Raw genomic sequence first — 288,358 nt, forward strand, 5'->3', positions numbered from 1 at the left:
AACTCGATAAAATGAAAAGTCTGCCTCAAATTAAAAAGAAATAAAAACACTAAAAAGGCTGCCTCAAACCCAATATTCGACTCAGAGAATCTGCGGGTGAGAGTCGGAGATGCAAAATGGACTTTAAGCCCAGTCTTTTCAGATGATGCCGACAGCGAACAAACCTAGGAAAGCATAAGGCTCTGCTCTCACAATGCCGCGAAAGCCACCATTGGGTACTGCAAGAGTCCAAGGAACCAATGGTTGTCTGACCAAACAGGACTACACAGAGAGAAGGAAAAAAGTAAAAGCATCGCTTATCCAAAGACAAGTTCCTGACCACCAGATCTGAAGAATCGAAGAAAACAGAGCCGCAAATAAAGAAGTGAAAAAGAGTGCCAGAAATGAACAGAAAAATTTGATTGGGTGGGAAGCAGTGCAGGCAGAAGAAGCAGCGAAGAGAATTGACTCAAGGACTGCTATAAAATCACCTATTAGATTATTGGCGACAATTTATCTATTCAGCCTTGACCAGTAAAAGACCCCTCCGGTATCCTGATAACCGAGCCATTTGCGGTGAACCATGTCTGGGCTAGCCACTTTGAAAAGCTGTTGAACAGACTTCCACCAGAAAGCCCCCCAGAGATTCTAGCAACAACTTTGTTCTCCTTAAAAGATTTCATGGATCTGAAGTCATCCACCGGAGTTGCCGCAGCAACAGCAGCAGCAGCAGCAAAAAGGCTGACAAACAGGAAGTCACCTGGTGAAGGCTAAATTTCCACGGAAATGATGAAAACAACCATTCTCACATGCCTATCTTTCTTGACCACCTTGTTTGAAGGAATCTGAGTCACAGCCAAAGTACCATTTCATTGGAAGCACAGTACCCTTGTGAGGATCTTCAAGAAAGAGGACCAAACCATTCCAAGCAACTGGCCTGGAATCTGCATGGTTTCTTTACCCAGCAAATTGTTTTCCCGCATTATACTGCAGAGAATTAGCTCACAGCTCGACAGACACCTCCATGACGAAAAACATAGATTCAGACGGATCCGTTCTTGTACGAACGTATTATTTACTTTATGGCTTCTGACAGAAGATTGCAGAGAGTGGCCATCAAAGGTCTGTATGACATTCATCAGTTTTGAGAAGGCATTTGACTCAGTAGACCACCAGAATCCATGGAAGATCTTACTGCACTTTTGAATCCCCGAAAGTTTAGCTTTGCTAATCACTACTCTCTGTGAAGACAATGAGTGCTGTGTATATATGCCAAGTGGCCAAACCCGTTTCTTTCGCATCCTGTCAGGACTTAAACAAAGCTGCATTTTGTTGACACTACTCTTCGCAATTTTAATTGACTATATATTGCGAAGCGCCAGCACACATGGCATCGAGCTGAACCCTTAAGTACGCCTGAGCAATATAAACTTTGCCAATGACATCGCCATACTAGACTTGTGCAAGCAGTGACTTCAAGAACTCTTAAGCCAAGCTAAGGAGAGAGGCTACCCGATTGGCCCAAAAATCAATATTGAAAAAACAAAAACCATGGTCACAACAGACTCACCGCTGAGAATCTCAGGCGGAGACCAAGAGCTATAACAAGTGGTCCATTTGAAACACCTAGGAAGCACAATTGAATATACATAATCTACCATAAGCCCAATTACCTTCAAAATTTCATGGATTTTTTACTGGGCCAAAGTGACTGTATATTCTTGTTGGGAATAGGGGGACGTGAGGGGGCTAAAAATCAATCACAGTTTTGCCGATGATCAGTTCAAAATTTGAAGTCCTAAGTCCCTGGGACAGCAAGAACATTGACAAAATGGGACGAAAAATGTTTTTGTTTCCTTTTCGGAACAAAATCTGTATCCTTAAGTTTTTGGTCTAAGAAGACTGCTTTCCACAGGAAAATATAGACAAATAAGTTTTGGCTCTGCCAAAAATTGGGCCAAAAAAGGTACAAATTTGTGTTTCCAGGCGAATTGAAACTTAACACTGGAAGTCTCGAGCTGTGGAGATATAAAGTACAAAACGAATTTTGAATTGGGGCATAGGCTCCTCAAAATGGATTAAGAGATTTTATTTGATTGGCTTGAAACATAAAACCGTGAATTTTAGATCAAGGTGAGCCTAATGTGCAAATAGGAAGTCAGTTTGTGAGCCCCACCCCCCCCCCCCAAACAGGGCCCAAAAAAAGCAGAAAATTTTTATCCACCCGGTTTGAAACTTATGTCTCGAAGTTTTTGTGGCAAGGCCATTAGAAACAATTAAAAGAAATTGAGTTTTCCTTGAAAACTGGGTCCAAAAAGGGGCCAAAAACTGGTTTGCCTATAACGTACATCCGTAAGTTTTTGGACCAAGGGACCCTAATAAATAAAAAACAGGCTGGGGAGTGGGCCTCCAAAAGTGGGTCGAAACAGCATTTGGCAGCTTAAAACTTATATTTTTGTGTGTCTTTGGGACCCTAATGCAAGAAATTAAAACAGAAAAAATCCAGTACTTCACCCCGATAAAATTTTGACTGCTAGATCCCCTAAAATTGGACCGAAAAAAGGGTCAACAATTCTATTTTCTACAAAGAACTCAGAATTTATATTCTTAGGTTCTTGGGTTAGGGGGGCCCAAGTGCATAAAAATAGAAAATTTTGCTTCTCTCAAAATGACACCACCCAAAAATAGACAAAGATTTGTTATTCAAATGACATGAAACTTACATCTTTAAGCTCTTGGTTCAAGAGAACCTTAGGGTGAATAATGAAAGTTTAGGTTAAAAGTACGGGACTCTCAAAACTGGGAGCCTGACGGGGTTTTCAGACCAGCTTCAAACTTTCAGAGATGGTTCCTTGAACGAAGAAGATTTCAAATTTCGGAGGGAAGGGGTGTTACTCAGCGGAGGTCAATAGCGGGCCAAATAATATCTGATGGGTTTGAAATCTACAACTGCAATTCCCTTTGACATGGACATTCTAGTGTTCAAAAAAATTATTAGGATGGAACGAGGGCCACAAAAATACAAACAAAGGGCAATGTCGTAGAGCCGTTTCTAGGGGGTATCTGGGGCAGTTTCCTGGGCCCCGTGGAATGGGGGGCACCACAGCTAGAGAATTGCCCACTTTGATTCGTTTTTTCGCTAATATTCGAGTCGGAAGGAGGGCAATTTTTTACTACTGGGAACCACCAAACCTAAGAACGGCTTTGGGTTTTTGTACTGTTTACTAATTATTCGGTTTCTCACCCAAAGAGGCACACATAGGAGAAATTTCAAAACAGTTAAGATCAAGAACACACTCTACTTTCATTTTACCGGATCAAAAGATCCAAAATAGAGAGAGCATTAGCATATGTGATGTAACCATCGCCAAAAACAGCTGGGTTTGAATTTGTCTTCTCTACAAAACTAGTGAAGATACAAGCACAGAAAGCACTTGTCGATTTATATTACTGCATTAAGTAGCTTATATTACTAAATAACCATGTGGTACCACCATAATTCATCTATAACATCTTGTTCTGGTGTCTTATGAACAATCTTCTAAAAGAAAACACGGCATTTGCCTTTAAAACAAACGGTTTCTATGTAGCTGAATTTCGAAGCCGTCTGAGTAGTTTTCGGAGTTTTTGGCTAATAATCGGCAACTACATTCACTTTCAAGATATTTAGCGTATATTTTTGACTTTTCTAGAAGTGCAAATAGGCTAGACAAAGTTTTCATGCTATAATTTGGGTAATTATCAGACACAAAACTCTATCAAGTCCTTTAAATTTAGGCTTGCGAATACATTTCATCTTGTTTTATCATTCCTCGAATGAGAAAAGTGCTAACTTCAATTTCTTAGACTAGGCCTAGCCTACTGAAAAGTTGACATTAGGCTGAACTGTGTTATAAATAAAAGCTCACATTGGCTTTGTCAGCCAACTGTTGATGAGAAATAAGGCTTAATTTGGTCAATATCTACCAAATCATATTATTGAGTTAGGAATAAAGTGAATACACCATTCAATGCCTTTTTTTATGCTGATTACTAACAAAATAAGCATTTCTCTTGGAACTTAATATCAGCCCCCCCCCCCCTATATAGGCTATACCTACCCCAACCTAACCCTGAATTGGTGTGTAGAGGGGGGGGGGCTGACATTCATTTACGATTGAAATTCGTATTATATTCGTTATCAGCATTAAAAAAGGCATCTAATGGTGTATTCACTTTAGTCCTAACTCAATAATATGATTTGGTAGATATTGACCGTTAATTTTTGGTCAATATCTACCAAATCATATTATTGAGTTAGGAATAAAGTGAATACACCATTTGATGCCTTTTTTATGCTTATTACGAATATAATAAGCATTTCTATCGGAAATGAATTTCAGCCCCCCCCCCCTTATATAGGCTACCTCTAACCAACCCAGTTCGGGAACTTGATGGGGGGGGGGGCTGAGAATAAATACTGAAACTAATTCTTATTATATTCGTAATAGGCATAAAAAAGGCATGGTATGGTTTATTCACTTTAGTTCTAAATCAATAATATGATTTGGTAGATATTTATCTAATTTTTAGCTGACAGTAGAATTTAACTAGGATACTCTTTGATAATACTATAAATGCTTCTGGGGGAAATTACACTTTGAGCCCTCAGAGGGCTCAAAACATCCCACAGTAACCAAAAGTTTAAAATGTATTTCTAAAAAAAAGAAATGGCCATTATTGTTTTTCTTAGCATAGTCTCAATAGTAAAATGTTATGCTAGCCTAGGCTATTATGAAATCAATTTGCAGAAATTCTTAAAAAAGAGCAAAAACACCCTCAAAAATGACATCAGTTGATAAAAATTGTGATTGATTAACATAGAATTCAGATAGATAAGAAGCAAACTTGTGTCTACAATCAAAGTCTTCATCCTGAATTTCTAACCTTACCCAAATATATAGCCCATATTATATATTTCCCATGCACTTAGATTCTTGATTTTTTCACTCAATTCAAGTAATAGGTAAACCTGTTTTAACAAGATTGACACTAACCAAGGCTGTACCTGGAGGAGGGTTAAGGGGGTTTGAACCCCCCCCCCCACAAAATGTTTGTCTGACTCATAAAAACATAACAAAAATAGATATAAACAAATTTTGTTTGCATTTTTTAGTTGTTTTGTGTGTGAACCCCCCCCCCCCAAAAAAAAAAAAAAATTGAGTAAAACCCCCTCTGAAAAAAAATCCTGGGTATGGCCTTGATACTAACCCAAGTATATAAGCTGTATCTAAAATAAGCAAAAAAGAAATCATTTTTGAGGGTCTGTAAAGGGCTTAAAATTGAATTTGCATAAGAAACAAATGTCATATTTGGATTCAGGATGAAATTCTGATTGTACAGGTTAGTTTGTTTATTATCTGTCTGAATAGGCCTACTCTGTTGATCAAGATATTTTCCCATCAGTTTTGCTGTGAGCTGTTTGTTTGCTGAAGTCAATTTTGTGACATAGAATGACAGAAAAGGATGATTTTCTATAGCCTATAGCAAGTTACAAACTTTTTCAAAAATATACTTGAATATCTCTTGACTGTGACAGATAGACCCCACAAGGTGCTTTAGGTGCCAAAGCTGTAACCACCTTATTGAAAGCTATAGAAGTGATCCCAGATATGTGATATGCTCCAGATCTCAAACCAGTAGCAAGGACCTGTCATGTAATTCAGAACCCAAATGTATTTCTTCCAATGAACCACATGTCTGTTTTAGCCTAAATTTTCAGAAACTAATCAAAATTTTGAGAAATGAGAGTTACTCATGACTAGTTTATAAAAGCTCTAAGCCTGAATAAGGTATGGCTGCTTGGTTGCCAGCAGAGGTTGGTACAGGCTCCAAAATAATGAAAATTAGACAGTTTTATTTGCTGTTATTTTAAAATACCATTTTACAACTAAGACTAATTGTGATAATAATTCCCATTCCAGAATAGGCTACACATTACAATTATTTCTTGCTAGCCTTTATTTCTTTATTAGAATAAACTTCTAATTTTTGGGAACTATGAGCTGTGGTTTTTATTTACTAGATTGCAGCTACTGCTGCCACCATGATAAAAAAATTGAAAATTGGTGGGATTTTTTGCTTGCAACTATTTGAATAACAATGTGAATTAAATGAAAATAATTTGTGAATTACTATAGACAAGTGTAATTAAGCATGTTACTAGTTTCAAAATGAACAAGACACTTCTTCATTGTCTGTGAAATCTGTTTGCTTTCTCAGCATTATGCACAATGGTTCAGAGAGACAGCAAAGAAAAAGTTACATACCATTTTTTCAGTTATGTGAAGTATTTGCCTTGGCTACCACTATAGTCTGGAAACTTTTATCTGGTCTTCTATAGTCTTCTATAGTCTTGGTCTAAACTTTTACTATAATCTAGAAATGTTTAGCCCATTTTGTTGTATATTTTTGTGTTAAATCATGCCTTGTTGCTTACATCTTTTTCATGCTCTACTGCCCATTGTTATTTAGATTTTTTTGCAAGTTATAAATCTGTATCATGTCACATCATCATGGGCAGCATGGTAGCACTGCCCAAGTAAAGATTGATTATGGCTTCAATGTGTAGTTTTTTGTTTTGTTTTTTCATTTTTTTCACTAGATCACTTTATATAGAAGGAGTAGTCATAGGCACTTTGGAGAGGGCTCATTTGATTAGAAATTTAAAATCCTAGTGCCCTTTTTTTGAGTCAAAAGTAATCAGAGGGCAACTAGACCTGCTCATACTTTTTAGCTATGCTCCCGCAAAGACATCAGATGAAAATTTTGAGATAGCCATTTTGTTTTCAAAATAGTCAAAATGTTCTATAACTATGCCTTTGGGAATGACAGGACCACCACAGCCCCTGGGGCAAGGGCTGTAAGTTATGCAAGTTGCCCATTGTGTACATACAGAAATTGGGAATTGGGCTTGTTATTGGGAAGGGATTATGTTTGATCCTGGGCCTCTAAGAAAGCTATTGGTATTAAAGGTGAGACTTTCAGGGAATGTTGAGGGGGATTTATAACTAAATCAAAACACACTATGGGCATTCCGGTTCTCAAAAGTATGGGTCAGCAATATCCTGGGAACAGCTAAGGGTATAAAGTTGAAACTTTCAGGTCTACTACTGCTGCAACTACTTATGACTGACTATTTGCAATTGTGTCTACAACTGCTTGCAACTGTGACTACTGGTGGCTGCAACTTTGGCAACTAGTGACTGCTACTATTGAACTAAATCACAAAATTTTAAATGCATCTTGGTTGTCAGAAAAAGACAAGGATAGTAAGCTAAAACTTTCAGGGCTTCTACTGCTAATGGTACTCCTACTACTACTACTACTATGTGCACATTTACGACTGTGTGCACAACTGCTACAATGACTGCTTGTGACTGTTACTACTTGTGCTTGCAACTGCTTGTGACTGTGACTGGAATTACTTGCAACTGCCACTACTACTACTGCTGTGATTGCAGCTGCTACTTCCACTCCTACTGATGCTTCTACTTCTGCTAATGCTACTACTATCAGATCAAAATAGTTTAAGTGCATCCAGGTTGTCAAAATGGCATAGATGCAATATCCCAGGAAGAGAATAGGGTATTAAGTTGAAATGTGCAGAGAAAGCTGAGGGGGATGTAAAACTAAATCAAATTACACTGTATGTATCCAGATTGTCAAAAGGTCATCTGTACAATATCCAAGGAACAGCTTAGGGTACTATCAACCACAGTTGATTGGATTGAACAGTTTCTTATTGGAAGGTCTCAAACAGTATCAGTAGACAGAGTTTTGAGGACACTTGAAGTATTGGTAATCAGTGGTGTTCCCCAGGGCTCAGTCCTTGGCCCTTTTTTATTTAATATGTATGTCAATAATCTAGGCCCAGCTGGAGGTATCAGCTCAAAGATTACACTGTACGTTTACACCAACATCCTGTAAAAAGTTTAACCTAGACTGTTGTAAATGCACAGCCTCCGCAAGAAGGCCTCAACCAATTTAAAAGTATAGTTTCCAACCTGCTGGTAGAAATCAATACTAACAAAAGCCATAAGCTAATAATAGAGAAACCTACTATCCACTATGAGTATAGATTAGTAGACTTACCAATCACATCATGCCAGGAGGAGCGCAACTTAGGAGTAGTCATTGACAGCAACCTCGACTTCCAGGCCCACTACAACAGCATTATTTGGAAAGCAATTCGTGTTGCAGGAGTTTTAAGGCACAACTTCACTTTTGGAAATGATAAGACCCTTTGCCTTCTCTACAAAGCTTTAGTATGGTCATTGCACTACACATCCCTTATACAACAAAGACAATGAAGCTCTCAAAAAAGTTCAAAGACAAATAACAAAGTTCTGTTTGACTTCAAACAGAAAATGTAGGCTGTATTATTGGGAATTTTTCATTAGGATAATTTTGTTATTTTTATTCATTTTATTAGGATAACTCCTAGCTCAAAGCATTAATAATATTCCAGGCTACCAATGTTCTCAGCTTCAGCCATATGAACCTTTGTGGTCACAACCTCAAGCTTCAAGAGGAGAGGTTCCAAAAGGACATTGGCCATTGGGCATTCAAGAACCAAGTAACACAACACTGGAACCCTTTGAAGTCATCAATGCCAACTCATTAAACTTGTACAAGTAGGAACTGGACAAACACTATGGTGAAAGTGCCTATAATTTTTGTCAATTTAAAAGATTTTTTTAGAGGTCCTGTGGCCTATTTGTTTTGCATTATATTATTATTATTATTATAATGAAAATTTCAAGGTAGGCTATATTATTGGGAATTTTTCATTAGGATAATTTTGTTATTTTTATTCATTTTATTAGGATAACTCCTAGCTCAAAGCATTAATAATATTTTTAATGAAGTAGATCAACAGCCAGAAGACGCCTTGCTCACTGCACCCATAACCATCTTATTTGACATTGGTCTGGAGTCATTCAAAAACCATGACCAGATTTCTGATGCTACAAAGTTGGACTTAATATGAGGGCACTGGAAATAGGCAGGAACGCACTGGCAGGCACCCGCCTACTGTGAAATAGAAAAAGAAGAACAATTCGAAGATTGGGATATATTGTCAACCCAACCCAGAAAGAAGAGGGGCAAATGATCTGATTTTCAGGACACACGCCTTGATTGATTTGATGACTATATCCTTGGCATTTTGCTGAACTACTTCAGGGAACTCATAGTCATTTCCTGGTTTCCAGTGCCTACACATTAAGTCCAACTTTCGAGCATCAGAAATCTGGTCATGGTTTTTGAATGACTCCAGACCAATGTCAAGTAAGATGGTTATGGGTGCAGTGAGCAAGGCGTCTTCTGGCTGTTGATCTATTTCATTAAAAAGATTATTAATACTTTGAGCTAGGAGTTATCCTAATATCTTACAGAAGTTAACTTAAAAAGTTAGTTTAATTCACAAATTTGTGAACTAAAGCATTTAAACCTTTGTCAGAAATGAAAATACAAAATAGAAGAACTTTCAATCAATAGCCAATAGATGTTTTGTGTAGCTCCCCTTTCTGCTAATTTGACTGTTACTTAAAACAAGCATTTGGACACCCTTTTCCTGAGGCCAAAAAACAACAACCTAATTCATATTCTTGCATTTTAATAAAATTTAAATGTATTTCATATCCTTCATCCTTAATGTCCCAATGGGTTTTCAGTTCTTGTAGCCCTCACAACTGCATAATTGTAAGCCATGTTTCATATTTTATTTGATTCTTATGCTAATTCCAAGAAGAGATAGGAAAACCGGCCTCAGAGTCCCTGTTCTCCTTTCTTTGTAAGTCTTAGGAGAAAGGCTTGGTTCAAAACGGGAAAATGAACTAAGACCTTAGAAGATAGGGGACAAAACATGCAAATATTGTCCAACAATCCATTCTTGGGTGACTTGAATCAACTGCAATCGTCCTCTCTTATCCAACAAGGATTTTATGGCACATGTTGTGTCTAAAATTGAGCAACAATCATGGAAACTGTATTTTGTATCCAGTTTGAGTTATGATATTAGAAAGATGGTAGTTATAAAGCACCCCTGCTAACTCTATTTCTTTTATCTGTCTTCATATTATCCTGTCTTTCCCTAAATTTCTTCTAAAAAATCTTTCCTGTCTTTCTTCTAAAAAATTAAACAACCCTCCCATTTCTAAGTTTCTCGAATTTGTGGAAAAAATAAGCCAATTAGGCAATCAATAAGCTCATTTTCTAAAACTACAATTTTAATCAACACTCTTTGTCAAAGAGACTACTCTGATGTGCAACATGGCTTCTCTGATAGAGTTATGGACTTACAGCAGCTGCTTTATGCCTACAAATTTTTTTAAGAATTTTGAAACTTCTCTAAGGTATTAAAGAAAGTCATTGTTTCAGTAAGGATAGGATTCACAAGTATACTATTCAATTAGGATTTGAAATGAAATAAAGAATTTAAACCTTGTTGAAAACTGATCTAAGCAAATAGTTAAAATGCAATGCTTTTACAGGGCTAATATGTTTCCTTCTTCATATTCAAACTTTCTCGAGCATTTAAAACATGAAAAAATGAAAATGGTATATAAAGCTACAACAAAAAAGATCATTTGTTAAAAAATCCCTTTGAGTGAAATGGTTTTGCAAGGAATAAAATTAGACAAGTAGCTTCTATCCCTGCTTCAACCACTGAAACAGTAGGAGTCAAAGAATCATCTTCATGAACTATACATACTCTTTTTGAAAAAAAAAGAAAGAAAAAATTGTTGACAGTTTTATTTTGCCAATATATTTGTCAATATATTTTCTTTTTTTAGATATCACTGAGTCAACCTTTCTTTCACTTTCTTTTTAAATATCACAGGACAAGAACTTAATTGAGCCAAAGCAAGAGAAAAACAGACTAAAGTACATTCTAAAATTCACTTAGTGCAACAGATCATGCTCCACTTAGTAGAACAGAACATGCCCACTTTTATAACAAATAACATACACTAGAATTTTCCATGTTCCACTTACAAGACAAAGTATCATAGACTCATAAATTGCAATGAGATGCAACCTGATACAAATTAGATGATAAATCTCTATTTCCAGAATTGAGAATTTAAAGTTTACAAAACTTTATCACAATAAGTATGAAATAAGTTTCCAAAGACTCAAGCAAAATGATGGGATGACTGAGGAGGTGATAATAAAGCCAAGAGGTTTTTATTGCTGTGTTGGGCTTCTAATATATCACCAAAGTATATGACAAAAATAAAGGGGACTGCTGAGAGCAAGAAATTGAACTCACAAAATAATTCTTTCTCTTTTTTTTTTTTGGGGGGGGGGGGTGAGGGGTTTAGCCCCTCCCCCCTAAATACACCCCTGGGGGTATGATTCAAATGTGGTAGAGAGGATATTTGGCTTATTCCAGCCCTCATATCACACAGATTATAAAGTCCTCCATGATTCAGGTTCAAACAAGAGGCTCCTAAAAATGTTGGCAGTGAAGGGGGGCCACCAACTCACTTAGTGTTTTCTAAGAACATCGTGTAAATGAAATTCTGGTCTTTAGAAGGTATAGGTGGCATTACCCCTACTCCTGTTTGCGGTAATTAATTTTCATTATAACAAGTGTGACTAGGTTATTTATTGTAGTTTCTGTTGGTTTTCATCTGTTTATTGACAGTGATTTATGCTCGTTTTGGCTAGGATTTTTATTCAGTTTTATTTCTGTTTGTCTTCGGTTTTATGTACTCTAGCTATTTGCTCTTCTTTGAAAAACTTTCCTTTGTGGAAAGTTTTTATTTTAAATTAATTTCAATTTGTATTGAATTGAAATAGTTTTTAAATTGGGGAATAAGAGCTTTTTATAGTCTTTTGCTGATTTTTTTCCTTAAAATCAAGATATTTGCTTGCTATTTATGTATTAGAAAAAAAAACTTGCAATAGATTTCAATAATAGTTATACTACAGAACTTTAGATGAAGATATTTGTAATATTATCCAAAGAAATGGACTTAAAATCAGCATAATTTTTGGCTTCTATAGAACCCAAAGAATTCTGATACCCATCATGTTTCTACCTTGATTACACTCAAATACTAATCAACCATCCCCCCCCCACCCACGACATGCCTAAGAAGTTCCAGCTCAATTCCCTTTGCTGTTCTTGAAACATAAGAGTTACACACTTTTATAATCTTGGATGCATATAGTGTCTTTTGATTTAGTTCAAAATTCCCAATAATATAGCCTACCTTGAAATTTTCATTATAATAATAATAATAATATAATGCAAAACAAATAGGCCACAGGACCTCTAAAAAAATCTTTTAAATTGACAACAATTATAGGCACTTTCACTATAGTGTTTGTCCAGTTCCTGCTTGTACAAATTTAATGAGTTGGCATTGATGACTTCAAAGTGGAGCTTGTTCTAGTATTGTTTTACTTGGGTCTTGAATGCCCAACGACCAGTCCTTTTGGAACCTTTCCTCTTGAAGCTTGAGGTTGTGACCACAAAGATTTGTGTGGCTGAAGCTGAGAAAATTGTTAACCTGGATGTTTTTGTAGGTGTTGTAGCAAAGCTTGTATACCTCAATGAGGTCTCCTTGGTGCATTCAATAAGCTAGTGAAGTAAGTTTGAGCTTGCAGAGCCTATCTTTGTAAGATAAGTTTCTCAGTCAAACAGAACTTTGTTATTTGTCTTTGAACTTTTTTGAGAGCTTCAATGTCTTTGTTGTATAAGGGATGTGTAGTGCAATGACCATACTAAAGCTTTGTAGAGAAGGCAAATGGTCTTATCATTTCCAAAAGTGAAATTGCGCCTTAAAACTCCTGCAACATGATTTGCTTTCCCAATAATGCTGTTATAGTGGGCCTGGAAGTCAATGTTGCTGTCAATGACAACTCCAAGTCGCGCTCCTCCTGGCATGATGTGATTGGTAAGTCTCCTAGTCTATATTCATAGTGGATAGTAGGTTTCCCTATCGTTAGCTTGTGGTTTTGTTGATATTGATTTCCATCAGCCAGTTGGACATCCAACTATTGAGCTTGTCAAGGTCCTCTTGCAGAGATTGTGTATCGGCAGCTGTTTTGATTACTTTATGCAGCTTGGTGTTGTCTGCATACAGTAGAATCTCTGAGTTGATGCCTTCTACTAGATCACTGAGATACAGGTTAAATAAGAGAGGGCCAAGGACTGAGCCCTGGGGAACACCACTGATTACCTCTACTTCAAGTGTGCTCAAAACTCCGTCTACTGATACTGTTTGAGACCTTCCAATAAGAAACTGTTCAATTCAATCAACTGTGGTTGATAGTACCCTAAGCTGTTCCTTGGATATTGTACAGATGACCTTTTGACAATCTGGATACATACAGTGTAATTTGATTTAGTTTTACATCCCCCTCAGCTTTCTCTGCACATTTCAACTTAATACCCTATTCTCTTCCTGGGATATTGCATCTATGCCATTTTGACAACCTGGATGCACTTAAACTATTTTGATCTGATAGTAGTAGCATTAGCAGAAGTAGAAGCATCAGTAGGAGTGGAAGTAGCAGCTGCAATCACAGCAGTAGTAGTAGTGGCAGTTGCAAGTAATTCCAGTAGCAGTAGCAGTAGCAGTAGAAGCCCTGAAAGTTTTAGCTTACTATCCTTGTCTGTTTCTGACAACCAAGATGCATTTAAAATTTTGTGATTTAGTTCAATAGTAGCAGTCACTAGTTGCCAAAGTTGCAGCCACCAGTAGTCACAGTTGCAAGCAGTTGCAGACACAATTGCAAACAGTCAGTCATAAGTAGTTGCAGCAGTAGTAGACCTGGAAGTTTCAACTTTATACCCTTAGCTGTTCCCAGGATATTGCTGACCCACACTTTTGAGAACCTGAATGCCCATAGTGTGTTTCGATTTAGTTATAAATCCCCCTCAACATTCCCTGAAAGTTTCACCTTTAATACCAATAGCTTTCTTAGAGACCCAGGATCAAACATAATCCCTTCCCGATAACAAGCCTTTATGTACACAATGGGCCAACTTGCATAACTTACAGCCCTTGCCCCAAGGGCTGTGGTGGTCCTGTCATTCCCAAAGGTATAGTTATAGAACATTCTGACTATTTTGAAAACAAAATGGCTATCTCAAAATTTTCATCTGATGTCTTTGCGGGAGCATAGCTAAAAAGTATGAGCAGGCCTAGTTGCCCTCTGATTACTTTTGACTCAAAAAAAGGGCACTAGGATTTTAAATTTCTAATCAAATGAGCCCTCTCCAAAGTGCCTATGACTACTCCTTCTATATAAAGTGATCTAGTGAAAAAAAAATAAAAAAACAAAACAAAAAACTACACATTGAAGCCATAATCAATCTTTACTTGGGCAGTGCTACCATGCTGCCCATGATGATGTGACATGATACAGATTTATAACTTGCAAAAAAATCTAAATAACAATGGGCAGTAGAGCATGAAAAAGATGTAAGCAACAAGGCATGATTTAACACAAAAATATACAACAAAATGGGCTAAACATTTCTAGATTATAGTAAAAGTTTAGACCAAGACTATAGAAGACTATAGAAGACCAGATAAAAGTTTCCAGACTATAGTGGTAGCCAAGGCAAATACTTCACATAACTGAAAAAATGGTATGTAACTTTTTCTAAAACTTTTTCTAAAGCTCATTTTCTAAAACTACAATTTTAATCAACACTCTGTCGAAGAGACTACTCTGATGTGCAACATAGCTTCTCTGATAGAGTTATGGACTTACAGCAGCTGCTTTATGCCTACAAATTTTTTTAAGAATTTTGAAACTTCTCTAAGGTATTAAAGAAAGTCATTGTTTCAGTAAGGATAGGATTCACAAGTATACTATTCAATTAGGATTTGAAATGAAATAAAGAATTTAAACCTTGTTGAAAACTGATCTAAGCAAATAGTTAAAATGCAATGCTTTTACAGGGCTAATATGTTTCCTTCTTCATATTCAAACTTTCTCGAGCATTTAAAACATGAAAAAATGAAAATGGTATATAAAGCTACAACAAAAAAGATCATTTGTTAAAAAATCCCTTTGAGTGGAATGGTTTTGCAAGGAATAAAATTAGACAAGTAGCTTATATCCCTGCTTCAACCACTGAAACAGTAGGATTCAAATAATCATCTTCATGAACTATACATACTCTTTTTGAAAAAAAAAAAAAAAATGAAAATTTTATTCAAAATATTTAAAGACACAATTTGTAGGTAAATTGTGGAGAAACTGCCACTTTTGGGGTTGAAATATGTATTCAGGTTTTGAGGGGTAGCAACAGCTACTTCAGTATTATTTGAAGTCATGCGCTCAATCAACTTACCAGCTTTGTTTGCTGGTTTATCCCCCCACAAAAGGCTGTGGGCATTAAAGTCTCCACAAATAATGATATTTTTCAACATATTAGAGATATTTATATAGCTGAAGAAATCCATGGCATCTGTAGTTTTGCCATTAGGGTTATAAAAGCTTCTTATTTAAGTTTTTGTATTATTCAGCCAAACACTGATACCAATTGCATCAACATAATTTACAAAATCTGGAAAGTTAATGCCACAAAATTTTACATTATTTTTAACTATTAAAGCTACTCCACCTCCTTTTCTCTCTGATGATCTATCCTTTCTCAGGATAGTATATCCCAGAGCCTTAATTTGTTGATTTTGGGTTAAATGAGTTACCTGGAGGCAAGCAATATTGATGGAATTATTATTCATAAAAGATATTAGTTCATTTAACTTATTTTCTGTGAGTGATCTTACGTTCCACTGGAGTATTGATATGTGTTGTGTTGTTGATTTATTTTTCATATGACTGTGTATCAATGTTCAGCTTTGTTAATAGTAAAGCAAGATCTTTTTTTGCTTGAATGAGCATATGATTAGGGATGTAGATTTTTGCCAATTCTGCAATGATTTTTGTTTTCTGTAGTTGATATATATTCAAGGCCTGAACTGCATTACAGTTTAGAATGAATAATCATATATTTGGGGATTGCATGTTTAGTTGTGCATCCTGTTTATCAGTTAAGGGATTAATTCCTGGTAGTGTTTCTGGTTTGTTTCTTCTTCAGAGAGGGTGCCAGGCCAACCTCATCTCACTAGACAAGGAGGCTTGTTGGCTTGGTGATTCATTCTGATAGAGATGTGAGCTAGGGGGCTTAAGGGATGGTGTTTTGTAAGGGGTACTTGCTGCATTGGGAGTGTTTGACTTGGGAGTTTTATTTGATTTCATTATAGGCTTTATTTGGTGTGGTTGGACAGCATTTGCTTCCATAGCTACAAAAAGGTATGGAATAGCTTTGTCTGTTTCTATTTGGAGTGTTAGTGCTCTTGTCTTATATGCAGGGGATTGTGACTTATTGTTGGATTCGTATGGGCCTTTACGATTAATACATGTAAACTGATTGTTGCTGTAAGTTTTCAACTTTTGAGAATGGAAGCCTTTACAATTACTACAAGCTTAGAGAGTTTCATTGCATTTATTTGCTGTGTGTCCAGTTTCAGACACTTCTGACACAGTATAGGTTGTGGCTTGGAGTCCTTGTATAGTTCGATTTGCACAAATAGGATTAAGGTTTCTGGGATATTAAATTTTTCCTTCATTGTAAATAAGAAAGAAAATAAGAAAGATCTAATTTTTTTAATCCATTTGAGTTGGGTTTACCCAGTTGAGTGACATCTTCTACAGGGATTGTGTTACCAGCCCTATCTGAGAGCCCTTCTTTTAATTCCTGAATTGGTATTTCTAGGGGAACATTATATACCACTATTTTTGTAGGGGATTGTTTTGGGTTCCATTTAGATGAATTAATTGGGGTGTTTTAGATTTAATATTATATCCGCTGATTTCTGATCTTGGACAGGTATTAGCAAGGATCCATCACGGTGAATGTTAAGAGAAAACATTGATTTTAACATTTTGAAAATTGCAACCCTTATTGTAGTAATTTTTGTTATTTCAAAGGGGGTATTAGGAGAAATTTTGAGGTAAATTTTTAAGTTTTGGGAAGGAGAATCTTGGACTGGGGGGGGGGAATACTTTCGATTGGGGACGTTTTTTCCTTTTTTGGAGGTCCTATAAAGGACCCCTTGAAAACCAATATAATATATGTGACATTAGCCCCAACATTGATCATTGTCCTTTTCTCAAAACTTGAGCTTTCGTGTGAGCTTTGTGATAGAGAACTTGACCCGCCAAGATGGGGCAGAAATGGATCAATTTCATTAGTATTTGGGGTGTTTTTTAGGGGGAGTTCTTTGCATTGCCTATTGGAATAAGCTTTAAGCTAAACAGGAAAGGACAATACTATGATACCAGACAGTCTCCACTCTACTGTGGGGAAAACTTCACCATCCACAAAAGAAACACCACAGTATGGCCCTGAGGAGGATTTTGAGCACGATTGGTTCAGTACAACTACTGATAAATCGAGACAATAATTCACAAGAAATTTATTTGTAAATTTCTTAAAGTGGCAGCAGCAAAGATGGCAGCAGCAGCAGCAACCTTTTAAGAAAATCGAAATATATTTTCTTGTGATTATTATCTATTCTAATCAGCAGTTGTACCAAACCAATTCTGCTCAAGACATCCTCAGGGCTATACTGTGGTGTTTATCCTCCCCCAAAGTACAGTGCAGACTGTTTGATATCATCTATTTTCCCTTTTTGTTTAGTTTTATTTCTGTGTTTAAAGCTTTTTCCAATAGGCAATGATTAGAAGTCCTCCAAAAAAAAGCCCCCCCAGATCCCAAATCAAATTCCAGTGAAAGTGTCATAGTGAAAGATACCCAACCAGGCTGGTCAAGCACCCTATCTCAAAGTTTTAATGATAGCTCCAATTCGGAGAATAGGACAATGATAAGTGTAGGGGCTAATGTAACCATAGATGATAATGGGTTTCAAGAGGTCCTCTCTAGAAGTTCTAAAAAAATGAAAAAAATCTCCCCAATTAAAAGCATTTCCCCTCTCCCTGCCCAAGATCCTCCCTCCAAAACTTAGGAATTTACCTTAAAATTACTCCCACTACCCCCTTTGAAATAAAAATGATCTCTGCAATAAGAGTTGCAATTTTTAAATTGCTAAAATCAATGTTCTCTCTTAACATTAACCGTGATGGATCTCTGCTAATAGCTGTAGAAGATCAGAAATCAGCAGATACAATAATTAACCTTAAATCCCTTCTGAATAACCCAATTATTGCATCTAATTGGAACCCAAAACAATCACCAACAAAAATAGTAGTCTATAATGTTCCCCCAGAGATATCTACTCAGGAGTTAAAAGAAGGCCTTTCAGATAGGGCTGGAAACACAATCCCAGTTGAGGATGTTACCCAACTTGGAAAACCTAACTCTAATGGCCTAAAAACTAGTAGATCCTTCTTATACACACTGAAGGATAAAATTGATATCCCAGAAAAATTATTCCTATTTGGGCAAATCAAACCACACAAGGAATACAAACCTAAGCCTATTCAGTGTCAGAAGTGTTTCAAACTGGGACACACAACAAACAAATGCAATGAAATTCTCCAAGAGTGTAGTAATTGTAAATCTTTCCATCCTAAAGAGCTGACAACTTGCAACAACACCCAGCCTACATGCATCAATTGCAAAGGCCCACATGAATCTACAAATAAATCATTATGCCCTGCATACAAGAAAAGAGCTCTAACACTCCAAATATCAACAGAGAAGGCCATCCCATACCCCTTTGCAGCAATAGAAGCAAATGCTGCCCAACAATACCAAATAAAGCCTGTAATGAAACCAACCAAAACCCCCAAGTCAAATGCCCCCAATGCATCACGCCCCCCATATAACACACCATCTTCTAAGCCCCCTCGCGCAAATCCCTATAAGAAGGAATCTACAAGACATCAATCCTCCTTGTCTGGTGAGATGAGGCCAGCCTGGCCCTCACTCCCAAGAAGAAACAAACAAGAAACACTACCAGGAATCAATCCCTTAACCAACAAACAGGATGCACTACCAAAAATGCAATCTTCAAATATATGCTTATTCATTCTAAACTGTAATGCAGTTCAGGCCATGAACATACATCCACTACAGAAAACAAAAATTATTGCAGAATTGGCAAAAATCTACATCCCAGATGATATGCTCATTCAAGCAAAAAAGATCTTGCTTTACTGTTAACAAAGCTGAACATTGATACACAGTCATATGAAGAATAAATCAACAACATAACATTTATCAATACTCCAATGGAATGTAAGATCACTCACAGAAAATAAGCTAAATGAACTAATATTATTTATGAATAATACTTCAATTAATATTGCTTGCCTCCAGGAAACTCATTTAACCCAAAATCAACAAATTAAGTCTCTGGGATATACTATCCTGAGAAAGGATAGATCTTCAGAGAGACAAGGAGGAGGGGTAGCTTTATTAGTCAATAATAATATAAAATTTTGTGGCATCAATTTTCCAGATTTTGAAAATGATGTTGATGTAATTGGTATAAGTGTTTGGCTGAATAATTTAAAAACCTACATAATAAGTTTTTTAACCCTAATGGCCAAACTACAGATGCCAAGGATTTCTTTAATTATATAAATAATTCTAATATATTAAAAAATATCATTATTTGTGGTGATTTCAATGCCCACAGCCTTTTGTGGGGGAATAAACCAGCAAATAAAGCTGGTAAATTTATTGAGCATATGACTTCAAATAATAATGAATTAGTTGTTGCTACCCCTCCAAACCTGAATACTTATTTCAACCCCAAAAGTGGCAATTTCTCCACAATTGACCTACAAATTGTGTGTTTAAATTTGTTGAACAAAATTTACATAAATAAAATTGATAGTCTATGTACAGACCACTTTGCTATAGTTTGCTCCCTAAATGAACCTGCTGAAACTTTATCTCATACATCCAAATGTATCAACACTAAAGCAAATTGGTCTATTTTCCAAAATAAGCTAAATGATGAAATTACAAGTTTCACCCAAAGTTCATGCATTTCTAACACAACAGTTGACACACATGCTGAAGCGTTGACATCTTTACTAATAAATACAGCTAATCATGCTATCCCCAGGACAACACCTAAGAAAACAGTCCCTAAACAAATTCCTAAAGCATGGTGGACAAATGAGTGCCTAAATAAATGGAGGATAAAAAAGGCAGCTAGGACAGAATTCATAAAAAAACCAACACCTACAACATATTTAAAACAATTACAAGCAGAATCTAATCTAAAAAGGACTATAATAGATGCTAAATATAAATACTGGAATAATATTGCAAATAATCTCTCCAGAGAAACAAATGAGCCAATTATACATAAAGTCATAAGCAACATATGTGGAAAAAAGACTTCTCCCAACCCACTCCTGTATGAGCTTATACATAATAATACCCAATATGACAATTATAATGAAAAGGCTAACCTATTTGCAACTCTTTTTGTTAATAAGCTAACATCAAATAATCAAAGAAAACTGTCCACAATTCCTATGAACCCTTGTTACCAACCACGCCCAGGATCCGAGTACATAACTAATCCATTTTCAATCCAGGAATTGAATAATGCAATACATCATATTAGGTCCAAAACTAGCAGTAGCTATGACAATATACACCCTACATGGATAAAGAATCTCACACCTTCATACAAACAAGAACTGCTAAATTGTTATAATCACGCGTGGGCATCTTCTAGGTTCCCCAATATATGGAAATGTTCGTCCCTCCTACCAATCTTAAAGAAAAATAAACCAAAAGATAACCCTGAGTCTTATAGGCCCATAATGATTACACCTGTGATGGGGAAAATAATGGAGAAAATGATTTATCACAGACTCCTCTGGTTTGTTGAGAAAAATAACATGATCCCACACACTCAAACTGGATTCAGGAAATACCACTCCTCAACAGATGCTTTCATTTTGCTAACAAATGCAATAAATGAATCTTTCTCAAAAAATAATATCCTAGTGGCAGCTTTCCTAGATTTTGAAGGAGATTATGACAATGTGAACCACCAAATCCTTTTAAATAAAATTGCAAACCTTTGAGTACCTCCTAAGATAGTATCCTTTATTAAATCCTTCATAGAAGTGCGAAGTTTCATTGTTTGTGTTGGTTCAGCCTCTTCACCCCAAAAGACAATTTCCAAAGGCCTACCTCAGGGAGCAGTCCTCAGTTGCCTCCTTTTTGCCCTATATCTCTGGGACATGAACCTACCCCACACGAATCTACAATATGCTGATGATCTGGTGCTATGGTCATCTGGCAACACCTTTCAGATAGCACAGTCAAATCTGCAAAAGTCACTTTTCCAGTTTGAAAAATTCTCTCAACATTCAGATTTACCCATTGCACCCACCAAGTCAAAAATAATTCAATTTCACCGGAAGCGAAACCATGTTAATGCAAAACTAACTCTAAATAAAACAACTATTCCAGAAGATAATAATATTAATTACCTAGGTCTCATGCTTGACCAAAAACTTAATTTCCACCTCCACATTTCAAACACAATAAAAAAATGTTATAGAAAAGCAAATATGCTAAAAAGACTTCTTTCAACACCCTGGGGTTGTAAGGAAAAAAAATTACTCCAGTTTTATAAATCACATGTAAGACCCCATATTGACTATGGGCTAATTGTCTATGGTGCATGTGCAAAGACCCAGATGCGAAAAATTGAAACAACACAAAATGATATAATACGTCTCATATTTGGTCTTAGAAAACCCACAAGCACCAGGTTTCTGCTTATGGAGAGTGGATTAACAACAATAAGGGAGAGACGTAGCTTTCTCTTGATAAAACATCTTACAAAAATTGAATCAAATAGCTCGCACACATTACATAATTGGTTAAGAAATCCAGCCATGTATAGAGGTATTGCAGATGAGTATGCCAATATTCAAAAGAAGTTCCCTGTACCAGCAAAGTCTATTGCACCTACCTTCCCCCAATCCCCTCCATGGAATTGGTCATTTCCCATAATAAATACTGAATTTTCAAAATGGAATAAAGATTAAACCCCCATTGCTTTTGTCCAGAAAAAATTTGCAGAACTTAATACAATTACCTATAAAAATCACTTCCAAATATTTGTTGATGGGTCAAAAATGGATGAGAAAGTTGCAAGTGGTGTTTTCCTTCCTCACCTGAAAATTGCAATGGGAGAGAGATTATTTAATTATTTATCTATAATGTCTGCTGAGTTAAATGCCATAATCATGGCATTAGAACACCTTAAGCAAAACCACCCTTTGATTGAAAATTCGAATAATATTATCATCTATTCCGACTCTTTATCAAGCCTTGAGTTGCTGGCCTCAGCTCCTCAATATAAGTTGGACATTGACACTTATCATTGTCTCAGTATTATTGATAATCTTGCTTCAAATGGCATAAAGACTTACTTTCAGTACATTCCTAGCCACTCTGGCATAAGTGGTAATCATCAGGTTGATGAAATAGCAAAAAATGCTATAAATATTGACCAGCCAAGTGGGAGACCAATCCCAATTAGAGATATTTACCGATGGAGGCTATCAGATATTAATTTTAATAAGATTAATCCTATCCTTTCCCCCTTTCCCAATAAGTATCTTTCTAAAATTTATCATAGAATTCGTTCTGGAACAAATGGACTAAATTTCCTTGCATTCTCATAGAAGCTTTCTAATTCAAGTGGTTCAATTCCCCTGTCCCCTCTTTGCAGGCATTGTAATATGAATAATGAAACAATTGACCATTGCCTATTTGAATGTAATATGCTGACGTCTGCACAACATACCTTGCTTTGTAAACTGTTAAAATGCTTCAAACACCACAAAATCCCACTATCAGCCAAGAGCCTAGCCAACTGTACCTGCACACAGAGCATAGAAATCGACATCTATCATCTTATATTTGAACTCCTAGAGTCGAAAGATCTGCTGAAAGATATCTGAATATATCTAATAAATATGAGGCAATCAAGCCAGTAGCTCTGTAGCCCACAGAGTGAAGCAAAAGGAAAAGGGCTAAATAGTTATACTGAAAAGCCCGCCTGCTGTTAAATAGAAGAAGAAGAACAATAGGGAACTGACAGCAACAGCAACACTTTAAGAAATTTACAAATAAATTTCTTGTGAATTATTGTCTCGATTTATCAGTAGTTGTACTGAACCAATCGTGCTCAAAATCCTCCTCAGGGCCATACTGTGGTGTTTCTTTTGTGGATGGTGAAGTTTTCCCCACAGACGAGTGCATACTGTCTGGTATCATAGTATTATCCTTTCCTGTTTAGCTTAAAGCTTATTCCAATAGGCAATGCAAAGAACTCCCCCTAAAAAACACCCCAAATACTAATGAAATTGATCCATTTTTGCCCTATCTTGGCGGGTCAAGCTCTCTATCACAAAGCTCAAATGAAAGCTCAAATTCTGAGAATAGGACAATGATCTGTGTTGGAGCTAATGTCGAAATATATTATATTGGTTTTAAAGAGGTCCTTTCTCGTAGCTCCAAAAAAAGGAAAAAAACGTCCCCAATCAAAAGTATTCCCCTCCCCCAGTCCAAGATTCTCCTTCCCAAAACTTAAAAATTTACCTCAAAATTTCTCCTAATACCCCCTTTGAAATAACAAAAATTACTACAATAAGGGTTGCAATTTTCAAAATGTTAAAATCAATGTTTTCTCTTAACATTCACCGTGATGGATCCTTGCTAATACCTGTCCAAGATCAGAAATCAGCGGATATAATATTAAATCTAAAATCTCTTCTGAACACCCCAATTAATTCATCTAAATGGAACCCAAAACAATCCCCTACAAAAATAGTGGTATATAATGTTCCCCTAGAAATACCAATTCAGGAATTAAAAGAAGGGCTCTCAGATAGGGCTGGTAACACAATCCCTGTAGAAGATGTCACTCAACTGGGTAAACCCAACTCAAATGGATTAAAAACAAGTAGATCTTTCTTATTTACACTGAAGGAAAAAATTAATATCCCAGAAAAGTTATTCCTATTTGGGCAAATGAAACCGCACAAGGAATACAAGCCAAAGTCTATCCAGTGTCAGAAGTGTCTGAAACTGGACACACAGCAAATAAATGCAATGAAATTCTCTAAGCTTGTAGTAATTGTAAAGGCTTCCATCCTCAAAAGTTGAAAACTTGCAACGACAATTAGTTTCCATGCATTAATCGTAAAGTCCCATACGAATCCAACAATAAGTCACAATCCCCTGCATATAAGACAAGAGCACTAACACTCCAAATAGCAACAGACAAAGCCATTCCATACCCTTTTGTAGCTATGGAAGCAAATGCTGTCCAACCACACCAAATAAAGCCTATAATGAAATCAAATAAAACTCCCAAGTCAAACACTCCCAATGCAGCAAGTACCCCTTACAAAACCCCATCCCTTAAGCCCCCTAGCTCACATCTCTATCAGAATGAATCACCAAGCCAACAAGCCTCCTTGTCTAGTGAGATGAGGTTGGCCTGGCACCCTCTCTCAAGAAGCAACAAACCAGAAACACTACCAGGAATTAATCCCTTAACTGACAAACAGGATGTACAACTAAACATGCAATCCCCAAATATATGATTATTCATTCTAAACTGTAATGCAGTTCAGGCCTTGAATATATATCAACTACAGAAAACAAAAATCATAGCATAATTGGCAAATATCTACATCACTGATCCTTTGATCATTCAAGCAAAAAAAGATCTAACTTTACTATTACCAAAGATAATTCTTGATACCCAGACATACGAAAAATAACTAAAAAAAACAACATATATCAATGCTCCAGTGGAATATAAAATCATTTACTGAAAATAAGCTAAATAAACTAATATATTTTATGAATAATAATTCCATTAATATTGCTTGCCTCCAGGTAACTCATTTAACCCAAAATCAACAAATTAAGGCTCTGGGATATACTATCCTGAGAAAGGATAGATCATCAGAGAGAAAAGGAGGTGGAGTAGCTTTAATAGTTAAAAATAATATAAATTTTGTGGCATTAACTTTCCAGATTTTGTAAATTATGTTGATGCAATTGGTATCAGTGTTTGGCTGAATAATACAAAAACTTAAATAAGAAGCTTTTATAACCCTAATGGCAAAACTACAGATGCCATGGATTTCTTCAGCTATATAAATATCTCTAATATGTTGAAAAATATCATTATTTGTGGAGACTTTAATGCCCACAGCCTTTTGTGGGGGGATAAACCAGCAAACAAAGCTGGTAAGTTGATTGAGCGCATGACTTCAAATAATACTGAAGTAGCTGTTGCTACCCCTCAAAACCTGAATACATATTTCAACCCCAAAAGTGGCAGTTTCTCCACAATTGACCTACAAATTGTGTCTTTAAATATTTTGAATAAAATTTTCATTTTTTTTTTTTCAAAAAGAGTATGTATAGTTCATGAAGATGATTCTTTGACTCCTACTGTTTCAGTGGTTGAAGCAGGGATATAAGCTACTTGTCTAATTTTATTCCTTGCAAAACCATTCCACTCAAAGGGATTTTTTAACAAATGATCTTTTTTGTTGTAGCTTTATATACCATTTTCATTTTTTCATGTTTTAAATGCTCGAGAAAGTTTGAATATGAAGAAGGAAACATATTAGCCCTTTAAAAGCATTGCATTTTAACTATTTGCTTAGATCAGTTTTCAACAAGGTTTAAATTCTTTATTTCATTTCAAATCCTAATTGAATAGTATACTTGTGAATCCTATCCTTACTGAAACAATGACTTTCTTTAATACCTTAGAGAAGTTTCAAAATTCTTAAAAAAATTTGTAGGCATAAAGCAGCTGCTGTAAGTCCATAACTCTATCAGAGAAGCTATGTTGCACATCAGAGTAGTCTCTTCGACAGAGAGTGTTGATTAAAATTGTAGTTTTAGAAAATGAGCTTTAGAAAAAGTTTTAGAAAAAGTTACATACCATTTTTTCAGTTATGTGAAGTATTTGCCTTGGCTACCACTATAGTCTGGAAACTTTTATCTGGTCTTCTATAGTCTTCTATAGTCTTGGTCTAAACTTTTACTATAATCTAGAAATGTTTAGCCCATTTTGTTGTATATTTTTGTGTTAAATCATGCCTTGTTGCTTACATCTTTTTCATGCTCTACTGCCCATTGTTATTTAGATTTTTTTGCAAGTTATAAATCTGTATCATGTCACATCATCATGGGCAGCATGGTAGCACTGCCCAAGTAAAGATTGATTATGGCTTCAATGTGTAGTTTTTTGTTTTGTTTTTTATTTTTTTTTCACTAGATCACTTTATATAGAAGGAGTAGTCATAGGCACTTTGGAGAGGGCTCATTTGATTAGAAATTTAAAATCCTAGTGCCCTTTTTTTGAGTCAAAAGTAATCAGAGGGCAACTAGGCCTGCTCATACTTTTTAGCTATGCTCCCGCAAAGACATCAGATGAAAATTTTGAGATAGCCATTTTGTTTTCAAAATAGTCAGAATGTTCTATAACTATACCTTTGGGAATGACAGGACCACCACAGCCCTTGGGGCAAGGGCTGTAAGTTATGCAAGTTGGCCCATTGTGTACATAAAGGCTTGTTATCGGGAAGGGATTATGTTTGATCCTGGGTCTCTAAGAAAGCTATTGGTATTAAAGGTGAAACTTTCAGGGAATGTTGAGGGGGATTTATAACTAAATCGAAACACACTATGGGCATTCAGGTTCTCAAAAGTGTGGGTCAGCAATATCCTGGGAACAGCTAAGGGTATAAAGTTGAAACTTCCAGGTCTACTACTGCTGCAACTACTTATGACTGACTGTTTGCAATTGTGTCTGCAACTGCTTGCAACTGTGACTACTGGTGGCTGCAACTTTGGCAACTAGTGACTGCTACTATTGAACTAAATCACAAAATTTTAAATGCATCTTGGTTGTCAGAAACAGACAAGGATAGTAAGCTAAAACTTTCAGGGCTTCTACTGCTAATGGTACTCCTACTACTACTACTACTATGTGCACATTTACGACTGTGTGCACAACTGCTACAATGACTGCTTGTGACTGTTACTACTTGTGCTTGCAACTGCTTGTGACTGTGACTGGAATTACTTGCAACTGCCACTACTACTACTGCTGTGATTGCAGCTGCTACTTCCACTCCTACTGATGCTTCTACTTCTGCTAATGCTACTACTATCAGATCAAAATAGTTTAAGTGCATCCAGGTTGTCAAAATGGCATAGATGCAATATCCCAGGAAGAGAATAGGGTATTAAGTTGAAATGTGCAGAGAAAGCTGAGGGGGATGTAAAACTAAATCAAATTACACTGTATGTATCCAGATTGTCAAAAGGTCATCTGTACAATATCCAAGGAACAGCTTAGGGTACTATCAACCACAGTTGATTGAATTGAACAGTTTCTTATTGGAAGGTCTCAAACAGTATCAGTAGACGGAGTTTTGAGCACACTTGAAGTAGAGGTAATCAGTGGTGTTCCCCAGGGCTCAGTCCTTGGCCCTCTCTTATTTAACCTGTATCTCAATGATCTAGTAGGAGGTATCAGCTCTGAGATTCTACTGTACACAGACAACATCAAGCTGTATAAAGTAACCAAAACTGTTGTCAATGCACAGTCTCTGCAAGAAGACCTTTACAAACTCAATAGTATGATGTACAACTTGCTGGTAGAAATCAATATCGACAAAAACCACAAACTAATGATAGGGAAACTCACTATCCACTATGAGTATAGACTAGGAGACTTACCAATCACATCATGCTAGGAGGAACACGACTTGGGAGTAGTCATTGACAACAACATGGACTTCCAGGCCCACTATAACAGCATTATTGGGAAAGCAAATCATGTTGCAGGAGTTTTAAGGCGCAATTTCACTTTTGGAAATGATAAGACCATTTGCCTTCTCTACAAAGCTTTAGTATGGTCATTGCACTACACATCCCTTATACAACAAAGACATTGAAGCTCTCAAAAAAGTTCAAAGACAAATAACAAAGTTCTGTTTGACTTTGAGAAACTTACCTTACAAAGATAGGCTCTACAAGCTCAAACTTCCTTCACTAGCTTATGAACTGCACCAAGGAGACCTCATTGAGTTATTCTAGTTTTGCTATAACGCCTACAAAAACATCCAGGCTAGCAATGTTCTCAGCTTCAGCCACATAAATCTTTGTTGTCACAACCTCAAGCTTCAAGAGGAAAGGTCCCAAAAGGACTGACCGTTGGGCATTCAAGAACCAAGTAACAAAATACTAGAACAAACTCCACTTTGAAGTCATTAATGCCAACTCGTTAAAAAGGTTCGGATTCATAAGTAAACTATTCAATTAGGATTTGAAATTAAATAAAGAATTTAAACCTTGTTGAAAACTGATCTAAGCAAATAGTTAAAATGCAATGCTTTTACAGGGCTAATATGTTTCCTTCTTCATATTCAAACTTTCTCAAGCATTTAAAACATGAAAAAACAAAAATGGTATATGAAGCTACAACAAAATAGATCATTTGTTAAAAAATCCCTTGGAGTGGAATGGTTTTGTAAGGAATAAAATTAGACAAGTAGCTTCTATCCCTGCTTCAACCACTGAAACAGTAGGAGTCAAAGAACCATCTTCATGAACTACACATACTCTTTTTAAAAAAAAAAGAAAAAAAATGAAAAAATTGTTGACAGTTCTGTTTTGCCATTATATTTGTCAATATATTTTCTTTTTTTAGATATCACTGAGTCAACCTTTCTTTCACTTTCTTTTTAAATATCACAGGACAAGAACTTAATTGAGCCAAAGCAAGAGAAAAACAGACTAAAGTACATTCTAAAACACACTTAGTGCAACAGATCATGCTCCACTTAGTAGAACAGAACATGCCCACTTTTATAACAAATAACATACACTAGAATTTTCCATGTTCCACTTACAAGACAAAATATCATAAACTCATAAATTGCAATGAGATGCAACCTGATACAAATTAGATGATAAATCTCTATTTCCAGAATTGAGAATTTAAAGTTTACAAAACTTTATCACAATAAGTATGAAATAAGTTTCCAAAGACTCAAGCAAAATGATGGGATGACTGAGGGGTGATAATAAAGCCAAGAGGTTTTTATTGCTGTGTGGGGCTTCCAATATATCACCAAAGTATATGACAAAAATAAAGGGGACTGCTGAGAGCAAGAAATTGAACTAACAAAATAATTCTTTCTCTTTTTTTTGGGGGGGGGGGGGCGGCGTTAGCCCTTACCCCCCCCCCCCCATAGATACACCACTGGGGGTATGATTCAAATGTGGCAGAGAGGATATTGGCTCATTTCAGCCCTCATATCACATAGATTATAAAGTCCTCCATGATTCAGGTTCAAACAAGAGGCTCCTAAAAAGGTTGGCAGTGAAGGGGGGCCACCAACTCACTTAGTGTTTTCTAAGAACATCATGTAAATGAAATTCTGGTCTTTAGAAGGTATAGGTGGCATTAGCCCTACTCCTGTTTGCGGTAATTAATTTTCATTATAACAAGTGTGACTAGGTTATTTATTGTAGTTGCTGTTGGTTTTCATTTGTTTATTGACAGTGATTTATGCTTGTTTTGGCTAGGATTTTTATTCAATTTTATTTCTGTTTGTCTTTGGTTTTATGTACTCTAGCTATTTGTTCTTCTTTGAAAAACTTTCCTTTGTGGAAAGTTTTTATTTTAAATTAATTTCAATTTGTATTGAATTGAAATAGTTTTTAAATTGGGGAATAAAAGAGCTTTTTTAGTCTTTTGTTGATTCTTTCCATAAATCAAGATATTTGCTTGCTATTCATATTTTGGAAAAAAATAGCAATAGATTGCAATAATAGTTATACTACAGAACTTAGATGGAGATATGTGTAACATTATCCAAAGAAATAGATTTAAAATCAGCATAATTTTTGGCTTCTATAGAACCCAAGGAATTGTGACACCCATCATGTTTCTACCTTGATTCCACTCAAATACTAATCAACCATCCCCTCCCCCCCCCAACATGCCTAAGAAGTTCCACCTTAATTCCCTTTGCTGTTCTTGAAACATAAGAGATACACACTTTTATAATTTTGGATGCATATAGTGTCTTTTGATTTAGTTCAACATTCCCAATAATATGCCCTGGGATATTGCATCTATGCCATTTTGACAACCTGGATGCACTTATTTTGATAGTGGTAGCATTAGAAGAAGTAGAAGCATCAGATTGCTCCTAGCAGCAATTTAAGGTAATCAGCAGCAGTGGAAGTTGCAGCTGCAATCACAGCAGTAGTAGTAGTGGCACTTGTAAGTAATTCCACCCTTTTGAGAACCTGTATGCCCATAGTGTGTTTTGATTTAGTTATACAGCCCCCTCAACATTTCCTTAAAAATTCACCCTTAATACCCACTATTACCCACAGCTTTCTTAGAGACCCAGGATCAAACATGCCCCCTTCCCAATAACAAGCCTGTATGTATACAATAGGCAACTTGCACAACTTACAGCCCTTGCCCCAGGGGCTGTGGTGGTCCTTTCATTCCCAGAGGCATAGTTATGGGACATTTTGACTATTCTGAACAAAATGGCTATCTCAAAATTTGCATCTGATATCTTTTGGGGAGTGTAGCTAAGAGTGTGAGGGGTCCTAGTTTCCCTCTGATCAGATTGCTGAGCAGAGTTGCTCTCTGATCATTTTTTTTTTTTTTTACTAAAAAAAGGGCACTAGAATTTTAAATTTCCAATGAAAAAAGAGCCCTCTCCAAAGTACTTATGACTACTCCTTTTATATAAAGTGATCTAGTGAAAAAAAAACTACATATAGAAGCCATAATTGATCTTTACTTGGGCAGTGCTACCATGCTGCCCATGATGATGTGACATGATACAGATTTATAACTTGCAAAAAATCTAAATAACAATGGGCAGTAGAGCATGAAAAAGATATAAACAACAACAAAAAATCAAACAACAACGCATGATTTAACACAAAAATATACAACAAAATGGGCTAAACATCAATGTTCAAATGACCATTTCAATTCAAATCTGCCCCTTGAGAGCTACCCTAGGATAACCTAGAATTTCTGGAAATTTGCTACTCAGGTAGAAACTACCAAAGAAGGGTCTATCCATCCAAACTTGAATACCAAGTAAAAGTTTCCAGACCACAGTGGTAGCCAAAGCAAATACTTCACATACCTGAAAAAATGGTATGTAACTTTTTCTTTGCTGCCTCTGTGAACTATTGTGCATAATGCTGAGAAAGTGAAACAGATTTCACAGACAATGAATTAGAATCTATTTCACAGACAATGAACTAGTAACTTGCCTAATTACACTGGTCTACAGTGATTCCCAAATTATTTCTTAATATTTAATTGACATTGTTATTCAAGTAACAGCAAGCAAAAAATCCCACCACATTTCAATTTTTTATCATGATGGCAGCAGTAGCTGCAATCTAGTATATAAAAACCATAGCTCCTAGTACCCAAAAATTAAAAGTTTATTAAAAAAAAAAGGGGGCCAGCAAGAAATAATTGTAATTTGTAGTCTATTCTGGAATGGCAATTATTATCACAATTAGTCTTAGTTTTAAAATGTTATTTTAAAATAACAACAAATAAAATTGTCTAATTTTCATTATTTTGGAGTCTACACCAACCTCTGCTGGCAACCCAACCTTATCTAGCTATCTGCCACAGTCAAGAGATATTCAACTATATTTTGGAAAAATTTTGTAACTCGATATATAGAAAATCATTCTTTTCTGTCATTCTATGCCACAAAAATTGACTTTAGCAAACAAACAGCTCACAGCAAAACTGATGGGTAAATGTCTTGATCAACAGAGTAGGCCTATTCAGACAGATAATAAACAAACTTACCTGTACAATCAGGATTTCATCCTGAATCCAAATATGACATTTGTTTCTGTTGCAAATTCAGATTTAAGCCCTTTACAGGTAATTTTAAGCCCTTTACAGGTAAAAAATTTAAGCATCTTTAGGGTAAGTATACGGATTCAAAACTAAGCAACCAAGTGTCTGATGTGGTACTGGTCTCTGATTTGGCAAAAAAAGGAAAGAACACGGCTAGAAAATAAATAATAAAATAATTATCCTTTTTACTACCATTTTGAGGAAGATTACATCTATTATCCTTTTTTTGGTCAAGTATCTAAGTTGATTTACCCATTGTATTAATTTGCCTGTTGTCAATATTTTTGCCAATTTCCTTGACTGAATGTCAAAACCAGATTCACCTGGAGAGGGCCAGTCTGGCGGAGATGCAATAGTCTCCCCACACCAAGTCCCCAATCCTACATTTAAATCGAAACTGAAACATCTGACAAAAGCCAAAACAACAACACCATGATGACAGTTCAGGAAAGACAAGAGACCAACACAGTAGAAACTGAATTCATCACTGTAAAAAGAAATTTTCTTTTTACTTCCTTTTTTTGATTCTTCAAAAAGGAAGAATCCTTCTAATAGTCCTCTATAGGCTACAAACCATAGAGGTTAATACCAAACTACCCAACAATTTCTAATTCTTAGCCCAACACAATAAACTACAGAGAAACACATCCATGATAAAACAGTTAAAAAACTGATTCCAAAATCCCAGGAGACACTATTCTTACCTAAGAACGTACAGCAGATAAGATTAGTGCTCTTCAAGTCCCTAACATGTCCCTAAGATCAAGTCCCTAACATTAGCTTCACTAGCATCAGCCACAAACCAGGCTACAGAATCAATGCCCATCAACACAGCCAAGGCAATCACCAACCTCATAGCCTACACCATGTCAATTACCTTTCTCTCCCAAGCTAAAATTCTCCAATGACTCAAAGCAGTCACCATAAGACAACTAGCAACAAAATACTTCTCTAAAAGTCAAGAAGAGACTGGAGAGCTAGATCTAATCACCATCCTAAATAGCCATCAAGCTTACCACTATATGGCCAATGCATAAAGACCAAATCCACAACCATCATAGGCAGCGCAATCGCGCTGCCTAAGTAAAGAACAATGTTGGCACAATGTATTATTATTTTCTTTTTCTTCTTCTTCCATACCAGGGCACTTTGTATCGAAGGAGTTGTCTTACCAAAATATTCTAGCCTTGGGAAGGCACAGGGGTTTTGAGCCTTGCTCATGTTAATTTCTGCTCGTTTCGAGTTTGACGGGGTTATTTATTGTAATTTCTGTTCGTTTTGAGTTGCATTTATTTATCGATGCTGATTTGTGGTAGTTTCATGCTTGGTAGATTATTTGATTTTATTTTTTGCTCATTTTTGGTTTAGGAGTTCTTTACTTTTCTTTGAAAAACTTATTTTGTGGAAAAAGTTTTTTTTTAATTAATACCATACAAAACCAGAGCAAAACAACACTAAAATCCTCCAATGGAATACATACTCACTATCAAAAGAGAAGCTCAGCCAGTTGCTTGTGTACACTAAAGGAAAAGATGCACATGTTATATGTCTCCAAGAAACCCACCTTGACCAAGAAGGTACACTATGGGTAGAAGGATATTATCTTTACAGGAAAGAAAGATCATCAGACAGGAAAGGAGGGGATGTGGCTATCCATGTAAGGAAAAATGTTAGGCACAAATTCATAATACCAAAGGATTAATCTAATGAGGTTTTGGGGAGGAAATAAAACCTACAAGGCAGATCAATTTTAGAAAACCTATTAAATGAATTCCCAGAAATGTCAATAGCTACACCACATTAAAAATCAACTCACTACATGGATTTTTGCAGATGACATTAGAGCATGAGCAACAGGAAAAACATTTGCTGAAGTTGCAAATAAACCCAAAATTATTGCAAACAACTGCCGAATTTGTTCTACCAGTATGAAACTACCCATATCAGTCCCCAAATCAGTGATCATTTATATCCATCATAGACAAAACGCAGAATTACAACCAGTTACCCTAGCAAATTCTACAATCCCAACTACCAATGCAACTAAATACCTTGGAATAATCCTGCACAACAGGCTTACCTTCAAACCTCACATTGACCAGATCATGCAATCATGCATGAAAAAAAAATGAGAATTATGCAGACTATGTGGTACAACCTGGGGCAGTATGGATAGAGAGCCCTTCTTAGACTCTACACACAGTACATCAGACCAGTAATTGAATATGGCCTGATTGTCTATGGAACTTACTCAAAACAGCTCTTCAACAAACTAGAATGTGTACAAAATACAGCAATCTGCCTTGCTTCAGGATATAGAAAAACAACAAAGATTAAAAATCTCCTACAAGAAGGAGGGCTCCCACCAATTGAAAAAAGATACAAACTCTTAACTAAAAATACTTGACAAAATTAGAAACAATCCCTTATCATTTCTTATTTCCAGAAGCCAGAGCTACCTGGCTATAGCCTAAAAACCCCCCACTGATGTCAGCAATTACAGCCAGGGCACAATGCACCATCAAACTAGAACATGTTAAAACTAAAATAGCAAAAGAACCACTATGAACATCAATCACCCCAGAGGTTAACCTAGAATTCCTCCCTCCCTCCATCCAAAAAAAGGAAGAATTGAACCCCGAATTACAATCCAACATTTCAAACAGCTTATAAAAAAGCAATATAATGGATGTGCCCAACTATTTGTTGATGGGTCTTTAAGTTAAGAGGAATGTGGAGGTGGATGCTTTTTAAAATAGCAGAACCTATGCATTATGGAAAAACACAAGGCAGGACCAGTATCCTAACAGTTGAAGTAGGTGCAATCAATTTGGGCTTAGAGACCCTAATTAAACTTAAACCCAGCAGTAAACATAAATCAAAAACTCTAAATCTAAAAAACACAAAAAAAATCTAAATCTGCTCTCAATATCCTAAGAAACCCTGACTTTGAAATACAGGATATTGACCTACATCAAACCAAAGAAAACCTAAACGATCTTGGAAGATTAGGCTGTGCTATTAAATTCAAATATATCCCTAGTCATCTAGGTGTAGAAGGAAATTAAAAAGCAGACAACATAGCAAAGCAAAAAGCTGAATGGACCCAGTGAAACCTCTAACTCTAAGGGATATAACTAGATTATGACTGAAACATTACCAAGCACAAAATTTATCCTTCTTTCCAGCCACGATAGAATCAGTTTGGTTTCATCGCCTTTTTTCAAGTACAGCTAAACTCAACCACAATTCTTTCACAAATAAAAAAAGCAGCCAAATGGAGAAGTTGCCAATAGCCGATTTTGCAGGTACTGCAAGAACACAGAAGAAACCCCCCGAGCATATATTATTGAATTGTAAAATAATGGAAAAAAACAATTGAATCTCTACAATTTGAAAATTAAACTAGGACTGAATTCAAACCCACAGACTGATATAAAAACTTTAACCCAATCTTCAAAAAGAGATTTTTTCATACATACTTTTAAACTATTAATGGATCTAAACCTACAACACTATGTATAGTAGTGTGGTAAAGCTTTCTAATTTAGTTAATTATTAATCGAGTAAAAATATATTAGGACGCAAAAATAAAGTTTCAAAATACCACTTTTTAAGATAAAGATACAAATCGTGGAATGTGTGGGCGTGGAGGTAACTTCTTCAATAATCAATTTCCTGGCTAAATGCGTCAATGTATCGGAAGGAGGTGGTAAGTTTTTTCAAACATATACCCCGATTTTTTAGACTGAAGTCAGACCTTTTGACTTGCAGGGCGAACCTCTGCCCGTTTATTTTCTCATTAGAAATACCTTGGGATCTTGTCGGATCATTGTAAGTGTCTGTATCTTATTATATATTATTGTAGTTTCTGAGACTTGTGGTCTACTTGGGACAGCCAGTCCCATTAGAATATCTATATCTGTAATTATTATATGTTAATTAAATAAAAGTATTGTATTTTAGACAACCTCTCTACAATCTACCTTTAGCCCCTCGAACATACCCAGTCGGTACGCCTCATTAGTTTGGTCATAGCCTAAGGCACGCTACCAAAGTTTAATTACCTTAGGGCCAGAGTTAATCTCCCCTATAAAGGGAGAATAAAGGCATCTACAACTAAAACACCCAAATTACCATAAATAATCACTTCACAACAGTAGGTCAAATTATGTTGACTTTATTGAATTGGATAGATACTACAATGATGTTACCACATATTTTAACCTAATTAAATGATCTATATGTTGACATATTCATCCATATTTTGAATATTTAGAACAGCGCTGTTTACTATAATAGTAACATAATTTTTGTGACTGGAGAAACTACATAGTAAGGCAACATCTCATGAATTGTTCTTTGAATTGTTCTTCTTCTTCTTCTATTTAACAGCAGGCGGGCTTTTCAGTAACACTATTTAGCCCTTTTCCTTCACTCTGTGGGCTACAGAGCTACTGGCTTGATTGCCTCATATTTATTAGATATATTCAGATATCTTTCAGCAGATCTTTCGACTCTAGGAGTTCAAATATAAGATGATAGATGTCGATTTCTATACTCTGTGTGCAGGTCTAGTTGGCTAGGCTCTTGGCTGATCGTGGGATTTTGTGGTGTTTGAAGTATTTTAACAGTTTAGAAAGCAAGGTATGTTGTGCAGACGTCAGCATATTACATTCAAATAGGCAATGGTCAATTGTTTCATTATTCATATTACAATGCCTGCAAAGAGGGGACAGGGGAATTGAACCACTTGAATTAGAAAGCTTATATGAGAATGCAAGGAAATTTAGTCCATTTGTTCCAGAACGAATTCTATGATAAATTTTAGAAAGATACTTATTGGGAAAGGGGGAAAGGATAGGATTAATCTTATTAAAATTAATATCTGATAGCCTCTATCGGTAAATATCTCTAATTGGGATTGGTCTCCCACTTGGCTGGTCAATATTTATAGCATTTTTTGCTATTCCATCAACCTGATGATTACCACTTATGCCAGAGTGGCTAGGAATGTACTGAAAGTAAGTTTTTATGCCACTTGAAGCAAGATTATCAATAATACTGAGACAATGATAAGTGTCAATGTCCAACTTATATTGAGGAGCTGAGGCCAGCAACTCAAGGCTTGATAAAGAGTCAGAATAGATGATAATATTATTCTAATTTTCAATCAAAGGTTGGTTTTGCTCAAGTTGTTCTAATGCCATGATTATGGCATTTAACTCATCAGACATTATAGATAAATTATTAAATAATCTCTCTCCCATTGCAATTTTCAGGTGAGGAAGGAAAACACCACTTGCAACCTTTTCATTCATTTTTGACCCATCAACAAATATTTGGAAATGATTTTTATAGGGAATTGTATTAAGTTCTGCAAATTTTTTCTGGACAAAAGCAATGGGGGTTAAATCTTTATTCCATTTTGAAAATTCAGTATTTATTATGGGAAATGACCAATTCCATGGAGGGGATTGGGGGAAAGTAGGTGCAATAGACTTTGCTGGTACAGGGAACTTTTTTGAATATTGGCATACTCATCTGCAATACCTCTATACATGGCTGGATTTCTTAACCAATTATGTAATGTGTGTGAGCTATTTGATTCAATTTTTGTAAGATGTTTTATCAAGAGAAAGCTACGTCTCTCCCTTATTGTTGTTAATCCACTCTCCATAAGCAGAAACTTGGTGCTTGTGGGTTTCCTAAGACCAAATATGAGACGTATTATATCATTTTGTGTTGTTTCAATTTTTTGCATCTGGGTCTTTGCACATGCACCATAGACAATGAGCCCATAGTCAATATGGGGTCTTATATGTGATTTATAAAACTGGAGTAAGGTTTTCTCCTTACAACCCCAGGGTGTGGAAAGAAGTCTTTTTAGTATATTTGCTTTTCTATAACATTTTTTTATTGTGTTTGAAATGTGGAGGTGGAAATTAAGTTTTTGGTCAAGCATGAGACCTAGGTAATTAATATTATTATCTTCTGGAATAGTTGTTTTATTTAGAGTTAGTTTTGCATTAACATGGTTTCGCTTCCTGTGAAATTGGATTATTTTTGCCTTGGTGGGTACAATGGGTAAATCTGAATGTTGAGAGAATTTTTCAAACTGGAAAAGTGACTTTTGCAGATTTGACTGTGCTATCTGAAAGGTGCTGCCAGATGACCATAGCACCAGATCATCAGCATATTGTAGATTCGTGTGGAGTAGGTTCATGTCCCAGAGATATAGGGCAAATAGGAGGCAACTGAGGACTGCTCCCTGAGGTAGGCCTTTGGATATTGTCTTTTGGGGTGAAGAGGCTGAACCAACACAAACAATGAAACTTCGCACTTTCGCACTTTTCTCACAATGCATTCCTGGGCTTCTTCTTGGGAGAACTCACTTGCGGCTGAATGAGATGTTGCCTTACTATGTAGTTTCTCCAGTCACAAAAATTATGTTACTATTATAGTAAACAGCGCTGTTCTAAATATTCAAAATATGGATGAATATGTCAACATATAGATCATTTAATTAGGTTAAAATATGTGGTAACATCATTGTAGTATCTATCCAATTCAATAAAGTCAACATAATTTGACCTACTGTTGTGAAGTGTATTTTATGGTATTTGGATGTTTTAGTCGGAGATGCCTTTATTCTCCCTTTATAGGGGAGATAAACTATGGCCCTAAGGTAATTAAACTTCGGTAGCGTGCCTTAGGCTATGACCGAACTAATGAGACGTACCAGCTGGGTATGTTCGATGGACTAAAAGTAGATCGTAGAGGGGTTGCCTATAATGCAATACTTTTGTTCAATTAACATATAATAATTACAGATATAGATATTCTACTGTGACTGGCTGTCCCAAGTAGACCACAAGTCTCAGAAACTACAATAATATATAATAAGATACAGACACTTACAATGATCCGAAAGATCCCAAGGTATTTCTAATGAGAAAATAAAGGGGCAGAGGTTCACCCTGCAAGTCAAAAAGTCTGCCTCCAGTCTCAAAAATCGGGGTATATATATGAAAAACTAACCACGTCCTTCCGGTACATTGGCGCATTTAGCCAGGAAATTGATTATTGAGCAAGTTCCCTCCAAGCCCACACATTCCAAGATTTGTATCTTTATCTTAAAAAGTGGTATTTTGAAACTTTGTTTTTGCGTCTTAATTTATTTTTACTCGATTAATAATTAACTAAATTAGAAAGCTTTACCACACTACTATACATAGTGTTGTAGGTTTAGATCCATTAATAGTTTAAAAGTATGTATGAAAAAATCTCTTTTTGAAGATTGGGTTAAAGTTTTTACATCAGTCTGTGGGTTTGAATTCAGTCCTAGTTTAATTTTCAAATTGTAGAGATTCAATTGTTTTTTTTCATTATTTTACAATTCAATAATATTTGCTCGGGGGGTTTATTCTGTGTTCTTGCAGTACCTGCAAAATCGGCTATTGGCAACTTCTCCATTTGGCTGCTTTTTTTTATTTGGGAAAGAATTGTGGTTGAGTTTAGCTGTACTTGAAAAAAGGCGATGAAACCAAACCGATTCTATCGTGGCTGGAAAGAAGGATAAATTTTGTGCTTGGTAATGTTTCAGTCATAATCTAGTTATATCCCTTAGAGTTAGAGGTTTCACTGGGTCCATTCAGCTTTTTGCTCTTTGCTTTGCTATGTTGTCTGCTTTTTAATTTCCTTCTACACCTAGATGACTAGGGATATATTTGAATTTAATAGCACAGCCTAATCTTCCAAGATCGTTTAGGTTTTCTTTGGTTTGATGTAGGTCAATATCCTGTATTTCAAAGTCAGGGTTTCTTAGGATATTGAGAGCAGATTTAGATTTTTTTTGTGTTTTTTAGATTTAGAGTTTTTGATTTATGTTTACTGCTGGGTTTAAGTTTAATTAGGGTCTCTAAGCCCAAATTGATTGCACCTACTTCAACTGTTAGGATACTGGTCCTGCCTTGTGTTTTTCCATAATGCATAGGTTCTGCTATTTTAAAAAGCATCCACCTCCACATTCCTCTTAACTTAAAGACCCATCAACAAATAGTTGGGCACATCCATTATATTGCTTTTTTATAAGCTGTTTGAAATGTTGGATTGTAATTCGGGGTTCAATTCTTCCTTTTTTTGGATGGAGGGAGGGAGGAATTCTAGGTTAACCTCTGGGGTGATTGATGTTCATAGTGGTTCTTTTGCTATTTTAGTTTTAACATGTTCTAGTTTGATGGTGCATTGTGCCCTGGCTGTAATTGCTGACATCAGTGGGGGTTTTTAGGCTATAGCCAGGTAGCTCTGGCTTCTGGAAATAAGAAATGATAAGGGATTGTTTCTAATTTTGTCAAGTATTTTTAGTTAAGAGTTTGTATCTTTTTTCAATTGGTGGGAGCCCTCCTTCTTGTAGGAGATTTTTAATCTTTGTTGTTTTTCTATATCCTGAAGCAAGGCAGATTGCTGTATTTTGTACACATTCTAGTTTGTTGAAGAGCTGTTTTTAGTAAGTTCCATAGACAATCAGGCCATATTCAATTACTGGTCTGATGTACTGTGTGTAGAGTCTAAGAAGGGCTCTCTATCCATACTGCCCCAGGTTGTACCACATAGTCTGCATAATTCTCATTTTTTTTTCATGCATGATTGCATGATCTGGTCAATGTGAGGTTTGAAGGTAAGCCTGTTGTGCAGGATTATTCCAAGGTATTTAGTTGCATTGGTAGTTGGGATTGTAGAATTTGCTAGGGTAACTGGTTGTAATTCTGCGTTTTGTCTATGATGGATATAAATGATCTCTGATTTGGGGACTGATATGGGTAGTTTCATACTGGTAGAACAAATTCGGCAGTTGTTTGCAATAATTTTGGGTTTATTTGCAACTTCAGCAAATGTTTTTCCTGTTGCTCATGCTCTAATGTCATCTGCAAAAATCCATGTAGTGAGTTGATTTTTAATGTGGTGTAGCTATTGACATTTCTGGGAATTCATTTAATAGGTTTTCTAAAATTGATCTGCCTTGTAGGTTTTATTTCCTCCCCAAAACCTCATTAGATTAATCCTTTGGTATTATGAATTTGTGCCTAACATTTTTCCTTACATGGATAGCCACATCCCCTCCTTTCCTGTCTGATGATCTTTCTTTCCTGTAAAGATAATATCCTTCTACCCATAGTGTACCTTCTTGGTCAAGGTGGGTTTCTTGGAGACATATAACATGTGCATCTTTTCCTTTAGTGTACACAAGCAACTGGCTGAGCTTCTCTTTTGATAGTGAGTATGTATTCCATTGGAGGATTTTAGTGTTGTTTTGCTCTGGTTTTGTATGGTATTAATTTAAAAAAAACTTTTTCCACAAAATAAGTTTTTCAAAGAAAAGTAAAGAACTCCTAAACCAAAACTGAGCAAAAAATAAAATCAAATAATCTACCAAGCATGAAACTACCACAAATCAGCATCGATAAATAAATGAAACCCAAAACAAACAGAAATTACAATAAATAACCAAGTCAAATTCAAAACGAGCAGAAATTAACATGAGTAGGGCTCAAAACCCCTGTGCCTTCCCAAGGCTAGAATATTTTGGTAAGACAACTCCTTCGATACAAAGTGCCCTGGTATGGAAGAAGAAGAAAAAGAAAATAATAATACATTGTGCCAACATCGTTCTTTACTTAGGCAGCGCGATTGCGCTGCCTATGATGGTTGTGGATTTGGTCTTTATGCATTGGCCATATAGTGGTAAGCTTGATGGTTATTTAGGATGGTGATTAGATGTAGCTCTCCAGTCTCTTCTTGACTTTTAGAGAAGTATTTTGTTGCTAGTTGTCTTATGGTGACTGCTTTGAGTCATTGGAGAATTTTAGCTTGGGAGAGAAAGGTAATTGACATGGTGTAGGCTATGAGGTTGGTGATTGCCTTGGCTGTGTTGATGGGCATTGATTCTGTAGCCTGGTTTGTGGCTGATGCTAGTGAAGCTAATGTTAGGGACTTGATCTTAGGGACATGTTAGGGACTTGAAGAGCACTAATCTTATCTGCTGTACGTTCTTAGGTAAGAATAGTGTCTCCTGGGATTTTGGAATCAGTTTTTTAACTGTTTTATCATGGATGTGTTTCTCTGTAGTTTATTGTGTTGGGCTAAGAATTAGAAATTGTTGGGTAGTTTGGTATTAACCTCTATGGTTTGTAGCCTATAGAGGACTATTAGAAGGATTCTTCCTTTTTGAATTTCTTTTTACAGTGATGAATTCAGTTTCTACTGTGTTGGTCTCTTGTCTTTCCTGAACTGTCATCATGGTGTTGTTGTTTTGGCTTTTGTCAGATGTTTCAGTTTCGATTTAAATGTAGGATTGGGGACTTGGTGTGGGGAGACTATTGCATCTCCGCCAGACTGGCCCTCTCCAGGTGAATCTGGTTTTGACATTCAGTCAAGGAAATTGGCAAAAATATTGACAACAGGCAAATTAATACAATGGGTAAATCAACTTAGATACTTGACCAAAAAAAGGATAATAGATGTAATCTTCCTCAAAATGGTAGTAAAAAGGATAATTATTTTATTATTTATTTTCTAGCCGTTTTCTTTCCTTTTTTTGCCAAATCAGAGACCAGTACCACATCAGACACTTGGTTGCTTAGTTTTGAATCCGTATACTTACCCTAAAGATGCTTAAATTTTTTACATGTAAAGGGCTTAAAATTACCTGTAAAGGGCTTAAATCTGAATTTGCAACAGAAACAAATGTCATATTTGGATTCAGGATGAAATCCTGATTGTACAGGTAAGTTTGTTTATTATCTGTCTGAATAGGCCTACTCTGTTGATCAAGAAATTTACCCATCAGTTTTGCTGTGAGCTGTTTGTTTGCTAAAGTCAATTTTTGTGGCATAGAATGACAGAAAAGAATGATTTTCTATATATCGAGTTACAAAATTTTTCCAAAATATAGTTGAATATCTCTTGACTGTGGCAGATAGCTAGATAAGGTTGGGTTGCCAGCAGAGGTTGGTGTAGACTCCAAAATAATGAAAATTAGACAATTTTATTTGTTGTTATTTTAAAATAACATTTTAAAACTAAGACTAATTGTGATAATAATTGCCATTCCAGAATAGACTACAAATTACAATTATTTCTTGCTGGCCCCCTTTTTTTTTAATAAACTTTTAATTTTTGGGTACTAGGAGCTATGGTTTTTATATACTAGATTGCAGCTACTGCTGCCATCATGATAAAAAATTGAAATGTGGTGGGATTTTTTGCTTGCTGTTACTTGAATAACAATGTCAATTAAATATTAAGAAATAATTTGGGAATCACTGTAGACCAGTGTAATTAGGCAAGTTACTAGTTCATTGTCTGTGAAATCTGTTTCACTTTCTCAGCATTATGCACAATAGTTCACAGAGGCAGCAAAGAAAAAGTTACATACCATTTTTTCAGGTATGTGAAGTATTTGCTTTGGCTACCACTGTGGTCTGGAAACTTTTACTTGGTATTCAAGTTTGGATGGATAGACCCTTCTTTGGTAGTTTCTACCTGAGTAGCAAATTTCCAGAAATTCTAGGTTATCCTAGGGTAGCTCTCAAGGGGCAGATTTGAATTGAAATGGTCATTTGAACATTGATGTTTAGCCCATTTTGTTGTATATTTTTGTGTTAAATCATGCGTTGTTGTTTGATTTTTTGTTGTTGTTTATATCTTTTTCATGCTCTACTGCCCATTGTTATTTAGATTTTTTGCAAGTTATAAATCTGTATCATGTCACATCATCATGGGCAGCATGGTAGCACTGCCCAAGTAAAGATCAATTATGGCTTCTATATGTAGTTTTTTTTTTTCACTAGATCACTTTATATAAAAGGAGTAGTCATAAGTACTTTGGAGAGGGCTCTTTTTTCATTGGAAATTGAAAATTCTAGTGCCCTTTTTTTAGTAAAAAAAAAAAAAATGATCAGAGAGCAACTCTGCTCAGCAATCTGATCAGAGGGAAACTAGGACCCCTCACACTCTTAGCTACACTCCCCAAAAGATATCAGATGCAAATTTTGAGATAGCCATTTTGTTCAGAATAGTCAAAATGTCCCATAACTATGCCTCTGGGAATGAAAGGACCACCACAGCCCCTGGGGCAAGGGCTGTAAGTTGTGCAAGTTGCCTATTGTATACATACAGGCTTGTTATTGGGAAGGGGGCATGTTTGATACTGGGTCTCTAAGAAAGCTGTGGGTAATAGTGGGTATTAAGGGTGAATTTTTAAGGAAATGTTGAGGGGGCTGTATAACTAAATCAAAACACACTATGGGCATACAGGTTCTCAAAAGGGTGGAATTACTTACAAGTGCCACTACTACTACTGCTATGATTGCAGCTGCAACTTCCACTGCTGCTGATTACCTTAAATTGCTGCTAGGAGCAATCTGATGCTTCTACTTCTTCTAATGCTACCACTATCAAAATAAGTGCATCCAGGTTGTCAAAATGGCATAGATGCAATATCCCAGGGCATATTATTGGGAATGTTGAACTAAATAAAAAGACACTATATGCATCCAAAATTATAAAAGTGTGTATCTCTTATGTTTCAAGAACAGCAAAGGGAATTAAGGTGGAACTTCTTAGGCATGTTGGGGGGGAGGGGATGGTTGATTAGTATTTGAGTGTAATCAAGGTAGAAACATGATGGGTGTCACAAGTCCTTGGGTTCTATAGAAGCCAAAAATTATGCTGATTTTAAATCTATTTCTTTGGATAATGTTACACATATCTCCATCTAAGTTCTGTAGTATAACTATTATTGCAATCTATTGCAAGTTTTTTTTCTAAAATATGAATAGCAAGCAAATATCTTGATTTATGGAAAGAATCAACAAAAGACTAAAAAAGCTCTTTTATTCCCCAATTTAAAAACTATTTCAATTCAATACAAATTGAAATTAATTTAAAATAAAAACTTTCCACAAAGGAAAGTTTTTCAAAGAAGAGCAAATAGCTAGAGTACATAAAACCAAAGACAAACAGAAATAAAATTGAATAAAAATCCTAGCCAAAACAAGCATAAATCACTGTCAATAAACAAATGAAAACCAACAGCAACTACAATAAATAACCTAGTCACACTTGTTATAATGAAAATTAATTACCGCAAACAGGAGTAGGGCTAATGCCACCTATACCTTCTAAAGACCAGAATTTCATTTACATGATGTTCTTAGAAAACACTAAGTGAGTTGGTGGCCCCCCTTCACTGCCAACCTTTTTAGGAGCCTCTTGTTTGAACCTGAATCATGGAGGACTTTATAATCTATGTGATATGAGGGCTGAAATGAGCCAATATCCTCTCTGCCACATTTGAATCATCCCCCCAGTGGTTTATCTATGGGGGGGGGGGTAAGGGCTAACTCCTCCCCCCTCCCCCCCCTAAAAAAAGAGAAAGAATTATTTTGTGAGTTCAATTTCTTGCTCTCAGCAGTCCCCTTTATTTTTGTCATATACTTTGGTGATATATTGGAAGCCCCACACAGCAATAAAAACCTCTTGGCTTTATTATCACCCCCTCAGTCATCCCATCATTTTGCTTGAGTCTTTGGAAACTTATTTCATACTTATTGTGATAAAGTTTTGTAAACTTTAAATTCTCAATTCTGGAAATAGAGATTTATCATCTAATTTGTATCAGGTTGCATCTCATTGCAATTTATGAGTTTATGATATTTTGTCTTGTAAGTGGAACATGGAAAATTCTAGTGTATGTTATTTGTTATAAAAGTGGGCATGTTCTGTTCTACTAAGTGGAGCATGATCTGTTGCACTAAGTGTGTTTTAGAATGTACTTTAGTCTGTTTTTCTCTTGCTTTGGCTCAATTAAGTTCTTGTCCTGTGATATTTAAAAAGAAAGTGAAAGAAAGGTTGACTCAGTGATATCTAAAAAAAGAAAATATATTGACAAATATAATGGCAAAACAGAACTGTCAACAATTTTTTAATTTTTTTCTTTTTTTTTCAAAAAGAGTATGTGTAGTTCATGAAGATGGTTCTTTGACTCCTACTGTTTCAGTGGTTGAAGCAGGGATAGAAGCTACTTGTCTAATTTTATTCCTTACAAAACCATTCCACTCCAAGGGATTTTTTAACAAATGATCTATTTTGTTGTAGCTTCATATACCATTTTTGTTTTTTCATGTTTTAAATGCTTGAGAAAGTTTGAATATGAAGAAGGAAACATATTAGCCCTGTAAAAGCATTGCATTTTAACTATTTGCTTAGATCAGTTTTCAACAAGGTTTAAATTCTTTATTTAATTTCAAATCCTAATTGAATAGTTTACTTATGAATCCGAACCTTACTAAAACCATGACTTTCTTTAATACCTTAGAGAAGTTTCAAAATTCTTAAAAAATTTTGTAGTTATAAAGCAGCTGCTGTAAGTCCATAACTCTATCAGAGAAGCTATGCTGCACGTCAGAGTAGTCTCTTTGACAGAGAGTGTTGATTAACATTGTAGTTCTAGAAAATGAGTTTATTGATTGCCTAATTGGCTTATTTTTTCTACAAATTCGAAAAACTTAGAAATGGGAGGTTGTTTAATTTTTTAGAAGAAAGACAGGAAAGATTTCTTAGAAGAAATTTAGGGAAAGATAGGATAATATGAAGACAGATACAAGAAATAGAGTTAGCACGGGTGCTTTATAACTACCAACTTTCTAATGTCATAACTCAAACTGGATACAAAAAACAGCTTCCATGATTGTTGCTCAATTTGAAACACAACATGTGCCATAAAATCCTTGTTGGATAAGAGAGGAGGATTGCAGTTGATCCAAGTCACTCAAGAATGGATTGTTGGACAATAGTTGCATGTTTTGTCCCCTATCTTCTAAGGTCTTAGTTTATTTTCCCGTTTTGAACCAAGCCTTTCTCCTGACTTGCAAAGAAAGGAGAACAGGGACTCTGAGGCCAGTTCTCCTATCTCTTCTTGGAATTAGCATAAGAATCAAATAAAATATGAAACATGACTAACAATTATGCAGTTGTGAGGGCTACAAGAACTGAAAACCCATTTGAACATTAAGGATGAAGGATATGAAATACATTTAAATTTTATTAAAACGCAAGAATATGAATTAGGTCGTTGTTTTTTGGCCTCAGGAAAAGGGTGTCCAAATGCTTGTTTTAAGAAACAGTCAAATTAGCAGAAAGGGGAGCTACACAAAACATCTATTGGCTATTGATTGAAAGTTCTTCTAAAAGTTTTAAATGCTTTAGTTCACAAATTTGTGAATTAAACTAACTTTTCAAGTTAACTTCTCTAAGATATTAGGATAAATTCTAGCTCAAAGCATTAATAATCTCTTTAATGCAATAGATCAACAGCCAGAAGACGCCAGGCTCACTGCACCCATAACCACATTACTTGACATAGGTCTGGAGTCATTCGAAAACCATGACCAGATTTCTGATGCTCGAAAGTTGGACTTAATGTGTAGGCACTGGAAACCAGGAAATGACTATGAGCTCCCTTAAGTAGTTCAGCAAAATGCCAAGGATAAAGTCATCAAATCAATTAACTGTAGACAATCGAGGCGTGTGTCCTGAAAATCAGATTATTTGCCCCTCTTCTTTCTGGGTTGGGTTGACAATATATCCCAATCTTTGAATTGTTCTTCTTTTGTCACAATGAATTCATGGGCTTCTTCTTGGGAGAACTCACTTGCGGCTGAATGAGATGTTGCCTTACCGTGTAGTTGCTCCAGTCACAAAAATTATGTTACTATTATAGTAAACAGCGCTGTTCTAAATATTCAAAATATGGATGAATATGTCAACATGTAGTTCAGTTAATTAGGTTAAAATATGTGGTAACATCATAGTAGGATTTATCCAATTCAATAAAGTCAACATAATTTGACCTACTATACATGGTGTTGTAGGTTTAGATCCATTAATAGTTTAAAAGTATATATGAAAAAATCTCTTTTTGAAGATTGGGTTAAAGTTTTTACATCAGTCTGTGGGTTTGAATTCAGTCCTAGTTTAATTTTCAAATTGTAGAGATTCGGTTGTTTTTTTTTCATTATTTTACAATTCAATAATATATGCTCAGGGGGTTTCTTCTGTGTTCTTGCAGTATCTGCAAAATCGGCTATTGGCAACTTCTCCATTTGGCTGCTTTATTTTATTTGTGAAAGAATGGTGGTTGAAGTTAGCTGTACTCAAAAGGGGGCTGTAACAGCAATATACCTATTTGCTGGTAAGTTTCTGGACTTCTGAGAATTTTTAGCTGGCGACCCCCTCCCCACCCCGAATTTAATATTTAAATACACCACTGTCTGCCCCCACCCTTCCGGGGGAGGTACTAGGAAAAGTATCATTTGCAGTAAATTTTTCGTAATTCATATTATTGACTTACGAATAAAGTAAACATTCCATTCGATGCCTTTTTATGCTCTTTCCAAATATAATAATCATTTTTGTCGGATATTGAATTTTAACCCCACCCCTATATATACCAATTCAGGGTATATATTTGCACATTAGGGGGGGTGGGGTAAATTTTATTTCTGATGTACATGAGAGGTGAGTTTAAACTGTTCCTCCACCCGCCTAATGTGCAAATATATACCATGAATTGGTATATATAGGGCTGGGGTGTAAAATTTAATTCCGAAAAAAATGATTATTATATTTGGAAAGAGCATAAAAAAGGCATCGAATGGTATGTTTACTTTATTCGTAAGTCAATAACATAAATAACGAAAAATTTACAGCATTTGCGTCTTTATCCTTAAGAACTGAGTTATTACAAGTTACATATTTTAAATAAACCATTTCATAAAAAGTTGAATTTTTTTAAACCCAAATTTTTCAGAACATAGTCATCAGTTCCTCAAACCACTATAGGCTAGATCTATTGTACCATAATCCATTATATACCTAATCAAACATTAAGGTAGGTAGCAGGATTTTGCACATTGTTTGAACTGGAATCATGCAAGGATTTCCAATTAGAACAATTAGAGAATAAAGTGGTTCTATGGCTCCTCCAACACTACTGCAGAAAGGTAGACATATAGTGTATTGTTTGTACCAGAAATATACAAGAATTCTCAGTTGGTATGATGTGATGCTTACAAAAGGGTCACCCCTAGCAACTGCAATTACAATCTGGTATTACAGTTCTTAAGCAAAAAAGTTAAGAGAAAAATCCAACATAATAAATGTGCTATGTTAAAAAAAAACCTATTCAAAAATAGTTTTCAAAAGAAAAGTAAAAACCAGTATCAAAATGATAAAAGGAATAGACATGAAGTCGCATAATCATTCAAACTTTAACCGAATGCAATTTATTGTCATGGAATAAATTAAACTTAAAACAACTATGAATCAAAGTGAATAATCAGGTCAAGCTGAAAGCAAGCACAATTATCACAAATAGGGGTCTGCCTGCCACCCTTAAATTATTGTTTTTTTCTTTCTTTTGTTTTTTTTTGGGGGGGGGAGGGTTTGAGGTGAGTAACAGCCCAATTTTTATCGTTGATACTTTTTGTTAATTTTAAATTGATATTTTGCTTTAATTTTTGTTCACTTTAGGTTTTACTTATTCATTCAGAGTAATTTCTTTTGGTTTAAGTTTCACATTTATTATATGACTTAAAGTTTTTTTAAACTAAGGCCTAAGCGATATATCGGTCAGCCGATGTGGGGTTCAGTGTCATTATCGGATATCGGAAAAAATATCGGGTAGCGGCCAATTTTTTTATGCACCACTTATCCAGAAGATGGCGCTAGATTTCCTTAGGTTTGTGTTGCTTGTCCAGTCTTTGGGAGCGGAGCCACCAGCTAAGTCATACCATGGTGGAGGGATCAACAGAGATGAGTCAAAGATATTTCAGTGGGAGGGGGAGGGATGTCACAGGGTTCAAACTGAATTCTTTGAACCTTTATGCTCCAAGGAATTTTTTAAGGTACATATTATTTCCAGGGACGATTGCCATTCTTAGAGTATCGTCATGTAAAAGTTAGTGGGGGATATGGGAGCAGGTACACAGTACCCTTCATATTAGCATAACCTTGAACATGATGAGACCTAAGACCTAATTTGATGGGAAGTAAAAACTTGGTTCTTCTGCTTTTTATATAATTCATCTAATTCAACCTCTGCAGGAAGGAAGAGGGTTAAAGTATAAAAATCTTGTATCAAACAGTTCATGGTAACGAACTGTAAGTAAGGAGCGACCTGGCTCAATAGTAACCGAAACTGTAAAAATCGGAATTTTGAAACCAATAGATGCATCAAAAGAATTAGATTTTTATGCTGATTTAAAATATATAAGTTTCGTCAAGTGTAGTCTTACCCATCAAAAGTTACACGCCTGAGAAAATGTGCCTTTTTTTCGAAAAAAAGAAAAAACACCCCCTAAAAGTTTCATAGAACTTTAATGAAAATCACACCACCAGACTCAGTGTATCAGAGAACCCTACTATAGTGGTTTCAAGCTCCTATCTGCAAAAATGTGGAATTTTGTATTTTTTGCCAGGAGAAAGATCACAGATGCGGGTCTATTTTTTTTTTTTTTTCAGGGGTGATCGTATCGACCCACTGCTCCTGGAAAAATGTGGGAGGGCTCATTCGAACGGAAATTAAAAGTTCTAGTGCCCTTTTTAAGAGACCAAAAATAGAGGGCAAGTAGGCCCCCTCTCACGCTCATTTTTTCCCAAAGTCACCCGATCATAATTTTGAAATAACCATTTTTTTCAGCATGGTCGAAAAATACAATAACTATGTCTTTGAGGATGACTTAATCCCCCACAGTTCCTGGGGGAAGGTCTGCAAGTTACGAACTTCACCTAATGTTTACATATAGCATTGTTTATTGGGAAGTATACAGAAGTTCTGTGGGGGATTTTTTCTGGTAGTTGGGGGGGGGGGGGGTTGGGAGTTACGTGGAAGGATCTTTCCATGGAGGCGGTGTTCATTGGGAAGGGACATTGCTATGAAATAAAAAACAACAATTTTTTCAACTGAAAATAAGGAGTAACATTAAAAATTAAAACCAACAGAAATTATTACGTATATGATTGAGTTCACCCCCTAGTCATTAACTTTACGCTAAAGTTTTTTTTTGTGCTTTCATCAGAGCCATTCATTCTAATTAGCGTCCTTTGCGATTAAGGGGTCATTCTTAAAGAACTGGAACAAAATTTTAACCTTAGCGTAGAGAGCGTGGTAATGAATTGGGGGCAAACCCCCCAACATACGTAATACAAATTTACGAATATAGAAGTCCGTTACGTAAGTTAATTCGTAAGTTACATCAGATCAAAATTTCGAGAAATCCATTTAGCCAAAAAAAAGGAAAATTATTATGCAGATTTCCTTTTAATTATTCATGTACGGTGAGCCCAAATCAAAGCTACACTAATTCAAAAACGTTCAGAAATTAAATAAAAAAAGCAAGGTTTTTTTTTAACTGAACGTAAGGAGCGACACTAAAACTTAAAACGAACAGAAATTATTCCGTATATGAAAGGGACTGTCCCCTCCTCAACGCCTCGCTCTTTACGCTAAAGTTTGACTCTGTCTCACAACTTTATTTTTAAAAACAATAAAAAACATTAGCGTAAGGAGCGAGGCGTTGAGGAGAGGACAGCCCCTTTCATATAAGGAATAATTTCTGTTCGTTTTATAATTTCTGTTCGTTTTAAGTTTTAATGTCGCTCCTTACTTGCAGTTAAAAAAACTTGTTCTTTTTTAAATTTAATTTTTAAATGAATGGTAATTGTGTGTGTATGTATGTATTTATTTTTTATCGAAAGCGGCTTGACAATTTTTTCTGAAGATTAGCACACTAGCATTTTCTGGCCTGAAAAAAAAACCGACCTAGATAGGTCAAAACTTCGGGAAAATTCGTTTTCCCCTCCCCAGTGCCCCTAATATCTTTTTCTTAAATTTTTGGAAGGATTTTAGCTTGACCGGAAAAACTGTCAAAATGAAGTTTGACATTGAGTGAATATTAATTTTGAATCTTTGTATCTTTGCTTAAAAAAAACAAAACAAAAAAAAACAACTAAATCTAGAAAAATTATGTAAAAAAGTTTTATCTTGTGTAAACTAGGGTATGGTGGCACGCATTTCTGTTGGGGAAGTCTCTGCAGGGGGGATATGCTGAACACCGTTTTGATGTCTATAATTTACTTTGCCGAGCGAAGCTCGGTCCTTCGGTACTCTACTTTGATCCACTGAATTAGTAGTCGGCCTAGTGGAATTCATTAAACAAAATCTGGTTAACAGCTCTAGTTTTGGTCTTGGGCATCCGTGCTTGATCCAACCTATATGAGGGATGGGCTGCATTCTTTCATCTGTATCCATAAGAAGAATCTCTGTAACATAAAATAGATTTGGTAGGTATCAGAAGTTAGGATTTTCGTTACACCATCACACGGTTCGAGTCTGGCCTCGCCTGTGTTGCTCCAGAACTGTGACCCGTGGATTTAGCTTTCTGCAAAACTTGCAGAGACAGAGAACGAGAGATCTATTTTTTTTTCTGCTTTCTACCTGACATGTTAAATCGACGTTCAAGGCAATTCTAAAATACGTAATGGGTATGATCCGAACGCTTTGGAGGGTCAGAGGATTTTTGCAGGGAGGGGGTTCTGTAAAATGAGCGAGGTCATTTCTCACATGACAGTAGTTTCTATTCTATATATTTGAACCGTACATTCAACCGTACATTCACGCCTACAAGAAAAGCATGTTATGAAACAATTGGGGTGATTACGTTCAAAGAGAATGAGTATCCTCTCACACCTATACTTCCTTGGCACCTTTTCAAAGCATGTACTTGTGGATACCTTTCCAAGCAACGTGATTAAACACGCTTTTACAATCGGAATTGTTTGATTGGCATTTGCAAAAAAGGGATAAGGAATTCACAAATTGGACTCTATGAACGATATTAATTAATGTTTGAATAATAGGAGTGTGATTGATTGTAATTAGTGATTGGATAGTTTTTTAACATGAAATCTCTGAATAAAATATTTTTGGAGGGATGGGATGATGGGAGCGAGGTGTCTTAGAGTACTTATAATGGTGTTATTTGGGGAGATTACGTTCCTTGGCCCCTTTTCAGAGCATGTACTGATGGATACCTTTCCAACCAACGTGATTAAACACGCTGTTACAATCGGAATTGTTTGATTGACATTTGCAAAAAGGGATAAGGAATTCGAAAATTGGACTCTATGAACGATATTAATTAATGTTTGAATAATAGGAGTGTGATTGATTCTAATTAGAGATTGGATAATTTTTTAACAAGAAATCTCTGAATAAAATATTTTTGGAGGGGTTGTCTTATTCTGTGTGTTTTTTTTTCTTTACTTGGTGGTCATTCAAAAAGCGAGGATTTCTGTTAATAAATAATTCTTGTACCTTTTAAAATAGCTTTACGGGGTTTGAGAGACTCTGTTGTCTTATTCCGTGTGTTTTTTTTTTATTTACTTGGTGGTCATTCAAAAAGCGAGGATTTCTGTTAAATAAATAATTCTTGTACCTTTTAAAATAGCTTTACGGGGTTTGAGAGACTCTTGTCTTATTCCGTGTGATTTTTTCTTTACTTGGTGGTCATTCAAAAAAGCGAGGATTTTTGTTAAATAAATAGTTCTTGTACCTTTTAAAATAGCTTTACGGGGTTTGAGAGACTCTGTTGTCTTATTCTTTGTGTTTTTTTCTTTACTTGGTGATCATTCAAAAAGCGAGGATTTCTCTTAAATAAATAATTCTTGTACCTTTTGAAATAGCTTTACGGGGTTTGAGAGACTCTGTTGTCTTATTCTGTGTGATTTTTTATTTACTTGGTGATCATTGAAAAAGAGAGGTTTTCTGTTAAATAAATAATTCTTGTACCTTTTAAAATAGATTTACGAGGTTTGATAGACTCTGTTGTATTATTCAGTGTGATATTTTCTTTACATGGTGATCTTTCAAAAAGCGAGGATTTATATTAAATAAATAATTGTTGTACCTTTTAAAATAGCTTTACGGGGTTCCAGAGACTCTGTTGTGTCATTATGTGAGTTTTTTTCTTTACTTGGTGGTCATTCAAAAAGCTATGATGTCTGTTAAATAAATAATTCTTGTATCTTTTAAAATAGCTTTACGGGGTTTGAGAGCCTCTATTATTTTTTTCTGTGTTTTTTTCTTTACTTGGTGGCCATTTAAAAAGCGAGGATTTCTGTTAAATAAATAATTCTTTTACCTTTTAAAATAGCTTTACGGGGTTTGAGAGACTCTGTTGTCTTATTCCGTGTGATTTTTTATTTTCTTGGTGGTCATTCAAAAAGCGAGGATTTATGTTAAATAAATAATTCTTGTACCTTTTAAAATAGCTTTACGGGGTTTGAGAGACTCTCAAACTTGGTGATCATTCAAAAAGTGAGGATTTCTGTTAAGTAAATAATTCTTGTACCTTTTAAAATAGCTTTACGGGGTTTAAGAGACTCTGTTGTTTTATTCTGTGGGTTTTTTTCTTTACTTGGTGATCATTCAAAAAGCGAGGATTTCTGTCAAATAAATAATTCTTGTACCTTTTAAAATAGCTTTACGGGGTTTGAGAGACTCTGTTGTCTTATTCCGTGTGATTTTTTCTTTACTTGGTGGTCATTCAAAAAGCGAGGATTTTTGTTAAATAAATAATTCTTGTACCTTTTAAAATAGCTTTACGGGGTTTGAGAGACTCTGTTGTTTTATTCTATGTGTTTTTTTCTTTACTTGATGGTCATTCAAAAAGCGAGGATTTCTGTTAAATAATTAATTCTTGTACCTTTTAAAATAGCTTTACGGGGCTTGAGAGACTGTAGTTTTATTCTGTGTGATTTTTTCTTTACTTGATGGTCATTCAAAAAGCGAGGATTTCTGTTAAATAAATAATTCTTGTACCTTTTAAAATAGCTTTACGGGCTTTGAGAGACTTTGTTGTCTTATTCAGTATGATTTTTCCTTTACTTGGTGGTCATTCAAAAAGCTAGGATTTCTAATAAATAAATAATTCTTGTAACTTTTAAAATAGCTTTACGGGGTTTGAGACACTCTGTTGTTTTATTCTCTTTGATGTTTTCGTTACTTGGTGGTCATTCAAAAAGCAAGGATTTCTGTTAAATAAATAATTCTTGTACCTTTTAAAATAGCTTTAAGGGGTTTGAGAGACTCTGTTGTATTATTCTGTGTGATTTTTTCTTAACTTGGTGGTCATTCAAAAAGCGAGGATTTCTGTTAAATAAATAATTCTTGTACCTTTTAAAATAGCTTTACGGGGTTTGAGAGACTCTGTTGTCTTATTCCGTGTGATTTTTTCTTTACTTGGTGGTCATTCAAAAAGCGAGGATTTCTGTTAAATAAATAATTCTTGTACCTTTTAAAATAGCTTTACGGGGTTTGAGAGACTCTGTTGTTTTATTCTGTGTGTTTTTTTTCTTTACTTGATGGTCATTCAAAAAGCGAGGATTTCTGTTAAATAAATAATTCTTGTACCTTTTAAAATAGCTTTACGGGGCTTGAGAGACTGTTGTTTTATTCTGTGTGATTTTTTCTCTACTTGGTGGTCATTCAAAAAGCGAGGATTTCTGTTAAATAAATAATTCTTGTACCTTTTAAAATAGCTTTAGGGGGTTTGAGAGACTCTGTTTTTTTATTCTGTTTTTTTTCTTTACTTGGTGATCATTCAAAAAGCGAGGATTTCTGTTAAATAAATAATTCTTGTACCTTTTAAAATAGCTTTACGGGGTTTGAGAGACTCTGTTGTCCCAAGCGATCAGAAATTAAATTATAAAAAAGTTTCTCCACCTCTTGAATACACAATACCGAAATTTTATTCAACTTTCATGTAAGAAAATTATGGAAAATACAATTCTCTAGTTCAAATGTGAAACTAAAGTCCAGTTTTGGATACTAATGATGATGAGGACTGATGATTACAATTCAATATTTTTTTTCATAAAAACATACTATTTTTTTTTTAAACTTCTAAATTATTAAACTTTATTTTTTTATTTTTTTTGTACGTATCTTAAAATGACCAAATACGCTTACGGCTCTAACAATTGTACTCTATGATTTCTTCAAGACATGATGCGGCTTTCCCACTGGTACTCTATAGCCGGTTATCGACACTACCTGGTTTATTGCATGTATTAAATCAGTATTTTTTACGCAGTGGAACGATAAACACATAAGTCGTATCTTTAAAAAAAAGTGAAGATGGAGCATTTTAAGATAGTGTTTTCACATGAAAATGTTATGGTAGCATTGAATTCCGACAAGGAGAAGTATCTAAACTATGAAACAAGTACAAGTGGTAGCACTATTGGAAATGTATGTATGCATTGTCATAACAGTAAGGAATTAAATTTATTGGCAATACCGAAAAGATTCCGTTGTACAAATGGTGGATATGTGAGATTGAGATCTCCGGAGATGATTGCACTCAAAGAGAATGCCAACATAAAGATAATCGTTGATGATAGAGGACAACTCCATGCTACTGTTGCAGGTAACACATTACCTACTGATACATCTAATTGTCATCTTTTAGGTATTAGCATTCAACGGAAGGTCAATAAAAGAAAGGCCTACTCTTCTACTAATATCGTAAACCATATCTTGGCTACGTGCCGAAACTGTTACCTGTGTAAAAATACTGTGATAATAGACAATGAAATTGCCAGAAAAATAAAAAGGGCATTGTCAGAAAATATCACTATTGAATATCAAGATGAATTGATGAAAAAAAAGTGCCAGCAAAGAAAAAAACACACAGAATAAGACAACAGAGTCTCTCAAACCTCGTAAAGCTATTTTAAAAGGTACAAGAATTATTTATTTAACAAAAATCCTCGCTTTTTTGAATGACCACCAAGTAAAGAAAAAATCACACGGAATAAGACAACAGAGTCTCTCAAACCCCTTAAAGCTATTTTAAAAGGTACAAGAATTATTTATTTAACAGAAATCCTCGCTTTTTGAATGACCACCAAGTAAAGAAAAAAAAACACACGGAATAAGACAACAGAGTCTCTCAAACCCCGTAAAGCTATTTTAAAAGGTACAAGAATTATTTATTTCACTGAAATTCTCGCTTTTTGAATGACCACCAAGTAAAGAAAAAAAAACACAGAATAAGACAACCCCTCCAAAAATATTTTATTCAGAGATTTCTTGTTAAAAAATTATCCAAACACTAATTAGAATCAATCACACTCCTATTATTCAAACATTAATTAATATCGTTCATAGAGTCCAATTTGCGAATTCCTTATCCCTTTTTGCAAATGTCAATCAAACAATTCCGATTGTAAAAGCGTCTTTAATCACGTTGCTTGGAAAGGTATCCATAAGTACATGCTCTGAAAAGGTGCCAAGGAACGTAATCTCCCCAAATAACACCATTATAAGTACTCTAAGACACATCGCTCCCATCATCCCATCCCTCCAAAAATATTTTATTCAGAGATTTCTTTTTAAAAAATTATCCAATCACTAATTAGAATCAATCACACTCCTATTATTCAAACATTAATTAATATCGTTCATAGAGTCCAATTTGCGAATTCCTTATCCCTTTTTTGCAAATGTCAATCAAACAATTCCGATTGTAAAAGCGTGTTTAATCTCGTTGTTTGGAAAGGTATCCACGAGTACATGCTCTGAAAAGGTGCCAAGGAATTATAGGTGTTAGAGGATACTCATTCTCTTTGAACGTAATCACCCCAATTGTTTCATAACATGCTTTTCTTGTAGGCGTGAATGTACGGTTCAAATATATAGAATAGATACTACTCATGACGCCCCCCAGAGAGGTGGTGTGGCCACCAAAATCATCTTTATTTTTTTTCCGGGCTTAGACAGAAATTCAGTATGGGGGCAGGGGTCAAACGTATTATAAAGGGGTCGAGACGTTTACCCTCCGCGAAAAATTTCCCCTGGATAATTTTGGATGTTCACTAGAAGAGAAATTGAAAGTTCTATTCATATGTTTAAGTCAGAGGTAATGCTGTAGCGTTGCTTATAATAAAGAGCCATACGGGTTCAATGTGTTAATAATTATTTATTTATTTTTTAAGCTGCTACACGAAGTTTAGATTCAAAAGTTTAAAGAACATGTAGTTTAACTAAAAAAATATATGGTATTAATGAAAGAAATATGCAAAGCCGAAATAAATAGCCGAAATAAAAGAAATATCCACTTTAAGGGGTTGTTTTTTTGTGTTTTTTTTTTTAATATAAGCTAAAGAACATTGAGTCTAACAAAAAAATATTGGGTATTATGCCGAAAAAAAAAGAACTACATATATTTTTTTAAATATAATTTTAAGAACATGTAGTGTAACTAAAAAAGTATTGGGCATTATACCGAAATAAAAGAGGTACTTATGTTGTACTTTCTCTTTGGCTGCTCAATTTTGCGTGTGGGGGAATTATAGAGGGTAAATAATTTCTGAGACATCATTCGCTCATCATGATAAAATAAAATCACGACGAAAGGGAGTAACCGAGAACAATTAACAGCCACTGAATAAACCGAAAAATTTGGCAAAAATTACGATCAAGACCTCCGCTTGACCGTCCTCAGTGCAGAATAAAACTGATAAAAATATAAAAACCAAACCTAAAAATAAAAACACCAAACTTAAAATTGGACGACCCTTTCCTAGTAACGGTGAAAGGGTAACGGTGAAACGGTGAGTTACCCTTTCACCGTTACTAGGAAAGGGTCGTCCAATTTTAAGTTTGGTGTTTTTATTTTAAGGTTTGGTTTTTATATTTTTATAAGTTTTATTCTGCACTGAGGACGGTCAAGCGGAGGTCTTGACCGAAATATTTGCATTATTTTTAAGTTTTTTCACTGGCTGTTAATTGTCCTCGTTTCTTTCCTTTCTTCGTGATTTTTTGTTTTATTATAGAGGGGTTTTTTCCGCGGGGGGGGGGGTAGTAAACGCCAGCTCCCATTTTAAAGTAACGTATTTACTGTTTTTCAACAGAGTTACTGCCAAAAAAATTATCAATTAAAATGACGAAATATAATTTTCCGTATGACTCCGGACACAGTTTTGGAAACGAGATATCATCGCGTGTGGGCGGGGGGGATGGGGGTTCTAAGCCAGCCATCTCTTACCCTTCCAGAATCGCGGTTGTGTATTGTATGGCAGTTTATGTGTCACATTCTTAGTGCAAACCATTAATGTGATCTCCACTATGTATTTGGAAGATATATGTATTTAAAGATGCAAATGAACTGCAAATCTCATATTTTGACTATTAACTCCTCTATTTGAGATGATATAAATCTTATCTGATTTTGTGGACATTGATTATCCTGTGTCAAGATAAAGCTTGTAGTCAATCCAAAATAATCAAGGAAATCTTTTACTTTCTCAGGAAGCAGGATTCTTGGGCTTAGTGAAGAGCTGCTTTGATCTCACTTACCTAATATTAGTATCGGATATATGAACTCTGGTAGGCAATGAGCAGCATAGTAAGACTTAGAAAAGTAAGTTTCGTTAATGCATGTCTATTTGTCAGTCCACTTTTTGTTACTTTTTTTGTTACTTTTTATTTTTTTTGTTTTATGCATATTTCAGTATTTAAATTTTTAGAATCGTTAAAAAACAGTATATGCACATATCCCCCTTTCTTTAAACTAAGATATGATTTATGTTTTTTTTTTAGTTATATGGGGTGGGCTAAACCCTCTCAATGCTAGAGCTCTTGATTACTTAATGTCTCAATTGGCAGCAAATGTATTTAATCTTTCTCTTAATGTATATTTCACAGTTTTACAATATAAAAAATGATTCGATCAAATTCCTAAAGCATTGTTTGGGTTGTGACCAATTCACATCAGATGAATTCTAAGTATTTGATCAAATCTCTAGGTCTCCATTTACAGGATGTAAATATTTACCTTTTATTTTGCATTATCCCCTGTTCTATTATCCCTTGCTATTTTACTATTTTCATTGTTTTTTCCTTCCCTAAAATAGTGATGTATGCTGTTTTGAACTTCAAATCGTTGCACTTTAAGAGTCTGGCTGAAATTCGTATGATTGTGTGCACGCTTTAGCCCCAGTTTCTAACTTCCATGAAGTATTTGCTGTAAGTAGGAATAATTCGTGTAAATTTCCTTGCCCTTGAATTTAAATGGCTAATAAAATTTCTTGGCTTCAATCAGCAAAATCTTTTCAATAAAATTTGTTACACCTTTGGTTCTTGTATGTTTATAATAAGAAAGCTGGTGGTTTTTTAACTGGTGGCTTCATAACATTCTGGGTCATCTGAAGGTTGATAAGCTATTATTTTTATGGCTTTAGGGTGAATATTCCAAGAGTCAGTAGTTAGTGCGATACTTCTAGAAGTTGGTTTTCACGAGATTCTCGGAAACACTTTCCTACTCGGTTGCACGTTTTGAAAACAGCTGGAAAGCAAAAACGAGAAAGTGGAAGGCAAAGACAGCTCTTGGACGACGGAAACTAGTGGAATACGTCTGTTATAGCGTAAGATTTTAATCTATTTAACATGGATGTAAGCAATTCAAGTAATAAGTGACATTGGCGACACAGAAGCCAACTTACCTAAGCAGTAAGGCTGGCGTTTCATATCCTGGATTTTCTTGAATCCCAGATTCCAGATTTTTAATTCAGAACCACTGATTTTCTTACCTGCACTTAGGAATATGAACTGGCCGTCTTCATTCGCGTCACAATAATCTTCTTTCCTAAATATAGCCATTTTGTCCAATTTTAACGTACCCATATGCTTCCATGTTCTTCGGTCTGTTTGAAAATTACGCCAGAAATGTGGTCTCCAGCTTCACTTTCCACTTTCGGTCTGGATTCACTTTCCGAAGAAGCGGGAAGCGTTTCCAGTCGTAAAAAATCTGAATGGAAAGTTATACCTTTCAGTCTTTATCTGCGAAAACACATGGAAGGTGATTCCAGTTCGGATTTCAAAGTCACGAAAATCGCCCTTAGGTTAACATTAGGAGATGAGGAGAGATTGCTCCTTTCGTATGGTAAAGTTTGGAACCCCCACCCTGGATTCCCATCCTAGGTGATATATCATTGAATGAGGTTCTTCTGTAGGAGATTTTGTCGATTGGGTGACTTTTTGTGTCTTTTTTTTTTCAAAATATTTCTTAATTTGTTATTTTCAAATGGGGTTAAGATTCAAATAGGGGGGGGGGGGGTCAATTAGCTGACGTCATTATTATTATTGTTGTTAGTATTTTTACTATTATTATTATTATTTTTGCAAAGCTTCTTTGTTAATTAGAAACTTTAAATAGTAAACCCTACATGAAGGTACATTGTACCTACCGCTGGCAATATTTTTCTAAAAAGAGCCCCCCCCCCCCAAGGGTTTATCCTGTATTTTTATTCTGGGAGGAAGGGTATTTATTTGGGGGGGGGGGGGCTGTTACAAAAAAAACTTTTATGCCTTTTTGTTACATTTTTACAAGTCGAACTAAAATTTCAGGGGAGGGGGGGGGTAACTCTCCTTCATAGATATGTTCTTGCTAGGGGCGTATTTAGGATTTTCGTTCTGGGGGGGCACCAGCTAAAAGCTACCAGTAGTCCAGACACTTACCACTAACTAAGTATATTACTGTCAAAATTCCCTTTTTGGGCTTATGTATTACCATGCTACTAAGCAAAAAGATAAAATAATGAGTTCAATTAACCAAATTAAAGAGCTCTAATCTTGCTAATCCTTGAATCAGATACAAAACAACACAAGCAATGTTAATACTAATTATATTTTAATCCGTCTTGATTTCCTCCCGAAGTCGCTCAAAACATTATCAATATCCACCTTAACATCGCAATTGATAGACTTGTGTCCAAGACCATTCAACCTGTTCTCTCCTGTCTGATTTCGGAGGTATGTTTTAAACTGCTTTAGTGAGCTTAATGAACGCTCTGTTGGTGTCCTGGTAACAGGGAGAATACAATCAAGACCAAGAGTGAACGTACAGTTCTAATGAAGTGGTTGTCGCACTCACCAAGAGTTTCAGAAACTATCTGGATAACTCGATTATAGACCTCCATTTGGCTTGTTAGACAGTTAACTCAGCAAGGAGGTTAGTCTCTGAACAGAACTGCTTATATTTTTGCCGCTTCGTCATAACCTTGGCTAATACAGCATCAACGATAAAACCAGGGAAGCGTCTCCGATAGAATTATGGACTTACGGTGGCTGCTTTGTTACTCCAAAAGGTTTTAAGAATTTCATAACTTCTCTGAGATATTAAAAAAAAGTAAATATATTAAGATATTTACTGATATTAAATATCAGTATTAAATGAGATATTAAAATATAAATAATATAATTCTTTCCTCAGAGGCTTCTATCTGTGTGTAGCTCTAAACACAATGTTTACATTGATCACTTGTAGATTTTTAATACAATTGAGAAACTAGGCAAAACATTATTTTTTTTTTGAACCTGCTGACGTATTTTGTAAAGACCTCTGACCCTTTGAAAAATTTGGTGTGACGCTTTATCTGTAAATTGAATAATATAGACAATGAACTTTTTTTGCTCAATCCTTTATTTTATCAGTTACCGGCCTATAAAAGTTGGTTTGAAATGAAGCGTTGCAAATTTTTCGTATCAACCAAAGAGCTTGTATTTTTTCATCGCCTTTGCGCTTTGTTGCTTGATGTACATCAGCACTGTGGTATGACAGATCGCATTAAACATTCAATTTTAATCAACTATAATGATTACTGTTATATGAATATTAAATCAGTGCAAATATATAACTGAGTTATTTAAACACTCAGTTATACTAACTAGTACAAATATTTCTGTCGATTTTCATTTTTAGCACGAGCATTTAGAACTTAAAATCTTTTCTTTATGTTAAACGTGAAATTAATTCTGTTGATTTTTGTTTGTAAATTCTAGGACAGGGATTTTTTGCTGCTTAAACTTCAATTCTACTCAATATTAAATATAAAAAACTAGTTTTTTCAACTGAAAGTAAGGAGCAACAGCAAAACCTAAACGGAACAGAAATTATTACCTATGAGGGGGTTGCCCCCTCCTCAATACCATGGGAAATTCTTTCCCTCCACGGAAAATCCCTCCTTGGAAAGTTGTTCCCACGTATAATCCCTGCCAGAAAAATTCCCCCTAGACCATTTCATTCTAGCTGAAAGTTCCCCATGATAATTTCTTGCGGACGATTCCGGGTGAAAGATTTTTCTTAGTGCACTTTCATTTGAAAAAGACTTCAATTTCAGATTGTTTTTAAAATCATACCGAAAGTTCTCTCTTCCGTGGAAAAGTTTTCCCGCAAATACCCCGTCTCCTAGTAGAAAGTTACTCCCGCAGAAAATTCCCTCTGGAAAATTTATCCCGTGATAAATCCCCCATGGAAAATTATCCCTTCGTAAATCCCCCCCCCCTCCCTGTGGAAAGATACTCTAGACAATTCCAACCAGGGAAAAATCCCCCCCCCCGGAAAATTTTCCTTAACCTCTCCACATGTAAAATTGAGTCGGCAAAGGGAAAGTAAGACTAATGAAAAGAATTTCGTATAGGAATTCTGGCAAATTTTCCCGGTGTAAAATTTCCCCTGGAAAGTTAACCCCCTGAAAACTTCCATCCCCATGGAATATTCTTTTCGTAGGAAATCCCCCCAGCAGAAAATTCATGACGTCAGAGATTAGTAGGATTACTACATGAAACGGTTTGGATTAGCTGTTGGATAAGTTACTCCTGCTAACCCTGGAAATTGAAGTATATCTGAGGATAAGTGACGTCACATATAAACAAAAAATCAATCTCGAAAATAAAAAAAATATGTGAAATTATAGTCAGAGAACACTAACAGACAGTAGTTGTGAAACATACCTTCAGGGGTTTGTAAATAAGCTATGTTTACGGCGGAGTGCAAGTGATTAATGTTATTGTTCGCCTGGTTGTCTATAGCATTTCAGTTGACAAGTTGCCTGATAAGTATGTTTTATGAATTACACGACAGTCCGCTTAATATTAAGCGGAAGAGTCGAATAAGGGCTCGAACGCTCTCGACAGTTTATAGTTTTTTTTTTTATCGAATTATTCATTTTCTTTTAGCGTACGTATGATGAGACACTGCCAGATATGAAGCTCAACTCTTCTCTGCCAAAGAATAACACGCCGCTGAAAGTTTATATATTGATAAAATGGATGTCCATATTGTTAGTTGGGTCTTTAAGTCTTTTTTCATTACTAGGTAATTTATTTTCAATTGGTAATTTTCTCAATTTGGTTAAGAAGCTTTATTTAAAAAAAAAGGAATATTTTCTGTACAGAAGAAAAAACCTTCTGCCTGTGACGTTAAAACTTATTGTTCTTTTCAGTGGCTCTAAATTTCAAACAGGAAAATCCATCAGGTGGAATTTAACATGGCATATGTTTAAAGAATAATATGGCTGTCTTATGAAAATACATCGTAGTTGTAGACCTATAAATTTAAAGCATATTTTTTTTTTTACTACGGAATTACAGGAAAGTAATTCCTCATTTCCTCTTTGAGTTAATTCTTTTAAACTGTGTACCTTTTCGTACATTTAATTCATATATTTTTGAAAAACTGATTTTTTTATTTTTATGTAACTTTCTCTTCATTTTCTGTTGTTAAGTATCATTCTTGTTTCTCTTTATGGTCAAGCACCATCTTTTTTTAAATGCAGATATAATTTATTCACAAAAAAATCAACAAAAAAGCATGAAGCCCAGTAACCTGGGTTTGTATTGCCACTCCAAAAAATTTTACATCCACTTACATCAGCGCATTTGGGTTCCCATTTCACAACAGAACAAAAATAAAATATATAAAGCATATTAAACATATAAAACTACTTGAGAAAAAAAAAGAATTCATAAACCTACAGACAATGGTGCCTCAACTGCTCACGGAAGCCAGACCTTTCAGCTATATCCCTAATAGAAGATGACGTCTGAGACCACAGCACAGGAAGAATATGACGAGCAGAGAAAGCAGACCTCACAAACATTCTAATTGGCCTTCTGTACTTACCAACCTGTCTCGTTGAATGCTCATGGAAATCAGTAGTTGTCTCAAACATATGACGAACACACATTGGAGCAATATTATTAATAATATCATACATTCGTTGAAGCTTATAAAATAAGCACAACCCTGAAAACGTTAAAATACAGATTCGCGGATTAATATTTCTAACTCAGGCAAGTCAATCGATTCCATAAATAGCACGCACAGCTGAATTCTGGAGAACACGCAAAGGTTTCAGGTGAACATAAAATATTCCAGACCAAACAGAACAACAGTATAGTGAATAAGGATGGACTAATGAAAAATATAAAAGACGCAAAACTTTCTCCGGAAACTGATGCTTTAGGTTCCTTATCATACCTAGATTCCTTGCTACTTTCGATGATATACACTGTAAATGCTCTGAAAAACTTAATGTTTCACCAATTATTACGCCTAGGTATTTCACTGGCTTTTGACGTCTTATTGTCGAGTCTCGTACTGTAAGCTCTTGCAACCAGGGGTAATATGAAGGTGATCTACCCCAGACAACGAAATCGATTTACCGGGATTTACTTTCAGCTTGTTTAGCCTTAGCCATTTCTCCACTTTTTCCATATCATTACTCAGTGTCCCTAAAAGCTGAGCTTCGGTGCGCTCCGTAGCTGAAAAATTCGTATCATCAGCAAACAGGACAAGAGATTTCCTAGGTTTAATCGTTTCGTCTCCATTTCCAATATTTGTTGTCAAATCACAGATTGCTTGATGAATGTCATTAATAATTTTTTGAGAAGAAAAGAGGGCCGAGAGGGGACCGCTGGAGAACACCGCAACGAACATGGTTATCACTTGATTCCACATCATTCAGTTGCACATACATAGATCGGTGACTCAAATACGATGAAATAATTTTAAGAGCATTTCCTCTAATACCTCAGTTGTCCAACTTTTTTAGAAGAATCACGGTTCACTGTGTCGAATGCCTTGAAAATGTAACTAAAAATTCTTTATTCTCGTTGTATATTTTTTTAAATTTTAAAGTAATGGTAGACATTGCTAAATTTAATATATTTCCTTGGACATTGACTGTAATTTTAATGGTTTCTTCTAATATTTACATTCCTTCGTAAACTGTATTTCTTTGCCTTTTTGTTTGTATTAACAGTTCATTCCAGTTTCAACTATAGTTTTCAACGACGAAATGGAAACATGAACTGGTTGAATTTCTCTGTCTTTACTCTCCCTTGTTCTCTGTTTCAAGACACCTGGCGAATTTCTATTTTTCTGTAATTAATGTAAAAGGAAAATGTTCAGTGGATTAAAAAAAAAAAAAAAAAAAAAAAAAAAAAAAAAAAAAAACAAACAAACAAACAACAAGAAGATGCTGTAACTATGTACAATGTTCTTTTTTTGGGGGAAAATTGAAGTGACTAATTTTACCGATTCAGCTCTTTTTGTCAATAATGATCTTTGTTTCCAATAAGAGAAACACTGACTTCTTTGCTCTAGGAACAAAGAATTATTTTTATTTATTTTCAGGGATCTCCACTTACATAAAAAGAGAAATTTGACAATCATAAATAGGACATATAAATCCTGGTCATTTTAAATTCATTATGTATTTTTTACTTCACTTGCCTTGAAAAAATATCAGCCGTCTTATTTCGTAATGTATCCTGTACAATGATGATACATTGCGAAAAATTAGTCGTGAAATAGTAGGATTGATATGCATTCACCAATACTGCTGTATCTAGAAACTTTTCTTAGTGTTAAGCCACTTGAGGTCAGGAGGATTGAGAATACTTCTGCGCCATCCCACCCTGTTTTGAGCTTCTTCTTAAGTTACCCCCGAAGTAAACCTATAACGTTTTAGGGCATTTTTATAAAATCATCCCAGTCAAATACATCCCATCTCTAGTCCCTATTCTGACGCGTAGTGAAACTATCCAAGAGTCAAAACATTGTGCATTTGGAGGATATATCCAAACCATCTTGGCTCCTCCTTTTTGATGCTTCTGCTGAGTGGGGTACTTAACTCCAAATAGTATATTTTTCTTTTGATATAATTTTTCATTATTAGTTTTTGGTGTTTCATGAGAAATTTAATTTTAAGAATAGCAATAGGTGATATGTAGCTTTATTACGACTAATTTCTTGCATCACGCGGACACCGGCCGCCCGTGCGAAGCATGCTTTTTGCTGCTATATGTCTAACATACCTAACATGCATAACATTTTTTTTGTCTGTCCTCACTATTTACTTTAATTTCACTTGCCAGGCTTTGTTTGTTCTACTTTGTGATTCTTGCTTGACATACGCACTCAGGAAATTTTGAAGAGGGGTATAAGTTAGAAATGCTAAAACAAGTGAATTATATGAAAAACAAAAAAATCTTGAGACTACAGAAGGAGAGAGAGAGAGAGAGAGAGAGAGAGAGAGAGAGAGAGAGAGAGAGAGAGAGAGAGAGAGAGAGAGAGAGAGAGAGAGAGAGAGAGAGAGAGACATATAGAGATATAGATAGATATAGAGAGAGAGATATAGAGAGAGAGAGAGAGAGAGAGAGAGAGAGAGAGAGAATTGATAATATATTCTAAGAGTACTAGAAGAAAGGACTAAATCAATGAAATGTATTGCTAAATGCTAAGCTTGAAACACAATTTGCCTTTAAAATGTTTTATAGTTAGTAATTATCGCTTTTTTTCCAGTCATTTACCATAATGTTTTTCCGTCAAGAAGTCATGGCACAAATTTCTTAGACGATATTAGCGCTAGACTTGGTTTTCAAGAGCACAAATATATAGTTGTTGTTGATGCAGGCAGTACGGGCTCCAGGTGTCTAGCATTCAAATTTCATAAATCTTTAACAAGTGGTAAGTCATATTCAATGTATTAACAGGCTGCTCAAATTTATGAGAAGTCGAGATTTTTCAGCTATCGTAATTTTAATTTAAAGTGTACAAATTCGTCTGAACTAGAATTTCAGAAGTCATTTGCCCTAGTGCTACTACAGCTACCGGCAACTCTTTTGTAGCACCAAGCTACCTGAGGTCAACACATCTGTATACGTTCCTCCTCCTCCTCCACCACAGTCTCTTCAAAGCTTCAGCCTTTACTCTCTCCTATGAACTTCTGATTTCTATTAAACCCTTTATTATAACCTTTTCTAACCACATTTTTAGATGATTTACTTTTCGTTTGGGCTCAGATGGATGGTTAAAAAGCCCAATTTTTGATAACCTAACATCCTTCATCCATAAAACATGACCAAGCCACCTTAACGTTTCTTCAGTTATAGCCCTATAAAGTATAATTAAAATATATTTTTCGTATAGCCTATTGTTTGATATACGGTCAGTCAAACGAGTGCCTAAAGCTATCCTTAGACACATGGTCTTATCCAGGATTTCTGTTCGGGGGAGGGAGGGGGGGTACAAAAAGAAATTAAAAATCGCATCAAACATTTGTTTATATGCATTTCTGTTACATTTTTGTGGATCAAACCTTCTTTTTTTATCAAACCCCCCTCCCCCTCTGGATACGGCCTTGCTTAGACAATCCCTCTGGGAAACATCTAATGTGTCTTCCTCAAGCTTTCAAAGTGCCTACGTCTCAGAGTCATACTTAATCAACATCATTGCCGTCGCCTCCGATATGCTGAAATGCTATAATCTATCCTGACACCCAATAGAATTTATGTCTAGCCTTTGAAACAGCCAGGTAGTATGAACTACCGGTAGATAAAAAATAGAAGAAGAGAGAGAAAAAGACCTTGCTGTATGACCTACTGGCTGCAAAAATGTCTGAAAAAAACTGCTAATGGCTTCAAAACAACCCTGAATATCAGTCTTCTCAATTTTAATTGCAAATACGGAAGTGATATAGTTATGATTATAGTGATGTAGTAAGTATAGCTGTAAATACGAGGAAGTGAAAGACTGCCTAAACTTAATAGGCTAAGAAGTGTTTTGTAGCTCTTATTGAAAGCCTATATTTGGTTGGCTCAAGATGAAACTGTTAAATTTTCAACACATTTGTAGCTGTACTCCTCAGTATTATGAATGGTATATATAATGAATCTATACGGATCCAAACCATAGAGAGGGAGTCAGGGGACTTTTTCTGTGCCGGAGGAGGGTTTAAAACATGAACAGCACGGCTCAAGACCTTTATTTGTTATTTTCTTAGAAGCGTACCCTTCGCATGAAGAGCTGGAGGGGGGAAATTCGCTGACTTTCCCTCCCACGTAAGCGTAGGTATGATCATGTTTATTGCATTAAAACCTTAATTCTCGAACTTAGAGTTAATATCACTTTTAAGTCTTTCCTTTCGCGAAATACCATATGCCCTGTTGTTTACCAGGCGTATGATGTTTGGAGATCCATTTACCTCATAGGGCTACAGCATGGTAGTTTTATTTTGAAACTAATATTTTTTCTAGAAAAAAAAAACTGAGCCAGGGCTATTGCTTTTGTATTGTTAGGAAGATCTAAAATATTATACAGTTGTTTTTTTCCCTTTTTTCTCAGATGGTACAATAAAGCTGGACGAGCAGTTTTTTGTTCAGACTAAGCCCGGTTTGTCTTCTTATGCTGATGATCCTGTTGCAGTGAGTAAATCTGATTATTTACAACTATTTTTTCATTATCTTTAATATTGCTTCTTTTTCTGCATTTTTTTTTTTTTATTCATTATTTTGCTTTTTTTTTTGGCGGAAAAAGTGATAGTTTGTTAATAATTTGTCCCAAAAGAGAGACAATTTCCTTGTATTTTTCGAAAGATCGATGCTGCTGATACTATTACTGCTATTGCTAATCATTCACGTCGTCGCTTTTCTTATTATCGCTACTAATATTGTCAAAATAAGTTTGCGGCATAGGCATGCTCAAGATTGTTGGCCAGTGCGCACAGGTGTTATGAAAATAAAAATTGACCTTTGACCCTAGAATGCGAAAGGGGGCTACCGAGGAACATTGCTACTAAGGTAGGTAAATTATACTCCTTCATCTTTGACATCCATGATCTCGACGAATGTCTATTTGAAATGATTGGGATGAAAATCAGACAAAAAAGCAGACAATTCATTTCTGAACAGTAATTTTCCTACATCTTTGGGCTATTCTGGTCCGCACTCTAGGCACAATAATGATCGATGTTTGTTATAAAATGGGTTTTGGCATGAGGTATGGTGGTGAGTGATTTTGCGGCGCTTACTGAGTGAACAGAACCAGCAGTTTGTCCACTTTTCCTCCCCGGAGGCTGTTGCTTGACGGACGGGACTCACCTTGGGGATGTCTCTGACAGTTTCTTGGAGTCTAAACGACAAACCTGGCGTTTCATAGCATTGTTGCATAGGTGGCTTTACGAGTGTCTCATACAAAGTCATCATAAACCTGCGTCGCTGACGAGGTTTTGTCCCAGGTGGTGTGCATTGTATGCGTAAACGATAAACGAGTTGATGCAAGCTGCTTTCATCGTGCCATACAGTACGAAGACCGGCCACCGTCTCGTCTTTTGACTTGCACTCATGCTCAAATACATTTGATCAAAGGAGTCTACTTTCCCTTAGTTCGATTATTAACTCAATTTAGGCGCTTTTTTGGAAGATTTTGATAGAGCATATCCTTCGTGATAAGTTGAAAGCAAAAGGACTACCTTGCCCTTCTCTGGGTAGTAGGATCTATCCTGTGGCATTACTTCTTCTGAGTCGTCACAAGAAACGCAGGTCGGATCTTCCTCGTCACTGTCAGACAGTTCTAAGTCCTCTGCTTTGACTGAATTGCCTTTGCCATCACTGTCGCTTGCTTGTGCATCTTCATTTCCTTCATCTTCTTTTAAAAGTTGGGTAATTTCTTTGTCGGAAAGCGGACGCCGGCTCATTACTGAAAAAATACCCTGAACAGACGACAGTCAAACAGTTCGTGGTAACGAACTGTAAGTAAGGAGCGATGCGGCTCAATAGTAGCCGAAACTGTAAGAAACATAATCTTGATAATAATAGATACATCAAAAGAATCTAATTTTGATGCTCATTCAAAACAAATAAAATTCATGAAGTTTAATGGTACCCATTAAAAGCTATGAGCCTGAGAAAATTTGCCTAATTTTTTTAAAATGGGGGAAACACCCCTAAGAAATCAAGTGATCGTAATGTAAATCACACCGTGAGATTCAGAATACTAGAGAACTCTATTGTCGAGGTTTCAAACTCCTATATACAAAAATGTGGAATTTAGAATTTTTTTGCCAGAAGCAAGATCACAGATGCGTGTTATTTTGTATTATATTTTTTTCCTGGGGTGATTATATCGAACCAGTGACCTTAAAAGATTGGGAGAGGGCTCATTTGATCGGAAACTCAAAATTTCTAGTGCCCTTTTTAAGTGACCAAAAATGTTGGAGGGCAGCTACCCCTCCCCCCCGCACCCCTTTTTACCCAAAATTGTATAGTCAAAATTTTGAGATGGCCATTTTCTTCAGCATGGTCGAGAGATCTAATAACTATGCCTTTAAGGATGAATGAACCCCCCCCCCAGTCTCCGGGGGAAGGGCTGTAAGCAAGGTATGAACTTTGCCCATTGCTTACATATAGTATTGGCTATTGGGAAGTATAAAGATATTTTCGAGGGGGGATTTTCTGGTCAGGGTGCTTACTTAGGAGGAGTTTTCGTGGGGGAAGGGAATTTTCCATGAGAAGGGGGGCTGGATTTCCCAGCATTAATTAAAAACTATCAGAAATTAAATAAGAAAACCAGTTTTTTTCAACTGAAAGTAAGGAGCAACAGTAAAAATCAAAACCAACAGAAATTCTTCCGTATATGAGGGGGTTGCCCCCTTCTCAGAGCCTCGCTCTTTACCCTAAAGTATTTTTTGAATTTCTTAAAAGCATGTAATTCTGTTTAAACGACCCTTGTGTATTAGGAGTAATTTTTAAATAATTGGAACAAAAAGTCAAAATTAGCGTAAAGAGAGAGGTACTGAGTAGGGGGCAACCCCCTCATAGACGTAATAATTTTTGTTCGTTTTAAGTTTTAATGTTGCTCCTTACTTTCAGTTGAAAAACTGTTTTTTTTTTAATTTAATAATAATGCCAAAACTGGGTGAAATATACGATGTAATGGCTAAAATATGACCTACCATCGGCAGAGCCATGTCAACTACATAAAACATCTAAAAGCAGAGCCATGTTCGCAATTAAGTTTCAAATATTAAGAAATCGAATTGCTGAGTGAAAGGAAAAAAAAAGTTGCACAAATACTAGAGATGGGTTCACTTCACCCACTAACCTCCTATATCTTTGTCTCCGTTGATATCTGATGCAAAAACAACTGACTGACTATCTCCCTTGTGGTCAAAGACAAAAAACAAGAAATCCTACTTCTTTTCTATAACCCTCAGGGTATAGATTCAATTTGGCAGGGGTAAATTTCACCCACCGTTAGTATTCTAGGGTTAAAGGAATTACCATAATATTCCTTAATTTCTAATAGAGGATAAACTGCGTTGCTGAGATAGTCAGGCAGTCTCTTTTGGACCAATGGAGAATGGGGGCTCAACCTCTCCGGGGAAATTGCATTGGTATTTTTACTTCTTATGTATTTTGCATAAAGGCAACATCAGTATTAGATTGTGTTAAAGGGTAGTGGGAAACAAGGCTCTCACACTAGGGACTAGGTGGCCAGCCCCTTCGGTGATTTTCAAAAATAAGCTTGCAAGCCTTTGAAAAGGCTTTGAACTGGAGTTTGCTTGTCCAGTGTGGCATTTTGGTCTTTCTTCAGAGCATATTTATAAGATGAAAATGTCCAAAAACGAGCACTTAGAATCATGAATAGCTAAGGGAAGGTTTCATATCATTATCTACTAGGTAAATTCAAGATCACCACGCCGGCAGAGAGAAGGAGTCTCCCATGTTTTCGTTTCGGTACCAAGACCATGGATATTTCCTGCTTACGCTCCATCATCCCCAAACCCTACCTTACCAGCCGCAAAAGACTATCCCCAAACTGACTCCCATCCCCGCTAAACATGAAAGATATCGGAAGAGTTTTGTTCCGAGTTTCGTTGATTTATATAATAGCCAGAAAAATTAGTCTTTGATTTTTTTGTTATCAATTTTTTTTTTGACTTTTTAACTCATCATATTTTTGTATGTATTTTCTTTAATTTTATTGTTTTCTATTTTGTTTTTAACTTTTTAATTAAGTGTTGACCTTTTTCATATATATATATTTTTTTTTAGTTATGTTTGCCGTGAACGTCACGTCCTTCTGATGATATATATATATATATATATATATATATATATATATATATATATATATATATATATATATATATATATATATATATATATATATATATATATATATATATATATATATATATATATATATATATGTATATATATATATATATATATATATATATATATATATATATATATATATATATATATATATATATATATATATATATATATATATATATATATATATATATATATATATATATATATATATATATATATATATATATATATATATATATATATATATATATATATATATATTGTGTTTTATTTTTGGACATAAAATTCAAATTGGGCGAGCATGCTGTGAAAGAAATTTTTATAATAAAATTCTATTCTATTCTAAAAGGGCTTCTTTAATAGAAATAAGACGATTTTGGGTCATAGCACACGCAAAACTACGCTAATATGAAATTGCGTCCATGGGGAATAGAGGCTTAAACCGATTGACAACCCAGTTGCAGCCTGACGTTCTCTGCTTTTTAGAAACCTGTGTCATAAAAAAGGGTTAATTCTCTCGAAAACAATTGATCAGGAATACAAACAGTATATATTTGAATGTATCTCCCATATTAGGGGAAATGATCTATGTTTCGCTAAAAATGTCATATTTTGGTTTAAAAATATCGACATTTTTATAACAGTATTTTATCTTTTCTCTTCTTATCCTTTTTTAATTGAAAAAATTTAACGAATAAACAAGGACAAGCTAAACCTATCGGCCCAAACTTCTCAGTTATCCAAATCCGCAGAACACTCGTATAAAACTTGCGCTAAAAAGCCTTTTCGACATCCAACTCTCACACTATGTATTAGTGTTAAGGCTGGAGTTTGACTATAATGCTGAATATTTTTTTTGTTAATATTATTTTATTTTGGCCTCTTCCTTGTTTTTAACCTGCTCTTAAATTGATGAAGAGTTTTTTTTTTGTCTAAAAATATTGTTCTGCAGGTTCAAGATACACATATACTTTATTAAAAAAAAAAATAATAAATTCGTAGAGTAGGCTGTATTTTAAAGTTTAAAATTAGAAAGCGTTTTTACAGCTGCCTCAATAGAACTTTTTTAAAGAAAAAAATAGTTCCAAAAGAAATGAGATGTTATGAAACGTTGCGCGTACTAAATCACTTTGAAACTGTTTGTGTCGTCGTAGGTGAACATGAATCTGACTTTTCAGGTGTTCAGAGGAATTACCTTTGGTGGTGGTGGGGGGGGGGGCAGATAACGGTTCATTTTCAATCCAGGATTTTTACATTATTCTAGAGCTCTTTGCAGGGCTGCTCCTAGATCTGACCACCCCACCTTTGAACGGCCCTGGTCCTTTGATACAATCTTCAGATAAGGCGGAGCACGGGGATAAACTGATATCCTCTCCTTGTGTGGGGGTTGTGTCGTAGAAAAAGGTAATCAACTGTAAAACAATAAATGATGATTTCGGCATAGATTCTTTGATGATTAGAGAATAAACCGTCATTCATCGATCTTGACTAGAAGAAATGATCTGACAAAAATTGGCCTGAAGATGCTTTTGAGGTAATTAAAATATAAATTCTTGTCATCAACAGTCCGAATGAAAAAAGATACCCTAGCAATTGAACGAATAAATGAACAAACCGTTTCATCCGCGATGCTTCACAAATTGAAGATCACAAATTGTTTCACAATTTGCGAACAAATTATTCACAAACCATTTGTTAACAGTTTGTTTTTATCATAGCATATACAAAGAATTATTTAATTTGTTTAATTTGTGCCCTAAACCAATCGGTGTGTTATGCACTTAAATATAATCCGATTGAAAGTGGCCATTGTGGAAAAATAAAATATTTCCGTGCCTCTAGATCTCCACGACTTAATAACATATGTGTGTATACTTTTCTGCCAGAACAAGATCGCAATCTTGAGTTCTACACAGGGACTCGGCTATTAACTACTGTCGTCAACTTCAAAACCATAGTTTTGCTACCTTTAGAAATTATGAAAATGTCAATTATACCAGAGTTGCCACTGACCAATTTAAAGTACAGGACAAGGAAAATGAAGTCCGATTATTTAAGTTGATTGCGTGAAGACTTTCACAACTATGTATGTCTTAAAACATACGGAAAAAATGGGCCGTCAATCTTTAACGTAAATGATCTCTAAGTTAAGCTTAGGTTTTGCTTCTAGCGGACCTCAAAATTATAGAGAAGGAAACATGGATGACAGCAAACCAAAATTAAGTAAAAAATAGATGGCATCAAACCGCTTAAGAAGCATTAACTGTCCTTTGAAGATTGGTAATGTTTGAATTTTAACGGACGAAATACGTCGTCGTATTTAGCAGATCATTTCTGCTTATTTATTCTCACGGTTAGGACGTGGCAATAATGACGAAAATATGTTGCTGCTCTAAAAACTTTATAATTACTAAAGAATAATCTTTGAAAATCGGGTTTTCAGGTATGGATAGAACAAAGGATTGATCCAGCAGGCCAACGTTATTTTGATGTTCTTGGTTTTTTACCAATATTTAAAGATTCATTTGCGTAAATTCCCAAGATAGCAATTGGTAATATGCACATATGCTTAATATACTTAACGAGGGTAATATTTAAATTATATTCTTTCCTCAAGATCCAAATCTCAGGACTGAAACTCCAAGATTTTGGGGAAAATTACAGAGGGATGGCAGCCGTGAGTTATACCAATAGCATGACTATATCCGCTGCCATTGGAGCTTTTAATTATTGCTTCAAAATTAAACGTAAGAGTTTTTCCCTTCTTAGGGCGCTGATTCTATTAAGAAACTAGTTGAGGAAGCAAAGGCAGTGATAGACGAGTCGAAATGGGGAGAGACACCGTTGGTACTCAAGGCAACAGCCGGGCTACGATTACTCCCTGAAGAGAAAGCCAATCTCATTTTAGAAGAAATTAAAAAATATTTTGCGGTCTCTGGGTTTGTTGTATCCGATGCATCTGTTTCTATTATGGATGGGCTTTCAGAAGGGCTTTTTTCGTGGTTTACTATCAACTTTTTACTAGGTAAGCTAGCATTTATATTATTAATTATTGTGCTAAAAGTATTTGTAGAAACCATTTTTTTGGTTACAAAAGAGTTTCTTTGGTGACGGTTCTCTTTTTGAGTAACTATCGGCTTTACCGTGTTTATTTATAAATCATTTCTGTTTGAAATGCATATATTGCAAAATTGCTCAAAAGTTTCACAGGAAGTAGGAACAAAGTTTGGTATTCCCAAGTTTTGATCCGAACCTACTGGAGGTCAACGGGGGGCTGGGTAGTAGAAAAGAGTATGGGAGTGTGGCTGGTTTCCATCAAACTACTTTTGTCCCTTACGAAGAGCACTGGATCATATAATTTATAATAGAAGGAGTCCCTCCCAAGTTTCTACAACCATCCCTTCCATAGAAAATGGCCAGGATAGATACCAATTATTTTTTTTCTTGTTCGTTGGGGCCCCCTTAGCCTAGAGACTTGAATATATAAGTTTCGAGTCGACGGGAAGCAAACTTTTGGCCCTTATATGGGGGTGGGAGGGGGGACACCCTGCCCTCAAACATTTTTTTTGTATATTAGGTTCCTCTTGTACTAACAAAAATGTTGGCTGTAATTTTTCAAACCGATCAGGAACAAAAAGTCTTGTGCTGTTTTCGGACCTTCTAATGCACCCCCACCGTAGCTAAACATTAAAATTTGTAATCTGTTTGACCCAGAGAAGAATCCCTGAAATTTTCTACCCAGTATTCACACATGATGGTATTTATAAAACCTGTATAACCTGTCGTTATTTATAATAATGTCGTTATGTAAAATTGGCAATTTTAGTTATTTATAATCGTTGCCCTTGCGACTGCAGGGGTATTGTCTTCCTCCGAGGTATATATACTGGACGCCTAGATTGTCCCGAACCAAACAGCTATCGCAAAATTTGATTAGATGTCTCGGGGTGTTACGGAAGCTGGATAGAAAAAAAGGGCAGTGGGGGTGGGGGATGGTTGCCCTCCAATAATTTCGAATCCTATAAAGGCACTAAAACATTCAGTTTTTAGTCGTATGAGCTCCCTCTTAAGTTTCCTCTTAAGCATAGGTTGGCTGGCCCCCAGCCCCCCATTGCATTTCCTGGCTGAAGGGCCACGAAACGGAGATCAGCACCGCCGGTTTGGACCTTAAGGGTCTAGTGCCGCATCCTTTACCTTTTATCTTTACCTCTTAAGTTTCAACGGTCACTTCCCTACAAATTGTTAGAAGAAGCAAATAATACCTGGAAGGCATACACCTCTTACATTGGTTGTGCTGTATTGTTACCTTTCATATACATCGTTTCAATAAATGCTTCAGTCCTAAAGTCTCCTGTGAATGAAAACAGTACAAGTGAGGCTGCGACTAGTTACTCTTTTTCTCTTATCTTGCTGGGATCATGCTGGAAATCTCCGAGAGAGGAGGGGTAAATCTTATTTTGTAAGTATAGACATCATGAAAATGGGACCGAAAACTGTTCTTCTGATCTGCTTGGAACTTATATTTGTAAGTCCTTTGATCACTGCATCTTACTGTAAAGTTCAGGAGATTGTTTATTCTGAGGCTATGTAAAACAGTATTAGTCCAAAAATGCTAGTAAATGATTTTGTTTTATGGTTGTATCAAAGGGATTTGCGTAAATACTAGTATTTGTCAGCGCACATTGGCAAAAATCCAAAATGAAAAATGGGTTTTCCTGTCTACCTGACTGCACCGCGTTTGAACTTGTTTATCGAAACTCTTTTTAACTTGGTAGGAATGAAAGCCGCTCTACTTTAAAAAATCGCCCAGAAGTTCATTGCTCGTTTGAAACTTTTACCCAAGATAGCTAGATAGCTAGTTAGATTCAGTATTTAATGAAATCATATGATAAACTCAATACGAAATCATACAACATCTTAAATTTTTTTTCAAGTTTAGTAATGAATCTAACTGTAAAACTATATCTGGCTGTGGCCTTTCAAAGCCCAGCTAATCATTTCGACGATCATTTCTACATTTTCAGTGTCGATCAGTTATATGTTATACGTCATATTTTGTTCTTGTATACCGTCGTATTTATCTTATTGTCACTTAATCACCGTCACAATTTTACTCTCATAACCTGCTCTTAGTTTACTTTTAAGACTTTAAGATCAGCAAGGGCAGAATAACAAGTACCTGATACCCAAGAGCAAATATTAATACCTAGCCGCCGCACCATAAGAACCAACACATATCTGTGTAGGAATCACAAGATAGCTAGTTCGGTAATTTGCATTAAACACTAAACAACCACATTTCTCAGTATTCAAATTACCTACAGCAAAATAGAAACAAGATAACACGATTTAGCTAAGCTAACTTTAAAACGGCTAATTCACAGCAAATCGTCAGCACATGCAATATGCGACAAATTAGATAAACCTTGAAAATACGATTGAGGAATCCCGATGGTGACACCGAATAAAGACGAGCACTAAATGATCTGGTGATGGATCCATCCCCCGCCCCCATTGCCGACCTCTGGACTCAATTGGGATATTCCCGAAAAAATTATCTCCTGACCATAGTCCAATATATGAATTAGCATACTACAAACGAAGGGGCAACTATTACAGTAGACTTTACTTCAAACTTGGTAAGAGACTACCATAGCTGGCTGCAGAGCCGTATCCATGTTTTGTGTTCGGTGGGGGGGGGGTACAAAAAGGAATGCATCAAAATTTGCTTATATGCATTTTCGTTACATTTTTACGTGTGGGACAAACGGTTTCGGGGGTTCAAACCCCTTAACCTCCCCCCTGGATACGGCCTGGGATGGCTGTGACAAACCGAATCGAACGCGTTGAAGCATTCAACGTCCATTATGCGGTTTAAATCTTAATCCAGAAGACACATAATTTACTTTAGGAAGAGTTTCCGGAAGCAGAAAATGTTGGAAAACTTCGGTGAAGAGGCCGGCAAATGTAATGGGTCTATATGATGCGCAATTAGTCAGGTCCTTACCACGCTCCAGACTAGAAGTGACGCCCCCCCTCCCCCCAAGAAAAGAAAAGAACTAGCGTTAAAGATATATACAAGCACATTTGAAATAGTAACTGCAAGTGACTAACCACCTCATTTGAATCAGGATTTAAGCACCAAGGACATCAAAATAAATTTTTTATTCCCTGGGCCATTTTACGTCTATTCATACCTGAAAACGGCTATTTTAGAGATTTTTCTTTTGTTTATTTAAGATTAGAAAGTTTTTACGGTAATACCACATTTTCGTCAGTGCTGCCACGTTGAGCCGTTAAAATAAATAAGCAAAATTAAACTTGACAACACCTTTCGTCCGTAAAAATTCAAACATTTATGATCTATTGATAACCAAAGACAACTACACCTTCTTAAGCACTTTGATGCCGCATGCTCGTAGCCAGTGTTGCCATCTCTAGGGATTTATCACTATTTCTAGTGATTTTTTATACTGCCTAAACAAAAAATCACTAAATCAGCACATTAATCACTAGATTACCAAAGAAAATAACTAAATCAACCTAAGAATCACTAAAATCTAGTGATTTTTTTCACCGTGTGGCAACCCTGCTCGTAGCTTTGTTTGCTGATTTTTGCACCTACTTTATTTTTTTTTTTATTTGGCACCTGCTTATGGTGAAAATGTATAACTGGATCTGTATATAATTTTTCACTTTTCATTAAAAAGGATGTTTTTATTTAATTTTAAAGGTATAGGCTATGTGGTTGTGTAAGTTTTCATTTAACCAGCTCAGCCATATCAATGACAGACAAGAAAGGACTAAAATTGGTACAGCGGTAATAATACTATATCATATGATTTTGGTTCAACACTTTTGACACTACGAAGGATTAATCAAAACATGTGAGTGACAAGTCGAGCTCTAAATCTGTCAGTATCTTGCTAATGTTTTGGCAAAACGCATTTAATCACTTCAATAAAGACCTCCACATGGTCAGGTTTAGTGAGTTGTATAAAGCCAAAGTACCATAGTCATAATTTATCCATAGTTACCAAAGGTGCCGCAAACATAACAACTGTTCTAGTTAAAAAAAAGGTTACGGCGTTAATATTTCATGCTAGTATAAGGTTTTTGGATTTGTTGACAAACATGCATTAATATACTCCTTTGTATTATAATTGGACAATATTAAAAGGCTAAAATATAGTATGCTAAAGGCACACCCTCATTCAAATACATTTACGTAGAATCAGTAAAAGAAGCAGTTCTCACCTTCGACTAATTTTCTTCTGTTATGAGAATTGTGCAAGTCTTTTTATGCTAATTTTTATTTTATTTTTCACTGTATCAATCCTTGCTTGAAATTTGTTTTTCTTTTGTTGGCTTTTGATCATCACCTTCTAAGAATTAGACCCTAGGAAATGTTACCAAAGAATGATACTTTGTTCTGCAAATCAATCTGATCAATTTCCTTAGAGCAGATTTAAGAAAGTTGCCGATTGCAGTTCCAAAACGCCTCTTTCTAGAACTGATTATCGTTGTGGCAAATTATTTTCTTCTTACATCTAGGAGCGTAGTAGGATTTTTTTGTTTTATTTCAATTCCTTTCTCTTTCGTATGGATTTATCTGAATAAAATAGTCAGTTTATCAGCTATAATAGTCATAAACAACCGTTTAGTTAGTCTTTCGAAAGTAACTTTGTATTTAGATAGACTTGACGGAACAGAAGCAGAGACAGTGGCAGCCCTGGACTTAGGTGGTGGCTCTACACAAATTACGTTTCTGCCAAGAAAACAACGTACATTGGAAAAAGCACCGAAGCATCATGTGCACGATGTCATCATGGGAGATGGAAAACTTGGTATTTATTCTCACAGGTAACTAGTTTTATTTTCAAATTAATAGTTTAAGATTTATTTGTAGCATGCCCTTCTTTTGAGGTTAAAGCCAGGTCTGACAATCATTGTGACAAGATATATTATATATAAATATTACATATATGTATAGGTTTACAGAAGGATTTTTTTTCGGGAGGTACAAATTTTTTATTTTAAAAAACATCAAAAATGGATTTATATTCATTTTTGTTACGTTTTTAAGAGTCAGACAAACATTTTTTTTTTTTTGGGGGGGGGGGGTCAAGCCCCCTAAGCCTCCCTCCTGGATACGACCTTATATATATATATATATATATATATATATATATATATATATATATATATATATATATATATATATATATATATATATATATATATATATATATATATATATATATATATATATATATATATATATATATATATACATATCGTTGATTCCTGTTATTAAGAGATACAAGTATATGCCACTACTTTAATTTTTGGGGATTCGACCCAGGCTTAATTACCCTTATGGGTGGCTTTTGCAACGTATTTGCGTTTTACTAGATTGCAGCTATTGCTTCAACCATGATAGTTTTCTGAAGTATATGTTGTCTTGTAGAATTCGGATTATGTGTAAAATTCGTAGCAGCTAAACGAAAGGTAGTGAATTAAAAACTACCTACTACAAATTTCGAATCAGAAAATGCAACTCGCATGAAAAATATAAAAGTATATCCATTATTTGCGATGGAATTTATCATAATATCAATGTTATCTATTTATATTGGGTAAGTTTCTTTCAAAAAACGAAAAAAATGACTTGATTATAGAATACCGAGAAGCACAGTAAAGAGCCTTGTTTGGTATACTTCAATCATAAATACACCCTTTTAAGTTATGTTGCATGTTATGGGAGGCGTGTGTTGCATTTAGGCCATTTTGCTTAGTTTTTCTGGAATCTTTTAACTATAAACATCGTTATCATCGGATTCAAGCTTGTGTGCGAAATTTAGAAGCGACTGAAAACTCAGCCAAAACCTTCTTAAAACGAGCCTAGAAGTGAAGGTAACGTAACGATGATAAGAAAAGAAAATAGAATATAAAAACGACTTACATAGAATGTAAAAATAATTTACATAAAATCATTTATATAAATACAATATTGAAGATAAAACACATAAACATAAAATTAAACCCATAAAATATGTGAAATGAAATATTAAACACATAAAAATATAATATATAAATATACATTATACAAATAGTTTACAGAAAAATGTAAGAATAACCAATAACCCTACGACCAGTGACGGCATATACAACAAATGTTCGTATTATAAGCCTATATAAACATTTGGGAACAAAAATTCCCTGTTGCATATCTCACATAATAGCATCTTGATTTTTGGGGCTTGCTAGGCCAGGGGGAGGGGTAAACGAGTCACTGTATTTTGGTTCGGGTTCTAAATTCTTTACTCGCAAGAATCATACACCTAGGGTTATTAGACTATACAGAAAAAATTTGTTTCAAGGGTCGGAAAAATGATTAAATCCTTTAGAATTCCACAAGAAATCTTTGTTTTTCATCAACCAATGCATATCTAAACCCAAACATAATTTATGATTCATTTTATTTACAACTCCTATTATTATGTTTTCATATTTGCTTTGTAATCGGCTGCTTCTCTAGAAATAAAACTATACTTCGGCTCAAGGCTGTACCCAGGATTTTTTTCCGGGGGGGTTTATTCAAAGATTTTTTCGGGGGAGGGAGGGGGATAATTTACACAAAATCACATAATTCCCCCCCCCCTGGGTGCGGCCTTGCAGTTCGGCTAGTATTGGTTAATGACTAGTGTTTAAGGCTCTACGAATCGGGCGGAATAACTCAAAGGAGCTCAAGACTTGTCTGTCTTTAACCTATCAATAAAACAGTAAATTTATGTGTAGCCTAAAGAAACTACACATCTGTTTTAATTTGTTGTAATGTAAGTGAAACCTTTTTCGTAAGTTATTTTTATAATTTTTTTTTTCCATCCAGTTACTTAGGCTTGGGACTTATGGCAGCTAGGAAGGATATTCTTGTCTCTTCGACCCAAAATGATACTGAAATTAGATCGCCATGCATCAATCCGACGGTGAAAACGATCTGGCAATATGGTGGAACTACCTACACTTTAAAGTATGTGTCTCAATCTTTTTCCCAATCTTGAAGTGTTGTTTGAACTTTGACCAGCACTAATTGATACTAAAAAATTACAGCAATAGTACTTACCTGTGTATATAAAATTGAATGTATTTTCTGTACCCGCACTGTTATTTGCATTTCCTTTAGGCCAACAAATAAAGTTTTGAAGTTAGAAGTTTGGTATATACTAATAGTTTTCAAAATTTTTAAGCTTGAGACCATTTTTGAAGTTAGATTCACGATATAGGCCATTGAAACTTGAGGAGTTAAGTAACTTTTTTCATTATTGAAAGTCCACCTATGAAAAAAATAATTTAGCTATAAAATAGAAGTAAATTTTTTTACGGTTTTAATCATTTTGTAATTTTTGAGATTTTACTTTCATAAGAATAAAGTATTTTTACTTTTAAAAATATTAATTTATTTTTATATATAATATAAAAATTTGACCACAGCTTGTAGAAGGATTAGAGGGTTTCCCCCCTCGTACACAGAATACTTAATGTTTATTTCCAGTTTCAATTTTGGTGTTTACTTTTATCTTGGGGAAAACAAAGTTTTCGTATTTAATTAAATGTAAGCTTATATAAGCCTTAGATTCACGATATAGGACACTGAAACTTGAGCAGTTTAGTAACTTTTTTCATTATTGAAAGTCCACCTATGAAAAAAATAATTTAGCTATAAAATAGAAGTAAATTTTTTTACGGTTTTAATCATTTTGTAATTTTTGAGATTTTACTTTCATAAGAATAAAGTATTTTTACTTTTAAAAATATTAATTTATTTTTATATATAATATAAAAATTTGACCACAGCTTGTAGAAGGATTAGAGGGTTTCCCCCCTCGTACACAGAATACTTAATGTTTATTTCCAGTTTCAATTTTGGTGTTTACTTTTATCTTGGGGAAAACAAAGTTTTCGTATTTAATTAAATGTAAGCTTATATAAGCCTTAGATTCACGATATAGGACACTGAAACTTGAGCAGTTTAGTAACTTTTTTCATTATTGAAAGTCCACCTATGAAAAAAATAATTTAGCTATAAAATAGAAGTAAATTTTTTTACGGTTTTAATCATTTTGTAATTTTTGAGATTTTACTTTCATAAGAATAAAGTATTTTTACTTTTAAAAATATTAATTTATTTTTATATATAATATAAAAATTTGACCACAGCTTGTAGAAGGATTAGAGGGTTTCCCCCCTCGTACACAGAATACTTAATGTTTATTTCCAGTTTCAATTTTGGTGTTTACTTTTATCTTGGGGAAAACAAAGTTTTCGTATTTAATTAAATGTAAGCTTATATAAGCCTTAGATTCACGATATAGGACACTGAAACTTGAGCAGTTTAGTAACTTTTTCTTTATTGAAAGTCCAACTATGAAAAAAATAAAAGTAAATGTAACTTCTAATAAATCAACTCAGTTAGCTGTTTAACTATTTGTATGCGTATCAACTGAAGAGGTATGACTGAAGAGGGAGGGGGCTCTGGGTTCTGATCTTCCATGAATCTACAAAATTCTGTGTTTTACAAAATTCAAGAAATTCGGCTGTTTCTTTTCTTTCTCATGAATCTACACGTCCAAGAAATACCACCAATTCCCCAAATAAGTTGCCTGCTTAAAGGCCTGAGTAAATAAATGTGTTAGTTTTATTATGTTTTTCAGTGGTGGCTAATTTTAAACTATCAAAAGACGTGTAGAGTTTTGTCTGACATGCAACACTAACAGTTTCAGGAAATAAAGAAAGAGAGAGAGGACTGGGTTCCAAATTTTGTTGAGAAACGCGTGAAGCCATTTGTTGTATATTCGAACCAGTTGGTCGGAAAATGTCAGTGACCTTGAATATAGATCTTAGAGTATATTCCAAATCATGACAAAAAACTTACATTTTCTTTGGCAATGAAAGCATGCAATCCATTTTTTCTTATGATCAGTGACCGTACTCGTCAACGCTGTGATTCCAAAAACACATCTTAAATATTTACAGAGATCGTGCCGAGTAGGATGTACACAGTGAGTAATATTTTAGGCCAGCCTGTCAATTTCAAAAGCCCTTTTTATTCTGTTTGCAGGGAATGGATAATGAGACATCATGAGGTTCGAGTTAAGACTCTAAAATAACACTTCTTCATTCTAGGATGAAACATCAGTAATTTCGGTTGAATTAAGTCATTCTGGCGTGAATTCCATTGCTCCGTCCTATTTATTCTTCATAGACTCACGCTCGCTAAACTAACACGTTCCTTCATTCCTTTATAATTTTGCCTCAGATTTCGTTGTGCAACATTTTTGTTTGCAATGCAATGTGATTCTTGTTGTTTCTTGTTCCATGCCTTTTTCTTTAGCTGTTAAGAGTAATTTGTCATCTTGTATAATTTTGTATGTGTCATCAATACTAAAAACGATGCAACCACTCCTTGTGGAAAAATTATGTAATTTTTGCTTTTGATATGTATATAAACTTGACGTCACTGTCACTGAATTTTTTTCTTCAAAAATTAAGACTCTAGTCGAGTTTTCTCAAACTCGTGACTTATCTTAATTGTTTTCTTCAGACCAGAAAATTCCAGAGGGCCCATTCTAAAAAAAAAAAATATATGGAGCCATTTTCAAGAAGAATTTATGTATATATATTATACATAAATACGCACTTGCTCCTTTAATGAGAGTAGATATTGTATTAAGTATTGTAGCTTATTTTAATTACTCCCGCAGCTTATATTAATTACTTTTATGTTTTTTTTTCTTGTAGGGGTCTCTACGATTTCAATTTCAATTCTGTAGAAGATGGTGAATGGCTGAAAAAGGATGCTAAACTGCCGAGTGCCAATTATGAAGAATGTATGCAACATGTTGCGAATGTTGTGCAAGAAATACATCTTCTTGATGAATTGGAATCCGTCGATATAACGGCGATTAGCTATTATTTTGACCGAGCTACTGAGCAAGGACTTATAGGTAAGACAAATCGGACACTGACGTTTAACTGACAAACGTTTAACGTGATATTTAACGTTTAACTGACAAAACGTTGTGCGAAATTACAAAACTTTTTACATAATGAGCATCCTTGATTTTCTTAAAAGGCCAATAGGTAAGATAAATAGGTAGAGTGATATTTACTTGAAAGTGTATTTAGGCAGTTTATCTCAAAACCATTTATTCTTCAATCTTTCTCTCATCGTCAAAATTGTCATTTCAAGACTAAACTGATTTTTCTGTTACTGGACAAATGACTTTTTCTCTCTGTAATTTACCGAAATCCCGTAAGTCGGTAAAATAGTTGGTATCTTCAAAATATGTCGGATCTTCAAAGGAAATCACGACTTTGTTTGGTAATTCGTAGGTTAATTCGTAGGTTGGAAGTCTTCCAAGACAAGCTATTCAGACCTCTTCCAAGTATCCTTTCATCTATTCAAGGTGTTCGCATGATTTAAATTCCTAAACAAATCCGAAAAATGGGAAAGAAGACTGGTTTAAATCGGTGTGTATACCATCAAAATTCAAATAACAAAATCTCCAAATCACCACTGCCCAACCCTGACAGACTCTACGCGAGTCAAAATTAGATTGTACATTACATGCTACTACAGCTATCGAGAACTAGACTTGAGTATTCGGAAATTAGAATAAAATCATATACTTTGCTTATAAATAATTCCTTCCGACCTTCAGCTTCGTTGTTTATAGACATTAATGAACCTAGCCTAGTCTAATTATGCCTGAACTCATTAAGGGTCACAGGAATATCCGTAGGAACGTTTTGTTGGCGCGATGTCGCATTTCGGAAGCATGAGAAACGGCTTAAGTATAATCCCTAGAGCAAGGCCGTATCCAGGGGGGGGGGTTGAACCTCCCCCCCCCGGAAATGCTTGTCTGACTCGTAAAAGTGTAACAAGAATGGACATAAACAAATTTTCTATGCGTTTTTTGAATTTTTTTTTCGTGTAAACCCCCCCCCCAAAAAAAAAATTTTTTTTTTAGTAAAACCCCCTCGGAAAAAAAAATCCTGGGTACGGCCTTGTCATAGAGAAGCATCGAATTCACTTGCCAAAACCGTAGTGGTTAAAAAAAATTTCATTGTTTCAAACAGTTTGTGGTAACGACCCAGGTCAATGGTAACCGAAACTCTAGAAAACGGGTTTTTGATACCAATAGATACATCAAAAGAATCAGATTTCAATGCTGATTTCAAATATATAACTTTCATCAAGTTTTGTGCTATCCATCAAAAGTTACGTGCCTGAGAAAATTTGGCTGATTTTCAAAAAAAAAGGGGGAAAGACCCCCTAAAAATTATAGAACCCTAATGAAAATCACACCATCATATTCAGCGTATCAGAGAACCCTAGTGTAGAGGTTTCAACCTCCTATCTATAAAAATGTGGAATTTTTCAGTTTTTGCCAGAAGAAAGATCACGGATGCGTGTTTATTTGTTTGTTTTTTGTTTTTTTCCCAGGGGTGGTTGTATCGACTGAGTGGTTCTAGAATATCGTGAGAGAGCTCATCGGAACGAAAATTAAAATTTCTATTGCCACTTTTAAGTGACCCAAAAATTGGAGGGCAACTAGGCCCCCTCCCACGCTTATTTTTTTTCCAAAATCACCCGATCAAAATTTTGAGATAGCCATTCTGTTCAGCATGGTCGAAAATATGATAAATATGTCTTTTAGGATGACTTAATCCCCCGAAGTCCCCAGGGGGACGGCTAAAAGTTATGAACTTTACCCAATGTTAACATATAGTATTGGTTATTGGGAAGTATACAGAAGTTTTCAGGAGGGTTTTTTATGGTAGTGGGGGGGGGGGTTGGAGGTTATGTTAGAGGATCTGTCCATGAAGGAAGTTTTCATGGGGGAAGGGAAATTGCCATGAAGGGGGCGCCGGACTTGCCAGCATTATTTATTGGTTATTGGGAAGTATACAGACATTTTCAGGAACGATTTTTTCTGGAGGGGGGGCTAGAGGAGGGGGTTACTCTGGAAAATATTTCCGTAGAGGATGTTTCTTTGGGGCAATGGACCTCTCTATGAAGGGGGCGCCGGATTTCCAAGTATTATTTAAAAAACGATCAGAAATTAAATAATAAAAAAAAACAAGTTTTTTCAACTGAAAGTAAGAAGGAATATTAGAACTTAAAACGAACAGAAATTATTACGTATTTGAGGGGGTTCTCCCCCAATTCAATACCTCGCTCTTTACACTGCAATTTTTTTTAGTGCTTTCAAAAGAGCTATCTATTCTAATTAAACGGCCTTTGTGATTCAGGAGTTTGTGAATAAATTTTTTTTTAAACTTTTAACGTAAAGAGCGTGGTATTGACTAAGGGGAGAACCCCTTCATATACGTCATAACATATACGTAATAAAAAAAAATAACAAAAAAAAAACAAGCGATACGGCTCAATAGTAATCGAAACTTTTAAAAACGGAATTTTGATGTCAATAAATGTATCAAAAGAATGTGTTTATAATGCTGATTTTAAATATATAAATTTTATTAAGTTTAGTATTACTCATCAAAGGCTATGAGCCTGAGAAAATTTACCCAATTTTTTAAAGAGGGGGGAAACATCCCCTACAAGTGAAAGAATTTTAATGAAAATCACACCGTCAGATTCAGCGTATCAGAAAACCCTATTACATAGGGTTCAAGCTCATATCTGCAAAAATCTGCAACTTTGTATTTTTTCCCAGAAGAAAAATATACGAATATAGAAGTTAGTTACGTAAGTTAATTGGTAAATTACGTCATAACCAAATTTAGAGACATCTACTTAGCAAAAGAAAAGTAAAATTTTTATGCAATTTTTTTTACTTATTCAATGACGCTGAGCCAAAATAAAAGCTGCATTATCTAAAAAACGATCAGAAATTAAATACAAAAAACACGTTTTTTAAACTGAAAGTAAGGAGCGACATTAAAAATTAAGAAGAACAGAAATTATTGCGTATATGAAAGGGACTGTCCCCTCCTCAATGCCTCGCTCTTTACGCTAAAGTTTGACTCTGTCTCACAACTTTTTTTTTTAAAACAATAAAAAACTGTAGCGTAAAGAGCCAAGCGTTGAGGAGGGGACAGCCCCTTTCATATACGGAATAATTTCTGTTCGTTTTAAGTTTTAATGTCGCTCCTTACTTTCAGTTTAAAAAACTTGTTTTTTTATTTAATTATACAAAAGAACCAATTGGGACTTCAATAGTATAAGTTCTCCATTCAAAACAAATCATTCGATGCAACTTCTCAACTTGATATAGTTTTAAATCTTCAGGCTTAAAGAATAATGTAATTTGCTTGCTAAAATACGTCACAAAAATCAAACAATGGGATTAAAGCTTTGCACATGCAAGTATACAACAGTAATCTTTCGCTTCTCTTAAAGAGATTTAGAAAGTAAACATCAATAAAACATCGAAAAAAAGCATTAATGAACCACATGAAATATGAGTTACCCTAGTTTTAGGTAAATTTAGAGAAACAGATTTGAAAGCGGGGAGGGGAATGGAAAAAATTGGAATTATGTTGAAGTATAAGAAATATTTACTAAAGACTTGAGAAGGAGCCGGAACCCCTTGGATATGGACTTGCTCATGTCTATGAGAAAGGAGTCACACATATTTCGAAAGTGTTTTACAATACTTGATTGTGTATAATTTCTTTGACGAAAAATGAGGAGGCAGCCCCTCTCATATACGGAATAAATCTGTTTGTTTTAAGTTTTAATGTTGTTCCTATCTTTTAGTTGAAAAAACTTCCCTTTTCTTTTGTTTTTTGCTTTATTTTTATTAACAATAAGTGACGATGCTGACGAAAATATTTGTAAAAATTTCATTTTAAATAATCACTCTTTTAAATCTATTGGCATTTCTTCTTCATAAGGTCAAGTGAGGTCAATGAAAATCAAAGGCAAGTTCTTTCATCCCCCTTTGTTGAACTGGTTATAGCACTGGGACATGAGTATGACGTATTAAGCAGGTCCCATACATTTGAAGCAGCATAGGGATCACTATTACATTTTTTTTTTCTTTAATCAAAGAGTTCGTGGTAAGGAACCGTAAGTAATGAGTGACTCGTACCAATAGTAACCGAAACTCTAAAAAAAAGCGAATTCAATATCAATTACTACATCAAAAGAATTGGCTCTTTGTGCTGATCTCAAATATATAGAATTCATGAAGTTCAATTTTGTCCATCAAAAGCTACGAGCCTGAGAACACTTGCCTGGTCTTTGGAAAATGGGGGAACCTACCCCAAAAAGTCAAGGGATCTGAATGAAAATTACATCATTAGAATCAGCATATTTGAGAACACTAACCTTGTGGTTTCAAGCTTCTACATGCAAATAGATTGAATTTTGCATTGTGTTTTTTTTTTTGTTTTTTTTTTTCAGAAGAAAGATAACGGATGCGTGTTTGTTTGTTTTTGTTGTGTATTTATTTTTTGTTTCTTTCCCTCAGGGGGTTACCGTATCGAACCAATGGTTATAGAAAATCGTGAGAGGACTCATTCTAACAGAAATTAAAAGTTCTACTACCCTTTTTATGTGACAAAAAAAAATTGTGCAATGGGGAAGTGGTGTTTTTTCTGAAATTTTGTGGCACCTAACTACAATGTTGCCCCAAATAGGACCAAATTGCCATCAATTAGGAATTCTGAGACAACTAATCGATGTAAATATATAAAAAAAACTATATATTGAGCTTTTCAGTTGCAGAGGAAGTAATGCCGCTCTGTGGCGCATTCATTCCCGAAAGGTCATGTAATCCATACAAGATAAATGGTTAATATGAACATTTGTCTAAACGCTTGGTTAAACTAAGTTGATTCACTTGGGTAGAAATTGATATCTAACCCCCTTCGATTTCCAGGAATCCTTGTCTAAGCCTTTATTATTGGTGCTAGGGGGGGGGGAGGGGTTATGCTAAAGCTTGATTCCCTGTCTCGAGGCTTTAAGAATGACTGCTAAGAACAGGGATATAGAATTACAATAAGAAGCTTTTTTAAAGCAATATAAAACTTTAGCGAACAAGCGAGGGGTTTAGGAGGGGGTACTTCTGTCTCCTCATATACGGAATAATTTCTGTTAGTTTTAAGTTTTGATGTTTCTCCTTACTTTCTGTTGAAACTTTCTTTTTAAATTTAATGTGTCATTGGGTGACTAAAACATCATTTTATCATGATGAGGACGGAGGTAAGTATTGAAAATTGTATCGAACGAATCAGATATTTTAGCCATGGATTACTGGTGCTTGAGAGCCATGGTCTCTCAACAATGTGTCAGGAATTCAAACAAGAGATGCTGGATTGTTTCATCAGCTGAGCAACTGTGGCATTATGCAGAATGATTTAACACCCATTTAAAAAGAACACAACCGTGGAATGGGGTAACTTTGAACTAAAAATCGTGAAAATTTGAGGTTATATTGTGATATTTTTCTTTAAACTAGTATTTACTCAAAACTATTTTTGGTGTTTGGGGAATACGTCATTCTGCGTTGAATGGCAACTGTCCCAAACTGCTGGTCTTCATGTTGTGAGAGCTACACCAATTCAAAAATGTCGTTCAAAGTTACCTTATGAACACTTTAACTTTGAACACTAAAAAATTTGACGGGTAACAGTGAACAAGAGTTCAAGGAGTTTGACTGATAGAAAAAAAAAACACATGAAAGTAAGGTTTGTTTGAATATTATGCTTCGGAGAAAATGGGATATTCAAATGATTGATTTGATATTATGTCACTCTGGCTGGAATGCTTTAGATGGTTTAGATTAACCCTAAAGCATTCCAGCCAAATCGTGGCAGAACAAGAACATGATATTCCTGTGAGAGTTGAAAAGAATTACGCGAGAGTTAAAAAGAGATGCAAGCTAAATTTCATGAAAGACAATGCTGTACATTTGAATACCCAAACAGTATTCAAAGATTATGTTTTTGTGTATGTTTTTTTTTTAATTTTTTGTCTGTTTCTTCTAAATAAATTGATTGATTAAAAAAAAATCAAACACCCACAAAGAATCCCATTAGCAGAAATCTTCTCTGGTTTTTATACGTTTCTAAATCAGTTTATTTTCAGACCCGTTCAAAGGTGGAAGCCTAACTGTGCAAAGCTTTTTTCAAGCTGCTAGAAAAGGTAAGCTCTCTCTTTCAAAGTAACAACATTGATTGGGTGTCAGGAAATAGAAAATACAGTTGATTGAAAGCAGAAACAGCTTATCTTGAGATAGTCTTCATCGAACCTGTTATCATGTTAAAGGAAGATGATATTCTAGGGACTTACCGTTTCAAAACTTTCGAGGGGTTGACAACAGCAAGGTCTAAATTGGTGACAGAGGAGCAAACTAAAGCATTGCTCCCTGCAATAATTTATCGGCAAAGCTGACCGGAAGTTGCCGCAATATTTCATGTTGCTCCTGCAACGTAAGCCGGGTTGATTTTATTTTCGCCAAAAGAGCGAAATACACACTCAACAAGGCTTAAATATCTTTAACTGGTACTCATTTGTTTGAGTGTGCTTTAGAAATCCTTGATAGATATATGCATATACCACGGAGAAAAAGAGAGATTACTTTCCTATAATTACGAAAAAAAATGTGTGCTTTTAATTCATTTATTTACGGTCAGAGGCGTATTTTTGTAATAGGTAACAGATGTAACATGAAAAGTGCCAGGAACTTGACTGTTTTTTATTGTCTGAAAATAAGAAGCAAAATAAATATGTGATTCCGTGACCCAGTTGTCGTGTCAACACAACGAACTGTCAGAACTAAGAATAATTAAGAACACATTTTTTAAACTAATTATAATTAATTATTATGGAGATTTCTTCATATGTGATATTTGTTTGAACTGATTTTGTAGAACAAAAAATTATCAGTTGGTATTTTTGTTTATAAGAGAATACAAAAATTTTGTTTATAAAGATAAAAACAAAATAAAATTTTTGTAAATATTCTTATAAAGAGAAAAATAAAATATTTCTGTTTTTCTGCATTCTATAGTTTCTCCTAATTTTTATAGGATAGTGTCTATTTTTTGCGATGGTTTCAGGATTTGTTTTCAAATTCTTTGAATAGTGTCAGAATTTTTCTTTAGTAAATGTTTCTCTCAAGACGATGTGCATACTTCGCTTCAATCGGTCTTTAATCTAAAACCTTTCTTTAAATCCTCTTTGCCAGCTTCTGCGATGTTATAAATCCTTATTTTCTTCGCTATCATTTCTTTCGCCTGACCCTTTGATTTTATATTGTCTGCATCAGATTGAGCTTGTCTTTAATCAATTACTACTAGTACTACTAACAACTCACCGCAAAACCAAGCCGCCTGAGGCCAACACAGTTACGCACGCTACTCCTCCATCCCAATCTATTCAAAGCGTCTGTATTTACACCCTCCCAGGAAGTTCCCATTTTCCTTAAATCTTTCTTTATGACATCCTTTCACCCCAACCACGGACGACCTGCTTCCGTTTAGCCCATGATGGTTGGCCAAAAAGGATAATCTTCGGCAATCTGTCATCATTCATTCGCAGGACGTGCCCAAACCAATCTCAACCTTTATCTCATTATAGCCCTAGAACGCAGGATAGAACGGCATTATTCGTACTGCCTACTGTTTGAAATGGTCAGTCAGTAGGGTACCAAAAACAATCCGTTGGCAATTTCCCTGGAAAATATCTAGCAAATCTTCATCCGCTTTTCGGAGTACCCATGCTTCAGAACCATATTTGACCACTGTCATCACTGTGGCTTCCAATATTCTAATCTTGGTTTGCAGACGCATCTTCCTATTCCTCCAAAACCTTTTCAACTGTGACAAAAAACACCCTGAGCCTTGGCTATTCTACTTTTAACATTTTCATTGCTCCCACCGTCTTTACTAATAATACTGCCAAGGCAAGTGAAGCTTCCCACCTGATCAATCTTTTCATTACCCAACGTAACCTTTTCATCTTCACTTATTCCTAGCATTTAATCCTTTACCCATGCTAAAATGTGTTTTTCCTCGGTTTTCGAGATGAGGAAATATGAAACTCCAGTTGAGGGTTTTAGACCATGAAAAATCGATTAGCCATCTAATGATTGACTTAAAAAACAGTAGATGTGTTCATTTCTGTTCAAATCAGCCCTCTCTAAATATTCTACATCCCCTGGTTGAATGCCATCACCCTTGGCCTTAAAAATATAGAAAAAAGAGGCACATTAGTGTAACTACTAGCAGCTTGCTGCAACCCCAATCCACCCGAGGACAATATACCTTTACATGCTCATATTCCGCCCCAATGCATTAAAACCTTCCCTATTTTCTCCTTGTCGTGTACTTCCAGTTTTATTCAAATCCTTTGTTGTGACCTATCACCGCTCCTTTTGTTTGACCCCAGATTATTGGCCAGAAAAGCGCAGTCTTATGCTTTTCTCTTACCAATCTGGATGAAAAGCTTATCATCTCTCATCGGGAAAACGTGGCCCAGCCATCCTAACCTTTTTTTATTATAGCCCTTGAAAGTGAGATCGAACTACATTGTGTGTACATTTCTATTGTTTGCCATGTGGTCAGTCGAACGGATGGTTAAAACTATCCTTAGATAGTTCCTTTGGTAAATATTCAGAAAATTTTAATCAGCCTTTTGAAGTGCCCACGTTTTGGAGCCATACTTGACCACTGCCACGACTGTGACTTCCAGTATTCCTTTCCTTCCAAAACTTTTTCAACTGCAAAAAAAACGCCCTCTACCTTAACTACTCTATTTCTTACATCTTCACTGCTTCCGCCATCTTTTCTACTAGCACTATCCAGGTAAGTGAAGCCATCCATTTGATCGATTTTCTCGATACCTAACATCGGCTCTTTAGCCCGTTTTATTTCTAGTCTAAATGACCTTCTTAACATTTATTTTTAACCTATTTTTGTATTATGAACTCTAAAAGCATCTCACTAACTATTTCACTAACGTTTATACAGGGCCGTATCCAGGATTCTTGTTCGGGGGGATTTTTGTTACAGTTTTTTTTTATTTTTCCTCAGTTACTCTGGTGTCATCACTGAAGTAACTCTATATTAGCATCTTTTCCCTACGTGGATCACTTTTCACCAACTTTACATTTTTTTTTTTTTTTTTTTTTGGTGGTGGTTTTTATTGGTTTTTAGTTTTATCTTTTTTTTTTTGTTTTTTTTTGTTATTCTTGTGTTTGTTTCGTGCTGAAGACGCTTTTTTTGTATACAGGTGAAATATCCGCGTTGTTTTTGTTGTTTTCTTTTCTCTCCACTGGCCACAGTCTCGTTTTTTTTTTTTTTTTTTGAGATTTTTCTCTTTGTTGGTTTTTCCCGTGGACTTTGTCTAACATCCTCGAGCAACATTACGTTAGCTCGAGACCGTTAGTCCGCCCCTTGCGAACGAGGACGCGTCCATTAGGCATACCTTCGTATCTTTAAAGTTTTTTTTTTTTTTTTTTAGTAACGCAAAAACAAGACAAGTATTTACATACAGTTAAATACTACAAGCTAATTTTTTTTGAGACAGCAAAAACAGTTAACGCAAAAAGAAGCCAAATAGTAGAAGTAGTCTATATATATATATATATATATATATATATTTTATTTATTTATTTTTTTTTAAGCGAAAAGTAAGGGAGAATATCTATGAAACGAAATCCAGGCGACGATTTTTCTTCCCTGCAAAAATGTCGATGACCTTGTCAGGGCAGATGTCAACGTCCCTATGGACTGCGAGGAGGGCTAAGCCACTCAATTGTTCTTCTCCTGTTGAATTTCTCAGCCAGGTTTTGAGCCTTCTAAGTTTTGAAGGCTCTTCATCTTCGGAATCTTCTTTCCGGAGTAGCAATGCTAACAGGTAACGTCGCAAGAACAGCCAGAAGAAGAAAAACATTTGGAAAAAAGGTGGCGTTGCATGCCTGAAGTGAAGACACAGCACAAGTAGGCCTCTCTGATACCGGAACATTCTCCCACTTGATGCGCCATAGCTCAATTTCTTTCTTCAGACAGTCTGGCTCGGGAAGAATATAGCCATACAATTCAACCAATGACTCCAGGTGTAATGCCTTCTGATCGAAAGAAACAATTTTGGCAGGAAAAAGGACACTGAGATTTGACAGCAGTTTCTGGTGAAGCACAAATCGTTGTTTCAGCTCGGAAGTGAAGTGGCCCATAAAAGGAATAAAGAGCGATGTTCTATAGTGGTTGAGAAGGTCTGGATCGTCTGCATGCATACTCCGGCCACCTCTCAACCTGGGACGAATCATTTCCAGTCCTAAATCGCTGGCAAAACACTGAACTTTGACGAAAATAGCCGTGAAAGCAGTAGCAGTATTTCCTCGCATTTCCTTTGTTTTTGAAAGGACAGTTTCCACGTGCCTGCATGGAGCTGCCAAACAACAGTCAACTGACTGAAGAGTCTTGCACAGTAGAAGCGTAATGCAGAAAATCTCTTTGACCACATGGAGACACGCACCAAATTGCGACTGGTTCATCATGTCCAGCGACTGCGCCGCTTTTGCAGAAATTTCTGCATTTCCTTTCTCTTCAAGAGCTTCCAGGGATCGCAAGATTGGTCGGTACAGCTCAAGAAAACGCACGACTGAATCGTGGCGCTCCACCCATCTTATTTCGCAGAGTCCGGTTAAAGTATGTTTCCTCGAATCCGGTAGTATTTCGTTAATCTTCTCTTTTAAATTCTGTGTCCTGAGTAGGGAAGTAGGGTAAAAACTGCAGACTTGTGACAAGACACCGAAGAAATGCTTAAACGCCAGAATAGAGCATACAGAAGAGATGACCAAGTTGAGACTGTGCGCACTACAATACATGTTAAGTGCCTTAGGATACATTTCAGGTGTAACAGTCTGGACACCCCTAAGCTACCCGGTCATCGCTGCCGCACCGTCAAATCCGTGACCAACCATCTTATTCAGACTAAGACCAAGGCTTTCGAGAAATCGCAGGATTGATGAAGCCAGACCTTGTTCAGTCAAATCAGAAACTGGGGTAAAACAAAGGAAGTCCTCATGCAGGTTCCCTTTGAAAGTGTAGCGGACGCAAACAGACCGCTGCTTGGTATTCGAAACGTCCGCCGTTTCATCGGCAAACACCGAAAAGCATGGACTTGCGTTCACTCTTTCTACAATAGACTGCTGAAGAAGCTCCCCAGATGTGGCGATAATACAATTCTGGGTTATAGAAGAAAGAAATATGGCGTTTCCAGCCGCAGAAAGAAGACGGTTCTGCATAAACTCATCACAGCGTCTCGCCATCAGCCGCAGTAGTTGTTGAAAGTTATCATAATTGAGGGAAGGTTCTAGATCCGAAACAGAAATGGGGCCGGACTCGTTGATACCACGAAAGGCAAGCTGTTGCCGCCTACAAAATATCACCGTCTCAACAATTGGTCGCAACTTCTGGCGATTTTCTTGAACCTGCGCTTTCCTCGCCGCTTCTAGTTAGTGCACGATATTGCCCTGCCTTTTCTCCGAGACAGAAATGAAGTTTTCAGCCGATACGATGCAGTTTCTATGAAACTCTGCTTGTTGGTGAGCTGTGAAGCACTCTATCGCATCCTTCCAGTTCCTGAATGGTTTGGTGACTAGATTCCCTAAGCGCTGGTGGCAGCCTCTGCCAGCTGTCTCTGACGAGAACAGAACGCAAAATCTGCAAAAAGCAGCGTCCTCAAACGGAGAGTAGGACAACCAACTGAAACGCGCCAGCCAAGTTAACTGAAACTTAAGCTTCCATTTTTCGGATACTGGAAAAATGTAGGAGATATCTGGAGTCCAAGGGCTCTTCAGCAAACGAAGTTTAGAATTTGCATCGAGACTGGATGATTTGTTGACAAAACGACCAATGTCATTTGCAAACAACGAAAGAGACTGGGTTGGTGCAGGTGCGTTTTGCGTCGTGGTTGGTTCCGTGTGTGATTCAGAAGCTTCAACGATGGCTCCAGTGCCCTTCAGATCCACAGGTATAGATGAATGCTCCGCAGACGTTCCGCTAACGCCACTGTCAGAAACATCCCTGGTCCGCTTGGGCGCGAAAAAACGACGTAATGTCACACTTCCTCTTCATGTTGAAAATCGCTCTTCTCTTATCCAAGTCTGAAATTGTGCTGAACTGACAATCTTGCACTCTCTTATAACATTTACCTCGAGCCCCCATTAATCCTAATTTACTATGCAAGGTCTGACCTTGCATGATAAGGCGAACATTGGGTTACCTAATTGCGTAAGCTGATCAGAACCGTTTACCCACAAAATTGCAATAGGATTTTTGTATGCCACAAAATGCAATAGGATAATTGCGCCTGTTAACCCTAATTTACTATGCAAGGTTAGGAGAACATGGGGTTACCTACGGTTACCTAATTGCGTAAGCTGATGAGAACCGTTTACCCACAAAATGCAATAGGATTTAGTGTGGGAGCATATTTTTTTTTCTGGTAAGGTTTTGTCTTTACAGGTATTTTTTAGACTAATTTTCGACTCGGTCAAAAATGTCGGGGGGGGGGGTAACCCCTCCCCTGGATATGGCCTTGCGTTTATATCTCGGATACCCAAATCGTCTGCATTATCTAATTCTAAGGTAATTTTACCTTCCCGTTTGATACCATGTTCTCCTATAGATTTTGTCGTGTTCCTTTAGCGAGTCCATTGAAATAATCCGTGTAAAAGGGAACTGAACAAAACCCTGCTTAACTCCAGATCGAACATCGAACCAACCAAGGCCGTATGCAGAAGTTTTTTTTTTTTGGGGGGGGGGGGGTACAGTTTTTTTTTAACGCATCAAAAATTTATTAATATGCATTGTTGTTACTTTTTTACGAGTCGGACAAAAGTTTCGAGGAGGGAGGGGGGAGGGGGAATTAAACCCCCATGCCCTGGATACGGCCTTGAAACCAACCGCTAAGACCTGACTTCCTTCCTGAACCGCAGCATTATTTTCGTACATAGCACTAATCACTTAGTTATCTGGTATAGCGTACAATGGTAGGACCTTTATTAAAGCTTTTGTTTCTGCTGAGCCACAAATGCCTTTTCATAATCTATAAAACAAAAGACTAAAAGGGTTTGATTATTCAGAGGGGATGATTCAAAGGGTTTGATTATTAATCTACGAGTGAAAGTTTGGTCGACACATCCTCTCTCCTTCCTAAAAAATCACCGTTTTTCTCTTAAAACTTTGTCCACAGCATCTTTTAGTCTAATAAGTGTCATCATGCTAATCAATTTCCTTTGTTTTCGATTTGAAATGATCTTTTAGGGATTGTTTGTTGTTATTGCTTGGGGTTTGACGCGTTCGACCAGTAGGTCACACGCGTTCATATCACTTGATCTTTGTGCTCCTTGTATAATCGCTAGCTTGCTTGCTTGCCTTTTCAGAGATTCAGACAGACATTATTTACTGGTTTTATGTCACGGCCTTTTCTGACATCTTTCACTTCGCCTTCTTATTGATTTTCCGCTTTATTGTCTTAACCAAGAATTATGCTTCTAAAGAAGAGAAAAATCATTGTTATATTTCTTCTATTCAAATTAGGATACTAAATTTTAAAATGAAGCGTTTTTAGATTTGTTTTTTATCTTTCAATTAAATTCGCATTTCTGTTTCAATATCCTAGTGATTAAGCCCGATAGCAAGCTTCTATTTAAGTTTCTATTTCTTGATATGTATTTTCCTAAAGGCCGTCCATTTTCACTAGATAAGTTGTTATTATCAGTTTAACCGTTTTACAGTTACTTTTCTTTTTCCTTTTGCAGCATGTGAGACCCCTAATGCGGACCAGCCTTTTGCCTGTGTGGATCTGCTTTTCATATCAATGTTACTGCGAAGTTTTGGCTTAAGTCCAGACAAAGTAATCAGTGTAAGTTTTCTTCTTAGTGCCAGTTTTTTCTTTTCCTTTGGTCTTTTTTACTACGCTGATTCCTTATAGGACACCCCAAAAATCTATGTTCATATTAGTACTAACAAAAAGCTATTTTTTTCACTTACTTCCAGGCGCTTAGATCTTCAGCCTTGGCTCACTACAGTTGGCTGGCCAGGCCTTCCTCCTTCGCATATCCCTTTTTTGTCTATAGTTTTGGATTTTTATAGTCTGTTCAAATCATTATGGATCCAAAATTATTCCGCAAAACTTTACATTAATTTCTCATCTTTTAATCAATGTTTCCTCTTCCGTGAATATTTTGATTATTTTACTTTATAAGAGTATTGTTTCATTTATGCTATATTGGGACTAAATAACACAAAAGGAACTATCCTAAACAGAAAGGGTGCTGTTTTGTCAAAATGTTGGTATTTTCTTAAATATGAGGAAAGCGGTCACCCCAGTCAAATCCTTGGTCTTTAGGCTTAGGTTAAACTTTCTATCCCAATGCTTCAAATTTTGAAAACTGTCTCTCAGCCTTGATCCATCCCACATTTTTCTCTAGTTGGGCCTTGAGATAGGGTTTAGAGCTCTTTTAAATCAATAAAATGCCGTATGGTTTGCAAGCAAGTAGTTGCTGTAGAAATATCTTAATCTAGGAATGAATCCTTCCTGGAGTAACTCAAGACTTTCCCCAGGGGCTGCCAAGCTTCAGAATAATAGGTCATCGTTTTTACCCTAGTTTATGTTGCAACTACTTACAAATTCAAATAAAAGCTTCTTGTCCGAAGGGAGTTTTCTAGTCCGCGTCGGATGGTACACGGCAAAGAATATAATTCGGTGGCATATTTCGAATTGTTCTTTAAGTTTGAAACATATTTATTCGTTTTAAGACCAACTTATTATCTATTGTATTAATTTCTTTAAAAACAAAGTTCTTCGTAGGATTTGCTACTCAAGAAGTTTTGTGGCGAGGCTCACGATGCCGCGTCTTGCCTTTACCATTTCTGTTCCGTTAGATATAGAAAACGATTGTCACAACAGGAGGAGCACTATGGTGATTTAGACGATTTGGACATTGGAATGCACCCTTTTAGGCATCTGCCCCCCCCCTCCACACACACTGCCTACACTTTGACCCACCTCCCTTCCTTCATAATAGCTGATGTACAATTACACTCCTATCTTCATTCTTTTGTTCGTCTTAATTTCCCTTAGGCTGCTCAATTTAGCATTTCCAATGAGGAATTGTCGGAGTGAATTTTCCAAAGGGGCGAGTACAACGAACACCCTCTGGTTGACAGTACATGGTCTGGCATTCAATCCCACCTCCCACAGGGCCTGGAATTCTATAGAGATTATTCATTAGAAAATTCTGTGGTGTAGCGGATTGTCTATAGCGAATAAAGGTAGTAAAGATTTTTTTCTTGGCAAAAACGTGAATAAGGCCAATATTCCTAGTGGCACTAAAGTAGTCCTAGTGACGTCTAGAATTTATCAAAGAACCCAGAAACGTAAAAAAAGGAAAAAAAAAATCGTTCGTATCCGTCATGTCTGGCAAGGAGACAGGAATGTTCATCGCGGTGTTATCTACGATTAAAAATAGTGAAGGGGATTTTATCAAATGCCACGAGAAGTACAGAAGAACAATTCATCAGGCAATTCTCTTAAATTTGTTAATTCTAGAAGGTCAGGTAAAATTTGTATCTAAACATCATATGCATTTCAACATTTTCCTGGGGAAAACGCCAATCAGGTGTTTATTGTTTCTCTTTTAAACGCTATGCTTCCCAATTTAAAATATAATTTTTCCTATCCGATCAAAATTTGTGATTTCTTCGATATTAAAAGGAGGTTTAAGCCCACGATCAGCCTTCACCTCACCCGTCTTTGCTGCAACTTTTTGTCCCATTACTGGGTTGTGATCTTAGTTGTACCTCTTGTTCCTTAATTTTTAGTTAATATCATATTTCTTAGTTATTGACAATTCTATGAATTTTATTAGCCCCTGTCTAGACAAACAAAGAACCGGTCTTTATAAATTATCATCAGGTCCGGTGCACTTACTTGTACTTGGATAAACTTTGTTTAATGCTTCCGTAAAAAGTTACCCTTTTCTTTCTTTTTTTTAGCTACACAAGCAGATTGATGGTTATGAAACAAGCTGGGCTCTTGGAGCTGCAGTGCATATTCTCAACAACGGGATTTAGCAACCCAATGCCAAGTGTTTAATCCTGCCTTACATTCATACTGCCCTCTTTATACATTACTGCCTTATCTACGCGTCTTCTGCCCAGTGCGTGTTTTGTTATTTTTGCGCTGCTAAAGTTTATGCAATCAGTTTAGAATGGCTATTGTAATCTAAATGTAAATTGAACCTTTAAAGTTACATCTTTTATTTTTGATCTGACGGTTGATGTCATAAAACACAGCTTTAAGTGATTACTTTGACGGGTTCTCATGAACTGATAGCCGAAACCAGTTTATTTACCATTTTCTTTCTTGATTTTCATTTTATCTTTGTTATTGTTCTAAACGTTTTTTCGTTTCGTTTTTAATGTATTACTTTTCCTAGGCTTTGCAGTGATAATGTTGCCAAAAGAAAGATAAGTATTCCTTGCACTGGACTTGTCTTTTTAAAAACATTTGAAAAATGCAGCTTCAATACTAGTTTTTCTCGATAATACTGAGAAACCGGTGAGGAGAGAGGATTTCGTAGATGGGATAATAAAAGGAATAAATAAGTAAATTTTTTACTGTTTGCAAAAAAATAGTTATTTCAGAAATTTAATTCGATCATTTTTTTTCATCTAAGCTATCTTTGGTTGTGACTTTTTTTTTAACTAGGTTAAAAAAACATTACTATTCGACTAGTGACAGCTATTTTGTATTTTTTTTTCCCAATCCACAAAGTGTACTTAAAAAATTTTGGATTGATTTTTCAAAATAAACGAATAAAGAGTTTCTATGTTTTCTCGGTTTGTACTTTGGATAATTCTACTTGGTTCAAATGGAGTGTAATTTTCGCTGCACTGGATATACACATAATGCTGGAATTTGATCAAATGGCTACCTTAAATTCTGAAGCGATGCCATGTTTCACCGTGATGATTTTAGGGGGTGAAATATCTCACCGGAGAGGGGGAGGTCTAGTGGCCTTCCGATCACTTGTAACTCTTATGATCACCCCTGGTGAAAAAAAAGACAACCAAAAACAAGCCAATAAACTCACATCAGTGACACGAAGAATAAGAGTTTCATAGTTAGTTGACTGAAATTTCTGTTAGGCAGTTCTTGGACATATTTTTTGGACCTGCAGACTATTCTTATTAAAATAGCAACGACGAAATCTTTATCTGCGTCATGTAGGGCTATCAGATCCCATCAAGCGTTGGGGGAAGGTGGTGGGGTGCTAGCTTGTAGGTTTCAGCCCTTAAGGGTAGAAACCTACAAACAGGGGGAGGGTTAAAGCTGAATTTAGTGAGATCTTTTGATCATAGCCAACAAAATAGCTATTCAATTTCAATATGTTTTTTGTCCTTTTAAATTCATTACAGGGTGATAAAAGGCGAAATTACATCTTTTAAGCTTTCAAGAATCTTTAAAAAGATCTTTAAAAGAGAGTAAAAGAATCTTTAGCATAACTTTGTTGGAAATTCTACCTCTCTTGGCACCAGAATCCTCCCTCGTGACGACTGTTACAACAGGCTAAAGCCCCTTCCTGGAAATTCCTCTTTATAGAGGTCTAATTTGTGTACCAGGGATTCCAATGGGGGGGGGGTAACCCATTAGACTTGAAAATACTTTTTTTGCATTTCATTAAAAAACGAAACCCCTCCCCTCTTAGGTTTGTCCACTGGTTTGTCCACAAGTCCCATGAGTTATAAACCTTCTCCCACTGATGGGTTAAATTGCATGGTGATGCAGAACACCATCGCGGGAGGATCCTCTATAGGAGGACAACTGCGGCAGGGCCTAAGATCCAGATCTATGGACAACGGCCTCTGCAAAGGGCTGCCTCGACCCTTTCGGGGTACCTGCAAGACTGGGGATCTTGCGGTCAACTCTAATCCCACTTGAGGAGTGGCGCCCCTCGAGGAAGTTATAGCCTAGTAAACGACACAGCATTCGCACGGGATTCTGAGTAATGGACAATTCATCTGGGCTTGGTATGTTTTGACGGGCGTCTTCAGACTGAAAAACCTCTTCCTAGCTAATTTATCTATTATGGGCTGCCTCCCCGTGTTAGCATAATATTTGTTGGCATGAATATATATAATGAGTCGGAGGTAATAGGCTTGAGATTGTCTGTGCAGGATTTCGACTCTTGTTGACAGAAGAGCATCGCCAAGTGCTGAAAACCATGTTGTGAACAAGATGGGCGCAGGATTGCACAAAGCCTCCATTCAAGGAGGTCCCAGGACTTCTTGCTGTCCGGTTCTAAGCCGGCTTAAGCACTTCGGTGTAGATTTGAGAAGATAATGTGATCCCCGTCCTGCACTGGTATCCGGGATCATTGCTCTTCCTGAGGCGAAAATAATTTCAATGATTTAAAGAACATGAAAATTGGAACTTGGAATGTTACGACGTTAAAAAATTACTATCGTATCGACATTTTGACTGACGAATCGAGACGATTCGAACTGGATTTATTAGGAGTTTCAGAAACTCGCATCCCAGGGTTAGGAAGCATGAAATTAGGTGATATAGAATTTGTTTACTCAGACAGGAAGGATGGGGTATATAGACAGGGAGTAGGGCTCATGATGAATAAGGAAGCTGCTAAGTCTTGTTTAGGCTGGGAAAGTATTAATAATAGAATACTATTATGTTGGGACAAATTTTTGGAGATGCCCACATCACTTGCCCAGAGTCTCAGGCAAGTGACCCTAAATTTGAAAAAGTGGAAATTGGCTCAGATTTTCTAAACTGAGCTGAGACAATGAATAGATACTATTGGGAAAGTGACTGGAGACGCTGGGCATCCATGAACAAGTGCTAAATTGAGAGAGGAATTTGGGACAATATTCGGGGGCGCCCACCCGCCCAGAGTCTCGGGCAAGTGACCCAAAAATTTAAAAAATGTGTGAAAAATTCTAATTTTTTTCAGAATGTCGGGCTAAGCTTAGGCAACAAATAGGTACTATTTGAAAGATAAAAATGGCTTTAAACAATTATTTTGCCTGTTATTTCAAGCAAATTTATGGTCCTATGTCAATTTTAAATTCTTGGTCAACCTTCTTAAGACCATATGTGGGTCTGCCTTGTTTGCCTCTTTTTTAAATTCTTGATCAGCCTGCCTAAGACTAAGCAGGCATGCCTTTCCAAAAACTAACCTGACAAGTATGTGTCCAAAAAGAGAGTCATTCATACTCCTGCCATTTACCCGTGCCCCAGCCATTTAAACATTTGCCTCTCAATTACTTGGACTATCTGTCTTGGCTTTTCTCTGTCTACAAATACCCAGCCCAGTCTTGATGCAACCTATTGCCCAAAATACTTGATAACTTCAATTCAATTCATGAGCAATACTAATTGCTCATTTTATGACTAAAAAGTTCAGAGTATCATTTATAGTAGTATACGCCCCCTGTAGAACAGACTGACAAAGGTATTAGTGACTTAGATGAGTTTTACATAAAGTAACAGAAGCAATAGACAGGGTCCTGGTTATAAATATGATGTTATTAATGGGGGATTTTGACGCACAGGCCAGTAGAAATAAGAATAGTTGGAACCCTAGTATTGGTAGATTTGGTTTTGAAAAAAAAAGCAAAAATGAATACAGATATTTGCAATGTTGTCGATATAAAAATCTAGTTATAGAAAACACGGTGTTCGACCATGCAGTGGCTCATAAATCAATATGGTATTCACGTGATGGTAAGACAGCAAACCTTATTGATTATGTTATAGTAAACCGAAGACTGGCTGGATAAATACAAGATACTAGGGTATATAGGAGTGCCGTTATTGATGTTAAAAGTAAAAATCACCATATAGTAGTGTAAAGGGTTAATTTAAAGCTAAAATATAGGAAGGGCAACTACCTTCCTGGAAGCTATGAGGTTTGTAGACTCCAGAATAATAATTTGAGAGAAACTTTCCAGGACCAGTTGGACACTAAATTGGAGAGTTTAAAATTTTACAATATGGAAGATGGTTGGAATAATTTTAGAAAAATAATTTGTGGAGTTGCTGAAGGTTTCTTAAGGAAGAAAGTTAGAACTGCAGCAAAGGATATTTGTGAAAATGCTTTATGTTTAATAGAAGGGGCTTGAACAAGAATTATCTGAGTTATAGATCATATGAAAACAAAAGGAATGTAAAGAAAATGCAGAAAGCATTAAAATATGAAATAAGGAGGTATGAAGTGGAGGCCATGGATAAAATTGCCGAGGATCTGGAAGATGCAGCTAAACGGCATAATAGTAAAATACTGTACTGGCATGTTAAAAAATTGAGAGGGAATAGTCAATCCGGACTGGGCCCAGTTAAAGATAGGAATGGGGCCGCAATTAGCGATAAGGAAAAAACTAAAGAGAGATGGGCCGAGCATTTGAGAATTTTCTTAACTGAGATATAGTGGCAGGAAAGTATATAGAGGAAAACGAAAAAGTTCGTGATACCTTGAATGTGAAGGAAGATTTGTTTTGTGAGGAGGAATTAGCGACAGTACTAAAAGGATTAAAAAATAATAAGGCTCCAGGTGCTGACAGGGTGGTAAATGAGTTTCTAAAATATGGTGGCTCCAAGGTTAGAAATAAGTTACTGAATATTATAAATATGATTTTTGAAAAAGGGGAAGTACCTAACGATTTTAAGAAATCCTTAATTCAGCCACTTTACAAGAAAGGTGATAAAAGTGAGTGTGGTAATTATAGAGGCATTAGTCAGGTCTCTGCAGGTAGTAAATTACTTAGTAATATGATACTTTTTAGACTTAGAAATGCCGTAGACAAAGTTATGAGAGAAGAACAGTGCGGTTTTAGGAAAGGTAGAGGATGTGTCGACGAAATTTTCACTCTTAGGCTAATAATTGAGAAGTACCTGAGTTATCGAACACCTTTGGTCCTCAGTTTTATAGATTATGAGCAAGCGTTTGATTCTTTTGATAGAAGAGCTTTAGTAAAGGTTTTGTCCTTGTATGGTATACCAGACAAATACATTAAAGTGATTAGTGCTATGTACGAGAATAACACTGCTGCGGTTAAGGTAGGAAATGAGGTTAGCAGCTGGTTTTGTATTAAATCAGGAGTAAAGCAGGGCTGTGTTCTATCCTCCTTTATATGTTTTATTTTGATGGACTTTGTCTTAAGGAGCACAGGAAAGGCAATGGGAGACCACGGAATCAAATGAGGAGGAAAAAGTCTCCTGAACTTGGATTATACTGATGATTTAAGCATCCTAGATGAAAGTGTGAGCAAAATGAATGAAGTTTCAGAGGTTTTGCGAGTTCAGGGTGCTAGAATAGGTTTATAATTAATGTTAAGAAGACTAAGTCACTAAGGCTAGGAATAAGTGAAGATGAAAAGGTGACGATGGATAATGAAAAGATTGATCAGGTGGGCAGCTTCACTTACGTTGGTAGTATCATTAATAAAGATGGGGGGAGCAGTGAAAATGTTATAAGTAGAATAACCAAGGCTCAGGGTGTTTTTTCATAGTTAAAGAAAGTTTGGGAGAATAGGAAGGTAAGTCTGCGAAGCTAAATTTTAACATTGTAAGGTACAATGATGCTAATGGTCAAATATGGTTCTGAAGCATGGATGCTCCGAAAAGCGGATGAAGATTTGCTAGATGTTTTCCAGAGAAATTGCTTTAGGATTGTTTTGGGTACCCGGCTGACTGACCGATAGATGGTATCCTAGCCTAGGTAAATTTGGTGTAGGAAAAGAAAACAGTAATGAATACAGACTTTTGCAACTTTGTAGATATAACCAATACGGTGTTTGGTCATAAAATGGCTCATAAGTTAACAGGGTATTCATATGATGGTAAGACAGCAAGCCTTATTGATTATGTTATAGTAAACCGAAGACTGGCAGGATAAATACAAGATACTAGGGTATATACGAGTTCCGTTATTGATGTTAAAAGTAAAAATCACCATATAGTAGTGTAAAGGGTTAATTTAAAGCTAAAATATAGGAAGGGCAACTACCTCCCGGGAAGTTATGATGTTGGTAGACTCCAAGATAAAAATTTGAGAGAAAATTTCCAGGACCAGTTGAATACTAATTTTGAGAGTTTAAAATTTGATAATATGGAAGATGGTTGGAATAATTTTAGAAAAATAATTTGTGAAGTTGCTGAAGGAGTCTTAGGGAAGAAAGCCAGGACTGCAGCTAAGAATATTAGTAAAAAAGCTTTATGCTTAATAGAAAGGACTTGAACAAGAATTATCTGAGTTATAGATCATATAAAACAAAAGGAATGTAAAGAAAGTGGAGAAAGCATTAAAATATGAACTAAGGAGGTGTGAACTGGAGGCCATGGGTAAAATTGCCGAGGATTTGGAAGATGCAGCTAGACGGCATAATAGTAAAATACTGTACTGGCATGTTAAAAAATTAAGAGGGAGGAGTCAATCCGGACTGGGCCCAGTTAAAGATAGGAATGGGGCCGCAATTAGCGATAAGGAAAAAACTAAAGAGAGATGGGCCGAGCATTTGAGAATTTTCTTAACTGAGATATAGTGGCAGGAAAGTATATAGAGGAAAACGAAAAAGTTCGTGATACCTTGAATGTGAAGGAAGATTTGTTTTGTGAGGAGGAATTAGCGACAGTACTAAATCGCTATACTCAATATACTATAATCAATCGCTATACTCAATATACTAATCGACAGTGCTAATTAGCGACAGTACCAAATGTATAATCGCTAGCTTGCTTGCTTGCCTTTTCAGAGATTCAGACAGACATTATTTACTGGTTTTATGTCACGGCCTTTTCTGACATCTTTCACTTCGCCTTCTTATTGATTTTCCGCTTTATTGTCTTAACCAAGAATTGTGCTTCTAAAGAAGAGAAAAATCATTGTTATATTTCTTTTATTCAAATTAGGATACTAAATTTTAACATGAAGTGTTTTTAGATTTGTTTTTTATCTTTCAATTAATTTCGCATTTCTGTTTCAATATCCTAGTGATTAAGCCCGATAGCAAGCTTCTATTTAAGTTTCTATTTCTTGATATGTATTTTCCTAAAGGCCGTCCATTTTCACTAGGTAAGTTGTTATTATCAGTTTAACCGTTTTATAGTTACTTTTCTGTTTCCTTTTGCAGCATGTGAGACCCCTAATGCGGACCAGCCTTTTGCCTGTGTGGATCTGCTTTCCATATCAATGTTACTGCGAAGTCTTGGCTAAAGTCCAGACAAAGTAATCAGTGTAAGTTTTCTTCTTAGCGCCAGTTTTTTTCTTTTCCTTTGGTCTTTTTTACTACGCTGATTCCTTATAGGACACCCCAAAAATCTATGTTCATATTAGTACTAACAAAAAGCTTTTTTTTTCACTTACTTCCAGGCGCTTAGATCTTCAGCCTTGGCTCACTACAGTTGGCTGGCCAGGCCTTCCTCCTTCGCATATCCCTTTTTCGTCTATAGTTTTGGATGTTTATAGTCTGTTCAAATCATTATGGATCCAAAATTATTCCGCAAAACTTTACATTAATTTCTCATCTTTTAATCAATGTTTCCTCTTCCGTGAATATTTAGATTATTTTTACTTTATAAGAGTATTGTTTCATTTATGCTATATTGGGAGTAAATAACACAAAAGGAACTATCCTAAACAGAAAGGGTGCTGTTCTGTCAAAATGTTGGTATTTTCTTAAATATGAGGAAAGCGGTCACCCCAGTCAAATCCTTGGTCTTTAGGCTTAGGTTCAACTTTCCATCCCAATGCTTCAAATTTTGAAAACTGTCTCTCAGCCCTGATCCATCCCACATTTTTCTCTAGTTGGGCCTTGAGATAGGGTTTAGAGCTCTTTTAAATCTAGAAAATGCCGTATGGTTTGTAAGCAAGTATTTGCTGTAGAAATATCTTACTCTTGGAATGAATCCTTCCTGGAGTAACTCAAGACTTTCCCCAGGGGCTGCCAAGCTTCAGAATAATAGGTCATCGTTTGTACCCTAGTGTATGTTGCAACTACTTACAAATTCAAATAAAAGCTTCTTGTCCGAAGGGAGTTTTCTAGTCCGCGTCGGATGGTACACGGCAAAGAATATAATTCGGTGGCATATTTCGAATTGTTCTTTAAGTTTGAAACATATTTATTCGTTTTAAGACCAACTTATTATCTATTGTATTAATTTCTTTAAAAACAAAGTTCTTTGCAGGATCAAGAAGTTTTGTGGCGAGGCTCACGATGCCCCGTCTTGCCTTTACCATTTCTGTTCCGTTAGATATAGAAAAAGATTGTCACAACAGAAGGAGCACTATGGTGATTTAGACGATTTGGACATTGGAATGCACCCTTTTAGGCATCTGCCCCCCCCCCCCCTCCACACACACTGCCTAAACTTTGACCCACCTCCCTTCCTTCATAATAGCTGATGTACAATTACACTCCTATCTTCGTTCTTTTGTTCGTCTTAATTTCCCTTAGGCTGCTCAATTTAGCATTTCCAATGAGGAATTGTCGGGGTGAATTTTCCAAAGGGGTGAGTACAACGAACACCCTCTGCTTGATAGTACATGGTCTGGCATTCAATCCCACCTCCCACAGAACCTGGAATTCTATAGAGATTATTCATTAGAAAAATTCTGTGGTGTTGCGGATTGTCTATAGAGAATAAAGGTAGTAAAGATTTTTTTTCTTGGCAAAAACGTGAATAAGGCGACGAAATCAATAAGAATTCCAAATAGGGATAGGTCCTTTTATTAGACAGTGAAACGAAAATATAAAACAAAGACTCTAAATATTTCGATGACACAGTCGGTCATCATCCTCAGTAGAGATACTAACTTATCAAAATTAAAACAAACTGCTATTATACTAAACAAAATAATCACTTCCGGGTCAAAGCAAGTTACCGGTCCATTGACTTAAAAAGTTCACTAACTGTTCTTGAATTTTTTAATACTGCTTTAAGTAAAGGTGGTACAAGTTTCTTCGAAATTGCAGGTCAAAGCAGGTTACCGGTCCATTGACTTAGAAAGTTCACTAACTGTTCTTGAATCTTGTAATACTGCTAATTAAAAATGAAATAATGCTGAATTTACAGGTGCTAAATTTATCATTTTATTCTTCTAATAGCAAAACAAATGTTGCTGATTCTGAAGTTGGTCTGTCATCCCCATATATACGACGTTACTATTATTCTCCATGACCACACTGCCTTTTCTACGACGAAATCAATAAGAATTCCAAATAGGGATAGGTCCTTTTATTAGACAGTGAAACGAAAATATAAAACAAAGACTCTAAATATTTCGATGACACAGTCGGTCATCATCATCAGTAGAGATACTAAATTATCAAAATTAAAACAAACTGCTTTTATACTAAACAAAATAATCACTTCCGGGTCAAAGCAAGTTACCGGTCCATTGACTTAAAAAGTTCACTAACTGTTCTTGAATTTTTTAATACTGCTTTAAGTAAAGGTGGTACAAGTTTCTTCGAAATTGCAGGTCAAAGCAGGTTACCGGTCCATTGACTTAGAAAGTTCACGAACTGTTCTTGAATCTTGTAATACTGCGTTGAATATTCTTCCAATTAAAAATGAAATAATGCTGAATTTACAGGTGCTAAATTTATCATTTTATTCTTCTAATAGCAAAACAAATGTTGCTGATTCTGAAGTTGGTCTGTCATCCCCATATATACGACGTTACTATTATTCTCCATGACCACACTGCCTTTTCTACGACGAAATCAATAAGAATTCCAAATAGGGATAGGTCCTTTTATTAGACAGTGAAACGAAAATATAAAACAAAGACTCTAAATATTTCGATGACACAGTCGGTCATCATCATCAGTAGAGTTACTAACTTATCAAAATTAAAACAAACTGCTTTTATACTAAAAAAAATAATCACTTCCGGGTCAAAGCAAGTTACCGGTCCATTGACTTAAAAAGTTCACTAACTGTTCTTGAATTTTTTAATACTGCTTTAAGTAAAGGTGGTACAAGTTTCTTCGAAATTGCAGGTCAAAGCAGGTTACCGGTCAATTGACTTAGAAAGTTCACTAACTGTTCTTGAATCTTGTAATACTGCGTTGAATATTCTTCCAATTAAAAATGAAATAATGCTGAATTTACAGGTGCTAAATTTATCATTTTATTCTTCTAATAGCAAAACAAATGTTGCTGATTCTGAAGTTGGTCTGTCATCCCCATATATACGACGTTACTATTATTCTCCATGACCACACTGCCTTTTCTACGACGAAATCAATAAGAATTCCAAATAGGGATAGGTCCTTTTATTAGACAGTGAAACGAAAATATAAAACAAAGACTCTTTTTTGCTATTAGAAAAAAGACAAAGACTTTTTTGCTATTAGAAGAATAAAATGATAAATTTAGCACCTGTAAATTCAGCATTATTTCATTTTTAATTGGAAGAATATTCAACGCAGTATTACAAAATTCAAGAACAGTTAGTGAACTTTCTAAGTCAATGGACCGGTAACCTGCTTTGACCTGCAGTTTCGAAGAAACTTGTACCACCTTTACTTAAAGCAGTATTAAAAAATTCAAGAACAGTTAGTGAACTTTTTAAGTCAATGGACCGGTAACTTGCTTTGACCCGGAAGTGATTATTTTGTTTAGTATAAAAGCAGTTTGTTTTAATTTTGATAATTTAGTATCTCTACTGATGATGATGACCGACTGTGTCATCGAAATATTTAGAGTCTTTGTTTTATATTTTCGTTTCACTGTCTAATAAAAGGACCTATCCCTATTTGGAATTCTTATTGATTTCATCGTAGAAAAGGCAGTGTGGTCATGGAGAATAATAGTAACGTCGTATATATGGGGATGACAGACCAACTTCAGAATCAACAACATTTCTTTTACTATTAGAAGAATAAAATGATAAATTTAGCACCTTTAAATTCAGCATTATTTCATTTTTAATTAGAAGAATATTGAACGCAGCATTACAAGATTCAAGAACAGTTAGTGAACTTTCTAAGTCAATGAACCGGTAACCTGCTTTGACCTGCAATATCGAAGAAACTTGTACCACCTTTACTCAACGCAGTATTAAAAAATTCAAGAACAGTTAGTGAACTTTTTAAGTCAATGGACCGGTAACTTGCTTTGACCCGGAAGTGATTATTTTGTTTAGTATAAAAGCAGTTTGTTTTAATTTTGATATGTTAATAACTCTACTGATGATGATGACCGACTGTGTCATCGAAATATTTAGAGTCTTTGTTTTATATTTTCGTTTCACTGTCTAATAAAAGGACCTATCCCTATTTGGAATTCTTATTGATTTCGTCGTAGAAAAGGCAGTGTGGTCATGGAGAATAATAGTAACGTCGTATATATGGGGATGACAGACCAACTTCAGAATCAGCAACATTTGTTTTGCTATTAGAAGAATAAAATGATAAATTTAGCACCTGTAAATTCAGCATTATTTCATTTTTAATTGGAAGAATATTCAACGCAGTATTACAAGATTCAAGAACAGTTCGTGAACTTTCTAAGTCAATGGACCGGTAACCTGCTTTGACCTGCAATTTCGAAGAAACTTGTACCACCTTTACTTAAAGCAGTATTAAAAAATTCAAGAACAGTTAGTGAACTTTTTAAGTCAATGGACCGGTAACTTGCTTTGACCCGGAAGTGATTATTTTTTTTAGTATAAAAGCAGTTTGTTTTAATTTTGATAAGTTAGTAACTCTACTGATGATGATGACCGACTGTGTCATCGAAATATTTAGAGTCTTTGTTTTATATTTTCGTTTCACTGTCTAATAAAAGGACCTATCCCTATTTGGAATTCTTATTGATTTCGTCGTAGAAAAGGCAGTGTGGTCATGGAGAATAATAGTAACGTCGTATATATGGGGATGACAGACCAACTTCAGAATCAGCAACATTTGTTTTGCTATTAGAAGAATAAAATGATAAATTTAGCACCTGTAAATTCAGCATTATTTCATTTTTAATTAGTAGAATATTCAACGCAGCATTACAGATTCAGGAACAGTTAGTGAACTTTCTAAGTCAATGAACCGGTAACCTGATTTGACCGGCAATTTCGAAGAAACTTGTACCACCTTTACTTACAGCAGTATTAAAAAATTCAATAACAGTTAGTGAACTTTTTAAGTCAATGGACCGGTAACTTGCTTTGACCCGGAAGTGATTATTTTGTTTAGTATAAAAGCAGTTTGTTTTAATTTTGATAAGTTAGTAACTCTACTGATGATGATGACCGACTGTGTCATCGAAATATTTAGAGTCTTTGCTTTATATTTTCGTTTCACTGTCTAATAAAAGGACCTATCCCTATTTGGAATTCTTATTGATTTCGTCGTAGAAAAGGCAGTGTGGTCATGGAGAATAATAGTAACGTCGTATATATGGGGATGACAGACCAACTTCAGAATCAGCAACATTTGTTTTGCTATTAGAAGAATAAAATGATAAATTTAGCACCTGTAAATTCAGCATTATTTCATTTTTAATTAGAAGAATATTCAACGCAGTATTACAAAATTCAAGAACAGTTAGTGAACTTTCTAAGTTAATGGACCGGTAACCTGCTTTGACCTGCAATTTCGAAGAAACTTGTACCACCTTTACTTAAAGCAGTATTAAAAAATTCAAGAACAGATAGTGAACTTTTTAAGTCAATGGACCGGTAACTTGCTTTGACCCGGAAGTGATTATTTTGTTTAGTATAAAAGCAGTTTGTTTTAATTTTGATAATTTAGTATCTCTACTGATGATGATGACCGACTGTGTCATCGAAATATTTAGAGTCTTTGTTTTATATTTTCGTTTCACTGTCTAATAAAAGGACCTATCCCTATTTGGAATTCTTATTGATTTCGTCGTAGAAAAGGCAGTGTGGTCATGGAGAATAATAGTAACGTCGTATATATGGGGATGACAGACCAACTTCAGAATCAGCAACATTTGTTTTGCTATTAGAAGAATAAAATGATAAATTTAGCACCTGTAAATTCAGCATTATTTCATTTTTAATTGGAAGAATATTCAACGCAGTATTACAAGATTCAAGAACAGTTAGTGAACTTTCTAAGTCAATGGACCGGTAACCTGCTTTGACCTGCAATTTCGAAAAAACTTGTACCACCTTTACTTAAAGCAGTATTAAAAAATTCAAGAACAGTTAGTGAACTTTTTAAGTCAATGGACCGGTAACTTGCTTTGACCCGGAAGTGATTATTTTGTTTAGTATAAAAGCAGTTTGTTTTAATTTTGATAAGTTAATAACTCTACTGATGATGATGACCGACTGTGTCATCGAAATATTTATAGTCTTTGTTTTATATTTTCGTTTCACTGTCTAATAAAAGGACCTATCCCTATTTGGAATTCTTATTGATTTCGTCGTAGAAAAGGCAGTGTGGTCATGGAGAATAATAGTGAATAAGGCGAATATTCCTAGTGACACTAAAGTAGTCCTAGTGACGTCTAGAATTTATCAAAGAACCCAGAAACATAAAAAAAGGAAAAGAAAAAAAAATCGTTCGTATCCGTCATGTCTGGCAAGGAGACAGGAATGTTCATCGCGGTGTTATCCACGATTAAAAATAGTGAAGGGGATTTTATCAAATGCCACGAGAAGTACAGAAGAACAATTCATCAGGCAATTCTCTTAAATTTGTTAATTCTAGAAGGTCGGGTAAAATTTGTATCTAAACATCATATGCATTTCAACATTTTCCTGGGGAAAACGCCAATCAGGTGTTTATTGTTTCTCTTTTAAACGCTATGCTTCCCAATTTAAAATATAATTTTTCCTATCCGATCAAAATTTGTGATTTCTTCGATATTAAAAGGAGGTTTAAGCCCACGATCAGCCTTCACCTCACCCGTCTTTGCTGCAACTTTTTGTCCCATTACTGGGTTGTGATCTTAGTTGTACCTCTTGTTCCTTAATTTTTAGTTAATATCATATTTCTTAGTTATTGACAATTCTATGAATTTTATTAGCCCCTTTCTAGACAAACAAAGAACCGGTCTTTATAAATTATCATCAGGTCCGGTGCACTTGCTTGTACTTGGATAAACTTTGTTTAATGCTGATCTCTTCCGTAAAAAGTTATCCTTTTCTTTCTTTTTTTTAGCTACACAAGCAGATTGATGGTTATGAAACAAGCTGGGCTCTTGGAGCTGCAGTGCATATTCTCAACAACGGGATTTAGCAACCCAATGCCAAGTGTTTAATCCTGCCTTACATTCATACTGCCCTCTTTATACATTACTGCCTTGTCTATGCGTCTTCTGCCCAGTGCGTAGTTTTGTTATTTTTGCGCTGCTAAAGTTTATGCAATCAGTTTAGAATGGCTATTGTAATCTAAATGTAAATTGAACCTTTAAAGTTACATCTTTTATTTTTGATCTGACGGTTGATGTCATAAAACACAGCTTTAAGTGATTACTTTGACGGGTTCTCATGAACTGATAGCCGAAACCAGTTTATTTACCATTTTCTTTGTTGATTTTCTTTTTATCTTTGTTATTGTTCTAAACATTTTTTCGTTTCGTTTTTAATGCATTACTTTTCCTAGGCTTTGCAGTGATAATGTTGCCAAAAGAAAGATAAGTATTCCTTGCACTGGACTTGTCTTTTTAAAAACATTTGAAAAATGCAGCTTCAATACTAGTTTTTCTCGATAATACTGAGAATCCGGTGAGGAGAGAGGATTTCGTAGATGGGATAATAAAAGGAATAAATAAGTAAATTTTTTACTGTTTGCAAAAAAATAGTTATTTCAGAAATTTAATTCGATCATTTTTTTTCATCTCGGCTATCTTTGGTTGTGACTTTTTTTTTAACTAGGTTAAAAAAAAACATTACTATTCGACTAGTGATAGCTATTTTGTATTTTTTTCCCCAATCCACAAAGTGTACTTAAAAAATTTTGGATTGATTTTTCAAAATAAAAGAATGAAGAGTTTCTATGTGTTTTCTCGGTTTGTACTTCGGATAATTCTACTTGGTTCAAATGGAGTGTAATTTTCGCTGCACTGGATATACACATAATGCTGGAATTTGATCAAATGGCTACCTTAAATTTTGAAGCGATGCCATGTTTCACCGTGATGATTTTAGGGGGTGAAGTATCTCACCGGAGAGGGGGAGGTCTAGTGGCCTTCCGATCACTTGTAACTCTTATGATCACCCCTGGTGAAAAAACAACAACCAAAAACAAGCCAATAAACTCACATCAGTGACACGAAGAATAAGAGTTTCATAGTTAGTTGACTGAAATTTCTGTTAGGCAGTTCTTGGACATATTTTTTGGACCTGCAGACTATTCTTATTAAAATAGCAACGACGAAATCTTTATCTGCGTCATGTAGGGCTATCAGATCCCATCAAGCGTTGGGCGAAGGTGGTGGGGTGCTAGCTGGTAGGTTTCAGCCCTTAAGGGCAGAAACCTACAAACAGGGGGAGGGTTAAAGCTGAATTTAGTGAGATCTTTTGATCATAGCCAACAAAATAGCTATTCAATGTCAATATGTTTTTTGTCCTTTTAAATTCATTACAGGGTGATAAAAGGCGAAATTACATCTTTTAAGCTTTCAAGAATCTTTAAAAAGATCTTTAAAAGAGAGTAAAAGAATCTTTAGCATAACTTTGTTGGAAATTCTACCTCTCTTGGCACCAGAATCCTCCCTCGTGACGACTGTTACAACAGGCTAAAGCCCCTTCCTGGAAATTCCTCTTTATAGAGGTTTGGTTTGTGTACCAGGGATTCCAATGGGGGGGGGGGGGATAACCCTTTAGACTTGAAAATACTTTTTTTGCATTTCATTAAAAAACGAAACCCCTCCCCTCTTAGGTTATCAAAAATATCTCTTTTTGCATCTTTATAAATACAGGCGGAAGAGGAAGAAGGCCCCTCAAATGTACACTCAAAAGGGCCCACTGGTTTGTCCACAAGTCCCATGAGTTATAAGCCTTCTCCCAGTAATGGGTTAAATTGCATGGTGATGCAGAACACCACCGCGGGAGGATCCTCTATAGGAGGACAACTGCGGCAGGGCGTCAGATCCAGATCTATGGACAACGGCCTCTGCAAAGGGCTGCATCGACCCTTTCGGGGTGCCTGCAAGACTGGGGATCTTGCGATCAGCTCTAATCCTTCTTGAGGAGTGGCGTCCTTTAAGGAAATTGTAACCTAGTTAACGACACAGCATTCGCACGGGATTCTGACTAATGGACAATTCATCTGGGCTTGGTATGTTTTGACGGGCGTCTTCAGGCTGAAAAACCTCTTCCTAGCTAATTTATCTATTATGGGCTGCGTCCCCGTGGTAGCATAATATTTGTAGGCATGAATATATATAATGAGTCGGAGGTAATAGGCTTGAGATTGTCTGTGCAGGATTTCGACTTTTGTTGACAGAAGAGCATCGCCAAGTGCTGAAAACCATGTTGTGAACAAGATGGGCGCAGGATTGCACAAAGCCTCCATTCAAGGAGGTCCCAGGACTTCTTGCTGTCCGGTTCTAAGCCGGCTTAAGCACTTCGGTGTAGATTTGAGAAGATAATGTGATCCCCGTCCTGCACTGGTATCCGGGATCATTGCTCTTCCTGAGGCGAAAATAATTTCAATGATTTAAAGAACATGAAAATTGGAACTTGGAATGTTACGACGTTCAAAAATAACTATCGTATCGACATTTTGACTGACGAATCGAGACGATTCGAACTGGATTTATTAGGAGTTTCAGAAACTCGCATCCCAGGGTTAGGAAGCATGAAATTAGGTGATATAGAATTTGTTTACTCAGACAGGAAGGATGGGGTATATAAACAGGGAGTAAGGCTCATGATGAATAAGGAAGCTGCTAAGTCTTATTTAGGCTGGGAAAGTATTAATAATAGAATACTAATTGCTCATTTTATGACTAAAAAGTTCAGAGTATTAGTTATAGTAGTATAAGCCCCTGTACAACCGACTGACGGAGATACTAGTGACTCAGATGAATTTTACTTACAGTTACAGGAGCAAATAGACAGGGTCCCAGGTAGAAATGATGTTATTACTGGGAGGTTTTAACGCCCAGGTCGGTAGAAATAGGGATAGATGGTATCCTAGTCTTGGTATATTTGGTGTAGAAATAGAAAGCAGTAATGAATACAGACTTTTGCAACGTTGTAGGTATAACAATCTAGATATAGCAAACACGGTGTTCGACCCTGAAGTGGCGCATAAATTAATAGGGCATTTATGTGATGGTAGGACAGAAAGCCTTATTGATTATGTTATAGTAAACCGAAGACTGGCAGGATAAATACAAGATACTAGGGTATATACGAGTTCCGTTATTGATGTTAAAAGTAAAAATCACCATATAGTAGTGTAAAGGGTTAATTTAAAGCTAAAATATAGGAAGGGCAACTACCTCCCGGGAAGTTATGATGTTGGTAGACTCCAGGATAAAAATTTGAGAGAAACTTTCCAGGAACAGTTGAATACTAATTTTGAGAGTTTAAAATTTGATAATATGGAAGATGGTTCGAATAATTTTAGAAAAATAATTTGTGAAGTTGCTGAAGGTGTCTTAGGGAAGAAAGCTAGAACTGCAGCTAAGAATATTAGTGAAAAAGCTTTATGTTTAATAGAAAGGACTTGAACAAGAATTATCTGAGTTATAGATCATATGAAAACAAAAGGAATGTAAAGAAAATGGAGAAAGCATTAAAATATGAAATAAGGAGGTGTGAACTGGAGGCCATGGGTAAAATTGCCGAGGATTTGGAAGATGCAGCTAGACGGCATAATAGTAAAATACTGTACTGGCATGTTAACAAATTAAGAGGGAGTAGTCAATCCGGACTGGGCCCAGTTAAAGAGAGGGATGAGGCCGCAATTAACGATAAGGAAAAAACTAAAGAGAGATGGGCCGAACATTTGAGAATCTTCTTAACCGAGATATAGTGGCAGGAAAATATATAGAGGAAAAAGAAAAAGTTCGTGATACCTTGAATGTGAAGGAAGATTTGTTTTGTGAGGAAGAATTAGCGACAGTACTAAAAGGATTAAAAAATAATAAGGCTCCAGGTGCTGATAGGGTGGTAAATGAGTTTCTTAAATATGGTGGCTCCAAGGTTAGAAATAAGTTACTGAATATTAGAAATATGATTTTTGAAGAAGGGGAAGTACCTAACGATTTTAAGAAATCCTTAATTCAGCCACTTTACAAGAAAGGTGATAAAAGTGAGTGTGGTAATTATAGAGGCATTAGTCAGGTCTCTGTAGGTAGTAAATTACTTAGTAATATGATACTTTTTAGACTGAGAGATGCCGTAGACAAAGTTTTGAGAGAAGAGCAGTGCAGTTTTAGAAAAGTTAGATGACGTGACGACGAAATTTTCACTTTTAGGTTAATAATTGAAAAGTTCATGAGTTTTCAAATATTTTTGTTCCTCAGTTTTACAGACTATGAGCAAGCGTTTGATTCTTTTGATAGAAGAGCTTTAGTAAAGGTATGGTATACCAGACAAATACATTAAAGTGATTAGTGCTATGTACGAGAATAACACTGCTGCGGTTAAGGTAGGAAATGAGGTTAGCAGCTGGTTTTGTATTAAATCAGGAGTAAAGCAGGTCTGTGTTCTATCCTCCTTTATATGTTTTATTTTAATGGACTGTGTCTTAAGGAGCACAGGAAAAGCAATGGGAGAATATGGAATCAAATGGGGAAGAAAAAATTTCCTCGACTTAGATTATGCTCATGATATAAGCATCCTAGATGAAAGTGTTAGCAAAATGAATGAAGTTTTAGAGGTTTTGCGAGTTCAGGGTGCTAGAATAGGTTTATAATTAATGTTAAGAAGACTAAGTCACTAAGGCTAGGAATAAGTGAAGATGAAAAGGTGACGATGGATAATGAAAAGATTGATCAGGTGGGCAGCTTCACTTACGTTGGTAGTATCATTAATAAAGATGGGTGGAGCAGTGAAGATTTTAAAAGTAGAATAGCCAAGGCTCAGGGTGTTTTTTCATAGTTAAAAAAAGTTTGGAAGAATAGGAAGATAAGTCTGCAAATCAAGATTAGAATATTAGAAGCTACAGTGATGACAGTGGTCAAATATGGTTCTGAAGCATGGACGCTCCGAAAAGCGGATGAAGATTTGCTAGATGTTTTCCAGAGAAATTGCTTAAAGATTGTTTGGGTACCCGGTTGACAGACCGTATTTCAAACAATAGGCTATACTAAAAATATGGTACAATGCCGATATCTATGGGTATAATGAAAGAAAGGTTGAGGTGGCTACGGCTCGTTATGCGGATGACAGATTGCCGAAGATTGTTCTTTTCGGCAAACCTTCTAGGGCTAAACGGAAAGCAGGTCGTCATCGTCTGGGGGGGACGTCATAAAGAAAGATTTAAAGGAAATGGGAACTCCGTGGGCGGTTGTAAAAAGGGAGGCTTTGGATAGATTGGGGTGGAGGAGCGTGCGTAGCTGTGTTGGCTTCAGCTACGCAGGTGGCTTGGCGCTGCGGTGAGTTGTTAGTAGTAGTAGTAGTATTCTCGCTATTTATTCCATTCTTTCCTTTTACAAATTAGTGTGATTCTGAGTTAACAGCGAAACTTGACCCCAAAATGCTGGAGAATCTGGCCCCTATTGTCTTTTCTATCTCTATAAATAAAACTTGGAATTTGCGATCGAATCTATTCTAGATGACTACCTTCTCTATTATAGGCCAATTCACAATAATATTTAACTAGCGTCAAGATTTAGCTCACGCCGGACATATAATAATATTTGGCTCAATTCTGGAGCTAATGTCTTGGCGTTAGCCTAATCTCCTTGTGAATGTACCCTTGGATGACCCGAAGCGAATGATATTGCGTTGAAATTTATTGGAATTCATACAATTCTTGCCCAGTCTTTTTAAAATTACTAAAGTATTTTAAGTTGCAGCACTGATCCGAAGATATACACATGGAAAGACTTGCGAGGACTTTACGATCATCTTGAGAATGCAACAGACATTTTACTTATTTTCAAAAGGACAAGAGAAGAAACGAATTTTCTACAAGGATTACTGATCTCATTTATATCCAATAAAGGGGACTGTGTATGAGTGTGTGTGGGGGGGGGGGCGGGGGGGTAAAATCCTTGATTGGTTAAAAAAATGTATTTGTTAACAATAATTGTACTATGTGGCAAGATAAGCTGGACAATGAGCAATGAGTTAGCAGCTGACAATAATTCTTCTAGTGGGTCAGTCGAATTTTTCTACCTGTGTGAGAACCAAGCATTGGACGTTGAACATAGAGTTCCCTAATTAAAACACCCACTAAGTACAAAATCTTCTTGTAGTTTTAAATAGTCTTTTTTTTAAGTTTAAGCTAATCCACACATAAATATCCGACGTGGTATATTCTTTATATTTTACTGCATGGGAGGGAGGGGGTGGTACCCTCCAGGAGGAAAGTCCGCGATTCCTGACTATCGTTAATGATCTATCCAGCCGTAAACATCTAAGTTGGCAGCTTACAAAGGAATGTAACATATGTCCCTCTTTGCCAGTAACTGAATCTATGAAGATCCCTGACAACCAAGACCATGGTCTTTGATACTAATCTTTATTAATTAAAAAAAAATCCAAGCCATACATCCTTACAAAAACAAGGTAAAAATATTCTTCGATACGACAAAGTAGGTACATCTCAAAACAAATGTGCAGGCTTCAACTTCCAACACGGCAAAAACGACCATAAAATTGTTTATATTTGCAGTCTGCCTTGAAATGGATAAAGTGTTTTTCATTGGTCACAATAAATATCATTTTAAAAAAAAACACTATAAAATAACTTTAATCGATGAAAATAAGTTATTATTTGAAAACAAAATGAGGAAGTGAACGGATTACATAGCTAAGTATAATATAAGCTAATAATTGAAATTAAATTCAGCACTCACATAAAATAACAAGTGAATATAGAAATTATCAACGATTCTTTTAATAATTACCAATTGATTCTGCTTTAAAAGGAATATTACAGTGTGATTCAACTTCACAAGGCTACTTGTCCAGCTAACCTTAATTTCCCGGGTAAAACAAGTCAAAAATAACGAAAAATTTACTAACCATCCATGTCCTATACTTGAGGCGTAGGTAATGATTACCAAATAATGCTGCTTCAAAAGAAATATTAGTGTGATTCAACTTTACAAGGTTACTTGTCCAGCTAACCTTAATTTCCCGGGTGTAGCCTGTTAAAAATAAAAACAAATGCCTATCCAGTCATGTCCTATGCTTGAGCCGTGCTAGTCGTGCCCATATTTAAAGAAACAAAGATTCATGAATGGTTTGTATTTCTCGATAATTGTATCGTCACACTTGTACAGCAAAACTGGAACTGTGAAATGACTAAACATTGATTTGGAAAACCTACACCAACACTAGTTTGTTCCAAAGTATAGTTAACTACTACTGTATCTTTGTATCTTTTTCATATTCATGACACAGATAGGAACGCTGCTGTTCCATGTTTCTGTTTCTCTAATTGAAAAATAGACTCCTCAAATTTTAACTCTGGACAATTGGTCAATGATGGAAACTACGCCTATAACTCGAACATAGCCAATTCGGCAATTTACGCATGGATATATGATTAGTGCTGTAGTGTGTAATTTTGTTTTAATCCATAACTGTAATAATAATGTGGCTCGGATATTAGTTGAAGCGATTTGGTTATCGAAATTAACATAATTCTTGATATTCAATTCTATATAAACGGTTGGGTAGAAAAACAGCCAATCAGTAATAAAATAACATAACTCATCTCCTATTATCTTAAACCTCACAGGGTTACCGAGTGCGAGTAGTCCTGGCACTTCCCCATGGTGTTTCGATACTAACCTTTGTTATCTGCGACTATATTCTTGTGTCTGAATTGCATAAAACTAATTACGGCTAGCATAGGCTATGAGTAACCATAGCACCCTAAACAAAAATAGGAAATCAGACCTGACGTAGAGGGGATGATGGTTGACAATATTTTGTCCCTTGGGCCTCAGGGTACGCCATATTCATAAGCACTAGTTTTCAGGTGATATAAACAAAACAGCTAGAAAAAAAATTCGATTCTGTCTTGACATGATTTTTTTTTTCAATCCAATCAAGTCAATAATGGTTAAATAAATACATTTGAATACACATTCTTCTTTTTTCCCTTTTATAGTCTATAGATATCTCAATCAACAGCTTATGTATAGGTTTTTTGTACCTGCATAATTTTCTTCTTTTTCTTGAACATATCTATTGTGTAGAAGCATGATTCACTGCTATTCTAAGTAGAAGTAAAAAATGTCGCCTCTTTTCAACATAAAATACACGGAATATTGCAATCTGATTTTTTTTTTCTTTTAATACAGATTTCCCTCCCTTACATATTTCTTGGTAAGTTCTTGATTATATAATAATTTCAAGGGAACAAAAATAATTTCACAGGCACATGTTCTATTTTTGCTTAATAATCTGTCTCTACTCTAAGATATTAAAGCAGGAAGTTCCAATCCCTTTAACCTAACTAGCTCAAAAAGCTACCATCGTGGTCTATCAGTATGTCTTCCAGAGCCTGCGAATTGCTCAGGCCTTCTCATCTCGTGATTAAAATTTCTAGCACGCTCTTCAGGTTGATTGTAACGACCACGATCACGCCACTCAGTTTCATAACGGCTTTCTCCATTTCTATGGTTCTGGTCAGGGTGTCTATTATCACTGAGTTGGTGGCGCATATCCCGTTCATAATATTTTTTGTCATTATGTATCTGGTCTCTTCCATTTTCTTCGTATCGATGTCCATGTTCGGAATAGCCATGGTTACTATGCCCATACCCTCTGTTTTTCTCTTCGTGTCTATATCTGTCATGATACCTATCACGATACCTATCATCCTTATAGGTGGACCCCCTATTACTTTCTTCATGCCTATGAAACATGCCCCCATTTTGATGATCGTCATGCAAATTTTGTTCATAGAAGTCGTCTCTACCAAAAGGAATGCGAGCACCCAATTCATTTCGAAATCTAGGAATAAATGACGGGGAAGAGTGACTTCCTGTCAATGTTGTTTGTACATTCATTACCCCTCTTATAGGACTTGGAAAAAAGCCACCTTGCAAATAGTTCACGTGGTGACCTAGGTAGGAATATCCTGCATGCAGTCGTTTATCCTCGGTCTGATTTAGATACTGATTCCTTGTATCTTGTGTAAAACTTTTGTTCGGTGTAGATAAGCTATTCTGACCTTTTGATTCTCTAGGTTTCATGATAATTTTTTTCCCAAATAGAGTAGTAGTGAGGAAAAGTTCGACCGAGTAGAGGACACTTTGTTCATGCTTGAATTGAACAAATGCAAAATTTTTCTGCTTGCCATCTTTGTCCTTAGGTATAGTCACTTTTTCCACTGGACCAGCCTAGAAGAAAAGTCATGTCTAAAATAGATAACCTGTCACTTCAACATTAAGTGTTACTTATAGAATTCAAAGATGGGGTGGACAAAAAAAAACAAATTCTTTAGAGATTGTGTTTGCTCTCTACTTTTCCTATTTTTATTTCAACAATATAGAGTGGAGAAGTTACGAAAACTAGTCGAAATATAACTCTTCTGGACGAAATTTAAAGCCAAAAATTAAATAAAAATTGTCGGTAAATTATATCAAGTTGAACCTGTAATTACAAGAGAGATAACGGCACACAGGGAGAAAAGATAATGGGGAACTTCCTCTCAATTTTGGTCTATTCAACTCCTCCCCTAGAAAACATCTGATCCCCCCCTAAAGACTGCCATCTGTAAGCCCATATTCATGGAGAGATCTCCCATGGCTACCACTCCTACACGATTGAAGTCACTACTTTCTTAGCAAAAGTACTACCGAACGAGAAAAGTACTATTTAAAAAAAAAAAAAACATCATGCGTGCTATGCCCTGTGCATTGGCCACCACTATAGCAACCTATTCATTACAAATTGTCCGACAATAACTTGCGATTTTTCAGAAAACTTTGTTACTTTCCTTTTTGAAGAACACAAGAATTATAGATAGCGAGGACGAGATTGAATCTTTAAAGTTTAAATCGCGAAACTGCTAAGAATTCATCGTATCAGCAGACGTTCAAGCCACTAAGTGTTCCCTCCATCTCCTACTTCAGGACTACTGAAAGTTGTGCCGATACATGAACAATAAATATTTAAAATTCAAAAACAATTTATGACACTAGATTGAAAAAAAAACATCTTTTTCTTGTGGCATAATTTTACTGAAATAGAATCTTAAGCTAAGTTTCATAGAGAATTTTTTTTGGTAAATTTAAAATTTTCTAGCACGAAACATAAAAAGTGTGATCCCCATCTCCCTTCTGACGAGAAAGTTTTTTTGCTCGGCACAGCGGGATGTTTAAGCATGTTTTACAATGCGGTAAGCCTGAATAGGTTAAAACTAAATACAGTCTTGCTAAGAGCAAACAGCCCCCCAAACCTTTTTAAATGCCCCCACACTCCTAAAGACCGATCGAAATTTTGAAAAACCAATTTCATTCAAAATAGTCAAAAAGTCTAATAACTATACTACAACTAACAACTCAATAAAGCACCAAGCCGCCTTAGGTAAATACAGCTATGTACGCTCAACCTCCATCCCAATGTATTTAAACCCTCCTTCTTTACACCCTCTCAAGAAGTTCCAATTTCCCTTAAATCCTCCATTACGACCTCTTCGTACCGAAGCCATGGACAACCTGCTTTTCGTTTTGCCCTACACGGTTGGCCGATTTCTAAAAAATCATAATCTCCAAAAAATCATTCATTTTGCTAACATTTTTATCTAGGACACTAAAATCACCAGCATAATCTGAGTCTAGGAGAAATTTACTTTCTCATTTGATTCCATCCTCTCCCATTACCTTTGCCATGTTCCTTGGGGCAAGACCATCAAAATGATCCATTTTAATAGGGACAGAACCCAACCCTGCTTAAGTCTTGATTCAATATGAAACCCGCTACTAGCCTCATTTCTTACCTTAGCTGCAGCAATGTCATTGTAATACGTAGCACTAATCACTTTTATGTATTTATCAGGTATACCATACAAGGATAGGATCTTCGCTAAAGCATTTCTATCGGCTGAATCAAACGCTTTATCCTAATCTACAATACTGGGAACTAAAGGGGTCTGATGACTCACACTAATAAGAGTGAAAACTTGGTCGACGACACATCCTCTCCCCTTCATAAAACCACACTCTTCTTCTCTTAAAACTTTATCTATAGCGCCTCTAAGCCTAAAATGTATCCTCACTCTAAGTAATTTGCTTTCTAAAAAAACCAAGTTAATGCCTCTATAATTCACTCTTATCAACTTTGTTATGGAGGGGTTTAATTTAAGTTTTCCTAAAGTCGCTGTGTACTTTCCCTTTTTCAAAAGTTAGATTTCTAATCCTCAGTAATTTATCTCTTACTTCACAATCACCATATTTCAACTCATTTGCCACGCTATCAACAGCTTGGGACTTATTATTTTTTAATGCTCTTAGTACTTTCTCTAATTCTTATTCATAAAATAAATCTTCCTTCACTTTCCAAAGGGTGACGAACTTTTGCCATTATTTTCTATGTCATTTCCAATAACTTTATCACGGTCCAGCAGATTCTCAAAATGTTCTGCCCATCTCGCTTCAACCTTTTCCTATCACTAATTGTGGTCTTGTTCCCATCTTTATCTGGGAGAAGTCCAGATTGAGCATTCCATTTCAATTTTTTAACATGCCAATACAATATTTTACTTTGCCACCTCGCTGCATTTTTCATATCTTAATCAATTTTATACATGGCCTCTAGTTAGTACTTCCTTAATTCATATTTTAATACTTTCTCTACTTTCCTTACATTGCTCTTATATTCACATGATCTATCACTCAACTTTTTGTACAAGCCTCTCCTCTTCTCTACTAAACAAAGCGTTTTCGCTAATATTCTTAGCTGTGTTTCTAACTTTCCCCCCTAAGACACCATCTGCTACTCTAAATTATTTTTCTAAAATTATTCTATCCATCTTCTACATTGTACCATTTTAGATTCTCTAGTTTAATATTCATTTGTTTCTTGAATGCTCAAATCCTCATCCTGGGGTCTACCACCGTCATAACTTCCTGGAAGGTAGTTACCCTTCCTAAATTTTAGCTTCAAATTAACCCTAGACAATACTAGATGGTGATCATTACTTTAAACATTAATAACAGCACTCCTATATACCCGGGTATCTTGTATCGATCCTGTCTGTTTACAATAACATAACGAATAAGGCTGGCCGTCTTACCATCATGTGAGTACCGTGTTAACTTATGAGCCATTTTTTTTTTTTATCAAATACTGTGTTGGTTATAACTGGACTGTCATACCTACAAAATTGCAGAAGTTTATAACTGTCACTACTTTCGTTTCCAACACTAAATTTACCTTGGCTAAGATGTCAAGTTATAGTTGGTATTTCTACCAACTTGGGCATCATAATCCCTAATAAAAATATCACAGTTCTACATGGGATCCTGTATATTCGGTCCAGTAGCTGTACGTAAAATTCATCCGAGTCACTACTATCTAAAACCAGTCGGGTTTTACTATGACTGGTACTTTACATTTTTAGTCATAAATTAGCAACTAATACTCCATTAGTAATACCTAACCAAACCAAAGCAAAACTTAGCATCTTCCTTATTTATCATGAGCCCTTCTCCCTGTCTATTGACCCCATCCCTCCAGCCTATGTAAATAAATTCTATATCACCTAATATCATGTTTCTTACCCCTGGAATATGAGTTTCTAAAACTCCTTAAGTGGTCATAACATGGTTTTCCAAACTTAATGACGCTCTTCTATCAACAATCCTGCACAAGCAATCTCAAACCTATTACCTTTGATTCATAATATATTCATGCCTACAAACATTATACTATTATGGGAAGGCAGCCCATATCAGATAACTTGGCTGGGAAGTTTTTCATCCAAAACAGTCCACCAAAACAAATAGAACCCAGAAGAATTATCTATCAACCAGCATCCAGTGCAAATGCTGTGTCGTTTACTGGGCGATAATTGCATCGAGGGCACCAATCCTCAAGTTCAACCTGCAGCGCCGTTTGCAGTTACGGCAAACTCATGGAAGATCCACCCTTGCGCTATTATGAGACGACGCAAGCAGGAATTCTCTTTCAAGGACGGGGACAGAGGAAGGAGCTTATGACGGAAAAGAAAGCCCAAACCATCTGACAACACCGAAACAGCCTTAACCTTTTATACCCAGTCTATCCTCGTCAGGGCATTCGTCATGCCCCCTACTAACCGCCCTCTGGGCAAGGGATGTAAATTTTGCAATTTGCCCAGTTTGATCAATAACACAAACTAAATAAGAGAAACTATATGCATCCAGGTTATCAAAAGGGCGTATCAACACTATCTTAGGAACCACTAAGGGTGTTAACTTGAAACTTCCAGGGTCACTACTACTACTGCCACTACTTGCAATAGCGACTACGATTACTTGCAGCTGTGACTACTTGCAACGATTACTACTTGTAACTATGACTGTTACTACTTACATCTGTGACTACAATTACTTGCGACTACGACTACTCCCAACCACGACTACGTACAACTAGTGACTACGAATGCGAGAACTTGCGATTGCGATGGCTACTACTTGCGACTGCGTGTATTACTCCTACTACTGCCACAATTGCGACTACGACTCTAAATATTATTGCTATTTCTACTACTACAACTAGAACTATTGAACTAAATCAACAGTTTTAGTTAATCCTGCTTGTCGAAATGGCATAGTGCATCGAGGTCGTCAAAGGGGCTAATCTGCACTATCTCAGGAATGGCTAAGTTGAAAATTTCAGAGAATGTTGAACTAAATCTAAAGACTCCTTGTGCATGCTAGAGCTCAAAAGGGCGTATCTGCGATATCTCAGAAACTATTAAGGGTTTCAATTGTAATTTTTCAGATAATTCTGAAGGAGGATGTTGCACTAAATCAAATGAGACTGGGCACATCCAGGTGGTCAGAATGGCGTTTCTGGGTGTATCAATATTGACCTCAAGAATAGTTACAGGTATTTATGTTGAAAGTTTCACGCAATGCTACGGGGATGTTGGACTAAATCAAAAGCTTCTATGTGCATCAATGTTGTCAAAAGGGTATGTGCAATTTTTCAGGAGCAGCTAAGGGTATTAAGTTGAAGCTTTTAGTGAATGTTGAATGGGATGTTAAACCTATTCAAAAGATACTATGTGGATCCTGGTTGTCAAAAGACCCTATCTACAATATCTCAGGAACGGCCCATGATATTAGTTGGAACTTTCGAGGAAAGTTGAGGGGAATGTTGAACTAAGTCAGTAGATACTATGTGTATCCAAGTTGTTAAAATGGTGTGTGCAATATCTCAGGAACAGTAAGGTTATTAAGTCAAAACTTTCAGGGACTTTTGAGGTGAACAAATAAATACACTACTTGCATCAAAGTTATCAAAAATACGTATGTGAAATTTATAAAAAACGGCCATGATATTAAGTACAACCTTCAAGGGAATGTTGAGAGGGATGTCAAACTCAATCAAAAAACATTATGTGCATCCAGAATGTCAGAATGATATTCATTCCACGCCATTCCTAGTAAACACTCACATGAAAGTCACAAATAAAAGAACTGAAAGATTCAGAAATAAAGAGAACTCAGACATGCCTCTAATATCATATATATATTCATACTCTTATTCTATTTTCATTCATATATAGGCTAGTATTTTGAACATTTTAGCAGGAGGATTCTTTGAAGTATATTATCTACAAAGTACTGTTGAATAGAAAAACTTAGTTCAAGAACCATTCAAAAATTGGTTTTAAATCTAACAAAATTTACACAATAATGCTAATTATTACAATCAAAGCCAAAGCTCAGATCACCTAATGCAACTTAAAAATTTTGTTTAGATTCTGAAATTTTTATTCTTAAGCCGAAAACCAGAAAAACTCAAGAAATCATTGTTATATTAAAGAGCACTAAAACTTTGGCAATCAAAAGTTAAAAAACCTCTCCAAAAAAGAAGTTTCCCAAAGAAAAGTAAAGAGCCATATTAAACTTATGACGAGCAGAAATAAACAATATTATTTCAAACATAAACAACCAGAAATTACTACGAAAGACTAAATGAAACCAAAAACAAACATAAATTAAAATAAATAGCCACGTCAAACATCGGCAACAGATGCTGATGCAGATGAATAAATAAATCCTAAAACGAGTAAAAATTATATTGAATACTCAAGTCGAACTTAAGACGAACAAAAATTATTTCAAACAGGAGTTTGGCTACCCCCCTCCCTAACCGTAAAAGCTGTAAAACCTATTGCATCATTTTGAGCTATACTGAAAACAAAATGTACTACAACTTTTTTTTTTTAGAGCTGAATAATATTTTGAATTGCTGAGATTTCCAGGAATTAATATCATTGTACATCAAAAATTCAGTTTATTTTCAATAATTCTTTCCAGTCATGTTAATTATAAGTGACTAGTGATTATACTAGTAATAGGGCATTTTTTTTCTTTTTATGCTGAATAATATTTTGAATTACCAAGATTTCCAGGAATTAATATCATTATATAGAATAGAATAAGGCTTTATTCTTAAAACTTTTCACAAGCGATAAATCGCCGAATAGAACTCCGTGTCATGAACAAAAAAAAAAAAAAAAATGAAGTAAACAACAACAATAAAAAAACATTATTAACATTCAATTGAATATTAATATATTAAACATTCAATTTATTTTCATTAGTTTTTTTCCAGTCATCTTAATTATTATAGTAATTAGTAATTACTATAGTAATAGGGCAGTAGTCAAACCCCTGTTTGTAGTAATTTTTGTTCGTATTAAGTTGAACTTCAGTATTCTATGTAATTTTTATTAATTTGATTTATTTATTCATCTAGATCAGTATCTGTTACTTGTGTTTTGTGTAATTATTTATCTTAATTTCTGTTAATTTTACGTTTCATGTATTCTTTGATAATAATTTCTGGTCGTTTCAAATTTGAATTATTATAGCACTTAGATCATTCCCCACTTCAACATCAAAATGAAGTTTCCTTTTCAACATTAAAGTTCTCAAGTTCAGCATTCCCTGAAAGTAGATTTTTTTTAAATCAATTTGCACAATATTAATGTGACTCTAATATCAAGAAAATACAAACCTGAAGCAACAGCTCATAGAGTAAATCTTCTGTCACTTGTTCCGGGAGACTGGCAACAAACAGTGTTCTTGAGTCTTCATCCATCTTACAAACTTGAGCCAAACAACCTGAACAAAAATTAAAATAGAATGTTTTCTCTGCTGTGCCTTCAAGCAAGTTCATACATATTGGTAAGTGGTCCCTCAGCCTATAAGAACTGTCATTAAAAGTAACTGTGCAGTCTCCACCCTGAAACAATGCAATATTTGAAATCATAATCGTCTACTCTGAATATCAGCAGAAACTTCTGTGAAAATCACACTGAGTTTCAACCCTTCAGCCTACAGAGGAAAGCAGCCACAAAGGAATTCTTGGGATGGGTGATGGGACAATCTCAGCCATTTTCTGATCCTGGAAATTGTCCTTCAAGGAGACGCCCTTGTTGACTTAAGACAGTCAAACCTGGAGGCAGCGACTGTGTTTCCTCTCCATGCTGGTCAGTGGGCAGGAGACTTTAGTGAAATCATGGCAGCTCATGATCAACCCACCGCTCCACCTTTTGTGCCATTAAGAACATAAACGTGATCTTTTGTTGCAGTTTATTTATGCAGTAAGAGGCAAGCTATCACTCTGCAGCACCTTTGTAAGAGGCTTAGTTCCAAAACATTTACAGTAATGAAGAAAGATTAATTTCTGCCCCTCCCCCAAACCTCATTCTATACTTATCTGAAGCATCAGAATGTTAGCATAAAAATGCACTTTAGTACACTCCTCCCGCCCAACTACACAAAAATTCACCAGTCTCCCTCCATAATAGCTGATGTGCAACTATACATGCTGTAAATAATCTTATTCAGCCATAAGTTAATCACTTAGTCAAGTGAAGCTTTAAAATTAATATACAGGCTATATTAACAGTTTACTTTTTATGGACTAAGTACATCTTGAGTAATCAATGTGGTAACCTTTGAGACAAAATTGTTGTTTTTCAGCACAAAAGACCACTTTCCTCTTGCAAAACCTTTTATCACTATAAAAACGGCACTAAAACTTTCAATTTTCATTTACTATAAAATCTATAAAATTACTATAAAAATTACTATAAAAATCCAATTCTCTTAATGTACGTGTTGTTCTCTTATTTCTATTATTTAGAGTTTTGGTTATTATTAGCACAAGGTACTCCTTATTTACAGTTTGTCACCATGAATGTATGATTTTGTCAATGACCTCTATTGGGTTTTTAAAGGCGAGAGCATAGATCCTTATTGTCTGTTGTGTCAGTCAAGTTAATCATTTTTATTCTTCCAATAAACTTGGAATATTTTGGACCATCTAACACTGAGCCCCCCCCCCCCTCTTCTTAGATGATCGAAATTGTGTAATATTTGGGAAGCAGAAGAATTTCAAAACAAAATATAAACCTCTACCCTTCTTTGGAGGCATTTTTCACCCCCCCCCCTCCCATAACATATAGACAGGCAAACTTGCTGGTAGCATACTTGCGCATATGGGGATGAATGAGGGTTTTATCTTAAACTGATATGGACAGCCCATTTCCAAGTAAAAAAAACTAGAAAATCCACCTTTAGTATTTTAAAATCATATCTTTTGTAAAGAAAGATATAAACAAAGATACAAATGTAGATACTTCTAAAAGATTAATTTAGCAACAGATATGAACCAAGTTCCAATGCTGCCAGTAGCAGAATTCAGCAAAATTCCAAAAGCTGCCAACATTTTGGCAGCACAACTTGTGTTTTGACACCTTTTTTTTAGCAAAAAGTATTCTTATATGTAAAAATAGAATTTTCAGACAAAATCTGCCAACAAATTTAAAAATTGCCAAGTAGCGTTGCTACTTTGCTACCTCACCTCCCATAATGGTTTAGCATTTCTGGACAAAGTTTTGATCCATGGAAAAAATCCTAAGGATATTTTTGACAAATATGCACTAAATCTGCCTGTGTATCAAACTTTTTGTTCTGAATTTGATACGGTTTGATACGAGGGTATCTGGCCAATAGCCACTTTCTTTAAAGTAGTTTAGCCCCTGTCCAACTTTAAGTTAAGTAGGCCTTAGAAATAGTCTCAATTCTTGATGATTCAATACATTGTTTTTTATTATTTCTTAATAACAAATACAGGAGCTTTACAAGTGTTGTCTCACTAAACACTACAACAATCAAAGATAATAATTAAAGACAATGCTGAAATGTAGTTTATGAAAACACACACATCAGAAGAACAACTAATATAACAAAAATGATTCTCAAAAGAGATCATAATAAGACCTAATACAGAACTTCACAGAAGCTAATCAAGAAAGATAGGACCATGATAGTCATACCTGTTGCAGATAGAAGTGGGATCAAAATCTTCCACACACAGCTGGACAAATAGTTTAGATCTAACCTTTTCTGTAGACAGAGTAGGTATATTTTTTGTTGGTGCTGAAGGGTACTATTATATTCTATAAAAGTGAAGAAATTAGTTAGAGTGGTAATAACAATGTTCCCAACAAGCAGACACATAAAGTGACATCAGCAAACAAGGGTTAATGTGGGTTAATGTTAGAGAATATGTGCTGTATAAGGATAGCGGAGACATATACAGGATATAGAGCCTTGTTTCTTTCACAAGGCTAGATAACCAAGAAAATGACTTTCATATTCTTCTAATATATTAGTCAGCCCCACCAGAGGTAGACCAGGGCCAACAAACAGATGGTGGGACAAATGACTTATCATGGTCCAGCATATTGAGAGAATATAAAAGACTTTTTGGTTGGTTTGGGCGAAGGATGAATAAAAAATAATAGGAGGAAAAAGAACTACTATCTTTAGGCGGGTCTGCCTCAATCCCAATATTTTTATAATTTTGCAAATGACTTTCTGTACTTGCCCATATTAAGTTTTTTTCCTATAAATTGTGCTCTCCATACCTCTCCCCTCCCCCCCCAAAAGAAAAATCCACATGTGTACCTTACCAGAAATGCTTTTCAATAAAAATACTGACACTAAGTAAAAGGTTTTTTGAGTGATACTGGACACCTTAATGAACAGCTAGACTAACAAGGGTGGGGAAACCACCAGCTGTAAATATTCTGTACTTGAAAATTTACACAATGATATATTCTTCCCTCACCAGGGCTGATCTGACCAGTCCCAAATAAGACAAACTTCAGATAGCAGTCTAACAATGCCTCAAATCTCCAAGACATAACTCAATTGTAAGAAGTAGTATACATTTATAACCTTACAAAACTAAATGGAGGTCATGCTGTTCTCCATAAGTGCAAATTTCTAGTGCCAGAGGCATTCCCAAATTACTAGCCATGGAGTGGCTCACAAAACATGTTTTTGGGCTGGATGGGATGTTTTTGGGCTGGGATTGATGTTTCAGACACTAAAAATAGCCAAATATTTTTAATCAGATACAACTTTTTCCCTTTGATATTTCCATAATCAGCACAACCTAATTATTAGGCTACTCTTGGTGAAAAAACAAATCCCCAGAAATGTATAATTTTATATTGAGTTTGTACTTATTTCTCATTGATCTTCTAGTATTTTACAGTAATATCTAAAGTCCTTCCCTGAGGACACAGGTCTCCATGGAAGTTTTCTGGTTTAGGAAACAGCTTCTTCTTCTAATTCACAGCTTGCGGGCTTTTCAGTTGATACTATTTAGCCCTTTTCTTTTTGCTTCACTCTGTGGGCAACAGAGCTACTGGCTTGGTTGTCTCTTATTTATTAGATATTCTCAGATATCTTTCAGTAGATCTTTCGACTCAAGGAGTTGAAATATAAGATGATAAATATCAATTTCTGTGCTCTGTGTGCAGGTATAATTGGCTAGGCTCTTGGCTGATAGTGAGATTTTGTGGTGTTTGAAGCATTTTAACAGTTTACAAAGCAAGGTATGTTGTGCAGACGTCAGCATATTACATTCAAATAGGCAATGGCCAATTGTTTCATTATTCATATTACAATGCCTGCAAAGAGGGGACAGGGGAATTGAACCACTTGAATTAGAAAACTTATATGAGAATGCAAGAAAATTTAGTCCATCCAAACAGCTAAATGCTAGCTTTCAGTTTTATCTCATTTCTTCAGTGGAAGTAATTAAAGTTTGTATGTTATCAATTAAAAAAATATTCAGTTTATAAATTTTGCATCAAGATTAAACAATTAGGATTTGTAGATTACAACATACAGCTTTACTTTAGTTTTTCAAGGTAGTAGTTGTAAAAAAAACTATTTTCACCTAGGCTAATAAATTAATAGAGTAGAAAATTAAGAGATAAAGAAGAGATCTCAATACAATACAGAATGGTTTGCAAATAAATAGGCCTAATTAGCCTAAGATGTGTGGAATAAGTAAGACTGTTTGCTTTTCATATTTTACAGGTTTAATTGGATTGAAAACACTCAACATGCTGTCTGCTTATCTTCTCTCCTTCAAAAAACAATCATGGGACGCGTTATCTAATTTATTTTAATAAACAACTATAGAAACAATTAACAAAGAGGCTAGATTTTTCATCTTTTGATTTCACATAATCCATCATTTCTTATAACTATACAAAAATACACAACATCTTATGAAGTTTTAACTAAGAAAGCATGTCTCTCTTTAAAAGGAAAAAACTAACTTTCAGCCTAGGCCACAAAAACCACCAATCACCTTATATCAACAAAACCATCCTTAACATAAGGTAAAACTTTTGTTTAATGGCATTTTGCTCTCTTGGAAAGTTACTGAGCTAGATGAGTTAAACACTTCAAGGTAGGTCTAGACCCCTTTCATACTTCTAGGAAGACAGGTCTATTTTGCTTTGAAAAAAATTATCAAGCTTGATTTAAGATCTATCTACAATAAGAATTAGCTAGAAATAATATTTAGCTAATGTAGACACCTTCATAATGAAATTTAGTTAATTTCTGGAGTTAGCTTGAGCCAGCACCAAAGTATAATTTATGTGCTATTAACAATGACTACCCAATCACAGACCTCCATTATCAATTCTGTAACTGTATGGAGCAAAACTGTACAGAGATTTAAGCATACAGTAGGTATTTTCTATCTTAAGTACCGTAATTGGAATTAGGCATGTGGTATGTATTGTTATGAATAGGCCTGGTCCTGCATTAGCTATATCTTGGCATTAGCTAAATCTCATTGGAAATGAGTTTTACTAGACTCTAGGTCTTGGTAAAGTGGCTCCCAGAGGAAGACCCCAAGGTTCCAGGAGTGAGTAGATTGTATTGTTACAAGATTGTATGTCCTTTGCAAGCACATAAGATTTATGCTAATTGCTGAATTCAGCATTGGTATTATGACTCATGCCCATTCCATAAAGCCTTTTTCTTGATTTGCCAAGCAGCTATAGAACTTCCTACAGACAGTATGGTAACATCAATAACTGAAGGAAAAATTAGCTATCATATCACTACATCAATCTATAGCCAAGCTCTACTAGGTAATTTTTGGGATTATTTAAAAATGAAAAAAAAAATCCTTAAGCTGTGTGTGAGTCACTTTCTTCTAGCAACCCTTAAAAACAGCCTAGTAAAGACTGACTATGTATTGATACAGTGAATGAAAACTAATTTTTCCTTCTTTTTTTACTGATGTATGGACAGTCCTCAAAAGCTCTATAGTAGCTATAAAATCAAGGAAGAGTTTTTTTGAAACAGGTGTAAATCATCAAACCAATACCAAGCTTTTGTACTAATAGTAATCAAAAGTATAAATAAAATATAATTATGATAATAAAATCAACTTCCATCCTTGTTCACTTAAAAATGGCTCTGGAACATTAAATTTTTGATTTGAATGAGCTCTTTTTCCAATTTGTTACTACTGGTTTGATATAATTGCCCCTAGGGGAAAAAACATACATGACCCCCCTTCTCTGGAAAAACAACAAATTTTACATTTTCATAGATAGTAACTTTGGAGTTCTCATATATGCTGAATGTTTTTGTTTAATTTTATCAAGATTGAATTGCTTTTAGGGCATCTTTAATTCCTTTTTAAAAAATTATATAGGTTTTCTACAGTAATAGCTTTGGTTGGAATCTCTTTTTACAAAAGACAGTACATAGAACCATAATATTTATGATCTTAGAATGATAAGTTCTACTTAGTGCCTGTAAGAGAGTGCCATGACTTTGTTTTCTTGTGCATTCTAAAGTCTTTGTTTGTTTTCATACTATGTTAAGCTGATGGAAGATAGTTATTATTCATGGTACCAAACAACACCCTGGTGTCCAACTCTTTTTTAGTGTCCTTTTAGTTCATTGCAAACATAGCTTATTAATAGTTATAAACATTGTTGCTGGTATTTTTTTTAATGTGAAGGGCTAATAGAGCTATAGCATTTATGGATTTGTTGCTCAGAATCACATGTGTTATCTTTATTTTTGTTATACCATTGTTGTTGTTTTGTAATGGCTATCAGACTGTTACATTTATGGTTTTCTTGCTGTCTTTTTCTACTGTATTTGTACAAGACAAGCCTATGGCTTACTCCATTTTGTTTGTTTTAAATAAAAACAGAGAAATAAATGATTTAAAAAGTGAATTTTTGGACTCTTACCACTGTACAGAAAAACTAGAAAAGGAACAAAACAAGGAAACATGATTACTTACAATATGAAGTGCCCTTCTAAGCCATATATATCCCTAGTATATGAGATATTGGAACTAATTCAGAACCAGCTGACCTGATTATATTTTTGGTATGTTAAATAGGCTTTTAGACTAAAAAGACACCAGGGAATTGAATATGTTCCAGTTAAGTTCAATTCTAAAGAAATTAGGGACACCTTGTTATGGAATTCCCATATCATTTTGTGCCATGATATTTCCTTGGATCTTGACTACATAGTTACAGAAAGAAATGTCTAAATGAATCAAAACCTGCAACAGGTAAAGCAATCAATGAAGGGAAGGAAGTAAAACTGCCTGGCACCATTGGTATTTATTTGTTTGTCTACGAAGCATTAGTTGAGATGGTAAAATAAGTTGACAAGAAAGAGGGTAAAAATAATTGCAAACGTAGATATTATCAAATGTATACAAAAAAGAATATATTGCACATAGAGTCACTGACAGTGGATGAGATTCTGAAGAGGATATCAAAGAAGATAAGTTTACAGACATAATACCAGAGCCCTCAGGGTCCTTAGTACAAAATTTTAACAAACCTGCTTTACATACTAAATTGAAAAGTAATGAAAAGCAAATCATAGAAAATTTTATAAGCCCTGGTGATGAAAGTAAGCTGAGGAATAGAAATATAAAAGGAAAGTTGTTGAAGGGGGAAATATGGAAGGGAATAAAGGACCAAGTTATTCCAAATTTACCAGAGCAAAGCAGGAAGAAGTATAGAAGGAAGAAAAATGGGCACATAGTCCTTTCATAATTAAATAGGATGAGGGCCATGTTCAATACATTGAATTAGTGACATAGAATATTCAAATGCAATATGGTAACATATTTTCATTTCTCTGATCATGAAGGGGAGAGTTCTTAGCATGTGCCTTGAAGTATTGATGCCAGGCTTGCAACAAGTTTGGCACCAATGTGTTACTGCTCTCAGGCCTACCAGCTAACTCGGGAAGAGTACTGTATATAGGGGAGAGAGGGGCGAGACCGCACGGGGGCGACTCCGTACGTTTGACCTGTTGTCTAAAGTTTTTGAGCTAATCCTTTAAAAAAATTCCCGGTAGATGCCCTTCATGTAACGCACATTTGGCGCAAGTTTTAAATTTTGGAGAAAAGAGACAACTGACAAAAAAGGTAAGGAAGTTTTTATATGCTTGCTGGAAATCCTGACAAATGTAGTCTTTGTCAAATATTTTCTAAGTTATTGTAGCTCTTGAGCCATGAGTTAGCAGGATCAGACAAGGTATACCCCTGCTATTTGCATGGTAATTTTCATCAGTAAATATCAGACCGTTATCTACGAAAAAAAATTCAACATGGGGTAACTCTGGACACTTTTTTGGGGGCGATTCCGGACACTTTTCGTGGTGTCCGGTTTTGCCCTGTACTGACGGAAGTCTTTCATAAGTTGGAAAATGGAACTATATGTAGCTGGAAGCAGAATATTGGTAAAATTGATCATATTCCTGTTGTGTTATAGAGAAACTGAAGTAATTTATTTTGACTATCAAACTTTGTTTTCAACATTTACACTTAGACAAAAGTTACCCCTTGCCTTACAGCCTAGCCTATTTAAACACAATTATTCTGCATAACAATCTTTGTCTTGAATCAAAGTTGTCCAAGACTAAGTCTGCCTATTATTTAGATACTTTGTTCCAACTTTAAAATCCTCTGTTCAAGATTGGACAGCATTTTCTATGATTTGGCTAAGCTTAACCTTTAATTTCTATCCAAAATCAAGGTATACTTTTGACTGTCTATACGTTTAAAATAGTCTTGGCATGTCACTGTTTATGGCAAAAATATTTAAGCTAATCTTAATTGAATATTCTTATATAGTCCACCTTCACAGCTATGTAGATCAGTTCAATTCATTTTCACCCATCATATTTAAAAATAATACTTATTATTAAATGATTTACTATTATGTAGCAAAATAAACATTTATTAAATGCCTACTTATATCAGAAAGAAAAACAGTAGAGTCTAAGGCTGTATCCAGGAGGATAGAGGGTTTAAAACCCCCCAAAATGTTTGTCCAACTTGTAGCTATGTAACAAAAATGAACATAAACAAATGTTTGATGTGGTTTTTTAAAGATTTTTGTTTAATGTTTTGTATTATAATGTTAAACTAAACATTACACTGCCTGCAGGCATCTTTCCATTCTATGTCTCAAAGCACACCTCAAAGCATTGCGTGACCTGTGTTAATTTCCATGTTGTTCTCTTAAGATTCAGACTGACAATTATAATTTTCTTTTACAGATGTTTGCAACTTCATTAGAAAGAGGAGTGGTCCTCCTGATCCAGAATTAGTCAGGCGTGCTGTTATTCAATTTATACATGGGAAGTTGTGTTTCCGAGCAATTGCAGAAGAATTTTTCCTGAAGAAGAGAACCCTTGTGGATGCCCTGAAATAATACAAGGCAAAAATACAACATCTCGAGCAGAGTGGTGCTAGTGGTAGCAATTTTGACAATGAAATTGTTCAGGAGAGCATTAAGTTTGTTTTTACTTCCAAACAAGAGAAAGAGCTTGCTGCATACCTTGAAAAATGCTCATTGCTTAACCATGGGCTGACTCCCTATGCAACAAGAAAGTTAGCCTACCAATGGGCAATAACATTGAAGATAAAATTCCCATCAAGCTGGAAACTGAATGAGAGAGCAGGAGTGGATTGGCTAAGAGGTTTCATCAAGTGGAACGCCAGTTTGTCCATCAGAAAAGCCAAAAATACAAGCCAGGCTCATGCTGCCAGCTTTAACGCCGTTGTAATTGGTGTCTTCTTTAGAAATCTTCAGGAGTTATATTGCAAGTATCATTTTCCTCCTGGTTGAGTTTGGAACTGCGATGAAACAAGAGTACCCACAGTTGTTCAGGCCCCAAAGGTGATTGCTAAAAGGGGAGCAAAACAGGTGGCACAGACTGCGTCAGCAGAAAGAGGGAAAAGTAGCACAATGCTATGCTTTGTATCTGCAATTGGTCAGACAATTCCACCAGTGTTTGTTTTTCCAAAAGTCAAAGCTCCAGAGAGGATGTATTGAGATGGACCACCAGGATGCATTGGCTTAGCCCATTGCAGTGGATCAATGACTTTGGACAATTTCCTTTGTTCCATGGAACCCTTTCTAAAAGAGGTCAAACCTAGCAAAAAAGACCCTGTTTTACTCTTGTTTGACAATCATGAAAGCCATATTTCAGTAGAAGTAGTTTCTTTGTGTAAAGATAACAGCATCCACCTCCTAACCTTTCCTCCCCATTGCTCCCATCATCTCCAACCCCTTGATGTTTCAGTGTATGCACCATTTAAGCATGCAATCAGGGAGTCATTTGACAATTGGATGCAATTAAACCCTGGTCAGAGAATTTCAATACATGAAATAGCAAAATTGTGCAAGTATCCCTTTCTGGAAAAGCTGAATCCTCAAAACATCACAGCTGGTTTTGAGAAGGCAGGAATTTCAAGACATTATTATGAAGCTTCCCACACTGGTATCAGTAAGAGGAACTAGGCAAACAGCCAAAGCTCTTGTATTTGGCCCAATTTCCCATAAAAGAAATTTAATGTTACATTTAACTTGTATATTATCTGAATTAAATGTTAATATTATCTGAATCAATAATTACAAGCATTAATTAATGAATGAAAAGTGAATAATTTAGTTATCAATTCATGTAAAAAGGAAGTTTTTATTTTTTAGAGATATGCTTTTTAGGGGTCAAAATCCTCAAAATGTATGGTTTCACCCCTCTCTCCCTTAAGTGTCTTCAATTTCTTTAGGTATGACAAAATTTGTGTGTAGATTGAGCAAGACTTAGTGACCCTCGTCACCTGTGGATAGAAAATTGTCACAAACCCTAGAGGAGACCAAACTGGACTCCAGAAGGCTTGGCATAGAAGAAGGTGGTAGAAGCCTAGTATGGATTTTACAATGACCTGAAATTCAGGTCATAAAATTCATATATCTGATGATCTAAAATTCAGGACACATACCTTGACTGTCTACTGTTCTGACTTAACTGTTGAAGTAACCTAGTGAATAGCTATCCAAAAATTGGGTGGCCTATCTTACTCTATATCAAGGCAGGGGGGGATACAGTAAATTTGAAATGTAAATGAATCTTGTATTTGGATTCAAAATAGAATTCTGATTCTGAAGATGTGTCTATTTCTTAACCATCTCATTAATCAGTGAGTTTGCCCAACTGACAACTTTTTAAAATACATTTTTTTCATAGCTTCATTAAAAGAAATGACCCATCCCCCAGTTGAAAGATAGGTAAAACTCAACTTTAGGTAATTTTGGCTATCTTGGAAAGGGGTTAGGTTAGGAAAATGAAACTTTCAGGGATGGGTCTACAGGCTAAAGTGTGTCCTGGGAAGGTATTTTGAAGTACCTACCTCCACTCCTTACCCCTCTAGAGGTTCCTGAAATTTACCAACATGACAGGTCTAGGCCTATACCCATTGAAATCTTGACAAAACAACATTTTACCTTAATTTTCAGTTATCAGTTTCTTTTTCTCTGGCTTTAGCCCATTGAAATCTTGACAAAACAACATTTTACCTTAATTTTCAGTTATCAGATTCTTTTTCTCTGGCTTTAGTTCTGAAAATGCAATTTCAGTTATTTGAGTAGAATTTTAAGCCATCCCAATGTTTTATTTTCAAAATATAGGAAACGCATCTGTATGTCTTTAAGACCATATAGATTGGGTCTAGCAAAATTGTGAAGCTCAAAACAATTTTGCTGTACTTCATTTAAGCAGAAGATCTATTTTGCGAGGTTTTACTTTTATAACACACAGATTCTTAAATGTCAGGACCCTCTAGAGAGAGAAGGAGTGGAGGTAGGTACTTCAAAATACCTTCCTGGGACATACTTTAGCCTGTAGACCCATCACTGAAAGTTTCATTTCCCTAACCTAACCCCTTTCCAAGTTAGCCAAAAGCAGCTATAGTAGGGTATAAGACCTCTTTTTAGGAAAGACCACTTTTCTTTGGCATTCTGGAAAAATAGCAATGGCTTTTTGGACCACCCCTATTTTACTATAGCATGATGTAATGTGAGGGCAGTAATAAGAACTCCACCTTCTAGGACAAATTTTCACCAATAATTTGACAGCATCAATTTAAAATGTGGGGTCTGTTTTGACAAGCAATTTAAAAGAAAAGATATATATAAAATTTGTGATTTAAAGAATAAGTATCAACCAATAAAAGAGGATATCCAATCTTTGACTATTGGAAAAAATTAGTTTTAAAAGCTCATATAAAATGGTACTATCCAATCTCCTTATAACTAAAAATATTTTTGCCATCTAGTTGGAAAATTTTGCCCATCTCTATAGGAGAAATCTATATTTGCCAACTAGTTGACAAAAAATGTTTCCCCAGCAAAACTTTTATTTTCCAACCACTTGACTAGTAACTTCTCTCCACCAACACTTAATTTTGCCAACTAGCTGGAAAGAAACATTGTCTCAGAAAACAATTCATTTTCCAACTTGTTGACTAATAACTTATCCCCAGCAATACTTAATTTTGCCAACTAGCTGGAAACAAACATTGCCCTAGAAAACAATTTATTTTCCAACTAGCTGAAAACAAACATTGCCCCAGAAAACAATTCATTTTCCAACTAGTTGACTAGCAACTTCTCCCAACAAAACTTTATTTTTTCAATAGGCTTTAACCCTGGCCTATTTATTATAGGCTGGGCTACTTTGAACTGTGAGTGCACACATCTCTAAGAATAGAAGGGTAAATTAGTCAAATTTCCAAATATGGTAAAATTTCAGTTTAGAAGCACTTCTCAAAAAACATGGCAGGCTAATAAAATAAAATAAAAAATTCTTATTTCATGCTCTTTTTCAATATATTAGTCTTTATCCTGACAACAAAGCAAACCCCCCCCTGCTGATGATCCCATCAATATATACAAAACTAAAAGAAAATTCAAAAAAATGGATGACAATTTGCTAGATGTTTTCCATAGAAATTGCCTACAGATTGTTCTGGGTACCTGGATGACTGACCATATTTCAAACAGTAGGCTGTACAAAAAATGTGGTTCAATCCTGCTTTCTATGGCTATAATGAGAGAAAGGTTGAGATGACTAGGACACATTCTGCAGATGAAGGATGACAAATTTCCAAAGATTTGCCTTTTTGGCCAACTGTCTAGGGCTAAAAGGAAAGCAGTTTGTCCTTGTCTGGGGTGAGGGGATGTCAGAAAGAAATATTGAAAGAAAATATGAATTTCCTGCAAGGAGATAAGTTGCTAGTTGGAAAATGAATTCTTTTCTGGGACAATGTTTGTTTCCAGCTAGTTGGCAAAATTAAGTTTTGCTGGGGAGAAGTTATTAGTCAACTAGCTGGAAAAATTAAGTTTTTTTCTGGGGAGATGTTATTAGTCAACTAGTTGGAAAATGAAAGTTTTACTGGGGCAACATTTATTGCCAACTAGTTGACAAATTTAAGTGTTGTTGGGGAGAAGTTATTAGTCAACTAGTTGGAAAAGAAAAGTTTTGTTGGGGCAACATTTATTGTCAACTAGTTGGCAAATATAGATTTCTCCTATACAGATGGGCCAAATTTTCCAACTAGATGACTAAAATGTTTCTAATTATAAGGAGAATGGATAGTAACATTCTATACAAGGTTATAAAGTAATTTTTTCCAATAGGCTAGTCAAAGGGTGGAGTCCCAATAAAAGTTACATTTTTAGAATCAGAAGAAAGTCAGCTTCCTGTTAATGTGTGATTAAAACTGAAACAACAAAAGGATATATAGGCCTACATCAAAATAGAATAATTTGTACTGAAATTTGCCTACATAACAGGTTTATACCTATTGAAATTTTGACAAAAAAATTGTTTACCTTAATTTTAAGTTATTAGTTTCTTTTTCTTTGGCTTTAGTTCTGAAAATGCCATTCCTGTAAGGCCTATTTGAGTAGAATTTTAAGCCATAATAGGGCCTAATGTTTTTTTTCAGAATTTAGGAAATTTATTTGCATAGGCCTAGGCTATCTTTAAAACCTTATAAATTGGGATTGAGCTAAGTTGTGAAGCTGTAAACAATTTTGCTTTACTTCATAAGCAAAAGATCTATTTTACAAGGTTTCACTTTTATAATACACAGATTTTTAAAGGTCAGGACTCTCTAGAGGGAGAAGGGGTGGAGGTAGGTACTTCAAAATACCTTGCCATGACATACTTTAGCCTGTAGACCTATCCCTGAAAGTTTCATTTTCCTAACTTAATCCCTTTCCAAGATAGCCAAAAATAACTTAAGTAGAATTTTACCATTTTATTGTGGATTTTAGAAATAACTGAAAAATCTATCCCCCCCCTCGCCATTTTTTTAAATTGGCACCCCCTAGGCCAACTTTTTTAGAACAGCAAGAAGTGACTAAATTAGAATTTTACCTGATATAACTAAATTTAATCACATAGAATGTACCAGAGCTATTAAAGCCTCCCAGAAAAAACTACAATGAATTATCGGTTAACCAAATCTTCTTTATTTGCCATCCATGTGAATGTATGAATTTAAAATGTTACGCAAAATTAATTACGGTAGAAGGCCAATATAGTGAATCTTCCTTTTTTCCGCAAAACCCCGCTTTATGATTTCGCTGAACAGATCCACTAAAGGGTTTAACATTGGCTAAGTAGGTGGACCTTTAAGATTCTCAAAATTAAAGGTTTATTCTGATTGATGGGTTGCTGTTGGTTGACCTTGTTTCTCTCTCAACTTGGTTTATATATATGCAATACCTTTGTGGAATATCGCAATTAATATTTTCTCAACAAAAAACGGCATATTACCGGAATAATCCGGGTTTCAGCGGTAGCTAGCAATCTAATAAAAGACGATGCACAATCACACCCCATAGTAAAACATAAAATAGGTCATAACTCCTAAAACAAACATCAGATCAAAAAACCATGCGCACTATTAAAACGGCTTTGTCCGAAACACCCACATACAAAACTTTTAGTCCCCTGGCATCAACAACAAGGGAAATATACTGGGTTGAAAATAAAATAAAGTGGCTGAAACCACGGTATTCTGCATATCTTCTTCTATTTAACAGCAGACGGGCTTTTCAGTAAAACTATTTAGCCCTTTTCCTTTTGCTTCACTCTGTGGGCTACAGAGCTACTGGCTTGATTGCCTCATATTTATTAGATATATTCAGATATCTTTCAGCAGATCTTTTGACTCTAGGAGTTCAAATATAAGAGGATAGATGTCGATTTCTATGCTCTGTGTGCAGGTATAGTTGGCTAGGCTCTTGGCTGATAGTGGGATTTTGTGGTGTTTGAAGTATTTTAACAGTTTACAAAGCAAGGTATGTTGTGCAGACGTCAGCATATTACATTCAAATAGGCAATGGTCAATTGTTTCATTATTCATATTACAATGCCTGGAAAGAGGGGACAGGGGAATTGAACCACTTGAATTAGAAAGCTTATATGAGAATGCAAGGAAATTTAGTCCATTTTTTTCCAGAATGAATTCTATAATAAATTTTAGAAAGATACTTATTGGGAAAGGGAGAAATAGGATTAATCTTATTAAAATTAATATCTGATAGCCTCCATCGGTATAAATATCTCTAATTGGGATTGGTCTCCCACTCGGCTGGTCAATATTTATAGCATTTTTTGCTATTTCATTAACCTGATGATTACCACTTATGCCAGAGTGGCTAGGAATGTACTGAAAATAAATTTTTATGCCACTTGAAGCAAGATTATCAATAATACTGAGACAATGATAAGTGTCAATGTCCAACGTATAGTGAGGAGCTGAGGCCAGCAACTCAAGGCTTGATAAAGAGTCGGAATAGATGATGATATTATTCGAAATTGCAATCAAAGGTTGGTTTTGCTTAAGGTGTTCTAATTCCATGATTATGGCAATTAACTCAGCTGACATTATAGTTAAACTATTAAATAATCTCTCGCTCATTGCAATTTTCAGGTGAGGAAGGAAAACACCACTTGCAACCTTCTCATTCATTTTTGACCCATCAACAAATATTTGGAAGGGATTTTTATAGGTAATTGTATGAAGTTCTGCAAATTTTTTCTGGACAAAAGCAATGGGGGTTAAATCTTTATTCCATTTTGAAAATTCAGTATTTATTATGGGAAATGACCAATTCCATGGAGGGGATTGGGGTAAAGTAGGTGCAATAGACTTTGCTGGTACAGGGAACTTCTTTTGAATATTGGCATACTCATCTGCAATACCTCTATACATGGCTGGATTTCTTAACCAATTATGTAATGTGTGTGAGCTATTTGATTCAATTTTTGTAAAATGTTTTGTCAAGAGAAAGCTAGGTCTCTCCCTTATTGTTGTTAATCCACTCTCCATAAGCAGTAACTTGGTGTTTGTGGGTTTCCTAAGACCAAATATGAGACGTATTATATCATTTTGTGTTGTTTCAATTTTTTGCATCTGGGTCTTTGCACATGCACCATAGACGATGAGCCCATAGTCAATATGGGGTCTTATACGTGATTTATAAAACTGGAGTAAGGTTTTCTCCTTACAACCCCAGGGTGTGGAAAGAAGTCTTTTTAGTATATTTGCTTTTCTATAGCATTTTTTTTATTGTGTTTGAAATGTGGAGGTGGAAATTAAGTTTTTGGTCAAGCATGAGACCTAGGTAATTAATATGATTATCTTCTGAAATAGTTGTTTTATTTAGAGTTAGTTTTGCATTAACATGGCTTCGCTTCCGGTGAAATTGGATTATTTTTGACTTGGTGGGTACAATGGGTAAATCTGAATGTTGAGAGAATTTTTCAAACTGGAAAAGTGACTTTTGCAGATTTGACTGTGCTATCTGAAAGGTGTTGCCAGATGACCAGATCATCAGCATATTGTAGATTCGTGTGGGGTAGGTTCATGTCCCAGAGATATAGGGCAAATAAGAGGCAACTGAGGACTGCTCCCTGAGGTAGGTCTTTGGATATTGTCTTTTGGGGTGAAGAGGCTGAACCAACAAAAACAATGAAACTTCGCACTTCTATGAAGGATTTAATAAAGGATACTAGCTTAGGGGGTACTCCAAGGTTTGCAAGTTTATTTAAAAGGATTTGGTGGTTCACATTGTCATATGCCCCTTCAAAATCTAGGAAAGCTGTCACTAGGACATTATTTTTTTAGAAAGATTCATTTATTGCATTGTTAGCAAAATGAAAGAATATGTTTAGGTGTTGTGTTTTCTGAATACAGTTTGAGTGTGTGGGATCATATTATTTTTTTCAACAAACCAGAGGAGTCTGTGATAGATTATTTTCTCCATTATTTTCCCCATCACAGGAGTAATCATTATGGGCCTAAAGACTCAGGGTTATCTTTTGGTTTATTTTTCTTTAGGATTGGTAGGAGGGACGAACATTTCTATATATTGGGGAGCCTAGACGATGCCCAAGCGTGATTATGACAATTTAGCAGTTCTTGTTTGTATGAAGGTGTGAGATTCTTTATTCATGTAGGGTGTATATTGTCATAGCTGCCGCTAGTTTTGGTCCTAATATGATGTATTGCATTATTCAATTCCTGGATTGAAAATGGATTGGTTATGTACTCGGATCCTGGGCGTGGTTGGTAACTTGGGTTCATAGGAATTGTGGACAGTTTGCTTTGATTATTCGATGTTAGCTTATTAACAAAAAGAGTTGCAAATAGGCTAGCTTTTCCATTATCATTGTCATAATGGGTATTATTTTGTATAAGCTCATACAGGAGTGGGTTGGGGGAAGTCTTTTTCCCACAGATGTGGCTTATGACTTTATGTATAATTGGCTCATGCGTTTCTCTGGAGAGATTATTGGCAAAATTATTCCAGTATTTATATTTAGCATCTATTATAGTCCTTTTTAGATTAGATTCTGCTTGTAATTAAATAAAAAAACAAGTTTTTTAAACTGAAAGTAAGGAGCGACATTAAAACTTAAAACGAACAGAAATTATTCCGTATATGAAGGGGGCTGTCCCCTCCTCAACGCCTCGCTCTTTACGCTAAAGTTTTTTATTTTTTTAAAAAATTAAGTTGTGTGACAGATTCAAATTTTAGCATAAAGAACGATGCGTTGAGGAGGGGACAGCCCCTTTCATATACGGACTACTTTCGGGTCGGTGTATGTTGTATTGTTGCTCCTTACTTTAAGTTAAAAAAACTTGTTTTTTTTATTTAATTTCTGATCGTTTTTTAGTTAATGCAGCTTTTATTTGCATAAAAATTTTACTTTTCTTTTGCTAAATGGATGTCTTTACAAATTAACTTACGTAACTAACTTCTATATTCGTATATTTTTCTTCTGACAAAATATACAAAGTTGCAAATTTTTGCAGAGATGAGCTTGAAACCTATGTAATAGGGTTTTCTGATACGCTGAATCTGACGATGTGATTTTCATTAAAATTCTTTCACTTGTAGGGGATGTTTCCACCCTCTTTAAAAAATCGAGTAAATTTTCTCAGGCTCGTAGCCTTTGATGAGTAATACTAAACTTAATAAAATTTATATATTTAGGATCAGCATTATAAACACATTCTTTTGATACATTTATTGACATCAAAATTCCGTTTTTAAAAGTTTCGATTGCTATTGAGCTGTATCGCTTGTTTTTTTATTGTTTTTTTTTTATTACGTATATGTTATTACGTATATGAGGGGGTTATACCCTTAGTCAATAACAAGCTTTTTAAGTTAAAAGCTAAAAAAAAATTTGATTCACAAACCCCTGAATCACAAAGACCGTTTAATTAGAATAGATAGCTCTTTTGAAAGCACTAAAAAAAACTGTAGCGTAAAGAGCGAGGTATTGACTTGGGGGAGAAACCCCTCACATACGTTATAATTTCTGTCCGTTTTAAGTTCTAATATTCCTTTTTACATTTCAGTTGAAAAAACTTATTTTTTTTATTTAATTTCTGATCGTTTTTTAAATAATGCTTGGAAATCCGGCGCCCCCTTCATAGAAATGTCCCTTATCCCAAAGAAACATCCTCCACGGAAATATTCTCCAGGGTAACCCCTCCTCTAGCCCCCCCTCCAGAAAAAATCCTTCCTGAAAATGGTTGTATACTTCCCAATAACCAATAAATAATGCTGGCAAGTCCGGCGCCCCCTTCCTGGCCCTGTCCCGGCCCCCATGAACACTTCCTTGATGAACAGATCCTCCAACATAACCACCGACCCACCCATCCCTCCCCCCAACAGAAAAAAACCCTCCTGAAAACGTCTGTATACTTCCGAATAACCAATACTATATGTTAACATTGGGTAAAGTTCATAACTTTTAGCCCACCCTCTGGGAACTTCGGGGGATTAAGTCATCCTAAAAGACATAGTTATCATATTTTCAACCATGTTGAACAAAATGGCTATCTCAAAATTTTGATCGGGTGACTTTGGGAAAAAAATTAGCGTGGGAGGGGGCCTAGTTGCACTCCATTTTTTTTTGTAACTTAAAAAGGGCACTAGAACTTTTAATTTCCGTTCCAATGAGCCCTCCCAAGATATTCTAAGACCACTGGTTCGATTCGATCACCCCTGGGAAAAAAAAACAAAAAACAAAAAAAACAAACAAATAAACACGCATCCGTGATCTTTCTTCTGGCAAAAAATGCATAATTCCACATTTTTGTAGATAGGAGCTTGAAACCTCTACAGTAGGGTTCTCTGATACGCTGAATATGATGGTGTGATTTTAATTAGGGTTCTATAGCTTTTAGGGGGTCTTTCCCCCTTTTTTTGAAAATCAGCCAAATTTTCTCAGGCGCGTAACTTTTGATGGGTAGCACTAAACTTGATGAAAATTATATATTTGAAATCAGCATTAAAATCTGATTCTTTTGATCCCATGATACGCTGAATATGATGGTGTGATTTTCATTAGGGTTCTATAGCTTTTAGGGGTTCTTTCCTCCTTTTTTCGAAAATCAGCCACATTGTCTCAGGCACATAACTTTTGATGGGTACTACTAAACTTGATAAAATTTATATATTTGAAATCAGTAGTAAAATTTGATTCTTTTGATGTATCTATTGGTATCAAAATCCCGTTTTTTAGAGTTTCGGTTTACCATTGAGCCGGGTCGCTCCTTACTTACAGTTCGTTACCACGAACTGTTTGATAATTAGCATGAACTGTTTGATTGCATGGTACCTGATAATCAAGCCGTATCCAGGGGAGTGTTTTCGGGTTTAAACCCCCCTCCTAAGTTTTTTACGACTCGTAAGAACAAAACAAAAATATATATAGACGAATTTCGACGTGTATTCGTACACCCCCCCCTCCCCCGAAAAATAACATGTCATCTCGAATAAAAATATATGAAGGGGGCTGTCCCCTCCTCAACGCCTCGCTCTTTACGCTAAAGTTTTTTTATTGTTTAAAAAAATATAGGTGTGAGAAAGTCAACCATTGAGCCGGGTCGCTCCTTACTTACAGTTCGTTACCACGATCTGTTTGATAATTAGCATGAACTGTTTGATTGCATGGTACCTGATAATCAAGCCGTATCCAGGGGAGTGTTTTCGGGTTTAAACCCCCTCCTAAGTTTTTTACGACTCGTAAGAATAAAACAAAAATATATATAGACGAATTTTGACGTGTATTCGTACACCCCCCCCTCCCCGAAAAATAACATGTCATCTCGAATAAAAATATATGAAGGGGGCTGTCCCCTCCTCAACGCCTCGCTCTTTACGCTAAAGTTTTTTTATTGTTTAAAAAAATAGAGTTGTGAGAAAGTCAAACTTTAGCGTAAAGAGCGAGGCGTTAAGGAGGGGACAGCCCCTTTCATATACGGAATAATTTAAGTTCGTTATAAGTTTTAGTGTCACTCCTTACTTTCAGTTAGAAAAACTTGTTTTTTTAATTTAATTTTTGAACGTTTTTGAATTAATGAAGGTTTTGATTTTGGCTTACCGCACATGAATAATTAAAAAAAAATTTGTATATTATATTTGGTTAAATGGCTTTCTCGAAACTTGTTTAATTTTATTTACGAACTTTTTTATTAGTAATAAATATACGTAACTTAGAATTAACTTACGTAACGAACTTCTATATTCATAAATTTTTAACACGTATATTAGGGGGTTCGCCCCCTAGTCAATACCCTGCTCTTTAAACTATAGTTCGAATTTTTTTTCCAGTTCTTTAAAAATGACCTCTTAATCACAATCAGTTGATCAGTTGAAAAACTTCTTTTATTTTTATTTAATTCCTGATCTTTTTCTTTAATAATGCTGGGAAATCCGGCGCCCCCTTCATAGCAATGTCCCTTCCCCCATGAAAACTTCCTTCATGGAAAGATCCTTCCATATAGCCCCCGACCCTCTCCTTCCCCCACCTACCAGAAAAAATCTCCTCTGAAAAAGTCTGTATAATTCCCAATAACCAATACTATATGTTAACATTGAGTAAAGTTCATAACTTTCAGCCCTCCCCCTGGGGTCTTTGGGGGACCAAGTCATCCTAAAAGACATTTTTATCATATTTTTGACCATGTTGAACAAAATGTCTATCTCAAAATTTTGATCGGGTGACTTTGGGAAAAAATTGAGCATGGGAGGGAGTCTAGTTACCCTCCATTTTTTTTGGTCACTTAAAACGGGTACTAAAACTTTTAATTTCCATTCCAATGAGTCCTCCGATGTTATTGTAGGACCAGTGGGTCGATACGATCACCCCTGGGAAAAAAAAAACAAACAAACAAAAAAACAAACAAAAAAACAAATAAACCCGCATCCGTGATCTTTCTTCTGGCAAAAAATGTAAAATTCCACATTTTTGTAGATAGGAGCTTGAAACTTCTGCAGTAGGGTTCTCCGATACGCTGAATGTGATGGTGGGATTTTCATTAATGTTCTAAAAATTTTAAAGGGTCTTTCCTCCTTTTTTCGAAAATCAGCCAAATTTTCTCAGGCACGTAACTTTTGATGGGTAAGATTAAACTTAATGAAACTTATATATTTGAAATCAGAATTAAAATCTGATTCTTTTGATGTATCTATTGGTATCAAAATCCCGTTTTTTAGAGTTTCGGTTACCATTGAGCCAGGTCGCTCCTTACTTACAGTTCGTTACCACGAACTGTTTGATTTTTTTAAATATGTAGTAGGTGATGGTTTTTTTATGAATTCTGTCCTAGCTGCCTTTTTTATCCTCCATTTATTTAGGCACTTATTTGTCCACCATGCTTTAGGAATTTTTTTAGGGAATATTTTCTTAGGTGCTGTCCTGGGGATAGCATGATTAGCTGTATTTATTAGTAAAGATCTCAAGGCTTCAGCATGTGTGTCAACTGTTGTGTTAGAAATGCATGAACTTTGGGTGAAACTTGTAATTTCGTCATTTAGCTTACTTTGGAACATAGACCAATTTGCTTTAGTGTTGATATATTTGGAGGTATGAGATAAAGTTTCAGCAGGTTCAATTAGGGAGCAAACTATAGCAAAGTGGTCAGTACATAGACTATCAATTTTATTTATGTAAATTTTGTTCAACAAATTTAATGACACAATTTGTAGGTCAATTGTGGAGAATCTGCCAGTTTTGGGGTTGAAATATGTGTTCAGGTTTGGAGAAGTAGCAACAGCTAATTCATTATTATTTGAAGTCATATGCTCAATGAATTTACCAGCTTTATTTGCTGGTTTATTCCCCCACAAAAGGCTCTGGGCATTGAAATCACCACAAATAATGACATTTTTTAACATATTAGAATTATTTATATAATTAAAGAAATCCTTGGCATCTGTAGTTTGAAAAAAAAAAGAGTTTGAAAAAAGACTTAAAGCGGCAATAAGATGCTTAGGCTACTTAGAAAGTGATTCCAGACATTTCCATGCTTGTAATCGCATAAATTGAAAGGACAAAGAAATCAGTATGGATGCGTATTTGAGGCATATCATTCAAGATCAATCGTTACCACTGATTGTGTTGAACTCAAATCCTTCGGAACCGAAGCCTACGGGACCGAAGCAAGTCCTAATTCCACAGTGCTAGTGGCAACTTGTAGTATAAATATACCATTCAGTTTATGATAATTAAGACGGGTTAAAAATGTATAAAAAATTATCCCATACGATTGAGGAACAACTAACGTTTTCGTCTCCTCTATTATTGTCAATGGAGTCCTTCAAAACATAGTATCCAACCTTTCAATGTGGAACGGAAACTTTTCATCGCTTCTTAATGGTTGATTTGCCAAGATATGACTTGAAACTGTAGGAAAAAGCGATGATTATGGCAACATATAATTTTGATATTTCAGAAGGTTAGGCATTGAAACATTCCTGCTTGCTATTGAGTTATATAACTACGCAATTAGTAAAAATACAACAACTGCAGAACAGCTGGGAAAGAAGTTGTTTCTATATCGATGACGTCATGCGAAATTACACATTATTTTGAATTAATCTGAATAGCTATAGGAAAATGCAAGGAAATATTCCACAGGTAATGATGCGCAAGAATGAAGCGCCACTAGTTCCAAACTAATATAATGGGCAAAAAACTGCGGTTAGGATATAACTTACAGGGATGATCTCATCCAATCGTAAGTGAATCCGGGTTGTAGTGGTAGCTAGCAACCTACTAAGAGACGATCACGTCCAATACTAAGAAATATAATATCCCATAACTCCTAAAAATAGAGTCAGATCAAAACAAGAAGTACATTATTTTAACCGCCTTTTCCGAAACCCCTATATAGGAAACTTACCGTCCCTGGGCTTTAACAACAAGAGAAATATATTGGATTGAAGATAAAAAAAAAGTTCCTGCAACTAGGATATTCTGCATCGAGGGCATCATTTTTTTCTTCTCCGCAGCTAGCGGGGAAATGGAACATCATAGAGAGTTTTTTAATGGCTCAATTTAAAGGAAATTTCTACATTTACTGCCTTTTGTAACTAAAAACAAAATAGCTTTTAAAATAGAATCAATTTTTTACGAAAAACTATATTTTCATGTACAAGATTGATGAATGACGTAATAATCTTAGGTTGTAACCATTTATGACGTGAAAGTAAATACGAGATTATAACGTTAGCTATAATTACATCAGTACAGAATCGCTAATGTTATTATGCAAACTGAAAAAATATTTTTGGCTTCTGATCAATAATTTTTTTTTTTTTAATTCAAACTAGGTAATAGTAAGGAACGAACTATAGAGCTTAAAATACTTTTGTTTAATTTAAAGAGTGACTTTGATAAAAAATTTACATATATCCTGGTTGCAGCGGTAGCTAGCAACCTAGTATGAGACGGTCAAATCTTACTGTAGAGGTTTCAAGCTCTTACCTGCGAAAATGTGGAATTTTGTATTATTTGCCAGAAGAAAGATCACGAATACGTGTTTATTTGTTTTTTTTTATTGTTTTTTTCCAGGGGCTATCGTATCAAAACAGTGGTCCTAGAATGTCGCCAGAGGGCTCATTCGAATGGAAATTAATAATTATAGTGCCCTTGTTAAGTGACCAAAAAATTGGAGGGCAACTAGTATCACTTTTTACAAAAAAACTACAATTTCATGTACAAGTTATGCTTACCATTCTACCACCGTGGACTCTTGACCATTGTAAAGTACCCACGGTAAAAAGCACAAATTCATTTTTCGAGGGTGTACCGAATAATGGACAAGTACCACTTCATTATTATATTTTGGTTTTTCTTTTTTTCGCAGCTATCTATGCACTGGAACAGCGTAGAGAGTTGTTTAATGGCTTGTTTTAAAGGAAATTGCTACATCTAGTGCATTGTGCAATTAAAACCAAAATAGTGACTCATTCTTTTTTTTACCAAAACTCCATTTTTCTATAATGACATAAAGAAACGATAAAGTTCATCATGAATGATGTCAGTCAAGAGAATCTCATGTAGTAGTTATTAATAGTAATTTTGTGTATTTTTAATGATAAACAGTTCGTGGTAACGAACTGTATAATATGAGCGACCCGGCTCAATAATAAACGAAACTCTAAAAACGGAATTTTAATACCAATAGATACATAAAAAGAAGTGGACTTTTATGGCGATTTTAAATATATAAGTTTCATCAAGTTGAGTCCTACCATCAAGTTACGAGCCTGAGAAAATTTGCCTTATTTTTGAAAAAAAGGGGAGTCATAGAATCTAATTAAAACAAGAAAAATACCTAGAAAATTTTAAAATTAGTGTTATTTTTTGTTAGGTTCTAACTACCCGACGCGTGATTTAAATAAGAACAATTTATTGCAATGGTATCACAAGAACGGAAGAAGAAACTTGGGGAGAAGGAAAGATATGAAAGTCGAGCTAATCATTAGAAGAACAATTTTTAATTGAAAAATATCCCTAGTAATTATAAAAATTGGGCTTGTCCTTGAATTGAATCTGGGACTACCTGTAGCAATAGTAGGAATCATACCCCCAGACCAACAGGCCGATGTTTTATCCGGGTTGCAGCGGTAGCTAGCAACCTAGTAAGAGACGATCACGTCCCATAGTAAAAAATTAAATAGGTCATAATTCCTAAGACTAGAATCAGATCAAAAACAAAATACACTGGTAAAACTGCCTTTTCTGAAACCCTTATATAGGAAACCTATAGTCCCTTGGCTTTAACAAGGAGGAAAATATACTGGCTTGAAAATCAAGAAAAGTGGCTGAAACCACGATTTTTGGTATATTTCGGCATTTTTTTCTTCAGATAGTGGGGCACTGGAATATCGTAGAGAGCTGTTTAATAGCTCATTTTAAAGAAAACTTATGGGGTTAAAAACTATTTGTAAATAAAAAGTTTATTTTTAATATAAAATAATTTTTTTGCGAAAAAAACTGCATTTTCATGATCAAGATTGATGATTACATTAAGTAACGAACTGTAGCCCATATTAACTGAAGTGATAAAAGGAATAACTATATGAATGATTATATTAGTTATATTCCTTAAGAAATCATCATAAGTAAAATTGTCCCATACCGGAAATCGAACTCGAGCAAACTGGGTGACAGCCAGCTAACCTAAACAATAAACCATATGGAATACATTAAAATATCTGATTAATGAAGTTTATGTTAAAGAAAACATTATGGACTTAATTAGCTGCCTTATTCTGTGAGGATCGTCTTTTACCCACCACAATGTTAAGCGATTTCAGGTCCTAGAGGTCGCAGAGAGACGGCGGTAATTGCATTTTGTAGCCCAAGCTCAAACTAAGAAACTTGCAAAATTTCATCCTCCTCCGACTTTATCTTCATGGGGTAAACTGGGCCGGAAGTTTGGACCCTCCCACCACAGCCCCCCTTTAACGTTGTCCGATTGGGCTGAAATTTAGAGGTTAAGCTTTCCTAGGGCCCGGGAGCTTATCCTCGAAATTTCAGCTCAATCCGATCACTCCTTCCCTGTTTTCAAAAAACCAAATATAGCCACTTAAAATTCATCTCTTTTTTTTTTGTTAGCCACGCCTACAGGCCACAGTTGGCAACGGATCCGGTTGAATGAGGACTCATTCGAAGCAGAATTCGACCTGTTAGGGCCTTTTGATATTTTCAGACCGAAAAAATTATCCCCCGAATTTACATTTACGAAAAACCTCGTTTTCCTATATTAGCCCATGTTAATTTTTCCCTCCACAACCCCCCTTTAACGTTGTCTGATCGGGCTGAAATTTAGAGGATAAGCTTTCCTGGGGCCTGGGAGCTTATCGTCGAAATTTCAGCTCAATCTGATCACTCCTTCCCTGTTTTCCAAAAACCACATATCAAGATTTTTGGGAATTTGCTTGCGTCGAAAATACCTTCTATTTGCTAAACAACAATTACTATTGTGTTTGTATAGTCCAGCGGCTGAGACTTCAGACTTTCAGGCGGAAAACTCGGGTTCGATTCACCATCAGAGCAACTTTTTTATATACTTTGAAAAGAAACTCAGTTTCTTTTTTAAATTATTTGAAAAAAATTACGTTTTCTAAAGAGTTAAAGAGGCTGAGTTACAAGGTCGACCCTTAAAACGTACAGGGATTAGGAGGCACAGTTGGGGGGCTGTTAAAGAGGCTGAGTCACAAGTTCGAACCTTAAAACGTACAGGGATTAGGAGGCACCCTGTACGACGTGATTTGAGTATTCAGGAATTAAAAGCCTTAACACAAGAATGTTCAAGAGCGGGGGGTTTGGGGGGCGGAAGCCCCCATCTTTAACTCCTGACACGATCAGCTAACAGTTAGTCAAGCAATAATAAGTAATAAACTGTACAAAAACGTGCAGAAATTATTTGAAAAAAACTACGTTTTCTAAAGAGTTAAAGAGGCTGAGTTACAAGGTCGAACCTTAAAACGTACAGGGATTAGGAGGCACAGTTGGGGGGCTACCACCCCCAAACCCCCCGCTTTCGCAGCCTTTAAATATAAAAAAAAATTTCTTTAAACTGAAAGTAAGGAGCGACATTAAAACTTAAAAAGAACAGAAATTATTCCGTATATGAAAGAGGCTATGCCCTCCTCAACGCCTCGCTCTTTACGCTAAAGTTTTTATTGTTTAAAAAAAGAGTTGTGAGAAAGTCAAACTTTAGCGTAAAGAGCGAGGCGTTGAGGAGGGCACAGCCTCTTTCATATACGGAATAATTTCTGTTCTTTTTAAGTTTTAATGTCGCTCCTTACTTTCAGTTTAAAGAAATTTTTTTATATTTAAAGGCTGCGAAAGCGGGGTTTGGGGGGTGGTAGCCCCCCAACTGTGCCTCCTAATCCCTGTACGTTTTAAGGTTCGACCTTGTAACTCAGCCTCTTTAACTCTTTAGAAAACGTAGTTTTTTTCAAATTGTCCCATACCGGAAATCGAACTCGAGCAAACTGGGTGACAGCCAGCTAACCTAAACAATAAACCATATGGAATACATTAAAATATCTGATTAATGAAGTTTATGTTAAAGAAAACATTATGGACTTAATTAGCTGCCTTATTCTGTGAGGATCGTCTTTTACTATTCCAAAGAAGAAAAAGCCGAAGGCTTTTTCCTATTTGTAAGCAGGTTTCTGTATAATTAATATATATCCGGAAGTCAGCGGTAGTTACATTATACATCAAAGAACTATCTTTTAACGGTGGTTCCAAATATGTGATATTCATCACGTTAGAATTATCTATGAAAAGTCATGAGCCTGAGGGAATATGAATTTTAGAATGGGGAGCATTTCCGGGTTGCAGCGGTAGCTAACAAACTAGTAAGATACGATTAAACCCCATAGTACAAAAATTAAATAGGTCATAACTCCTAATCATTATACAGGCTATCATTGGACTTTTATTAGGCATTTGAATTTAAACAATCTGGAGACTGCAAATTTGGGTTTCTAAATTCTCAAGGGAAACTTACACAGTTAATAAAACTTTGTTTATGGATCTCAGTCTAGATTACGGCCTGAAAAAGATCTTTAAAAGTTGCACCCTCTTTTCTTTCACGGAGACTTTTCATAAATTTGGACAAACTACGTTTTATAAAAATCAAATTGCCACATATGAATTTGCAGCACAAATGCGACCCAAGGAAACTGTTCAAGGAACGTATTTTTTTTTTAATTTTAGTCTTTAAGTGTTTCAAAGATCTTATAATTTTTTTTTGTAAACTTGTTTTCTTTGTTACATTTTATCAGAGACTTGGACACAGCTCTAAATGCCACAATTCTGACAGAATAATCGTTGCTGCTGTATGCAAATAAAATCATATGTATAAACGTCGGGCAATCATTTTTAAGGAAAGAAAAAACAGTACATGTGTGAAATTAAGGTTTCGTGTGTGCTTTTTCCTTTTAATTTCTTTTTTATTATTTTCATTCATTATGCTGTTTGATCACCGAGAGGGGTTTTGACAAATTTGATCATATTTCTGGTTTGTTTTAATCCCTTTCAGCATCTTCCTAAACTCTACAATACTTTGAGGTTATATTTTGCTGTTATCGTGGATTCATTGTATATCTATTAGAATAAAACTTCAGAGTAAAAAAATAGAATAAGCTGTAAATGCTGGAATGAATCTGGTGTTTTCCCCCTCTAATTCTTTCTTCTATCTCTATGCTAGAATCACTGGACCTAAAATCAATGGTAAAAAATTAATTTTATATGGCAGCCATTTATGTGGAGTGCAACCTTTGGTGTTTCCAATGCAGAGCAACTGTACCGCCTTTGGTACAATTTATAGGTTCTGGTTCAATACGACACATTTGGACATTTGTTGGAAGAATACAAATTTTTCAATACATTTTGTGAATCAAAGATCTGATGAAGTTATAGTTTATTGCAAATTTCTTAAAAAAAAGGTCTTCGCATTGTTTGATAGGAGTTTTATGATTTATTGTTTGGAATTTGTGAATATCATTCTCCTCGTCGGTTCACTAATCAGTTTTTGCCTTGACGACATTCTCTGATACAGGAATGAATTATATCATTTCTATTCCTAACCATTCCAGCAACCCAACATTGTAGTAAGACCTTTCTGCCTATGTTTTACTCCACATTCACAATACGCTCTTCAGGAAAATCAAACTCTTATGCCATTCAATATTTTTAGCATTGGCTCAGTCTCCATTTCTGTCAAATTTCTTGCCATTAATCTTCGTTGTAGTTATTTGAAACCTTAGCTGCTGGAGAGTTGATCCAAATTGAACCATTATTACGCCTAGGACTGAGACTCTAAGACCTGTGTGAGTGGAAAGTTTTTTTCAAGTCGTAGTCGTAGTTGCGACTATGACTACGACTTAGCCCCGTGCGAATGGCCACTGAGAATTTTGCGGCATGTAATGGCTACGGAAGTCCTACTGAATCCGGGAAGCTATCTACGGATTCTCTACGAAAAATCTCTTATGTTTGGCAAATAACTAAAAATTAGCTGCTGAAAACACTGTCAATAAGCTTATATGGAAGAAACTGTAGAAATTCGAGATGTCAGCAAATTTACAAGAAGTTTCAAATTATCTGAAAGCAGCTCTTGTATCTAATTTTAACGATCCCAATCTCATAAGAAAAAAACTCACTGATGTAAAAGTAAGTTTTGAAAAATTTAATCAATGAAACTCAGAAGTCCTTTTTGTTAAAACTTTCTAGGATGGAACTACAAACTAAAGTGTTTCCTGGGAAGGTCTTCTTCTATTTAACAGCAGGCGGGCTTTTCAGTAACACTATTTAGCCCTTTTCCTTTTGCTTCACTCTGTGGGCTACAGAGCTACTGGCTTGATTGCCTCATATTTATTAGATATATTCAGATATCTTTCAGCAGATCTTTCAACTCTAGGAGTTCAAATATAAGATGATAGATGTCGATTTCTATACTCTGTGTGCAGGTATAGTTGGCTAGGCTCTTGGCTGATAGTGGGATTTTGTGGTGTTTGAAGTATTTTAACAGTTTAGAAAGCAAGGTATGTTGTGCAGACGTCAGCATATTACATTCAAATAGGCAATGGTCAATTGTTTCATTATTCATATTACAATGCCTGCAAAGAGGGGACAGGGGAATTGAACCACTTGAATTAGAAAGCTTATATGAGAATGCAAGGAAATTTAGTCCATTTGTTCCAGAACGAATTCTATGATAAATTTTAGAAAGATACTTATTGGGAAAGGATAGGATTAATCTTATTAAAATTAATATCTGATAGCCTCCATCGGTAAATATCTCTAATCGGGATTGGTCTCCCACTTGGCTGGTCAATATTTATAGCATTTTTTGCTATTTCATCAACCTGATGGTTACCACTTATGCCAGATTGGCTAGGAATGTACTGAAAGTAAGTTTTTATGGCACTTGAAGCAAGATTATCAATAATACTAAGACAATGATAAGTGTCGATGTCCAACTTATATTGAGGAGCTGAGGCCAGCAACTCAAGGCTTGATAAAGAGTCAGACTAGATGATAATATTATTCGAATTTTAAATCAAAGATTGGTTTTGCTTAAGTTGTTCTAATGCCATGATTATGGCATTTAACTCAGCAGACATTATAGATAAATTATCAAACAATCTCTTGGCCATTGCAATTTTCAGGTGAGGAAGGAAAACACCACTTGCAACCTTTTCATTCATTTTTGACCCATCAACAAATATTTGGAAGTGATTTTTATAGGTAATTGTATTAAGTTCTGCAAATTTTTTCTGAACAAAAGCAATGGGGGTTAAATCTTTATTCCATTTTGAAAATTCAGTATTTATTATGGGAAATGACCAATTCCATGGAGGGGATTGGGGGAAAGTAGGAGCAATATACTTTGCTGGTACAGGGAACTTCTATTGAATATTTGCATACTCATTTGAAATAAATCTATACATGGATGTATTTCTTAACACATTATGTAATTTGTTTGAAATATTTTATTCAATTTTTGTAATATTTTTTATAAAGATAAATCTACGTCTCTCCCTTATTGTTGTTAATCCACTCTCCATAAGCAGAGACTTGGTGCTTGTGGGTGTCCTAAGACCAAATATGAGACGTATTATATCCTTTTTTGTTGTTTCAATTTTTTGCATCTGGGTCTTTGCACATGCACCATAGACAATGAGCCCATAGTCAATATGGGGTCTTATATGTGATTTATAAAACTGGAGTAAGGTTTTCTCCTTACAACCCCAGGGTGTGGAAAGAAGTCTTTTTAGTATATTTGCTTTTCTATAACATTTTTTTATTGTGTTTGAAATGTGGAGGTGGAAATTAAGTTTTTGGTCAAGCATGAGACCTATGTAATTAATATTATTATCTTCTGGAATAGTTGTTTTATTTAGAGTTAGTTTTGCATTAACATGGTTTCGCTTCCTGTGAAATTGGATTATTTTTGACTTGGTGGGTGCAATGGGTAAATCTGAATGTTGAGAGAATTTTTCAAACTGGAAAAGTGACTTTTGCAGATTTGACTGTGCTATCTGAAAGGTGTTGCCAGATGACCATAGCACCAGATCATCAGCATATTGTAGATTCGTGTGGGGTAGGTTCATGTCCCAGAGATATAGGGCAAATAGGAGGCAACTGAGGACTGCTCCCTGAGGTAGGCCTTTGGATATTGTCTTTTGGGGTGAAGAGGCTGAACCAACACAAACAATGAAACTTCGCACTTCTATGAAGGATTTAATAAAGGATACTAGCTTGGGAGGTACTCCAAGGTTTGCAAGTTTATTTAAAAGGATTTGGTGGTTCACATTGTCATATGCTCCTTCAAAATCAAGGAAAGCTGCCACTAGGATATTATTTTTTGAGAAAGATTCATTTATTGCATTTGTTAGCAAAATTAAAGCATCTGTTGAGGAGTGTTATTTCCTGAATCCTGTTTGAGTGTGTGGGATCATGTTATTTTTCTCAACAAACCAGAGTAGTCTGTGATAAATCATTTTCTCCATTATTTTCCCCATCACAGGTGTAATCATTATGGGCCTATAAGACTCAGGGTTATCTTTTGTTTTATTTTTCTTTAGGATTGGTAGGAGGGACGAACATTTCCATATATTGGGGAACCTAGAGGATGCCCAAGCGTGATTATAACAATTTAGCAGTTCTTGTTTGTATGAAGGTGTGAGATTCTTTATCCATGTAGGGTGTATATTGTCATAGCTGCTGCTAGTTTTGGACCTAATATGATGTATTGCTTCTTTGAATTTTCTTATATTCTTCTCTTTCTTCTATATAGTGCAGCTTATTGCACATTACCCTGCAGCTTATTTTCTGCTCACATTTGATCACTGCAGCGGTTAAGGTAGGAAAAGAGGTTAGCAGCTGGTTTTGTATTAAATCAGGAGTTAAGCAGGGTTGTGTTCTATCCCCCTTTATATGGATTATTTTGATGGACTTTGTTTTAAGGAGCACAGGAAAGGCAATAGGAGACTACAGAATCAGATGGGGAGGAAAAAGTCTCCTGGACTTGGATTATGCTGATGATTTAAGCATCCTAGATGAAAGTGTGAGCAAAATGAATGAAGTTTTAGAGGTTTTGCAATTTTAGGGTGCTAGAATTGGTTTGAAAATTAATGTTAGGAAGACTAAGTCACTAAGGCTAGAAATAGGCTAAGTGAAGATGAAAAGGTGACATTGGGTAATGAAAAGATTGATCAGGTGGGCAGCTTCACTTACCTTGGTGGTATTAATAGTAAAGGTGGTGGGAGTAGTGAAGATGTTAAAAATAGAATAGCCAAGGCTCAGGGTGTTTTTTCACAGTTAAAAAAAGTGGAAGAATAGGAAGATAAGTCTGCAAACCAAGATTAGAATATTAGAAGCTACAGTGATGAAAGTGGCCAAATATGGCTCTGAAGAATGGATGCTCAGAAAAGCGGATGAAGATTTGCTAGACGTTTTCCAGAGAAATTGCTTACGGATTGTTCTGGATATCCGGCTAACTGACCGTATATCAAATAGTAGGCTGTTCAAAAAATGTGGTTCAATACCGCTCACTAGGGCTGTAATGAAAAAAAGATTGAGGTGGCTAGGGCACGTTATGCGGATGAATGATGACAGATTGCCGAGGATTGTTCTTTTCGGCCAACCATCTAGGGCTAAACAGAAAGCAGGTTGTCCCTGTCTGGGGTGGGAGGACATCATAAAGAAAGATTTAAAGGAAATGGGAACTTTGTGGGCAGGTGTAAAAAGGGAGGCTTTGAATAGATTGGGGTGGAGGAGGAGCATGTGTAGCTGTGTTGGCCTCAGGCAGTGTGGTGAGTTGTTAGTAGTAGTAGTGGTAGTTTGATCTTAGGCTATATTACTAGGCCATTTAAAGTACAAATCTATGCTGACCTTAAAAACTCAAATTTTAGGTAAATTTTTACCAAATCATATTATTGACTTGCAAATAAAGTGAATATACCACTAGATACCTTTTTTATGCTCTTTCCAAATAAATTAATCATTTTTGTTGGAAATGAATTTTACCCCCACCCCCATATGTACCAATTCAGGTATATATTTGCAAATTAGGGGAGGGGGGTAAATTTTATTTCTGATGTAAATGGGAGGTAAGCTTAGACTTTACCCCACCCCCTAATGTGCAAATATATACCCTGAATTGGTATATATATATAGCAGTGGGGGTAAAATTCATTTCTGACAAAAATGATAATTGTATTTGGAAAGAGCATAAAAAAAGGCATTGAGTGGTATATTCACTTTATTTGAAGTCAATTATATGATTTGGTAAAAATTTACCAAATTTTACCCTTGTTTATTGTAGTATATTCCATATGCTAGTTAAATTTTAATAATCTCTTAACCCCTTTCACTTGTTGCATGCAACTTGCTTACATAGCATTATGATATATTAAAACTAGGATTAGATTAGAGCAGATTCCTGTATGAAATTCTAATTTTTTTTTGTACATTTGTTACACTTTCCTCCAGTTAAGCTATGACTAGAGTAAAAAAAACAGTATTGAATTGAGCAAAACTATGTAAAACTAAAACCAGCACATCATTTTATCAAAGAGGAATTGAGAAGAATTGTATATATCAGAGAAAAGCTAAAAATCTAGGTAATTTTTTTGTTATTCATATTATTGACATACAAATAAAGTAATCATACCACTCAATGCCTTTTTTATGCTCTTTTCAAATATAATAATCTTTTTTATCAGAAATGAATTTTACCCCACCCCTATATATACCAATTCAGGGTATAATTATGCACATTAGTGCATAATTATGCATTAGGTGGGGTTTAATTTTATTTCTAATGTAAATGAGAGGTAAGTTTAAACTTCCCCCACCCCCCTAATGTGAAAATATATTCCCTGAATTGGTATATGTAGGGGTGAGGGGTAAAATTCATTTCTGAAAAAAATGATTATTATATTTGGAAAGAACATAAAAAAGGCATCAAGTGGTATATTTACTTTATTTGTAAGAGAACATTATATACAAATTACATACACAAATTCTTATAAGCATAAGAACATTAGATGATATCAAATTCAAAATTTCAGCTAATGAGGGGCAAGAGTCTCCTGAAGTATTGGAGTGCTTGCAGATCAGGCAGTCCCACTGCTTGTCTCCAGTGGTACACATCTTTGTAAAAAGTTCATACTCAGTAATGGGCATATTTAGACATTGAATACATAGCTATTTTTCACACCCTTTACATAAAATGTCCTTTGAATCTGGTTCAAAACCATATTTACAGCAGGCACAAAAATCTTGAGACTGTTTGGGGCTAACTGGCTTCTGTTTGCTATTCTTTTTAGGATAGTTACTATAATTTCTTCTTCATTCTTCAACATAAGACAGTATTATGTTTTGCTTCATTATTTGCAAAAAATAAAGTCTTACAGATGACTTTTTATGCTTCATTCTATTAAGGAGCAGCATAAATAAAGTTTCAATTTTTATTAATTCAATTGAATTATTCATTACCCACAACTACAAGATAACAAGTAGTACAAATGGAGTATAAGCATAATAATAAAAAAGAACATCAATGAACATTAGCAATTAATTTCTACTAAGAAAAAAAACTGTAAAAGACCATGGTCAGGGCCAATGTTACAAAATACATCTGCAGAAAGCTTTTTTGTGTATATCACCAAGCTTTTGAGTTACATCTGTAACATAGAAATTTTTAACTAGATACCAATTTCTAGTCCATGGTGGCAGAGAAAGAAGAAATTTACAAAATTTAAAATATGTAACTTTAATCTTATTCAAATCCTTTAGCTTAAGAACAGAATGAACACCCAAAAAATAAAGTACAGAATGATCAGAAAAAGTCAAGAATAAACACCCAAGAGCTCTTCTGCTATATTTTCCACAGTTTGCTATTTTGAATAACTGAACTGAATTTTTCTTACTGCATCAGCAAAAATCTGTTTACAGGAAAGAGCTAGAGAATTAGAAACAGTAATACCAAGCCACCAAAAAGAAGAGACAGAAAATTCATTACATACCAGAGGAGTAGATGAAGACAGATTATATGATAAGAATTCACACTTGTCAAGATTCAAGGATAGACCAATATTTAGGAAAGACTGAGAAACTAAAGAAACCATCACAGAAAGAGCAGATTTAGTGTGACTAATCAACAGAATGTCATCAGCATAGGCAATATATTAAATATCACTAGAACCAGAAAAATAAGTGCCTGAGATCTTTTCCAGAACAGTAGAAATACAAATTTTGAAAAGGGTTGGTGATAAAACACCTCCCTGCCTTACTCCATGAAGCAATTTAATAGTTATTTCTTGAGAAGATTTCAGGTGGAGGTAAGAATTAGAATACCAAAACCATAGAAGGTAAATAACCAAAAAATTAACACCAGAAGAGGCCAAAGAAAAGAAAAGCTGGTTATGAACAGCAGAATCAAAAGCCTTTGTTAAAGATCAAGTGTACAGAGATATACGTCTTTACCCTTAGAAGAATTAGAAAGTAGAATAGAAGAAAGGACACAATGAGCATGTTGGCACTCCACACCAGATCTGAAACCAAGTTGATTTTCACCAAAGAAAGAAAGGTTTTGAGTTAGAGTAGGTAAAAGAATATACTCAAAGACCTTGCTAATATTGCAAGAAACAGAAATTGGACAGTAAGAAGAGCAATCGGTTGGTGGTATACCTCTTTTTAAAATTGAAGTCATGTTGCCACACAAAAAGCTTTCTGGGATGATAGAAGAAGCCAAGCACATTTGAAACAAAAGCACAAGATGTGATACAAGTTCAGCACATTGGAAAGTTAGATGCTTTTTAGAGATACCATCAGCATCAATAGATTTTGACTTAAGATGAGTCAAAGCATTTGTAACTTCACAACATGATATAGGCAGAACAAAGCACTGACTTAGAAATCTAGGGACAATTTTAACAAATGCTTCACCAAACTTTCTATGAACAGAATAATTCAAAACAGAGAAAATCTTTGAAGAATGTGCATGCCAAGAACTTGGTGGAATAGTGTCACTACTCACATCAGAATAGTCTGTTTTACTTGAATTAATTACTTTCCTCCATTCTTTAGGTGAAGATAGAAAATCAAGCCCACGGTATTGGACACTTTTTAGATACTTCTTGAATTCTAATTTAGTTTTCTGTTTAATAAGAAAAATATTACCAGACCTAGGCCAACCTCATTCTGTCCAAACTTTTAGCCAAAATTTAGCTTTATTTTTACAGGCCTTAAGGTTAGGGTTGAGTGACCAAAGAGGCTTTTGAGTATTCTTTTGGATTTGCTTTACTGGGACAGAAATTTTTTCAGCTTCTTTCATAGCAGAGAAAATAGAATGATAATATTGGTCTATTTCATATTTAGCATAAGTAAAATTCTGGCTACACTGCAGAAGCTGATACAGAACATAAATTGTAATTGGAAGGGAAGCCAATATTGTAAGATAAACAGAAAAATTCACATTATTCCAATCAGGCTTATAAAACCATTTAGAACATACACCACAACTCTTATATACATGGTGATCAAGATCTTGCTTGTCAAAATGAACCATAAATGGCAAGCAGACAAGAGCTGTAGAACAAATAATGTGATCAATGTCTGATTTACTACCTGAATGGTCAATATATATATAATCATGGGACTTCCAAACAATTTTATAAGTTGGAAGAGAATCAAGAAGCTGATCATTCCTTACATTATCAGAAACCAGATTGGTATTAAAATCACCAATAATAACAGAATGCAACCCATGATCTGATATCTTTTCAATTAAAGTTTTAAGTCCATTACAAGCACAAGAGAACTTATGAAGTGAACAAATGGAACAATCATTATATGGCAGATACACATTAATTAATACAATATCACCAAGACACACAGCAAGAAAAGTATCATCTGATTGGAAAAGCACAGGAGTTACACCAGAAATATTTTCTTAAAAACACAAGCTAAACTGCCAGAAGGACGGCCATGCATAATTTTAGCTTGATGCACAAAAACAACATGATCACTGCTTTGTCCCAGAAAATTTTGGCTAAGGCAGTCAGTAAATGTTCTTGGAGGCAAACAACATTGTAATTAACATACAGATCATCAATAAAAAAGTCCTTGCCTCTTGTTCCATTAATATTAAATGAGACTATACTTATGTCCAGATTCATTTCTGAAAATAGACCTTATCAGTTGTCTTCTTAATCACAGGGCACCATAGGCTGTAAGAAGGATGAGATCCTCCACAATTGGCACATTTCAGAGATTCCATACAATGATTGCTGTTTGTAGATAAGTGCAGTCCAGCACAACGAGTGCACTTAGGAGTGCTACTAGTACCTGTACTTTCCAAATGCCCAGGAGAATGACACTTGAAGCAACACTTTGGCAATTGCTTGAAATCATAAACACAGAAGTTTTCATACCCAATCTTCACACCATTTTGGATAAAAGATCCTTTGGTAATTGCATCTGCAAATTCAAGCTTAACCAATTTGCTTGTTCTAAATTGACTAGACCCAAGTATACCAAACTGGTTCCATAGCATTTCAAGGTCAAAATCAGATGGGACTTCTCGAATAACACCAGAATGTTTTTTAGATAAAACTTTCACACTAGAACCAGGTAAAGCTTCCTTTGCTGATTTGCAAAAATCTTCAGCTGCAGATATCTCAATATTCCCTGTCCACTGCTTTTTACTTGCTCACACACTCGTCACCAGCTGATGACCAGAAATTGAGTCTATTGCTGATTTTTGCTTTAGTGGGTCATGGTGCTCAGGCCGGGGATTGGAGATCAAAATTGTAGTATGCATATCACATGCAGCAGGTTGGCTAATCTCAGGTAATTGAGGAAAGTTCAAATTGTATGAATCCATCTTGGCAGAAACTAGCAAAATCACCTGCTCAAGGCTCATAAGCTTGGCTGTAACCTTTGTAAATGCTGTTGCAGAGATAACAGGAACTTCTGTTGGCCTTTTGATGACAAAACAGGGGAGCTGCTCTCCATCAGCATCACATTTTTTCATAAAGTCTATAATATCTTGCAAGTGACTGAATGGCGTTTGCGCCCCTTTTGACAGGGGGATCATCTTCATTCACACAACTCTATGGCTTTACTTTCTCCAACTTAACAGTTTCCAAATCTTTAAAAAAAAGTCCACTCCTTTCTGTAAAATTATGGTTTCACCAACACCACTTAAATTGTCCTGAACAAAGTTCAGCAGCAGTGAATACACAATCTCAGAAACACTCATCTCATTATAAATTCACTTCAAATCAATAATTTAAACCAACACATGCCGAGCACACATAATGGTCAGGCAACAAGCACTGAATGATAGTAAATTAAGTTCATAAAAAATAAACTTGCCATACCAGTTTGTTTATAATCCAGGAGAAAGCTATTATTTCGTCTGCATTGATAAAATCCTTTGCAATAAGTTTGAATCCAAAACAGGTCTTTTCACCATGAACTCTGAATGAATACTGAATAATGTACAAGTGTGGGTACTTTTTATGCATCAGCAATATTATATTATGCTATTACAGAGCAGCATGAATAGTCATATAGATGACTTTTAATACTAACTCCTTTATGCACTATGATTCACTTAAATGTAATACAGAAGGCAATATTCTGTCCCAGTTCTATACAAAGAAAAAACTAAATGTCTTACTGATAAATTTATTTTACAATCATTTCTTTTTTATTCTTCAACATAAGACAGTGTTATGTTTTGTCTTATTATTTATAGAGAAAAAAGTCTAAAAACAACTTTTATACTTCATTTTTTTAAGCGGTAGTATTGTAAAGTCATACAAATAACTTTTTGTGCTTTGTTCTATGTTAGTTCATAATAGAACAGATATAAAAAAAAGTCATTTGTTTGTGCAGTTCCTTAATAGAATGAGATGTAAAGTCATCTCTATGATTTTTTTTGTGCTACTCTATATTGAAAAAAGGTGTTCAATCAAAAAGGTTGATTGATGGCTTAAAGAATCCCTAAGATCCCACCTCTGACACCATGTAGTAATCATCTATTATAAAGGTTTGATGTTCCAGGCTACCTAAAAAAATAGATGATCACCAACTCTATATAAGAATGCTGCAATTGGTAATGGGCTAGTAAAGGCTGGGTGACTATAATTTTGGAAAACTTTTTCAACATTTAAACTTAAAGAAAATTTATCCTCGCATCTTAGCCTGCTTAGGTGCAGTATCCATGATAGAGTCTGTCTATGATTTAGATACTTTTTGTCACATCTTTAAGATCTTGTGTCCAAGGTTGGACAGCATTTTCCTAGTTCAGGTTTAGCTTAAATTGTATCTGTGATTAGGCTCCACTGTTGGTTATCAATGCATTTCAAATTGTTAGTGTTATTTAAAGTTAAAATATTCAAGCTGTCATAAACTTATTCAAAAAAACATAAACAAATCCAAGAAAATATCACTGACTGGCATACACTGGATTCATCCATATTGCTAACAAGTGTCATTTAAGGTAAATCCAGCAGTGAAAAAAAAAATCCAATTTATAGGTGATATAATGAAGATTACACAAGGATTTAGATTTAACTGTCAAAGTGCTAATTAGCTGTCTGACAACTAGGTCAAACAGCTAGACTGGTGTTAGTTGTCTGACAGCATCTTTCCCCTATACTAAAATTTTCTGATTCTGTTGGTTAGTTTTATTTTGAACTTAATTATAAACACTATTTAGTTCATAATAAATATGGTTGAGTAGGCTTCTGAAATTTGGGTGCTTTAAAAGGTTGAGAAAGAGGTGGGTAAGACCACAGGATAGCAGTATTCCTGAAAGAAATAGTATGGTATAGTAAAAAAGACTAGTATCAATCAATTCCTTAACCATTGATCTTTCAAAATATAATATTTGTTGATCTGAATAAAGCTTTCCCTCCTCCTCCTCCAATGTGCCCAGATAGAGCCCTATAGGCTATATCCAAACTAAAAGGAAACACCTCTAGTAAACTCTGTATTTTATAATATGCAGCAAATTTTTTTTTTTAATGAAATTTTGCCTTTCTTTCAATTTTTAATCCATGTTTTTAATTTATGATATAATAATGAAATTTCACTCAAATCATGTAATCTATTTTATATATCATAAACAAAAATAGAGTAAGCCACAAGCTTGCCTTGTTACAGAAATCAATAGAAATATAACTTCACAAATTAGTCTGAAAAAAATTCCAAAAAATAACAAGAAGGATAACAAACAAGAATTGGTTATCTGGGTATTGATGACTACCATAAATAATACATTCCATTCTAAAATATTACATTTTAAAAGCAACATAGATACTTTACAGTGAAGAAGGAAACAATATACCATCCAATGACCCTAAATGCTAAGGTTCCATGTACTGCCTTTTATAAAATTAATCAAAAAAATTTTTTGCACAAAATAAGTTTTTTTCTTTTTTAAGTGAAGAACTTAACCCAAAAATGAATACAAATAGAATCAAATAATTTACTTAGCATACAACTACCACAAATCAATATCAATAAATAAATGAAACCCAAAACAAACAGAAATCAAAATAAGTCAAACTCAAAACGAATAGAAATTAATCTGAGTAGGGTTCGAAACCCCCTATGCTTTCTAAACGCCAGAATATAATTTGTACTTTACTGAAAAAAATGTGCATTGTCAGTTTAATATACATATGCTGATATTTATTCCTTCAAATCTTAATTAATTTTTCATTTCTTAAAGTTATAAAAGTGAAAACATATAACAGAATTTTTTCAGTAAAGTACAAATTATAATCTGGGTTTTAGAAAGCATAGGGTTTAGAACCCTACTCAGATTAATTTCTACTCGTTTTGAGTTTGACTTATTTTAATTTATGTTTGTTTTGGGTTTCACTTATTTATTGATACTGATTTGTGGTAGTTGTATACTTGGCATGGCTGCCAGTAAGGGGGGGGCAGGGGGCCATCTTTCCCCTTGAAGTTTGGGACTATAAAGTAATTATAAGGAAACCAAAGGAAAGAGAGCAGAATAAGGCAAACCATGGAAAACATGTTTGTTGCCCCATTGTTTGCTGCCTGCCAATAGATTTTGACCCATAATAAGGAAAATATAAGTTCTAATTTGTGACTGAGTAACCCCTAACCATTTTTCCACAAAAATTTTTTATATATTATTTGTTTGGAAAAAAAAAAAAAAAAAAAAAAAAAATCAAATTATTCATGGTAATTAATAATAATAAATAATGATCTTAGTCAATAACGAAAGTGTAAGAGCCTAACTATTGATAACATTCAGTTAAAGGATCAGCTTTTTATGGTGATCTTAAATATGTATTTGTTTATTAGTAATTAGTGCAGGTATTATAACACAAGACAGTTCATGTAATTATAGAAAACACAGGGAAAACCAGTTAATAATGGGCGATTTGGGTAAGAATACGCTGTCAACTTTTGCTTGCATTACAAGAGTGCCCATGAGCTGATATATGAAGCCACAATAATCAAAAATATTTCCCCTGAATGGAATGCTAAGAATATCTGTATTTTCCCCCTGAACAGATACGTTTTTTGTATTTTATTATCAATTTTTTTTTGTTTCTAAGAGTGATTGTATTTATCTATTTGTCACTTTGAAAAAGATTTAATTTTTTATAGTTATGAAGTATAAAGGTGTCAAATATACTGGCTTTTGGGATCCAAAATTAAATTTAAAATATTGAATTACAATTTTTTATTTGATTTACTTAATCTTAGTTTTAATGTTTTACTTTGAAAAAACTACTTTGATAATGCATTACTTTTTATAAACACTGAGTCTAAAGGCATTAAATATTTTGGTGTTTGATAACCAAGTTCAAAACTGTCAATATTGTTAAAAAATATCCATCCAATGCTTCAACATTGCTCAACAGAACTGAATGCTGAGAGTTTATGTCTTAGTTTTTTGTAAGTAGGCTATTGTTTTGTGTTTTTTTGTAACTCATCACTTTTTTCATTTTTAAATACTTTTACTTTAATTGACATACTTTTTCCATTGCCTTTAGAAAATTGTTTGTCTAAGCTTCATTAAATAAAGAAAATAAAACAAGTTTTTTCAACTGAAAGTAAGGAGAAAAATTAAAACTTAAGACGAACAGAAATTATTATGTATATTAGGGGGGTTACTCCCCTCCTCAGCACCTCGCTCTTCAAGCTACAGTTTTTTGGCGCTTTAAAAAAATGTTATTTATTGTTCTAATTAAACAACCCTTGTGTTTTAAGAATCATTTTCAAAGAATTGGGACGAAATTTAAACTACAGTGCAAAGAACGAGACGTTGAAGTGGGGGCAACCCCCCTGACATGCGTAGTAATTTCTGTTTGTTTTAAGTTTTAATGTTGCTTCTTACTTTCAGTTGAAAAAACTTGTTTTTTTAATTTCTGATCGTTTTTTTAATAATGCCAGGATACCTGGCTCCACCTCCATGGAAAAATTCTCCTCCCCATAGAAGTATCCTCTGGACAATTCAGTCCTTGTGAAAATTTACCCCAGATAATTACCCTCAGCATCTCCACGCCTAAAATTAAATCGGTAAAGAGAAAGCAAGACATATAAAGAAATTTCGTATATGAATTCTGGCAAATTCACCCAGTGTAAAATTTCTTCTGAAAATTTCACCCCCTTGAAACTATCCTCTCTATTGAAAATTTTCCCAGCAGAAAATCTGTCCTCCCCTCCCCATCCAAAAAGTGTAAACATACTTCCCAATAACAAATAAAACAAAGAGCGATTTTTATAACTTAAAAACATTTCCCCATGGGCTGTAGGGGGTCACTTCAGCTCCAAAGTCATAGTTATTGGGCCTTTCAACTATGCTGAAGAAAAAAGCTATGTCAAAATTTTGATTGGACGATTTTGGGAAAAAAGTGATGTGTGAGGGGGTCTAGTTGTGCTCCAATTTTTTTGGTCACTTAAAAAGGGCACATGAACTTTCCACTCTATTAAAATGAGACCTATCCTGACATTCTAGGCCCAATGGGTCAATAGAATCACCCCTGGGAAAAAAAACAACAAAACAAAACATATAAACACATATTTGTAATTTTTTCTGGTAAAAATTACAAAATTCCACATTTTTGCAGATGAGCTTGAAACTTGTACAGTAGGGTTCTTTGATATGCTTAATCTGATGGTATGATTTTCATTAAAGTTCTGTGACTTCTAGGGGGTCTTTCCCTCTTTTTTTTGAAAATAGGACAGATTTTTCAGGCTCGTAGTGCTCGATGGGTAAGACTAAACTTAAAGAAACTTATGAATTTGGAGTTAGCATAGAAAGTCGTTTCTTTTGATATACCTATTGGTATTAAATATTTGTTTTATAGAGTTTTGGTTACTATTGAGCTGGATCACTCCTTACTTACAGCTTGTTACCGCAAACTGTTTGATTACCAATCAAAATTCAAACAGAGATCATTGAAATATTGATCTTTTTTTCTGCACTACCAAAAGCATTGTATTCATAAATCTTTACAGTTTCATGAAATGTAATTAAAACAAATATAAATACTACTCTGTATATAACAGGGACTATACCCTTCTTGACACATTGCTCATTAAAATAATGTTTTTCAGTGCTTTGAAAAATATTGTTTTCCAATTGCAAATTTTCTTTAAAAAAATGGAAAAAAGCCAAACTTCACCGTGAAGAGTAAGGAGCTACAGAGGAGACAGCCTCCTTCATACAAAGAATAATTTGTTCAAATAGGTTTCAAATCTGTTGCTTGTTTTCCATTGAAAAGCTCTTTTTTTTTATTAAATTTCTGATTGTTTTCCAAATCATACCCAGGCCAAACCAAGATATAATTTGAGGTACCGGTCCCTTAAATACCGGATTAATTCCTTTTAAAATGTGTAAGTGAATAATTGTACATTGATTAGTACCGTTCTACATTTAAATTTGCAATTTCAATTTGGGATAAAATTTGAATATACTTAAAAATTGGCGATGGATAGTAATTTTGGTAAAAAGTCCTTGTTAATATTACTACTAAAGAACTTTGGTTGGATGAAAAGGAGTATTATGTTTGTATGGATGGAAATTCTGTGAGACTTTTGATCTTCTACATAACTGAAGCCATCGCAACCTCTACAATGGAATTTTTTTTAACAATAAATACATTCCATATATTTTTTAAAAGACATTGAAGTACTTCATATAAATAGAAAAAGAAATGCATTACCATTGAAAATTTCTGAAAATTAACTTCCTAGCAATATTTGCCACCCCAAAAAAAATTTCATGGTGGGACTGATGATAACCTGCCTTGTCTTTTCCACCTGTGTGCTGGTAGATATGGGTATGTAACATTTTAGCTGTTTAGAGAAACATTTTAATTCATTCCTACTCCCCCTTCCTCTTTCAACATTTATCTGAAGCCTCATGAAGAGTAAGCAGTTTTTCCATTAAAATATACTTTTGTAGGAATGTACCCTACCCCCACCTAAACAATGACTCACCCCCCCCCTCATTATAACTGATACTCAATTACAGATCACCAAACGTAGCTTAATTTCATTACAAATAAAGCAAATCAACCTGGTTGAATCCAGTGCTGCCACCATGTGGCATTGCTCCTTTTGCAACTGCAAAGCCTAAAATATAGTTATTGATACTTTTAAATCAATTAGCTTCTCAGGATTTTAAACTGATTGCAAATTCGTCCTCTTCGAGGTAAAGTCGTAGTTTGGTGCCCTAAACCACCCAAACTGTCACCCAACCACCACTGCTATTTTGGTGTCTGCCCCTCCCCCCCCCTGAAAAATTTACTGCTGTTGCCCTTGATGCTTGGTAGGTTATTTGATTCTATTTTTGTTCAATTTTGGTTTAATGGAGTTCTTTACTTTTTTGAAAAACTTGTTTTGTGCAAAATTTTTTTTGAATAATTTCTGTTTGTTTTATATTGACATAGTCTTTTTCAGGGGGAAAGACTGAGCCTCTTCTGAAGTTAAACAACCATCCCTTCCAGAAAAACTTTAAATACCCCCTTGGCATAAATTACAACCCTTGCCCCCTAATCTCTGGGGTTTGTTTCAACCCCAAAAGCCTTGTTATATGATATTTAGACTATTTTGATTACAATGGCTATCTCAAAATTTCTATTACACGCATTTCGGGACAATACGAAGAGTGTGTAGAGGGGAGATGATAGCTGCTCTCTGATCACTTTGACTTTTAAAAAGAATACCAGAGCGTCTGAGAGTTGAAGTTTATATGACCACACTTTCTATAAAAACCATATATTTCCCCAGGGCATAACGTAAAACCCTTGCCCTGAGGGCTGGGGAGATTTTTTATCCTTAAGGACATAATTACCAGACCTTACTGTTAGGCTTGACAAAATGGCTATATCGAAATTTTGATTGGAAGGGTTTGCAGAAATGATAGGTGTGGAGGGGGGATATTTGCTCTCTGATCACTTTCAACTAATAAAAAAGGCATTACTCCTCTCAATTTCCAATTGAATGAGCCTTTTTTGAAGCTTCTACAACAAAATTTCCCATAAAAACGTTATATGCCCCAAAGGCATAACTTACAGTCCTTGCCCTGAGGGTTATGGGCAAGGGTAGTGCCCTGAGGGTTATGGGCAACTGCCCTGAGGGTAGTTGAAAGTCTGGAAAGTTATAATTTCCAGACTTTCAACTACGTTGAACAAAATGGCCATATCAAAATGTTGATCAGAGATGTTTGGGGAAATGATGGGCATGGGGCAGGGGTGATTCTTCCTCCGATTACTTTTGACTATTAAAAAGGGCAATAGCCCTCTCAATTTCCTTCGTGAAGTCCTTTTTGAAGTTTTTATGACAACACTTTCTACAAGACATTATATGCCCCCAGGGCACAACTTACAACCTTAGCCTTGAGGGCTGGGGGGGGGGGAGGTTATCATACTAAAACACATAATTTCTGGACCCTTCAACTACGTTCAACAAAATGGCTATATCAAAATGTTGATCGGAAATGTTTGGGGAAATGATGGGCATGGGGGGGGGGCATTCGCACTCCGATCACTTTTGACTATTAATAAAGGCACTAGCCCTCTTAATTCCTAATTGAATGGGTCCTTTTTTAAGTTTTTACGACAATGCTGGCAAAGACCTAATTTCCAGAACTTTCAACTATATTGAATAAAATGTCTATCTCAAAATTTTGATTGGATGTATTTGGGGAAAGGGTAGGCGTGAGAGGGGTGTTAGTTGTCCTCCAATCACTTTCGACTATTAAATAGGGCACTAGCCCTTTCAATTTCAAATTGAATGAGCCCTTCTTGAAGTTTTATGCCCCCATAGCATAACTTACAACCCTTGCGCTGAGGGCTGTGGGGGGAGTGTCATCCTCAAAGACGTAATTTCTGGACTTTTCAACTACGCTGAAAAAAATGTCTATCTCAAAATTTTGATTGGATGTGTTTGGGGAAATGGTAGGCGTGAGAGGGGCGTTAGTTGTTCTCCAATCACTTTCGACTATTAAATAGGGCACTAGCCCTTTCAATTTCGAATTGAATGAGCCCTTCTTGAAGTTTTATGCCCCCAGAGCATAACTTACCACCCTTGCGCTGAGGGCTGTGGGGGGAGTTTCATCCTCAAAGACATAATTTCTGGACTTTTCAACTACGTTGAACAAAATGGCTATCTCAAAATTTTTATTGGATGTTTTCGGGGAAATGGTGGGCGTGGGAGGGGTTTTAGCTCTCCTCCATTCCCCTTTGACTATTAAACAGGGCACTAGCCTTTCGAAGTTTTTATTACAATGCTCTCTATAAAAACCTTATATGCCCCCAGGGCACAACTTACAACCCTTGCCCTGAGGGGGGGGGGTATCATCCTCAAAGACATAATATCCAGAGCTGTCAACTATGTTGAAAAAAATGGCTATCTCCAAATTTTGATTGGATGTGTTTGGAGAAATGGAGGGCGTGAGAGGGGTTTAGTTGCCCTTCAATCAGTTTTGACTAGCCTATTAAAAAGGGCACTTGCCCTGTCAATTTCCAATCGAATGAGCCCTTTTTGAAGTCTCTACAAAAACGCTTTCTATAAAAAACCTTGTATCCCCCAGGGCATAACTTAAAACCCTTGCCCTTAGGGGTTTGGGGGGGGGGGGTTTGTCATCATCAAAATCATAATTTCCAGAACTTTCAACTACGTTGAAGAAAATTTTACTTGGATGTGTGTGGGGAAATGGTGGGCGTCAGAGGGGGGTCAGTTGCTCTCCAATCTCTTTTGACTATTAAAGGGCACTAGCCCTTTCAATTTACAGTCAAATGAGCTTTTTTGAAGTTTCTATAAAAACGACAACACTTTCTATAAAAACCTTATATGCCCCCAGGGCATAAGTTACAACCCTTGCCCTGAGGGCTCTTAGGGAGCTATCATGCTCAAAGACCTAATTTTCAGAATTTTTAACTACATTGAACAAAATGCCTTTCTCAAAATTTTGATTGCGTTTGTTTGGGGAAATGGTCAGCGTGAGAGGGGGTTAGTATCCCTCCAATTACTTTCAACTATTAAAAAGAGCACTAGCTCTTTCAATTTCCAATCGAATGAGCCCTTTTTGAAGTTTTATGACAACGCTTTCTATAAAAAACCTTATATGCCCCTAGGGTATAATTTACAACCCTTGCCCTGAGGGCTGTAGGGGGAGTTTCATCCTCAAAGACATGTTGAACAAAATGTCTATCTCAAAATTTTGATTGGATGTGTTTAAGAAAATGGGGGGCGTCAGAGTTGGGTTAGTTGCCCTCCAATCACATTTGACTATTAAACAGGCCACTAGCCCTTTAAATTTCCATTTGCATGAGCCCTTTTTGAATTTTCTACAAAAACACTTTCTATAAATACTTTTATGCCCCAAGGCATAACTTACAACCCTTGCCCAGAGGGGTTGGGGGGGGGGGGGGGTTGTTATCCTCAAAGACCTAATTTTCAGAACTTTCAACTAAATAGAAAAAATGGGTATCTCAAAATTTTGATTCTATATGTTTGGGGAAATGGTGGGCGTGAGAGGGGGGTTTGTTGCCCTCCAATTACTTTTGACTATTAAAAAGGGCACTAGCCATTTCAATTTCCAATTGAATGAGCCCTTTTTGAAGTTTCTATGACAACATCTTCTATAAAAACCTTATATGCCTCCAGGGCATAACTTACAACCCTTGCCATGAGGGCTATGGAGGGTTGTCATCCTTAAAGACCTCATTCCCAAAACTTTCAACTCTATTGAACAAAATGGCTATCTAAGGATTTTGATTGGATGTGTCGGGGGAAAAGGTGGGTGTGAGAGGAGGGTTAGTTACCCTCCATTTACTTTCAAACATTAAAAAGGGCAGTAGCCCTTGAATTTCCAATCAAATGAGCCCTTTTTTAAGTTTCCATGACAGAGCTTCCAATAAAAACCTTATATGCCCCCAGGGCATAACTTGAAATTCTTGCCCTGAAGACTGTTAGGGAGAGTGTCCTGCTCAAAGATATAATTTCCGGAACTTTCAACTGCATTGAACAAAATGGCTATGTTAAAATTTTGATTGGATGTGTTTGGGGAAATGGTGGGCATTGAAAGGGTGTTAGTTGCCTTCCAATCACTTTCGACTATTAAAAAGGGCACTAGCCCCTTGAATTTCTAATCAAATGAGCCTTTTTTGAAGTTTCTACGACAAAGCTTCCTATAAAAAACCTTATATGCCCCCAGGGCATAACTTACAACCCTTGGCCTGAGGGCTGTGGGGTGAGTATCCTCCTCAAAAATACAATTTCTATCTGGAAATCAAATACTTTGAACAAAATGGCTATCTCAAAATTTTAATTGGATGTGTTTGGGGAAAGGGTGGGTGTGGAAGGGGTGTTAATTGCCTTCCAATCACTTTTGACTATTAAAAAGGGCATTAGTCATTCCAATTTCCAATCGAATGAGCCCTTTTCAAAGTTTTTGTGACAACTCCTTTGATACGAAGCGCCCTGGTCTAGAAAAAATAAAATAAAAAAATAATACATTTTGCCAACATTGTTCTTTACTTAGGCAGCGCTATTGCTCTTCCTATGGTAAGGTTCCAACTAAAGCTGTTTTAGAGCTGCAATATCTCTTGTTAAAACAAAATGGTCAGGCAACATGTTGTATGATTTGACAGAATAATTTATACAAGAACCTTATCTGACTTTACTTACAACCTTTGGTTGGTACAATTTTAATAAGTTTTGTTATTTAGGTGAATATTGGCTTAACTGGAAGAAATCACCACAGGATAAATCATCAAGCTTGATAAAGCTTACCGTATTTTGGTATTAATAAATACTTTTAACTATTCAAAAAATGTTGACCAAATTTGATCTCCCTGAATTTCAGAGATACTAGGCTCAGGCAACTTAACCTGTGCCCACAAGGTAATGGTTTCAAATAGGATAAAAATGTAAATACTTGTCTTTGAACTTTTCAATGAGTTGTAACTCAGATTTTCTTGTTGGACACCACACAGATGAGTTGTATTCAACAATGGGTCGTGTCATTGTCTGATACAATATAGTCAGACTTTGCAGATTAAACTTCTGAACATTCTTTTGATGCACAGGAAACTAGTTTGCTTTACACAGTACAGCTAATGCTTCTTTCCAAACATCAGTTGATCATCAGGAATAATACCAAGATTCCGGATAGAATCAGTAGAGTATACCTTTACATCACCAATAAGACACTAGCATGAAAGTGCTTTTGCTAGATAATTTACCACATGAGATTTTCCCTGGTTAATAAACATTGAATTTGAATTACACCAAGTAAACAATACTTTTAAATATTCCTGTAGAAGAGCCATATGAAGTGAGAAGGAGATAGCTAAATGAAGTTCTATATGATCTACAATTTTTTTTTCAACCAGCTAGACTAAACTACCTGAGACAAAATCATTGACGAATAGACATACTGAATCTGGCCCAAAGCAGCTGGATTCAATCTCATAATTTCAGGATTTTCGGAACAGCTGAGGTATTGATACCTTGTCAAATGCCATACAAAAGTCAATATACACATAATCAAACTTTTCAGATAAGTTAGCAACCTTTTCAAAATATTTGATGCTTCCATCACTTATGTGTTAAAAGACTCACTGGTTTCAAATTGTGCTGTGCTGCCATGATTATTTTTTATATAATAATTTTGGAGTCAGTAGACAATTACTCTTTCCATAATTCGTGAGAAAAAGAAGTGTTTGAAATAGGGCCATATTTACTGGATCTGATCTTAATCGACACTTAATCTACATCAGGAATTTGCTACTAAAAATAGTAATAAACTTACAACTTTAGACAAAGGCAATCAGATGAAAGTCCCAACTGTAAATAATTAAATAGCCCAAGTATGTATTTTAGGAGCATATAACAACCTTTAACAAGTTTGTACTTAATCCTTGCAATCTTTACAAGTAGGCTATTTATCAAAGATCATGACACACTTTTTTTTGTTCATAATCTGGGCTCTTGTGAGCTGAAATTTTGCATCTTTTTGTTAAAAATTAAAATTGGATTTCTCAGAGCATTCTCTAAACCACTGGGACAGAACTGGGTAATTTTGATCCAATTTCTTTAAGAAAAATCACATATGTGGTCTGCTCCATTGCAATTTACTAAATTAATAAGCTAATGAATTTGTCTGTCATCTGAAAGCCAAGCCATTTTAGTGGGTGCTCATGGGTTTAATGAGACAAGACAACTGAATTTGGATAGAACAATTTCATGAAAAGACCTAAAGGGCTTAAAAAACCAAATACCTTTCCCGGTAGTATTCAGGTGTCTTTTGGTTATTACTTCTAATAAGCTAATCCTGACACTATTGATTCACGAATTTAAATTCATCTGTTTTAGTGGTCTTTGTAATGACTACTTTGATGTTTAAAAAATAATTGTGTAAAGAGCTCTGAGGGGGCTTAATGACAAGACAAGTAACAAGAAATTTGTGTAGCCTCTTTGGGTGCAATGACAATTTATACCACCATTTCAATATCCAAAACACAGCTCTAGTTAGAACTAGCCTAAATCTCTTGTCTGTGAGAAAAGGGTCATAAACCTGTAGGTTACTTTCAGAAATCATTTTTACTAGTTGGTTTCAAGTGTGCTCTTGCATATGCACCAATGATCTTATTTTTAAATGGCTTGGAGAAGTTTATATTGCTCTATAGGCAAGAAAGAAAATTTGTACAGTCATTTTCAACAATAATTTGATGTACAGGTATTAAAACAAAGTTTAAGGTTTGGATAGAAGATATACATTGCTTTTTATTGTTTCAGGTTATCCTAGCTACTCGTGGGCTACTAGCTGGTGCAGAAGAGGCTTCAACTCAAGATCTTGTCATAGCCAGTAAGTCGTTTCCTATTAGTAAGTCAAGTCTCTGGCATCAGCCAGGGGCGCAAATTCACAAAAATCTAGAGGGAAGGGAAGAATTTTTCTTTAATTCTTGATTTAGGATTTAATCTTTTTTCTTTAATAAAGAAACAAAATTGTTTTTTCAAAATCGAAGGGTGGAGGGTTATTATAGAAAGTCAGTTTTTTATTATTTTTATTCACAGTGAAAATAGTTAAAAGACAGTTTTCAAAAGCTAGGGGGAGAGAGTATATAAAACATTGTAGTTTATGTTTCATATAAAGTTTTAAAAAGGAAATTGGAATCACAGAAATGTAATGCACATTATTTGGGTTTGTAAAATTGAAAAAAATTGCTATGTCTTTAGTGTATATACATTGGTAGTGACATATAACCTAAAAAGGTTTAAGAAAAAGTCTAGTTTGGAATGCTTAGTTTACCCAAATATCTGGTAAATTTGTGCTGCTTAAATTTTGGATCATAATGATTGAACAAATAAAGCTTTCACTTTTCAGTTTAAATTACATAAACAGACCTACTTGTTGCTAATCAAATTGCTAAGACTTGTCTGATTTAAGGTCCTTCCCTGATTTTTCTTTCACTTTTTGTGATCATACATTAGCTTTTGGCATTGCTGAAAAAAGAGCCATAGTTCATGTTTAATGTCAATCACTCACATAAGAGTATTAATCAGTCATTCAATTCAGAAATTATGCTATTATTTCTTCCACCAGTAAGAAATGGTTTTGATAAAATTCTCATGAACTCCTTAGTTCTGTGATTTGGTTAGAATAAAGTTTGAAAATTGTCAAAAACACATGAGAACTAACTGCTGAGTTGTTTAGTGAGCTTAAAATTCGAAATCTGTTTATTTTTGAAAAGGAAGCTTTTAACAGTTAGATCATTTAAAGTTTGCCTTGTTCAATTGCACAGCCCACCAAAACACTATGGTTGTTATTGACCTGTTTAGTTTCTATTATAACTTTAGTTTCAAGATAGGCCTAAACATTACTGCCTTATATATTAAATATTAAATTTGGATTCTTTTTAGGCTGAACAAATTTTGACCCATATCTTTCTTGAGAATTCTTTGGGCTGATGCCCAATGATATTTTCTGGTATTTTAACACTCCTGTAATATTTATTTGGTTGATGAAAAAAGATCACTAATCACTATGTAGTGATACAGAGACAGTCACTCACTTTCTTAATTAAAAAGTAGAATTAAAAGAAAGCTTTCTATTTTAGGAGAAATTCTTGAAGTTGGAGCTCTATTCAGCATTAGTCAACGAGATATACCTGCATTTGAAAGATATGTAGCTCAGTTGAAAAGTTTCTACTTTGATTACAAGTAAGTGTTATGCTAGATTTTTTTTCATGTAAAATTATTTATCATGTTGTCTTCATGTATCCCCTGAAGACAACAACAAGCGCAGGAACCTTGCTTGGGACGGGGGGTGGGAGGGGGTTTGCAAGGTAGATTTTACATCTATGAAACTCTTCAAGTAATAGTAATGGTAAGTTTCAAGTTAAAACGTACTGGTAAGTTAAATTTCCTCATCTACAAAACTGCTTTGATTAAGCTAAATATGGAGACTGTTGGGGTTTGACCCCTTGTTTCTTTTCTTTACAGATAAATGACCTATTTTCTTTTCTGTAATTATACTGGCCTACAAGATAATTTTAATCATAAGTTGATTGCTAAGCTAGATTCATTCGCAATAAGTAAGCTTTGAAGTTAAATTCTATTTTTGTCTTCCGGGTCTGGGCCATTGAAAGATAAAATATACGCAAAAGTAGAATGGATTTAGATGTTGATTTAGAAAATTGGCCAGGGCCAAGGGAAGGTCCACCCCTATGCAAAGTTTGTTGTACAGAACCAATGTTTTATTAGTTAGTCTAGATTGAGACCCCGTTTGGGGGAGTCTGTTTTTTTCAGAGTAGACATATGTGTGTGACTTTTTGGAAGATTACAAGTAAGCTATTTTCTAAAGCTGTGTAGACTATTTTTTTCCAGGAACCCAGACAGGGCAGGGATAGAGTTGCGCTAAATACCGTCATTATTATATCGACATAGGGGGTCTGTTACCTTGCATGGAGATGGCTAGAGATTTTAGTGGTGACCCGGATTGGGTGCACTCTTGGCCTTAAAATTTGGCCATTTGACCGTTCGATCACGTTACCATATCCTGGGGCAGAGTATATTGTAAATTGGGTACTAACATATCCTATATTTACAGAACCGTCTTGGTAAGCGCGGACATCTCATTGTAATATTTAGCACCATCAAGGGCTTTCCTCTCCAGTAAGTGGCGTAGCACCTTTTTTGGACCAATAAGTGGGGATACCCGTACCTTAACACACGAATATTGGCGGCTGCAAGAAAGGTCCTATCGGTAAACCTGATAGTAAAAGAGTTCTCCGTTTTCGAAGAGACAATTGAGTTTGGCCTACAAAGTAGCCTATAGTTACTACATATAGAGGAAAAAAATTAGGAAATTAATTAAAAATATTAGGAAGATCTAAATGTACTGTGCCTAGTTAGACAATAGTAAGAAATAAAACTTAGGAATCAATATATCACGCGACTAAGTAACTTGTGAGACAAGGGAGGCTGCGCCCCCACTTTAAATCGGCAAATTAAAACGCAACAATTTTCCACGAAAAGACAAGAAGAATTTTCATGGTAAAAGAATTTACATTAAGACTGAAGAAGTATTTTGACGTTAATTAAACCTTGATATAATGGCAGAAAAACGAAAGATTCACACAAGATCAGAAAAGGGACAAGAGTTGATAGAATTATATATGAATTCGAAAAAAACTACCGCGGTAAACCAAAACTCGTATTCAGATCCACAATTGTATGCGACTCCCGCGAGAAGTACTCTAGGAAAAGCACCATCAGATAGAACCATATTTCACTCATGGGGTGAAATAGACAATTTTGACACGTGCGAAGGGGGAAAAAACCAGTAATAGGGTGATCTCCGGTACGAACCGTGGAAGGAGAGAAGAATGTACGGCAGATTCAGAAATAATTATTCCCAGATAGAGAAAATATAATTATAGAACGAACAGACTCAGAAAAGGAATTAAGAGGATATAACGACAGAGAGAATCAGAGTAGGCCGAGTAGCAGGAGTAGTAGAAGCTCAATTTCCAGCAGGGGATCGCGAAAAAGTAGTCAGTTAGATATGACACAGCATATATTGAAGTTAATGTAAGAAGATAGAAAAGAAAGAGAAAGAGGGATAGAATAGCCAGAGAACGAAAAGAGGAGGAAGATAGAAAAGAAAGAGAGAGAGATAGAATAGCCAGAGAACGAAAAGAGAAGGAAGATAGAAAAGAAAGAGAGAGAGAGAGATAGAAAAGACAGAGAGGATAGCTAGAGACTAGAGAGAAGAGAATATTAGAATAGCTAGTAACGAAAGGAGGAGGAAGATAGAGAAGAAAGAGAAAAGGATAGAGTAGCCAAAGAAAAAAAGGAGGAGGCAGATAGAGAGGAAAGAAAACACATAATGAAAATGATTGCAGGGCGAAATTCCCAAGAGCCTCAGAAATCGTCTACAGTAGAGGTAATGCAGGCAATAAACCTTCAACCAATGAAAGAAAATGAAGATCTACATTTATACATGTAAAATTTTGAAAAAACGGCGGAATTGAGCGGATGGCCGAGAGAAAACTGGGTGACATCAATATGGCCCTTCCTTAACTACAAAGCACAAAATACTGTTAAGGCATTACCGATGCACTACTCAAGAGATTTTGAAAGACTAAAACAATCCATTTTTGAAAAGTTTCAACTCTCCCTCGAGCACTTTCCAAGAAGGTTTAGAAGCGAAAAAAAACGAGACAACTAAACTTAGAATTCAGGTACAAATTAAAAGATAAGTATTTAAAATGACTAGAGTTAGAAAATTGTAGAATGTTAGAAGACCCGGAAGAGATAAAGGAAAAATTGACGGAAGTGATAGATAAAACAGTAATGGAACAATTTTTAGAAAATACCCACATATAATTGAAAATATATTTGAAAAGAAAAACAAGTGAAGAAATGGCGGGAATTGCAAATATGTGGACGGAAATAAGAGAGGAAGTTGATGACACAGACATATTTCAATACAGAGAGTATAACAAAGATAGGCACTATAACACAGCGCAAGAGAATTAACTTGCTATAGCTTTGGGACTACAGGGCATTTGGCAAGAAACTGCCCCAGTAAATATGACCAAAAACCACATAAAACGACAGCCTGTGCCATGACCCATAATAAGGGAAAAATCACGCATTTGCAGAGTCGCATAAAATATACGGAAAATTGAACGGAAAATTAGTTGAAATGGCAATTGAATTTTGCAGTGACCAAAATTGTGTGCAAACTGACCTAATTAATAGAACGGAGATAGACCATAAAAATATGATTACAACATTTTATGTTATAATGGAGACAAGCACCCATGCCCGTCTGCTTGGATTAGAAATTGCAAAGAACGATGGTACAGTCCAAAGAAAAACGATAAAAGTAGGTTTAGTACCTACGCTTGCAGTGGATGTTTTAGTAGGAAGAGACTTTGTGTATATCGGAAATCTCCTATCGTTAAAAGCGACTTCTTTAACAGTGGGAAAATTACAAAACTGCACTTAGACGGAAAAATATACCACTTCGTTGACTACGGGGGGGAGGTGCACCGGACCGTAAAACAAATTGGGAGGCTGAGCCCCCCTGTCGGAAAAGGGAAATGCTTGATCTCGTGTTTGAAATGTTGATAATCCACAAAAATGGGATGCGGAAGTAAAAAGACCACATAATATTGAAAATAAGACGCGCGAAAATGATTTTTGGGGAAGTTTCCAGAAAATATGAAACTTGAGAACACTTTTAACGAATATGAGACGCCGAAAAGTATTTGCCAAAATGAAGCACTGATTGTACCAGACAAAAATGAGGCGAAATTTATTTTACGTGCTTTTCCTCGTAAAGTTCGTCAAATTTTAGTACAATATGAAAAACCAAATGTCGGAATTCAGTTTCCATTTGATAACGAAATATTTGTTTCTGCGGTAAAAGTGAAGAAAAATAAAAAAAGAAGAAAAAAGACGCAAAGCGGAACTGCAATAAAGAAAGGCAGTCAAAGATGATTTAATGATGATTTAATGTGCGCGATTCAAGGATTTGAGAAAAGTAGAGATGAAAAGAGAAATACAAAAAAGAGACACAAATTGGAGATTCAGCCTGCAGTGGCAATAAATAAAAAATTGGATGGGCTGTGCCTGGCTAACTTAAATAAAATAGATAATAGGGCGATAAATAAAAAATTAAATGGGCTGTGCCTAGCTAACATGGATAAAATAAATTTTAGGGGGGACAAAGAGGTCCAAGACCGATGGGGAATAAAACAAGATGATTACAAAATAGAGTTGAACGACCTACAACGGGTTGGGAAAAAGTTGGGAGATATTGAATGTCGGGATGGAATGGAAAAACTTGGAATGGAATGGAAAGGAATCTGAGATTAGTCCTATCAACTCTAAGGGAGATTTGGTCTTTTTTGCGGGGGAGGAACCCCTTTGGGGAAGAAAGAATGATTTACAATTTGCTCACTGGACCACTGGATGGCCAGTTGTGACCCTGTTATCGAGATTTTGCCTCTCGGATCTGGAGTCCTTGGGGGATATTCTCTCCCAGTCACTCCATATTTCACCCAAACCTTTGTCCAGTAACCCTATTCATAGTTGTTACTCTTCATGGGAATCGACAATTATTTCCGGCAAACCATATTCAGTATCCAAGTTTCATCTTTAGTTGGTATCAACGCTTATTCTTCATCTGATTATCCCAGGGGAGGGAATCCAGAAAAAAGGTGATTCATGGTTCGCTAAAAATTTTACTTCAGTCCCTGAACCCTTATCGTTTCCACAGGCCTTTGCATTTTCGGCCTTAGATTATTTGAAATTATGCCAAGGGGCAATTTACATTTTAATTGAGATGTTGGTTTGTTTCCACAGATGGAAATTAAGAGGCGAGTGCAGCCTCTTAGAGGCTGCACATACTTTTAAAAAAACTTAATATTTGAATTAATGAAAATGATAAAAATGTCCCTATCTTATATTGGACAGGAAATTTTCATAAGAATCCCCCTAAACCACGCTTTATTGCTCGTGCAGCTAGGTGTCCAATCAGAATTGCGGCGACTGACCTGTCGTGTATTTTAGGGGAAGTTAGAAATAAAATTAAGGCATATTGCTCAGGAATTAAAAACAAATTCTAATTTTAATTCATTTTGGAGTGTCAATAATTCATTACAAATAATAGATTCTCTGGCTTTAGTTTCAGCCAAAAGAGTGGACTCATTTGATTTCACTACATTATATACAAATCTACCACTTAATTTAGTATTTGGAAATTTAAAAAAGAATATTAAGAAAGCTTTTCTTTTGTCTTATTTGTTGGGGTTTTTTTAATTGACGCTTATAACAACAAGGCTAGATGGACTAACTTCTTTAATAGTACTATTAGTTCAAAGTTTAATAGTAATATGTATAAGCAAATTATTGGAATTCCTATGGGGGGGGGGGGGGTAATGCCAGTCAATTTATAGCGGACTTGTTTTTAAGCCAATTAGAATATAAGTTTATGATTGATAAAATGAACCCAAGTAATGTTAAACATTCGCTTTCAAATAATAAAATATATTTAGATCATCTTCTGGTGATAAATTGTGCAGAGTTTTTAGAGATTTCGAACAATATATATCCACCAGAGTTAATTCTGAAACCTAGCAATGGGAAAGGCAATTATGGCCACTTTCTAGATTTAGATATTAATGTTTCACATAATATTAAATTGGTTTTTAAAATATATAATAAAACGGACGATTTTAATTGCGAAGTTGTTAATTTCCCATTCTTTAAAAGCAATATACATTCAAATATCACATATTCAGCTTTTTATTCCCAACTATTTAGATATGCAAGAACTTGTAGTAATTACATTGCTTTTAAAAATAGAAGTCAAATACTTAACCATAAATGAATCATAAGAGATTTTTCTGCCAATTAACTTACTTGGTAATTTAAAAAATTTTTTTTAAATAAGTATAATAAAATTTATCAAGAAATATTGGATGATATTCTAATCTAACTTGTTGGATGTATTTTTTCTCTTCCTTATTTTTTCAATTAGGGTAAGTTTCAACTCAAGCAGGTGTTTTGTTACAGGTGGGTAGGCTGAAATAATTTCTTGGAAGGTTTTACATGAAAGTGAATGGGGATTTTTTGAAGGATTGGTGCTATGCAAATAAGGGGGTAATTTGGCCAGAGTGGTGTTCTTTCAGATATGTGTATACAGTATTTTGAGTAAGTTCTGGGTGATTGGTGGCGAAGGAAGCTTTGCTATATTTTGGTGGGTATATTTATAATTTTGATTATTTTTACTTTTGTGTATATATTTCTCAGGTGACACTACACAAGGGGATACCATAAGTTCTTATGCCAGGCACGCTCACTTGCTAGGGTCAGGAATTTATAGCGCCTAAACCCTTATTGGCAAGTGTGTATTCCTCTGAGGAACCCCGATGTGAGATCACTTGGTGAATATTTAATTATATTTAAGGTGCTTTTGCTTGGAGCTATACAATGACTTGCATTTATTAATGTTAAATTTGCTCGATTTTGGACATGATTATTTGGCTAATGGATTGGTTATACTGTTCTGTCCTAGGTGATTGGACGGATGAGTAAGGTCACGAACTTGTTCATGTGCTCATTCTAAATTAAGAAGACAGTTTTTTTTTTAACCAAATAATTACCTGTAATGTATTATAAAAGAGAGGCAACTTGAAAAAAAATATGCTTCAATTGTTTTTTTATCATAGGACTCAATGAACAAGACTGTGATTAGTTTGTGGCTTAAAACTCATTGATACAAGATGCAAGTGATTTACATATCCAATGGTTTGGTTATGTGAGTCTGCTTTTTTTTTTATCATTTACGGAAAGACAGACATGCAATATCCCAAGATGATACTAGTGAAAAACCTAAGTTAGTTAGGGTCCTTAACACAGTGCTCCACATTTACGATTCTTAAATAACCATTACAATTTTTTTTTAAACTGTTTTCCTTTGAGACGGCTAAAACTCTTGAGTGGATAGCTCAATGGTAGGTGTTTTTTTTTTTTTTTTTTTTTTTATCGTGAAGACCTGCAGAGGTAGAGTTGCAAAAAAATTGAAAATGAGCTGAAAACTGAAATGAGCCAGATAGTTGAAAATCTGCTCAAATGTTACCATTCCAATTAGAAATAAAACCATGAAATTAGTAATAAAACGCTGAGAAGAAAAGATGAGATGGACAAGAATAATCTGCAGTGTAAAATTCTTATCATTATAGCAACTTTACATTGTATTTTAAAGTTAGACAGGTAAATGTTGTCGACTATGTACCATATCAAACTGTTGACAGTAACAAATGGTAAGTAAAGAAAGACTATTGTCCATAGAAACTGGAAAAAATAATTAAAAAAAATATACAAGTTCTTTATATTACATTTTTCAAAAAAAATAATATATAATATATATTGTACCGTATATTATGTTACACTTACTGTATTTCCTTAAATTATATTTCCCTTCTTTTAATTATAGTGATGAGCTTCCGGAATCCAAGTATAAATTTCAGGTCCTTGGACTGAATTTACTATGTCTCCTTTCCCAATCCAAGTTAGCCGATTTTCATATGGAATTGGAACTGCTTCCCCATAATATACTTCATGGAAACCCCTTTATTAATCACCCCGTAAAATTAGAACAAAGCTTGGTGGAAGGACGCTATAACAAGGTACACAATTGATGGAATTTTTTTTTTTGTATGTTCTTATACTGGTGTGGTAATTTAATAATTTTACAAAAGGCCTTGGACATGTTGTTATAGTGTGTAATGCTTGGATTATTATCAAAGGGCTGTATCAATTTGTTTTTCTTTATCGTATTCTAAGTTTAAGTAAATTGAAGGCTGGTGAAACAAAATTCAAGAAATTTCAAGGTTGAGGGAATGGTTCCAAGATTCAGGGGTAGATAAAATACCTTTTTTTTCAAAGGGAATTTGTGGGCCCACTCTGTACTTGATAAAATACTGCTAGATTTTCACAATTGCTATAATTAGCAGTTGTATTGGTGGTTAGTATTTCTAGGTAACAGAATCCTCCAGAGGGAAAATTGCTTAACAAGTTAAGAAAAAGTGAGTAACAATTGTAGTTGTCATCGTGAGCAAAAGTGACACTCAGAGCTTTTAAAACCAGTTCCTGGCTCCTACCATGTCTAACTATTTTTGTAGTATCTTGAAAATGCAATGATTGCTGTCAACGACTATCAAAGCTGTGCCTCTCACTCAGACTATCTGTCTTGGCTTTTTCTGGAATTAGCCATAGATTGATGGCAACTTGATTTTAATTAAAAAATAAACGGACTCTGTGATTATAAAGTATAAAATTAGCACTTTAATATTAGAAATAAAAGTATTATATTATTAGTCAAGGAATGACCCCCGATTCTAAACCAAAATAGCACAACATCTAAAGCACAACAGAATTAAGTAAACAGGAGTATTCTTTGTGATTTTACATATTGTAGGATAGTAAAGACGTTTTTTTTTTACATTATGCTGATAAGAGTAGAAATAAAGAGATGCGCCCTACATAAAAGAGAATCCCAAAAGAATGATCTGCAGTATAGCTTAGTCCAAATTTTTACCTATTCGTTCATTTAGACGGTAAACTTAAACCACCCATCCACGAGAAGAGGTAATCAGAGATGTATTGGGGGAAATGAACTTGATATATTTGATATATATACCGCCTAGGACCTGACACCACGCCTAGAAACTCTTAGGACTACAGATCAGACTTTCCTGTCACAAGGCCTTCTCCCTCGAGGAGTGGTAACTTTGAGGTAAATGTAGGCAAGAAGCTGGCACAGCCTTTGGTTGTGACACATCATTGTTATTATTATTAGTTTTTTTTTGCTAGTGACAGGAACAATTCTGTACTTTTGCTATTTTGAAGGGGAATTTCTATTATCCCATAAGGTATTGTTCCGCCTCCTTGATAGTTTAGTGCTTAAGAACCAAATGCCGCTGTGAATTTATTGTGAGATTTTATGCTTGCATATAACAGCCACTCGACACCCTCAAGCGGAAGTCATACTTGCCAAAAAGAAGAAAAATGGATGCAATGGCTTTGCCAGGCAAAAAGGTCGTAAGGGGGACTTGAATAATTTTACTATTTGAAGATTACTTGAATCGTAAAAATTATAGCGGTACTTGTACGATATACCCACTACCGCTCAAGTTGTTCATACATGATCGCACTGTAAACTGTTTTCTTTCGCTAATTTCTTTCACCTTAGCGCGAGAAAAGACAAAGAGAAGTTTGGGTGTAAAGTGTTTGGACAGTATGAAGTCAGAAAACAATTCTTGCTTCATAATATGCAGAATAACTGTAGCTAACACATTCTGCATGCAGACCCGCTGTACTTTACCGCCTCCCCCAATGTGCAAATATTCAGCCCAAATTTGTTTCTAGAGTAATATATTTTTATCACACTTGGGTATATTTTATTAGGATTAATCTAACTTCACTTCTTGACTGGTAGTGGGCATATCATACAAGTACCATTGTAGCTTTGGTGTAAAAAAAGGGAAAAGGGGGAGGGTACAAAATTCATATAATTTTTGACGCCCATTATACGTACTATCTAGATCTTTGATGATAATGTAAGCATCAAGTATTGCACTTCACCAGAATAAAGAAAAGGAGAAAAGGTCGATGACTATCATTTTTCCAACATTAACGTCACTTTCAAATTTATTATGAAGTAAACTTAAACTCGTAACAAGACTATTAAGTTGATTAAATATGGAATCTGATCTATCTACTTGTACAAACTTAATTACGTGTATAACAGCAATGACATACACTTGAGTGAAAAGTCTTGTAAAATGAACCCTATCATGATCAAATGTTGGTTTCAGATTAGTGGTGTCCATTCACAGTCAGTCCCCGATACTTTTCGTTGCGTATTTAAAAGATACGAAACTATATTTAATGATCAAGTTATAAATTATTTGAATCAGTTGGCCTGATGTATTGTGCTGTTTTATTTATTTTTATTTTTTCTGCTAAAATGCTTGTGCTTAAGTTTTATTATCAGAAAGAAAAAAAGAATGAGTCAGATCCTCAGAGTAATTTTTACAAAGCAAATGTCTTTGTTTTGTTCAAAGGGAAAGACGGGGTAACATTGAATAGATAATTTATACACATTTGTGTTTATTGCAGAAAAGTTTAGTGTAGAACAGTAATTTGAAAAACCTGGTCGTTAACCCATGTGTAGTCAAAACTGTGCAAAAATCACATGCAGGCTACATAATTTGAATAAAATGTTGCTCAAAGTTGTTATAGTTGAAAAACTTGGATTTTATAAAAGAATAATTTAGATTTGAGCTTTTGCGTATTTTTAGCACTAATATTCGGATTCACAGACAAGGCAGTATCCAGGGAAGGGGGTACTGGGTCTTATCCCCCCCCCCCCAAAAAAAATTGTCCAAATCGTAAAAAAAGTAACAATAATGTATATACGAAATTTGAAGTTCTTTCGTATACCCCCGTCCCGAACAAAAAAACCCGGATACAGCCTTATGCACAGATAATTCAAATTGATCAGATTGACCACTTCAATATCTCATATTAGCAAGATGCTGTCAATTCACAAAAATGTAGGGAGTGGGAGCAAGATGTATTTTTCAAAACCTAGGATGCTGGATTTTGTTGTTTCTGATTTGCTCAGTGGAAATACTAGTAAAAGGTATTTTTCAGTGAAATTGAGATTACTAAGAAGATATTTTAAAAATCTAGGGGGAGGAGAATACGTACCTCCTCCGCCAATTGACGCGCCTGTGTATTTAACAGATTTAACTAATTAGTGTTGCTCACTTTTTTATGATTTAACTTTGGTAATACCGATGAAAAGGGATTGCTGTCCTAAAAACTTCCTAATTTTTAAACAACCAAAAAAAATCGTGGTTTTCCGGTAGAAATAAACCGTGGGCCCAATGGGGGGGGGGGGTAAAGACATTTTTTTTAATGTCCTCAGTACTTCAAGATATTTTAGTTATGTCAAAATTCAGTGGTATTTGTCTCAATTAGGTTTATAATTATTCATAAGAAGTTCAGGTGGTGTAAGAACGTATTTCTTGACAGAAGTTCACCACATTCAGTGATCTGTTAGTCTGAATATTCTATGATCTAAGACTTTCTTTTAGTATAGTAGTAGAACCTGACTATATTATGCTAAATGAGCTTAGTCATAACACTTCCGATAGATTCAAGAGCTAAAGTTGACTGATAGAATATCGGGCTTTCCAGTAGTAATATCCTTTCGGACAATTTTACGTGCCCGCAATCATCTGGTGAACAATTTGCAATAATCCTTTTATGTAGGGGCTACAATTTTTCTTTCAAGGGATTATCTGAATCAATATTCGGTTAGGGTAGTAGTAGGGCTTTTGGTTTTAATTTTTGGTCTCTTTTCTCAGATATTTGACGCTAAGACTGAAGCTCCAGCTGATAGCTACGCAATTTTTCTTGAAAGTCTGCTGCAAACAGTTCGAGGTGATGTTGCTCTCTGCATGGAAAAAGCTTTTGAAAGAATCAGCACAAAAGAAGCCGCACGAATGTTGCGAGTTACTACTGAAACAGAGCTCAAAAACTTCAGTTTGAAGGTAGTTTATTTGTCAATCTGGCTGCCATATAAATGACCTTGAAAATTGAGTTTGGGCCTAAAAATGAAATTGAAAGAAAATTACTTTTTCATCAAGCTTCAACAAAATTTGGACTAGGGAGCAGTGGAACATGTATAAGCTTGTAACTGATAACCAGAATATGAATAAAAAATTCACACTGTCGTGTAACATGTGGCCACGGTGCTTGCTAGTGTATTAAAATGGAATAAAAAGCCAAAGAGGCTACGGACTTTGTAGTTTGATGCAAAATAGAATGAAATACCAATATTTCTTTATAAAAGATATTTTAACTTGACTCTACTTTCTTTTTTTCGCAGACAGGATCTGTAGTTGAATAAACTTGATGGTGCAATTCCTTGCTTTTTCAGGTATAAAGATTAAAGTTAAAATGAACTGAAGTATTGCCTTTAATAGCTATATTGTTGTCAATAATGACCTAGTATAAAGAAAAAAAAAACGAGCGAAAATGGGGTTTTTAAGGGCCAAATGAAAATACTGAAAAAACACAACAAAGTGAATATTTCGAGCTCTCTTCTTCAGCGCGAAACGAAATAATGTATCTTAGGAAAGTGCCGAAGAAAAATAAACAACAAAAAACAATCGCGGAAAGTAAATGTGAAAAGAACAAAAAAAAAAAAAAAGAAAAAACCAAAAACTTAAAAGATGAATGAAATTTAATAAAAGCCAACAATTATAAGAATTAAAAACAAATACCTAACAACCATGAAAGTGAGTCATTCGCCAATATCCGCGATTTGCACAAAATCCAAAAAAATTATGAACTGCCATCGACGGATACTAGCGAACAACTGAGAAATAAAAGACAATAAAACAATTCATTCACTCAAAAACAAAACGAACCAGCAATTAAATCAGTTTGAGAACTATGTCATTGTTTCGGATTTTAATTATTGTATTTCTTGCAGACACCCTTTGAGACCTTAGGGGCTGTTCCCGTGTTTGATTGTATGTCTGGGAAAATGGTTCAAGGTTTATTTCAGGGATTACTAAAGTATCGGCTTCTCTTTGAAAGCCGAAATATGACTCGTTTATTCTTAAATCACCGGAATCTGTTTAAAGATAGACCCAAATGTTGGTATTTATAAATTTCAACAGCTTCTCTGTAGTGCTGGACAATACCTTTGTCATGCGAAATTAGGCTAGCCTGATTAAACAAAATAGTATGGTCTGGGTTTTCAAAAATGTGCTCTGCAAGGGCAGAGTCAAAATTTTCTGGTTTTTCCGCTTTTTAAGTGTATTATTGATTGAACTTGAGTGCTGAGTTAATCTATCCATGAGTCGCTGATCAGTTCTTCCGATATACCAAAGACCACACGAACAAAGAATTCTGTAGACACCCGAGTTTTCACCAATCGGGATAGGGTCTTTACCTTGATAAATTTGGGACCTGATAGTTTTTCTGGGTCTATAATAAGTGTGAATGTTATTTTTTCTTAGATTTTGTGAAATGTGGTCTGAAACCCCTTTAACGTATGGGAGACCAAGAAGAATTTATTAAACTAATTGGATAACAATTCTCAAATAAAATATCTCTCAGGTGGTTCAGCTCTAAATCCAAGAAGTGTGTTGAACAAACTTTCAATGCTCTATCAACTAGAGAAGTGACAACTCCTCTTTTCACAGCAGGAGAATGATTTGAGGAGTAATTTAAGTAACGGTCATTATGTGTGGGTTTTCTATAGACCCAAAACTCGAAACGTGTATCATTTCGGTGCACTAGAACATCTAAGAAAGAAAGACGCCTCTCTACCTCTGATTCCTGAGTAAATTTAAGTTTTGGATCCAAGGAGTTAAGAAAGTGAAGAAAAGAACCCAGAGACTTGTCACCATGCTCCCATAAATAAAAAATATCGTCTCTGAAACGAACCCAAAATTCAGGTTTACAAAAACTTTGCAAAATAGCCCTTTCTTCAAGGTCTTCCATGAAGACATCAGCCTGTATTGGAGAAAGGGAGGCACCCATGGAAAGCCCATATTTCTGTCTATAAAAAATGCCTCTATAATGGAAGTAAAAAGAAGTTCTGTTACAAAAGGCTGTAAGTAAAAGAAATGTCTGATTCGAAAGAGTCGATTTTTCTGATATAGATGGGTTAGAATTAAGTTTATGCTTCAAAATCATTTTAGCCTTTTGAGGATTGCGATTTGTATAAAATTAATATACATCAAAACTGACAATTTCTGTACTTGATTTAACAAAAACTTGCTTTACCTTGCAAACAAAATCAGCGGAATTTTTAATATAGGGTTTTTGGGGCTGAATTAGTGGGTGAAATATAAATGATAAGAATTACCCTATTTTTGCTGTAGGAGAATTAAAAGAAGAAACAATGGGTCAAAGTGGATTACCGGGCTTATGAATTTTAGGAAGACCATAAAAGCGAGGGGACGTGCACCCGCGTTGGTAAAACCTTTTGTACAATTGATATGTGATTTCACCTTTTCCTTTTAGATAAGAAAGTTCTTTTCGGACTTCCTGAACAAATTTTTCTGTGGGATCAGTAGCTAATTGTTCATATGTGTTAGAATCATTTAAAATTTCTCTGAATTTTTTGTCGTAATCATCTGAATCTAATACAACAACAGTATTGCCTTTATCAGCTTTCGTAATAATCCTGGAATGATCTTTATGTAGTGCGTGTAAGACCAAGTGTTCATTTTTACTAAAAAATTTTAAATTTGGGTTATTAACAGAAGGCGAATCCAACAAGGTTTCAACAAATTGTGCTCTAACCTCAGCAATCTCTCCAATCCCCGCACGAGAGTCATGAAATGCCCCCTCTGTGTTTGCAATACTTTCACTATAAGGTATTTTCGAAGGGGCTATCGAAAATTTCAATCCTTTCGACAGAACCTGGTTTTGCTCTTTTGTAGGGGGCGTGGAGCTGAGATTTATCATAGCAGGACCAGGATACACTTTTGGGGCAAAAGGTGGATTATTAGAGAGTTTCCCAATTTTAAACGGTGTAATTTCTCAGAAAGTCTTTGTCTAGAAATCCTAAAATCATGCTGAAAAGAATTTTCAGCATTAGCCTTAATTTGATAAAAATCAGCGTAAGAAAGCGTGCATAATATTTCTCGCTCTAGGCTGAAAATATCCTGACTTAACCGGTAGCGCTTGCTTTTGCAATCGCTAATTACATGATTTAAAATACCAAACCCTATACGTTCTGTAAATTGCCGTTCGTTACGTGTGTTTAAGTGAAGTGAAGGTCCCATTGAGTTGGGTAAAATACGGTTCATTTTACAATTATGAAGAAAATACTGTTGATTAATCAAATTAGCCTTTTTTTTCTCACAAGAGATATGAATGTAGTATCAACATTGGTAGAATGCTCCCCATAAGCATGACGAAGATAATTTCTTAAATCACATTGGCCTGACATAACATAAAGAAAGAAAAACGAGCAAAAATGGGGTTTTTAAGGGCCAAATGAAAATACTGAAAAAAACACAACAAAGCGAATATTTCGAGAGGACAAACGCCTCTCTTCTTCAGCGTGAAACACAGAAAACACAAATCAAAGGGAAAATTCAGTTTATCTTGGTCTCCCATACGTTAAAGGGGTTTCAGACCACATTTAAAAAAATCTAAGAAGAAATAACATTTACACTTATTATATCTCAGAAAAACTATCAGGTGCCAAATTTATCAAGGTAAAGACCCTATCCCGATAGGTGAAACCTCCGGTGTCTACAGAATTCCTTGTTCGTGTGGTCTTTGGTATATAAGAAGAACTGATCAGTGACTCACGGATAGATTAACTCAGCACTCTAGTTCAATTAATAATACACTTAAAAAAGCGGAAAAAAACAGAAAAATTTTACTCTGCCGTTGCAGAGCACATTTTTGAAAAACCAGACCATACTATTTTGTTTAATCAAGCTAGCCTAATTTCGCATGACAAAGGTATTGCCCAGCACTACAGAGAAGCTGTTGAAATTTATAAATACCAACATTTAGGTCTAGCTTTAAACAGAGATTCCGGTGATTTAAGAATAAACGAGTCATATTTCGGTTTTCTCAAAAGAGAAGCCGATACATTAGTAATCCCTGAAATAAACCTTGAACCACTTTCCCAGACATATAATCAAACACGTGAACAGCCTCTTAGGTCTCAAAGGGTGTCTGCAAGAAATACAATAATTAAAATCCGAAATCAGATGACATAGTTCTCCAACTTATTTAATGGCTGGTTCGTTTTTTTTTTGAGTGACTGAATTGTTTTCTTTTCTTTCTCAGTTGTTCGCTAGTATTCTTCGATGGCAGTTCATAATTTTTTTGATTTTGTGCATATCGTGGATATTGGCGAATAACTCGATTTTATGGTTGTTAGGTATTTGGTTTTAATTCTTATAATTTTTGGCTTTTATCGAATTTTATTCATCTTTTAAGTTTTTGTTTTTTTCTTTGTTTTTTGGTTCTTTTCACATTGACTTTCCGCGTTTGTTTTTTGTTGTTGTTTTTCTTCGGCACTTTCCTCGGGTACATTATTTCGTTTCGCGCTACTTTTTACTTCCTACTTTTTTTTCTACTTTTTACTACTCGCGCACTACTTTTTAATTTCCAGGCTTGGGTCTTTGTGTTTCGAAATGTCTGCATGTGTTGTGGTATCGTCAGTAAAGTGATGGAGAGGGCTTGCAAAGTGGTCTACCGTATCATTTGTGTAGAGAGTGAAAAGCGTAGGTCCCAAGATACTACCCTGGGGTACGCCTGCCTTTATTGGATATTCGATGTGTATTGGATAATCGCGCACTTTTACCCATCCTCAGCATCGGAGATGGTTCCCTGGCATAGGTTGTACCTATGCGAGATTTGAAACGGAGAATTTTCATGACACCTTCCATCCTGTTTAGATGAAATGCTTAAAAAGCCAAAATAAAGATTCGATAAAATCTATCCCCATAAATGGCTGGAAATAGGAATGGTATTATCATTGATACACCCTCCTTTTATATACCCTTATGTGGAGCATTCGGTCAAGTGCTGCTGAAATAAATTTGAAATTACTCAAAATTCGGTAATTTTTTCTGCAGGTACTATGATGTTTTCTTCTTCTTGGTCAATAAAATATAATCTAACTATAATGAATCTATGAATCTAATGATATCTGAATCTAACTATAACTAAAATCTAACTATAATGATTCAGCTGACACATTTGGAAGCATATCTGTTGCATGATAAGTGTGGTCGGGGATGTCGTATGTATAAATTGAGCCAGAATGTAAGATTTGAATTTATGAATACCCTGCCTGCAGACTGAATGCTGTAAACTCTGCTTAATATAATTAATAAACATTATGAAGACATAAACGTAATTAAAACAAAGATTAATTATCCATGCCAAGATGAGTCAGTGGCCTTCGATATCCCATACATCAAAAGCAGTAGTTTTGGGCCATCATTATTGTTCAGATCACCAGTAAAATATGTGCTTGGGATATTTGTATTGCAGCAATTATGTTACTGGAGAAAAAATTTCAGTAAATATTTTTTTTCTTTAGTTCCAATTATCAGTGTCCATTTTCTCAGAAATATTGATTTTTCATTCTTCTTTTCATTACTCTTTTTCCAATTTCTGATCGTTGTATTCTGACTTAGTAATGGTGATATGAGTGGTAGAATGATTTATGGCTTATTTTGTTTCAGCGGGGGTGGCAACTCCAGAATGATGGCTACTATTATTTTAAGCCTGAAGTAAAGAAGATTGAAGATCGTGTACCCGCCGACGAGCTGGCTAAACTTCAGATTGAATACGCTCGAGAATTGGAGATGATAGTCTAATGTTTATTCTTTTGTACTGGTTTACTTTCTGATTTTCAATTAAACGAATTAAAAGCAGCTTTTTAATATCTTTTATTTTCACTTAATTATTACATCTAAACTGTCACTTTTTTATGTAGATAGCATCAGCGAAAATTTTGCCTTATGACTGGATATCTCCTACGCCGTGTTGTATTTGATTTGCCAAGTATGTTTAATGTAATTAGCCTACAATAGATAGTTTTGCTGATGTTGTCTGGCCTCTAGGTCAGTCATCCGGGAATTAGATATGGCAACACTGTTTCCAACATACATTAACGATAGATAACCTCCAGTGCAACGAGGATACGAGTTTTAACATAACTCTTAAGTTATATGGTATGTTTACAATTGTAAAGAAAAGAAAACAGAAAACACAATTTTACTTGTCTCGTTATTATAGCTGACGGTTGAGTGTCATGATGCTTGGTTAATTGTGTGGTGCTGTGATATCCAACTAGTGTTAATCTCATCTGTGTCCTTGGCGTAGAAAGCCCCCAATTGGCTCCAAGTCCGTCGTGACTGTTTCTAAGTCAGGTCGTTGTTTGGCCTCCATGTTTCTTCTAACAGTGAATCACTGATTTGCAGTTCAACGCATATTTAGTGAGTGCCTCTGAATCTGACACGAGTTATTTTTAGTAGTGCATCAACGTCACAATTTTGACGGAAACCAACTCGAATTTTGGCGTTTCTGGTTGTATCCAAGGGTAAGAAGAGCCTCGTCAAATTTAATTTTGTTTTAATAGTGCATCTCTTTGCCTCCACAGGCTCTTTGTTAATTGCGCAAAGAGCACGGAACCACAAGATATTCTGCTAAAAATAGGAAACATAGGATCAAATAGTACAACAGAGTTAAACTTGTTTGGCAAAAATGCGAAAAAAAACAACGATGAAGAAACGAGTACAAAAATAAAATAAATAAAGCGATATTAATCAATCAAGAAACAATAAATGTAATAATAACGATAAAGGGTAGCTAAAACTTATTGAAAACTCAAATTAATCTCAATATAAATGAATAATAAAAACATTATCTTTTAAAACTCGTTTTCAATATGAACTGAAAAATACAAAAAAAAAATTCTCAAGAATCTATAAATATATATGTGATAATATGTAAAACAAATGTTCAAAATGGATTTGGCTTGACGTATCATAGGTATCATAAATGAAAAAAGTCGGTAAGTTGAGGAAAACGAGTTAAACCGATCAAGCTGTGTAATGCTCAATCCGTTTTGCTCCCCTCGTTTCCACTTATATTCATTGGTTCTCGAGAAAAAAAATGTTTTCTACTTTTTAGTCCATGTCGAAAACCAATTGAAAAAAATATATTTATTATTTTCGACTTCTTAGTCTTCTGTACGAATAAAAAATATTCAGTCTTTAGAGAAAAATTTCTTTTACCTAAGATTCAAACCTGAGTTATCGCAGCGACAGGCAAGTGTTCTTACCGCTGCGCTATCAATTCTTGCACAATATTTTTATACTTTTTGCTGTGCCCAATCACCCGTTTGTGTTGTTTTATTTATACAAGAGGGGGAAAGTTGTTTTCTTGCACTTTTATTGGAAGAACGCGTACTGATAAAACTTAAAAGTAATTGAACATTCGGAAGGGATTGAAAAATGGCTCACAAATTTATATGACAAAAATACAAGCTGGTGTTGTGAGGAAAATGAGGTAAAAAGTAAATCTGCAATTCATTATATCTTCTTAGGATTGCCATTCACATTTTTGGAAGAAATACCTTCTGAATCTCTCATTGGAATTTTGATATCCTGGCCACGTGCAGATTTAGGTTTCATTTTCTTGCTTTAAAGTTTAGGTTAATTATGTTGTACAAAGGCGGTTTGTGACTTGTTCATGATAAATATCCATTTGCCAAATATTATATTGGCAGAGAATACGGTCAAGGGAACCGGTATCATCTATTATGTAAATAATGCTTGAAAACTTGTTTCGTTTAAACAAACGAACACGTGAGCCAATCCATATCTATTCTAAGAATTGTTTCTGGCTCAGGTAATTCCATTGGTTTTGTTTGCTTTTTTTGTTTTTTAGATATTTAAACACTTGTGCATTTTGGGTCAGCTGGTCTAATCCGTCTTCCACTATCTTTCACTTGTATAAAATAAGGTAATGTTTTGAAATAAGCAAGAAAAAGGTTTTGTTGTCAAAATTTGTTCTTGCCAAATCTTCAAGACATAGGAAAACTCCAATGGAAAAAGAATAAATGGAAAAAAGCTAGTCATTAACTATAAAAACAAGTTTTCGAAGTAGTTCTGGTCTTTTTTTTCTTCTACTGTCCTGAAAGATTTATCCTTTGCAACTTACCGCCTTTTGAATTCATGGAACTGAATTGATGAAAAAATAAAATCAATCTCAGTATAAATTCTTAAGTCATGGCGAAAACAAAAAGATATGGCTTCGGGGAATATGAAACTTTCTCAATTCTAAACGATAGCAAAAACAAGGTTTCTAAGGTTTTTACGGATAATGTTTTTTTTTTTTTTTTTACTGGGGCCGTAGAAAGAAAATATACGTAAAAACTAAGGAATGTAGCTGAAAATGTGGTTGCCGATTTGGTATTTAACCAACAGAAATATGTCAGGTAGTGTTGGAGCTAGAGATCCTAAACTTATTTGTCCTAATCACAGTGAATCATATTTTTGCTTTTGTATTTCACCCAGGAAAAGTAAACATAATGAATATTGAGGAAGAAGTCACTGACTTTGATAAAGCACGTTTTAAAGCAACTTCAATCCCACTTGAATAACGCTGCGCTTCTGTACGGGCTGTCCCCATATGCTATCTCATAATCGTTTCCTAAACAGCAGAGCTAGTTCAGTCTCCATGACAACTATAAAACAAAAATGTCCAGACCAACAAGGGTAAATAAATGTGATTTCCTGCCGCATTTAAAAACTGACTCAAAAGCATTGCCAGTAGCCAGATTATCCTTACTTTGGCATGACAGATTTGTCCCTCCAGCTGCATTCAGAAAATCGCCAAACGAAAGAAAGTCAAGAAAAAATACGCAGTCAACTAAGAGCCATGAAATTCGCTGTGATAATGAGAAGCTTGGTAGCTCACTTCATACCGAGGAAAGCGAATCTTCACTTCATGCAACCTTTGAAAAAACTGAGTAAGATAGTTTATGCTTAATTTCTTTTTCAGATTTTGAATAGAGAAAATATTATACGACATTTTTATTGTAACTTACTTCATACATTTCATTTTTCTAAGAACCTGTACCCAGAGACCTCACTAGAAAAATTATCAACGGAGGGATCCCAGCACTTACTCGGGTATATGTCCAAAAACACAAACATCAGGCGTATTATGGGGAAATACATGAGATTTTGCTGAAAAACTTAAGAGTTTTGATGTTTTTTGGGGAGTGTGGGGGGGGGGCACTAAGTTCAAGCTGGTTGTCAAAAGGGCCTATCGGTAATATTTTTTAGGAACGGCTAAGGGTATTAAGTGAAAACATTTCAGGGCTTGTTGAGGGAATGTTGGAATGTGAAAAGTGCCCCCTCGCCCTACCTTGCCTTTTTTATATCCCGCCCTCAACACTAATCAAAATTTTGAGATAACCATTTTTTCACAACAAGTCAAAATGTCCAGTAACTATGCCTCCCGAAATGACATGACCCAACGCAGCCCTCGGGGGAAGCGTTGTGAGTTGTGTAATCTGTTCATCGTTTACATATAGGATATCTAATTTGGAAAGGGGAGATGTTTAATTCTGGGTAGGCCCAAAAAAGCTAAGGGTATTAAGTTGCAACTTTCAGGGCATGTTCAGGAGGATATTGAAAAGTGATAAGAGGGCAACAAGCCAGCCTTTCATTGCCTTTTTAGCCGTCCTCTTCCAAACACATTCGATCAAAATTTTGAGATAGTCATTCATCCATACATAGTCTAAAGCTCAAATAACTATGCCTCCAGGGAGGATATAACCCCTAACATCCCTAGGGGCAAGGGCTGTAAGCTATGCAAGTTACCGGTCGTTTACAAATAGTTTTTTTTTGCTGTTTTTTAGAGCCGTGTGATTGTGTTTGATCCTTGGTCTCCAAAAGGGCTTAGGGTATTAAGGTGAAACTTTCTGGGAATGCTGATTGGGATGTTGAACAAAATTGAAACACACTAAGTGGATATTGATTATCAAAAGGGCGTATCAGCAATATTTCAGGAACGGCTGAGGGTAATAAGTTGAAATTTTTAGAGAATATTGAAGAGTAATCGACGGATAACTAGCCCCCCCCCTCGCCCGTTTTAGATCCTCCCTAAATACTGATCAAAATTTCGAGATAGCCATTTTTTCAGAATAGTCATAAGATCCAATAACTATGCCTTCGGGAATGACATGACCCCTCACAGAACTCGGGGAAAGGGTTATAAATTATAAATTATGCAATTTGGTCATTGTTTACATATAGGATTTATTATTAGGAAAGGAGGGGGGGTGATCCTGAGTCGGTCCAAAAAGGCTAAGGTTATTAAGGTGAAACTTCAGGAACTGTCGTGGAGGATGTTGAAGTTTTGCCCTAGAGCAAAAGACACTATATACGTCCGGGTTATCAAAAGGGCGTATATGCAATATATCAAGAGTGGCTGAGGGTATTATTTGAATTTTCCAGGGCCTGTTGAGGAGGATGTTGAAAAGTGGTTGGAGGACAGACAGCCCCCCTTCCCCCTTGCCCTTTTAAGATTCCCACTCGACACAGATCAAAATTTTGCGATAACCATTTTGTTCAGGATATTCTAAAAGTTCAATAATTATCCATCCGGGTATAACATGACCCCCCCCCTAGAGCCCCTGGGACAAAGGCTGTAATGTATGCAGTTCGATCATTGTTTACACATAGGATTTATTATTTGGAAATGGGGAACATTTCACCCTGTACGGGGCCAAAAGGCTAAGGGTATTAAGGTGAAACTTCAGGGAATGTTGAACTAAATTAAAAGACACTATGTGCATCCATGTTTTCAATAGAGCGCATCTATAATATCTTCGGAAATAGCTTGAAGTTTTAAAGCTGCTACTACAACTGCGACTACAGCTGTAATTTCGAATGTGACTACGACTAGTTGCGACTGTGACTACTTATGACTGTAACTACTTGCGAGTGTGACATTGTGACTGAGACTGCGACAATTTACCACTGTCACTAATTGCAACAGTGACCACTTGTGACTGCGACTGTAACTTCTCACAACTATGACTACGACTACTTGCAATTGCAAATATGACTGCTTGCGACTGCGACTACTTAACCGCGAGTACTTGCGAATGCGACTATTTGCGACTGCGACTACTTAAGATTGCGACTACTCGTAACTGAGACTACTTACGATTGCAGCTAATTGCGTCTTCAACTACCTGCGATTGTGATGGGGACTAACTGCTGCGACTGCAGCTACTTGTGACTGTGACTGCTACTACTGCTACACCGATTTTGAGGGTGACTGTAGATGCTACTATTACTGCTACTACTGTTACAACTGCTACTACTGCTACTGTTGAACGAAATTAAAATATTTTAAGTGCATCGTGGTTGTCAAAAGGGCTTATATACAATATCTTATGAATGGCTAAGGTTTTAAAGTTGAAAATTTCAGGAAAAATTGAGGGGTATGTTGAACTAAATTAAAAAGACTCTGTTTGTATCCAAGTGCTCTAAAGGGCATACTGTAATATCTCAGGAACTGCCAAGGGTATTAAGTTGAAACTTTCATAGAATGGTAAGGAATGTTGCAGTAAATCAGAAGACATTAAGTGCACCCATGTTGTAAAAACCCCCTATCTTTGCACATCTATATTGATCTCAGGAACGGCTACGGGTGTTAAGTTGAAACTTTCAGGGAATGCAAAGGAGATTTTAAACCAAATCAAAAGGCGCTATATGCACGCAGGTTATGAAAACGGCATTTCTTCAATACCTTAAGAACGTTTAAGCGTTATTAATTTGAAGTTTTGGAGAATGTTGAGAGAGGTGTTAAACTTAAAGACAATATGGGTATCCCGATTGTCAAAAGGGCATAATTGCAATATGTCCGGAAAGGCTAAGATTGTTAAGTTGAAATTTTCTGGACATATTGATTGTGATGAACTAAATCAAAAGACACCATTTGAATCCGGGTTGTCAAAATAGCGTATCTACAATGTCTCAGGAACAGTAAAAGGTTCTAAGCTGAAACTTTCAGGGAATGCTGAGGATGATTTCAGTGGCATAATTTTGTCAAAATCCTGGGGGAGGGGGTGGGGCAAAATGGGAGCCAATTTTCCCAAATGAAGCGAAAATGACAGTAAAAACTATAAAATAAGCCATTTGGTACCATAAAGGCACTATAAAAGTAGTGCAAAGATACTTTATAGTACTGTAAAGGTAAATATTTACTAAAAAAACTTATCTGTTTCTGTTGATGCTGGAATTATGCAGGTTTATGTTAGTTTTGACGAGATTTTGGAAGAAACTAAATTTCAGCTGGGAGAGGGGGGCAAACTGGGGTCTTGAGGGGGAGGACCGATTTCTTGGAGGGGCAGTTGCCCCTCCTTCCCCATAGCAAATTACACCCACTGGATGATTTTGAACTTCGTCCAAAGACTCCGTATGAATCCTGTTTGTCATGAGGGTGTATCTGCAATATGTCAGGAGCGGCTAATGGTTATTTTGTTGAAACCTTAAAGGAATAGTAATGAGGGTGCTGAACTAAGTAAAAAAATACTATGTGCTTCTAGTCTGTCAAAATGGTGCGTGCAATATCCGAGTAGTGGCACGGGTGTTACGTCATAATTTTCTGGGGATGTTGAGGGGAATATTGAAATAAATTGGAAGACCTTCCTTGCATCCAAGTTGTCAAAAGGGCGCATGTAAAATATTTCAAGAACGGCTAGGGTATCAAGTTTGAACTTTCAATGATATTTTAGAGGGATGTTGAACTCATTCGAAAGACACTATTTGTATCCAGGTTGTCATAACGACATCTTTTCCGCAACACACCTAGAAGACATCCCCCCCCCCAAAATGTGTCATTTACACTTTACTGAGAACAAGATATATTTTAAACATCATTTTTGTAATTTATAACACTGAAGAAAAAATATTATTGTTAAATAAAATTTTGAATCTTGGTCGCTGAGCTTTCCAGGAATTAAAATAATGATACTGTATATTAATTATTCATTTCGTTCTCATTAGTATTTCCAGTCACCTTGATAATTATAGTGGTCTTATTCTTTGTCGATATTTTGAGAAATTAAGACACTGTAAGAATTACACAGTTTTTAATAAAACACAAATTACACAAAAGACTTTAGAAGGTTTACGGTTAGAGGAAGAGTAGCAAAACTCCAGCCATGACATAACAAAGAAATAATCTAGGAACAACAAACGGGTTTACGACAAGTAAGAAGAAAAACTAACTTTTCACACGATAAAGCAAATAATCGCTCTGAATGATAGTTGGAGTAGTTAGTGGCTTGATACATACTAATATAAACACAGGAGTCCACTCTCACGGCTAAGAAATGATCATTTGGTTCGAACAAGCTAGAACGGAGAGCCGATTTAACGAAAGTAACAAGTCCACCGGAGGGTCTGCCTCTGTTATTTAGCTTTCAAGCAAACACGGAGTACGACGTCGTGCCATCAAGTGTAAGTATGTTGATACCATGTTTAGTAACAAAATGTTCCTGGAGGAAATCACATTATAACTGGAGCTGAGGCATGCAACACAGGAAGTTTATTTGTAAATGACCCGTTTATATAATATATTATTTTATTTATAAAATGGATAAAATAACACAATAAATAATATATTTCTATTTATAAAATATTAATTTATATATAAGCGACCCGCTTATATAATTATTTTCTTGGCGATGCTTTGGTAGGTTACGAAAGTGGAACAATGTTTCCCTTCAAAATACTGATAAAAAATGGATAATTTGTTTTCAAATGTTATTACTTCTTCTAACATCCAAAATATTAAGTTTCTTTTTTTTTGTATTTTACGATTAAGCTGGTTTAGATGAGACGTAACGTCTACCATGAAATAAAAGTTTTGAATTCAATGATTGTCGGTTAGTTTTGGATAGTAAACACCATTTTCAAAGAAAAATACTTTAATTTCCGGAATAAGGGACGCTAAACGTTTTAAAACGTTCTTTCTTGATAACCAATGGACCTTGTTACGAACCAGAAGATGAGCGTACTCGCTCTCCATTTCAAATAAAAATTCTTTGAGTTCATGATGATCAAAGAGCTTTAGCTAAAATGGAGCTAGTAACGGTAATCGGTAATTCAATAACTTTATAAGTTTCTTCCGAAATGTTTGCGCACAAAGTGCTTTTGGTAAATGACACAATGGTAAACAAGTCTCCACATCTGACCTTTGAAAAGGGTTGCCACCAGAAAAAAAATAGTAACGTATGAAAGATCTTAAGCCGAACTGGCCAGCCATGACAAAAACAAACAAAGAGAAAAATCTAAAAAAAAAACAAACAAACGAGACTGTGGCCAGTGGAGAGATCCATTACTGATCTTACTGATTTTACTGATCTTACTAATAAATTGCGAAATTTCACGCTGGAGGATAGTTCAATTCTTTGCAGTTTTGATGTTGTGTCCATATGTTCAAATTTCGATTTGAAAAGGTGTGAAGGTATTTTAAAAAGTAAATTAGAAAAACACTTTTATTTAATACAGGATTTGACATTAGACAGTTTGGATATTGAAGTCTTTATGAGACTAAATATTCTTGTAAATGAATTTTCATTTTATTTTGGTTTTCGAGGGGAGTTTTATAGACAAATTTTTGGGTTACCTATGGGGGCTTCTCATTCTCCTTTATTGACAAATCTATTCATAGATGCCATTGAAACCTCCGCTATAAACAGTTTTAGAATTTCCCCTTGCTTCTGGGGCAGGTTCATGGATTATGTGATGTGCGTTGGAAACAAGAATTGGGCTCATTAGACATCTTTTTTAATATTTTAAATAGTTTCGATAATGATATTAAATTTATAGTTGAATATTAAGAAACTATTAAATAACCTTTCGTTGATATTTTATTTTTTTAAATAGATCTCCGTTAACTTTTTTCGATTTAAAGAAAACAAACGTAAAATGATAAGTACTAAAATTTTACTTCTTAAAACCCTATGTCGGTGAAACGGGGGGTTGTAATTTCACTAGTGGATAGAGCCTTTAGAATTTGTTCCCAGGAATTTTTGGATTCGGGATTATTATACTTGAGGGATATTTTGTTTTTTAATAGTTATCCAATTAAGTTCATTGATAAAATAATTGAAAATAGACGGGTTAAATATGATAGTAGGGTTATTGGGGTTTCTCAGTCTTTAGATTAAGTTGTATCAAAAAGCTTCATTTCATTACCATACGTTCCTGGTTTGGGTGAAAAAATTTCACGGGTTTTACGTAAATTCGGAATTGATATATGTTTCAAGACCTTTTGGGCAATGGGTAGTTTTTTTTAGTTCTGGTAAGGAGTTAACTTTGGGAGTTCTAGAAAGGTGAGTGCATAAAATTCCGTGTTCTTGTGGGAAGTTACATATTGGTAGGACTCACCAACAATTTGTTGAAAGGTTTATTGAACACCGAAACTCAATAGAAAAAACTCTACAATTGAGCAAGCCTCCAGAAACTTTCGTTTCAGCTTTAGCAGAGCATATTTGGCTTCAAACAGATCATTTTGTAAAATTTGATGAAGCCTTGGCTATTTCTAACGATAAGAGTTACACCCAATGGGCGAGGGAAGCCATAGAAATTAAAAAACATATGTTTGCTAACCTTTCCATAAATAGGGACACAGGTAATTTAAATATTGACTCAATTTATGATAACCTTCTAAAGAGTGAATCAACAGTCAATAAGGGAGTTAAGATTTTAAATAATCACCAGGGGACTATTTTACCTGCTAGACCAAAACGATTTGCTTCAGTAATAGCTAACAAAAGGATTATTTCGCAACAGAATAATTAAAGTAATTTACAGTTTTTTTATTTTTCCTCAGTTACTCTGGTGTCATCACTGAAGTAACTCTATATTAGCATCTTTTCCCTACGTGGATCAGTTTGTGTCAATTGTACATTTTTTTTTTTTTTTTTTTGGTGGTGGTTTTATTGGTTTTTAGTTTTATCTTGTTTTTTTTTTATCTTTTTCTTCTTGTGTGTATTTAGTGCTGAAGACGCCTTGTTTTTATACAGGCGAAATATCCGCGTTTTTTTGTTTTTGTTGTTTTCTTTTCTTTCCACTGGCCACAGTCTCGTTTGTTTTTTGTTTTTTTTTAGATTTTTCTCTTTGTTGGTTTTTGAAATAGTAACGTCCAAACCTGGGTCCTATCGAGAAGTTTCTTCGGGGGGGGGGGGGGGGAGAGAGTTACAGAAGATTTTTTTCGGGGGGGGGGGGGGCTACAAAAAACAATTAAAAAACGCATCAAAATTTTTTTTTTATATTTATTTTTGTTACGTTTTTTTATGAGTCCGACAAACGTTGGGGGAGAGGGCTCAAACCCCTTTACCCCCCCCCCCTAGATACGGCATTGGTCCATACCCTTAAAAACGTAACTTTTGATAAGAAAGTCTCTTTTCAAGGCAGGGTGCCTGTTTTGCTATTAAGACATGCGATATCTGACATGCATAAGATCAGGAACAGTTTTTGGATTGAGTCTATTGCGGAGTGGGGTCCTTATTAAACTTAACTCAGAAAATTTATGCCCTGCTCCAACAATGGAATAGGGTCGACACGTCAATGTCAGCGGAAAACTCGGCAAAAATTGTAAGGAAGGATTGTCAGCTCCATCTTGTAAATTGGCAACACACTTCTAAAAATTAACTACAGACTAATTAACATCTAAATCTTCATCACTTAGTATAAAATGAAGACGTCTCCACTCGGTGTTTAATGCCTCACGATCGACATAAGGGAAGCATTCTTTGAACGTCTTAAACATAGGAACAATTGACTTTACTTGACCTGTCTTTGCAACGCTTAGAGAAGGACTTTTGACTATATCCGATGAAGGGTCTTTGGGTTGATTCGCAACTGTATCTCGGCCTAGAGCTTGATATAAAATGCTAAACAGCTTTTATTACCTCTTGCACTTGGTGCTCCTCGACCGCACCCTTTTCGATGCTTTCAATCTCGTATAGTTGAAATGCTGCACCAAAATGCATATATTGTATGCTCCTGAGGTTTCGAAGATGGACAGGTTTTTCCAGGCCTCAGCTGACTTTCGGTAATGAAATTAGATCCTGTTACTTGAAGAAGGGATGAAACACTAGATTGGATTGACCTAGATTGGAAACACTAGATTTTAGATTGACCAAACCCACTCATGTCCTTTCCTTCTAAGAATGGTATCTAAAAATTATTTAAGATACCACCTTTTTAATAAACTTTCTAATACTATATATATTCACAATTATATTATTATCACTCAGACAAAGTTGAATTTCATCGGAGTCAAGATAGCAGAAACTCGTATTAGCAAGATAGAACTTCATCAAGAGATTCAACACAACAATGAAATGCATTTCTATAGTTATAAGTGAGACCTCAGAGGGGGAGGGGTTACAAGGTCAAAAAGTGACCATGATACTTGGAAATGGACTAGCATATAATCAGAAATTCTGGCTTAATTAATCTTCCCCCTTCCTCAATACTTTGGTTTAGCTTTAGTTATAACCGAAAATAGGCTCATTTTGACAGTTTCAATCATTTTGTCAGTATCGGCTGTCCACAATCCCATATAAAAAAGGAAGTTTTGTTTATAGCCTGAGATTATGTTCAACCATTTGGAAGGGGGTGGGATTGTTACTCAAAAAACAATACATTTATCATCTTATAATTACATATTTAAAAATAAATTGTAAAGAAAATAACTTCTATTTTTATTTATCAATGTTTTTATTATACATTTTCTTCCTGACTTCAGCTTGCTCCTTCTCTATAGAATTTCAGTATGAATGTAGACTGAACATGATTTAATTTGTTGTTGTAGCTGTAGTTGTTGACTATTGACAAGATAGAGCAAAATCTGTTCGCAAAAGGCCCATTATTGCGAATGGTAATCTCACGAAAGAAAATATTATCCTAACTTACCATACGAGTAAGCGAGACGGGTACTCATGTCAGTTCAATTACATGTCAATTACACTGACTCATATCAGTGTAATTAAACTGGAAAGGACGAAAATTTTTGATGGGAAAAAAGAATTACTCAGAAAATGTGCGACTTATTCATTATTCAAAAGCGTAACATAACTGTAACATAAATTCAAAAAAGCAACAAAGATGTAACCTTTTTAGGACCGTAACGTGAAAAGTAATTTTTACTTAAAACATTCCAGAAATGGTACGAACATAACCTCGGTGGCAACCCTGCTTTTGAGTGGTAATAATCCTAAAAGTTCCTCTTTAGGTCCCGAATAATATATAAATCTTACAAAAATTTAAACTTGCACTGGATTATTTATATCAAAAGACTCGTCAATTGCTATTCCTAGAGCCAAAACAATTTCAGATCTTTGATATGCTGGATGGTTATATTCGAACAAATTTTAATTGTTGTATCTTAAAAGGTTTTGGCAGACAATGGTAACTCTTTAATTTTTTCTAGAATATCTGCTTTTTTCTTAAAGTCCTGAAATAGCTCTTAAGATGCATTTATAAAACTATTTTTTTTTATGCATTCGCCATCTGTGCACGGTTTCCCTCTCTCAGCAATCTTTTGACTAACAACAAAACTTCCCATATTAATATTGTTGGAAGATTGCATCCAGCTATTAAACGAAAAAGTTGACGAATCTTGACCCTTCTGAAGTTCCTCAACTGTTTTCTTCCTTGCATCACCGGTAGGAAATTTAGTGCTAAATAACGCGTGCTTTCTTGTAAAATGACTTTAAATTTGACTTCTTGTTATGCGCGAATTTCTCCTTGCAAGTATGACATGTCGGAAGTATATTCAAGATTTGAACAAACGCAAAATTCTCGGTCCACTCAAAATTTAATCCGCAGTTGTTTTCTTCCGTTTTTCTTTGCTTTTTTTGGTAGTCATGTTAATTGGGGTGCCTATAAAGATATTTCAAATATATTTTTTTTCTAAAGCCACCAATACAAAATTATCATTTTTATTAAATTCATTGAAATAAAAATTAAAAAATCTTTTAAGAAACACACTTTTAACAATATATGTAACTGCACAAAAAAGAAAAAATAGCTTTTTCCGTCATCAGAATAACGAAACTTTTAATATGACCAAGCATGAAATTCCAACATTTGGACAAATAAAAATTATCGAAAAATCAATTACAAGTTGTGTAATGAAACCACAAACATACATAGCAGGTATAATAAAATTGTATGAAAATACCCGTAAGATGTTCAACTAGATTGAAAAGTAAATGTTTGAGGTACCTTTGTATCACACTGGAGTACGTCAGAAAAATACGAGCAATTTCAGACGGTAGCTTCTACATGGTTTGCATTTATGTTTACGAAAACTGATAAAATTAAGCTCGGTGTTCGTTACGTATTTTTACATCAATATAAAATTTTAATTACCTATCTATCTTTTAACTTAAACCAAAAATTATACATGTTCTCAATTTATAGAAGAATTTTAATTAATCTAAATAAAGTGTAATTTTTTCCTTAGGATTTTTTTTAGCAGAATATTATTGCGCCTTCCGTCGATATTTGTTGGCTCCTTTGGCTATCAGAATAACAAAACTTTTAATATGACCAAGCATGAAATTCCAACATTTGGACAAATAAAAATTATCGAAAAATCAATTACAAGTTGTGTAATGAAACCACAAACATACATAGCAGGTATAATAAAATTGTATGAAAATACCCATAAGATGTTCAACTAGATTGAAAAGTAAATGTTTGAGGTACCTTTGTATCACACTGGAGTACGTCGGAAAAATACGAGCAATTTCAGACGGTAGCTTCTACATGGTTTGCATTTATGTTTACGAAAACTGATAAAATTAAGCTCGGTGTTCGTTACGTATTTTTACATCAGTATAAAATTTTAATTACCTATCTATCTTTTAACTTAAACCAAAAATTATACATGTTCTCAATTTATAGAAGAATTTTAATTAATCTAAATAAAGTGTAATTTTTTCCTTAGGATTTTTTTTAGCAGAATATTATTGCGCCTTCCGTCGATATTTGTTGGCTCCTTTGGCTTAAGCAGCCAAAAAGCCACATGTGGCTCTGGAGCCGTACTTTGCCGACTACTGGTCTAGACGGGTCATCAGTCCTCTAGGCATTATGAAACTACTTAAAACACCCTTTGTAAATTGACTACACCCTTTGTATACTTGGTATTTAATACCGAACCATGTTCTTTTTGTAATTTTGCATGCGTCATAGATAAAATTCCGTTAATTCGACTTCATTGAGTTCATTTTATTGCGTTGAAAACTATAAGCTTACTGATGTTTATTTTGTCGTATTTCTCTTTTTATGCTATAAATGGAGATAACCTAATAGAAAATAAAATCTCTTAAAATTTACAGGTATTTCTCTAGTTTCAATTGAAAAATTAAATTTTAATGAGACACCATAAATATTTTTGCAGTTTACATAATAGCTTTAAAGATTCGGAAATGAGAAATAAGATAAAATTTAATTTATTTAAAAAATATATTAAGATACTTATAAGTTCAATTCAAAACTATGTTCCACATGACGTCATATCAATACCGATGTATATAAATATGACGCGACTCGTATGAATTTTTTTCCAAAATTAAGGTTGTTAACGAATTTTTTCAAACTTCTGACCTATATAGATCGTTTTTTACGCCAGACTATCCTAGAAAACCAATGTGTCCGAAAAAAATATCGGGTAATTTTCAAGGAAAAATAAATAAATACATGCACACACTGTTATTGCTCGTTTAGAAAGATAGTATATACATACTATCTATTTAAAAGATTAACAATTTATTTATCTATTTTTTTTAAATGAATCTGCATTTTTTTGGGAAAATTGGTATCCTGAGAGTTTTTGGCCTAAAAAAAACAATGTGTATAGGTCAGAAGTTTGAAAAAATTCTATTAGAGCCTTAATTTTGGAAAAAAAGATTTATGAGAGTGACGTCATATTTATGAAGCCGGTCATGGCTACGTGACTGGTTTGTCTATATTGATTTTCATTGTCAATTATCTTGTAACCGGAGACAAAGTGAGCCTCTTCTTGATGTCATGGCGTCACCATAGGTTCGGTACAACCACCATGGGAAAAATACAAGTTCTTCCTTAAAGTTGTGTCCTTTTAGATGGTTTTAGTAGACAGAAATGTCAATATAACAGTTAAGAAAAAAACCATATACCAGTTAAGAAAATCGAGGGCTCCCCAGGAAATATATAGAACGTTGAAGGTCCCAATGACTTGTAGTCAATAGTTGCGTAGTTTGTGTCATCTGTGTTGGTTTGCACTGGGTTTTACGCCACATTTCAGGATTGCTTGTAATTCTCACTGCCGCTTATCTTTTAACCGCATGTTTCCTTGTTCTCGCTGTGGTATATATTTTAGCCTTATATTTCTTTGTTCTTCACGTTTGTTTTGAGTAGTTTTAATTTTTGTTGCCGTTTATCTTCGAACCATATCTTTTTTGTTCTTCAGATTTGTTTTTGACTGGTTGTAATTGTTGCTGACGAAAGTTTGTTCTTTGAAATATTTGTTCTTCCTTTTCTTTTATTAGCACTTTAGACAATTTTTCAACACCCTTTACCTTGGATGCTCGGATTGGTTGGTCTGTCAAGTTTGATGGTCTAGGTTGTTCATTTGTTCTCTAGGCATTGTGAAACTACTTAAACGCCTTTTTTAAATAGAGTAATCACACTTAGTCTTAGATACTGAGTCATGTTCCTTTTTTAACGTTTCATGTGTCATAGATGTAATCTCGGTAGTTCTATTTCATTAATTTCATTTTGTTGCGTCAAAAACTATAAACTTAATGGTGTTTTTTTCTGTCGTATCTCTCTTTTTATGCTATAGTCCTGAAGTATCGTTAGTCCGATTACATACTTAATTTAAATAATAATTTGTCAATACACGGGATTAAATAGACCAAGAGTAAAACTGAGAAAAAACGAAAACAAAAAGATGGAACGAAAATTTGAATGGAAAAAAAGAAACCATAAAACTAGCTAAAATAGTAAGGCTGACGATTAGCAAGACACCAATGGTGAAAAGTGACAAGAAAGGAGAACTTTATAGTTCTTGATTTTCCATTTTTTACTATTTAATACCGAGCCAAAAAGAAGAGCCATAGTTATGGCAGAATAGAACAGGATTGCCTCTATTTTTTACTTTGTTTTACTATTTCTCTATTATTTTAGTTTATGGTCGCAGCAGCTGCTGTATAACCAAATAAAGAGCGTATTTCTATAATAACGACAAGTTTAAAATGCAAGGAGAGGAGAAGGAAAATTTTAAAAAAAATGCCAGATAGAAACAAAATTTGCATGGGAAAAAAAGAAACCATAGAACTAGCTAAAAATAGTAAGGCTGACGATTAGCAAGACACCAATGGTGAAAAGTGACAAGAAAAGAGAACCTTATATTTTTTTATTTTCCCTTTTTTACTATTTAATACTGAGCCAAAAAAAAGACGCATAGTTATGGCAGAATTGAACAGGATTGCCTCTATTCTTTATTTTACTTTGTTTTACTATTTCTCTATTAATTTAGATCGTGGTTGCAGCAGCTGCTATACAACCAAGTAAAGAGTATATTTCTATAGTAACGATAAGTTTAAAAATGCATTTAGAAAGAAATACCTAGTGAGAAAATTCCATTCTTAATGTGATTCAGAATGAAAACTATTATATAATATTATCTTAATAGTGGACTTTTTTGACAAAACAAATTTTGAAAAGTTTGAGAAGGAGCTTGAAACTGAAAATAATAGTGAATCTAACTGAAAAGTGAACCTAGAATTATGTGATTTCAAACGATGTCATATTTACTAAAACATTTCTTTACCAGCTTTTTGTCAGTCGTCATATTTTTGCTTAAGTTGCGTTGTTCCATAACTCAGCAAAAATAAGGAGTGTTCCAATTCCTATGCCCTGTGAAAATATCTAAAATATGCATTAGCATTATTCTCGTTTAGCTCTTTAGTTTCAAATCACGGGGTGGCAAATCAGCAATTTCTGTTGAATTAAGAAATTTAGTCGTGAATTCGATTCCCCACTCCTACTTATCCTTTACAGACACTAAAATAAGACGTTTCTTATTTAACAAATTTTTCAAGAGGATTTCAATCTCTTGAAAATTTAAAGTTCTAGTGTCCTTGATAAGATTTATCGAAACTTCAAATGGGAATAAAGCATTGCTTTGCAGTAAGTGCACATTGCCCCATGTTTGTAGAATTCTCTAAAACTAGGGCTTTGCTGAAAACACAAAACCGACACAACAGAACAGTTTCAATAGTAGAAATTATTTTAAGGAGCTTGCGGATCTAAAGAACCTAAGCAAGCTCAGTTTTTAGTAAAGCGCTAGTTGTACTGAATCCTGCAAACAAAGGAAAACGTCACAAGTCAGTTTATATGAAACAATTTTGCAGCTATATTTTACGTAAACTGCAAAGTAATAATTTCTGTTCATTTTAAGTTTCAACTTCCCTCTTTACTTTCCTTAAAAAAATTTCAAAGTCTTATATTTATTTTTATAGTTTTTAGGCTTTAAGAATATACACAATAAACCTTACAGAAAAATATTTATCTAATTTAGCCGAAGAAATTAGGGAAGCCAAAATAGTTTTTTGTTATAATAGGGCATTAAACAAACATTCAAGTTAGCAACTTTTAAACTGTCAGTATATAATAAAACCAGAAGGTTGTCATATAAAGAGTTAAAGGGGTATATGATCCTCCAGGTTGGGGAGAAAAGGTGGGTTGGGAATGGCTATTTGGTTTCACAGTTTTTTATTCCAGTCGAGCTGTTAGGTTTGCAGAAGGTAGTAGGCTACGCAGCACCTAAGGGACACCAAATATCAAATGAAGTAAAAAAAAATCCCGGCAATCTTATTTAGAGCACAAGACAATCCTCAAGGGCATCCTAATCCCCTCCTATTGTTCTTACTGGACCTTGATGTCGGTATCTACTCAATTGACTTTCATTTATAATATTTTCCATGACTAGCAGTATATCAGCGTTATTTCTGACACTAAAATTTCGTCTGCTTTGATTTGATTACGTTTCTTTCTAATCAACAGCATTTAATATCTGTTTTTGCAGCATCGAAAAGGCTGAATATGAAAGTATGGAAAAAATGGCATGCGAAGAAAACAGCTCTGTCCGTGCACACGTATCTACAACGGATACGCCTGGTGACAGTTCTGATTCCATGATTGCCAACACTTCACTTTCAGCACTAAATTCACCGACTCATTTAGCAAGGAATTTTGCCTGTTTAAAAATTTATCCTCAGAGATACCCAGTTGAAACACTGCATTTGTCTTGCTCGAGACCTATGTCAAGGAGCAGCCATTCAGTTAACAAAGAAGACAAGAAACTAACAAAACCAAGGTACTATTTACTTGATCAGCTGTTTAAAAATGGCCAAATACTGGGCATAATTCGTTAGCCAAAATCAAACACATTTATCATATGCAAATTACATTACAGGGGATTGTCTTTTGATTTTAGACAGATGATATTGCCCTCTCCAGAAACGTTTGTTCTTCTAGAAAAAACCCATCTGGGTGTTTGACCATAATTGTTAGTGAGCCTTTTCTGTGCATTTTTTCACTAGTTCTTTCATGCAAATTTTAAATAAGTTACTTCAAACATTTAAAATTAACAATACCATACACTTAAGTGTTAAATGAAAATTAACTGATAATGCAGTCTCCAGTTATTATTGTTCCTTTAAAAACTTCTGAAAAAAGCAATATGGGCGTATGCTTACAGTAAGGGGTGGTCGTATACTTAAAATAGAGGGCATAAAAACACGTAAATTTTGGTCGAAGGGATGCAATTAATGATTTTCAAACTAGAGGCGGGCAATTCCGTTTTTTCAATTTTTTTTATAAAAATACTTAAAAAAAAATTTTTTTTTCAATGAAAATACCTACAAAAGGCATTTCGAAAACATATACTGACGACCCAGCAAACTTACAATAGTCATTTTCTGTACAATTCTTATTTCACTTCATTATTTTGTTAGGAATTTCTGTTGTTTTCTTTTCAATGCTTATGACCTATACTCTTTGCGAAGATCTATCTCATACATTTTAAATTACCTATAACATATATATTTAGCTATTTAATAGGAATTTTCATTAATGACTCTATAATTCTAAGAATACAATCGCTCACCTCTTCCTGAAGAGTTTTTTTTCTTGTGCAACCGTTTTTGTTTGTTTTTTTTTCGGCCGGAAAAAACATTCAAATAGGTACAGTGTTCACTCTGGCACTGACAACCGGACGGAAAAATGCCTAAGAGAGATTGCACCCCTTAAAATAATAAATATTAGATTTTAGTTATAGATAGATAGATAGATAGAGAACGTGTATTTCAAGCCAAAATGTGACCATGTACACAAATAAAATACAATATTAACAAATTACAGCACTCGACAGAATAATAATAAAAAAATAAAATAAAAACTACTCTCTTCTTTTTGCAAAAAACTCATCAAGATATCTTCCCACTAGACAAATAAAGTGTGACGACGTACTTTTCAAGGCACCAGGAAGCAGCACTCCATCATTCCCAAATAAATTTTCCCTTACCCCCAAAAGACCTCGACAACGACTCAGACAATGCTCCAAATTCTCCTACTCTTCCTGGAAAAGAGGTCAAGCAAACAAGCCGTCCGGGGTACTTTTCCTCCTCTCAACAACTTTCAATTTCGAACGAATCGCATGGCAAATAGATCGTAGCTGTATCCAATATTCAACGTATCTAGACGGTAAATTTAACTTAAAGTAAAATTCCTGACCATATATTATATTAACCTCTTTATAATACCTTAAAGTTTCTGAATCCTTAATCTCCTCACCCCATTTCTGTATCGTCTGGTCCTCCAGCACCCGCTTGATTTCCTTGTCCAACTGTAATTGTTGACTAGTTGGTCCAAAGCCCTCATTCCAAGCGAAAGAAAAACCTGTCTTATCCAATACCTCCTTGACTTTAAAAGGCCAAGATCTTTTCCTATGTATCTGAAGTAACTCATCATATCCAGCCTTCAGTAACCTATCACTGGGTAACTGTACAACCCTTAGGCAAAATTTTATCATTTGGACTGTCCTGTAACTTTTAAGAGTCCAAGGTCTCCATTAAGAAACTGGGTATGGGTCATTTTATGCAACCCGTACAATCTCTTAAAATAACCTAGCTGAACGCTTTCTAACTGGGCAGTCTTCTCATGTCCCCAGATCTCTGTCCCGTAATGGAGAATCGGCATAATCTTAGATAAAAGAAAAACCCTCTTATGCAAAGACAAATTCTTTATTCCACTAATTTTATTCCTGAAAAGTGAAAATGTTGCAGCTCTTCCCCTATTTAACACTTCTTTAATTTGAGAACTCCATCCACCATTACTTTGGAAAATATAACCAAGATACTTTATTTTTTCAACTACTTCCATTTGTTGCCCTCCAAATAGAAATATATTATCTATTTTTTCATTCCTTTTACTGAAAAAAACCACTTTAGTTTTCATAACGTTAAGCTGTAACTTTTTCATTTGTAAATATTCCTCAATTAAATCAAGTAATATCTGAAGCTCCCTTGCTGACTTCGTCACCAATGCAGTGTCATCCTCAAATAATAACACCCAAAAATTAATTTTTCCAAGACACACCTTTGGAGCCCATTTTTTTTCCAGAAACTCCATCATATCATTAAAAAACAAACCGAACAGTTTCAGGGACATGGCGCTGCCCTGTTTCACTCCTTTATTAAGGTCAAATAACCTGGAAAATCCCGAACCTACAACCCTGACCATAGGCTTAGTCCCAGAATACATACCAACAAATAAACGAATAAAACTTAAAGTTAGACCTACATCTCTTAAACACTTTACAAGGAGAGCTCTATCTACATTGTCGAATGCCTTCTCAAGTCTAGAAACGTAATATACAACTTCTTTTTGTCTAATTAATACTTTTCTATCAGTGCACTTAACACAATTGCTCTCTCTGACGTACTATACCATTTCCTGAAACCCCCCTGCTCCTCTTTAATTACCCCATAACCTTCCAACCATTCATTCAACCGATTGCCCGTGCAGGCGCTAATGCTATCAACCTATAGCTACCATGGTCACTAGGACTAACTTTCTTAAATAGAGGTACCATAATCGATACTTTCCATAGGGAAGGCCATACACCACTACTTATAATTCTATTAAAAATATTCACTAAAACTAGCAAAAAAACACCAAGAAACCTCTTTAATAAAACTGCTGGTATACCATCTATTCCTGGCCCTGATCCTCCCTTCATCTTCTTAACTACTTTCCTAACTTCTTCTGAGGTTACCTCCTTCACTAACTCATAATCTTTTTCTTTCATTAGAAACTGGGGAGCAACACTTGATTCGTCACTATCAAGGCCACTAGAATCTTCATCTATACTCTCAAGAAAACTAGGCCAAGTATCAGCTTCAGGGATTTTTAATTGGCCTTTTCCTTGTATATTCTCCTGCCTTATTCCTGACCAAAATTGCTTTGTATCCCCTACCATATAAGCCTTCTCTATCTCTTTCTGTTCCACTCTAATTTTCTCCCGTTTTTTCCTCCGTATTAGCCTATTATATTCCCTTCTTCTCTCCTTAAACCGTAAAAACAAACTCTGCCTTTCTTCCTCTACACAGCAAGCATTTAACAAATCTAATAACTCCTCCAACTCCTTTTTAAAGGAACAACATTCATCATCAAAAAAACTGTTTTTCCTTTTTATATTTGGTTTCTCTGACACACGAGCACACTCATAAATTACAAAACCCAAATCTTCCAAAGTTTCATCTATATCTCATGTTTCTTCGTGCAGATTCTCAACTTTCTCAATTATTTCAGGCCTCAAAAACTCCTCTTTCATCAACTCCAGCTCCTCATTACTCCATTCACTCTTTAAAAACTTCCCTGAAAAACAAAGATCCTTTGTAACCCTACTAGTAGGACTATCACCTTTTTTATTCCTTGGAACTCCTCTTCCAAGGCAAAGCTTAATCTCAACTGGTAAGTGGTCAGATCCTACGACCCTAAGAACCTCAACATCAACTTTCAGGGCCACGAGCTCAATACCAACCAAAACATAATCAATCACACTAGAGTTTGTCCCCTACAGACAGGTAAACTCACCTTCCTCCCCATCCTTCCCAAATCTTCCATTTCCAATCACTAATGCATTATGTGAACACAGTTCCAGAAGCCTTTTACCCCAATAATAAACCCTTCTTTCAATATCTTTGCTCCTTCTAGATGTCTTATAAATATCAGGTATCAGGTCCGGCGTATCAACAAATGAAACTTGATTAATCTCCTTACATATTCCCGTATAAGTATTAAAGTCACCCACCACCAAAAACTAATCCTTATCAAAACGTGATCGCAATTGCCTAAGCTCCTCCTCTAATAAATCCCATGTCACTTCTACTACATACGAACTATTCTGGGGGGCAATATACACGACACCTAAAATCAAACTTTTACCACTAACAAGATGAATCTAAACCCATATAATATTCTCCGATACACTAGAAATTCGAGAATGTTTACGGAAACGACCTTGCTTAATTAACAACAAAATACCTCCATAATATCTCATATTCTTTGCTGGTTTACGCGCAACATTTTCTACCCAGTATCCTTCAAAATAAGGCACTGTATCGTCACTATGCCACGACTCCATAAGAACAATAATATCAACACCACCTAGGTCCTTCAGTACTTGTTCAACATTATTTCTCACACCCTGGACATTCCATGTGATTACTCGCATAGGGTGAACATGGCCACACTGTCCCTATTCACTTTGAACAAGCTGGCCATGTGTCGGCAGGACAAAGGGCATTTCTGGCTCATCCGGTAAGTATGAAAGTCTATAATAATCTTTTGATGACGCAGCTCTGGTGCTCCTCGACAGACCTCTGTAGTTAGATCTTCCGCCACCAGATCTAGAGTCCTTTCTTGCAACATAACGGGCATCAGTACGATTTTGATCATCCGGGCTTATGACCTACCAGGCTTTTCGCTTTTCAGTATTTTTCGCAACTATTGGAGAATTCCGGACAGGACGTGGAGCACCCATCGAGAAATGCAGTTTACGATCATGTATATTAAATTCGATCACCGTCTCGATATCACTCTCGGCTTGACTATCACTCTCAGAGCTTTCAGACACCACTCTGCCAGCGACGGAAATGTCCATTTTTTCGCTAGCCGCTTCTTTAGCTAGTTCGACTTCTCTTGTTTCTGCTGACCCTTTTCGAGGAGGGCCCTGTTTATTCACTTCACTGGAGCTGGTGGTTCTTCCTTAACACATTCTGAAGGAAAGTCATAAACAAACACTCTGCCGTCGATGTATAACTTTTCTCCCCTAAGCCTAGCTTGGTGGTGTTTCAACGAAGCGCACTCTAAGACCGGTTTAAGGTTTTTATGGGCTACCCTTTTCCTGGCGCTATAATCAGGGGCAACCGACAGCCCATTCCTCTTCAAAAGGGGATTAGACTTAAGAATTATCCCGTGAAACTCAACAGAGTTCATCTTTAGTAAAACTGATCCCGCACGCATTCTGAACACGTCTTTGACGTCACAACGGTTCAGATTTAATTCTGGTATACACTTATTAAGAACCATAATTATTTCTTCCTTCAGCGTATATATAGCAGGATTAATAAGTTCGAAGTTATATAAGACAACGTTACATCTTCTCAGTTCTTCATCAAATACGTCAGCCCGCATGGTAGCTGCTCGTAAATTCTTCCGAAGCATCTCAATCTCTCCTTTCATCTCTTCACAAGCTTTGGCATTGTCAGATAGTTTTTGGTTCAAAGACGAAAACTGGCTTTCAACTGATGTAACCTTCACTAAAACTTCCGGCAAAGTCTTTTCAGTAGCCTCAATTAGTCGTTATATCAGATCTAGCTTGAAATCAATTTCCTGTAAAAACTGAGCACTGGCTGTACCCTCAGTCATAGCCTCAGTTAAAGGTATAGTCGCTCCGTTTGAGTTATTCATTTTTCAAAAATTTCAGTCCTCCCACACACTGCTTACGTATTCCTGCTTCAGTAATCCAAATCACGATCAATAATCATGTATAAATAATAGTCCAGAGTCATTATCACAAGAGTCTAAATTCTATTTCGTATTTCACTTGCAAGCAACGCTGAATGAAAACTGATTTTCATTCAGTGAAATGATTCATACTTATTTACGAAATGTCACATTAAATACCAATTGCTTAGTTAAGTATCTGGTTTCAGGGTTATCCGTATGAAAAAATATATAAATAAAAATCCTCTATTACAGATTTAAATTTCTAGACATATACACACTGCTTACGTATTCCTGCTTCAGTAATCCAACCCACGATCAATAATCATATATAAATTACAGTCTAGAGTCATTATCACTAGAGTCTAAATTCTATTTCGAATTTCAACTTGCAAGCAACGCTGCCCGAGGCAATGTTCATCAGACGAGCGCTGAATGAAAACTGAATGAAAACTATATATCAAATGTCTTTATTTATATTATTTATGTGCGTGACGTAGCACAAAGGCTAGAAAAGTTAAATTTTAGATGAAAAATAGCTTGAGCACTTATACTGCAACCATTAACCATTACCCAAAGAACCTTGTTCCCTGTGCCACCGTGTTTTATTCAGGCGGAAAAACATTCAAGTTGGCATAGTGTTTGCTCTGACAACGATAAAGAAAGAACGCTTAAGAGAGATTGCACCCCTGAAACTAACAGATATTGGAATATTAGTAATTTCCCGTTATTGTCTTTGTTTGTACTATTCACGTAGGCGAGTTTAATTGGTGAGAATGACGTTGCATAAAGACTAGAAGAAATTACATTTTAGCTAAAAATAGGTTGAATACGTCCTGGCCTACAAAGTTTGTGGCCGATTGCGGTTTTACACGCCATCTATACTTTTCGTCGTTTCTTGTATCTTGTGATAAGTGCCTTTGGATAACACTAGTCATTCGTAATATCATATTATGTTGTAGCTCAATCCAGTACGGAAGATGGACTGCGGCAGCTGCTGCAAGAAGGCTTTGTAAGAGCAGTCCGGAATTGAGCGATTTTTTCCTAAATCGATCATTTTATAACATTCCATCCTTGAATACGAGTCAAAGCACAATAAAGGAAAAAAGGTAAGGTCTTCATTTCTGGGTTCCTACAAATAATTTTGTGATCGCCAAGCTCTTAGAATAATATACGGTGCTTCAACTAATTCTTATGAAATTGAGTAAAAAAAAAGATGGTTCAACTAAAGTAAGGAGAAATATCAAAACTTAAAATGAAAAGAAGTTACTCTGTATATGACGGGAGCCAAACCCTTCTCAACCCCACTCTTGACGCTGAAGTTTTTTAGTGTTGTAAAAAGCTTTTTGTTCCAATTCAACGGCCCTTTTGTTTCAGCAGATGTTCTTAAGGAATTGGGACAAAAAGTCAAACTTAAGCACAATTGTGCATCACTAAACATAATTTCATGAAAAATCAAGTCAATCAACTTAGTTAAATCAAGCATTAAGATAAATGCCCAAATTAGCAATCTATCTTGCATGGACGACGTTATATTTTAGGAAGGAATGCACCACCGTGCCACAATACTCCCTCTTCAATTGAGAAACTCAATCTACAGTTTTTTTTAATACTTTTAAATAGATTTGCCTATCTCAGAATGTTAGTCAATAACAACTTTGTCCTTTTTGGGCCAAAATCGTTCACTACCAGAAAATGCCAAAAAACGCCACTTTCTCGTGACACAATCTCTTTGGTCATATAAAAGGGGCACTAGAACTTCTGATTTTAGTTCGAATGATTCTCTTCCAGATCTTCAAGGACCATCGGTTCCATACACTAACCCCTGAAAAAAAGAAGAACAAACTTGCAACCGATATCTTCCTCCTGGAAAAAAAAAATATGTGCAAATTTCCACTTTTTTGTAGATTTCTAATGATGTGACTCTTTTCAAGATCCTCCTTTCAAAAATTAGGCAAATTTTTGCAGACTCGTAGCTTTTGAGGCGTATCTTTCACCTTAGTGAATTTTATATATTTGTAATTAGCCTACAAGGCCATTTTTTATGCATTGATTTTTATCACAATTCCCTTTTTTTAGAGCTTTGGTTACTCCTGAGTCGCTCCTTACTAATAGTTCATAACCACAAACTATTGTAAAAGTCGGTAATACTAACATTCAGTAATAGAAGTTAGTTTTTACAAAATAAAATCAAAAGGTAAGGAGATGTAGCTAGAAACTATTAGAAATTTAGCGAGAAACTTGTATAAGGAAATGATCACGATATCAAAATGTGATAATACCTTTGCTTTTTCAGTAAAAATCTAATTCGATGTCGATTTCGTTTGTATTTAAGAAAAGTAGTAGATCTAAGTACTGATTAGGACAGAGGCGTACATTTGGCGGTAACGGGTTATCAAGGCCGTACCAAGGTGGGGAATTCAGGGTTGGATCCCACCGCCCAAAATTTTGTCCGATTCGTAAAAATGTAAAAGTCTTTTCATAAAAGCCTTTTTTAATGTGCCATTGGTAAAAAAAATACATTTTTTAGGGTATTTTAATGAAAAATGCCTTTTTTTGTGTTGCCATTGAAAACTGATGAACTTTGCCCCAGGATTTCAAGAATACAGTCCCTCAAAGTTTTCTTGATTTGCGCCTCTGAATTAGAGCTAAATAAGCCTACAGACTATTTTCATCTATAACAACAATTTATTTTAAGCCTCAATATAAAGAAAATTTGATGTTAGAACAAAACCTATCTCACAAAAAGAAATTGGAAACGAACAAAACAGGGTCTTGTTTGCACTGACAAAATTCGTTAATGATTTGTCAAAAAAGGAATTAACATTGTTGGTCAGACACGCCCATGGAATGTTTACTTCTACAGCAATGATTAGTTTTAACCTTTTTACAAAGCAAGCAACACTGTAATTAGAACAAAACTAGAATTGTAATTAAAAATAATTGAAACTATTAATAAAATGTATCAGACATGTCTCAGATTATCTTATATTGTAAAAATTAGACTCGCCAGATATTACGCAACGCAATTAAGCTAAAAATGAATGCCCCTTTCTCGTCTCTCCTTGAGCCTATTAGCCTACGGCTAATATAGCCATATGGCTAATATAGCCTATGGCTATGGCTTATCCATTTTCGAACAAAATAGAAGTTCTTGTGCCTCCTCAAAATATAACCGTTTCGAACCCAAATTGAAACTTTTCTAGCTAAAAAGAAGAAATAAAGACTTCGGTTACTCTTTATCAGTTTGGCCTTATAGAAAACATCGACCCCCCACTGAAGTTCAATCAGATCCGCAGACGTATTTAATAATCAGATCCTGAATGCTTATTACCTGCGATTTTTTTTTGTATCAAGGCCGTATCCAGGGGGGGGGGGTACCTGGTTTGAACCCCCCCCTCCCCCGAAATTGAAAATTTTTGACAAAGTTAGAAATTACTAAAACCTTAGTAAAAATTCACAAAATTACTCGAAAACAGAGTCGAAAATTAGTACCCCCCCCTGAACAAAAATCCTGGATCCGCTCTTGTTTTGTATGTGTGTCTTTAACGTTCTAGATAGTTGTGTATAATTAAACTGAAGTACATTTTTTGCTTGAGTAAGTCATGCATAGGCAATTAACTTGGTTTAAGTCCAACATATACAAGGAAATAAAAATTACATAATTTCTTTTGACGGACTGGTAAAGTTAAACATATTTTTGTATTATAAATCATTTCGAAAATCGACACAAATTGATTAGTTTTCTTACACAGCGTATTGATAAAAAAAAAAAAACTTGCGGAAAATAAAGAGCGAAGTTGAAACTGGAAGTGAATAAAAGTGACCGATTCGTAGATTGCGCAAGACATATCCATAAAAATAGCTCAAATAAACTGACTCAAAAATTTGCCAATATCTTTAGATTTTTAAAAACTAGCGCGGTACTTATGTATTATACGGGCCCATCGTTATATACTGTATAAGGAAACCAATCAGGAAGACCCGTCAAACGGGTATTTGCTATCTGAATTGATTGCAAAGTGTGGTTTCTTATCGAATTTACAATGTTTAAATGATTGTTTTTTGGGTTTTAGGGGGGAGGAGGTACCTAGGTTAGGTTAGGTTACGTATATAATATATGCTATGCTCTACCCAAATTTGTTTCTAAGTTATTATATACTCAGCCTATTTTATTTTATTTCACTAGCATTAACCAAACTTGACTTCTTTCGTGGGGCCCGTATAATGCATAAGTAACCGTATCTCATATATGCTATGCTTTACCCCCCTCCTAATGTGGAAATATATAGCCCAAATTTGTTTCTAAACTGTTATATATTCATCCTATTTTATTTCATTAGCATTAACCAAACTTGACTTCTTTCGTGGGCCCGTATAATGCGTAAGTACCACTAGTGCTTTACTGAAGACACCCAAACCAACCCTAATAAACAAGATATATTCTCTTAGGAGTAGAATAAGTAGCCTTTATAAAATGGATGACTGATTTATAAGGATATTTCTCTTGTCTTTCGCTGGTGTCAGGATAGTCTATCACTGGTAATGATATCGCTAGTTTTTGTGATACAATTTTAATTCCCTAAGACCACACTTAAGCTCAGTTTTTATTAAAGAGCGAGTACTAAAAAATATACTAATAATGGAAAGCATCTGAGTCAGTTTACTTTAGCTAGTTTTGAAGATATATCTTGCGTTATCTGCGAATTACTAGTTTTTGTTCGCTTTATATTTCAACTTCAGTCTTTACTTCCGTAATTTTTTTTTTAACTTAATTTTTTAACGTACAAAATAATCCTTACTATCAGGTCTTTGTTTAACTTGGGTGGTGAAAATAAAGAAGTTAACATGATTTTTTTATGAACGGCATTATATAGGTTTTACTCCTTAAATTTCTTAATTTTTTCACAACATATGTGCAAATTTGTCGCTGAAATATAGACTCAGAAGGTTATGTAATTATCAGTGTCTTTTTTAACTTGATCATAAAAAAATTAGTTACTTTCATAAGAAGTAAATGAGAACAAAATAAATAGTAAGAAGAACATAAATGGTATTTTATTCATTAGATGTTTTTTTCAAAGCGCTTTTTTTTAAATTCTCACTTACTATGGGGGGTAGGAAAAAGAGTATAAAAGAGGAGAATTGTAAGCATCCAGTGAAGAGTTTTCAGCCATGGAGGTTACAATAGTGCCCTTGTTATGCATCCCAGTAGTTTCTCTTCAGAAATGGCACCAAGAAGTACCACATGACAGTTAACAAAGGTGTTATTAAGACGAATTCAAATGAGGCGGTAGCTTTTAATCGAGCCATTAAACATGTCTCTGTGCTCTTGCGGTAGTATGCTAGCCGTAGCAAAAAACATAAATAATATAAACCTAACTAACTAGATAATGGTGACGAGTAAAGCTACATATCGTTTTCAACTTAGGATTCTTCACCACGATCTGTTTTTCAGTCTGTTTGATACTTCATCTAAATCCATTACAAGCACAGAATTATTCGTGCGTTTTCAAACTCTGCCTGCTCATGCTTAAAGCTTTTAAACTTTAGAGGTCTTTAATTTCAAATTGAGGCATTTTATTGAAAACAGTTCTGGTCTTGAACAGTCCTTGGAAAGAACTAATAAAATTAAACTGAATATTTGATATATAATGCAATTAATTGCTGAAAGCTCAGAAGTTCAAGATTTTATTTCAATGTAAATATATTTTTTTATTTTCACTGTTATAATAAGTACAAACGAAAATATTTGTAATATAATTCGTTTTCAGTAAAGCACAAACGACGCAGTAGGTTTTAGACTTTTACAGTTAGGGAAGGAGGCAGTTGCCAAACTCTTGTTTGTAGTGATTTTTGCTTGTTTTAAGGTTGAATTGAACATTAGAATTTAAAATTCGCTCGTTTTGAGATTTTTTTATTCATTCATATTAGTACCTATTGTGTGTTTGTTTACCATGATTTTTTATTTAATTTTCGTTTTGGGTTTCATTTATTCTTTAATAGCAATTTCTGTTGTTTTGAGTTTTAATTATCTTTTTAAGAAAATTTATTTAATTAATTTCTGTTCGTTTTTTATTGCCAAAGTGTCAAGTCTTTAAAAATTCCCCATTTCAACATCAATTTTTTTCTAACATTAAAGTTTCGTCAAAGTATCAAAACATCAAAGTTGTATTTTTTCAACATTATAATTTCAAAGTTCAATATTTCCCCTCAACATTCCCTCAAAGTAGTCATAAATAGATGTAGTAGCAGTTGAAAGTGGTCATAGTCATAGTTGCAAGTTGTCGCTGTTGGAGGTCACAGTTGCAGTCACAACCCGTCTCATTTGCGGTCACAATAGTAGCAGTAGTAATAATGACCCTGAAAGTTTCAAGTTAATACCCTTACCTGTTCCTAACATATTGCAGATAGGCCTTATTGATAACGTGGGTACATATAGTTCCTTTTGATTTAGCGCCACATACCCCTCAACATATCCCAACATTTTGCCTCAATACCCTTAGCCTTTTTAGACACATTCTACCCTTTCCTAATGATAAATTCTGCATTTAAAAAGTGGACAAATTGTATAATTTACACTCCTTGTCCTGGGGGTTGCGGAGGAATGGCAGCCTTAGAAGCTTAGCTATTAGACGTTTTGACTATTTCGAATACACTGGCTTTTTTAAGATCTCTATCAGTGTTAAGGAGATAATCTAAAAAGGTAAGAGGGGGGAGGAATGGCTGCCCTTCGTTTCTTTTTCATCATTCCTCCCAACATGTCTTTAAAGTTTCATGTTAACGCCCCTAGCCGTTCCTTAGATACTGCTGTTGTGTCCTTTCGAAAACCCTCCTGCATATACTGTGCTTTGATTTTCTTTGATATCCCTCTCTACATTTTCTTAAAGTGTTACCTTAATATTCTTAGCCTTTTTTGAGAATCAGGATCAAACATGTCACCTCTCCCTAGTAGCCAGCCTTGTATATGAAATTATGAACAATGGGGAACTTATATAACGTACAATATTTCCCCCAGGGGCTGTGGGGGTCAAGCTATCCTTTAACGGAGATATAATTATTTGATGTTATCAACCATTTTCAACAAGATGACTATATCAAAATCTGATAAGATATCTTTGGAGGGAGGGCTGCTAAAGAGGGAATGGGAAGGGGACTGGTTGCCCTCCGACAGCTTTTTAATATCTTACTCAACATACACTGACAGTTTGAACTTAAGAGCCTCAGCTGTTCTCGTGATATTGCAAATACTATTTTTTAATAAACAGGTTGCACATAGCATCTTTAGATTTTGTTTAACATGCCCCTCAAATTCCCCAAAGTGTCACCTTAATACCCTTAGCCTTTCCGAACACACCTCAAAACAAAAATTCGTCCTTTTTTCTAATGATAAATCCCGCTTGTGAAAAAGGGCAAATTGCGTAATTTACAATCCTTATCCTGGAAACTTTTTTTTTTGGGGTGGGGTGGGGGGGGGGGGGGGGTGCATTGTACCACTGCAATGCAATATATGAAATTACATAGTTACTAGAGGTTTTGACTGTTTTGAACAGAATCGTTCACGATTTTGAACAGTGATGAGGAGAGGGAGCGTCACAAAATGGCTAGGGGGACTGGTTACCCTCCAATAGCTCTTCAATATTCTCCTCCGAATCCCCTGAAATTTTCAACTTAATACCCTCAGGCGTTCATTAGATATTGATGATGCATCCTTCTGACAATCAGCACACACGCTATGTGTTTTATTGTGTTCAGCATCCCTCTCCATACTTTTGGGGGGTTTGTCATCCCCATAGGTATAATTATTGGAATTTTTTGACTATTTGGAACAAGATGTCGTTTTGAGTTTGAATTTTAACAGGTATTTATATCTACTGAGCTTAAGTTTAAAATTAAATAAAAAAAACAAGTTTTTTAAACTGAAAGTAAGGAGCGACATTAAAACTTAAAACGAACAGAAATTATTCCGTCTATGAAAGGGGCTGTCCCCTCCTCAACGCCTCGCTCTTTACGCTAAAGTTTTTTATTGTTTTAAAAAATAAAGTTGTGAGACAGAGTCAAACTTTAGCGTAAAGAGCGAGGCGTTGAGGAGGGGACAGTCCCTTTCATATACGGAATAATTTCTGTTCGTTTTAAGTTTTAATGTCGCTCCTTACTTTCAGTTTAAAAAACTTGTTTTTTTATTTAATTTCTGATTGTTTTTTAGTTAATGCTGCTTCTATTTTGGCTCGCCGTCATTGAATAAGTAAACAAAATTTGCATAAAAATTTTACTTTTCTTTTGCTAAATGGCTGTCTCTAAATTTGGTTCTGACGTAATTTACAAATTAACTTACGTAACGAATTTCTATATTCGTATATTTTTCTTCTGGCATAAAATACAAAGTTGCAGATTTTTGCAGATATGAGCTTGAAACCTATGTTATAGGGTTTTCTGATACGCTGAATCTGACGGTGTGATTTTCATTAAAAATTTTTCACTTTTAGGGGATGTTTCCCCCTCTTTAAAAAATCAGGTGAGTTTTCTGAGGCTCGTAGCCTTTGATGAGTAATACTAAACTTAATAAAATTCATATATTTAGAATCAGCATTATGAGCCCATTCTTTTGATACATTTATTGACATCAAAGTTCTGTTTTTATAAGTTTCGATTACTATTGAGCCGTATCGCTTGTTTTTTTTATTGTTTTTTTTTATTACGTATATGTTATTACGGTTCTCCCCTTAGTCAATACCACGCTCTTTACGTTAAAAGTTAAAAAAATTTTAATTCACAAACCCTGAATCACAAAGGCCGTTTAATTTGAATAGATAGCTCTTTTGAAAGCACTAAAAAAAACTGTAGCGTAAAGAGCGAAGTATAGACTTGGGGAAGAGCCCCCTCATATACGTAATAATTTCTGTTCATTTTAAGTTCTAATGTTGCTTTTTACTTTCAGTTGAAAGTACTTGTTTTTTTTTAATTTAATTTCTAATCGTTTTTTAAATAATGCTTGGAAATCCGGCGCCCCCTTCATAGAAATGTCCCTTACCCCAAAGAAACATCCTCCACGGAAAGATTCTCCCGAGTAACCCCTCCTCCAGCCCCCCCCCCCCACCAGAAAAAAATTCTTCCTGAAAATGTCTGTATACTTCCCAATAACCAATACAATATGTAAGCAATGGGCAAAGTTCATAACTTGCAGCCCTTCCCCTGGGAGCTGTGGGGGATTAAGTCATCGTAAAAGACATATTTATTAGATTTTCGACTATGCTAAACACAATGGCTATCTCAAAATTTTAATTGGGTGACTTTGAGAAAAAATGAGCGTGGGAGGGGGCCTAGTTGCCCTCCATTTTTTTTGGTCACTTAAAAAGGGAACTAGAACTTTTAATTTCCGTTCCAATGAGCCCTCTTACGTTATTCTAGGACCACTGGGTCAATACGATTACCCCTGGGAAAAAAACAACAACAAATAAACACGCACCCGTGATCTTTCTTCTGGCAAAAAATGCAAAAGTCCACATTTTTGTAGATAGGAGCTTGAAACCTCTACAGTAGGGTTGTCTGATACGTTGAATATGATGGCGTGATTTTCATTAAGGTTCTATAACTTTTAGAGTGTTTTTCCCCCTTTTTTCGAAAATCAGACAAATTTTTTCAGGCGCGTAACTTTTGATGGGTAAAATTAAAATTGATGAAACTTATATATTTGAAATCAGAATGAAAATCTGATTCTTTTGATGTACCTATTGGTACCAAAATTCCGTTTTTTAGAGTTTCGGTTACCATTGAGCCGGGTCGCTCCTTACTTACAGTTCGTTACCACGAACTGTTTGATGGCCGACACTTTTATTTGAAAAACTAATTTTTCGGAAAGTTTTTTTAATAGATATAAGAGGAAGACCGTCCAAATTATTGTATGCAGTTTAAGCAGCCACATATCATATTCGTTTAAGTGGGCCCGTCTGGTCTTATCGCACTGTTGCTTCAGTAACGAAAAAAACAACAACATGGAATCAGAGAGCAGAGTCTCTCAAACCTCATAAAGCTCTTTTAAAGGATACAAGAATTATTTACTTGACAAAATATAGTCGTTTTTTTAATGAACGCCAAGTAAAGAAAAAAAACCACATGGAATTAGGGAACAGAGTATCTCAAACCTCATAAAGCTCTTTGAAATGACACGAGAATTATTTATTTAAAAAACTTCGTTTCATTAATAAACACCAAGTAAAGATAAAAACCCACTTGGAATCAGGGAACAGAGTGTCTCAAACCCCGTAAAGATCTTTTAAAGGATAGAAGAATTATTTATTTGACAAAGAAACTCTTCGTTTTAATGAACGTCAAGTAAAGAAAAAAACACACATGGAATCCGGGAACATAGTCTCTCAAACCCTGTAAAGCTATTTTAAAGAATACAAAAATTATTTATTTAACAAAAATATCTTCGTTTTTTAGTGAACGCCAAGTAAAGAAAAAAAATCACATGGAATAAGGGAACTTGGTCTCTCAAACCCTGTAAAGCTCTTTTAAGGAATACAAGAATTATTTATTTGACGAAAAAAAATCTTCGTTTATTTAATGAACGCCGGATAAAGAAAAAAACACATGGAAGCAGGGAGCAGAGTCTCACAAACCCCGTAAAGTTCTTTTAAAGGATACAAGAATTATTCATTTAACAAAAAATCTTTGTTCTTTTTTAATGAACGCCAAGTCAAGAAAAAAAACACATAGACTCAGAGAATAGAGTCTCTCAAACCCGTAAATCTCTTTTAAAGAATTGTTTATTTAACATAAAATCTTGGTTTTTTAAATGAATGCCAAGTAAAGAAAAAAGACCACCTCTGTAATCAGGGAGCATAGTCTCTCTAACTCCGTAAATGATGCACGTCGCATTTTAAATGATACATGAATTATTTAGTTAACAGAAAATCTTTTTTTAATGAACGCATAGTAAAGAAACAAAAACCACATGGAATCAGGGAACAGAGTTTCTCAAATCCAATAAAGCTCTTTTAAATTATAACAAGATTTTATTATTTAACAAAAAATCTTAGTTTTTTTTAGAAGAAGGCCAAGTATAGAAAAAAGAAAACACATGGAATCAGAGAACAGGGTCTCTAAAACCCTGTAAAATTCTTTGAAAGGATACAAGAATTATCTATTTAACAAAGAAATCTTCGTTTTGAGTAATGAACGGCAAGTAAAGAAAAAACAAAACAAAAAAAAAACCACATTGAATCAGAGTTTCTCAGTTTCAGAGTTTCAGAATCAGAGTTTCAGAGTTTCAGAGTTCAGAGAATCAGAGTTTCAGAGTTTCTCAAACCCCATAAAGTTCTTTTAAAGGATACAAGAATTATTTATTTAACAAAAATATTAGTTTTTTTTAATGAACATCTAGTAAAGAAAAAACACATGGAATAAGATAACAGAGTCTCTCAAAGCCTGTAAAGCTCTTTTTAAGGATACCAGATTTTTTTTTTTAACAAAAATCTTCGTTTTTTTAATGAACGCCAAGTAAAGAAAAAAAACTACATGAAATCATGGAAAAGAGTCTCTCGAACCCCGCAAAGTTCTTTTAAAGGATACAAGAATTATTTCTTTAACAGAAAATCTTGGTTTTTTAAATGAATGCCAAGTAATGAAAAAACCACTTGGAATCAGGGAACAGAGCCTCTCTAACTCCGTAAATCTATTTTAAATTATGCATGAATTATTTATTTTACAGAAAACTTTCGTTTCAAATGAACGAAGAGTAAAGAAAGAAAACCGAAATAGAATCAGGGAACAGAGTCTCTCAAACCCAATAAAGCTCTTTAAAGGATACAAGAATTATTTATTTATCAGAAAAATATTCCTTTTTAATGAACGCCAAGCATAGAAAAAAACTACGTAAAATCAGGGAACAGACTCTCTCAAACCCCGCAACACTCTTTTAAAGGATACAAGAATCATTTATTTAACAAAGAAATCTTTGTTTTTTTTAATGAACGCCAAGTAAAGAAAAAAAACACATGCAATCAGAGAACAGAGTCTCTTCACACCCCCTTAAAGTTCTTTTAAGGGATACAAGAATTATTTATTTAACAAAAAAGGGGGTGGTAAAAATTTGGGGGGACTGGGACCCTGGATGGGGACTCTTGACCCTGGATGGGAATATGGGGGCCCAAACTCATGCACAAGCCCGGTAATGGAAAACCGATGTGCACAGGACCATTACATCACAATAATGATACATGCCCTGTTGTAGTCATAATCAATTATCAATAGTCAATAATCAATAATTAGTTCGATAGCATTAGAGTACAAAAGGTTCTCATGCAATTGTTTATTAGAATCCATATCAACACTTCGTTTATTAGTCTTAATAGCATTTCAAGCTCACTTCTTTTATTGAACAAAATACTTGGCAAACGAAACTCAGATAATAATGTTTCCAAGAATTTTACTTACTAAGTGGGAAGTACGATGAAACCAGATGGGCCCGATTAAACAAATATGATATGAGGCCGCTTAAACTGCATACAACAATTTGGACGGTCTTTCTCTTATATCAGAATATTTGGCTGAGATAAAGTTGTACTGGCCTCTCCTCAGCAGAGGCCAGTACAACTTTATCTCAACTTTATCACAGTTTTCTCCGTGAACAGGAGTCTCCTGTTCACGGAGAAAACCTCACTGAAAAGGATTTTCCATATCAAGCGGAAGTAGGATAACGCCGTATGTGTCGTATGGTGGTACTAGCCACTTAGAATGTTAAGATTGGGCACCACTCAGAATGATAGGCTATTGTGGGAGTACTGGCCGTTTGTATGGTGGGAGTACTGGCCGCTCGGAATGTTAAGATATGGGCGCGCTTGTAATGGTAGGATAGGGCTGTCGTTGGAATGATAGAATATGTGTGTTGTAAAAGTAATTTCCTATGGGTCCCGTTAAAGTGCATACAGGGATACTGTCCTCTTGTATCCAAAGGGGAGTTACAGGGGCACCGGCCTCTTGGAATCACAGGGATACTGGACTTTTGTATCCAAAGGGGAGTTACAGGAGTACTGACATCTTAAATTGCATACACCCATGCTACTATTGAAGAACTTATAGCCCTTACCCGAAGACTGGGGAGGTGGGTCAATATCTACAAAATCATATTATTGAGTTAGGAATAAAGTGAATACACCATTCGATGCCTTTTTTTATGCTGATTACGATATAATAAGCATTTCTATCGGAAATGAATTTCACCCCCCCCCCTATATAGGCTATACCTAACCTAACCTAACCCTGAATTGGCCTATATAGGGGGGGGGGGGCTGAAACTCATTTCCGATCGAAAAGCTTATTATATTTTTAATCAGCATAAAAAAAGGCATAGAATGGTGTATTCACTTTTGTCCTAACTCAATAATATGATTTCGTATATATTGGCCGGGAGGTGCGTCTACCCCAGAGCTATTTGGTGTAGTTATTTGACTTTTGAACTATTTTGACCAAAATGTGTTTCTCAAAACTTTAATCTGATGCATTTGGAAAAAAATGGCGTGAGGGAGGGGGGGGCTGGGTGCCCTTTAATCACATTTCACTTTTAACAAGGGCGCTAAACTTATGATTTACAATCAAAGTTTATACGGGCACCCGTTCCATAAAAACCTTAAATGTTAACAACAGGCAACTTGCATAGCTTACAGCCCATCCCCCTAGAGTCGGGGGGGGGGGGTTCAAACCCGAAAACATAGCTACTTGGCCTTTGGACTATTTAAAAAAATGGCTATCTCAAAATTTTGATTAGATGCATTAGGACAAAATGGTGCATGGGGGTGGCAGAGGCCTCTGATCACTTTGAACTCTTAAAAGAGAACTAGAATTTCACATTCCCAATCGAATAAGCCTCCTCAAAAGTTTATACTACCCCCCCCCCTTCCAAAAAATCTTATATGTCAACAATGGGCAACTTAGGTAAGTTTTAGTCCTTGCCCTGGAAGCTGTGGGGGATTTGTCAACCCCTGAGTTAAAGTTATTTGACTTTTGGAATATTTTGAGCAAAATGGATATCCCAAAATATTGACTGGATGCATTCGGGATAAAATGGCGTTATGGGGGTTTTGCACCCTCCAATCACTTTCGACTCTTAAAAAGGCCCTAGAAACTTCAATTTCTAAACGAATGAGCTCCCTCATAAGTGTGTACGTCCACCCCTTCCATAAAACCATAAATGCCAACAATGGTCAGCTAGCATAACCTGAAACCCTTGCCCCATGGGCTGGGGTGGGTTATCACACTCGCAATCATAATTATTTGACCTTTAGAATACTTTGAACAAAATGGCTATCCCAAATTCTGGTTGGAAGCATCTGGGGAAGAAAGAGAGAGAGAGAGGGGGGCTAGTTTCCCTCCGATCACCTTTGCTTCTTAAAATGGGAAGTATAACTTTCGGCTTCAAGTCAAATGAGCCTTCTCTGAAGTTTTTACGGCCACCCCTTCCATAAGAACCTTAGCAATGGACAACTTGCATAGCATATATCCTGTGTGGGCTATGGAGCCGTGGGGGCTTTGTCAACCCCTGAGTTGTGGTTTTCTGACTTTCAGACTATTTTGAACAAAATGGCTATCTCAAAACTTTGATCGGATGCATTTGGGGAAACCAGGGCGTGGAGGGGCTTTTTGCCCTTTCATCACTTTTAATTCATAGCTAGGCCACTAGAACCTTCGATTTCCAGTCGAATGAGCCCCTTCCGAATTTTATAAGGCCACCCCTTCCATATGAAGTGACTCTGGGAAAAAATATTAATAAAACTCTGAAGGCTTAAAAAATATTAATAAAACTCTGAAGGCTTATTGCCTTTACTATGGGCAATGGGCAACGTTATAGCATTACTTCTGATCTCAGTTTTGACAGAATATCCCTTTAGTTTAGTATAATATTCAGTGTAAAGAATAATGTACTTCCACATTCATACGTTACATTTTTGTATAGACACATATACGTATATATACAAATATTTTGTTTTCAAGGTCAAAATTAGAAGCAGTTTCACCCAGATTTCATGACTTTGATTTACCGATTATTTCTACTTCTCATTGTCAACAAGGCGAGAATCCCAGCCAAGGCTCTTATATGTGTAAAGACGAAATTCACCCCAGTAGTAAATTTCGAGAATTGATTGAGCCCAATCGCTTAAAAGCATCTTATTCATCATCACATGAATTGAGACGGAAAACAGTAAGTATTTTCTTCTAAAGCAGAGACGGTTTATCGTGTTACACTACGGAGAAGAGGACGGTAGGGCAAAGGACAGAGCTCTCAGTTAGTGAAGCTTATTATCATTTTTGAGGCACATCCACAAACCAGCCCCCCCCCCCAAAAAAAAAGAAAAAAATCAAAATACGTTTCAAGCATAAGCAGAGTTTCGTTAATTGCAGCTTGAAGTTACTAGATTGCATAGAAAATAATAGCAAATTTTGTCTTGATAGAGAACAAACAAGGGAGGTGAATTCCAAGAATTTTGTAAGTGTAACCAGTTGAGTAGAATCGATTTTAAACAATCGAACACTGACACAAACAGCTTTGTTTGCTGTCAACTGTCAAATCCTTTTCTTTGCAGAATCGGAACTTGAAATGAGTCAATTCCCAAGAATTGATGGCTCTGATGTATGTTCTAGAGTGAAATCAATCCATTTTTTTGACCAACAGCATTTTCCCACCACTCCTTGAAAACCAGAGAGGGGTCGCCCCTTAAGAGCAATCTAGTAAAAAATTAAACTTATCCCATAATAGCAGTAGTAGGAACCTATTATTTACTCCAGTACGAACAATGCACATGCGCACTCCAACGAGGTAGAATACAGGGGGGGACAAGATTATTCATTTACTTACTGTACAAGACCAAGCCTCTTTCTAGACCAATCAGAGATGTTTCTAAGTGTATTTAATACAGACGGGAATGATGTTGGACCAATTGTTTCTAAGAAATTCTAGCTTAGATTTACGTAATAGGCTATGGTGGAAATCTGACGGGGAATTCTAATGTATCATAAGCGGAATGAAGAAACTAAAAGGGTTCTCTACTTTAGCGTCAGAGATAAATTCTGGAATCAATATTCTTTCGAAGTCATTATAGTGTAACTAGGACACCTTAGATAATTATCCGAAATTCAAACGAGATTAAAACAGATTGAATATATTTAACGCAGGAGTTGTTTCCTGGGAATTTCAAATGTGACAGTGCAGGGATACCAAAACAAAGGAACATTCAGAAATTACGTTTAGGGGATTATTTTGGTGAAACAAATTAATTGACATTTTAGGGATTATTTGGGTGAAACAGATTAAGACATTTTAGGGATTATTTTGGCGAAACAGATTGAGACATTTTAGAGGATGATTTGGGCAAAACAGATTGAGAGAGACTGAGAGAGATAAATCGGATTCTTCTTAGAGTTATAGACATATGAATTGGGAATTTATCAAGATTTAGTCAAACACAGAAGGTACTATCAGCTTACAAGTGATATACTAGAGACTGAAATAGGTGAATTAGATTTTTTACCATAGTCTGAGAGATGTAAATCGAATTCTATTTAGAGTTAGAGACATATGAAGTGGAAATTTATCAAGATTCAGTCAGACAAAGAGACTACTAAAAGTCTGAGAGAGATGAAACGGATTATTTTTCGAGTAAGAGACATATGAAGTGGGAATTCATAAAGATTTAGTTAAACACAGACACTACCATCAGCTTACAAGTGGTATACAAGAGCCTGAAATAGGTGAATTAGGATTTTACCATAGTCTGAGAGAGATAAATCGGATTCTTCTTAGGGTTAGAGACATATGAATTGGGAATTATCAAGATTTAGTCAAACCAGAAGCTACTATCAGCTTACAAGTGATATACTAGAGACTGAAATAGGTGAATTAGGTTTTTACCATAGTCTGAGAGATGAATTGAATTCTTTTTAGAGCTAGAGACACATGAAGTGGGAATTTATCAAGATTCAGTCAGCCAAAGAGACTACTAAAAGTCTGAGAGAGATGAAACGGATTCTTTTTCGAGTGAGAGACATATGAAGTAAGAAATCATCAAGATTTAGTTAAACACAGACACTACTATCAGCTGACAAGTGGTATACCAGAGTCTGAAATAGGTGAATTAGAATTTCACCATAGTCTGAGAGAGATAAATCGGATTCTTCTTAGGGTTAGACATATGAATTGGGAATTTATCAAGATTTAGTTAAACACAGACACTACTATCAGCTGACAAGTGGTATACCAGAGTCTGAAATAGGTGAATTAGAATTTCACCATAGTCTGAGAGAGATAAATCGGATTCTTCTTAGGGTTAGACATATGAATTGGGAATTTATCAAGATTTAGTAAACACAGAAGCTACTATCAGCTTACAAGTGATATACTAGAGACTGAAATAGGTGAATTAGGTTTTTACCATAGTCTGAGAGATGAATTGAATTCTTTTTAGAGTTAGAGACATATGAAGTGGAAATTTATCAAGATTCAGTCAGACAAAGAGACTACTAAAAGTCTGAGAGAGATGAAACGAATTCTTTTTCGAGTAAGAGACATATGAAGTGGGAAGAATTCATCAAGAATTAGTTAAACACAGACACTACTATCAGCTCACAAGCGGTATACCAGAGTCTGAAATAGATGAATTATGATTTTACCATAGTCTGAGAGAAATAAATCGGATTCTTCCTAGGGTCAGAGACATATGAATTGGGAATTTATCAAGATTTAGTAAAACACAGATGGTACTATCAGCTTACAAGTGATATACTAGAGACTGAAATAGGTGGATTAGATTTTTACCATATTCTGAGGGATGAATTGAATTCTTTTTAATGTTAGAGACATATGAAGTGGAAATTTATCATGATTCAGTCAGACAAAAAGATTACTAAAAGTCTGAGAGAGATGAAACGGGTTCTTTTTCGAGTAATAGACATATGAAGTGGGAATTCATCAAGATTTAGTTAAACATAGACACTACTATCAGCTCACAAGTTCTTTTCTTAATGTCCCTCCTAAATCAATTTTACAAGTTGAAATACTCACCCTCTTCACCCACAACTTAAGTTTATGGTTTTTTGCATACTCCAACTCCAAGCATTTCAGCAATTTTACCATTTGAGAACAAGTTCTTTTCTTAATATCCCTCCTAAGCCAATTTAACAAGTTGTAGTGCTCAGCCTCTTCACCCCAAGCTTTCTTGTATGGTTTTTTGTATGACCCAGAGCCAGGCAATTCACTAGTTCTATCTTTTCAGAACAAGTTCATTTTTTAATCTCCCTCATAAAACAATTTTGCAAGTTGTAGTACTCACCATCTTCACCTACAGCTTTACTTTATGGCTTTTTGAATACCATAACGCCAAGCAATTAAGCAATTCTATCATTTCTGAACAAATTCTTTTCTTAATTTCCCTCCTAAACCAATTTTAAAAGTTGAAGTCCTCACCCTCTTCACCCACAACTTTACTTTATGAATTTTTGCATACCCCAACCCCAAGCAATTCAGCAATTCTATCATTTTAGAACAAGTCCTGTTCTTAATGTCCCTCCTAAACCAATTTTACAAGGCGAAGTACTCACCCTCTTCACCCACAACTTTACGTTATGGCTTTTTGCATATCCCAGCATGGGCGTCCATATGGGGGGGGGCAGGGGGGCTCCCGCCCCCCCCCCCCTGGCTGGATGATGCTGCCTTATTTTTATATTTTTGTTCTGAGATTTCTCTTATATAGCATTAAAAGTGCCAATTAGACACGGTTTGCCCCCCCCCTGGAATTCAGCTTATGGGCACCCATGTATCCCAACACCAAGCAATTCAGCAATTCTATCATTTCAGAACAAGTCCTTTTCGTAATATCTCTCCTAAACCAATTTTACAAGATGAAGTGCTCACCCACGTCACTGACAACTTTACGTTATGCCTTTCTTTAAACCCCCAAACCAGGCTATTTAGTAATTATATTGCGGTAGAAAAAATAATTTTCTTAATGTCCCTCCTCAATCAATTTTACAATTTTAAGTACTCACCCATTTTCACCAATAACTTTACTTTATGGCTTTTTTCAAACCCCAACACAAAGCAATTCAACAGTTCTATCATTTCAGAACAAGTTCTTTTCTTAATGTCCCTCCTAAACCAATTTTACAAGTTGAAGTACTCATCCTCTTCACCAACAATTTTACTTTATGGCTTTTTGCATACCCAAATACCAAGCATTTCAGTAATTCTATCAATTCAGAACAGGTTCTTTTCTTGATTTCCCTCCTAAACCAATTTTACAAGTTGAAGTGCTCACCCTCTTCACCCACAACTTTAGTTTTTGCCTTTTTACATATCCCAACACCAATCAATTCAGCAATTCTATCATTTCAGAACAAGTTATTTTCTTAATTTCCCTCCAAAACCACTTTTACAAGTTGAAGTGCTCACCCTCTTCGCCTACAACTTTACTTTATGACTTTTTGCATACACCAACACCAAGCATTTCATCATTTTTATCATTTCAGAACAAGTTTTTTTTTAATGTCCCTCATAATCCAATTTTACAAGCTGAAGTACTTACCATCTTCCCCAAAAACTTCACTTTATGGCTTTTTGCGTTCACAAAAACCAAGGAATTCAAAAATTCTATCATTTCAGAACAAGTTCTTTTCTTAATATCCCTCTTAAACCAATTTTACAAGTTGAAGTACTCACCCTCTTCACCCACAACTTTACTTTATGGCTTTTTGCATATCCCAACACCAAGCAATTCAGCAATTCTATCATTTCAGAACAAATTCTTTTCTTAATGTCTCTCCTAAACCAATTTTACAAGTTGAAGTACTCTCCCTTTTCCCCCATAACTTTACTTTATGGCTTTTTGTATACCCCCACACGAAGCAATTCAGCAGTTCTATCATTTTAGAACATGTCCATTTCTTAACGTCCCTCCTAAACCAATTTTATAAGTTGAAGTACTCACCCTCTTCACCCACAACTTTACTTTATGGCTTTTTGCATACCCCAACACCCAGCAATTCAACAATTCATTCATTTCAGAACAGTCCTTCTTAATGTCCCTCCTAAATCAATTTTAAAAGTTGAAGTACTCACCCTCTTCACCCACAACTTTACTTTATGACTTTTTGCATACCCCAACACCAAGCAATTCAGCAATTCTATCATTTTAGAACATGTCCTTTTCTTAATGTCCCTCCTAAACCAATTTTACAAGACGAAGTACTCACCGTTTTCACCCACAACTTTACTTTATGGCTTTTGCATACCCCAACACCAAGCAATTCAGCAATTCTATCATTTCAGAACAAGTTCTTTTCTTAATATCCCTCATAAATCAATTTTACAAGTTGAAGTACTCACCCTCTTCACCAATAACTTTACTTTATGGCTTTTTGCATGCCCCAACACCAATCAATTCAGCAATTTAATCATTTCAGAACAAGTTCTTTTCTTAATGTCCCTCCTAAATCAATTTTACAAGTTGAAGTACTCACCCTCTTCACCCAAAACTTTACTTTATGGCTTTTTGCATATCCCAACACCAAGCAATTCAGCAATTCTATCATTTCCGAACAAGTACTTTTCTTAATGTCCCTCCTAAATCAATTTTACAAGTTGAAGTACTCACCCTCTTCAACTACAACTTTACTTTATGGATTTTTGCATACCCCAACACCAAGCAATTCAGCAATTCTATCATTTCTTAACAAGTTATTTTCTTAGTGTCCCTCCTAAACCAATTTTACAAGTTGAAGTACTCACCCTCTTCACCCACAACTTTAAATTATACCTTTTTGCATATCCCAACACCAAGCAATTCAGCAATTCTATCATTTCAGAACAAGTTCTTTTCTTAATGTCCCTCCTAAACCAATTTTACAAGTTGAAGTACTCACCCTCTTCACCCACAACTTAACCTTATGCCTTTTTGCATATCCCAACACCAAGCAATTCAGCAATTCTATCATTTCAGAACAAGTTCCTTTCTTAATGTCCCTCCTAAACCAATTTTACAAGTTGAAGTACTCACCCTCTTCAGCCACAACTTTACTTTATGCCTTTTTCCATACCCCAGTACCAGGAAATTCAGCAATTCTATCATTTCAGAACAAGTCCTTTCTTAATGTCCCTCCTAAACCAATTTTACAAGTTGAAGTACTCACCCTCTTCACCCAAAACTTTACTTTATGGCTTTTTGCATGCCCCAACACCAGGCAATTCAGCAATTCTATCATTTCTTAACAAGTTATTTTCTTAATGTCCCTCCTAAACCAATTTTAAGTTGAAGTACTCACCCTCTTCACCCACAACTTTACTGTATGGCTTTTTGCATATCCCAACACCAAGCAATTCAGCAATTCTATCATTTCCAAACAAGTTCTTTTCTTAATGTCCCTCCTAAATCAATTTTACAAGTTGAAATACTCACCCTCTTCACCCACAACTTAAGTTTATGGTTTTTTGCATACTCCAACACCAAGCATTTCAGCAATTCTATCATTTCAGAACAAGTTCTTTTCTTAATATCCCTCCTAAACGAATTTTACAAGTTGAAGTACTCACCCTCTTCACCCACAACTTTACTTTATGCATTTTTGCATACCCCAACACCAAGCAATTCAGCAATTCTATCATTTCAGAACAAGTTCCTTTCTTAATGTCCCTCCTAAAACAATTTTACAAGTTGAAGTACTCACCCTCTTCACCCACAACTTTTCTTTATGCATTTTCGCATATCCCAACACCAAGCAATTCAGCAATTCTATCATTTCTGAACAAGTTCCTTTCTTAATGTCCCTCCTAAATCAATTTTAAAAGTTGAAGTACTCACCCTCTTCACCCACAACTTTACTTTATGCATTTTTGCATACCCCAACACCAAGCAATTCAGCAATTCTATCATTTTAGAACATGTCCTGTTCTTAATTTTCCCTCCTAAACCAATTTTACAAGGCGAAGTACTCACCCTCTTCACCCACAACTTTACGTTATGGCTTTTTGCATATCCCAACACCAAGCAATTCAGCAATTCTATCATTTCAGAACAAGTTCTTTTCTTAATGTCCCTCCTAAGCCAATTTTACAAGTTGAAGTACTCACCCTCTTCACCCACAACTTAACTTTATGCCTTTTTGTATACCCCCACACCAGGCAATTCAGCAATTCTATCATTTCCGAACAAGTTCTTTTCTTAATGTCCCTCCTAAACCAATTTTACAAGTTGAAGTACTCACCCTTTTCACCCATAACTTTACTTTATGGCTTTTTGCAAACCCCAACACCAAGCAATTCAACAATGCTATTATTTCATAACAAGTTCTTTCCTAAATATCTCTCCTAAACAAATTTAACAAGTTGAAGTATCATCCTCTTCACCCACAAATTTACTTTATGTCTTTTTGCATACCCCGATACCAAGCATTTCAGTAATTATATCAATTCAGAACAGGTTCTTTTCTTGATTTCCCTCCTAAACTAATTTTACAAGTTGAAGTGCTCACCCTCTTCACCCACAACTTTACTTTTTGCCTTTTTACATATCCCAACACCAAACAATTCAGCAATTCTATCAATTCAGAACAGGTTCTTTTCTTAATCTCCCTCCTAAACCAATTTTACAAGTTGAAGTGCTCACCCTCTTCACCCACAACTTTACTTTATGGCTTTTTGTATATCCAAATACCAAGCAAGTCAACAATTATATCATTTCAGAACAAATTCTTTTCTTAATTTCTCTCCTAAACCAATTTTACAAGTTGAAGTACTCACCCTCTTCACCCACAAATTTACTTTATGGCTTTTTGCATACCCCCACACCAAGCAATTCCACAATTCTATCATTTCAGAACAAGTCCTTTTCTTAATGTCCCTCCTAAACCAATTTTAGAAGTTGAAGTACTCACCCTCTTCACCCACAACTTTACTTTATGGCTTTTTGCATACCCCAACACCAAGCAATTCAACAATTCATTCATTTCAGAACAAGTTCCTTTCTTAATGTCCCTCCTAAATCAATTTTAAAAGTTGAAGTACTCACCCTCTTCACCCACAACATTACTTTATACCTTTTTGCATACCCCAACACCAAGCAATTCAGCAATACTACTTTATGGTTTTTTGCATACACCACACCAAGCAGTTCAGCAATTCTATCATTTCAGAACAAGTTCTTTTCTTAATGTCCCCCCTAAACCAATTTTACAAGTTGAAGTAGTCACCCTCGTCACCCACAACTTTACTTTATGCATTTTTGCATACCCCAGCACCAGGCAATTTATCAGTTCTATCTTTTCTGAACAAGTTCATTTCTTAATGTTACGACTAAACCAATTTTGCAATTTGAAGTGCTCACCCTCTTCAACTACAACTTTACTTCGTGCCTTTTCGCATATCTTAACACCAAACAATTGAACAATTCTATCATTTCAGAAGAAATTCTTTTCTTAATGTACCTCCTAAACCAATTTCACAAGTGGAAGTACTCACCCTCTTCACCCACAACTTTACTTTATGACTTTTTGCATACCCCAACACCAAGCAATTCAGCAATTCTATCATTTTAGAACATGTCCTTTTCTTAATGTCCCTCCTAAACCAATTTTACAAGACGAAGTACTCACCGTATTCACCCACAACTTTACTTTATGCCTTTTTGCATATCCCAACTCCAAGCAATTCAGCAATTCTATCATTTCAGTACAAGTTCCTTTCTTAATGTCCCGACTAAACCAATTTTACAAGTTGAAGTACTCACCCTCTTCACCCACACTTTTACTTTATGGCTTTTTGCATACCCCAACACCAAGCAATTTAGCAATTCTATCATTTCTTAACAAGTTATTTTCTTAATGTCACTCCTAAACCAATTTTACAAGTTGAAGTACTCACCTTCTTCACCCACAACTTTAATTAATGCCTTTTTGAATAACACAGCACCAAGCAATTCACCAATTCTATCATTTCAGAACAAGTTCATTTCTTAATGTTCCGCCTAAACCAATTTTACAATTTGAAGTGCTCACCCTCTTCAACTACAACTTTACTTTATGCCTTTTTGCATATCCCAACACCAAACAATTCAGCAATTCTATCATTTCAGAACAAGTTCTTTTCTTAATGTCCCTCCTAAACCAATTTCACAATTTGAAGTACTCACCCTCTTTACCCACAACTTTACTTTATGCCTTTTTGCATTTCCCAACACCAAACAATTCAGCAATTCTATATTTTCAGAACAAATTCATTTCTTAATGTTCCGCCTAAACCAATTTTACAAGTTGTAGTACTCACCCTCTTCAGCCAAAACTTTACTTTATACCTTTTTGCATACCCAAAAGCAAAGCAATTCAGCAAATCTATCTTTTAAGAACAAGTTCCTTTCTTAATCTCCCGCCTAAACCAATTTCAAAAGTTGTAGTGCTCACCCTCTTCAACCCCAGCTTTACTTTATTGTTTTCTCTATACCCCAACGCAAAGCAATTCAACAATTATATAGTTTAAGATCAAATGCTTTTCTTAATGTCCCTCCTAAGCAAATTTTACAAGTTGAAGTACTCACCCTCTTCACCCACAACTTTACATTATGGATTTTTGCATGCCCAATACCAAGCAATTCAACAATTCTATCATTTCAGAACAAGTTCTTTTCTTAATGTCCCTACTAAACCAATTTAACAAGTTGAAGTACTCACCCTCTTCACCCAACACTTTCCTGTATGGCTTTTTGCATGCCCCAATACCAGGCAATTCAGCAGTTCTATCATTTCTGAACAAGTTCCTTTCTTAATGTCCCTACTAAACCAATTTTACAAGTTGAAGTGCTCACCCTCTTCAAACACAACTTTACTTCATGACTTTTTGCATATCCCGACACCAAGCAATTCAGCCACTCTATCATTTCAGAAGAAATGACTTTCTTAATGTCCCGCCTAAACCAATTTCACAAGTTGAAGTACTCAACCCTCTTCGTCTACAACTTTACTTAATGGCTTTTTGCATATACTAACACCAAGCAATTCAGCAATTCTATCATTTCAGAACAAGTTCTTTTCTTAATGTACCTCCTAAACAAATTTCACAAGTAGAAGTACTCACCCTCTTTATCCACAACTTTACTTTATGGCTTTTTTCATTTCCCAACACCAAGCAATTCAGCCATTCTATCTTTTCAGAACAAATACCTTTCTTAATGTTCCGCCTAAACCAATTTTACAAGTTGTAGTACTCGCCCTCTTCAGCCGAAGCTTTACTTTATGCCTTTTTGCATACCCCAACGCCAAGCAATTAAGCAATTCTATCATTTCAGAACAAGTCCTTTCTTAATGTCCCTCCTAAACCAATTTTACAAGTTTTAGTACTCGCCCTCTTCACCCCCAGCTTTACTTTATGCTTTTTTGTATACCCCAAAGCCAAGCAATTCACCAATTCTATCATTTCAGAACAAGTTCCTTTCTTAATCTCTCTCCTAAACCAATTTTACAAGTTGAAGTACTCACCCTCTTCACCCAAAACTTTACTTTATGCCTTTTTGAATATCCCAACACCAAGCAATTAAGCAATTATATCATTTCATAACAAGTTATTTTCTTAATGTCACTCCTAAACCAATTTTACAAGTTGAAGTACTCACCCTCTTCACCCACAACTTTACTTTATAGCTTTTTGCATATCCCAACACCAAGCAATTTAGAAATTCTATCATTTCAGAACAAGTTATTTTCTTAATGTCCCTCCTAAACCAATTTTACAAGTTGAAGTACTCACCCTCTTCACACACAACTTTACTTTATGCCTTTTTGTATACCCCAACACCAGGCAATTCAGTAATTCTATCATTTCCGAACAAGTTCTTGTCTTAATGTCCCCCCTAAACCAATTTTACAAGTTGAAGTACTCACCCTCTTCACCCACAACTTTACTTTATGGCTTTTTGCATACCCCAACACCAAAGCAATTTAGCAACTATATCATTTCAGAACAAGTTATTTCTTTAATGTCTGTCGTAAACCAATTTTACAAGTTGAAGTACTCACCCTATTCACCCACAACTTTACTTTATGGCGTTTTGAATACCCCAAAACAAAGTAATTCAACAATGATATTATTTCAGAACAAGTTCTTTCCTTAATATCACTCTTCAACAAATTTAACAAGTTGAAGTCCTCATCATCTTCACCAAAAATTTTACTTTATGTCTTTATTCATAACCCAACACCAAGCATTTCAGTAATTCTATCAATTCAGAACAGGTTCTTTTCTTAATTTCCCTCCTAAACCAATTTTACAAGTTGAAGTGCTCACCCTCTTCACCCTCAACTTTACTTTATAGCTTTTTGTATATCCCAATACCAAGCAATTCAACAATTATATCATTTCAGAACAAGTTCTTTTCTTAATGTCCCTCCTAAACCAATTTTACAAGTTGAAGTTCTCACCTTCTTCACCCACAACTTCACTATATGGCTTTTTGCATACCCACACACCAAGCAATTCATCAATTCTATTATTTCAGAACAAGTTCTTTTCTTAATGTCCCTCCTAAACAAATTTTACAAGTTGAAGTACTCACCCTAACTAATATAACCACAAAAGTCCACATTATTGCACAGACATACCAAAACCATAGGTTAGGTTAGGTTAGCCTACATACGCGCTCGAACGTAGGCTAGCCTAACCTAACCTATGGTTTTGGTATGTCTGCGCAATAATGTGGAATTTTGTGGTTATGTTAGTGAGGGTGAGTACAAGTTGAAGTATCATCCTCTTCACCCACAATTTTACTTTATGGCTTTTTGCATACCCCAACACCAAGCATTTCAGTAATTCTATCAATTCAGAACAGGTTCTTTTCTTGATTTCCCTCCTAAACCAATTTTACAAGTTGAAGTACTCACCCTCTTCATCCACAACTTTACTTTTTGCCTTTTTACATATCCCAACACCAAGCAATTAAGCAATTCTATTATTTCAGAACAAGTTCTTTTCTTAATGTCCCTCCTAAACCAATGTTACAAGTTGAAGTACTCACCCTCACTAATATAACCACAAAATTCCACGTTATTGCACAGACATACCAAAACCATAGGTTAGGTTAGGTTAGCCTACAAGCACGCGCGAACGTAGGCTAGCCGAACCTAACCTATGGTTTTGGTATGTCTGCGCAATAATGTGGAATTTTGTGGTTATGTTAGTGAGGGTGAGTACAAGTTGAAGTATCATCCTCTTCACCCACAATTTTACTTTATGGCTTTTTGCATACCCCAACACCAAGCATTTCAGTAATTCTATCAATTCAGAACAGGTTCTTTTCTTGATTTCCCTCCTAAACCAATTTTACAAGTTGAAGTACTCACCCTCTTCATCCACAACTTTACTTTTTGCCTTTTTACATATCCCAACACCAAGCAATTCAGCAATTCTATTATTTCAGAACAAGTTCTTTTCTTAATGTCCCTCCTAAACCAATTTTACAAGTTGAAGTACTCACCCTCACTAATATAACCACAAAATTCCACATTATTGCACAGACATACCAAAACCCTAGGTTAGGTTAGGTTAGCCTACATACGCGCTCGTATGTTGGCTAGCATAACCTAACCTATGGTTTTGGTATGTCTGCGCAATAATTTGGAATTTTGTGGTTATGTTAGTGAGGGTGAGTACTTCAACTTATAAAATGGTTTTAGGAGGAACATTAAGAAAAGAACTTGTTCTAAAATGATAGAATTGCGGAATTGCTTGGTGTTGGGGTGTGCAAAAAGCCATAAAGTAAAGTTGTGGGATAAGAGGGCGAGTACTTCAACTCATAAAATATATTTATGAGGGACATTAAGAAAAGAACTTTTTCTGAAATGATAGAATTGCTGAATTGCTTGGTGTTGGGATATGCAAAAAGCCATAAAGTAAAGCTGTGGGTGAAGAGGGTGAGTACTTTAACTTGTCAAATTGATTTAGGAGGGAAATTAAGAAAAGAACTTGTTCTGAAATGATAGAATTGCTGAATTGCTTGGTGTTGGATTGTGCAAAAAGCCATAAAGTAAAGTTGTGGGTGAAGAGGGTGAGTACTTCAACTTGTAAAATTTTATTAGGAGGGTAATTAAGAAAAGAAATTGTTCTGAAATGATAGAATTGTTGAATTGCTTGGTGTTTGGGTATGCAAAAAGGCATAAAGTAAAGTTGTGGGTGAAGAGGGTGAGGACTTCAACCTGTGAAATTGACTTATTAGGGATATTAAGAAAAGAACTAGTTCTGAAATGATAGAATTGCTGAATTGCTTGGTGTTTGGGTATGCAAAAAGCCATAAATTAAAGTTGTGGGTGAAGAGGGTGAGTACTTCAACTAGTGAAATTGTTTTAGGAGGGATACTAAGAAAGGAACTTTTTCTGAAATGATAGAATTGCTGAATTGCTTAGTGTTGGGGTATGCAAAAAGGCATAAAGTAAAGTTGTGGGTGAAGAGGGTGAGCACTTCAACTTGTAAAATTGGTTTAGGATGGACATTAAGTAAAGAATTTGTTCTGAAGTGATAGAATTGCTGAATTGCTTAGTGTTGGGGTATGCAAAAAGGCATAAAGTAAAGTTGTGGCTGAAGATGGTGAGTACTTCAACTTGTAAAATTGGTTTAGGAGGGACATTAAGTAAAGAACTTGTTCTGAAGTGATAGAATTGCTAAATTGAGTTGTTTTGTGGTATGCAAAAAGCCATAAATTAAAGTTGTGAGTGAAGATGGTGAGTACTTCAACTTCTAAAATTGTGTTAGGAGGGACATTAAGAAAAGATCTTTTTCTGAAATGATAGAATTGCTGAATTGCTTGGTGTTGGGGTATGCAAAAAGCCATAAATTAAAGTTGTGGGTGAAGAAGGTGAGTACTTCAACTTGTAAAATTGTTTTAGGAGGGATACTAAGAAAAGAACTTTTTCTGAAATGATAGAATTGCTGAATTGCTTGGTGTTTGGGTATGCAAAAAGACATAAAGTAAAGTTTTGGGTGAAGAGGGTGAGAACTTCAACTTATAAAATTGGTTTAGGAGGGACATTAAGAAAAGAACTTGTTCTGAAGTGATAGAATTGTTGAACGGCTTGGTGTTGGGATATGCAAAAAGCCATAAAGTAAAGTTGTGGGTGAGCACTTCAACTTGTAAAATTGGTTTCGGTAGGACATTAAGAAAAGAACTTGTTCTGAAATGATAGAATTGCTGAATTGCTTGGCGTTGGGATATGCAAAAAGGTATAAAGTAAAGTTGTGGGTGAAGAGGGTGAGTACTTCAACTTGTAAAATTGGTTTAGGAGGGATATTAAGAAAAGAACTTGTTCTGAAATTAGTGAAGAGGGTGAGTTCTTCAACTTGTAAAATTGATTTATGAAGGACATTAAGAAAAAAACTTGTTCCGAAATGATAGAATTGCTGAATGGCTTGATGTTGAGGTATGCAAAAAGCCATAAAGTATAGTTGTGGGTGAAGAGGGTGAGTAATTCAACTTGTAAAATTGGTTTAGGACGGACATTAAGAAAAGAACTTGTTCTGAAATAATATAAGTACTGAATTGCTTGGTGTTGGGGTATGCAAAAAGCCATAAAGTAAAGTTTGGGTAAAGAGGGTGAGTCATTCATCCTTTTTGCATACCCCAACACCAAGCAATTTAGCAATTCTATCATTTCTTAACAAGTTATTTTCTTAATGTCCCTCCTAAACCAATTTTACAAGTTGAAGTACTCACCCTCTTCACCCACAACTTTACTTTATGCATTTTTGCATAACCCAGCACCAAGAAATTCAGCAATTCTATCATTTCAGAAAAAGTTCCTTTCTTAATGTCCCTCCTAAACCAATTTTGCAAGTTGAAGTACTCACCCTCTTCAACTACAACTTTGCTTTATGCCTTTTTGCATATCCCAACACCAAGCAATTCAGCAATTCTATCATTTCAGAACAAGTTCTTTTCTTAATGTCCCTCCTAAACCAATATTAAAAGTTGAAGTACTCACCCTCTTCACCCACAACTTTACTTTATGGATTTTTGAATAACCCAACACCAAACAATTCACAAATTCTATAATTTAAGAACAAGTTCCTTTCTTAATGTTCTTCCTAAACCAATTTTACAAGTTGAAGTACTCACCCTCTTCAGCCACAACTTTACTTTATGCCTTTTTGCATACCCCAACACCAAGCAATTCAGCAAATCTATCATTTAAGAACAAGTCCTTTCTTAATGTCCCTCCTAAACCAATTTTACAAGTTGAAGTACTCACCCTCTTCACCCACAACTTTACTTTATGCCTTTTTCCATATCTAAACACCAAGCAATTCAACAATTATATCGTTTAAGAACAAGTTCTTTTCTTAATGTCCCTCCTAATCCAATTTTAACAATTGAAGTACTCACCATCTTTACCCAAAACTTTACTTTATGGATATCTGCATAACCAAACATAAAGCAATAAAGAAATAATATAATTTCTGAACATGGTCTTTTCTTAATGTCTCTCGTCATCCAATTTTACAAGTTGAAGTACACACCCTCTAAACCCACAACTTTAATTTTTGGATTTTTACGTTCCCAAAACCAATCGATTCATCAATTCTATCATTTCAGAACAAGTTCTTTTCTTAATATCCCTCCTCAACCAATTTAAAAAGTTGAAGTACTCACCCTCTTCACCCAATACTTTCCTGTATGGTTTTTTGCATTACCCAACACCGGGCAATTCAGCAGTTCTATCATTTCTGAACAAGTTCATTTCTTAATGTCCCTACTAAACCAATTTTACAAGTTGAAGTGCTCACCCTCTTCAAACACAACTTTACTTCATTACTTTTTGCATAACCAAACACAAAGCAATTCAGCAATTCTATCATTTCAGAAGAAATACTTTTCTTAATGTCCCTCCTAAACCAATTTCACAAGTTGAAGTACTCAACCCTCTTCATCCACAACTTTACTTTATGGCTTTTTGCATTACCCAACACCAAGCAATTCAGCCATTCTATCTTTTCAGAACAAAGACCTTTCTTAATGTCCCACATAAACCAATTTTACAAGTTTTAGTACTCACCCTCTTCACCCGCAGCTTTACTTTATGCCTTTTTGCATAACCCAACGCCAAGCAATTCACCACGTCTATCAGTTCAGAACAAGTTACTTTCTTAATCTCTCTCCTAAACAAATTATACAAGTTGTAGTACTCACCCTCTTCACCCAATACTTTACTTTATGCCTTTTTGCATACCCCAACGCCAAGCAATTCAGCAATTCTATCTTTTCAGAACAAGTTCCTTTCTTAATGTCCCTCCTAAACCAATTTTACAAGTTGAAGTACTCACCCTCTTCACCCACAACTTTACTTTGTTCCTTTTTGCATATCCCAACACCAAGCAATTCAACAAGTCTATCATTTCAGAACAAGTTATTTTCTTAATGTCACTCCTAAACAAATTTTACAAGTTGAAGTACTCACCCTCTTCACCGACAACTTTACTTTATGGCTTTTTGCATATCCCAACACCAAGCAATTCAGCAATTCTATCATTTCAGAACAAGTTCTTTTCTTAATGTCCCTCCTAAACCAATTTTACAAGTTGAAGTACTCGCCCTCTTCACCCAAAACTTTACTTTATTACTTTTTGTATAACCCAACACCATGCTATTCATCACTTCTATCATGTCAGAAAACGTTATTTTCTTAATCTCACTCCTAAACCAATTTTACAAGTTGAAGTACTCTCCCATTTCACCAAAAAATTTACTTTATGGCTTTTAGCATCACCCACCACAAAGCAATTCATCATTGCTATCATTTCAGAACAAGTTCTTTTCTTAACGTCCCTCGTACACCAATTTTACAAGTTGAAGTACTCACCCTATTCAACCAAGACTTTACTTTATGGCTTTTTACATAGCCTCACACAAAGCAATTCATAATTTCCATCATTTCATAACAAGTTCTTTTATTAATTTCTCTCCTAAACCAATTTTACAAGTTTAAGTATAATCCTCGTCACCCACAAATTTACCTTATGGCTTTTTGCATACACCGACACCAAGCAATTCAGAAATTCTATCAATTCAGAACAGGTTCTTTTCTTATTTTCCCTCCTAAACCAATTTTACAAGTTGAAGTACTCACCCTCTTCATCCACAACTTTAGTTTTTGCCTTTTTACATATCCCAACACCAAGCAATTCAGCAATTCTATTATTTCAGAACAAGTTCTTTTCTTAATGTCCCTCCTAAACCAATTTTACAAGTTGAAGTACTCATCCTCTTCACCCACAACTTTACTTTATGGCTTTTTGCATATCCCAATACCAAGCAATTCAGCAATTCTATTATTTCAGAACAAGTTCTTTTCTTAATGTCCCTCCTAAACAAATGTTACAAGTTGAATTACTCACCCTCACTAATATAACCGCAAAATTCCACATTATTGCACAGACATACCAAAACCATAGGTTAGGTTAGGTTAGCCTACATACGCGCTCGTACGTAGGCTAGCCTAACCTAACCTATGGTTTTGGTATGTCTGCGCAATAATGTGGAATTTTGTGGTTATGTTAGTGAGGGTGAGTACTTCAACTTATAAAATGGTTTTAGGAGGAACATTAAGAAAAGAACTTGTTCTAAAATGATAGAATTGCGGAATTGCTTGGTGTTGGGGTGTGCAAAAAGCCATAAAGTAAAGTTGTTGGATAAGAGGGCGAGTACTTCAACTCATAAAATATATTTATGAGGGACATTAAGAAAAGAACTTTTTCTGAAATGATAGAATTGCTGAATTGCTTGGTGTTGGGATATGCAAAAAGCCATAAAGTAAAGCTGTGGGTGAAGAGGGTGAGTACTTTAACTTGTAATATTGATTTAGGAGGGAAATTAAGAAAAGAACTTGTTCTGAAATGATAGAATTGCTGAATTGCTTGGTGTTGGATTGTGCAAAAAGCCATAAAGTAAAGTTGTGGGTGAAGAGGGTGAGTACTTCAACTTGTAAAATTTGCTTAGGAGGGGCATTAAGAAAAGAACTTGTTCTGAAATGATAGAATTGTTGAATTGCTTGGTGTTTGGGTATGCAAAAAGGCATAAAGTAAAGTTGTGGGTGAAGAGGGTGAGTACTTCAACTTGTGAAATTGATTTAGGAGGGAAATTAAGAAAAGAACTTGTTCTGATATGATAGTATTGTTGATTTGCTTGGTGTTGGGGTTTTCAAAAAGCCATAAAGTAAAGTTGTGGGTGAAGAGGGTGAGTACTTCAACTAGTAAAATTGGTTTAGGAGGGACATTAAGAAAGGAATTTGTTCTGAAATGATAGAATTAGTGAATTGCTTAGTGTTGGGGTATGCAAAAAGGCATAAAGTAAAGTTGTGGGTGAAGAGGGTGAGCACTTCAACTTGTAAAATTGGCTTAGGAGGGACATTAAGAAAAGAACTTGTTCTGAAATGATAGAATTGCTGAATTGCTTGGTGATGGGATATGCAAAAAGCCAAAAAGTGAAGTTGTGGCTGAAGATTGTGAGTACTTCAACTTGTAAAATTGGTTTAGGAGGGACATTAAGTAAAGAACTTGTTCTGCAGAGATAGAATTGCTGAATTGCGTGGTATTGGGTTATGCAAAAAGGCATAAAGTAAAGTTGTGGGTGAAGAGGGTGAGCACTGCAACTTGTAAAATTGGTTGAGGCGGGACATTAAGAAAGGGTCTTGTTCTGAAATGATAGAATTAATGACTTGCTTGGTGTTGGGGTATGCAAAAAGCCATAAAGTAAATTTGTGGGTGAAGAAGGTGAGAACTTCAACTTGTAAAATTGGTTTAGGAGAGAAATTAAGAAAAGAACTTGCTCTGAAATGATAGAATTGCTGAATTGCTTCGTGTTGGGGTATGCAAAAAGCCATAAAGTAAAGTTTTGGGTGAAGAGGGTGAGTTCTGCAGCTTGTAAAATTGGTTTAGGAGGGATATTAAGAAAAGAACTGGTTCTGAAATGATAGAATTGTTGAAGTGCTTGGTGTTGGGATATGCAAAAAGGCATACAGTAAAGTTGTGGGTGAAGAGGGTGAGTACTTCAACTTGTAAAATTGGTTTCTGACAGACATTAAGAGAGGACTTTCTTCCGAAGTGATAGAATTGCTGAATTGCTTGACAATGGGATATTTAGAAACGAAAAAAGCAAAGTTGTGGTTAAAGATGGTGAGCACTTCAACTTGTAATATTTGTTTCGGAGGGATATTAAGAAAATAACTTGTTCTGAAATTAGTGAAGAGGGTGAGTTCTTCAACTTGTAAAATTGATTTATGAAGGACATTAAGAAAAAAACTTGTTCCGAAATGATAGAATTGTTGAATGGCTTGATGTTGGGGTATGCAAAAAGCCATAAAGTATAGTTGTGGGTGAAGAGGGTGTGTAATACAACTTATAAAATTGGTTTAGGACGGACTTTAAGAAAAGAACTTGTTCTGAAATGATAGAATTACTGAATTGCATGGTGTTGGGGTATGCAAAAAGCCATAAAGTAAAGTTGTAAAATTGATTTAGGAGGGACATTAAGATAAGAACTTGTCTGGAAATGATAGAATTGCTGAATCGCTTGGTGTTGGGATATGCAAAAACCCATAAAGTAAAGTTGTGGGTGGAGAGGGTGAGTACTTCAACTTGTAAAATTGATTCAGGAGGGACATTAAGAAAAGAACTTGTTCTGAAATGACAGAATTGCTGAATTGCCTGGTGTTGGGGCCTGCAAAAAGCCATAAAGTAAAGTTGTGGGTGAAGAGGGTGAGTACCTCAACTTGTAAAATTTATTTATGAGGGACATTAAGAAAAGAATTTGTTCTGAATTGTTAGAATTGCTGAATTCCTTGGTGTTGGGGAATGCAAAAAGCCATAAAATAAAGTTGTGGGTGAAGAGGGTGAGTACTTCAACTTGTAAAAATGGTTTAGGAGGGACATTAAGAAAAGAACTTGTTCTGAAATGATAGAGTTGTTGAATTGATTGGTGTTGGGGTATGCTAAAGGCCATAAAGTAAAGTTGTGGGTGAAGAGGGTGAGTACTTCAACTTGTAAATTTGGTTTAGGAGGGGCATCAAGAAAAGAACTTGTTCTGAAATGAAAGAGTTGTTGAATTGCTTGGTGTTGGGGAATTCAAAAGGCCATAAAGTAAAGTTGTGGGTGAAGAGGGTGAGGACTTCAACTTGTTAATTTGGTTTAGGAGGGGCATCAAGAAAAGAACTTGTTCTGAAATGACAGAGTTGTTGAAGTGCTTGGTGTGGGGGTATGCAAAAAGCCATAAAGTAAAGTTGTGGTTGAAGAGGGTGAGTACTTCAACTTGTAAATTTGGTTTAGGAGGGGCATTAAGAAAAGAACTTGTTCTGAAATGATAGAGTTGCTGAATTTTTGTTTCGATTAATATACCAATAAATTGAGTATAAGCATTTGACTCACATCGACAAAGTTTCATACTATAGTCCAATGGGGGAAAATCAGTTTTCATTATATTGTCAAGTGTTCCCTGTGAGAATATCTTCCGTTGAAGGGATAACTCGAGAAAATCGTCATCCAGAATCAAATGTTTTCCCATAGTCACAAGATTCGATCTTATTCTCTCTTTCTCAAATTTATTCATTTTTCAATCTTATCACTCACAGCCACTGATTGACCTTGAAAATGGTGTCACTGACCCGTTAGTGGATCAATAAACCACGAATAAATTATGTGAACTCAGTATTGGATAAGGGGGTTCTACTAGCTCTATTTTTTTGTATGAAACTACTAAAAAATCTTTGGCTTAAAGAGCGAGGTATTGATTAGGGGGTGAACCCAATCATATACGTAATATTTTCTGTTCGTTTGTTTATATTTAAAAAAAAACTTGTTTTTTTATATTTAATTTCTGTTTTTTTTTAAAATAATGCTGGGGAGTCCGGTGCCCCCTTCATAGCAATGTCTCTTCCCCCATGAAAACTTCCTTCATGGAAAGATCCTCACACATAACCCCCAACCCACCCCCACCCCCCACTAGCAGAAAAAATTCACCCTGAAAACGTCTGTATACTTCCCAATAACCAATGCTATATGTTAACATTGGGTGAAGTTCATAACTTTCAGCCCTACCCCCGGGGGCTTCGGGGAATTAAGTCATCCTAAAAGTTCACATTTTCAACCATACGAAACAAAATGGCTATCTCAAAATTTTGATCGGGTGACTTTGGAAAAAAAATGAGCGTGGGAAGGGCCTTCCATTTTTTTGGTCACTTAAAAAGGGCACTAGAACTTTTAATTCCCGTTCCAATGATCCTTCCTACGATATTCTAGGACCACTGGGTCAATACGATTACCCATGAGGAAAAGAAAAAAAAACAACAAAAAACAAAAAAACAAACAAACACGCATCCGTAATCTTTCTTCTGGCAAAAAAATGAAAAATTCCACATTTTGTAGATAGGAGCTTGAAACCCCTACAGTAGGGTTCTCTAATACGCTGAATATGATGGTATGATTTTTATTAAGATTCTATAATTTTTAAGGGGTCTTCCCCCTTTTTTCGAAAATCATCCAAATTTTCTCAGGTGCGTAACTTTTGATGGGTAAGATTAAACTTAGTGAAACTTATATTTTTGAAATCAGAATTAAAATCTGATTCTCTTGATGTATCTATTGGTATCAAAATCCCGTTTTTTAGAGTTTCGGTTACCATTGAGCCGGGTCGCTCCTTTTAATAATGTACTACGCATACTGCAGCTGCCGCAGCTGCGAAGGAAGGCAACTAAGACCCCTTCTTCGTCCACCATTTCCCCTAACAAATCCAATCAAAATTTTCAGATAGCTATTTTGTTCAATGTAGTTGAAAGTTCTGGAAATTATATCTTTGAGCAAGACACTCCTCCCACAGTCTTCAGGGCAAGGCTTATAAGTTATGCCTTGAGCGCATATAAGGTTTTTATTGAAAGCTTTGTCGTATAAACTTAAAAAAGGGCTCATTCGATTGGAAATTCAAAGGGCTAGTACTCTTTTAATAGTTGAAAGTGATTGGAGGGCAACTAACCCCCTTCTCACGACCACCTTTTCCCCAAACACATCCAATCAAAATTTTTAGATACTCTTTTTTTCAACGTTGTTGGAAGTTTGGGAAATTTGGTTTTTAAGGATGACAACCCTCCCCCCACAGCTTTTGCAGCATGGGTTGTCAGTTATACCCTGGGGGCATATAAGATTTTTATAGAAAGTGTTGTTGTAGTAACTTCAAAAAGGGCTTATTCGATTGGAAATTGAAATGGCTAGCGCCCTCTTTAATAGTCGAAAGTAATAAGAAGGCAACTAACCCCCCTCTCAGGTCCACCATTTTCCCAAACCCATACAATCAAAATTTTGAGATAGTTATTTTTTTTTCAACGTAGTTGAAAGTTCTGAAAACTAGGTCTTTGAGGATGACAACCCCCCCCCCCTTCCCCACAGCCATCAGGGCAAGGGTTGTAAGTTAAGCCCTGGGGGCCGAAGAAGTTTTTATAGAAGGAGTTGTCATAGAAACTTGAAAAAGGGCTCATTTGACTGGAAATTGAAAGGGCAAGTGCCCTTTTTAATAGTTGAAAATGAATAGAGAGCAACTAACCCACCTCTCACGCCCACCATTTCCCCAAGCACATTCAATCAAAGTTTTGAGATATTTATTTTGTTCAACGCAGTTGAAAGTTATGGAAATTATTTATTTGAAGATGACAAACCCCCGAGAGCCCCCAGGGCAAAGGTTGTAAGTTATGCCCTGGGGGCATTTAGGGTTTTTATTGATAGCGTTGTCGTAGGAACTTCAAAAGGGGCTCCTTCTGTTAGAAATTGAGAGGGCTAGTGCCCTTTTAATAGTCAAAAGTGATTGGAGGGTAACTAACCCCCCTCTCACTCTCAACCTTTCCCCAAACACATCCAATCAAGATCAAACAATCAAACAAACCCCAGAGATTAGGGGCAAGTGTCGTAAGTTGTGCCCAAGGGGTATTAAAGGTTTTTATGGAAGGGGTGGTTGTTTAATAACAGAAGAGGCTTTAGTCACCGGAGTTTATGTTATCTGAACTTTGAACTATTTTTAACAAAATGCCTATCTCAAATTTTTTATGCGATGCATTTAGGGCATGGAGGGGGGGGGCTAGTTATAGGAGCATTCTTTCCATAAGAACTATATATACCCCCAGAGCATTACTCATAACGCCTGCCTCCTTGCCCTAGGGGGTTGCGTCGACACAGGAGTTTTTATTATCTGACCTTTGAACTATTTTTAATGAAAAGGCTATTTTAAAAATTTTATCGAATGGGCTTGGGAGAAAAGGGTTTGTGTGCGATGGGGGGGGGGGCTAGTTGCCCTTGGATATCTTTTATATCTTAGAAAGTGAACTAGAATTTTCAATTTCCCATCAAATGAGCCCTCTCTGAAGTTTATACGAGCATCCCTTACATGAAAACCATATACGCCTCAAGGATAACACTTACAACGCCTATCCCCTGGGCCTTGAGAGGTTGCGTTAACACCGGAGTTTTTGTTATCTAAGTTTTGAACAGTTTTCAAAAAACTGGCTATCTCAAAATATGTAGCGGATGGGTTTGGGGGAAAAGGACGTGGGGGCGCTAGTGGCCCTTAAATCTCCTGACTTTTAAAAAGTGAACTAAAACTTTCAATTTCCAATCAAATTAGCCCTTTATAAAGTTTATACGAGCATCCCTTTCATAACAACCATACATGCATTTAGGGCATAACTTAGATCGCCTTCCCCTGGGTCCTGGGGGGTTGTATTGACGCTGGAGTTCCTTATCAAACATTTGAACTATTTTTAACAAAATTGATATCTTAAAATTTTAATCGGATGGGTTTGGAAAAAGAAGGCATGGGGGGGGGGTGCTAGCTGCCCTCGGACCTCTTTTGACTATTAAAAAGTGAGCTCAAACTTTCAATTTCCAATCAAATGAGCCATCTCTGAAGTTTATACGACCATCCTTTTTATAAGAACCATATATGCCCCAGGGCATAACATACAACACTTTACCCCGGGCCCTGGAGGTTTGTGTTGACACCTGAGTTTTTTGTTATATGACTTTTGAACAATTTTAAACTTAATGGCTTACTCAAAATTTTTATCCGGTGCAGTTGGGGAAAAGGGAGGTAGGGGGGCTATTTGCCATCCAATATTCAATCCTCTAATTCTCAAAGACTGAACTAGAACTTTAAATTTCAAACCAAATAAGCCCTCTCTGAAGTTTCACAAGCATCGCTTCCGTAAGAACCTTATCGGATGGGTTTGAGAAAAAAGGGCATGGAGGGGAGGGGGTAGGTGCCCTCCAATATTTTTGACTCTTAAAAAGCGAACTAGAACTTTCAATTTCCAATCAAATGAGCTTTTTATAAAGTTTATGCGAGCATCCCTTTCATAACAACCATACATACATTTAGGGTATAACTTAGAACGCCTTCCCCTGGGCCCTGGAGGGTTGTATTGACGCTGGAGTTTTCTTATCATACATTTGAACTATTTAAAAAAAAAATTATATCTCAAAATTTTCATCGGATGGGTTTGGAAAAAGAAGGCATGGGGGGGGGGGGTGCTATTTGCCGTCGGACCTCTTTTGACTATTAAAAATTGAGCTCGAACTTTCAATTTCCAATCAAATGAGCCATCTTTGAAGTTTATACGACCATCTATTTTATAAGAACCATATATGCCCCAGGGCATAACATAAAATACTTTACTCCGGGCCCTGGGGGTTTTTGTTGACACCTGAGTTTTTTGTTATATGAATTTTGAACGATTTTGAACTTAATGGCTTACTCAAAATTTTCATCTGGTGCACTGGAGGAAAAAGGGGGTAGGGGGGGGCTATTTGCCATCCTATCTTCAATCCTTTAATTCTCAAAGACTGAACTAGAACTTTCAATTTCAAATCAAATAAGCCCTCTCTGAAGTTTCACAAGCTTCGCTTCCATAAGAACCTTATCGGGTGGGTTTGAGGAAAAAAGGGCGTGGCGGGGGGAGGGGGTTTTAGGGGCCCTCCAATATTTTTGACTCTTAAAAAGTGAACTAGAACTTTCAATTTCCAATCAAATGAGCGCTCTTTGAAGTTTATACAAGCACCCTTTCCATAAAAACCAAATATGCCCCAAGAGAATAACCTACAACGCCTGCCCCCGGGCCCTGGGGGTTGTGTCGACACTGGAGTTTTGTTATATAAGCTCTGAAATATTTTTAACAAAATAGCTATCTCAAAATTTTTATCCGATGCATTTGGGAAAAAAGGGTTTGGTGGGGGGCTGGCTATCCTCCGATTCCTTGTGACGTTTAAAGAGTGAGCTAGAACTTTCAATTTCTAATCAAATAAGCCCTCTCTGAAGTTTATAAGAGCATTCCTTCCATAAGAACCATATATGCCCCCAGGGCATAACTTACAAACCTTGCCCTGAACACTGTGGGGGATGTGTCCTGCTCAAAGATATAATTCCCAGAATTATCAACTACGTTGAACAAAATGGCTATCTCAAAAGTTTGACTGGATGTGTTTGGGGAAATGGTAGGCGTGGAAGGGATGTTAGTTGCCTTCTAATCCTTTTCGACTATTAAAAAGGGTACTAGCCATTTAAGTTTCCAATCGAATGAACGTTTTCCAAACTTTCTATGATGACTCTTTCTATAAGACCTTGTATGCCCCCATGGCATAGCTTAAAACCCTTGCCCTGAGGGCTGTGAGGGGGTCATCCTCAAAGACCTAATTTTCTGAATTTTCAACTACGTTAAAGAAAATGGCTATCTCAAAAACTTTGATTGGATGTGTTTGGGGAAAAGGTGGGCGTAAGAGGAGGGTTAGTTGCCCTCCAATCGCTTTCGACTATTAAAAGGGGCACTAGCCCTTTTAATTTCCAATCAAATGAGTCCTTTTTGAAGTTTCTACGACAAAGCTTTCTATAAAAACCTTACATGCCTTCTGGGCATGGCTTACAACCCGTGCCCTGAGAGCTGTGGGGGGAGTGTCCTCCTCACAAACATAATTTCCATCTGGAAATCAAATACGTAGAACAGAATGGCTATCTCAATATTTTGATTGGATGTGTTTGGGGAAATCGTTGGCGTGGAAGGGGTGTTAGTTTGCTTTCAATCACTTTTAACCGTTAAAAAGGGCACAAGAACTCTCAATGTCCAATCGAATGTAACTAAGTAAGTAAGTGTGACAGCACTAGACCCTTAAGGTCCAAACCGGCGTAGCTGTTCTCCGTTTCGTGGCCCTCAGCCAGAAAGTGCAATGAGGGGCTGGGGGCCAGCCATCCTGTGCTTTCGCACACCCTTCCTGCTTACCTTCCCCAGATTTCTCCAGGTACCCATTTAGAGCTTGGTCGACTCTGGCATCGAATGAGCCACTTTTGAAGTTTATTCGGCGACCCCTTCCATATAAAGTGCCTCTGGGAAAAAAATAGATAATAAACAATAAAACATTGCAGCCGTATGGTTTTTACTATAGGCAACGCTATAGCGTTACCTCTGATTTGATTTTTGAAGCAATAAAACAGTTCCTGGTAACGAACTGTATTGTAAGAGTGACTCGTCTCAATAGTAACCGAAACTCTAAAAAACGGAATTTTGATAGCAATTGATACACAAAAAAGAATGGGATTTTGATGATGATTTTAAATATGTAAGTTTCAATAAGTTTAGTTTTAGCCATCAACAGTTACGAGCCAGAGAAAATTTACCTTAGTTTTGAAAAACGGGGAAAACACGAAAATGTCGTTTGTTCTCAGAAATTATTGATCATATACCATAAATATTTTTGCACTTTGCAGTTAAATAAAATTTTTATTTAAAATTTTCAGAAATTATTCATTTCAGTTGACAAATTAGATTTTTTTTTCAAGGAATCAAGCAGCTGACTAAGTCCAATATATGCAATGGTATATTCTTCGAATGATCGTCTTTTGATGTATATTCCTTGTTATAAAAACTAACAAAAAATTAAACTAATTCTAAATTTTCAGGCATCTTTCTATTTTTAATTAAAAAATTTAAATTATTGCTCAGACACGATAGATATTTTTGCAGTTTACATAATAACTTTAGCTATCCTAAACTTAGAACTAAAATAAAATAAAATTTTCTTGTCGAGAGATGAACGTGTATAAATATTGTATTCATTTATTACGTTACTTATAGGTTATAACCTATATACTATTATAATGTTATTCATCAAACTTGTTCATGAAAATGCAGTTTTTTTTTGTCAAAATTGATTCTGTTAAAAAAAACAAAACATTTTAATTACAAAAGAAACTAGATGTAGCAATTTCCTTTAAAAGGAGTCATTATACAGCTCTCTATGATTTTTCAGTACCCAGCTAGCTGAGGAGGAAAAAAAAGGAAAGAAAAAAAGAGATACTGTATGTGGAGAATATCGTGGTTACAGCCAATTTTCTTAAATTTCAAGCCAATATATTTTCCTTGTTATTCCTTACACGTTTGTCAATTTAAAGTCTAAACAAAACTTTAATGAATAACTACTAGATGAGATCCTCTTGACTGGCATCATTTATGATAAACTAAATCGATCCTTAATGTATTAAATAAAAAAAACAAGTTTTTAAAACTGAAAGTAAGGAGCGACATTAAAACTTAAAACGAACAGAAATTTATATGAAAGGGACTGTCCCCTCCTCAACGCCTAGCTCTTTACGCTAAAGTTTTTTATTGTTTAAAAAAAACAAAGTTGTGAGACAGAGTCAAAATTTAGCGTAAAGACCAAGGCGTTGAGGAGGGGACAGTCCCTTTTATATACGGAATAATTTCTGTTCGTTTTAAGTTTTAATGTCGCTCCTTACTTTCAGTTTAAAAAACTTGTATTTTTTTATTTAATTTTTGAACGTTTTTGAATAAATGCAGGTTTTGATCTTGGCTCACCGTACATGAATAATTAAAACAAAATTTTCATATTAATTTACTTTTATTTAGTTAAATGGCTTTCTCGAAACTTGTTTAATTATATTTACGAACACTTTTATTAGTAATAAATATACGTAACTTACGAATTAACTTACGTAACGAACTTCTATATTCATATATTTTTAATTTTTTTATTAGGGGGTTCGACCCCTAGTCAATACCTTGCTCTTTAAGCGAAAGTTCGAATTTTGTTCCAATTCTTTAAAAATGACCGCTTAATCACAAAGGCCGTTAATTAGAATAAATAGCTCTTGAAAGTACTAAAAAATCTTTGGCTTAAAGAACGAGGTATTGACTAGGGGTTGAACCCAATCATATATATAATATTTTCTGTTCGTCTGAAGTTTCGATGTTGCTGCTATTGCAGTTGAAATACTTGTTTTTTTATATTAAATTTCTGAGCTTTTTTTAAATAATGCTGAGAAGTCCAGCGTCCCCTTCATAACAATGTCCCTTCCCCCATGAAAACTTCCTTCATGGAAAGATCCTCCCACATACCCCCCGCCCCCCCTTCAACGCCCAGGAAAAATAACCCCTGATAACGTCTGTAAACTTCTCAATAACCCATACGCCCTTTTAACAGTTAGTAAAACTATTAATTTTCAGTCCACCCCCCGGGACTTTCGGGGGATTAAGTCATCTTTAAAGATATACTTATTATGTTTTCGAACATATTGAAAAAAATGGCTATCTCAAAATTTTGGTCAGGTGACTTTGGGAAAAAAATGAGCGTGGGAGGGGGCCTAGTTACCCTCCATTTTTTTTGGTCACTTAAAAAGGGCACTAGAACTTTTAATTTCCATTCCAATGAGCCCTCCCACGATATTTTAGGACAACTGGGTCGATACGATCACCCCTGGGAAAAAAAACAACAAAATTCCACATTTTTGTAGATGGGAGCTTGAAACCTCTACAGTATGGTTGTCTGATACGCTGAATATGATGGTGTGATTTTCATTAAGGTTCTATAACTTTTATGGCGTCTTTCCTCTTTTTTTCGAAAATCAGCCGAATTTTTTCAGGCTCGTAACTTTTGATGAGTAGGACCAAACTTGATAAAACTTATATATTTGAAATCAGCATTAAAATCTGATTCTTTTGATGTATCTATTTGTATCAAAATACCGTTTTCCAGAGTTTTGGTTACCATTGAGCCGGGTCGCTCCTTACTTACAGTTCGTTACCACTAACTGTTTGACTCTTACTATCCTCAATGTAAGAATACGAAAAAAGAAACTTAAGGAGAAGGAAAGAAATGAAAGTCGATCTAAACAGGTTTCTGACAAAAGTAAGAGTACTATGAGAAAATTACATAAAGGATCGATATAGTTCATCATAGATGGTTTTAGTCAAGTAGTTAGTGAAGTGTGTAAAAATTTTCTGTGGCAGGAATTGACCCTGTGACCCTCGGAAAGAGTACCAACAAGATATCCACTGTGTCATGCAGGCTTTCAAGGAGAAAATTTTAAAATAGTCTATCTTATATTACTGTAGAGAATGAGTGTCCCACCACTGGGCCACCACATTTCAGATCGTTACCTTTTTTTTTAAACTGAAAGACCTATTACTTTTCTTTCGGCCACGACTACTTTTAAGGAAATACTTTCATCTTAGCTAACGAGTAAACAATGGCAGACAAAATCATTGTTATAGAAAAGTAAGTGGCTTTAGTTACACTTCTTCTTATTATTATTATCCTTGTCTATCAAAACACGCAGCAGTTTGATGAAGACATTCACCAGGTCAAGGAAGACTATCAAACAGTGAAACAAAATATCCCCTTCTCCCATGCGTTTCTTCTCAATTATCAGCTGAGCATTATACAAAATGTAAGCAAAAAATACGCCAAGGCCTATGTACATTTCCAGTGCAAAGTTTTCTCCCATGAACAGTCTCAATAAAGCTACTGATAAAAGGTAAGTTGAAAGAGGGGCTCCTAGAAATAGTCACTTTCCACTTGGTGACAAGATAGAGCAGATACTAAATCCAATAAAAATCAAGGCAGTGCCAGTAAGAGCTGTTGTGATAATTGTGGGATCATTAAACAGCAAAACCATCCGAATAACAGGGGCCAAGCTCACACCAAATGAAAAGCTGTAGGCAAGGAGCATTGATAGTCGTATCCCAAACATTTGTTTTGTACAACCCACAAACATAAATCCAAAGAATGAGACGAGAGCAAACAAAGCACCAGCCTGTGGGGTGACAATTTCCGTCAACATCTGGATGTATGTTCCAAGGATACACGAGACAATTGTCATTACAATGGTTGTATATACACTAACAAGATGTTGGCGAACTGATGCTTCAATGTGGGAGTTAAAGTTTTGCTTGAATTGTTCCATGTTTTCCATAAAAGATTACTTAATAACCATAAAATAATCTGTCAAGTATCAAGAACCTATCAAAAATCAAAACTAATTCAAAATTTTTCAGGTATTTTTCTAGTTTTAATTAAAAAAATAAAATTATTTTCAGGAAAACAATTATTTTGTTTAAAATTTTCAAGAATTACTCAGGTTTCAATTCACCAACCAGATCTTTTGTTAAAACTCTAAAGGAATTACTATATTTTATATGACTTTATCTACTTGCTTTTGATTATGTTAAAAATACTATTTTGATCTTCATATGCAAGATGATGTTAATTCCATTTGCTATTACAGTGTTGTACAAAACTGCATTTTTTCGTAGAAAATTGATTCTTTTTGCTATGTGCAGAGTTTTTTTTACTAAGTTTCCGCTATATCCGATGAAACTAGCGTAGGCCTATAATCAATTGATAATGAACTGAACCGATCCTTTATGCACTGTTTTTCGTACAAAATTGATTAAAAATTTTTAATCACAAAAGGCTGTATATGTGGCAATTGATTTTAAAATGAGCCATTAAACACCTCTCTACTATGTCCCAGTGCCAAGCTATCTGAGATGGAAGAAAAAAAAGAAAAGAGATGCCGTATATGCAGAATATCGTAGTTGCAGCCACTTTTTATTTTTAAGCCAGTATATTTCCATTGTTATTCAAGCCAAGAGACGGTAAGTTTGGTATATAGGGATTCTGGGCAATGCGGTTCTTATAGTGTACTTCATGTTTCGATATGACTATTCTCAGGAGTTGTGGGTTATTATATTTTTAGTACTGGACGTGATCGCCTCCTACTAGGTTGCAATATACCGCTTAAACCCGGATTGCAAGCTACCACTCATACGGATAATACCATTAAGACATTGCCTAGATATATACCTGATTACAAACAGAAAAAAACCCAATGACTTTTTCTTCTGTGAAGTAGTAAGAGACGAAAGAATCAGGCAACAAACTAAGTCAAATATGTGCATTGGTTTGTTCTTTTAATGATCGTCTTTTAATGTAAAATATAACTGTGAAAGCCTATACTATAGTTAACTGGCCTATACAAGCTAAATTAGGCAATGTTTATTATAAATTTTGACGAAAAAAACTGCATTTTCGTGTACAAGCTTGATGAATGACGTTATAGTTATATATTTACAATCAAATGTAACCATGTATGACGTCATATATACTACAGACCTCTTTTTCTTTCCCCGTTGCATCAGGTACTATGAGATAGACTTTGGTCCTTACTGTAAAAAAAGAAAAAAAGATGACGTTTAGGCAGAATGCTGCAGTAGCTAACACTTCTCTGGATTTTTAAGCCTATATATTTCCCTTGCTGTTCAAGCCAAGGGACAGAAAGTTTCCTGTATAGGGTTTTTGGACAAGGCCGTTTAATGTGTACTTTTTGTTTTGATCTTACTCTGTTTTTAGGAGTTGTGGGTTATTACATTTCTTAACATTCGACGTGATTGTCTCTTCCTAGTTCGATAGCTACCACTGCAACTTGGAAATGCAGCCCAGATTATGTAAATCGTAATCAGAAACAAGAGACGCCCCCCAAAGAATCAGGCAGCTAACTATGTCCAATGTATGCAATGGTTTGTTTTTCTAATGATCGTCTTTTAGTATAATAACTATCGCACTCCTCTTTTTTAGAAACCCAGATTACAAACAAGAAAAAGCCTATGGATTTTTCTTAGTTGGAATAGCAATAGACGATCCTCAGTATGGCTAAGTACCCCAGATAAGTAACATTTCAAAAGATGCTTGTATTATCTTATTTTTAGTCACTATGCGCTGTAGTTATTTATTTATTAGGTTTCAGCTATATCGGTTTCAAGTTACATAGTACCCATTTATAATGAAGTATATCGATGCATTATATATGTCTTATATTATTTTGTCGACAGATAAGTGCGTATAAATATTGCGTTCACTTATTACTTCATATATGGTTACTACCTGCGATTATGACGTCTTTCATCAAGGTTGCCCACAAAAATGTAGTTTTTAGTGGAAAAACTGATGTTATATAAAATAAAATTAAAAAAATTAATTACAAATGGCACTAGATCTAGTAATTTCCTTTAAAAAGGATACATTGAACAACTCTCTACTGTGTTCCAGTGCCAAGCTATCTGTGGCAACGGAAAAAAGAAAAACAGATGCCGTTTAGGCAGACTGTTGTAGTAGCTGCCACTTTTCTTTATTTTCAAGCCAATATATTTCCCTTGTTGTTCAAGCCAATGGAACGTAAGTTTCTTATGTAAGTGTTTGAACAAAATGGCTATCTCAAAATTTTGATCGGGTAATTTTGGGAAAAAATGAGCGTGAGAGGGGGCCTAGTTGCCCTCCATTTTTTTGGTCACTTAAAAAGGGCACTAGAAATTTAATATACTTTCGAATGAGCCCTCCTGAAATATTCTAGGGCTACTGGGTCAATCAGATATCCCCTGTGAAAAAAATCAACCACCAAACATACATCCGTGATCTTTTTTCATTAAAATAAATACAAAATTCCACATTTTGGCAGATAGGAGCTTAAAACCTCTACAGTAGGGTTCTCTGATACGCTGAATTTGATAGTGTGATTTTCATTAAGATTCTATGACCTTTAGGGGGTCTTTCCTTTTTTTTCGAAAATAAGGCACATTTTCTCAGGCTCGTATAGGTAAGACTAAACTTTATGAAACTTATATATTTTAAATCAGCATAAACATCTGATTCTTTTGATGGGTCTATAGGTATAAAAATTTCGTTTTTTTAGAGTTTCAATTACTATTGAGCCGGGTCGCTCCTTACTTACAGTTCGTTACCACGAATTGTTTGATTTTTTTTATCTAACTCTAGTTTTAGGAGTTATAGGCTATTTTATTCTTTACTATGGTACGTGATCGTTTCTTACTAGGTTGATAGTTACCGCTGCAACACAGATAAAACAACTTATCTTGTTTTTCAAGCCAATAGATTTCCCTCGTTTTTCAGCCCAAGGGACGGCAAGTTTCCTAGATAGGGGATTCTGACAAGGCGGTTCTAATAGTGTGATTTTTGTTTTGATCTGACAACATTTACAACTATCACATTTCTTAGTATTGTACGTGATCCGCCTTTAACAGGTTGTATCTCTCCTTATGTTACAATTACATAGTTAATTTACCACGAACTGTTTGATAATAACCCTGATTACAAAGAGGAAACTCTACCGCTTTTTCTTATTTGGAATAGTATGAGACGAAGCTCAAAGAATCAGGCAGCTAACTAAGTCCAATATATGCAATGGTTTGGTATCCTAATGATCGTATTTTAATATAATTTTCTGGAACTATTCTAGTTCCAGTTAACAAATAAATTTTCTGTTAAAACCCCCCAAACATTACTGCATTTTACATAATAATGGATAATTATAATGAACACCATTTATAATGAACTATATCGGTCCTTTATGTAAACTTTACTAACCTATACTAAAGTTAAGTGGCCTATAAAATTTAGTATAGGCAAGAGGTCGGTCTTCATTATAATCTGTGGAAAAGAAAAAAAAAGAAAAAAATATGCCGTTTAGGCAGAATGTTGTAGTAGCTGCCACTTTTCTGATCCAATGTTGCCAGTCCATAGCTTGGAAACTTCATTAAACTGACAACATTTCTTTTGGATATTACTATGAAGTTTTGCCAGAGCATTTCTAGCCAACTTTTCAACAGCATCCGCTCTTTCAAAGAGAATTTTAATCAGTAATTTTGAATACTTTTCGTAATCTTGGCAAAATATTCGTAAAATTTTTCTCAGTTTACGAAGATCAGCATGCATTTTTGCCATCTTCTTGGACTTCTGAATGTAATTTTTAACTTTGTCCTTATGCGTTCTTTGGTAAAGCCTTGCAGAGGTTTTAATTTTTTTTATTATAGCTTTTGTCACCCCAGTATCTACCCATTATTCTGGTAGCAACTTTTTTCTTATATTTGTTTCGGCAATCTTTATCATTATCATACCGTTCCTTGCTCTTTTGTTTGGCTGTCTCAATTTTTGCATGTCTAAAACTTCATCATTATAATAACGCTGTTTGTTAATATCAATTTTTACTTCTCGATACGCCTGGTCGGTTGAATACCTTTGCTTTTCTCTTTTCAAGATGCTATGTCTGTTTTTTGTGTAGTACTGTTTTTTTAACTTGCGTGTAGCTTGCTTGATTGAAACCGTTATGTAACCATTAGTTGAATGTTTAAGTCATGCATCAAGCACCAAGAACCTAACAAAAAATAAACTAATTTTAAAATTTTTCAGGTATTTTTCTAGTCTAAATTAAAAGATTAAAACTATTGCTCAGAAACCATAAATATTTTTGCAGTTTATAACTTTAGCGATTCTGAACTGAAAACGAAAATAAAATAAAAATTTATTTTTTAATTTTTACGTCACGTCGCTCATTACGTCATATATGGTTGTTAGTACACAATAGGTTTTAGATATTACGTCATGTCACTTATTACGTCATATATGGTTATTAGTAGACAATCGGTAGAATATTCGTTCTTTATTATCAAAACTTCAAAAACGCATAAAAAACTTGTTCATATTCATCTTTGTACATTTTGTTTATATTCAATATTCTTATATTCATTTTAAGTTCGTTATTTTGAGTCGGCCAAACATTTCAGGAAAGGGGGGTTCAAACCCACTAAACCCTCTGGATACGTCCTTGAATGTTATTAATTTCCTTTAAAATGAGCCATTAAACAACTCTCTACAATGTTCCAGTGCCAAGCTTTCTATAGAATATAAAGTTTAAATACAACTTTACCACGAACTGTTTTATTGCTTCAAAAATCAAACATCTTTGAAAAGACAGCAGTATGAAAAGACATCAAAAATACAGTTTTTAGTGGAAAAATTTATCCTTTTTTAAAAATGATTTGTTTTAGTTCAAAAAGGTTTTTAACCCAGTTAATTTCCTTTAAAATGAGCCATTGAACAACTCTCTACGATGTTCCAGTGCCAAGGTATTTGTGGAAAAGAAGAAAGAAAAAAAGACGCCGTTTGTGGAGAATAACGTGGTTAAAGCCTATTTTCTTAATTTTAAAGCCAATATATTTTCTTTGTTATTCAAGCCAATGGACGGTAATTTTTCTATATAGAAGTTTTGGACAAGGTGGTTCTAATAGTGTTCTTCTTGTTTTGATCTGAATCTTTTTTTAGGAGTTATGGGTTTTTATATTTCTTAACATTGGACGTGATCGTGTCTTACTAGGTTGCTAACTGCCGCCGCAACCCGGATTTTGCCATAATTGAAAAAATTACTTTTCCTTCGCTGTTCCTAGGTATGCTTGTATATATACTTTTATTACTGCTACATAAACTACAATTGCTCCTTCCAAAATTAATATACGAATTTTCTAAGAAGTACGCCTCCGTATATTCACTGTGTTTTCTAGAATTTTCCATTGCATCTACAAACTGATCCAATGTTGCCAGTCCATAGCTATGAAGCTTTTCATTAAACTGACAAAATTTCTTTTGGATATTACTATGAAGTCTTACCAGAGCATTTCTAGCCAACTTTTCAACAGCATCCGCTCTTTTAATCTGTAATTTTAATCTGTAATTTTGAATGCTTTTCGTATTCCTGGTAAAACATTCGTAAAATATTTATCAAATTACGAAGATCAGCATGCATTTTTGCCATCTTCTTGGACTTCTGATTGTAATTTTTCACTTTGTCCTTATGCGTTCTCTGGTGAAGCCTCGCAAAGGTTTTAATTTTTTCATTATAGCTTTTGTCATCCCAGTATCTACCCATTATTCTGGTAGCAACTTTTTTCTTATGTTTTTTTCGGTAATCTTTATCATGATCATACCTTTCCTTGCTCTTTTGTTTGGCTGTCTCAATTTTTGTATGTCTATAAACTTCATCATTATAATAACGCTGTTTCTCACTATCAATTTATTCATGTCTGTAAATTTCATCATTAAGATAACACTCCTTGTTGTTTTGTTTGGCTCTCTCAATTTTTGCTTCTTGATACGCCTGGTCGGTTGAATACCTTTGCTTTTTTCTTTTCAAGATGCTACCTATTGTTTGTGTAGTACTGTTTTTTTTTTAAATTACGTATAACTCGCTTAGAAGGCATCTTATTGCTAAACAAGAAATAATATTCTTATCTAATCTACACTTCTTAAGAATTCCTTTAAAATGAGCCATTGAGCAACTCTCTACGATGTTCTAGTGTCAAGCTATCTGTGGAAGAAAAAAAAGAAAAAAGAAAAAAAGATGCCGTTTAGAAAGGATGCTGCAGTACCTGCTACTTTTCTTGATTTTCAAGCAAATATTTTTCCCTTGCTTTTCAAGCCAAGGGACAGACAGTTTCCTATATAGGGGTTTTGAACAAGGCGGTTCTAATGGTGTCATTTTTGTTTTGATCTGTACGTTTTTTTAGGAGTTATAGGTTTTTATATTTCTTAACATTGGACGTGATCGTCTCTTACTAGGTTGCTAGCTACCGCTGCAACCCAGATAAACTATACTATAGTTAAATGACCTATAAAATTTAGTATAGGCAAGAGGTTGTCCTTAATTATAAAATTATTATTATGTCTTATATGTAACTTATATTTTACAAGTCTTCGATAGTCCGTTGGTAAGCATAAGCACTTGTCACGCGGGAGAATTGGGCTCGATTTCCCGTCGGGGAAAACTTTTATTATGTTAAATTAAAATCGTTTAATTTAAAATTTAAATAGGCTAGAGGTCGATCTTTACTATAACTACTTCAGTTACTATGGACTAAAGTTCGTTCTTTAATGTAAGCTAACTAAGTTCAATGTATGGAATGGTTTGTTATTTCAGTGATCGTCTTTTAATGTAATACCGTTCCTTTCTCTTTTGTTTGGCTGTCTCAATTTTCGCATGTCTATAAACTACATCATTATAATATCGCTGTTTTTCACTATCAATTATTACTTCTCAATACGCCTGGTTGGTAGAATACCTTTGCTTTTTTCTTTTCAAGATACTATCTCTGTTTTTTTTGTGTCACTGTTTTTTTAACTTGCATGTAGCTTGCTTTGATTTAACCATTATGTAATCATGAATGAGACCATTTATATTTTTGTCGTTTTTTATATAGTAAATATGACGCCATGGCGTATTGATTTTATTTCATGACGTCATGGCGTAATGATACTATTTCACGACGTCTTCAGAAACAACGACATAATGTCGTGTTTTTCTATTCAAGCCATAGCTCTAATATAAAATATGACGACTTTCATTATTTATCTAGTAGGGTTTCAGACAAGGTGGTTCTAATGACGAACTTTTGTTTTGATCTGACACTAATTTTAGGAGTTCTGGGTTTTGATATTTCTTAGCATTGGACTGATCGTCTCTTACTAGGTTGCTAGCTACTGCTGCAACCCAGATTCACATATATAGTTATGAGAGGCAGAGTGTCCGAGTGGTCCAAGGCGCTGGTTTTAGCCCCCAGTCTTTTCGGAGGCGTGGTTTCAAATCTTACCGCTGGTATACGATTATAATTTATGTACAAAACTCAAATATCTTTGAAAAGACTGCAGTATGAAAAGACATCAAAATATGCAGTTTTTAATAAAAAAATTTATTCTCTTTTAGAAATAATTTATTTTAGTTAAAAAATATTTTTAACCCAATTAATTTTCTTTAAAATGAGCCATTGAACAACTCTCTACGATGTACCAGTGCCAAGGTATCTGTGGAAAAGAAGAAACAAAAAAGAAAAAAAAAATATCCCGTTCAGGCAGAATGTTCTAGCAGCTCCGGCCTTTACATGGCTTCATTTACTTCTGGTGCTAATCTATTGTTAGGTTCACAGGATATACTGGCTTGATTTTCAAGCCAATTTTCCGCACCAGAAGTAAATGAAGCGATATAAAGACCATCGTCTTTCTTTTGTTACCGTAGAGCGACTCGAACTTCTATCTTCCTTGTCAGGAGGATAGCTCACTAGCCGCTTCGCTACAGTAACTGATAATACGTAAGTAATTATAGGTTAGTTGATGTATCTGGGCATTCCTCACGCAGTCACATCGGCAGGTTTTCTAAATTTAGTACAAAAAATTATACTCAATTCTTTGTTGGGGATTAACAGTATATAGGAGTATATTGGTCAAATTCTGAGGTGAACCACAATCCATATCAAACAGATCGTGGTAATGAACTGTACAGTAAGAGCGACTCGGCTCAATAGTAACCAAAACTCTAAAAGCGGAATTTTAATATCAATAGATACATCAAAAGAATTGGATGTTTATGTTGATTTATTCAAACAAGAACCCAACCTATTTGAGGCTTTATCTGCAGAGATCCGAGCATCAGATGAAACTAGACTGATAATGGTCAAGAATGCTGCAGAGGAATGACCTTGATTTAGATATGAGTGCGTAGGGTTGTTTTGTCGAGGAGATGTTTTCACAGAATTTTTATGGGGCATTGAACTCCGGCTTCGTATTACCAAATCGAAGAAACTTTTGTCAATAATATAACTATGTGTAAGGTAATTGGCGACTCCAAAGTGAACCATTGGAATCACCATGGCCAAAAATCATATTCAGAAAACGTGTCTTTTGGGTGGGATAGCAAAGAAAATCCCTTGGCTTGAACAACAATGAATTATTGTCAAGGATATTGTTAAGTTGAGTGCCTCTTGTAATTAACAACATATTTGTATTAAAGAAAGAACTGTAGACCATAGTAACAAAAATATATAGATAAAATGCCACGTTTGACAAAACTGAATCATCATATACATGAAAGTGCAATACATTTATCTTTTGATAAGATAATATAACACAAATTATCTTTTGGAAAGTCGCTTCTCTGGGGTAAGCTATAGGGGCATTGCAACATCAGAGAGAGCTGTCTAAGGAATCGTTTAAAAGGAAATTGCTATATCTAGTGCCCTTTATAATTAAAAAAGGAAAACATTGAAAATGAAATGCAATTTATTTTTTACAAATTACATCTTCGTATAAAAGATGATGTTATATTGTGTATGATGTCAAATTTGATTGACTCTGCTGCCTGATTTCCTTGGGTTCGTTCTTTCATATATTACTTAAGTCGTCCCTTAAAATGCTACGATTATGTTTTTTTTTTAAATACAAAAGGCACTAGATTTAGCAATTTCCCTTAAAATGAGCCGTAAAGCAGCCCTTTGCTGTGTTCCAGGACCCGGCTTGCTGCAAAGAAAGAATAAGAAATGCTTCCCATGCAATTAAAGTGAATTTCCATGTTGTTCAAGGCAAGGGATTTTCTTTGTTGTTAAATCCAAGAGACTGCTAGTTTCCTAAATAGGCTTTTGGCATAGGCGATGGTGTACTTGTTTCGGCCCAACGCCATTTATATGGGTTTCAGGCTTTTTTTTGGTTACTATGGGCCGTGTTAGTCCTTTACTAGATTACAGCTACCGCTATGCCTATGATCCAGCTAAAAAATCCGAGTCCTTTTTCCTGTATGTTATATACGACGCTGTCAAATCAAGATTTCAGATTGAAATATCATAAGTTAGAAATACATAATTATTAAGCAGTTACCAAAGTAAAATAATTGTTAGTATTTAAAAAAGATATTACGATGAAAAGACAGAAAGCAAAAAAGAGGCTATTGCAAGATATGTGAAAAGAAGAGTATGGATGTACCGAAATGGGGACAAATGTGTATGTGCAGATGTAATTACCGTCATGACTTTCAATATTGAGTTACACATTTCTTCAAAATATTAATATGTAAGTGATATGACAAATAAAGATGAATCTGAAAATACTGCTAAACGAGCATTAAATCTTGGGAGACAAATTACTTACGGAGTTTAGTTGGAAAGAACGATGGTCTAACTGCCTGTTAAGGCAATAGCAAACATCAGATTTTTCTTCTTACCTTAACCGAAGCAATATTATTCTCTAATGCAGTCCTAATCCCTTTAATGTACTTATCTTGTATGTGATAGGACCTTCACAAAAGCTTTTCCATCCACTGATTCAACTGCTTTTTTGTAATATATAAAACTGAGAACGAGTGTCATCTGATGATTCTTACACTTCTCAATCATTTAAACTATGAGTGAAAACATGAACAAGACATCCAGTACCCTTCATAAGACTACAGTGTTCTATCACACACCCAAAACGTCAAAAGCGCTTGCCATGAAACGAAGTGGATGGAGGTGGCAGTTGTCACTTTCTACACCAAGGAGTGCCCATCAAGGATATGTTTAGTCTCAGCCCGGGAATGGTGGAAAGTTTAAAAATCTTGTAGAAAAGCAAAAAGTATAAATTTGGGAATACAAGTCAGACTTTTCCATCCATATGTCCAGAGAATATAAAGGAGATACAAGATTTAAATTTCTTGAAGAGATGGTTCCGAAACAAAAATGAATTAATACGTTTCTGGAAAGTTACAGGATATTTTACAAGGTCTTGGGAAATTTTGCTTTTTCGTTTCATAATTACTATAATGGAGAAAAAATGGGAATTATATCTTTCGGTGTCACCCAGCAAAATTTTGCATACGACCGATCCCAGGGGAAAAAATGGGAGTGCAGTGGTGTATGTCCCGAAAATGGCGAAACTTGCTCAGATGTGAGCTTTTCCTGGAGGAATATATATATATATATATATATATATATATATATATATATATATATATATATATATATATATATATATATAAAAAAATATATATATATATATATATATATATATATATATATATATATATATATATATATATATATATATATATATATATATATATATATATATATATATTTATGCCCGAGTAAATTTTGATTATGCCCGAGTATATATATATATATATATATATATATATATATATATATATATATATATATATATATATATATATATATATATATATATATATATATATATATATATATATATATATATATATATATATATTTATGCCCGAGTAAATTTTGATTTTTGAATGCTATAATATATTTAAGAAACACTAATTAAAACACATATTGTTTTCAGCAAAGTACACTAGCTTTAAGAGTGTTTAACGGAGCGGCAGCGTCACATTTGTATATGGTAATTTCTCTTCGTTTTGAACTTGACTTGATTATTCCTTTTAGGATTTTAAGACCGCTCTTAATTTTTCAATTCAAAATACCTTTTTTTGGTAATATTTAAAAAATTCATTTCCGTTCGCTTTTAAATGATATGAATTTAAAAAGTATTCCATAAAAGAAGTTTTCAAAGAAAATGTTCAACCTAAGACGAGCAGAAATAGATTCAAATAGCAGTTCGAGTGTAAAATGAACATAAATCTCAGTGAATAAAAGAGACCCAAAACGAACAGAAATTGCAATAAACAATCAATTCAAAGTTAAAACGAACAAAAATTACCACAAACAGAAGTGGGAACATTTAAGCAGAATAATTAACATGCTCTAAAAACTTTGATTTATAGGCAAAAGCAAGAATATCAAGCATGGATGTCGAGGTGAGTGAAAATGAGATATTCAAGAGGAGATCCAGGTCAGCTGCAAGACAAGATAAACAAGAGAAACAAAGTTTTAAAAGTGTAGCCAAATCGAGGAATCATAAAAAGGATGTTGAGCCGCCAAGACTGGTTGACTTTACAGGCGACAACGTCGCTTCAGTTTTGCGTCGTCTATCTACAAGGCAGGTAGCTCTCTGTTAATGTTTATTTTTAATAAACTTAGAAAGCAAGGACTAAGCTTTAGTCAGCATAATCTACAATAAATATCCTCATCTTAGCTTTGAAATGTTTATTTCCTTCTTTTTACTCGTTAGTTAAAAATCCACTTTTAAAAAAGTGGGTTTAAAACAATCAATCAATCTTAAAACGAACATAAATTACTATGAAAGAGTAAATGAAGTTTAATATGTACAAAAATTAAAACGAAAAATCAAGTCAAACTTAAAAGGAACAGAAATTAGCACAGATAAGAGATGAGCTGCTGGCCCCTTTAGACTCTTCTAAAAGAACATGCATCCTTTGTTCTTTACAAAAAACCTTATAAGCAGTCTACTTTTGGTAAGTTGAAGCTCAAGGAATCATAGGCAGCACAATAGCGCTGTCTAAGTAAAGAACGATGTTTGCACAATGTATTATTATTATTTTTTTCTTTTGAACCAGGGCACTTCGTATCGAAGGAGTTGTCGCAGAAACTTGGGAAAGGGCTCATTCGATTAGAATTTAGAAGGACTTGTGCCCTTTTTAATAGCCAAAGCGATTGGAAGGCAACTAACACCCCTCTCACAACCACCATTTCCCGAAACACGTCCAATTAAAATTTTGAGATAGCCATTTTGTTCAATATAGTTGAAAGGTCCGGAAATTATGTCTTTGAGGATAACACTCAACCCACAGTTCCCAGGGCAAGGGTTGTAAGTTATGCCCTGGGGGTATATAATGTTTGCATAGAAAGCGTTGCCGTAGAAAATTCAAAAAGGCCTCATTTGATTGGAAATTGAAAGGGCTAGTGCACTTTTTAACACTCGAAAGTGATTGAAGGGCAACTAACCCCCTCTCACGCCTGCCATTTCCCCAATCATATCCAATCAAAATTTTGGGATAGCCATTTGTTCAACGTAGTTGAAATTCCGGAAATTATGTCTTTAAGGATGACACTCCCCCACAGCCCTCAGGGCAACGGTTGTAAGTTATGCCCTGGGGGCATATAAGAAGTTTATAGAAGGGTTGTCTTAGAAACTTCCAAAAAAGGGCTCATTCGATCGGAAATCGAAAGGGCTAGTGCCTTTTTTAATAGTCGAAAGTGATTGGAGAGCATCTAACCCCCCTCTCCCATCCACCTTTTTCCCCAATTATTCCAATCAAAATTTTGAGATAGTTATTTTGTTCAACGTAGTTGAAATTTCTGGAAATTAGGTCTTTGATGATGACAATCGCCTCAGGGAAACGGTTGTAAGTTTTGCCCTATGGGTATATAAGATGTTAAAAGAAAGCGGTGTCAGAGAAACTTAAAAAAGGGCTCATTCGATTGGAAATTGAAAGGGCCAGTGCCCTTTTTAATAGTCAAAAGTGAATGGAGGGCAACTAACCTCCCTCTAACGCCCACCATTTCCCCAAACACATCCAATCAAAATTTTGAGATAGACATTTTGTTCAACTTAGTTGACAGGTCTAAAAATTATGTCTTTGAGGATGAACCTCCTCCCACAGCCCTCAGGTTAAGGGTTGTAAGTTATACCCCGGGAGTAGTATAAAAAACACGGATTCTGAACCACCTAGATCATCCCATCAATTTACCCCCTTTTCAATTGAATTCACGCCATTTTAAATTAAAATTTCCGACATTTTTACAATTTCCCATCCTGAGCTTTAAGATCAAAACAGGTCTTATGAAATAAGAATTCCTTATTATACTACTGATAAAAATGTAATAATTTAATATAACTTAATATTTAGTTGCTATTTGAATTTCAATACCTAAATAATTTATATTATCTTTATTTTTTCTTTTTAATAACTTTTAAAATCATACCTTTATCTAATTTTTTTCATTTCCTTTCAATATCAGCTGCCTTAGAATCTAAACACTTAGGTGCAAATAGATCAACCGTTTCACCTTTAAAATCATAAATGATAACGAGTTTATTTCCATATTTAGTTTTTACACATTTCATTGCTTTCATTTCATATTCAATTCCCAGATCCATGTCTTCTTTCTTAATATTTCGATTGTATTTATTTTCCATTTTAATTTTGCTTAAAAGTTTCTCCATTTACTAGTAAACAATTTTAATAAACAAATTTCCAAATCAAAAATAATTTACATATTAACATTCCACTCTAAAGAAGTCTCCATGGCGAAACTAGTTTAGCACATAGCTCGGAAGAGAAAGGTATCTGGTTCAATTTTGGCAGCCTGCAATATTTTTTAAGAATCTATGAAACATAAAAAGATTTAATAAAATTTCATTATAGGCCAGCATGGCCCTGTTGGTAAATCGGTTGACTGATCATCAATTGTGAACCAACAGTTGGACTTTCACTGTTACATCGTGTAGCAGTCGAGATGTCAATATGATCTGGCATGCAACTTGTGAAAAACTGACGAAACCCTGCAACTGACGAAAAACTGAACGATAAACTGAGCGACTTACGAAACCCTGCAACTTACAAAAACTGAGTGATATAGACAGATATTCAGCTTATTAGTCCATCTCTTCCCTTCTTTAACAGTTTATTTCTAAGGAGAGAAGTACATAAGAACTCGGTCAAACCCCATTGAACTCCGCATCTTTCCCAATTAACATAACTCTTACCAAGGCAGGGACAAACCGGAATCCACTGTTCTTCAAGTAAAAATGCTAACAATACAATCACTATCTGTGTAGCAACGAATAATATCAGGACACATAAGGAGAGGGTTCTGATCTTCTTGATCGAGAGACGAAGATCAGGAATAAATACTTCTGACTCGCTAGAATTTCGGAGTGACTATTTTTACGCTTATACGAATTTAAGTGAAATTGTATGCATGCATAACATACACAGTCATTCTCAAGTCAAGAGTTTTGGGACATGAGTTCAGTGATGTGTCAATCTAAGGAAGCGGGGCCCTATCCTTTTTGCATTTATTAATATATCCGAGCGGACAGTACTCCCTTATTGTGTCAATCTAAGGAAGCGGACAATACTCCCACCATACAAGCGGTCTGTCATTCCTAGCAGACATATTTTTTGTATGACTGATGTTTTATTTAATGTTTTTTTGTATGGATTTTTTATGTTCATGGATGTAAGGATTTTTATTGTTCATTATATTGGTGTTTTATTTTATATTTATCCATACAAGCAGGCTATCATTCTAGGCAGACATATTTTTTGTATGATTGATGTTTTATTTAATTTTTTTTATGGTATGGATGTTCTATGTTTATAGATGTAAGGATTTCTATTGTTCATTATATTGCTGTTTTATCCATATAAGCAGGCTATCATTCAAAGCAGACACATAGACAATCCATACAAGCGGGCTATCATTCCAAGCGGAAACATAGCCAATCTAATAAGATTTTTTATGTTTATGGATGTAAGGATTTATATTATTCATTATATTGGTGTTTTATTCGATGTTTATTGTATGGATGTATGGAGTCAATCATATTGTATGAATGTTTTAGGTTTATGGATGTAAGGATATTCATTGTTCATTATATTGGTATTTTATTTGATGTTTTATTGTTTGGACGTTTTATGTTTATGGATGTAAGGATTTTTATGGTTCATTATATTGGTGTTTTATTTGATGTTTTATTGGACATCACTGTGTCAATGATAGGTAGGGGGCAGGTGGGACACTACTGTGTCAATTAAAGGAAGCGGACAAGTGGGACATTACAGTATCAATCTAAGGTAGAAGGCCTCAAGGACCCTGCTGTCCCCCACACCCTCCCCACCGCTCCCCG

General features: G+C 35.3%; 4 protein-coding genes, 1 long non-coding RNA gene and 1 pseudogene across 17 annotated transcripts in view; 3 read left to right on the plus strand and 3 right to left on the minus strand.

Annotated features, from left to right (window-relative positions):
* Positions 1-3,658: 3,658 nt before the first annotated feature.
* Positions 3,659-117,405, plus strand: NTPase (ectonucleoside triphosphate diphosphohydrolase NTPase). Of its 11 annotated transcripts, none has more exons than XM_089092218.1 (13): positions 3,659-3,713; positions 59,428-59,539; positions 64,135-64,273; positions 67,766-67,930; positions 69,587-69,666; positions 76,135-76,390; positions 81,060-81,228; positions 83,258-83,398; positions 86,167-86,372; positions 92,492-92,548; positions 100,176-100,279; positions 109,570-109,673; positions 116,578-117,405. In XM_089092218.1, the coding sequence occupies exons 2-12, from the start codon at positions 59,513-59,515 to the stop codon at positions 109,666-109,668; spliced, it is 1,443 nt and encodes a 480-aa protein (XP_088948344.1). In that variant the 5' UTR covers positions 3,659-3,713; positions 59,428-59,512; the 3' UTR covers positions 109,669-109,673; positions 116,578-117,405. The 11 variants fall into 11 exon arrangements, with proteins under 11 accessions (XP_088948344.1, XP_088948352.1, XP_088948343.1 ...); XM_089092217.1 differs by lacking the exon at positions 3,659-3,713 and adding an exon at positions 39,499-39,582; XM_089092219.1 differs by lacking the exon at positions 3,659-3,713 and adding an exon at positions 41,650-41,732.
* Positions 117,406-123,047: 5,642 nt separating this feature from the next.
* LOC148950205 (uncharacterized) lies at positions 123,048-146,966 on the minus strand. 2 transcript variants are annotated; one of them, XM_089092230.1, is made up of 3 exons: positions 146,837-146,966; positions 132,741-132,847; positions 123,048-125,902 (listed from the first exon to the last, which is right to left on the minus strand). In XM_089092230.1, the coding sequence occupies exons 2-3, from the start codon at positions 132,822-132,824 to the stop codon at positions 125,027-125,029; spliced, it is 960 nt and encodes a 319-aa protein (XP_088948356.1). In that variant the 5' UTR covers positions 132,825-132,847; positions 146,837-146,966; the 3' UTR covers positions 123,048-125,026. The 2 variants fall into 2 exon arrangements, with proteins under 2 accessions (XP_088948356.1, XP_088948355.1); XM_089092229.1 differs by having other exon boundaries at positions 132,741-132,968; positions 146,837-146,955.
* Positions 146,967-162,334: 15,368 nt separating this feature from the next.
* On the plus strand, positions 162,335-203,352 carry LOC148950206 (26S proteasome non-ATPase regulatory subunit 8-like). The gene is made up of 6 exons (XM_089092233.1): positions 162,335-162,472; positions 184,622-184,691; positions 185,944-186,046; positions 193,341-193,533; positions 197,284-197,469; positions 203,161-203,352. The coding sequence occupies exons 1-6, from the start codon at positions 162,371-162,373 to the stop codon at positions 203,293-203,295; spliced, it is 789 nt and encodes a 262-aa protein (XP_088948359.1). The 5' UTR covers positions 162,335-162,370; the 3' UTR covers positions 203,296-203,352.
* A 528-nt stretch (positions 203,353-203,880) lies between these two features.
* The window catches only part of LOC148950207 (uncharacterized), a 91,512-nt gene continuing 7,034 nt past the window's right edge, over positions 203,881-288,358 (plus strand). Inside the window, exons 1-5 of one of the 2 annotated variants that reach the window (XM_089092231.1) lie at positions 203,881-204,020; positions 221,606-221,896; positions 228,555-228,701; positions 242,584-242,791; positions 284,367-284,581. In XM_089092231.1, coding sequence (XP_088948357.1) covers positions 221,631-221,896; positions 228,555-228,701; positions 242,584-242,791; positions 284,367-284,581 — 836 coding nt within the window. In that variant the 5' untranslated portion in view covers positions 203,881-204,020; positions 221,606-221,630. Of the gene's footprint in view, positions 204,021-221,605; positions 221,897-228,554; positions 228,702-242,583; positions 242,792-284,366; positions 284,586-288,358 lie in introns of both variants that reach the window. The other variant, XM_089092232.1, reaches the window with a different exon arrangement.
* On the minus strand, positions 203,914-286,561 carry LOC148950208 (uncharacterized). The gene is made up of 3 exons (XR_016141994.1): positions 286,429-286,561; positions 214,431-214,630; positions 203,914-204,126 (listed from the first exon to the last, which is right to left on the minus strand). It is a non-coding gene; the product is annotated as an uncharacterized LOC148950208 (long non-coding RNA).
* LOC148950209 (bax inhibitor 1-like) lies at positions 272,205-272,900 on the minus strand (annotated as a pseudogene).

This window comes from Artemia sp. Qi Xiang Cuo, chromosome 7 (genome assembly GCF_049724085.1).
Source record: "Artemia sp. Qi Xiang Cuo chromosome 7, ASM4972408v1, whole genome shotgun sequence".
NCBI classification, from domain to species: domain Eukaryota; kingdom Metazoa; phylum Arthropoda; class Branchiopoda; order Anostraca; family Artemiidae; genus Artemia; species Artemia sp. Qi Xiang Cuo.

Coding starts and splice junctions, on each gene's coding strand:
- LOC148950205 (XM_089092229.1), bottom strand. CDS start 132,902: ATGAACTTGCTTGAAGGCACAGCAGAGAAAACATTCTATTTTAATTTT. Junction 125,903..132,740: donor TCTATGAGCTGTTGCTTCAG/GTTTGTATTTTC, acceptor CTTTTCTTCTAG/GCTGGTCCAGTGGAAAAAGT.
- LOC148950206 (XM_089092233.1), top strand. CDS start 162,371: ATGTCAGCAAATTTACAAGAAGTTTCAAATTATCTGAAAGCAGCTCTT. Junction 193,534..197,283: donor TGGAAGGACGCTATAACAAG/GTACACAATTGA, acceptor CTCTTTTCTCAG/ATATTTGACGCTAAGACTGA. Junction 197,470..203,160: donor TCAAAAACTTCAGTTTGAAG/GTAGTTTATTTG, acceptor ATTTTGTTTCAG/CGGGGGTGGCAACTCCAGAA.
- NTPase (XM_089092218.1), top strand. CDS start 59,513: ATGAGCAGCATAGTAAGACTTAGAAAA. Junction 76,391..81,059: donor TACTATCAACTTTTTACTAG/GTAAGCTAGCAT, acceptor CTTTGTATTTAG/ATAGACTTGACGGAACAGAA. Junction 83,399..86,166: donor GGAACTACCTACACTTTAAA/GTATGTGTCTCA, acceptor TTTTTCTTGTAG/GGGTCTCTACGATTTCAATT.